The 288,358-nt window shown below is 43.4% G+C and overlaps 1 protein-coding gene and 1 long non-coding RNA gene across 3 annotated transcripts; one reads left to right on the top strand and one right to left on the bottom strand.

The window, feature by feature from the left end:
• Positions 1-104,781: 104,781 nt before the first annotated feature.
• Positions 104,782-249,183, top strand: PODXL (podocalyxin like). 2 transcript variants are annotated; one of them, XR_012226712.1, is made up of 9 exons: positions 104,782-104,988; positions 202,857-203,297; positions 212,872-213,128; positions 219,285-219,350; positions 223,962-224,118; positions 226,461-226,510; positions 230,364-230,525; positions 243,366-246,716; positions 246,805-249,183. XR_012226712.1 is itself a non-coding variant. In XM_073559903.1 (8 exons), the coding sequence occupies exons 1-8, from the start codon at positions 104,946-104,948 to the stop codon at positions 243,555-243,557; spliced, it is 1,368 nt and encodes a 455-aa protein (XP_073416004.1). In that variant the 5' UTR covers positions 104,782-104,945; the 3' UTR covers positions 243,558-249,183. The 2 variants fall into 2 exon arrangements, 1 of the variants encoding a protein (XP_073416004.1); XM_073559903.1 differs by having other exon boundaries at positions 243,366-249,183.
• Positions 249,184-262,897: 13,714 nt separating this feature from the next.
• On the bottom strand, positions 262,898-287,112 carry LOC141072611 (uncharacterized). Its single transcript, XR_012226711.1, has 3 exons — positions 287,000-287,112; positions 272,720-272,774; positions 262,898-268,011 (listed from the first exon to the last, which is right to left on the bottom strand). It is a non-coding gene; the product is annotated as an uncharacterized lncRNA (long non-coding RNA).
• Between the last annotated feature and the right edge of the window lie 1,246 nt (positions 287,113-288,358).

Genomic DNA, 288,358 nt, shown 5'->3' with positions numbered 1-288,358 from the left:
AAACCAATCACAACAACCTGACAAAAGCCGGAATCAGGAAGATGGTAGACGAAGGCCAGGAGAGGTACGTAAGTGACTGGAAGAAAGACATCATCAGCTCACAGAAACTGACCATGTACCAGAGTCTACAGAGAGACTACAGACTGGCTCCATACCTGGAGAAACTCCAGGACCCCAAAGACCGCAAGATCCTGAGCCGGTATAGACTCAGTGCCCACAGTCTGGCCATCGAATCCGGCCGACACAGGCAGAGCTACAAGCCCAGGGAGGAAAGACTGTGCCAACACTGTGACCAGGAGGCCCTGGAGGATGAGACCCACTTCCTGCTACACTGCTCCAAGTACTCAGCAGTGAGGGACACTCACTTCAGGAGACTCTCACATCTCTTCCCGGATTTCACCACCATGAAGGAGGAAGAGAAAACATACATCCTGCTGGGGGAAGAAGAGAGAGCAGTGGAGATAGCAGCGCAATATGTGAGCGAATGCCATAGACTGCGAGAAAGAGAACTATGATATGCCATGGACTTCTATGGCCCCCACCCTGGATATGCCCCAATCCCCCATCCACCTTCCCTATGCCATGGACTTCTATAGCCTCATCCTGGATCTGCCCCCATGCCGCCATCCACCTTCCCTATGCCATGGACTTCTATAGCCCCAACCTGGATCTGCCCCATCCACCTTTCCTACAACCCCTTCACAACATCCCTACAGTCCCTATCCCTATTCCCTTCTGTACACTTGCTTTGGCAAAACTAATGTGTATTTAGTCCTGCCAATGAAGCTTCTTTGAATCTTTGAATCTTTGAATCTATATATGTGTATGTATATATATGTATGTGTATATATATGTATATATATATGTATGTGTATATATGTATGTATATATGTATGTGTATATATATGTATGTATATATGTATGTGTATATATATGTATATATATATACAGTCATGGCCAAAAGTATTGACACCCCTGCAATTCTGTCAGATAATATTCAGTTTCTTCCTGAAAATGATTGCAAACACAAATTCTTTGGTATTATTATCTTCATTTAATTTGTCTTAAATGAAAAAACACAAAAGAGAATGAAGCAAAAAGCAAAACATTGATCATTTCACACAAAACTCCAAAAATAGGCCGGACAAAAGTATTGGCACCCTCAGCCTAATACTTGGTTGCACAACCTTTAGCCAAAATAACTGCGACCAACTGCTTCCAGTAACCATCAATGAGTTTCTTACAATGCTCTGCTGGAATTTTAGACCATTCTTCTTTGGCAGACTACTCCAGGTCCCTGATATTTGAAGGGTGCCTTCTCCAAACTGCCATTTTTAGATCTCTCCACAGGTGTTCTATGGGATTCAGGTCTGGACTCATTGCTGGCCACCTTAGAAGTCTCCTGTGCTTTCTCTCAAACCATTTTCTAGTGCTTTTTGAAGTGTGTTTTGGGTTATTGTCCTGCTGGAAGACCCATGACCTCTGAGGTAGACCCAGCTTTCTCACACTGGGCCCTAAATTATGCTGCAAAATTTGTTGGTAGTCTTCTGACTTCATAATGCCATGCACACGGTCAAGCAGTCCAGTGCCAGAGGCAGCAAAGCAACCCCAAAACATCAGGGAACCTCCGCCATGTTTGACTGTAGGGACCGTGTACTTTTCTTTGAATGCCTCTTTTTTCTCCTGTAAACTCTATTGTTGATGCTTTTGCCCTAAAAGCTCTACTTTTGTCTCATCTGACCAGAGAACATTCTTCCAAAATGTTTTAGGCTTTTTCAGGTAAGTTTTGGCAAACTCCAGCCTGGCTTTTTTATGTCTCGGGGTAAGAAGTGGAGTCTTCCTGGGTCTCCTACCATACAGTCCCTTTTCATTCAGATGCCGACGGATAGTACGGGTTGACACCGTTGTACCCTCGGACTGCAGGGCAGCTTGAACTTGTTTGGATGTTAGTGGAGGTTCTTTATCCAACATCCGCACAATCTTGCATTGAAATCTCTTGTCAATTTTTTCTTTTCTGGCCACATCTAGAGAGGTTAGCCACAGTGCCATGGGCTTTAAACTTCTTGATGACACTGCGCACGGTAGACACAGGAACATTCAGGTCTTTGGAGATGGACTTGTAGCCTTGAGATTGCTCATGCTTCCTCACAATTTGGTTTCTCAAGTCCTCAGACAGTTCTTTGGTCTTCTTTCTTTTCTCCATGCTCAATGTGGTACACACAAGGACACAGGACAGAGGTTGAGTCAACTTTAATCCATGTCAACTGGCTGCAAGTGTGATTTAGTTATTGCCAACACCTGTTAGGTGCCACAGGTAAGTTATAGGTGCTGTTAATTACACAAATTAGAGAATTATCACATGATTTTTCGAACAGTGCCAATACTTTTGTCCACCCTCTTTGTTATGTTTGGTGTGGAATTATATCCAATTTGGCTTTAGGACAATTCTTTTTGTGTTTTTTCATTTAAGACAAATTAAATGAAGATAATAATACCAAAGAATTTGTGTTTGCAATCATTTTCAGGAAGAAACTGAGTATTATCTGACAGAATTGCAGGGGTGTCAATACTTTTGGCCATGACTGTATATATATGTATGTGTATATATGTATGTATATATATATGTGTATATATATATGTATATATGTATGTGTATATATATATGTGTATATATATGTATGTATATGTGTATATATATGTATATATATGTGTATGTATATATATATATATGTGTATATGTGTATATATATATGTGTATGTATATATATATACACGTGTATATGTATATATATATATATATATACGTATATATATATGTATATATATATATATGTGTGTATATGTAAATATATATATATATATGGGTGTATATATATATATATATATATAAATAAAAGAAAAAAAAGAAAAATCTGAAATATAGTATCCCTTTCAGAGTTGGATGGCTGACCATCCGGTATAAAGTAAAGAAAAACAAACCATAGTGTACGGCGCAGTGTGTGCAGGCGGCGAAAGACACAGTAAACCAAACATTATTTTGAAATAAAAATTTAACATTTATTTATTAGTTGGTGGAAACTGGGGGGTGTGGAGGGATGAGGAACGACTTTGGGTGGAGTAAGGGGTTCTAGGGGAAGGAGGAACCAAAGAAGTGGGGGAAGGTAGCCGAGGCAAGGAAATTTGTGAAGTGGGAGGTGAGGGAGGAGGGAGGGTCAGAGTCCTCCTCTTTGTTTTTTTATGACGGTGGCCCGTCGTCTTGCTGCTGTCCTGTCTAGAGCGGCTAGAGCCTGAGGACTGGCTAGACCCCGGGGACCGCCTTGAGCCTCTGGACCGCCTTGAGCCTCTGGACCGCCTGGAGGCTGTGGACCGGCTGGAGCTGGGGGACCGCCTGGCGCTTGTGGACCGCCTGCCAGGATCTTGTACCTGCTGTGGCATGCTGGTGGTGGTGGATGTCCTGGCAGGGGCCGTAAATATTGAATGCGGGTCCCCCAGCTGATGCTGCTCCGAGGTGGTGGTGCTGGTGGTGGTGGCGGTCCATGCAGGCGTGGTGGCTGTGGCGGTCCATACCGGGGTGGGGTGGTCCTCCCGCTGGTGGTGGTGGTGGCGGCGCTCCAGGCAGGGGTGGTGACGACGGGCCATCCGGTGGTGGTGGCGGCAGCAGTGGTGGGCCAGGCAGGAGCAGCGCTTGGCATGGTGTTGGTGGGTAAGTGTCCACTCGGACTTGGGGCGGTATATTGGTGTCCGGCGAGGCTTGGAAGTGTGGTGGCTGTGCAGTGATATGCAGCAGAAGTAGGTAATGCTGTAAAACGAGTCAGGGGTAGCACCGGTGGAAATGCCACCGCTGACTGCTGCATAATCCTACTCTGCTGCATAGCCTGCATAAAAGCATTGTTGCAGGCCTGCATGACAGTCAACTGGAGGTCAGGGGTAAGGTGTTCCGCCGTGTCCCGAGCTATTTGTGTATAAAAATGATGCGCTGGTCTGGCGAGGTCGACTTCCAGGCGCTCAAGGCGACCCTCGATAGACTTGTAGCGTTGGTCCAAAAGGAGGAAACCACTCTCAAGTCTATCGGAGAGTGCCTTGAGGCTACTCTGAAAGACCGAGCTCAATTCAACGAACTCGGGCATGAGAGGCCTGTCCGAGGTCCTCTGCCGCTGCTGGCGGGAAGTGCCCGCAAAACCAGTGGCAGAGACCTGGGACAGGGGAACACCTGAGCGACCAGCTTCCTGGTCTCCAGATGACTGTGATGCAGACCTGCAAGGTGCTTCCTCGCTGATGGATGGCTGGGAGGGGCAGCTTGATGAAGGACCGCTTCGGGCCCAGGTTGCAGGGTGCTGCTCCAGGTGCTGTGAAAAGAAAAGAAAGAAATTACTACCATAAATTAACAATCGCCAACTCCTGTGGAATAGAAAAGCACAGAATAAAACACAATACAACTAGAAAATACTTACGTTCGGGAGGCAAGGACCGGTCTTAAAAATGCCAAGGCACGATGGTATCTGTACTTCATGCCGGTCCTTGCCGCAGCACCACTGCGAACCTGCTTCTCCTGACGGATATCCCTATTGAAGCGGTCCTTCATCGAGCGCCAACGGGTTCTGACTTTGTTCACTGTGGGGAAAAAAAAAAAGAAAAAATGCACTGGAGGCTGTGATCATCCAACTGTGTGTGATGATAGAAACTCCATGGAGTTAGTAGCATCACACACAGTTGGGTGATCCCGGCCAAGATCACTGCTGCATCACACTGCATTTAAATACTTACGAAAATCCTTGCGGACCCGGGGAGAGGCGTTGTCCCAGCCATCCATCAGCGATTCGGCCACCTCGTTCCAGAGCTGCCGGATCACCACGTTGTCCGAGTGCAGTTGGTGACGGGTGTCCCACAACGGGACTCGCTCCTGGACTAGACGGATGAGCTCGTCGTTGTCCAGGGCGAGGTCCTCCTCCCGCTGTGGAGCCAAGAAAAGAAAGACAAACATTAATCTTTGAAAGATTTTAAAATGAAAAATCTAGAAAACTAGCTGAAGAGCCCGGCGCTGCCCGGGCATAGTAGAACTGTGGTTAGTTATAGAAAATTATAATTATCCTCCATCCCATAGTCCCGTGCCCATATACCATCATACATATCCTCCATCCCATAGTCCCGTGCCCATATACCCATCATACATATCCTCCATCCCATAGTCCCGTGCCCATATACCATCATACATATCCTCCATCCCATAGTCCTGAGCCCATATACTCATCACACATCCTCCAATCCATAGTCCCGTGCCCATATACCATCATACATATCCTCCATCCCATAGTCCCATGCCCATATACCATCATACATATCCGCCATCCCATAGTCCCGTGCCCATATACCCAAACATACAAACAAACAACACACACACACACATACATACACACATACACACTTTGAGCTTTAGATATTGATACACAAGCCATGAAAATTTTTTTTGTTTTAAATGAAAATAAATGCAAAAAAGGAAAAAACACCGAAAAAAACAACCATGAAAATTAAAAAAAATTACTTTAAAAAATGATTACCAAAAAAAAAAAGAAAATAAACCAGCCTAGAAATTAAGTTTAAAAAAAATCTGTAACCAAAAAAGCAGCAAAAAAAAAACAAGGAAAATTACCAAAAAATACTAATAAAAATTTACCAAAAACATAAAAAAAATAAACACCTGAAAGAATTTTCAATACAGTTCCAAAAAAAAAGAAAATAAACCAGCATAGAAATTAAGTAAAAAAAAAAACAGTCCGTCTGTACTTACATCACGTCTTCCCGCCCGCACTTGGCCTTGCTGCTCCTGCCGTTCCTCCGGTGGTGGTGGTGTGGTGGAGGATGAGGTCTGAAAATTAAACAAAAAAAATTAACCACATGTGTATATTTTTACCAATCCATACGGAAGCATGGTACTCACTTCTTCTGCCTCTTGCCCTGTCCCGGGGACATATTCGTCACCAGATGAAGACATGCTGCAATAAAAAAAAAAGAGACATAAGTACATAGAAATGTATTGAAATTTCAGCCAGACATTAGGTTTTTCATACTTACATTGGTGCAGCTTGTGCTTGCTGTGTGTCCACTCGTTGAGCAATCTGTTAAGTATTGTGGAATCCCAGTGCCCACACCATTTTATCACCTTGTTTAATTTTTTTTTTTTTACTGTCTAGACCACATACCAGACGTGTTTATCTTAGAAACGCATGCGCATAAAAACGCAAGCGTGCGCAAGACCATGCGCACACATGCGTTCCCATAGGCTCCAATGTGGTGTTTTTGCGCATTCCATGCGCAAGCGTGCGCATGCGTTTTTTTGACGAGACAGGGCGGAACCAAAAATGCAACATGTTGCGTCTGACGCGCCTGGCACGAAAGACAAAAAAACGCAAGTATGCGCACGACCATGCGCACGTCATGTTAAATATAGGTGCGCAGTGCGCATGCGCACTGGTGCGCACGATGCGCTGCGCACAAAAGCGCAAATGTGAAACCAGCCTAAGGAACTTATCTAGATGTGTGGTGAGCACTTTGAACCCCCAAGGGCTTCACAGAAGTTTATAACGCCCGGGCATGAAAATAAAAAAATCGTATTTTTTCCACAAACATGATCAATTAGTCCCCAATTTTTTCATTTTCCCAAGGGTAACAGGAGAAATTGGACCCCAAAAGTTGTTGTCCAATTTGTCATGAGTACGCTGACACCCCATATGTGGGAGAAAACTACTGTATGGACACACGTCGGGGCTCGGAAGGGAAGCAGTGACGTTTTGGAATGCAGACTCTGATGGAATGGTCTGCGGGTGTCATGTGCGTTTGGAGAGCCCCTGATGTACCTAAACTATTGAAACTCCCCACAAGTGACCCCATTTTGGAAACTAGACCCCCTAAGGAACTTATTTAGATGTGTGGTGAGCACTTTGAACCCCCAAGTGCTTCACAGAAGTTTATAACGCTCGGACGTGAAAATAAAAAAATCATTTTTTTCCACAAAAATGATATTTTTGCCCCCAATTTTTTATTTTCCTAAGGGTAACAGGAGAAATTGGACCCCAAAAATTGTTTTCAATTTGTCCTGAGTAGGCTGATACCCTACATGTGGGGGTAAAACACTGTTTGGGTGCATGGCAGAGCTTGGAAGGGAAGGAGCACAATTTGACTTTTTCAACTCAGAATTGGCTGGAATTGAGATCAGACGCAATGTTGCATTTGGAGAGCCCCTAATGTGCCCAAACAGTGGAAACCCCCAATTCTAACTCCAACCCGAACCCCAACACACCCCTAACCCTAATCTCAGCCCTAACCCTAACCCTAGCCCTAACCCTAACCCTACCCCTAACCCTAGCCCTAACCCTAGCCCTAATGGAAAAATGGAAATAAATACATTTTTTTTACTTTATTATTTTTCCCTAACTAAGGGGGTGATAACGGGGGGTTTGATTTAATATTTATGGCGGTTTTTATGTTTGGCAGCTGTCGCACGCTAAAAGACGCTTTTTATTGTAAAAATAGTTTTTGCATCACCACATATTGAGAGCTATAATTTTTCCGTATTTTGACCCACCGAGTCATATGAGGTCTTATTTTTTGCGGGACGAGTTGATGTTTTTATTGGTACCATTTTCGGGCATGTGACATTTTTTGATCACTTTTTTTTTCGATTTTGGGACGCAGAATGAACAAAAACCAGCGTTTCATGAATTTCTTTTGGGGGAGTGCGTTTACACCGTTCCGCTTGCGGTAAAATTGATAAAGCGGTTTTATTCTTCGGGTCAGTACGGTTACAGTGATACCTCATTTAGGTCATTTTTTTATGTTTTGGTTTTATGCAATGAAAACTATTTTATATAAAAAATAATTATTTTTGCATCGCTTTATTCTGCGAGCTGTAACTTTTTTATTTTTTCACTGATGATGCTGTGTGGCAGCTTGTTTTTTGCGGAACAAGATGACGTTTTCAGCGGTACCATGGATATTTATATGCATCTTTTTGATCGCGCGTTATTACACTTTTTGTTTGGCGGTATGATAATAAATCATTATTTTTTGCTTCGTTTTTTATTTTTATTTTTTAAGGGGTTCGCTAAAGTGGTTAACTAATGGGACAGTTTTATAGGGCGGGTCGTTACGGACGCAGCGATACCTAATATGTGTACTTTTATTTTTTATTTTTTTTTATTTCCAAAAAATGGATTTATTTGGGGGAATATTTTTTTTTTTTTCTAATTTATTTGGCGATTTTTTTTTAATTATTTTAACACTTTTTTTAATTTTTTTTTTAACTTTATTAAATAGTCCCAGGTGGGACATCACTGTCATGTGACAGATCGCTGATCTGTCACATCACAGATCACTGTGACAGATCAGCAATCTGTCACAGGCATTGAAGAAGACTTCCTCTTGACTTCCTCCGCTTTGCAGGCACTGAGGAAGCCAGCTTCCTGCAGGCCCCCGAAGGCCCCCATCGCCATCTTGGATTCGGGGGCCTGCAGGAAAGGAGCCCCCCGCAGCAGCGCTGCACATTGCGTTGCCGTGGGGGGCTCAGGGAAGCACGGAGGGAGCCCCCTCCCTGCCGATGCTTCCCTTTAACCCCCGGTACACTGTGATAATCAGCTGACACGCGGCCGCGATCAGCGGCGCTCACCACGTGGGCGCCGCTGATCGCGGTAGACGTACTATCCCGTCCATGGGCATAGGGGCCCGGGTCCCATGGACGGGATAGTACGTCTGATGTCAGAAAGGGGTTAAGGAACAGGGACAAGTAAAGCCGACAATACAATATAACTTATCACTCAGGCACCAGTCACAGTTGAACTTCTGTCTGTGACTGGTGCTGCCTAGATTGCATCGCAGTGGGAGTCTGTCACAATTATGAGGTAAATGATGTAGTATCTTTTGACGTTGATGGTGTCCTCCCATGGTCCTGATGATGGCGGCAAATCCTTGGGATCCTGATGCGGGTCTTGGGTCCAGCAGATGAGGTGATGAAGGATACGTCCTTATCCTCAGCGGTGAGTGTCCCAACACTACGGAGATTTGCAGCACTGCCCAAACACAGTTTACAATGGGCAGCCCGGTTCGATGTGCCGAATCGACACACGCCTAAGTCCCGTTCACAGACCTTGTCTCTCACGGTCAGTACTGTCAGCGGGATCTGCTGTGGCAGTGTTGTCGACTGTGTCAGCGGTCTCAGCGAGGGCAGTGATGTCGGCTAGGACAGCGGTGTCTGAGCAGTACTCATTCAACGGTCTCCTGTCAAAGTGCTCTGCTGTCCCAGGCTCTGCTCTGTCCGGACGCCTGTCAGCTGATTTTGCCTCACAGGTGTCCCACGCACCTGAAGTTCCCGCCCAAACTGGTCACTCGCACGCTGCAGCTCTGTCCACTTAGCCACGCCCTCTTTTCTCAAACACAGAGTACAGTCTGGAGTCTCAAGCGTTCTACTCCGCAATATAGGTCACAGACCCGACGGTTCAGGACCCTTCACGGAGGAGACATGCCATTAGTTCCTTCCCCTTACATTCTCCCTCTCTTTGTGCTCGCCATTCCATGGGCGAGAGTTCTTGAAGTATGTATTGACATTCTTTTATGTTTCAAACAACTTGTTGCCAAACAAAACTATCCTGATCGAATCGATGAGAGGGTTTTCCTGCTGTCGAACATTCAGAATGTCATAAACTGGGAATATCAGTTGGTTCTATTTGATTAATAGAATCAGGCTGAATGGACAAAGGTGGGGGTATGCTCAACCCTGCAGAAACAGCCCTTGTAGGAATTTTAGGAGTATTGGGGTCTCAGGTTTCTGTTCTTCTTCTGGTTCTGCCCATGGTGGTTCAGGGCATTCGTCATCTTCATCTTTACTAGTGAATGATGGCAGATTCTCAGGAGCATCGCGGTCTTCTTTCTCAATTCACGTAGGGTCTCTAGACATGCAGGGGCGTAACTTGTTTTGGTGCACAATACGAGTTGGAGCATGATCGGCCCCCTCGGGATGAATTTTATAAATAGGCCCTTCAGAACTGAACTGACTCGCCGCTGTACGCGATACAATGTATTCTCCCATCGATGATCTAACTTGTCTTGAGGATGTATTGACTAGTACCCGGTCTCCGGCCTGTAGAGCTGTTCCCCATATAGGAGCTGTCTCTGGATGTTCCAGCTCTCGAAACTGGGTCTGCACCAGACAAAGTAGAGTCTGCAATCGATGATGGTGTTCTTGGACCCAGGTGGACACCCCGTCTGTGGGTAGTCCTCCTCCGGGTCCAGCTCCAGTTCAGTGATCTCTTTCCTGGCCTACCAAAAAGTAGAGTATAGGGCGTGTATCCTGGGGTGTGATGTACCCGATTGTTGTACACCCACACTAGTTCTGCTACAAATGCCGGCCAATGAGCCTTTCAAACTTCTTCTAAGGTCCTCAACATTTGAGTAAGGGTTTGATTGAACCATTCACATACTCCATTGCCCTGAGGGTTGTAAGGTGTCACACGAGATTTCTCTATTCCATACAAATGGTGTAGCTCCTCCATGACTCACCCTAAGAAGCAGGCACCTTGGTCTGCGTGAATTCTTTTTGGGCAGCCATATACTTGAATGAAATTTTTACAGATAGCGTAAGCTGTGGATTCGGGAGTTAGGAACAGTGGAACGCACTAAATAAAAAAAATAATAAAGTGCGTTCGCCGCTCGGGGTCCACTGTGCAGTAGGTGTGAACACTGCTGCAAAGTAGTGACAGACAAGCAATATGGCGGAAATGCGCACGCGGGTTAAATGTCACCCAGGTGCGCAAAGCAATCACTGTTTACTCAAAGAGATGCCAGCAGAGGTCAACACAAAAGGCTGAGCCTGTTAGCATCACAGGTCTCAGGTAAATGCACACACGGTATGTGGTCACAGGTGCAGGACCCAAGGCAGAGGAACTGCGTCCGTCTAGACCTACCGTGCGTGCGGCGTCACCACTGCAGATGCCAAAGAGAGCTGCAAGAGCAGCGTGGCGTAAGACACTGCCGCTAGATGATAGTGCCGTGAGGCGTAGCACAATTGGACGCTAGTGTAGAGGTGCGGTGTGCACAGTGGCCTAAGGCTTGCCACTGACTGGCGCTGACTGCTACTCTAATTCCCTATCCACATGGGTAATATCAGAGGGAGGGGAATCTTAATGAGTCAGTCACCAGAATCATACATCCGTCACCATTCACACATGTAGCAAGCAAAGTCTATACTAGCGCATGGCCGAACGGCCATGCGGGCCTTTTATAGCTGTGCGCTGCCGGGACCTTCCAGATCTCTGAGATGGACCAATCAGATCTGGAGAAGGACCTGAGCACGTGGCTCCCGACCTCCAATGGGAGATCGTCTCATGAGCATGCTCAGTGGAGTGGCAGAGGAACTTAGCCTCAGGAATGGCTTGCTTCAGAGCAGCATGTGAGGCTCTGGATTCCTGTTGTGTAGCTGCAGGAATCCGATGCCTAACAGATAGTCTATCATCAACAATTCTAATGGGGCGGAGGTTACGATAGTTTGTGTGGAGCTCTCTATTCCAGAGGTTTGGAGAGTTCACAGTTCCTACAGCGTCTACATACTTCTTCCACCTTTATTTTAAGCAGTTTATGGTACACCAGTCTCTGCAACCACTGAAAGGTTTTTTCCTGACCAAAGAGAGTCTCTTTTTCATGTGCCTCTGTGGCAACTTGATGTAACAGCTTCTCAGGAATCACTACTTGCCAAGTGACAGTCAGGTCCCGCTGTAGCTGGACTTTTCTATACAGCAATCCTTCTCTCAGGTGGAGCCTCTCCCATTGCCATAGAATTTGTTTCATACCAGGAGACAGGTTTTTTCTCTCCTCCCAGCTAGGCAGTTGTTTGAGGGCCACGCACTGCCGAAGTCGGGCGAGCTCTCCATCCTCCTGCTGAATTCGCACCCACTCATCACGAGGCAGTCCCAGCACACCTTTCTGAGATTCTGCCCGATTTTGTTCCCCCATACCTGCCAACATCCTGGCAGATGCTCGGAACTCCGGCACTTCATCGGCCTCCAGCTCTTCATCTCGGTAAGGGACAGGCTGCTTATATGGAACCGTGGATAACGCATCTGCATGAATGTTTTCAGCCCCCCGTTTGTAGACTATATTGTACTGGTATTTGCCCATTCTAACGACCCAGTGTTGCTCCAGAGCCCCTAGCTTTGCATTCTCCAAGTGGGCCAGTGGGTTGTTGTCTGTGCACACCAGTACCTCAGACCCAGATAGGTATTCTGCAAACTTTTCTGTCATGGCCCATACCAGTGCCAACAACTTGAGTTTGAACGAGCCATAATTGTTTGGATTCCGTTCAGAGTCATGGAGGGAATGACTCATATAGGCAATCACCCTCTCTTTTCCACCTTGGATCTGCGACAGTACGGCTCTGAGCCCATGTAAGCTCCCATCTGTATGGAGAATAAAGGGTTGAGAAAAATCAGCATAGGCCAGGACCGAGGCTTCTGTCAGAGCCATTTTCAAGGCTTGGAATTCTTTCTCATGGCACTCCCCCCACTGAATCTTACAATTTTTTGCTCCTGTAAGTACTCCTTTCAACAGTTCTAATAACGGATTCACAATGTGGGTGAAGTCTTTCACGAACTGTCGATAATACCCTGTCAGCCCTAAGAAGGCTCGAACATCCTTTACGTTTCTCGGGGTAGGCCAGTCTTGCACTGCCACAATCTTCTCACGGGACGGACTTATGCCTTCTGCGGAGACCACATGCCCCAGGTACTCAATCTGGGTGCGGAACAGGTGACAGTTAGATGATTTCACTTGCAGCCCATGTTTCTGGAGTCGGCTGAGTACTTGCTCAAGGCGCTGTAAGTGCTCTTCGAACATGGAGGGCGAACACAATTATATCATCCAGGTAGATGAGAGTGGCCTCAAAGTTTAGATCTCCCAAACATCGTTCCATAAGTCGCTGAAAAATGCCGAGAGCATTAGACAATCCGAACGGCATTCTGTTGAACTCGTACAGACCCATAGGTAGTATAAAGGTCATCTTCGCTCAGTCGTGTTCGGACATCGGCACATGCCAGTACCTGCTAGCCAGGTCTAGAGTGGAGAAGTATCTTGCGTTCCCCAGAGCGGACAAGTATTCTTCAATACAGGGTAGAGGATATGAATCTCGCACCGTGCAGCATTTAATTTGCGATAGTCCACACAGAATCGCAGAGTGCCATCTTTTTTTCGCACTAGGACAATGGGTGCAGCCCATGGGCTTTGGCTCTATCGGATGACACAGTTCTGTAGCATTTTTGTGGGCATTACTTTTACCTCATGGTACATTTGCGGAGGAATCTGTCGATAACACTCTCTCACAGTCGCAGCATTACCTGTTGGAATCTCATGTGTGATAGCAGTCGTACAGCCGAAATCATCCTCATGTCGAGCGAACACATCCTGGTAACGTCCTAGTAAGGCTCCCACCTGCTCCACCTGCTGCGGTGTAAACTCTGTCAACTCATCCCGGGCTTGTTCTAAGGCTAGTTTCACGCTAGCGTTAATTCCACGCAGCGCACGGCGCCGCTAAGCCCCGCCCCCTGCCAGCTCCCTGTCCGCCCCATCCGGTCATCCCCGCCTACTATCGCACATGGACGCATGCGATCTGCGCACCCTATCTTTAGCATAGGGTGCGCTGATCGTGCGCTTGCCATGCTCTAGTAGGATTTTGGCGTGCGCTGCACACTTTTGAAGGTACGCCCGTGTGCGCCAAACACAGCATGTTGCATTTCGGCGTGCTCGGCGCACCTTCAAAAGTGCGCAGCGCACGCTAAAATCCTACTAGCGCACGGCCAGCGCACCCTATGCTAAAGATAGGGTGCGCAGATCGCATGCATCCATGTGCGATAGTAGGTGGCGATGACCGGATGGGGCGGGCAGGGAGCCGGCAGGGGGCGGGGCTTAGCGCCGCCGTGCGCTGCGTGGAATAAATGATAGTGTGAAACTAGCCTAAGATGTGACACCCCTTTCTCTGTGATTGGGGTTCGAACACAGAGGCTCTATCCACAGCTGCCATCCATGGATCTTTCCTTTTTACCTTTAATTGGATGGCCTGTGAGGGTATCAACTCCTCTGGCATGCCTACAATTTGCCGGATTTCGCTTCCAGGGGTAAGCGTCTTCCCTTAAGTTCACACATCGCACAGGTATCTTTCCATCATGCACGGTAACTAACGTCCTGGCTACTATGAGCCCTGACGGTAGATTTTCCACAGTAGCTGGTTCTAGTTGTACTTTGACCCCCTCCAGCGGGATGCAAGCACAGACAGGTAATGACAGCACACTTTGACCCGTAGGTAAGCCTAGTATCACTTTTCCCAATACCTTTCCTTCACAGGATACCTCTTGTGCCTGGGCCATCCAGATCAATTGCTGAAACACTCTCCTTTGTGGTGTATGTGGGCTCCATTGTTTCAGGAACGCATTCGGAGACTCGTTAATAAGAAGACTTCCAAACTATTTAAGTACATTCGTTCTTAGTGTGACAGTATGTCCTTGCACTGGGACGCTGGCAGTTAACACTACTCCCTTGCGGCCCAGGTCTTTACCGCAGACCTTAATCTGCATCCATGCCACCCCTGAGACCGGAATAGGCAGTTGATTGGTGGCCGTCAACTTAATCACTAGCCCCTACTCAGGCCTTATGGCTTCTGGGAAGTGTCTTTTAAAGTATGTTTCAGGCATCGTGGTTACTTGGGAGCCCGTGTGCTTACGGCCCATCCATCGATTTCAGCCCATACTAATGGACTCACTGACACTAAATTGGTGGGACTATTGGTGCTCCTTTTGGGCTGTTTTGGCTCCAGGCGGCGTCCCCCAGCATCGGAGCCCCTTAGTTTAACGGGCGACGCTGTAGTGGCTGCCCACATTGAGGGCAGGCCCTGACCATATGTCCTAATTCTCTACAGAGGTAACACGTTGGGGGCTCTTCCCAACGAGATCATCTTCCACCCCACCATGGTTCTGAGAGGGTTTTGCTTCCAGGGTCCATAAAGAGGTCATCTTCCTTTTAGTTTCGGTCAGATCCTCCCTCATGGATTGGATCTCTTTCCGTAAATCTTCCACCCATCCTGTTTCAGCAGCTGCATTCACGGCCGCCTCCCTGCTTCCGGACCTTCGCCGCTGGGACTGTCACCTCCTGCTCCTGTTCACGCCCACGTGCTTCGCTACCCACCTCTGCAAAGGTCATATGTGGGTTCACGCGCAAATGTTCTCGCAGAGCCTGCTTAAGCAATGCATTTCTCATTCTGGTTACTAATTGGTCTCGTAACACCACATCAGTCGTCCCTACTCGCAAGCCGTCTTTTCTGACTATGGTAGTGTGAATTTCTTGCAGCACGTTCATATACTGGGTCACAGTCTCCCCCTCTCTTTGAATACGCCTGAACAGACGCATACATAATTCTCCTATGTCTGTATGGTCCCCGTGAGTCTCCTCCAGTATTTGTAATACTTTGTCAAGGGTATAACTATAGTTGTCTTCATTGATCAGGTCTTTAGCTTAGTATCAATGCACTTGCACTTTGCATCGAGCTATGGGGAATTCTGTATTTGCGTTAACGAGTCTGGATAATACAGCCTTAATTCAAACACTACTGGAGCTTCTTTGGTCACTGAATATTTAATACTCAACATTCTTTTGCCTTTAATGTTGACATCTTTTACAACATTGATTTATTGGATTATTTACGTCAGCGCACTTTTCAGATAACATTGTTCTATCTGCTTGAATATTTAACTCTAATTTATATATATAATTCATTAAAAATGTAATTTTTAAAGATATTTTTTGCAATGGTTCCTCCTTTTTCCTCAATATTTATGTATTTGGGGGGTGTCTATATATATATATATATATATATATGATGTGGCATTAGTAAGGAAAGACTGCCATCTGCTGGCTGGTCAAGACCATGCGGAACCAACTGGCACCAGAATAGTTGCAGGGGGAACAAGTTCATGTGTGGGACCCGGTCAGCTGCCCTGCATTATGGATTTCCAGGATATATAAATGTCCTGTTCACCAAACTGCAGAGGGAGTTGCTACGATGAACAGCAGGGGTTGACAAGCGATAGTCAGCCAATCCAGTGGGGTCCAATGCAAGAGGAAGCTATTCAGGCAATGAAGATGGTGCTGACAGATGCTCCTATCTTGGCTTTTGCTGATTTCTTTCAGCTTTTCATGCTGTACACTGATGAAAGTCTTTACAGGCTAGGAGCGATACTGGCCCAGGTGCAAAAAGGAAGAGAAAGGGTGATAGCTTACGCCAGATGTTTGCTGAGAGAGACTGAAATAATCCAGACAACTATAGTTCATTTAATCTGGATTTGCTGGTGCGGGCCACGACCGAAAAATTCACAGAATATTTATAAGAGTCAGAAATGCACGTGCTGATGGAAAACAATCCCCTGGCTCACCTGGGTGCACTGGAATAGGTGGCTTGCAAGAATATCCAAATATCAGTACAAGATCTCCTACCTGTAAAAATCTCAAAACCCAGATGTGGATGCTCTGTTCAGAGTTACTCAAGCAGGTCCAAAGAGAGATGTGGATGAAGAGCTCGAATTTAACGAGATCCTGGACTTCAGACAGTTTGCCATGGTCTAGAGAAGAGTCCAGACCCGCCAAAATTCTGGGTCAGTCTAGAGATAAGTGGGTACACCTGCAGCAGTCCGATCCCAAGCTGGCGAAGCTGAGGTAGTGGGACACTGTAGGACAAAGGCCCGACCAGGAGGACTACTTTATCTGTGAGCACTATGCAGATTTTAGGCCAGTGGGAAATACTCTTTATGAAGAATGGCTTGCTTTGTCAAAGAATCCATCTTCCCTTGGAGTTTGATGTCAGCTGGCAAGTGGTGGCTCCAGAGGCATTGGTTTTGTAGTTAGCTAAAGAAGCTCACAAGAGACGCACTCAGTTTGGTGTGTAGAAGACCTTTCGGTGGTTAAAATGGTTGGTGTGTTGGCCTCAACTGCGACAGGTAGTCGAAGAGGCCTGTCGAAGATGTCGCTGGTGTGAGCTGAACAAACCCCCTATTCAAGCCAACCAAACCTCCACGCCCTTGGAAGTGTTGCTGATCGACTACATGATGATTGGGACATTTCACAACGGCTATGAATACTGCTTGTTGATGACCGACTACTGTACCAAATACGCGGTGGTGTCCCCAACTTGGGATCAGACAGCCAAAGCTGCAGCCAGGGCCATCTGTTGGGACTTCATTCACATGCCCGAAGAGGACTCATTCCGATCAAAAGGCCTGCTTACATGGATTAAAGGAATGGATGAGCTGCATCATCTCTATGGGATCAATAAGTCTAGAACTACACCACACACCACACCACAAGGGAACGGGGCCTGTGTGACAGGCCTCAGTGGAGAGTGTGAGCCAGCAGGGTGCTGGCCACCGTTAAATAAGGCCCGGACAACACTCAGTGAATTCCAAAGACTCGACCATGCCGGTCAAAACCCAAAGACCCAGAGCCCAGACTGCACCGGTCAAGGTCAGGAACCTTCCCAAACATTGTTGAAGATTCAGAGCGCAGATGATGCTGGGACCCAGCCCTCTCTTCTCCAGGCCTAGGAGACACCAGCCATTGGTCAATCACCAAAGATTTGCAAGCAGATGTCGGCCAGAGGAGGACGCCTGCAGTTACAGTAGGACGACACGAGTGAACCAACAGTTGGGGTGGGGGCTGGTTGGTACACAGAAAGCTCAATGTTCCTTTATAGACTTTGTCAGAACAATTTACGGCCCAGTGGGAAAACCCAGTGGCCCTCACTAGGGCTATTGTTGCAGGAAGTGCTAACATAGCAGCTCCCAGGAAGGGGTGTGCCACTCTTGTAGGAACGAAACAAACATAATTCTTGAGAGACATTTCCGTTATTCTAGTTGTATTCTTAAATTTATTCTATGTTTATTGTTGAATGGTTTACTGCTGTTTACACTGTTTTATATTAACTGTTTCCTAACCACTGTGGATTCCTGCTTATATCAGATAGAAATAAATTGTTCCTTGATTATTTCCACCTCGTGCATCCTGAGCGATGCGTTCGATCTCCTGCTTTACATTTGGCTTTGGATCTATAGTACCCTGCATATCCACAGTATGATGACCCCATGGTGGCCACAGCAAATTAAGAAGCCCCCACAATGCACATAACACAGTACGATATTGCCACAATGTCCCCATAAGAGTATAATGTCACTGCAGTACCACCACACAGTATGTTGTCTCCACACTTCCAACACACACAACATGAGGTACCCACCATGACCCTTATACCACAATAATATGCACTACAGTTCCCACACATATATTTTTAGGTCTTCAGTGACCGTGAACATATTTTGATGTCATCATTGCTCCCCATAAAGTGTGATGCCCCAGCAGCCCCAGCAAAGTATGATGCCCCTGTAATCCCCCACACAACATAATACTCCCTCCACAGTATTATAACTGTATTGCCCTTACATAGTATGATGACTTCCACATCCTCCCACATACAATATTATCTGCCCACACAGTATGATTGTCCCACAGACCCCAACTCCCCTCACACAGTATGATGGCCCCCATAGCTCCCTACTAAGGATGATGCCCCAAAGCTCTCACAATGTATGATGGTCCCAACAGTCATCCATATACTCTGATGCCCCCAAAGTGCTCCAAACACAGTATGATATCCCCACAAGCCTCCACAGTATGATGCCCCTACAGGGACCCCTCTACAGTGTGATGTCTCACAATATGATAGCTTCCACAGCCTCCCACACACAGTATGAACCCCCAACACAGTATGATGGCCCCCATGGACCCAAAACACAGTATAATGGTTCCCAAAATTCCTTCTCCGACAGTATGATGCCACCACAAAGTATGATGGCCCCACACTCACAAGCACACAGTATGATGTGGTCACAGCTTCCTACACAGTATGATGCCCCCACAGTTTCCTCCAAATAGTGAAAAATTAAATATAGTAGACAAAAAAAGCAACTATTCACCTAGCCCTGTTGCCCTGATGCGTTGTTCGGTGGGTAGCAGGTATGATCTAGTGGTGTCATCGCAACGGTTGTGCTAAGACTCAGATTCACGGAATGGATGGTGGCACATGGATTCAATGGCTTCCTGTTCCACCATTGTATTAAACACCATCTGCATCCTATGGTGCAGTTTACATTGAAATTGAAATGTCGGGTGGAAGAGGGATGTGGTACCAAATGGCACCAGGCTACCCCAACTCATGTGCCCCATAGCAGCAACATAGCATGCCAATACAACCATTACACTACTGCTTTAGAGAAGGTTATTATTAAATTATTACAATTTATTTTTATTTAAACAAATAAGTATAAGAATATGATAAGATGGAAATAATTATTTTTCCAATATCAACATCATAAAGCCATAATAATGCAGTAAACAAAAAACCTTATATCTATGTGGGGAGGTTGACCTGGCGGATGGGTCTGCCTGTGGTGAGGGGCAGAGGGATAGCTCAGTGTAGGAATGGAAGCACTGAGATGAAGAGAAAATGGGTGCCGTGCTGTAGAGTGACAATTAGAGGGCAGCGGGAAGCGAAGAAGAAAGTGGTTATGTAACTGCCAGGGGTCAAGGTCACTGTCACTGGTCAGAGGTCTCTGTCAGGTGATAGTGGGCGAAGCTACCAGTGCAGGTAGTATAAAGGCTGAGGGAAAGTTCCAGAAGTTTCAGTCAGCCAGGGGAGCTCACTAGATAGGAGGGCCTGCTGTGAGGTGAAAGGCAGTTGAGAGCCCCCAGAGAGGAACTGACAGGAGAGATGGTCACGGTGGTGGCCCAAAAGACAGCAGCGACAGACAGGGATGGTCTGTGAGTGATCAGTAACGGTGTACTCTGAACGGTGAAGCACTGTGGTGGAAGTGCCTAGGGCAGCTACAGTGAGGAGAGCCACAGAGGACGCCACGACAGTGAAACAGAGGAAGTGAAGGTACCCCAGGTCTGTGTAATAAGGAACTGTGCAAAATCCAGTAGCAAAGTGCTAGAAGTCGTCAAGGAACAGCGAATAAACACAGGCCTGTTGAACTCAACTTCTGTCTCAAGTCTTCAGTTTGTCGGCGTCAAGTAGTGGGTCACCCCCGCAGTTCTGTGGGATCAGCACTCCTTCTCCGCCTATCAGCAGCACCACCACATTATCGCCTCTCCCTCAGCCCGACCCTACATGTAGTTTCAGATTAATGTTTGTAAACTATATACTAGAATGGAAATGTTCTTCCTTCTTTACAAATTTGAGAGGCTTTACTTGAGCCTTGAGACATGAAATCTACAATTAGGAATATCACTATTGGTAGCATGAGCTGCTTTATCTACTTAGCAAGGAAACACATTGAACTGAGCTCATGTAATTTGGCTGAAAACCCAGAGTCTTAGATTTTGTGTGATATTCTCAGTGTATGTCTAACCGATTGGGAATATGAACAACAGCAGTTATGGGAAAGCTTTCTTGAAATGCTTACAATGTATAAATACTGGTGTGTAAAACTCAGTTGTTACAGGATGCTTTATACATATTTACACTAAACTGTTTTCTCTCCTTAGAGATCCCCTTTAAGTAATTTGTATATAAATATAAACTCCAGAAACCATTTAGCAACTACACTTAAAGCACCACTCCAGAGTTTTGTTTTTTTTATTTCAGCGCAGAGGTAATGGTGGCACTAGTGTAAGTTTTCTGCCCCTAGTATTATACTTAAAAGCTGCTGCCTTCAGCTGTTCCTGGCGCCTCTCCGGTCCCAATCTGCCATCTTGTGACCGCAACTTCTGACTGGAAGTCAGAGGTAATGGTCACAAACTCTCAATGTAAGTCTATGAAGGCCTCATTCTGATCTTGCCCTGTCCTCATAGAATTATGTTGAGTTGTGACTTCCGGACGCTCAGCAAACACTGGAGTGATTCGCCAGGTCACACCCCGCAGAAGACCAACCGGAGCAGCGCCAAGAGCAGTTGAAGATAGTTAGGTATAGTATTAGCGGTGGGGAACTTATTATTCACACCGCTCCATCACTGAAATGAAAACAAAAACGCTGGAATGGTGCTTTAAACATATCTAACAGGCATATTTACAGGAGCAGTGACCTCCATTTCAGTAAAACTAATATAGAAAGAAAAAAAGAGTTTAGATTGCCAGCTCCAAGGATGCATGTGGCCTGTCATGTAAGAGTTGTCAAGTAAGCAGAGAAGTGCGTTCACTTTGTGAACTATTTCAAGCATAAAAGAAACAGGTTGTTTCAACTCTGACATAAAAGAGAGAGGTGATGTGGAGAAAGAAGGTGCAAACAGAATAAATTTATGTACAGTATACTACTGTGCCGAGGAAGCAAAATCCGCTCACTCTTCTCACTCGCCAGCAATCACAGTTTACACAGGAGACGGGCACTTGGGAAAGTCAATCCCACATGGAAGGTTCCAAGGTAGTAGGGAATTTTGCAAATGCGAATAAATAAAATCCTTCTTGATTCCAAATTGCTAAAAACATTTTTATCAGTGTATATATTCCATGAACAATTAAGCAAAAGGTTTTATAGACATTGGAGTTATTTCTCTTTTTGAACCTTTAAACTCGATGGATCATAATCATCCTGTGCACGGGATCTCCTAGCAAGAGCAGAGAGAAATACTACATTAAAAATGTCCATACACATAAAATAGGAGTCTAACCTAGTCATCAGAAGTGATGAGCAAGCACTAAAATGCTCAGGTACTCATTCCTCTAGATGAGCAAATTGTAATGCTCGGGTGCTAGACCCGTGTAACAAATATAATGGAAGGCAATGGGAAACTCGAGCATTTTTTCAGTGCCCCCCTCCCCTCCTTCCCTCGGAGGTCTGGAGGGGGTCTAAAAATTGATGAAAACGATGCAAACAGAGCTGAAATAGCATGGGAACAACATAAGGAAGACCCCTGGAAGCATCTTTGAATCCCAGGTAGCTGCTGGGAACAATGTTATCAGAGTATCGCCCCTTTTACGGACTGACAATAAAATATACAAAACTGAAGAAAAATGGATTTGAATGGAAAAAATGTTAAGAAACATTCTTTCCAGGATAATGACTGATATACAGTGACACGCAAAAGGGTAACAATGTTTTGAACTTTTGACTTTCAGGCTCCATATCTCAATATCCACTACTTCTTCGAACATGAGACTACCATCATTTTACAGACTTGGCTATATCATACATAAATTTGACTTGCAAATATTTAGCATATGATTAGTTATGCAGATTCTTGTCATGTCAATGCATTGTTTCTGTTTTCCTCCTGGTGGAGGAAAAAATATTTTTGTTCCTATATACTGCAAAATACAACCTGTTCTCACATTCCCTAATAGCTCATTGTGTTATTAGGTTGATTGCCAAGTGAAAGGACACTGGTTAGAATAGAGGAGCAGCCATGAAAAAGATTTCTCAAGAAAACAGAAACAGCATTATCCATCTCATGGATAGCGGTCTCTCCTTTAAGGAAATTGCCAAGCTGCATCACGTGAGAACCATGACAGTTGGAAGCATACGAGATCAAGTCCATCCAGCCATTTAAAAGCCAAGACGTGGACGTCCAGGAAAAATATCAGAGTCAAGAAGTTGGCTCCTCACAAAGTCTATCAGTTCTGGAGCGACAGACACAGCAGTGGAGTGGATTGTGTGCTTCGCAATAGTGAGATCACAGAGGTACATGCAAGTACTGTGCGATGCATGTCACACAAGTCTGGAATGGTGGCTGGAAAAAAAGTGAAGAAGCCTCACCTTCAATATCATCATGAAAAGTGTTGTCTCAAGATTGCAAAAAAGTACGAAAAGTAGACATTAGAAGAGTGGAATCAGGAGATTTGGAGCAAAGAGATGAAACTCAATAGACTAGGCTCTGATGGGTGCAAATGGGTTTGGAAGAAACAAGGGAAAAGGGGCTAACAGATCAAAACATTAAAGCATCTATCAAATTCAGTGGAGGAAGACTGATGATATGGGGATGTTTCACAGCCAAAGGCATTGAATACTTGACCAGGATTGTTGTTGGTCCCAAGGCTGAGCTATATGTGAGTATCCTACAAGATGAGTTACTTCATACAATCGAGTACTATGGATATGAAAAGGACGAAATAGTGTTCCAGCAGGACAACGACCCGAAGAATACATTGAGATTGGTGAAGAAATGGTTCAATGACAATGAAGTAGACGTGCTGGATTGGCCCTCACAGTCCACAGACCTCAATCCAATTAAACACTTGTGGGTAGTGTAGAAGAAAAAGCTGTATAGACACCCAAGTGAGATGACCAGTATGCAACAACCTTGGGAACGTGTAGAATAGACCTGGGATCAGATTTCAGTTCAGACATGCTTGAATTTGATAGATAGCATGCCTAAAAGGATTCAGGCAGTGTTGAAAGGTGGATTTAGAAAATACTAACAAAATTAAAGAAATTAAAGAAATTAAAATTTAGATGTTTAGGAGCAAAACAGCAACAATGCAGTGACATTACAAGAATCTGCATAAATAATCATTGACTAAATAATTGCAAATCAAATTTATGTATGAGATAGCCAAGATGATTGTCTATAAAATGATAGTAGTCTCACATTCGAAGTAGCAGTGGATGGTTAGATATGGAGCTGAAAGTTCAAAACATTGTTATCCTTTTGCTTGTAAGTGTACAAGGCAAAATAAATTAAAAAAAAAATGCTTCTCCACAACTTGGGCTATGTTCACACGTAGCGTTTTTGCTACGTTTTTGCACGTTTGCATTGCTTTCAATGGTGCAAAAAATATTCTACAGGAAATGTAATTCTAACATTTTAATACCTTATCTGTCCATGAGGTGTGTGAAATATAATCAGATACATCCTGTTCAATTTATGAAGGAGGGACTCTGAAAGTCACAATTTTTTTTTAGGGCCATTGTCAGCCATCCTATTTGTAGAGGGCCATCTGGCAGCCCTTACTATTTTTTGACGACTAGCAGCCAGCATTTTTGGAGGACCAGCATAACCATATATTGTTATAGCAATGTAATTTATCCCTCTCAGGTAGGCAAATTTTCTTTTTCATATTAATACTATAAAGATTGAAACTTGGAGGGCCAGCAGGCGACCCTCACAATTTATAGAGGGACAGCAGACGTCCACCACTATGTTTTGATGGTCAACAGGCGTCTTGTGGACAGATGAGACCAAAATAGAGTTTATTGGTAAGACACATCATTCTACTGTTTACTGTAAATGTAATGAGGGCTTAAAATAAAGTAGTTACAGTCAAATATGGTGGGGGTCAAAGAAATGTAGATGTTATATTGCTGCCTCTGGCCCTGGATGGCTTGACTGCTTGCAAGGCATCATGAAATGTGAAGATTCCAAATGGATTTTGGGTTGCAATTTAGTGCCCTGGATCTGAAAGCTAGGTTTGCATCCTAGGTCAGCAGGACAATGACCCCAAGCATACTTTAAGAAGCACCCAGAAATTGAAGGAAACAAAGCACTTGAGAGTTCAGAAGTGGTAATTCCTGCTCCAGGAGCATAAAGAGTCCCACCACTACCTCTTACATACAGATGCTAGAGAGAAACTGTGAAAGAACACAGTAAATCAGTTAATTTTGCCTGCTTTGATGAATTTATGAGTACAGAACACCGCAAAAAAACATGAATCAGTAAATGAGTTCACGGAAAAAAGCAGCAGCAAGAAGGCTTAGAATTTATAAGGCAATAATCCCTTACTAGATGCCTGTCATACGCTATATCTACTGACACACCTCACCCTACACAAATTGAAGATAAGAGAAGTATTATTGTAGAGTATAGAAAGGATTTGAAATGGCCCTGAAAATATTTTTTCTTGTACATGGCGGCAACAAACTGTGGAGGAACGCAGGTAACAATGCCAACTTTGATGAATTTCTGAGTACAGATCACCATAAAATTAGTTCATGGAAAAATGCAACAGCAATGCTTAGAATTTAAAAGGCAATAATCCCTGACTATATGCCTGTCATACACTATCTCTACTGCCACACCTCATAGTAGACAAAGTACATATAAGAGCGGTATTATAACTTAATAGAATCTGTTTGATTTAGCCCTGAAAAAAATGATTAGTTTAATGTAGCAGAATTAAGAACTGTTATTTCATTAACCCTGCTGGGGAATGTAGTGGAGCTTTTCGCATCTGCTCAGCCTGATATGGAAGATACCAAGATACTAGGATCTTCTGTACTTACTATACAAACTCTCATGTCCCAGCTGTGAAATCCTGCATGCAGTGTGAGAACTCCCTATGTGATGACCTGACAGTCCACAGCAAGGCACTGAATCATATACTAATAGAGCTGATCCGCTCTTTTGGTTTAAATTTTTTTTCCCTCAACTAGAAGGTGGATCCTCACTCAGACAAGCATTTTTTCCCATTACTAAGGAGGGGGTTTCCTACACTGGAAAACCATATGAACTACGTGCAAGGGATTCAAAAAATTAGAAGGAAGCACTCCAATACCCCTTTGAAGAGATGTAGTGGAGGGCTTCATAAAACATTTTTCCCATTATTAAGAAGTGGCTATCCTACACTTGTAATGCCCATGTACTAAGTGCATGGGTTGAAAAACATTTACCCCTTGGGGTTATACATATATATCAAAGAATGTTCAAGGTAGACCTCTAAAAATTGTCAATGCAGGTATCATAAACAAATTGATAGTGAGGGTACCATGATCACCCTGTTGATATGGTGGTAAGGGAGGACGACACAAAAAAGACAAAATCTTGAAGTGAATACCCATGTTTGAGTGGGAAAGAGTGGATTGGAATACACGAGAAAAAAACAAAAAACACTGCATTTGAGCTTATGTTCTGCTGCTGTCATCCAGTGGTGTACAGAATTCTGGCCCAATCCAGACTTTGTTCATTTTCATAAGAGTCAGCCTGTCAGAATTTCCGTTGACAGGTGCCTATTTGGTTATAATACCCCCGGCGGAACTAAAAACCTGCTTTGATAAAATGCTAGCAGCAGGGCAGGCCAGGACCTCCAAGGCGTAGAGAGACAGTTCATGCCACATGTCTAGCTTGGATACCCAATAGTTGCAAGACATAGAGAAATCACGGAGGATGCTGGTACAGTTGGCAAAGTACTCCTTCAATATCTTCCAAAACTTTTCCCTCCTTGTCAGGGTACCCATCAGCACAAATCAGGGTCTGGCCAATGAGAGGGTCTGAGAAAGAGGTCCCAGACCTTTGAGAGCATTTCCCTGCCTCTGCTGCATCTGTTGTGTGACTCCCTAGTCTCCACTCCTTGGTTGTCTAAGGAACTGTAACCTCTGCCGCCAGCATTGTCAGATGTGAATTTGTTTAATAATTCTTCAACTAGGACCTTCTGGTACTGCAAAATTTTACTAGACCTTCCGCCATGAGAAAGAGAGATGTAAAGTTCTCCTTGTAGCATTGGTCTAGAAGGGTGACCAAACAGTAATAAGTGTTGGCCAAAATGCGTACAATGCGAAGATCATGGGAAAGACAGCAGAACATAAACTCAGCCATGAGTGCCATACTGCCGACAGCCAAGATTTCCCTGTTCCCCACAAGAGTACGACTGTCCATGTTGTCCTTCTCCTCATCCTCCTCATCTTCAGGCCATCCACTATGAACAGACAGGATGAAGGTGGTGTGGGTACTGCTGCCTGTAGTGCAAGCAACCAGCTCCTGTTCCTCCTCCTTCTCATTATCATCCAATAAGCGCTGAGAAGATGAGATGAGGCAGGGCTATGTAGCATCACCCAGTACAGTTTCTTGCTCCATCTCAACTTGCTTCGCCTGTGAAGCCTCCTCTTTATTTTTTGTGAGCAGTGAGTGTTTCAGTAGACAGAAAAGCAACATGGTAACACTGATTATGATGTCATCACCGCTCATTATCTTAGTTCAGTCCTTATAGTTTTGGAAAACCGCACAGATGTCAGACATCTATGCCCACTCTTCAGCATTTACGGGCGGAGGCTGATGGGAATATCAACGTGCATGGTGTAGCTGGTATTCAACCACTGCCCTCTGCTGCTCACAAAGCCTTGCCAACATATGTAACGTTGAGTTCCAATGCGTGGTGACATCATACACCAGTCAATGAGCTGGAAGTTGCAAACACTGCTGCAGCACTGCCAGGGCAGCGCAAGCTGTAGCCTTGTGGAAATGGGCTCACATATGGCGTACTTTTACAAGTAGCTCAGGCAGATCTGTGTAGGTTTTGAGAAATTGCTGAGCCACTACGCTGAGCATGTGGACCAGGCATGATACGTGCTCAAGGTTGCCAAGCTTCACCCAGGTTATGGCCATTGTCACACATGACTATGCCTGGTTTTAGATTCAGGAGAGTGAGCCACAGATCAGTCTGGTCTGTTAGATCTTTCAACAACTCTGCGCCGGTGTGCGGTTTGTCACCTAAGCAGATTAGCTTCAGCAGAGCATGTTGCCGCTTGGCCGAGGCAGCGTTGACTGGTGTTGACATTTCTGAGATGGAGGGTGAGGAGGAGGTGCAGGAACTGCTGTGGAAGCTTGGGGCAACCCTGATTGAACCAGGGCCCGCAGTCCTCAGTGTTGTCAGCACATGTTCCATCCCAGGGTCAGACTGGGTACCAGCTTCCACAATATTCACACAGTGTGCAATCAGGGAAATGTAGAGTCACTGGCCACAAGCACTTGTCCAGGTGTCCATGGCTAAGTGAACCTTCCAAGTCACAGCATTGGTCAGGGCACGGCTGATGTTATGGGACAGTATTTATGTAAGGTGGGGATGGCACAAATAGTGGTGACTGAGGACCGAGTAGTTAACATACCAGAGATGAGAAGGTCATAAGCGCATGTGGCTGCATTGTAAACTCAACTGCTATAGACTGCAATTTAGAGCCACTAACATTGATCGCTGTAGCCTCCTGTAACTTATATACACTTTTCTAGAAGGTCAAACATGGGGTCAACAGAAACTATTCTCCTAATATTTTTGGGACTCACAGAGATTGCTATATACTATGCCTTTTTACCAGATATGCCAATGGCAGGAAAATGTGCCCACTTCAGATGGACGTATAAGACTATAGTATAAATATAACAATGCCATTTGTAACCAAACAATTTTTTTTGCATTTTGAAGCCCAACTGAAGCACGATAAATGCCATATACAATTTTACTACTCATAAAAATTGCAGTGTTACAATGCCAGCAAAATTTAAAATTTGCCCACTTCAGATGAACGTATAAGACTGCAGTATCAATATAGTAATGCTATTGAGATCCAACCAAGTCTGGTTGCATGATTTTGAAGCACAAATATGGTGTATAATATTTCCTTGATCAGAACAATTTGCAGGATTAAGAGCAAAAAGAATATTATTAGCCCGGAAAAGTGGGTTTTGGTATGAGTTGCAATTCACCCTATCCTGTCCTACATGCTCACTTCAGCACAATCTCTCTGCAAGTGCTGCTAACAGCAGTATTAATATTGAAAATAATTAACCCTAAGAAGGGCTGTTGTTGTAGTTGAAAGAAATATAAATGTGGTTGAATCCCTGCCTAATAAGCAGCTGTAATTCTGTCCCTCTCTCACCAGCACATCTCCGTATTCTGCCTATTTCCGGGTAACAGTGTGACGAACAGAGCATCACGGGTCTTATATAGACCTGATAGCACTATACGGCCAGCCAATCCAAGTAATGACACAACCAAGAAGGCTACGGCATTACAGTGACTGGTAGGCAATCCCTACATGTTCATTGGCTGACTTGATTTCCTTATAGTGGGGATTCACAACCTTTTCTGGTCCAAGGGTCATGTAGTCATACTGAATTAATGCCAAGGACCAGAATAAACTTTAATGGGATTTTACTCTCTTAAACATTTTGTCCATAGCAAAAGTAGATGCCATAGATGACAAATAGACAGGAGTCCAGAAAGTGGAATCTGCGGTTACGGGAAGAATTGGGGTTCTCTTTTCACCTAGTTAACATACTAGAGAGGTGAAGGCCATAAGCGCATGTGGCTGCATTGTAAACTTAACTGCCATAAACTGCAATTTAAAGCCACTAACATTGATAGCTATAGCCACCTGAAACTCATATATACTTTTCTAGAAGGTCAAACAGGGGGTCAACAGAAACCATTCTCCTAATATTTCTGGAACTCACAGAGATCGCTATATACTATGCCTTTTTATCAGACATGGACACTACATTTAAAGAAGTACTCTCATTAAGTTTTTTTTTTTACATTAAATGTGTATACAGTGGGTACTCATACTACATTAAATACACATATACAGTGGGTACGGAAAGTGTTCAGACCCCTTTAAAGTTTTCACTCTGTTTCATTGCAGCCATTTGGTAAATTCAAAAAAAGTTCATTTTTTTCTCATTAATGTACACTCTTCACCCCAGAGAAAAGTAGAAATTTTGACGTAATTGAGAACAGGAGAACGGTGCTGGATATCGGAGAGAGCAGAGGTAGGTGAGTATATTATTACGCGCGCACTACACACCATACACATATACTCACACACAAGCAGTCACACACAGGCAAGCATGTATGTGACCAGATGGTTGGGGGTCCAACACAGAGTGGATTTGTGGGCCAGATACCCCTGGGATGCAGGTTGTGCTCTCTTCCTCATAGCCGTACCCTTTTGTTCAGGCAACACCTCTCTATACCTCTCTGTGTAGATTAGTGAATGAGTGTGTTTGTAGGTGTAGGGGGTGTGCTGGGGGCTAATTTGTGCCCTGCATGCCTGTGCGTACCTCCTTAAGAAAATCGGGTATGGTTGGCATATAAAGTGTCATGTAATGTGATATTGTTTTACCGTGTATTGATGTGTCAAGAAGTGTACTTATATGTTCATGTGTTGTGTAAGTAGCATGTGAAGATTGCTGTGTGGTGTCTGTGATTAAACTGGACGAGCTAAGTAAAGTTGTTACGTTAAAAATGAACTTGGACTCCGATGGTCATTGTGTGTCAGTGAAGAAGACCCGAATGCTGCCACCTGAGGAGGACCCTAATTCACAAATGAATGAAACGCACTGCACACACAGCACACACCAGACTGGACATTGTGTTTATGTTGTGGGATGCCAGGGCGTGCTAGAACAACAGCGCCTCGCCATGACTATTACCTTGGCCCCCGTTACGTAGGCTGTGCCCCTGATCTAAAGGCAGGGCAGGGCTGGCCATCTGGCAATTCTGGCAATTACCAGATGGGTTGTTAACTACACTGGGCTGCTCTGTCACTTGGTTTTCATTACCCACAGCCAGGCAGCCTTGCAGGAGCAGGCTGAGGTATGAGACAGACTTTTTCCCAGTGTGCTGGAGGATGTATTAGGTGAAACGCTTGTCTTTTGTCTGTACATAAGCTCCTGTCTCTGATCTGCTGCTCCCATTTTGCTACACATAATCGGTTTGCGAGCCATGGTTCATGATGTCACTGCTATGTTCCCTAAGTCAGGGGCTCACCGATGTCAGCTTCCAGCTTCTGATTAGCCGGCGGTGTATATAGCAGCGTACGGACCTTTCAGGTTCCCTGTGTCACAATACATTTCAGCTGGATGTTCACCCCTGCCATTACTGATCCCTGTGGCACCCCACTGTTAACTTTCTGTTTCCTATCACAGAGTCAGTTGTTAACCAGTTACACATACTGTACTTTCCCCTGGTCCCATTGCTCTCAATTTATGTACCAATCTTTTGTGTGGCACTGTATCAAATGCCTTTGAAAAGTCTAGATGGACAACATCCACTGTGTTTCCCTGGTCCAACCTAGAACTTACCTCCTCATAGAATCTTATCAGTTTAGGTTGCAGGATAGAACTCTTGTGAACATATGTTGATATTGGGAAATTAGGTTATTCTAACTAAAATACTCCAGGATAACATCTCTTTGAAAACCCTCAAACATGTTGCCTACAGTACAGGTTAGCCTTACCAGCCTATAAATTCCAGGCTCAGATGTTGTCCTCTTCTTGAGTATTGATACCACATTTGCTTGCGGCTGTAATGCTGGTGGCTGAATATAATGCTAGTGGATGTGGACCCACTGTGCCACCGGCTGGACTTACCCTGGATGGGCGTGACTAGGTGTCTAATGAGTCTTCACTAAAGCCTCTTGTGGTGAAGATAGGCTGGGCTGCCAGTAGACACCAAGTACCATTCCAGGGAAGTCCACGGGACTGCAGCAGCAGACAAGAGGGTCAGAGATGCTGGTACCAGGTACAGGAGGGAGAAAACAAGGATCGTGTCAGTTGGTCTGAGGTCGGGGCAGGCAGCACAGTTCTAGGACATGTAGCAAAGGTCAAGAGCGGAGAGGTTATACAGGGCGGGGATATGAGCTGAGTCACAATTGGAGAAAGAAAACACATGAACTAACAGGACACTAACAGAACACAGCAAGTGGTGGATACCGCGCTGATGAGCCTGACACTCCTCCCACTGAATCACCACTGGGCTGATGCCAGCATTCTGCTGGGACTTTAGTGAGACTACACATGAGAAAAATCCACACCCTGTTTTAGGGATTCAAAATATATCCTACTACCCTATTAGAGGACGTTCTCCTCTTAATATATTGGACACCCTTCAGTGCCTTATAAAAAATATTCTTATCTATTTAAGTGGATGTTCATTATACCTAACTAACACTAAGCAGTATTCTGGGTCAGTTTACTTATCTAGCATCCTACTGTACGTCTAGTAGATGCACCATAGTCTACACGGTTCTTCTCAAATATCAGTATTTTGGAATTTGTTAACACTGAGCAGTCGGCACTTGATGAAGGTCCATTTTGCGACCGAAACATTGTTGATTTTGGATTGCATTAAAAATTTCACAAGGATCAAGAGTTGAGTGCCAAGTTTTTCTTATTATTGCTAACAGAACAAACTGACTAGGAACCAACATTTGGCCTAGAGTGATGAGAGGAGTTGCCATATATAAAGCCTTCTTTCACGGGACAGGTCAAAGAACCCAATCTCTACGGGACACAGCATGGTTAAATTCCTGCATAGAGCAGTCACACCCTCATAAGCCAAATGGAAACAAACTCATATCCAGCAGTGTTGCAAGAGCTAAAACCCAGCGAGCCGACCACCATGACAGTGGCACTCCTGCGATTCAGACCCCATTATAATAGAATCCTTGAATATTAGAAATAGTGGTCTGTCTATCATGTGTGAGGTGCCAAGGGGAGAGGTACTAGAAAACAGGTATATTTCTCCCCGTTTCATTTCATATGTCTCCCTGTACTGATGGTGAAGCCAGTTTATTTCACTGTAATCCAGTCCTGGTTTCCTTAGTGATCAGCATGGAAAGGACTGGTAGTTCCCCCTCCACTAATTCAATCCAGGTTTTGGCTTCCTGACTGGTCCAGCAGATATAATCAGGAGGAGCTGGGATCTGAGAGTCTATCTCGTCTGCTAAGCTGGGAGCTGACACAGTAAGATTATATGGACTTGTTTGCTGTTATATAGGTTTATTTTGTAGTTAGCCTGCTATTGTTAGTTAGTGGCCAGATGGCCTTAGATGTTTTATTTCATGTTTGGCATTTGTAACATTGAGTAACAAGTGTGCACAATAAATATGCCGTGTCCATATTCATGTGGAAATTGCTAGTCTGCTGAAGTGACTTCATAGCCACACGCTTGTGCCAAAGCAAAGATCCCAGCTGAGCTGTCTATTCCCCACAAATGGTGTTTCGAATGCGGGCACTTGTGGCTGCTGGACTGTGACTGCAGAGAAAACGCTGTGTATGTCCTGGCTGAAAGCTTCTGCGCTTTTGAAGAGCCAAGAGTCCAGTAATATGGAGGAACTAGTGAAGCAGTTATTGCAAGCAAATGTGCAGCAACAGCAGACTAATACTTGCTTCCAGAAGGCTCTGGAGCAGCAACACCAGATGCAGCAAGAGCAGTTGGAGGCAATAACAAAAGGCCTTGGTTCGGCAACCCCGAGATGAGGGAGACCGTGCACAAAGCGCTGCTAGTGTGCAAAAAGCCGTACAGAGGACTTTGCTTAAAATGACCGCAGATGATGATGTGGAAGCATACCTCACTGTGTTTGAACGTATTGCAGAACGTGAGCACTTACCGCTGGACAGATGGGCTGAGGTAGTTGCTCCATTTCTGAGCGGAGATCCACAAAAGGCCTATTACGATCTGAGTGGAGCGGATGCTATGGACTATATCAAACTCAAAGGCGAAATCCTGGCAAGGCTGGGAGTAAACACGTATGTACGCGCACAGAGGGTGCATTTATGGAATTTTGTGGAGCATCAGCCAGCCCGCTCACAAATGCATGATCTCATCCATCTAGTAAAAAAATGGCTGCAACCAGAGGCTTTGACGTCCACACAGATGGTGGAGCGTGTTGTTCTAGACAAGTACCTGCGGTCCTTACCCGCTAAGATCCAGAGGTGGGTTGGACAGGGTGACCCAACTACCGCTGACCAGTTGGTGAATATGGTCGAACGCTACAATGCTTCTGAAAGCCTACTCCAAGGGACGTTAGCACCCCACTGGCTCCCCAAGAAATCTCTGGAGAGTCCTGCGAAACCTACTTCATCTTCCAGAGAAGAGAACGTCACAAGGAAGGGTAGCAGACCCACAAAGGACTATGGAGGTGGTACGGGCTCACATCAAGCCAGCAGACCTCGTCTGGGATCTCCATCGAGGAGACAAGGGCCTATACAATGTTGGCGATGTTGCGGACTTGGCCATGTAGCAGCTAACTGCCCAATGACTACAGAGCCAATGGACTGTAACGATATGAGGCGTCTTTCGTTATATGTGCAGTCAGTCTGTGTGGCGGAGACCCTCACGGGAAATGAACAACACGTGTGCCACGTCGAGGTTGACGGTTATAGTGTGAATGCCGTCTTGGATTTCGGCAGTCAAGTAACTTTGGTACATGCCAGTTTGGTGGACTCTAGCGCCCTAACGAACTTAACTGTGGGCATTAGTTGCATCCATGGGGATACTAAGAACTACCCCACTGCCTGGGTTACTCTTGCCACGCCAGTAGGGACCAAAAGACATCAGGCAGCAGTCATAAAGTCTATGGGACACAGTGTAATCCTGGGGAGAGCCTTTCCCTTATTTTGGGACTTGTGGAACTTCAAAAGTGGCATGAACCTCTAGTTGAAGACGGTGCTCCGGAGCTAGCCCCTGAACCATTGCAGCAAGACGACGGAGAACTCATCTCAGAGGAAGTACTAGAATCTGTGGACTCTCCTCTGGCTGTGTATGCAGGCGAGGCAGACCAGCTAGAGGATGTTTTAGAAATGCCTGATCTTGAGGTGGCCCGTGGTAAGTTCGGGACCGCTCAGCACCAGGATCCTACTCTAGCAAGGGCGTGGGAAAACATAAAGGTCTCCGAGGGAAGACCATTGTACCCAGGGGCTCAAAATGAGTTCCCACACGTGGCGGTGCAGCAGGATATGTTGTATCACATAGACAAGGTGCGAGGGGTGGTGGTAGAACAACTAGTGGTACCGAAGTCCTTTCGCCAGGTAGTTTTGGAGTTGGCACATAAACATCCCTTGGGAGGACACCTGGCGGTAGAAAAGACAAAACACCGTATTCTGCAACGTTTCTTTTGGCCGGGTCTAGTGGGAGACGTGACCCAGTACTGTCGGTCATGTCCTACGTGTCAGTTGACCGCACCTATGTCACATTTTAGAAGCCCCTTAGTGCCCTTACCAATAATAGAGGTTCCCTTCGAGAGGATAGCAATGGATATAGTCGGTCCATTAGTAAAATCTGCCAGGGGTCATCAGTACATTTTGGTAGTATTGGATTACGCCACGCGTTATCCCGAAGCAGTGCCCTTGCGGAATGCCAATGCGAAATCAATTTCAAAGGAGCTGGATAATATGTTTTCCCGCACCGGCATTCCGAAAGAGATACTTACGGATCAAGGGACCCCCTTTATGTCCCGTATACTTAAGGATTTATGTAAACTACTAAAAATCTCCCATTTGCGTACCTCAGTATATCACCCTCAGACTGATGGTTTGGTGGAGCGCTTTAACAAAACCCTAAAGGGAATGTTGAAAAGGGTGGTGGATAAGGACGGGAGAGATTGGGATGCCCTACTACCATACCTCCTGTTCGCTATACGTGAGGTACCCCAATCCTCCACAGGCTTTTCACCTTTTGAGTTGGTTTATGGGCGGTGTCCTAGAGGCCTGTTAGATATTGCCAAGGAGACTTGGGAACAAGAGGTGACTCCTTATCGCAGTGTAATTGAACACATAACACTTATGCAGGACCGAATTGCAGCAGTTATGCCAATAGTTAAAGAGTGTTTAGAGCGCGCACAACATGCCCAAAGCACGGTATACAACCGAGCGGCAAAAACACGAGTCTTTCAACCCGGAGACAGGGTGTTGGTATTGGTGCCTACCGTAGAGAATAAATTTCTTGCGAAATGGCAGGGACCATACGAAGTGCTGGAACGAATAGGTGAAGTAAATTATAAGATACACCAACCAGACAAGAGAAAGCCCGAACAAATATACCACATAAACTTGCTTAAGGCCTGGCGGGACAGGGAGAGTCTGGTGGCAGGAGCTGCCCTTGAGGATGGGCCTCGAGGGGCACCACCTTCTAAGGTAAAGGACCCCCAGGTAGCTCCGCCAGAAGTGGGTATTGCAGACACGCTATCCGAAAGCCAAAAACGAGAGACCAGGGAGTTCATACAGAGGAATGCAGATATTTTCTCGGAACTTCCTGGCCGGACTCACCTAATTAAACATGACATTATTACTGATCCACAGGCGCGGGTACGGCTAAAACCATATCGAATTCCGGAGGCTTGGAGACAAGCCATTGCCCAGGAAGTGAAGATGTTAGAGCTCGGGGTCATTGAGGAGTCCCGGAGTGATTGGGCTAGCCCTATCGTACTGGTGCCCAAACCCGATGGGACTATCCGATTTTGTAACGATTTTCGGAAAGTAAACGAAGTATCGAAATTCGATGCCTACCCGATGCCAAGAGTCGATGAACTGATAGAGAGACTGGGTTCGGCCAGGTACATATCCACTATTGACTTAACAAAAGGTTATTGGCAGATTCCCCTCACGGAATCAGCCAAAGAGAAAACTGCCTTTGTTACACCCCAGGGATTATTCCAGTACCGAGATATGCCATTTGGGTTGCATGGTGCCGCAGCCACCTTCCAACGTCTAATGGATATTGTCCTAAAACCCCATGGCCAGTATGCATCCACGTACTTGGACGACATCATTATCTTTAGCGATGACTGGGACACGCATTTGTCAAAAGTACAAGCCGTCTTAGACTCCCTAAAAACAGCTGGGTTGACTGCCAATCCCAAGAAATGTACGTTGGGATTGGAAGAGGCTCGCTATCTGGGATATAGCATAGGGAGAGGCGTCGTGAAGCCTCAAGCCAATAAAGTCGAGACGCTATTCAAAATTGGCCACGACCGGTAACCAAAAAACAGGTTGGAGCTTTTTTAGGGATCATTGGTTATTATAGGCGGTTCATCAAACATTTTGCGACCATCACAGCTCCTCTCACAGATCTTACTAAGGGGTCAAAATCTGTCACAATAAAGTGGAACGCAGAAGCAGAGGAGGCTTTTCAGTGATTGAAAACAGTCCTCTGTGACCAACCAGTGTTGGTTGCACCAGACTTTAAACGGGAGTTTATCCCTGGCTGTGAAATGGGCCCTGTGCACCTTGCGCTATTATTTACTAGGTCGCCAGTTTAGACTAGTGACGGACCATTCGTCCCTAACGTGGATGTCCCGGGCAAAAGAAGGCAATGCGCGGGTGACACGCTGGTTCTTAGCATTACAAGGGTTTAAATTTTCCGTTGAGCACAGGGCGGGCACAGCGCACAGAAATGCAGATGCGTTGTCTAGAACGCACTGCTTGGTGACTCTTCGTGTCCGACCCCACAGGCTCGAACAGAGGAGGGGGGTGTGTGAGGTGCCAAGGGGAGAGGTACTAGAAAACAGGTATATTTCTCCCCGTTTCATTTCATATGTCTCCCTGTGCTGATGATGAAGCCAGTTTATTTCACTGTAATCCAGTCCTGGTTTCCTTAGTGATCAGCATGGAAAGGACTGGTAGTCAGGCCCGGATTGGTAATATACCGAACCGGGCAGATTCCCGGTGGGCCGGTGGCTCTGAACTAGGAAATGGGCCGCCGGCCCTTTAAAACCTTTGACTAGGCTCTGTGCGCGCTCCCTCTCATCGCATGCGCTGACAAGGGCCGCATCTGCCGGCGTCAGTGCGTGAGCGTGCCCCACGTCCGTGACTGTGCGCCGCTGCTGCCCTCCTCAGTGCAGGCAAGCGGGAGAGCTCGCGCCGCACACTGGACCTTGTCAGAAGTTTGAAAAGGCCGCCGCAGCAGCACGCACAGGACTCCTGCCTCTCTGTCTGATGCTGGAAAGTACCAGCATCAGAGAACAGTGGAGAGAGCCAGCAGCACGCAGGATTAAAGGTAGTACCTGCCTGTGAGTGCTGTGCTTCCAGGGAGAGCTAGGGAAGCAGCTCAAGCCAGCACGGTGACATCGTCTTCTGCTCTGATCTGCATCGGGGGAGGTGAGGGGACAGAGCTGCTGTGAGCACTAGAACCTGAGGAGCTGCATATGGACATCAGCCTCCTCTGCACCACAGAAGAGAGAGTGTGTGTGTGTAAGTAATACTTGTGTGCGGTATCTGTAGTATGTAAGTGTGTAATGCTTGTCTGTGCGATATCTGTAATGTGTGTGCGGTATCTGTAGTATGTAAGTGTGTAATGCTTGTCTGTGAGGTATCTGTAGTGTGTGTGTGTGTGCGGTATCTGTAGTGTGTGTGTGTGTGTGCGGTATCTGTAGTGTGTGTGTGTGCGGTATCTGTAGTGTGTGTGTGTGTGTGTGCGGTATCTGTAGTGTGTGCGGTATCTGTAGTGTGTGCGGTATCTGTAGTGTGTGCGGTATCTGTAGTGTGTGTGTGTGTGTGCGGTATCTGTAGTGTGTGTGCGGTATCTGTAGTGTGTGTGCGGTATCTGTAGTGTGTGTGCGGTATCTGTAGTGTGTGTGCGGTATCTGTAGTGTGTGTGCGGTATCTGTAGTGTGTGTGCGGTATCTGTAGTGTGTGTGCGGTATCTGTAGTGTGTGTGTGTGCGGTAGCTGTAGTGTGTGTGTGCTGTAGCGGTAGCTGTAGTGTGCGTGTGCGGTAGCTGTAGTGTGCGTGTGCGGTAGCTGTAGTGTGCGTGTGCGGTAGCTGTAGTGTGCGTGTGCGGTAGCTGTAGTGTGCGTGCGCGGTAGCTGTAGTGTGTGTGTGTGCGCGCGGTAGCTGTAGAGTGTGTGTGTGTAATGTGTGTGCAGTGAGGACATTCATTGTATGTGGGCTGGTGAATTTTTTCGTGCCAGGGCTGCTTTTCGGTCCCAGTCCGGCCCTGCTGGTAGTTCCCCCTCCACTAATTCAATCCAGGTTTTGGCTTCCTGACTGGTCCAGCTGATATAATCAGGAGGAGCTGGGATCTGAGAGTCTATCTCGTCTGCTGAGCTGGGAGCTGACACAGTAAGATTACATGGACTTGTTTGCTGTTATATAGGTTTATTTTGTAGTTAGCCTGCTATTGTTAGTTAGTGGCCAGACGGCCTTGATGTTTTATTTCATGTTTGGCATTTGTAACATTGAGTAACAAGTGTGCACAATAAATATGCCGTGTCCATATTCATGTGGAAATTGCTAGTCTGCTGAAGTGACTTCATAGCCACACGTTTGTGCCAAAGCAAAGATCCCAGCTGAGCTGTCTATTCCCCACACATGGTACTTAAACTAAATACCCTGTATTTGTTATTACCTTTTAACAGCACTTGCTGACTACTGTCATATGTCTTACTGCAAGGTATTTTTGCACATTTGTCATTCTGTGCTCTTTGTTTGTGTTTCAGTCAGGGTGGTGTGAACATTGTGAACATCCTATCAATTACAGTAAATGACTGCCCAGTCTCCCCAGTCCCACAAGCTCGCTGCCTCGGAGTAATCCTTGACGCTGATCTCTCCTTCAAACCACATATCCAAGCCCTTTCCACTTCCTGCCGACTTCAACTCAAAAATATTTCACGAATCCGTTCATTCCTCACCCAAGAATCTGCAAAAACCCTAGTCCATGCCCTCATCATCTCTCGCCTTGACTACTGCAACCTCATGCTCTGTGGCCTCCCCTCAAACACTCTCGCACGCCTCCAATCTATTCTAAACTCTGCTGCCCGACTAATACACCTGTCCCCCCGCTATTCCCCAGCTTCTCCCCTCTGTCAATCCCTTCACTGGCTCCCAATTGCACAGAGACTCCATTAAAAAACCCTAACCATGACATACAAAGCCATCCACAACCTGTCTCCTCCATACATCTGTGACCTTGTCTCCCGGTACTTTCCCGCACGCAACCTCCGATCCTCACAAGATCTCCTTCTCTACTCCCCTCTTATCTCCTCTTCCCACAATCGCATACAAGATTTCTCTCGCGCATCACCCCTACTCTGGAACTCTCTACCACAACATATCAGACTCTCACCTACCATCGAAACCTTCAAAAAGAGCCTGAAGACCCACCTCTTCAGACAAGCCTACAACCTGCAGTAACCACCGATCGACCAAACCGCTGCACGACCAGCTCTACCCTCGCCTACTGTATTATCACCCATCCCTTGAAGATTGTGAGCCCTCGCGGGCAGGGTCCTCTCTCCTCCTGTACCAGTTATGACTTGTATTGTTTAAGATTATTGTACTTGTTTTTATGTATACTCCTCCTTACATGTAAAGCGCCATGGAATAAATGGCGCTATAACAATAATAAATAATAATAATAATAACATTGTCCAACAGACTAGTTCACATTTGTGCATGTCACATGTGTGTTTTTAGCGGCTAAAAACGCAGCATGCTCATTAATTTCCGCATAGCTGAGCGTTTTTAGCCTTCCCCAATGTTCCCAGAAAACGCGCAGCTATTTTGCCAAAAACACGCAAGAATTGCGCGGAAAAAAGACGCGCGTTTTATGGGAAGGGGATCCTTTTCCTGAGCGTTTAACCCCTTCCCGACCTGTGACAGCGTATGCGTCATGAAAGTCGGTGCCAATCCGACCAATGATGCATACCCTGTGTCATGAATTCAAAGCCCCCCTGCGGGTCGGGTGACCGGGGTCAATGAAAGGTCACCTGACCCGCAGATACAGGGGGCTTTGTAATTCACCACAGGGGGCGTGGCTTCACCCCCACGTGGCTACGATCGCTCTGATTGGCTGTTAAAGTGAAAGCCAATCAGAGCGATAGTAATATTTCATCAATGAAAATTGATGAAATATTACAATCCAGCCATGGCCGATGCTGCAGTAGCATCGGACATGGCTGGAGACACAGATTTGACCCCCCCACCGGCGATCGCCCCCCCTGCCACTGAATGACAGCGGCGATCTGCCGCCGCTGTCATCATCTGCCCCCCTCCCATTCCCTTCGCTCCCCGCCAGCTTCCGATCCCCCCTCACCCACTCTCACCGCCCCCGACACCTTCTAAGTCCCCCCGTCGCTCCCGGTGTCCAGCGGGTCCGGTTCATGGGCGCCGCCATCTTGGAAAATGGCGGGCGCATGCGCAGTGCGCCCGCCCGAATCTGCCGGCTGCAGATTCCATTATTTCATTTTGATCACTCTCACAGTGATCAAAATGAAATAAAAAGTAAATGAACCCCCCGATTATCACCCCCATTGGTAGGCAGTACTAATAAAATAAAGAAAATATTTTTATTTTTATTTTTCCATCAGGGTTAGGGTTAGGGTTGGAAAGAGGGTTAGGGTTGGAAAGAGGGTTAGGGTTAGGGTTGGAAAGAGGGTTAGGGTTGGAATTAGGGTTAGGGTTGGAATTAGGGTTAGGGTTGGAAAGAGGGTTAGGGTTGAAAAGAGGGTTAGGGTTGGAGTTAGGGTTAGAATTAGGGTTAGGCTTGTGGTTAGTGTTATGGTTAGTGTTGGGGTTAGGGGTGTGTTGGGGTTAGGTTTATGGTTAGGGTTGGGATTAGGGCTGTGGTTAGGGGTGTGTTGGGGTTAGGGTTGGAGTTAGAATTGAGGGGTTTCCACTGTTTAGGCACATCAGGGGGTCTCCAAACGTGACATGGTGCAACCTTTGATTCCAGCCAATTTTGCGTTCAAAAAGTCAAACGGTGCTCACTCCCTTCCAAGCCCCGACGTGTGCCCAAACAGTGGTTTACCCCCACATATGGGGTATCAGCGTACTCAGGAAAAATTGCACAACAACTTTTGGGGTCTAATTTCTCCTGTTACCTTTGGGAAAATAAAATGGGGGCTAAAAAATTATTTTTGTGGAAAAAAAATGTTTTTTTCATTTTCATTTCTCTGCATTATAAACTTCTGTGAAGCACTTGGGGGTTGAAAGTGCTCACCATACACTTACATAAGTTCCTTGGAAGGTCTAGTTTCCAAAATGGGGTAACTTGTGGGGGGTTTCCACTGTTTAGGCACATCAGGGGCTCTGCAAACGTAATGACGACTGCAGACTATTCCATCAAAGTCTGCACTTCAAAACGTCACTACTTCCATTCCGAGCCCTGACGTGTGCCCAAACAATGGTTCCACCACACATATGGGGTATCAGCGTACTCAGGACAAACTGGACAACAACTTTTGGGGTCCAATTTATCCTGTTACCCTTGTGAAAAAAAAAAATGCGGGCTAAAAATCATTTTTTTGAGGGAAAAAAATGATTTTTTATTTTCACGGCTCTGTGTTATAAACTTCTGTGAAGCACCTGGGGGTTCAAGGTGCTCACCACACATCTAGATAAGTTCCCTGGGGGGTCTAGTTTCCAAAATGGGGTCATTTGTGGGGGGTTTCTACTGTTTAGGCACACAGGGGCTCAGCAAATGTAACCTGACGCCCGCAGACCATTCCATCAAAGTCAGCATTTAAAAATGTCACTACTTCCCTGCTGAGGCCCAACGTGTGCCCAAACAGTGGTTTCCCCCCACATATGGGGTACCAGCGTACTCAGGACAAACTGGAAAACAACTTTTGGGGTCCAATTTCTCCTGTTACCCTTGTGAAAATAAAAAATTGCGAGCTAAAAATTCATTTTTTGAGGAAAAAAAAGATTTTTTATTTTCATGGCTCTGCGTTACAATCTTCTGTGAAGCACTTCGGGGTTCAAGGTGCTCACCACACATCTAGGCAAGTTCCTTATGGGGTTTAGTTTCCAAAATGGGGTCACTTGTGGGGGGTTCCACAGTTTAGGAACATCAAGGGCTCTGCAAATGTAACATGATGCCCGCAGACCATTCCATCAAAGTCAGCATACCAAAACGTCACTACTTCCCTTCCGAGCCCTGACGTGCACCCAAACAGTGCCCCCCCCTCACATATGGGGTACCAGCGTATTCAGGACAATCTGGACAACAACTTTTGTGGTCCAATTTCTCCTGTTACCCTTGTGAAAATAAAAAATAGCGTGCTAAAAAATCATTTTTGAGGAAAAAAAATGATTTTTTATTTTCACTGCTCTATGTTATAAACTTTTGTGAGGCACTTGTGGGTTCAAAGTGCTCACTACACATCTAGATAAGTTCCTTAAGGGGTCTAGTTTCCAAAATGGTGTCACTTGTGGGGGAGCTCCAATGTTTAGGCACACAGGGGCTCTCCAAACGCGACATGGTGTCCGATAACGATTGGAGCTAATTTTCCATTCAAAAAGTCAAATGGTGCTCCTTGCCTTCCGGGCCCTGGCGTGCGCCCAAACAGTGGTTTATGACCACATATGAGGTATTGGTGTGCTCAGGAGAAATTGCCCAACAAATTTTAGGATCCATTTTATCCTGTTGCCCACGAGAAAATGAAAAACTGAGGCTAAAAGATAATTTTTGTGAAAAAAAAGTACTTTTTTTTTTTTTACAGATCAATTTGAGAAGCACCTGGGGGTTCAAAGTGATCACTATGCATCTAGATAAGTTCCTTGGGGGGTCTAGTTTCCAAAATGGGGTCACTTGTGGGGGAGCTCCAGTGTTTAGGCACACAGCGACTCTCCAAACGCGACATGGCAAGCACTAAATATTCCAGCATATTTTCCATTCAAAAAGTCAAATGGCGCTCCTTCCCTTCTGAGCCCTGCCGTACGCCCAAACAGTGGTTTATGACGACATATAAGGTATCGGTGTACTCAGGGGAAATTGCCCAACAAATTTTAGTATCCATTTTATCCTGTTGCCCATGTGAAAATGAAAAAATTGATGCTGAAAGGAAATTTGTGTTGGAAAAATTAAAATGTCCATTTTTTCCTTCCACATTGCCTTAGCTGCTGTGAAACACCTGAAGGGTTAATAATCTTCTTGAATGTGGTTTTGAGTAGCTTGAGGGGTGCAGTTTTTAGAATGGTGTCACTTTTGGGTATTTTCTGCCATATAGAAGTGACTTCAAATGTGAGGTGGTCCCTAAAAAAAAATGGTTTTGTAAATTTTGTTGTAAAAATGAGAAATCACTGGTCAACTTTTAACCCTTATAACTTCCTAACAAAAAATATTTTGCTTCCAAAATTGTGCTGATGTAAAGTAGACATGTGGGAAATGTTATTTAGTAACTATTTTGTGTCACATAACTCTCTAGTTTAACAGAATAAAAATTCAAAATTTGAAAATTGCGAAATTTTCAAAATTTTCACCAAATTTCTGATTTTTTCACAAATAAACGCAAAAATTATTGACCTAAATTTACCACTAACATGAAGCCCAATATGTCACGAAAAAACAATCTCAGAATCGCTAGGATGCGTTGAAGCGTTCCAGAGTTATTACCTCATAAAGGGACACTGGTCAGAATTGCAAAAAATGGCCAGGTCATTAAGGTCAAGATAGGCTGGGTCATGAAGGGGTTAAAAACGCTAGCGTGGGCACATAGCCTAAAGGTTTATTTAGACATGCTGAAATAAATTGCTGTTGTTTTTGCTATATTGTGTTTTTTTAAGGCGAAAAGGTAATACAAACTACAAACCTTTTTTTTTTTTAAAACCTATGAAAATATGTTTGGGGGTAATTTTTTGACAAAACACACACCTTCCTTTGAACATATTGTACTGTATATAAAGTCATTAGTGCTAAATCTTAAAAGAGAGACATCCTGTGCTAGGCTTCAAGAATGCTAAGAATGACTCCCACGATCCTCACCAGTAGCTGGGAGTATGGAGACAATCCCACAAGCAGGCATCCGGTGATTGCTAAGTTGGGAGAAAAAATAAAAAACATCAAGTTCAGTTATGTTAAGATTACCAGAATACAATGGAAAATAACCAGCGTTTTACTGCAGATGTTAACTTGATACAAACCTACATTGAAATGGGCTGACATACCGCATATGCAGCCGATGCGGCTGCATTGGGGCCCGCAGGTGGAAGGGTCCCCAGCAGGGAGGCTAACAATGAGGGCAATCTGGCCTGTTTATCCTGCTCCAGGGGTCCTCTGACCAAATTGCTCTTATGTACGACAGGCAAGGAGTGATCCCTGCAGGGATCCGTCCTGCTTCCTGGCCGCGAGTCCTGTCTGACATAGCAGCGCGGCTGGATGATGTCAGCATTCAGCGGGCAGCTGTGCCAAAGAGGAAGCTGCCGGCGATGAAAATGCTACGGCTGCGGGGAGCGTGTGGAGAGGTGAGTGGTGCTGTGTGTGTGTGTGTGTGTGTGTGTGTGTGTGAGTATGCACGCAGCTGCCAGGAACGTGCGGTGAGGTGAGTGGTGCTATGTGTGTATGTGTATGCCCAGCTGCGGGGAGCGTGCGGTGAGGTGAGTGTTGCTGTGTGTGTGTGTCTCTGTGTCTGTGTGTGTGGCTGCAGAGGAATGTGCAGATAGGTAGGTGTGTGTGTAGGTGGTGAAGATGGCAATTGTGTGGGTGATGGTGGATGATGAAGAGGGCAGTGATGGGTGTGGTGGGGAGAAAGCAATGATGGAGGTGGTGGAAAGGGCAATGATGGGGGTGGTGAGAAGACAATGATGGAGGTGGTGATGAGGACAATGATGGGGTAGAGGGGGAGAACAATGATTGAGGTGGTGGAGAGGGCAATGATTGGGTGATGGAGAGGGCAATAAATGGGGTGGTGGAGAGGGCAATGATGGAGGTGGTGGAGAGTGCAATGATGGGGGTGTTGGAGAAGGCAATGATGGAGAGGGCAATGATGGAGGTGGGGAGAGGACAATGATGTGATGTTGTGGGGGAGGACAATGAAGGATGTGGGATTGGAATGGGAGGAAGGAGGACTTATAATGTACATACGACCAGGGGGAGGTGGAAGAAGACATTAGATATGGATGTTAAATTAATTGGTTGGCGGAGGAGGGTGCTAAGCCACTGTAAGATAGTGCTTACTGTTAGTGTTGGGGGACACTCACTTGGCTGCGATATTGAGGCACACAGGAACACTTTTGCTTAAAATAACAGTCTATGTGGTTTATTTCATAAACCAATGTCACAGGAAAACAAGGCAAACAGTCTTACATCAGACAGATTAATTCTTAATTTCTATATTAGAGCTTCGCTCTCTCAGGCCTGCGGACACACATGCTATGCCATGTCCAGCACGCCGGCTCCATAGTCTGAACCCAGTCTCTTTCTGACCATGGTCAGCATTACTCACGATTATCAGGGAAGCTGCCGAACTGGGATCACCACCAGGTCCCAAGCCTACCATGTGCTCTTCAGGAAGCTAGCACACCTTCCAACACATAGGCATTTCAGGACCTTCCCCAAGAACCAATCAGGTCCATACACTCTGCCCATGTGACCAGACCTCAGGCACATTATAAGATATATAACCACACCCACAGGTGAGGTATAGATCACATGGTCATGACCTCACAACAGGTCCTTTTACACACAGCCACACACATACAGGCTTTACCTTGTGTTCAGACACATGCCCTTGGGTGGGTTTGTAGGTGACTGGACCCACCCATCTCTCCAAGTCACCTGGAAGCCCTCCCAATGTAAAAAACAAAACCATCAGCAGAAGATCTACTGATCACAGCACTTTCAGGTTTCCATCACAGGGCACCCACCCCTGTGATACCTATCGGCCATTTACAACCCTGCCACTCACCATTTCCCCATCATAGTAATGGAAACGCCTGCATGCATGTCCTGGGCAGCCCATACAGTGCCCCCTAGCTGTCTCACGGGTCACTGCTTCACATACCCCCCCCCCTGTTCAAACTTTTGGGGTTGAAAACTTGTCACAAACCAGGGGCCTTGAGACCGGGCATCCATGTCACCTTGCCTTACAAGTTGAGAGGGCCCTTTCAGTCGTCTTTGAGCGTCAGTTCCCGAGACGTAGTCCATCACTGTCACTGTATCCCTCTCTGTCACCAACAGATTATTGGACTTTGTCCTTTACCGTTTCAGAGTCAATCTGGTAGGCCTCCCCCGCCCCCAGCAGTCCTTATGTAGGCCTCGAGCTTTGGCCCTTAAGTCACAGTCCAACTATGTCACCAGACCCTTTTTAGTCTCCAAATTTCTGCAGTATGCCCCGTCACCCAACCTTTCTCTCGCTGGCCGGCTCTCCTGGTTGGTACAGTCAGAAGTCCCACTTACAGTCGAGTCAACTGTCTGATCTGAGTCTGACCCATTTAGTACCTCACATGAGCTAAGGTCTCTCAGTTTCGTACTGACAGTAGAACTGCCACTTGCAGATTATCGACGTTCTTGTCTTGCTGACAGTCTTCGTCTACCTGCCATTTCATTATTTGGAGGATCCCTTTGGGTCCTTATACCTTGGGCTGGAGGCGACCCCCACCTGATGTTCTGCATTTGTTTATTAATCTGCAGTCGATCCAGTCTTATCTGCACTATCTCCGATATTCCAGTAGCATTCGGATATTCCTAAGGCTTTCCACGGTGCCAACAACAATGACTGGAACCATTGACATCATCAACAGCTACTTGGATTTCACCAGCAGGAGGGATCCTCACTCTCTTCACACCAGATCTATTCACCATCTCCTGCATCACCTTTGCAAGTCTTCCAATGACGAGCTCCCAGAATCGACCAGTCTGCACATTTCCTTCTCGTTCATCTGCAGGGCACACCCACGTAGCCTCTTGCCGGGAGGGTAGTTTATAGAGCAGACTGGACACACATAGTACCCTTGCCACCCCTGTGATACCTATCGGCCAGTTACAACCCTGCCACTCACCATTTCCCCATCACAATAAAGGAAAAGCCTGCATGCATGTCCTGGGCAGCCCATACAGCACCCCCTAGCTGTCATGGGGGTCACTGTTTCACACCACTAATAGCATCCTTCTCCATTTCACAATTCATTGTGATGCTATTGGGGACTTAATTTTTATTGGGGAGTGGGAGAGGAGGCAAAAAGGTGCATAGGACACTTTATAATGAACTGAAATGTGGGAGAAGATGCTGTCTTGGACTTATTATGAATTAGGAGGTGTGTGCGGATGCTCAGTATCTAATGGCGTTTTCTCCCACCCCCAAATTCATTTTGATGCTATCAAGTACTAATAATCTTAATAATCTTTATTTTTATATAGCGCTAACATATTCCGCAGCGCTTTACAGTTTGCACACATTATCATCACTGTCCCTGATGGGGCTCACAGTCTAAATTCCCTATCAGTATGTTTTTTGGAGTGTGGGAGGAAACCGGAGTGCCCGGAGAAAACCCACGCAAACACGGGGAGAACATACAAACTCCTTGCAGATGTTGTCCTTGGTGGGATTCGAACCACTAACCACTGAGCCACCGTGCTGCCCTACATTGAGACCTCTTCCAAATGTTCAGTTTGCCTTATTTTTATAATTATATTTTTGAGTAAAATGTAAAAATTGCTCTTTTAGTCTACAAACTTCTGACATGTCTCTGAATTTCCAAGCAAGAAATTTTGTTTATCTTTTTTTCTGAAAAGGAGAAGTACTTATAGTAAATGATGGGGAAACAGGACAGGGACTAAGGCTATGTGCACACATTCAGGATTTGCATGAGAAAATCCTACTGATTCTGCTGCATGTATGCATATATGTGTTGGCTGGAAGAAACTTGACTAAAATACATTTTTTTTTTTTCACATTTTTCCCCATTAGTATGGTTGAAATACATTACAAGAATGGACATTATGCAGATTTTAATCTGCTGTAAATCTGCAAGGAAAAAAATAAGCAGCGTGTGTATGACACTTCAGAGATCTCATTCACTTTTCCTGTACTGTAAAACCTTGCATATTTTCCGTGTGAAAGCGCAAATAGGGTCTTATCCAACGCAAATGAGTTAATTAGTGTTGAGTGATACCATCCGATATCGTGAAATATCGGATCGGATTGGATCGGCGATACCCAAAAAGTATCAGGTATCGCCGATTCCGATACCGGAAACCCATGCAAGTCTATGGAGCACAAATATCGGAATGAAAATAAACCCTTTCTTTCCTTGCACATCCAGTTTGGGAGGGGGGAAGAGTGTGGGCGGTGCGTGGGCGGACACTGTGCGTGTCTGTGTGTGCGGGCTGGGTCTGTACGGGCCTCTCGGGGGTATGTGCGGGCCTGCCGGGGGTCTGTTCGGGCCTGCCAGGGGTCTGTGTGGGCCTGCCAGGGGTCTGTACGGGCTGCCGGGGCTCTGTGCAGGCCTGCCGGGGGTCTGTGTGGGCCTGCCAGGGGTCTGTACGGGCCTGCCGGGGGTCTGTACGGGCCTGCCGGTGGGTCTGTGCGGGCTGCCGGGGGTCTGTGCGGGCCTGCCAGGGGTCTGTGCGAGCTGCCGGGGGTCTGTACGGGCCTGCCAGGGGGTCTGTGCGGGCCTGCCAGGGGTCTGTGCGAGCTGCCGGGGGTCTGTGCGGGCCTGCCGGGGGTCTGTGCCGGCTGCCGGGGGTCTGTGCGGACCTGCCAGGGGTTGTGTGTGTGTGCAGGCATCGTCCGATGGGACTACAAGTCCCATCGGGCTATGCCTGCTACAATGACAGTGATTGACACATTAGCCAATGATGGGACAGTAGTAGTCCCATCATCCGGCTAATGTGTTGAATGTAAAAAAAAAACAAAAAACATACATACTACATATATACAACATTCATGCAACATACATACATAATACATACATACTTCATATATACAACATTCATACAACATTCATACAACATTCATACAACATACATACATACTACATTCATACAACATACATACTACATAATACATACTACATATATACTACATTCATACAACATACATACATACTACATATATACTGCATTCATACAACATACATACTACATAATATATGCATACTACATATATACTACATTCATACAACATTCATACATACTACATACATACTACATATATACTACATTTATACAACATACATACTATATACTTCATATATACAGCATTCATACAACATGCATACAACTACATACATACTTCATATACAGTGGGGAAAAAAAGTATTTAGTCAGTCAGCAATAGTGCAAGTTCCACCACTTAAAAAGATGAGAGGTGTCTGTAATTTACATCATAGGTAGACCTCAACTATGGGGGACAAACTGAGAAAAAAAAATCCAGAAAATCACATTGTCTGGTTTTTTTTCATTTTATTTGCATATTATGGTGGAAAATAAGTATTTGGTCAGAAACAAGCAATCAAGATTTCTGGCTCTCACAGACCTGTAACTTCTTCTTTAAGAGTCTCCTCTTTCCTCCACTCATTACCTGTAGTAATGGCACCTGTTTAAACTTGTTATCAGTATAAAAAGACACCTGTGCACACCCTCAAACAGTCTGACTCCAAACTCCACTATGGTGAAGACCAAAGAGCTGTCAAAGGACACCAGAAACAAAATTGTAGCCCTGCACCAGGCTGGGAAGACTGAATCTGCAATAGCCAACCAGCTTGGAGTGAAGAAATCAACTGTGGGAGCAATAATTAGAAAATGGAAGACATACAAGACCACTGATAATCTCCCTCGATCTGGTGCTCCACGCAAAATCCCACCCCGTGGGGTCAGAATGATCACAAGAACGGTGAGCAAAAATCCCAGAACCACACGGGGGGACCTAGTGAATGAACTGCAGAGAGCTGGGACCAATGTAACAAGGCCTACCATAAGTAACACACTACGCCACCATGGACTCAGATCCTGCAGTGCCAGACGTGTCCCACTGCTTAAGCCTGTACATGTCCGGGCCCGTCTGAAGTTTGCTAGAGAGCATTTGGATGATCCAGAGGAGTTTTGGGAGAATGTCCTATGGTCTGATGAAACCAAACTGGAACTGTTTGGTAGAAACACAACTTGTCGTGTTTGGAGGAAAAAGAATACTGAGTTGCATCCATCAAACACCATACCTACTGTAAAGCATGGTGGTGGAAACATCATGCTTTGGGGCTGTTTCTCTGCAAAGGGGCCAGGACGACTGATCCGGGTACATGAAAGAATGAATGGGGCCATGTATCGTGAGATTTTGAGTGCAAACCTCCTTCCATCAGCAAGGGCATTGAAGATGAAACGTGGCTGGGTCTTTCAACATGACAATGATCCAAAGCACACCGCCAGGGCAACGAAGGAGTGGCTTCGTAAGAAGCATTTCAAGGTCCTGGAGTGGCCTAGCCAGTCTCCAGATCTCAACCCTATAGAAAACCTTTGGAGGGAGTTGAAAGTCCGTGTTGCCAAGCGAAAAGCCAAAAACATCACTGCTCTAGAGGAGATCTGCATGGAGGAATGGGCCAACATACCAACAACAGTGTGTGGCAACCTTGTGAAGACTTACAGAAAATGTTTGACCTCTGTCATTGCCAACAAAGGATATATCACAAAGTATTGAGATGAAATTTTGTTTCTGACCAAATACTTATTTTCCACCATAATATGCAAATAAAATGAAAAAAAAAACAGAAAATGTGATTTTCTGGATTTTTTTTTCTCAGTTTGTCTCCCATAGTTGAGGTCTACCTATGATGTAAATTACAGACGCCTCTCATCTTTTTAAGTGGTGGAACTTGCACTATTGCTGACTGACTAAATACTTTTTTTCCCCACTGTATATAACATTCATACAACATACATACTACATACATACTTCATATATACTACATTCATACAACATACATACATATATACTACATTCATACTACATTCATACAACATACATACTACATACATACTACATACATACTACATTCATACAGCATACATACATAGTACATACTACATACATACAACATACATAAAACATGCTACAGACATACAACATACATACTATATATATACTACATACATGCAACATACATAAAACATGCTACAGACATACAACATACATACTACATACCTACTACATACAATACATACATATAGACATACAGTACATATAACATAGAGTACATACTCACCATCACTTGTCACTTTGATCCCCAAAGCCAGTGTCATCTGTAAAAAATATTAAAATAACAAACAACTGATATACTCCCTGATCCGCAGAAATCCACGAGTGTCCCACGACGATCTCCCGTGGAGAACAGCAGCATCAGCTGATGCAACCGCTCTCTAGGGGCCCCAGGAATACAATGACGGGAGGTAGGTATCCTTCCGCACTGTATTCCTCCGCCACTGTAAAAAAATAGTCCCTAGTCTCACTTTCGGCATTGCTGTGTGAGAAAGTTCCCACGCAGCTTTTGCCATAAAGTGAGACCAGTGAACTATAGTAACATCTCAGTGATGCACTGCAGGAAATCGTCGTGAGACACTCGTGGATTTCTGCGGATCAGGGAGTATATCGGTTGTTTGTTATTTTAATATTTTTTACAGTGAGATGACACTGGCTTCGGGGATCAAAGTGACAAGTGATGGTGAGTATGTACTCTATGTTATATGTACTGTATTTCTATATGTATGTATTGTATGAATGTATGAATGTATTGTATGTATGTAGTATGTATGTATGTTGTATGAATGTAGTATATATGTAGTATGTATGTTGTATGAATGTAGTATGTATGTATTATGTAGTATGTATGTTGTATGAATGTAGTATATATGTAGTATGTATGTAGTATGTATGTATGCTGTGTGAATGTAGTATATATGTAGTATGTATGTAGTATGTATGTATGTTGTATGAATGTAGTATATATGAAGTATGTATGTAGTATGTATGTATGTTGTATGAATGTTGTATATATGTAGTATGTATGTATTATGTAGTATGCATGTATGCTGTATGAATGTAGTATATATGTATGTTGCATGAATGTAGTAAATATGAAGTATGTATGTAGTATGTATGTATGTTGTATATATGTAGTATGTATTTAGTATGTTTTTTTTTTTACATTCAACACATTAGCCAGATGATGGGACTACTACTGTCCCATCATTGGCTAATGTGTCAATCACTGTCATTGTAGCAGGCATAGCCTGATGGGACTTGTAGTCCCATCGGACGATGCCTGCACACACACACAACCCCCGGCAGGCCCTCACAGTCCCCCGGCAGCCCGTACAGACCCCCGTCAGTCGCACAGACCACCGGCAGGCCTGTACAGACCCCCGGCAGGCCCCCACAGACCCCCGGCAGGCCCGCACAGACCCCCAGCAGCCCGTACAGACCCCTGTCAGCCCGCACAGACCACCGGCAGGCCCGTACAGACCCCCGGCAGACCCCCACAGACCCCCGGCAGGCCCGCACAGACCGCGCATCATGATGACATCATTTCAGCAGCCAATCACAGCCATGCCATTAGTTAACATGGCTAACACAACTGGCTCATGGCATTATGGGAACTTCCGATTCCTTTATTCGATTTTGTAAAAATATCGGTACTCGGTATCGGAATTCCGATGCAGCGAATATCGGCAGATACCCGATATTTGCAGTATCGGAATGCTCAACACTAGAATTAATATGATCAAATTCTACTCACGAGATGGAGCTATTATTAAGTATGTAAGGTTATCGGCTGCAGCAGATCCACGGGTCAGCAAGTGACCATGCTGTAGAGGAATGAAGGGGTTAATGTGGATATGATCTGCGCTGCTGAATAATTGTGGGTCCAGACATATATCACATAAAGAATGGTGGCTTATTCAACGCGTTTAAGTCTAAGTGACTTCTTCATCAGGAAATACCACACTAATACAGGATCAGAACAAAGTTACTGTTTTAAATAGACAAAAATTTCAAATAACGGCGCCAATAGGATCATCTGACAAACTGACGATCTCAGAGTTGATAGATACAACACCTGACATGTTCATGAACTGATGCATAATTCAGTAAAATATTTATACATTGACTTTTCATGATGTCGTTTGGTGAAATGTTTTAATCATTTTTGTAGTTAATTAAGGTTTGTTAAAATTAATTTGAGTCTGGGTTTTTTGTCGATTGTTCGTAATCACGAAGTGGTTGTGTTCTTGTTCTTTTTTTTCGCACATCGGGTGCTGTGGCTCGTGTGCAGGTCCATGTGAAGGGTCGTTGCTTGATTGTGTCCTATTTTGATGCGAGTTCATATTCCTTTTTTCCTTCTGGGATTCTTTTGTTCTCATGGAATTATTTTTTTTTTTCATCTTTGCACTATGGAATAGAAAACTCTGTTAATATCATGAAATATCAATGTATAAATATTTTATTTTACTGAATTATGCATCACTTCATGAACATGTCATGTGTTGTATCTATGAACTCTGACATCATCACTTTGTCAGGTGATCCTATGGACACCGTTATTAGAAATTTTTGTCTATTTAAAACAGTAACTTTGATCAAATTCCGTATTAGTGTGGTATTTCCTGATGAAGAAGTCACTTAGACTTTAAAACGCGTTGAATAAACCACCATTCTTTGTATGATATAGGTCTAGACTTACAATTATTCAGCAGCGCAGATTTTATTCACATTAACCCATTCATTCATATTTTCCGTGTGCACATAGCCAACTAGGTAATTGAGGAGAGTCACAGACTGAATAATTTATTTTATTGGAAGTCAGAGATTATAGTTATTAACGGACACATTGCTGCTTATCACTTTAGATTTTTAATGGTGCATGGATAGTAGTATATCAATGGTGGGGCAAAAATCAGTATTCAGGGGGGAGACACATGTATGTATACAATGTATGTGATATTGTTATTTTCAGGGCAGCGAAGATCATCGTTACAAGACGAGTCGTGACTGGAAGATGTCAACATGAAGGTCTGACCAGATGGAGAACAAACAGGAGAAAGTGGCTCTAAGCAGACGAGACGCTAGTGGTAAGTGCCTGGATGTAGATATTATTTTGTATCTGCACTGTGTGATGTGGATTGATAATGTTTATTTGTAAAATCCCTTAGTCTACATTCTCACATTTGCGTAAAATGTCTGTGTGCTTTCAAGTTTTTTTATCGGATGGCACACAGACTCAGAGTTTTATAGGTCCATTCACACATACATGAAAATCACGGATATGAGAATGAGATCTGTGAGGGTCAGAGAATGTTCTGTTCTGATCCGATTTTGAGGATGTGTCCATAAAGGCGGGCAGCACACCCACATTGCACACAGATAAAGGGCTTTATTATGTATAGCACAGTCCCTTAGTATATAGTGTACTCACTTATTATGCATAGCGCCGTCCCTTAGTATATAGTGTACTCATTTATTATGTATAACACCGTCCTTAGTTACATAGTTTCCTCTTTTACTATGTATAACACCATCCCTTATCGCTTACCATCCTCTCTATTAATATATAATGCTGTCCCTTATTCTTTAGCTTCCTTTGGTGTTATGTACAGTGCTGTATCTTACAGTGTGTATTCTTGTTATTCACAGTGCTCTCTTGTTAGATATAAAATGACTGCTGATGGACTCAACCAGTCCATTAGCTCCTCCATTAGAAAATAAGCTTTCCCATGCTCCATCAGTTGTCCTGTCATCTAACAAGACAGGATGGTACGTAATAAAGACAGGGCTCTATGTAATCCAATATGTAAGGGATGGTGCTGTTCATAACAAGAGAGGGCACTTTGTAATAAGGGATAATAATATACATAATAAAGGAGACTATGTAATATATACATGTATGTGTGTGTGTGGCTGTATATACAGTATATATATCTTTGTTGCCATAAAAGGAGGGGGGCCCAGACACATTTCTTGCACAGGGGCCCCAAGCTGTCAGTGTCCACCCCTGCAATACAGGGTGAGTTAGTTTCTGCTAGCTTACTTTGAAACGAGATGGCTGCCTCTGCCGGGTGAAAAACAAATAGCTTCTACAAAGTACAAAAACAATCGGAAGCTTTTTTCTTTTGATTAAATAGTAGCAGCAAAGATATACATTGTTAGGGCTGGCGGAACGCACCAAATTATAAATAAAAGTAGGTGCGTTCGCAGCCCGGGGTCCACCGTGCAGAGGTAGTACACTGCTGCTAGGTAATGGCGGAAGAATAGAGCGGCGTGAAAACAGTCACACGTGGGTTACGTCACCCAGTGTGAACAGGAGCGAACTCTGTTGACTCACAGAGCCGCACAACCGCTGAACGCAAATACCGGAGCCTGTTTAGCTCACAAAGCAAGGCCAAAAAGCGCACAGAAAGTGGCCACAGAACTCTACCCCAGGACACGGGGTTAGAGTTCCTCTAGGCCCTCTGAGCGCACGGCGTCGCTGCCGCGAACGCCGCTATAGACGCTGGCTACGGAGTGTGGAGCACGTGCACTGTGGCGTGACGAGTCACTGATGGGGACTAATGCCTGACTCCCACTCTGCTCTACCTATACCTAAGCCTGGGCGCTAGCAGGCTAGGCTGCACAACAAATGCGTACCAAGGGTAGGGGTTTCATAATGAGTCAGTCACCAGAGACATTCATACGTTCATACATCACTCACTCCTCATGGTCTGAAAATACAGAGTATCCTAGCACATGGCCGATCGGCCATGCGAACCTTTTATAGCCACGAGCGTCCGGGACCTTCCTTGCTTCTCAGATGGGCCAATCCAAACAGGAGCAGGACCTGAGCACGTGACCTTCGATCTCCAATGGGAGATCACTACACGGGCATGCTCAGTGGCCCGACATGAGGACTTAGTCCCTGAAGAATCTCGCTGCTGAGCAGCCTGCATTGCCATAGCTGTGCCAGAGGTGGCAGCAGAAGGGCAAACCCACGGAGGTGGTCTGGGCAGAGTGCCAGGACTGACGAGTTTGCTGAGCAATCTCCTCTGCAGTTGGGGAGGAATGGGAGACTGCCGGGAGCAGGGCTCGGGTTTCCCGCTGTGCAGCAACAGGAACCCGATGCCTAACATACATAAGCTAAGCTATATATAGTTGATTTTTAAGCTTGTTTATTTTTCTTACTGTTAACATATAAAAATACTATCTTTAAAATACTGCATTTGTCAAAAAATGTTAGTGCAATATGATGTGTATATCCTGATACAGGGGTGACATGTCATTGGTGCAACCTGTGAAGCCACACAGGGGCCCAAGAGGTTAGATGGCTCATTCTGACCTGCAAAGCAAATGGAATTGTGCATTATGATGTGCTATTAGACTGCAAAGTGCCCTTATGCTGTTCTTGCACAGGGGCCCTTTTCTGTGTGTGTCCACCAATGTCCTGATAGTTCTAAACAATCACCTGAACTGGTTGTGTTTTTACTAGGTTGGAAACAATAGATGAATTGACTATTACTTTATAGTGATTGGTTAGTAACAGACTTAACCACTTAACAACCGCCGAGACACCTTTTAATGGCAGCAGTTAAGGGTACCTATTCCTCAATGCCGCTTTTTAATGGCGCTAAGGCTAGTTTCACACTAGCGTACCTACACACAGCGCATGGCGCCGCTAAGCCCCGCCCCCTCCGGTCATCTCCTCCCTACTATTGCACACAGCTGCATGCGATCTGCGCACCCTATCATTAGCATAGGGTGTGCAGACTGTGCACTGGCCGTGCGCTAGTAGGATTTTGCGCGTGCTGCGCCCTTTTGACGGTGCGCCGAGTGCACCAAAATGCAACATGGTGCGTTCGGCGCACACCGGCGCAACATCAAAAGGGCACAGCGCACACAAAATCCTACTAGCACACGGCCAGCGCACGGTCTGCGCACCCTATGCTAAAGATATGGTGCACAGATCGCATGCAGCACTGTGCGATAGTAGGGAGGAGATGACCGGAGGCGGCAGGCAGGGGGTGGGTCTTAGCGGCGCCATGCGCTGCGTGTAGATATGCTAGTGTGAAACTAGCCTAAGAAATAAGTGTATAGCACCCCCCAGCGTTGGAATTTCTCCGGGGTCTCAGCTACAGGGGGTAGCTGAGAACCCGGAGAACATGATTCTGGTCGGTTTTTACAGTGTTGCCATCACCGTTATTCATGGAATATCGGCAACGGCAAAAAAAAGTAGATTTTTTTTATTTCTCTCTCCTCTGATGTGATCTAGCACTAGAGAGGTGAGAGAAATAGAGTCCCCCGAGCCCCCCACTACCTCCTGTATCCCGCAGTGATGTCCCCCAACCCTTGGTGTCTACTTCCGGGAAAAAAATGGCAGGCGCATGCGCAGTGCGCCCGCCTAGATCTGCCAGCCGGCACCCGGCAACAATAGGAGATTTCTCCTATTGGTTAATTTTATCACCCATTAATTAGATAAAAATAATAAATTAAAAATTGTATTTATTTCCATTTTTCCATTAGGGATAGGGTTAGGGTTATGGTTGGGCTTATAGCTGGGGTTATAGCTAAAGTTTTTATCAAAAAGAAGAAAAAGCCTGGCCTAAATAAGGGAAGGCACTTCCTGTTAATCCAACAAATCCCATACACCATGGAAGTCAACGCCCATGTTATTTATAAAAATAATCCATCTTTATTCAAACAAGTTTGTTAAAAATATAAAACAAGTAGACAATGGAAATACATATGCAAAATAATACTGCTAACACAGATAATAAAGATACTGCTTTTCTCTACTTTTAGTATTTGTGAAATCTTTTTAGGGAAAGAAGTACAATCTAATGTGGAACACAAAAATCCTCATTCCTACTAAAAATATATGGAATAATCCCTATTAAGTACAAATACATAGGTGTCCACTGAGTAAATATGTCTCTAATAATACAGCAGTTATTGAAATATTGCACATTCCTCAAATAGGCATTTTGAGTAGTAAAGAATTATCTGCCAACACTGCCACAAACAAACCCACTAAGAGTACATTCATCAAGGAAAATTTCCTATTGCAATAGTTTTTAAAGGATTGTGCACCGCTAAATATATAGGGATAAATTAGACTAATCATTAATGTGCAAATAGCAGTTTATATGTGCAAAAATGCAGAGATAATACTCAACTACTATAAGGAGTAATGGAGATCCTGATATTTTGAACAAATGATTAAGGTGCGAGTAACCATTTATAAGTGCAATATGTAAGGATAACATTCAGCAGCTCCAGGGGATAATATTAATCCTACCACTTAAATGAATCTCAGTGGAAAAAATAACACCAAGAGAGCTGTACCTGACCTGCGAGCTGTCTTGACGCCCCGACGCGCGTTTCGCATATAGCTTCTTCCTTATTCCATTCATTTAAGTGGTAGGATTAATATTATCCCCTAGAGCTGCTGAATGTTATCCTTACATATTACACTTATAAATGGTTACTCGCACCTTAATCATTTGTTCAAAATATCAGGATCTCCATTACTCCTTATAGTAGTTGAGTATTATCTCTGCATTTTTGCACATATAAACTGCTATTTGCACATTAATGATTAGTCTAATTTATCCCTACAGTCATATGTTAAAGTTTGGGCACCCCTATTAATGTTAACCTTATTTCTTTATAACAATTTTGGTTTTGGCAACAACTATTTCAGTTTCATATATCTAATAACTGATGGACTCAGTTATATTTCTGGATTCAAATGAGGTTTATTGTGCTAACAGAAAATATGCAATCTGCATTTAAACAAAATTTGACCGGTGCAAAAGTATGGGCACCCTTATCATTTTCTTGATTTGAACACTCCTAACTACTTTTTACTGACTTCCTGAAGCACTAAATTGGTTTTGTATAACCTCATGAGCTTTGAACTTCATAGCCAGGTGTGTCAAATCATGAGAAAAGGTATTTAAGGTGGCCACTTGCAAGTAGTTCTCCTATTTGAATCTCCTATGAAGAGTGACATCATGGGCTCCTCAAAACAACACTCAAATGATCTGAAAACAAAGATTATTCAACATAGCTTTTCAGGGGAAGGATACAAAAAGTTGTCTCAGAGATTTAACCTGTCAGTTTCCACTGTGAGGAACATAGTAAGGAAATGGAAGAACACAGGTACAGTTCTTGTTAAGCCCAGAAGTGGCAGGCCAAGAAAAATATCAGAAAGGCAGAGAAGAAGAATGGTGAGAACAGTCAAGGACAATCCACAGACCACCTCCAAAGACCTGCAGCATCATCTTGCTGCAGATGGTGTCACTGTGCATCGGTCAACAATACAGCGCACTTTGCACAAGGAGAAGCTGTATGGGAGAGTGATGCGAAAGAAGCCATTTCTGCAAGCACGCCACAAACAGAGTCGCCTGAGGTATGCAAAAGCACATTTGGACAAGCCAGTTACATTTTGGAAGAAGGTCCTGTGGACTGATGAAACAAAGATTGAGTTGTTTGGTCATACAAAAAGGCGTTATGCATGGAGGCTAAAAAACACAGCATTCCAAGAAAAATACTTGCTACCCACAGTAAAATTTGGTGGAGGTTCCATCATGCTTTGGGGCTGTGTGGCCAATGCCGGCACCGGGAATCTTGTTAAAGTTGAGGGTCGCATGGATTCAACTCAGTATGAGCAGATTCTTGACAATAATGTGCAAGAATCAGTGACGAAGTTGAAGTTACGCAGGGGATGGATACTTCAGCAAGACAATGATCCAAAACACCGCTCCAAATCTACTCAGGCATTCATGCAGAGGAACAATTACAATGTTCTGGAATGGCCATCCCAGTCCCCAGACCCGAATATCATTGAACATCTGTGGGATGATTTGAAGCGGGCTGTCCATGCTCGGCGACCATCAAACTTAACTGAACTGGAATTGTTTTGTAAACAGGAATGGTCACAAATACCTTCATCCAGGATCCAGGAACTCATTAATAGCTACAGGAAGCGACTAGAGGCTATTATTTTTGCAAAAGGAGGATCTGCGAAATATTAATGTCACTTTTATGTTGAGGTGCCCATACTTTTGCACCGGTCAAATTTTGTTAAAATGCAGATTGCACATATTCTGTTAGTACAAAAAACCTCATTTGAATCCAGAAATATAACTGAGTCCATCATTTATTAGATATATGAAACTGAAATAGCTGTTGCAAAAACCAAAATTGTTATAAAGAAAAAAGGTTAACATTAATAGGGGTGCCCAAACTTTAACATATGACTGTATATATTTAGCGCTGCACAATCCTTTAAAAATTATTGCAATAGGAAATTTTCCTTGATGAATGTACTCTTAGTGGGTTTGTTTGTGGCAGTGTTGGCAGATAATTCTTTACTACTCATTAAAATGCCTATTTGAGGAATGTGCAATATTTCAATAACTGCTGTATTATTAGAGACATATTTGGTCAGTGGACACCTATGTATTTGTACTTAATAGGGATTATTCCATATATTTTTAGTAGGAATGAGGATTTTTGTGTTCCACATTAGATTGTTCTTCTTTTCCCTAAAAAGATTTCACAAATACTAAAAGTAGAGAAAAGCAGTATCTTTATTATCTGTGTTAGCAGCATTATTTTGCATATGTATTTCCATTGTCTACTTGTTTTATATTTTGAACAAACTTGTTTGAATAAAGATGGATTATTTTTATACATAACATGGGCGTTGACTTCCATGGTGTATGGGATTTGTGGGGTTATAGCTAAGGCTAGGGTTGGGGCTAGGGTTAGGGTTATGGTTGGGGTTATTGCTAGGGTTAGGATTGTGTTGGGGTTAGGGTTGTGGTGTTGGGGTTAGGGTTGTGATTAGGGTTATGGTTGGGTTTAGAGTTAGGAGTGTGTTGGGGTTAGGGCTTTGTTAGGGTTGGAGTTAGAATAAGGGGGTTTCCACTGCTTATGTACATCAGGGGGTCTCCAAACGCGACATGGTGCCTGCCATTGATTCCAGATAATTTTGCATTCAAAAAGTCAAATGGTGCTCCATCCCTTAGGAGCCCTGCTATGTGCCCAAACAGTGGCTTTCTCCCACATACAGGTTATCGGCGTACTCAGGAGAAACTGCACAACAAATTTTGTGGTCCATTTTCTCCTGATACCCTTGTGAAAATATAAAAGTTTGGTTCCAAGGTAAATTTTTTGTGAAAAAAGTTAAATGTTCATTTTTTCCTTCCACATTGCTTTAGTTCTCGTGAAGCACCTGAAGGGTTAATAATATACATCTTGAATGTGGTTTTGTGCACTTTGAGGGGTGCAGTTTTTAGAATGGTGTCACTTTTGGGTATTTTCTGTCATATTGACCACCAAATAACCTCAATTGTAAGGTGGTCTCTGAAAAAAATGGTTTTGTAAATTTTGTTGGAAAAATTAGAAGTTTTCAAAATTTTTGCCAAATTTCTGTTTTTTTAATAAATAAATGCAAGTCATATCAAAGAAATTTTACCACTATCATGAAGTACACAAACAATCAATCCTACTGATCCAAGAGTGTTGGGAAGAATCCAGAACCTTTTGTTATCCTGGAGTACATAACTAAGAATAAAAATTCTAAAGTACCCCCATACACTTTAGATAGCTGTATGCAGAATGATGGTTCAGTTATTTCACCTTACTTTTCCATATACAGGAGTTCTAGCTCTGGCAAGCTCTTCAGTGTTCTCTATGTGAGAGTCACTGCCGAAATGCATTGTTTTCCATTCCATTCTCTTTTTGTAAAATGAAACATTTTCTAGCAAAATCTTCACTTCAAATTGGATAATATTTAGAATCAATATTTATTTAGGAATCAAAGTCTTTAATACCAAAAGAAGCAAATATCTTTTTTTAGCTTGTAGTCATACAGTAGATCTCAGTTTATGTGAGAAGAGTGCAAGGATAACTTTTCTGATCTCCCACTAATCTTGATCAAATTACCAACTCTATCTGCTGACATACAGCCCTAAATTTGCAAGGCCCCTCGCCCTCATTCTTCACAGAAAAGTACTGCAGTGCGCAGGTGCCGGACCTCTCTGACCTTTCCCGCCGCCTGCGCACTGCAGTACTTTACTCTTCCCTCAACAGGGCAGATAAAGTACACCTGCGCAGGAGCCGTGGCAGAAGTAAGAAGGAGGAAGTCATCGCATAAAGATGGGAGGCGCCAGACCGGACCGCGACATCCACCACACCGGATCACCCCCCCCGGTGAGTATAATCTAACTTGTTTTTCTTATCTTTCAGGTTACATCGGGGGCTTATCTACAGCATTACAGAATGCTGTAGATAAGCCCCTGATGGCGGTGCCGGCAGCTGATAGGGCTAAAAATAGGTGTCAGATTCCCTTTAATACTGAGAAATACAGGCAGATACTTTTCCTTCATATATTATCAACAGGGAGGTGTCTGATGTGCTCCAGATTTATTCTGCAGCAGGAGAACAACCCCAAACATACAACCAATGTCATTAAGGATGATCTTCAGCGTAAGGCCATGTTTACACGGTCAGTATTTTGGTCAGTATTTTACATCAGTATTTGTAAGACAAAATCAGGAGAGGAACAATCAGAGGAAATGTATAATAGAAACGCGTCACTACAAATACTGATGTTTGTCTGAGATGTAAGAAACAGAATGATTTGCACAAGCCTACATCCACAGATCTGTGGTTACTTCTCCAAGATGTTTGGAACAATTTCCTTGGTTTCATTAAAAAACTGTATGCAAGTGTACCTAGAATTCATGCTTTGATACTATTTTGAAGTCAAACGATGGTCACACCAAATATTGATGTGATTTAGATTTTATTTTTGTTCATTCTATTCTGCATCCAAGGCTAAACTGCAAGTGTTGGGCGCTTAGACTGCCTTTCTATGCCATCTGTTACCATTACTCAGATTCAGTGATGTCCGCAGATAACTCGACTGGAAAGGAGCACGTTTGAAGAGTCCAGTAGAAGGTTTATTCTCAGCTGAATTCTTGTATGATGCACATTTACAGTAGGTAAAAAAAGACTTTCCTTGTACAGAGCTGTATGAAACATGGTCTCGAAGATGGTGATAGACTCAAACATGGGGAAGAAAGGAGGGGTTACAGAAATCAGAGTCACATGCAGGGGGAGGAGACAACCTCTAAAAGGGACAGATCTACACACAGAAATGACAGCAACAATAATAGATTTGTCACTATGGAACCCTGCTGTCTTACCTCTATTGACCACTAGCTGTCATATTGTATAATAGATCCATCAATATGGAGCATGAGTACCGCAACATTATGATTATTAACAACATGGCATCTTATTGTGAGGTTTTTTGGCACATGATTTTTTTTTAAGACCAAAACCAGAAAAACATCCAAGGATACCCATGGAATCCTTACCATTTAATTGTATTGGGGCCCGTACATCTCTGATGTCAGCTTTGTAGGTAAAACGTGAGAAGAGTAGATATATGAATTACGAAAAGAAATATAATAGTAAGACCTGAGAACCTTGTGGAAGCATTTTCACATTTGTCTTTACTTCATTAACAGCAGGGCAATGTCGGCAGCCTGGAATTAGGACAAAGTGATTTCCATATTAGTATTCCTGGCCACAGAACATGATGCAATGGGAGAAACACTTTAAGAATTCCACAAATTTCTGTGCTTAAAGAGGCATCAACATAATTTCTGTTAACACCTGTCTTGCCAATGAATGTAGCTGTTATCCGTTTGTGTTCATTTTAGAATTATTATCAATCAGTTTCAACTACAGCATTTTCATTACAGAAAATTATAAATGTATGCTTAAGGACTCATTCAGAAGTCATTTTTCTCATATGTTAAACTATGAAATGTTGGTCATCGGTGTTTTGTATCCGAGTGTCATCAGTGTTTGGTCAGAGTCAGTTTTTACCATCAGTGTTTTATCTGTTGGAGGACATGTGCATTGCCCTATAGACTAACATTGGTTGAGGTGTGAAATGATATTTTGTTGGACGTCATGCGGCAAATATGCATGAGCCCTAAGGATATGTAATAAAAATCCCTGTCCTGGACAGCCTCCTTATAACCTTTTCCTGCTTTATGTCTGTCTAATCATCTTTATAATGTAAAAGTGGCACCAATACTTTTACTCATTTTGTTTGTTCGTGAGAGCCTGTAGTCGTTATTTGATTATAAAATGCTTTAAACGCTATAAAAGGGAAAAGAAGCATATACAATACAGTTGTTAAGTCAAATAATCCTACGTTTCATAGAGAGTTAAGACTCTCACATTAAGTAGTGTGCTCCACTTATTGAATTTGGTTCATCTTATTCCTGCATGGCCCTCATTAAGACTGGAGTATGAAACGCCAGTCTTAATGAATGGGTGCCATAGTCTTGCCTGTCTTTATCCCAGAAGCTTGTATATTACATACAGTGGGAAAAAAAGTATTTAGCCAGTCACCAATTGTGCAAGTTCTCCCACTTAAAAAGATGAGTGAGGCCTGTAATTGGCTTCATAGGTAGACCAAAACTATGAGAGTCAAAATGAGAAAACAAATCCAGAAAATCACCTTGTCCTATTTTGGCAAGATTTATTTTTCAAATTATGGTCACCTAAAAACATGCAAGATTTCTGGCTCTCACAGACCTGTAACTTCTTCTTTAAGAGGCTCCTCTATCCTCCACTCATTACCTGTAGTAATGGCAACTGATTGAACTTATCAGTATAAAAGACACCTGTCCACAACCTCAAACAGTCACACTCCAAACTACACTATGGTGAAGACCAAAGAGCTGTCGAAGGACACCAGAAACAAAATTGTAACCCTGCACCAGGCTGGGAAGACTGAATCTTCAATAGGCAAGTAGCTTGGTGTGATTAAATCAACGGTGGGACCAATAATAAAAAAATGAAAGCCATACAAGACCTCTGATAATCTCTCTTGATCTGGGGATCCTTGCAAGATCTCACTCTGTGGAGTCAAAATGATTACAAGAACGATGAGCAAAAATCCCAGAACCACACGGGGGGACCTAGTGAATGACCTGCATAGAGCTGGGACCACCGTAACAATGGCTACCATCAGTAACACACTATGCCGCCAGGGACTCAGATCCTGCACTGCCAGACGTTTCCCCTTGCTTAAGCCAGTACATGTCTGGGCCCATCTGAAGTTTGCAAGAGAGCATTTGGATTATCCAGAAGAGTATAGGAAAAATGTCATATAGTCTGATGAAACCAATGTAGAACTGTTTGGTAAAAACAAAACTCGTCGTGTTTGGAGGAGACAGAATGCTGAGTTGCTTCCAAAGAACACCATACCTACTGTAAAGCATGGGAGTGGCAACATCATGGTTTGGGGCTGTTTCTCTGCAAAGGAACCAGGACAACTGAACCATATACATGAAAGAATGAGGGGCCATGTATCATGAGATTTTGAATGCAAAGCTCCTTCCATCAGCAAGGGCATTGAAGATGAAACATGAATGGGTTTTTCAGCATGATAATAATTCCAACCACACTGCCAGGGCAATGAAGGAGTGGCTTCGAAGGAGCATATGAAGGTACTGGAGAAGCCTAGCCAGTCTCCAGATCTCAACCCCATTGGAGGGATTTGAAAATCCATGTTCCCCCTCGACAGGCCCAAAACATCACTGCTCTAGAGGAGATCTACATGGAGGAATGGGCCATCATACCACCAACAGTGTGTGCCAACCTTGTGAAGACTTATAGAAAACGTTTGGCCTCTGTCATTGCCAACAAAGGATATATAACAAAATATTAAGATGAACCAAATACTTATTTTTCACCATAATTTGCTAGATAAATCTTGCCGCCAAATCAGACATGGTGATTTTCTGGATTTTTGTGGTCTACCTATGATGTCAATTACAGGCATCTCATCTTTTTAAGTGGGAGAAGTTGCACAATTGGTGGCTGACTAAATACTTTTCCCCCCACTGTATGTTTCATATGCCAGTCTCAATGAATTGGGGTCTTAGTCTTTAATGCATTATGGGTCCATAAAAAATCTTTAAAAAAAAAAAGTGGACATACATTTTACAGTGTGATTCAGGGATCTAGACTTTAAAACTTTGCTTGAAAAATGGTCTAGCAATATAGCAATACATTTTAGGAGATAAAATAGATTTTGCTTGTGCCTAGAAAAAGTATTCATAACCAATGAACATTTCCACATTACACCCACAAATTTAAACCTATTTAATTGGGATTTTATGTGATATACCAACACTAAGTAATACGTTTTGTGAAATGTAAAGGAAATTATACTTGGTTTTCTAAATATTTTAAAAATATAAATCTGAAAATTGTCATGTGTATTTGTGTCAATACTTTTTAGGATCACCTTTCACTGCAATTACTGCTGCAAGTCTTTTGGGGTATGTTTCTATAAACCTTGCACACCCAGAGGCTAAATTTTTAACCCATTCTTCTTTTAAAAATAGCTCTAGCTCAGTGAGATTGGATGGAGAGCATCTGTGAACAGAAATTTTCAAGAAAAATTAACACTGCACATCACTCTGAAAACACCATCCCCTCCATCAAACATGGCCGGGAGAGCATCATGCTTTGGAGATGCTTTTCTTCAGGAGGAACAGGGAAGCTGATCAGAGTTGATTGGGAGATGGATTGGAGCTAAGTGTAGGATAATCGTGGAGGAAAACCTGTTAGAGGCTCCAAAGACTTGAGACTAGAGCATAGGTTTACTTTCCAGCAGGACAATGACCCCAAAGATACAGTCAGAGCTACAATAGAATGATTTAGAGCATTTCATGAGTTTTAATAGCCAAGTCCAGACTTAAATCCCATTGAGTATCAGACTCCGCCAGAGCCCCTCAGTGCAGAGAGGAACATAACTGGGACAGGCGCAGACCATAATGCATGGTTGGTTTTAAGTTTCATAGCTGTGTAGTTTTTTAGCTTAAGGGGATCCTGCATTGTAGGGCAGAGCACAGGATATGCACTTGTTGCATTTTTGGAAGAGGGGAGTTTATCAATAGGTGGAATTCTTTTTCCTATCTCTTTGTCCCTTCTTTCATAGTAGATCAGGAAGTATTTTCCCTCTTGCCCACGCTGTTGGAATCATTTCTACAGTTGATTACTTCAGCGTTACTTGCATTGTGATGCATGTATTATTGTATTTGTCATATTAATGGTTATATATCTTGTTTCATGTCTGATTATAGTATGTATATAAACAGCTACATTTTCTAAATTCTCCTAAGACCAAGGAAAGAGCAATCCTTCAGCCATGGTTCCCTAGAGGTTTCCTCCACAAGGGGGGTTCCTCTCCTGAGCACTGTAGGATGACTCTTTGTGAGAGGGAGGTTAGCGGTGTGTAATGCCCTTGCTATAACGTATGCAGGGGCTTTAGTTTACATTGAATTAAAAAAAAGGAAAAAAGGGTCTTATATGGCTTTAAATGTATCTTTTAAGTGAATTGTCACAGCCGCAATTTAGGAGTCAGGTGGAAGTTACGGTGGACTAATCTGATCTAATAAAGGATGTAAAATATCATGGCGGTGAACAGGCTCGGCTATGGGGAGCCAGCCTGAAGGATGTGGCATGGTAACGCTTTCGGCTATCTGGCCTGGTAAATTAGGCCAGACAGCTGGGATATACCAGTATATGGGAATCCCTGTGACCAACTACTCCACCTGACTCCAACTATGGTTGTATAATTTTGTGATTTAAATAAAGCTCTAGCCATTTTGACATCCAAACTCTTGTATTTTGTACTCAGAGGTTTTATGGGGAAGTGAGGATCCATCCCATCCCATATCCATCAGTCATGTGCGTAGAAAATTTCTGTTCACAGACCCTCACCATCCAATCTCACTAAGCTAGAGCTAGTTTGCAAAGAAGAATGGGCAAAAATTTCAGCCTCTAGATGCGCAAAACATATAGAGACATAAACCAATAGATTTACAGCAGTAACTGCAGTGAGAGGGGGTCCTACAAAGAATCAGACTACGGGGGACAGAATACAAATGTTACCATTTTCAGATTTATGGTTTTAAAATACAGTGCTGTGCAAATTAATTGGGACAAAACATTTTTTTTTAAGTAAAATCATAAGTTGGTTACCAGTCAGTGATTCAAACCAGTTTTAACTGCTTTGAACAGGCGCTCACACCTATTCAAAGCAGTTAAAACTAGTTTGAATCACTGACTGGTAACCAACTTATTATTTTACTTAAAAAAATGCTTTGTCCCAATTAATTTGCACAGCACTGTAATTAGAAAACTATGTATCATTTAATTTACACTTCACAAATACTTGCTACATTGTGTTGACATTTCAGATACCATCTCTCAAAAAATAAATTTAAGTTTCTGGGTGTAACGTAAAAAAAATGTGGAAAATTTTAGGAGGTATGAATACTTTTTTCAAATCACTGTATGCACACCTTTTATTTTCTTCTTGTGCAAATCATCCTTAATGTATTTTCTTATCAAAGTCATTCCTAAAAATATCAAGAAAATGCATAACAGACAGTATGCTGTGCTCTGCCAACGGTGCAATGCACCAGGAATGAGGGATAAAAAAGAAAGAAAAAAGCTAAAAAGAATATGCCTTGTCATTTCAGACCAATGGAATAGAGACTGATAGACTGTCTCTGTTCAATTTTACCCCAAAGTTATTTTAAGTGTCTGATAGTAAAAGAAAACAGATGCTCGAGTGTCTAAGAATCAATCGTTTGTATAAACTGTGCATTTTCTAGAAAATTACAGCAGTGCTTCTCTTTCACTCACAAAATAAGGCTGATATACTGCGAATGGTATCTAAAGAACATTCTCCTTGGCTAAGTTCCCACAATGAGCATTTAGTGAGTTTTTTATGTCGCAGTTTTTTGCAGCATTTTTGAGCCTATCAAGTACATTAGGTTACTTGTGCTTTTTTACAATCGTTTTTATCGCATTTTTGGGGCTGCAGTTCTTGTCTCTTTTTGGCATGTCATTCTTTAAATTAAGCTACTTTTAACACTTACTGGTATTTTGCTTTGACAAAACTTTATTGATACAGTCGTTTGTAGATTACAAGCATTTTCAGTCCGTTTACCTGCAGATTTTCCTCATCTAATGCAATTCTATGGGGAGTATCTGCACATGAAACTCAGTGTACTGGCAAGACAGATTGACATGTTGTGGATTTGAAACGCACACCGCAGGTCAATTTAGGCTGCATAGGAAAAACAGAGGGCATGAGATTTCTATAAATTCCACCCATTTTTTGGGGGACTGTAAGACACTGCATTTTTAATGTAGCCAAAATATGCAGCATTACAAACTCACCAAAAACTCATCATAGAAACACAGCCTTACAGTCTAATATTTTTTTTTTTTTTAGATCAGGGGTCCATACAAAAGCTATGATACCTGGTTTGGTCTGATGGCCAAGGGTGCATGTACACTTTATGTGGCTGTATTACACCAGTGTCTTTATGATTTTTACAGATTAAGCCCCTAACAACTGCCAATATGCCTTTTAATGGGGGGGTCATTAAGGGGCCTTATTCCTCATCACCGCTTCTTAACGGCACTTGGGAATAAGTGAATAGTGCCGCCCAACTGGCACAATTCCCGTGGGTGGCAGCTGTATTTGATAGTTGACACCCTGCAGTATCAGCCCCAGACAGATTGGTTACGGATCGGGCCAATACCGCTGTCACTCCCAACAGCAGGATCTAATTGGTTAAAAGGGGTTAAAAGACCCTCTTTCACAGGATAGACCCCCGTGATCATAATCTAGGGTGCTGATCACTGCCATGGTACCCTGAGGTCATCTGATGACTTCAGGGTACTGTGTCCTTTTACGGACTACTATAAACCGTGTCTAACAGGCTGAATCAGTGAAGCACTGACAGGTTTCAGGCACTGTAGCACACAAGTACTGCAGTGTATGAGACTAGCAATCAAAGTACAAAATATAAATGTCCCACAGTTAAGCCCCCGTCTCACGTAGCAAGATCGCTGAAGCGTCACCGATTTTGTGACGCAACAGCGATGTCGCCAGCGATCTCGCTACATGTGACACGCAGCGGCGACCGGCCCCCCGCTGGATAGCGCTGATCATGCTCGAATGTCCTGGGCCATTTTTTCATCGTCGGTGTCCCGCTGGCCAGCGCGCATCACTGTGCTTGACCCGACGAGCGACCTCATTGGCGACGCAAAACTCAGGGTCGCAGGCTGGAATCGTTCAGAAAAGCGGCTGTGTGACAAGGTACCAACGACCGCCGAGGATCGCTGGATGGTTGCTTCGTTGCTGAAGAGATCTGCCTGTTTGGCAGCTTACTAGCGACGCACCAGCGTTCCTTACCAGGTTGTATTGTTGTCGGGATCGCTGGTGCGTCGCTAAGTGAAACGGGACCCTTAGCAGAGGAAGAGGAGCAGACTAGATCTTATGTATAGCTAAAGGCCCCGTCACACACACAGTGATCTCGCCAGCGAGATCGCTGATTTTGTGACGCCACAGCGATCTCGCCAGCAAGATTGCTGTGTGTCACATGGCTCAGCGACCGGCCCCCCTGCCAGTATCGCTGATCGCGCTCCATCGTCCTGGGCCGTTTTTTGATCACTGGTCTCCCGCTGGCCAGCACACATCGCTGAGTGTGGCAGCGAGAGACCAGCGATCAGCGACGCTGGATGCTGGTTTCCAAGGTAAACAGCGGGTATCCAAGAGCCGCGTGGCTCTTGGATACCCGCTGTTTACATTGGAAACCAGCTTGCTCGCTGGTCCTGATTGCTGGAGGGGCTGTCTATGTGACAGCTCACCAGCGATCAGCCTAACGATGTCCCAGCGATCCCATCCATGTCGGATCGTTGGTGGGATCGCTGGGACATCGTTATGTGTAACAGGGCCGTAAGGCCAGACAGTAGATTGCCAAGGGTAAATGTAAAGCAATCATCCTATCAATCCATTGTTCTACTCACCCTGGGCACATTGTTTGGACTGAGAAAGTAGACAAAGGGGGGCCATCATCACGGAGGGGGGTCTCACATCAGCCTCAGGTGATGGAATATGCTTTGTTCTGTGAACTGAAGAAAATGTTTCAGGGGGAGGGAGAAAAAAGGCATATGGGTTGAACCAGGCAGTTGCTGGAATGACTTCGATGTGAGAAGATCTGAGCTTGGATGGATGTATGGACTATGGAGTATTGGAGATTGATTGTTGGTTGGAGGGGTATTTAAGAGCTACAGTCATGATATCCATCGTCTGAAGGAGCATAGGCTGTGACTGTACACTATACCGTCTGGAGATACCAAAAGCTGTGAGCCAATGAAAAGTTGGAATACAGTGGGTATCGTGTGGTATGGAGCCAGTGGAACTACTGATCTCAGATTGGGAACTTGTGTACTGTGGACATTGCATGTTGGCCATCTACCTGGATTTTTTGTACAACCATGGATGTAAGGAATAAAAAATAATAATTTTTATAACCCACAACCTCACATTATTATTATTATTATTATTATTATTATTATTTGTTGTTATAGCGCAATTTATTCCATGGTGCTTTACATGTAAGGAGGGGTATACATAAAAACAATTACAATAATGTTAAACAATACAAGTCATAACTGGTACAGGAGGAGAGAGGACCCTGCCCTCGAAGGCTCACAATCTACAAGGGATGGGTGAAAATACAGTAGGCGAGGGTAGAGCTGGTCATGCAGCGGTTTGGTCGATCGGTGGTTACTGCAAGTTATAGGCTTGTCAGAAGAGGTGGGTCTTCAGGCTCTTTTTGAAGGTTTCGATGGTAGGTGAGAGTCTGATATGTTGTGGTAGAGAGTTCCAGAGTAGGGGTGATGCGCGAGAGAAATCTTGTATGCGATTGTGGGAAGAGAAGATAAGAGGGGAGTAGAGGAGATCTTGTGAGGATTGGAGGTTGCGTGCCGGAAAGTACTGGGAGACGAGGTCACAGATGTATGGAGGAGACAGGTTGTGGATGGCTTTGTATGTCATGGTTAGGGTTTTGTACTGGAGTCTCTGGGCAATGGGGAGCCAGTGAAGGGATTGACAGAGGGGAGAAGCTGGGGAATAGCGGGGGGACAGGTGGATTAGTCAGGCAGCAGAGTTTAGAATAGATTGGTGGGGTGCGAGAGTGTTCGAGGGGAGGCCACAGAGCAGGAGGTTGCAGTAGTCAAGGCGAGAGATTATGAGGGCATGGACTAGGGTTTTTGCAGATTTTTGGTTGAGGAATGAACGGATTCGTGAAATATTTTTGAGTTGAAGTCGGCAGGAAGTGGAAAGGGCTTGGATATGTGGTTTGAAGGAGAGATCAGCGTCAAGGATTACCCCGAGGCAGCGAGCTTGTGGGACTGGGGAGAGTGGGCAGCCATTTACTGTAATGGATAGGCTTGTTGGGGGGGTCACGTGAGATGGGGGAAAGATGATGAATTCTGTTTTGTCCATGTTAAGTTTCAGAAATCTAGCAGAGAAGAAGGATGAAATAGTGGACAGACATTGAGGGATTCTGGTTAGTAGGGAGGTGATATCTGGTCCAGAGATGTAGATCTGTGTGTCATCAGCATAGAGATGATACTGAAATCCATGAGATTCTATGAGCTGTCCCAGGCCAAAGGTGTAAATGGAGAAGAGCAGGGGTCCTAGGACTGAACCTTGTGGGACTCCGACAGATAGGGGGCGAGGTGAGGAGGTGGTGTGTGAGTGGGAGACGCTGAATGTCCGGTCTGTTAGGTATGATGAGATCCAGGATAGGGCCAAGTCTGTGATGCCAAGGGATGAGAGGGTCTGTAATAATAGGGAATGGTCCACTGTGTCAAAGGCAGCCGACAGGTCCAGGAGGAGAAGGACAGAGTAGTGTTGCTTGCTCTTGGCGGTTAAGAGGTCATTGGTGACCTTAGTAAGGGTAGTTTCAGTGGAGTGGTGTGACCGGAAGCCAGATTGTAAGCGGTCGAAGAGGGAGCAAGAAGAGAGATGGGAGGACAGTTCAAGGTAGACGTGTGGTTCCAGTAGCTTGGAGGCATAGGGGAGAAGTGATATAGGGCGATAGCTAGATACAGAGGATGGGTCAAGAGAGGGCTTTTTGAGGATAGGTGTGATGGAGGCATGTTTAAAGCTTGAGGGGAAAACACCAGTTGTTAGTAGGTTGAAGAGATGGGTTAGGGTTGGGATGAAGACTGTGGTGAGGTTTGGGATGAAGTGGGAAGGGATCGGGTCAAGTGCACAAGTGGTGAGATGTGATCTTGAGAGTAGAGTGGAGAGTCAATCTTCTGTAATGGTGGAGAAGTTGGTTTTGGAGGTGGAGGGCTGGGAAGTCGGGAGGAGGGGCTCTGGGGGTTGTTGACCAAAACTGTCTCTGATGTTATCAATCTTCTGCTTGAAAAATGAGGCAAAGTCTTCAACTGAGATTAGTGGGGAGGGAGGAGGTGCTGGGGGACGGAGGAGAGAATTGAAGGTGTTGAATAACTGTTTAGGGTTGTGAGACAGGGAGGATATGAGAGATGAGAAGTAGGTTTGTTTAGCTGCGGCGAGTGTGGTCTTGAAAGTAGTGAGGGACTGTTTGAATGCGATGAAGTGCTCGTTGGAGTGGGATCTTTTCCATCTGCGCTCAGCAGCCCTGGAAGCTCGCCTCAGTTCTTTGGTCAGGCTGGTGTGCCAGGGCTGTCTGTTGATTTTGCGAGCTTTGGTATGTGTAAGTGGGGCAGCAGATTCCAAAGCTACAGCTATTGTGGTGTTATATAGAGCAGCAGCGTCATCCGCATTGTGTAAGGAACTTATATCTGTGAGAGGGAGGAGGGATTCAGAGAATGAGTGTAGGTCAAGGTGTTTAAGATTTCTGCGAGGGTGTGAAAGTTTGTGGGGTGGGGATTGTAGACATGGAGTGGAGAGGGAAGAGAATGTGGGAAGGTTGTGGTCAGAGAGAGGAAGAGGTGAGTTAGAGAGGTTAGATAGGGGGCAGAGGCGGGTGAAGATGACGTCCAGTGTGTGGCCATCTTTGTGGGTGGCTGTAGAAGACCATTGAGTGAGGCCGAAGGAGGAAGTGAGAGATAGAAGTTTAGTGGAAGCTGAGAGGGAAGTGTCAATGGGGATGTTGAAGTCGCCCATGATGATAGTAGGGATGTCCGCGGAAAGGAAATGAAGTAGCCAGGTGGTGACGTGGTCAAAGAAGGTGGTGGCTGGCCCTGGGGGGCGGTAGATGACAGCCAGTTGGAGGTTGGAGGGGGAGTAGATGCGCAGAGTGCACCTCAAAGGAAGGGAGGGTAACAGAGGGTGGCAGTGGGATTGGGGTGAAGGAGCAGGTATCTGACAAGAGAAAACCAACTCCTCCGCCATGTTTGCTGCTGGGGTGGGGGGTGTGAGAAAGGTGGAAGCCACCATATGAAAGTGCAGCAGGAGAGGCTGTGTCAGGAGGGGTGAGCCAGGTTTCGGTGATGGCGAGGAAGGAAAGTTTGGTCGTAACAAAAAGATCATGGATATAGGAAAGCTTGTTGCAGACAGAGCGAGCGTTCCACAGATCTCCTGTTAGTGGGACTGGGGAAGCGGGGGGCTGGGTGAATGGGTATAAGGTTGGAGTGGTTACGGAAGGTTGTGATAGAGCGTGGATGGGAGGTAGAAATGACTGTGGGAATGTGGTGAGGAGGACCAGGATTTGGAGAGATATCACCAGCCGTGAGAAGGAGCAGAGAAAGTGTTAGCAGGTGGGAGCAGGAGAGGGCATGAGGGGGCTGTCTGTGTTTGGAGACAGAGGATTGTATGTTAAGGAACAGTTTTGAGGAGGACGTGAGGTGGATGGGAAGGATTGAAGAAGAGATGAACAGTTCCTTATTAGGAGTAGGGATTAGGGGAATTAGCAGAAAGTGAAGGATTATTGGGGTGAAAGTGCAAACAAATAGAAACATTGTTTACAGTGACTGTGTACAGTTACCTTCAGTTCCAATTCTGGTTTTAATTCTAAAATTTATCTTCACACTTCTAGAACACACTTATAGGAATCACACTGCAGACTGAAGTCTATGCAGACTTGAGCTATGCAATATATGTACAACTAAGTGCAGTCAGGTGTGAAGCAGAGAGGAGTGATCTCTGCTCATCTTGGTCACACAATTAAGAGTGGACCAGATGCATATGATCAAGCCAGAGTAAACAAGGTCATAAATAACTCTGGGGTTAGCTGAAAGGCATATCATGTGAATGCTAGGTGCAGAGGCAAGTCTATGTGCAAAGCTGGGTGATGGACTATGTGCACTTCATAGACAGACAGCAGGAGAGCTGGGTGGATGAACATACCATGTGAATGCTAGGTGCAGAGGCAAGTCTATGTGCAAAGCTGGGTGATGGACTATGTGCACTTCATAGACAGACAGCAGGAGAGCTGGGTGGATGAACATTCACATTTATTCAGTAAGGTAAACTCCGTAAAAAAAAAAAAAAAAACACTCCAAAAATGTTGCTATTCATCAAACTGACACACAAAAAAATTGAATAAAAAGTGATCAATAATTCATATGTAGAAAAAAATGGTATAAATGAAAACGCCAAACCATCCTGCAAAAAACAAGCCCTAGTAAGGCTCATTCAGCAAAAAAAAGTTAAAGCTCTCAGAAAATGGTGATTCAAAAACAAATTCATTTTTGTAAAATATTATTTTTAGTCTGTAAGGCTATGTACCCACGTATGCAGAAAATACCTGACTAAAAACCAGACTCCTTCCCAGGAAACGCGCCTTTTTTTACGTGCGTTTTTTGTGCAATTTTTGCATGTTTTTTTCCGGAGTATCCCCAGACTCATAGAAAATAGTTAGAAATGCGGATTTTTCTGCAAAATTAATGAGCATGCTGCGTTTCTTACTGCGATGCATTTTTTTCGTGGAAAAAACACATCAAAATGCACAAAAAATGCAGAATTCATTCAAATGAATGGGATGCTTCTTGTAAGCGTTTTTGCCAGTAAAAACGCTTAAAAAACGTGAAAAAAATGCTTACGTGTGCACACACCCCAAAAGTAGCAAAGCATAAAAAATTATATAAATCTAGCAACCGCACAATGAACTGTGCAAAAAATAAAACAGTAACTGAATTGCTGTTTTTTGTTCATTTTGTGTCTGAAAAATCTGATTAAAAAGCGATCAAATTCAAAGCGATCAACGTTATGTGCCCCAATATGTTACCAAAAAATCTCCAACTTGTCACACAAAAAATAAGCCCTCATGCAGCTCTGTTTAACATATAATAAAATCTTACAACTCTCAGAATATGGTGATGACAAAAATGATTTTTTTAATTGAAAAAGCATTTTTACTGTGTGATAGCAGTAAAACATTAAAAAACCTGATATAAGTCTGGTATCAATGTAATCACACCAACCCGAATAATAAAGTCTTCTTATCACTAATTCTACATGGTGAACCATTGGAAAATAGCAATAAAAGCTATTCTTGCACTGATGTCTATTTGTTCATTCTGCCTCCAGAAAATTGGAATAGGGCTTGGTTCACATTTATCCTGTGCTCTCCGCTGAGCGCTTACATCAGGGTTTCCATGTAAATCTCCAAAAATGCGATTCATACGAAACCCCAGATGAAACCACTCACTTATTAGGCACATAAGGTATCTTTGGACTCTGTCTGGCCTCTGTTCTGGCGGTGTCTCATCATTTCAGGCATCTTTTTAGCGCACAAGTGTGGTTAACCACAGTTCTATGAATGTCTAAAAATAATGTGATTCCAGCCCTGAAAGTTATCAAAAAATGTTATATACCCCAGAATGTTACCAATAAAATTCTTAACTTATCCCGTACAAAACCAGGTCCCACTCAGTTCTGTCATCTGTCACTGGAAATATATAGGGGGTACCCTCGTTACTAGTTTAACAAAGACTCTGGAAAAGCGGAGGCTCCACCCCCTAAAATAAGATCCAGTAAAATCTGTGCTCTTAAATCCAATGCCACTTCCTTCTGAGCACCACTTTGCCTAAACCGCAGTAAGTGGCCACACGTTTGGTATTGTTGTATTGCGGAGAGCGCACTTAATTTATGAGGTGTGTGTCTTTAGAGGCACAAGCAGGAAGCAATGGATGGGGTGCTACAATATATGGGGCACCACACTGTATGAGTGCACAATGTATGGGCACTAAACTGGAATATTTGCAATTCTGCAGAATAAAACCTGGTGTGGAAGTTACAAAACAGGACTTGCAGCCATAGAAGAATTAATTGAGAGGTACAATTTCTACAATGGGGTCACTTTTGCAGTTTGTCTGCTGTTCTGGCATGTTAAAGGCTACACAAATGTCGACCTCAAACTATTCTAGTCAAATCTGTGCCATTAGTGCTCCTGACTTCTCAGCCCTGACTTGTGGCCTAGCATTAGCTTTTGGCCACCTATGGGACAGCTCCACATTTGGGAGAAATTGCGCAGTAAATTGTGGGATCCAGTTCCATCTATTAACCCTTGGGTGTCTGACAAATTTGCAGCAAATAAAAAAATTACATTTTTATGATTATAATTTTATATTTCACATTCCAATGTTACAAAACTCAGTGAGGCACCTGTGGGTTCAAAATACTCACTACACCCCTAAAGGTGCTGTCAAACTAAGCGATCACACCAGCAATCACGACAACGACACGACCTGGCAGAGATCGTTAGTACATCGCTATATGGTCGCTAGTTAGCTTCCAAACCGGAAGATCTCATAAACGACACATCGGCGATCTGTATAATGACCTCGGCGGTCGTTAGGACCTGTCACACAGCTTGTATTGTAAAAGACCCCGACCTCGATAGGCGTAATTGAGCGCAACCTTTTCCACACCACTCAGCACAGATTGGTGGTCACTGTATGTCATGACTGTCTATGTCACAGCTCTCGCTTTGTGATTGGACAACCGCGTAATTAAAAGATGACGTATTTGCGCTCCTTTCCATTGTTCTCGAGTGCAGTGGTTCAAACGAATTTGCTGCAGCCTTCCATTTTGCGTCCTTCCAGCCTTCAGCTTTGCTGCACCAGCGATCCATTCTGTGTCGCTACTGCGACTGGCCCAGATTTATTTATTACTTCAGGATCTCTATAGTGTCTTGTAAGGTAGGCACTTTTTTTTTCTATTTTATAATTTTTTGTCATTTAATTTTTTTGAACTTTATTCAATATTTATATCTGTTTTTATATACAGCAGCCATGGTAGTTTTCCTGCCACTGCCCTCCGCCATCACATCTTGCCGACTTTTTTTTCCTGCCGCGCCCACCACCGCCATTTTTTCCAGCTGTGTTAACGGTTGTCGGCCTTCTCTGAATATTTTTGGGGCAGCCATTTTTGTTTCTGCCGTGCCCACCATCGCCATTTTTTCCAGCTGTGTTAACAGTTGTCTGCCATCTCTGCATTTTTTGGGGCAGCCATTTTTGTTTCTGCTGCGCCCACCCCCGCCATTTTATCCAGCTGTGTCAACAGTTGTCTGCCGTCTCTGAATTTTTGGGGGGCAGCCATTTTTGTTTCTGCCTCGCCCACCACCGCCATTTTTTACAGCTGTGTTAACGGTTGTCGGCCTTCTCTGAATATTTTTGGGGCAGCCATTTTTGTTTCTGCCGTGCCCACCATCGCCATTTTATCCAGCTGTGTTAACAGTTGTCGGCCTTCTCAGAATATTTTTGGGGCAGCCTCGCCCACCACCGCCAATTAATGATCATAGCTGTGTTTTAAGTTGTAGGCTATATACGCATTTTATTTTATCATACCTTTAAATAAAACAAATGTTACTTGTATTGGGCTGTCCTCACATAATCCTTTTTTTTTTTTCAGATGGCCGATAAGCAAGATTTCCTGCGGGACTTCATTGAGATGTACCGCTCGATGCCTTGCTTATGGAAAATAAAATCGGCGGATTATAGCAACAGGATTAAAAAGAAGGAGGCTTACCAAAAACTGGTGGAGCTTACCAAAAACCATTACCCCAATGAGCCAGTGGATGAGTCATCGGTCAAGAAAAGAATTCAGGCCCTCCGCACTGTATACCATAAAGAACTAAACAAAGTGGAGAATTCAAGCAAGTCAGGAGCCGGGTCAGAAGATGTATACGTCCCCAAACTTTGGTACTTTGATCTGCTTGCTTTCACAAGGGACCAAGTAGTACCGAGACAAATGGCATCTATATTGGCACCAGACCCTGTGATCCAGCAGGACTCCCCTGTCGGAGATGTAAGTACTTATCTTGTAGTACACATAGGAATGTACATGCCATTTTGGAATAGAATTATAAAAATGAATTAGCAAAAATCTACACACTAGCAAATAGTTATCCCATAACGTACTGATAATTAATCACTTTGAAAATTAGAGGCCTATGTATTTAACATACCGTTGAAGGACTGTTAATAACCATTGATACTAGTCCCGTTATCACATTTTTGCTGTATGTTGGTGTTATAGTGTGAAGATAAATTTCTTTTGCTTAGTGATGTAACATGTTTTTTCTGTACACGCAGGACACAGAAGAGGCTGTCATCACACCTCCGCTATTCACGCCTGTACAAGACAGTATGGCAACGGTGCAAGAGGAGGAAACAATTGAGCCACCATCCCCATCTGTGCCGAGGCGACTCACATTTTCTGGTCGAAAAAGGAAGGCCCCCACCTCAGCTACTCCAGAATTTATTCAACTTGCCAAAAAAGTACTAACTACACCCCAGAACCTTACCGGCTTTGCGTACTATGCTAATGAGAAGCTGCCAACACTCGATCCAATACAGCATGTTCATGCTGAAAGGCTTATGCTCGAGATGTTGAGTCAAGCAGCAACCGGGAAACTCACTGACACGTCTGCTGTCACGGACAGAAATCACTACCCGCAATACTCTTGGCCGCACAATCCTGAGCGTCTTGAACCTACAATGAGGAGGGGGATAGACCATCAACACAACCCAAGCCTTATTCCCCCACTTTTTTTTATACTCCGCCAAGGCAACATCGTAATGAAAACGATACATATTACCAACAGTTGTAGTTCTGCAAATAATTTTTAACTTTTTTTTCTGTATATATTTTTTTTTAAATTGTTTAATTATTTTTAATAAAAACGTTATTTTTCAACGAATAGAGGTATCTTTTTCTTGTTTTTGTTTGTTATTTGAACATTATTGTAAACTACAATAAAAAGATGGCCGTACACATTAAAATCTTTAACAATAAATACGACCCAGCCGCTTATATAAACTGAAAGTATATAAATATATATATTTGTGACATATTTATATTACATATGTGAATTTTCTTTAACCAAAAAAAACATTAATAAAGCAAAAAAAAGAAAAAATTACTGGGTACTGCCAGCCTCTTGTAGGCCCGCCCAGTACCTCTCCAGCATCACTCCGTGCACGTCCATGGCTGCCAGAGTGACAGCCATAGCTGCTCTCATCCGCCGGTGAGATGCCAGCAGGGCCTGTGCAGTGGGGATTTCTGTTGATGAAATGAGAAACGTAAACCTGTCAATTATTGACACACTACAAACAAAAGGTAAATGGTTGTTGTTTTTATACTTACGGCATTGTGGCGGCTCTGTTGCCTCAGGTGAGGGGCTAATAGCCCACCCCGAACCACTGGCACTAACGGCTATGGGACCAAAAGGAAAATATTTATCGACAACCCTCCATGCTTTCCAAAGTGAATCGTTCAAGTACCCCTTTTTTGCTTTTTTATTTTTTTAATAAATAATTGCTTTAATTACCGGATGGAGACCCGGCAGCGATATCATAGAGTGATGCTGGAGATGGGCTGACAGCGGGCGAAGGGGTAGGCGGTGCTCCGTGATGATCCCCTGGAGATGCTGGGGCTGTTGGTGTTGCTGCCCGCGATGGCGGGCTTGATGGTGATGGTGGTCCTACAAATAGGGAATACAAACCATTGATATCTGAATGTAAAATGCTGTCTTTCATAGTTTAAAAAAAAATCTGTGCCAAATATAGTTAAGCGAGTTATAAAATCGTCACCGGTATTAGAATAACAACTATTGAATAATAACAAGTATTCTAGTTCTTCTCAATTTTTAATGTTCTGTGGTACTCTTTTTGAGTTCCGCTTTTAACCCACAGCAATAAACCTTTTTTATTTTTTATTTTACTACTTTACTAACATTTTAAATTTTATGTTACTTTTAATTTAAAAAAGTTTATCTTTAAATAAAGTAAAAATCTTTTAAAAATCTTTAGATGTGCATCTTTATTTACAAGTTACACCAAAAAAAATAAAAACTAAATAATATTCACACTTCTTTTTATTTTCACTTTCATTATACCACATTGCAAAGGCCCAGCATAACAGCTAATGCCATCATGCTGAATGTTTACAATTTGATCCTTGACAAAAGCAGAACGTGCCCCGTCAGATATCAAGCGGTTAAGTACACGTCCATAGACAACATGCCACTAAAAAAAAAAAAAAAATTGCAGATCCTGTCAAAAACACTCACCCTCTCTCCTTTGGTTTTCTGACCGATTGGTGGCTATGCGCTGGCTTGAGCGGTAACGCAGATCCACCAATATTTTTCTGATCTGCGTCGTGGTCCACTGTATGCCGAAGTTGCACATTAGGCCTCTTTTAATTTTTTTTAACACGCGCTTCTTGTGAAGCATGTTGCGCATTCATAGTCCCACTCATCTACCTGCTGTATTAGATAACGTACCTCGGGCTCCCCCCACGGTACAGAATGCCTGGAAGCCATGTTGTTCACAAATTTGTTCTCCAGGCCGCATTAATGTCACCCACCTGAGCGTCATGACGTCACGGCGCACGGGAACGCTGATGCGTCATAGTTATCCCGCGGCCTCTTTGGGGACGCAACAAGCTTGCATATGTGTAGGCATAACATCATTTTTCCTTCGCCCCATTACTCCCACCTCTCCAATCACACCCCTCATCTTTCTTTCTCCCCATTACTCCCCCCTCCCCATCTCACCCCTCTTTTTGTGTTATCCCCATTACTCCCCCCTCCCCATCACACCAATCACTTAGACTTCTCCCCATTACTCCCCCTCCTCATCACACCCCTCTTTTTTGCCTTCTCCCCATTACTCCCCCCTCCCCATCTCACCCCTCTTTTTGCCTTCTCCACATTATTCCCCCCTCCCCATCACACCAATCACTTAGCCTTCTCCCCATTACTCCCCCCACCCCATCACACCCCTCTTTTTAGCCTTCTCCCCATTACTCCCCTCTCCCCATCTCACCCCTCTTTTTGCCTTCTCCACATTATTCCACCCTCCCCATCATACCAATCACTTAGCCTTATCCCCATTTCTTCCCCCTCCCCATCACACCCCTATATTACTCACCATAACTTTTCCTTCCCCCATCACACCCTTTTTGCCCTTCTCCCATATTGCACAATTTATAAAAATAACACGAAAGCAATTTTGAATGTTAAATATTTTTATTAACAGAAAGTTTAACAAAAGGATAAACAAAAAATTTTTAGCATGCAAACTATATCTGATGCTGCCAAGTCACTGCACCAGGCCCGTTAAAGTATTGGCAGTACTTGTCTCGGCAGGCCTTTGCATCGTCCTTGCTCCTGCCTTGATTAACAGGTTGAAGTCCTGCTATTGCGGGATCATTCTCACGCCATTCTCCGAGCACCACGTCACCATTGCTGTCCGAGTCCATGAAGCCTGGCTGACTGTAAGCTACAGCATCGCGTTGCCGAAGAAAATTGTGCAGCACACAACAGGCCAACACCACGGAGTCTACCTGTCTCCCCCATATGTCTCTGAACTAATCTCCCGCTACCTTCCCTCACGTAATCTCCGGTCCTCCCAAGACCGCCTTCTCTCCTCCACACTTATTCGCTCCTCACCCAACCGCCTCCAAGACTTCTCCCGAATAGCCTCTATTCTCTGGAATTATTTGCCCCAACAAGTCCGACTATCAACCACATTTGGATCCTTCAGACGGAACCTGAAAACCCACCTCTTCAAGAAAGCCTACAGCCTGCAATGACCCCGCTACCTCCTTCTCTCTCACCACTACCGGTGATCTCACCTCAACCAACACCGAAACTGCTGCAACCCACCAACCTACTGTCTCCTTCCCCACCATCCTGTAGCATGTAAGCCCGAAAGGGCAGGGTCCTCTCTCTCTCCCCTCTGTATCAGTCTGTCATTGTTAGTTTGTTTACTGTAAGTGATATCTGTAATTTGCATGTAACCCCTTCTCATGTACAGCACCATGGAATCAATGGTGCTATATAAATAAATAATAATAATATAGAATCCAACTTCATGTTGATTGGTGTGTGGAAAACCCTGAAGCGGTTGGCCATTATGCCGAACGCATTCTCAACAACGCGGCGTGCCCTTGACAGTCTGTAATTAAAAATACGCCTTTCCTCTGTCAAAGTCTTTTGTGGGTACGGCTTCACAAGATGCGCATGAAGGGGGAAGGCTTCATCGCCCACAAAAGCAAAGTTAAGATTGGCGGTGGTGTCCATGTTGGTTGGCAAGTGCAGTTGTGAGTTAATCAAGCGTTCCCCAAAAATAGTGTGCTCCAAAACGCCTCCGTCCGAAACCCTTCTGTTCATGCCAACATCTACGTTTATAAATTCATAATAGGCATTAGCAAGGGCCATGAGGATCACGCTGAAGTAGCCCTTGTAGTTATAGAAATAACTTCCGCCGTTGGCTGGTTGTGTAATCCGCACATGTTTGCCATCCAAGGTACCACCACAGTTTGGGAACTGCCAAATACGTTCAAAATCCATTGCAATTTTTTGCCATTCCGCCATGGATTTTGGAAAAGGCATGCAGCTTCGTAGACTGCGGACGATGGCGTTGCATGTCTCTGGAATTAACACGCTGAGGAGTTATCGATAAACAGCAGCTGAAAATTGCAAGTCTTTCATTGAACGTCCAGTTGCCAGGAATCGCAGCGTGACTGCCAAACGTTCCTCTGCCGAAACAGCTGCACGCATCTTGGTATCCTGCCATTCAATGAGTGTCCTCACACATTCCAGTATCAGCTTGAATGAATCCTCCGACATGCGTAGATAATTTCTGAAATCCTGCAGATTCTTCACCTGCAACTCCCTCACTAGATGCATGTGGGTGAATTTGGACCTCTGCTCCAGCCATTCTCTGGTCCAACTGCGACGCTTTTGTTTGGAACGCCTCTCTTCCATCCGCGCCTCTTATTGCCGATCTCCCTCCATCAGTAATGCAGCTGCCACAATCACACGCTCCGCGGTGATCATGTTCATAATGAGCAACCTGCCCGGTAAAGAACAGAAAAGTTATTTAATTAAGTTTAAAAAAAAAAGTTAAGAGTAATTTCAGAGTGTTAACATTGCATTTGTTAACACTGGAAAAACAAGCGAGCTTACAAAAGCCAAAAATGGCGGGGGTGGGCGCGGCTGTCAAAAGATTGCTAGGTTATCAAAAGTTATAGAGGATCAAATATTACAAATAGATTACCTCACAAAGCAACAAAGACCCAAAAATTGCAGGGGTGGGCGCGGCAAGAAAAAAAAAAAATTCCCAGCAACACGTCTGTATATATAAGAAAAGGTGTGTTAAGATTCCAAAAAAAAAAAAAACATCACAAAACATCACAAACAATATGTACCTTGCAAGGGAAAACCAAAAATCAAGAAGGTATAAATTCCAAAGATGAAGCGCAGCAGCGACTCAGACTGGATCACAAAAAACCCACCACACACGATAGTATCCTCGCAACAACGCACAAAGGACTAGCACCAGAACGTTGGAGTAATCCACAAAGTGCGCTGGAACATTGGATGGGGGCGCAGTTTGACGTTTTCATTTATTGCTGAGGTGATGTTGTGGCCACCAATCAGAGCTGAGGGGAGTTACAAAAGAAAACCTAGTCCCGCCTGCGCCGCTGACATATATGAGTCGCCAACGAGGTCGTTCGTCGTTCATAAATGGTGTCAAACTCAGAGATTAAGGCTCACCAGCGGGACGCCAACGATCAAAATACAGTCCAGAACGTTTGTGCACGATCAGCGACATCGCAGCGGGGGCCACGTCACCGCTACATGTCACACTCAGCGACATCGTCAGCAATGTCGATGCTGCGTCATAAAATCGGTGTCGCTTAAGCGATATCGCTAGCGATCTCGCTTAGTGTGACATGGCCTTAAATTAATTCCTTAAGCAACAAAGCTTTCAATATGCGGTCACTTGTGGTGGATTCTGCTGATCTGACACCTCAGGAGCTCTGCTGATATCAACCAAAATCTATTCCCATGGAATCTACGTTCTAAAAGCCAAGTAGTGCTCCTTTCTATCCGATCCCTGCTGTGAGCTCAAATAGTAGACTACTACCACATATAGGGTACTGTCACAGTTAGTAGAAATTGCATAGCAAATTATGGTGTCCATTTTCTCCTATTATCCCTCGTGATAATTATAAATTTAGTGCTAAAACAGTATTTAAGTGGAAAAAATTAAATTTTTTGATTTTACATCTAAATGTTAAAAAGTTTTATAAACCACCTGTAGGTTAAAAATGCTCAGTACATCCCTAGATGAATTCCTTGAGTGGTCTATTTTCCAAAATAGGATCACTTGTGGTGGGTTTCTGCTGTTTTGACACCTCAGGGGCTTGACCAATAGAGCCTACAATCTATTCAAGCAGAATCCGAGTTCTAAAAGCCATCCAATCCCTGCCGTGTGCTCAAACAATAGACTACAACCACATATGGGGTATTACCATGTTAGGTAAAAATTGCATATCAAATTATGGGGTATACTTTTTCTAATTACCCCTAATGTAAATTATAAATTTAGTGCTAAAAGAGTATTTTAGAGGAAAAAATGTAACTTCTTGTTTTCACAGCTATAAAGTTTTGTGAATCACCTGTAGGTTAAAAATGCCCAGTTCACCATTAGATTAATTCCTTGAGGAGTCTAGTTTCCAAAATTGGGTCACTTGTGAGCTTGTTTCTGCTGTTTGGGCATGTCTGGAGCTCTGCAAATGAGACATGGCATTCACAATCCATTCCAGACAAATTTACGCTCTAAAAATCAAATAGCACGCTTTCCTTCCTGAGCCCTGCTGTGTGCCCAAACAGCAGTTCTTGACCATATATAGGATATCATCGCTTTCCAGTAAAATTGCGTAACAAATTATGGTGTCAATTTTCTTTTATTATCCATATATTTTTTAGCGTAAAAAGCATAATTTTTGTTTTCACATACACATTTTAAAAAGTTCTATGAAGCACCTACCGGTTCAACAAGCTAAACACACCCCTAGATGAATTCCTTTATAGGTCTAGTTTCCAAAATGGGGTCATTTGTTGGGGTTTCTGCTATTTTCTTACACCAGGGGCTCTGCAAATGAAACATGTTGACTGCAATCTATTCCAGCCAAATTTACATTCCAAATCTGGATAATAAATATCAGGTGCCTTAACAGTACTTTTTGACTACATGTTAGGTATTACTGTGCTCTGAAGAAAGTAGGTAATAAACTGTTGGTCCACTTTTTCATGCTGTCTCTTGCAAAAGTGACAAATTTGGAATGTGACATTGCCAACAGATCACTTCCTTAACAGCAGCCTTTTGGGGAACCTTCAGCGGAATTTGGACACCCCCAATTTGTGGCTCTAGACCCCTTCTGTGGTGAGCCTGCTCCCTTTCCAGTACGGGGAAGTGATGATGTTCTGTTTCCCTAGGGATTTCTCGACAACCTGGTACCTCTTCACCAGGCCAACCAGGTCGTCCGTGTTCCGAGGTTCGGCCTGGGCAACCCAGGCCTGTACTGGCCTGGGAAGGGAGTGGATGTGTCACGCGGGGCTTAGGTCAACTAAGGCAGAAATACCCGGGGCCCCTGTGGTGTCCCTTTCACTAGGGGAAACCCTGTCTGACCCTCAACTCAGGGTTTTTGCTGATGGTGCAAATGCCTGAGCCTCCACCCTATCCTTATCTCCTGCTCAGCCCTAAGCTTAACCCTCCACCCTCCACCCAATGAGGAGACAAACCACCAAAGCCCCAAAAAATAAAGACAGACAGGGAGAAATTAAACTGCACCGCGCCGCATACACACAGGACTATACAGTAATGTGAACAGGGCACAACAAAACACAAATATGGGAAGGCGAGAAGGTAACAATGGATCATACGACACCAGATATGAATCTCTCTCCCTCTCCAACACCTCCACTCCAGACCGGAACCACTTGGTATGACACACAAGCTATAATCGGCGACGCCCATAGGCCAGCACGACTATTTAAAGACCGTGGGCGTGACCAACCATCCAACCTGATCTCCAGCTAGATTAACCCCCGATAGCCTGAGAAATTCAAGCCGGCGCCACTGAGGCTATAGTGGACGGAGGTGGAACTACCTCTGCCTGCCGGACGCTGTGGTGTGAATAGCGTCCGACATGACAGTACCCCGTCTTCTACGAGGGACCCCAGGGCCCTCAAGACTCATAGGACCCGGCTTGTCCGGATGACGACGGTGAAAAGAACTGACCAGCCGATCTGCATGTATGTCCGAGGCTGGTACCCAAGACCTCTCCTCCGGACCATACCCCCGCCAGTGTACCAAATACTGAAGAGTACGGCGCACTACTCGAGAGTCCACTACCTTGGAGACCTCAAACTCTAAATCGCCATCCACCATGACCGGAGGTGGCATCGGCGTCGTGTCCACAGAGCCTACCACCTTTTTCAATAAAGCCCTGTGAAACACGTTGTGTATCTTGTATACTGCAGGAAGTTCCAACCGATAAGCAACTGGGTTAATGATGGCAGCAATCTTAAAAGGCCCAATAAACCTTGGACCCAATTTTAAAGATGGAATTTTGAGTTTTATATTTTTAGTCGCTAACCACACCCATTCACCCACACACAGGTCCGGACCTGGCACGCGTCTACTGTCAGCCACCCGTTTGTACCTCACACTCATGCTCAACAATCACTGTTTCACGCTCCTCCAGACCGATGATAATTGAGCTCCTAGCTGGTCCTCCTCCGGGACGCCCCCCGAGTCACCCTGACGTAAGGTACAAAATTGAGGATGTTGACCGTAAACACAAAAGAACAGAGACTCTCCCAATGACTCTTGACGGTGATTATTTAACGCGAACTCGGCCAGAGGAAGGAAAGTAGACCACTCCTCTTGGTTGTCGGACACAAAGCATCGTAAATACTGCTCCAGATTTTGGTTCATGCGCTCAGTTTGACCATTTGACTGTGGATGAAACGCTGATGAATGTGACAACTTGATCCCCAAACGTGAGCAAAAAGCTTTCCAAAACCTCGCAACAAATTGAGTTCCCCTATCAGATACTATGTCCGACGGAACTCCGTGGAGTCTGACCACCTCCTGCACAAACACCTGAGCCAACGTCTTCGCATTGGGCAAGGAAGGCAATGAGACAAAATGCGCCATCTTTGAAAATCGGTCAACCACCACCAGGATGACCGTGTTCCCCGCCGAGACTGGCAAGTCAGTGATAAAATCCATGGAGATCTCTGTCCATGGCCTATTAGGTACCCCCAGAGGCTGTAGCGTGCCAGCAGGACGGGCTCGGGGCGACTTGGCCCTGGCGCACGTGATGCAAGCTGCCACGTACGAGACCACGTCCTGCAGGATTTTGGGCCACCAGAAACGACGCGATACCAGCTCCAAGGTGCCCTTAACCCCTGGATGACCAGCCAGTACTGAGTCGTGATGTTCTCTCAACACCTTAAGACGAAGTTGAAGGGGTACAAATGATTTGTTGGCGGGAAGTCCTGGCGGTACCTCCTCTTGGGCCTCGGCAATCTCCGCCTCTACCTCAGTCGTGAGAGCCGAAACCACTACACCTTCCTGGAGGATGGGTACCGGCTCTTCCCGAGGTTCTCCCCCCAGAAAACACCTGGACAAGGCATCCGCCTTGGTGTTTTTAGCCCCGGGACGGTAAGTCACCAGAAAATTGAAACGTGTAAAAAACAATGCCCAGCGAGCCTGCCTAGGAGACAGACGCTTGGTCGACTCCAGATAGAGCAGGTTCTTATGGTCGGTGATGACTGTGACCTGGTGAGCCGCCCCCTCCAAGAAGTGTCGCCATTCCTCAAAAGCCAATTTGATGGCCAACAACTCCCTGTTGCCGATATCATAATTCCGTTCGGCCGGCGACAGCTTCTTGGAGAAGTAGGCGCATGGATGCATATCGCTCAAAGATGAGCCCTGTGACAGTACTGCCCCCACTCCCACCTCAGACGCATCAACCTCCACCACAAAAGGTTTAGACACGTCTGGTTGCACCAGAATGGGGGCTGAAGCAAAACTGTTCTTCAGACGCTCAAATGCACGTATCGCCACCTTAGACCAGCTAGTCAGATCGGTACCTTTTTTTGTCATGTCCGTGAGCGGTTTGGCTATAGTAGAAAAGTGTTTTATAAATTTCCTATAATAATTAGCAAACCCAAGGAACCGCTGGAGCGCTTTCAGATTATCAGGCCTTTCCCATTGTAGCACCGCTTGCACCTTAGCGGTGTCCATTTTAAACCCTGCGGCGGACACAATATATCCCAAAAAAGGCAACTCCTGAACAAAAAATAAGCATTTTTCCAGCTTAGCATAGAGCTTATTCTCACGGAGCAACTGTAACACCTGCCTGCCATGCTCTAAATGAATGTCCCGGTCGCTCGAATAAATGAGGATATCATCCAGGTATACAATCACAAATTTCCCCAGGACATGAGCAAATACGTCATTAATAAAATGTTGGAAAACAGCAGGCACGTTTGTCAACCCAAATGGCATAACCAGGCTCTCAAAATGACCCTCAGGAGTGTTAAAGGCCGTCTTCCACTCATCCCCCTGACGGACCCTTATGAGGTTATACGCACCCCTGAGGTCAAGCTTGGAAAACCACTTTGCCCCCGCCACCTGGTTGAACAAATCAGGGATCAAAGGCATCGGGTATGGATCACGGATCGTAATCTGGTTTAACTCCCGGAAATCCAGACACGGCCGTAAACCCCCATCTTTCTTCTTAATGAAGAAAAACCCCGCTGCTACAGGCGAGGACGAAGGCCGGATGTGTCCTTTGTTCAGACTCTCCGCGATGTAGTCTTTCAGAGATTGTCTCTCTGGACCAGAAATATTAAACATCCTGGCCTTAGGTAATTTGGCCCTGGGTTTTAACCTAATCGCACAGTCATAGGCTCTATGTGGAGGCAGTTCTGAGCAACCCTTCTCAGAGAAAACATCCGTGAAATCCTGCAAAGCCTCCGGAATGCTGGGCGTCACGGCGGACACACATGTGGCCAAGCAATTGTCCTGGCAAAAACCACTCCATTGGACTATGTCTTGAGTTTTCCAATCAATCACCGGGTTATGCCTGGACAACCATGGAAAACCCAGGACCATTTGTGCTGGGAGATTACGGAGGACCCTACATGTAACCCACTCAGAATGTAGGACCCCAATGTGGAGTTTCACCTCAGCCACAAACTCCGTAATCTCCCCCTGAGGGAGGGGAGCGGCATTAATGGTAACCACCTGAATAGGATGAGGGAGTTTTTCGATCTTAAACCGGGCAGTGCGTGCAAACTCCTCATCTATGAGATTGGTGGCGGAACCGCTATCCACAAACACTGATATTGGTAGCTCTCTGCCCGCGATAATAACCTTGGCAGGGAGCATACATTGAGATACCATCATGGAGGATATGCATACGCTCAGTTGGGTCTCCTCCATACCCACTGAGCTTAGCAGTTTTCCGCCTGTGTGACCTTCTTCGGTAGCACAGGACAAGCGTTAACATAATGATTCCTTTTACCACAGTAAAAACATGCTCCGGGCTTCCTGAACCCAGGAATGCGACGCTTAACCTGTGACACCCCCGCAATTTGCATAGGTTCAGTGGGCTCACCTGCAGCAACCACACTTGCACCCCTGCTTTCCCCCAGGGGTAGCGTCTCCTGTGCCCCCTGACGCAAACGGCGATCAATACGTATAACCAAACCTATGGCAGACTCCAACGATGCAGGAGTCTCATACATCAGGAGGGCCTGTTTAACTCTTCCTGAAACCCCATGAATAAACTGACTCCGCAGCGCTGGGTCGTTCCACTGTGTGTCTACTGCCCAACGGCGAAATTCTGAGCAATAGTCTTCCGCCATACGTTCCCCCTGACGGAGGGCGCGGATTTTAGATTCTGCTAGAGCTAATCTGTCGGGATCATCATAAATGAGCCCGAGTGCAGAAAAAACATTATCGACAGAATGAAATGTAGCAGAGTCAGCTGGTAAGGAAAATGCCCATGCTTGGGGGTCCCCACTCAGTAATGATAACACCAGGCCCACCCGCTGAGCCTCATTACCTGAGGAGACAGGGCGCATGCGCAAGTATAACTTGCAGGCCTCCCGAAATATGACAAATTTGCTGCGTTCCCCTGAGAATCGTTCTGGCAGCGGGATCTTCGGCTCTGCACCGACACCTGCAGATGCCGTTTGCACCTTCGCTACTACCAGGCCCTGCTGCTGAACTGCCCCTTTTAATTCGGAGACCTGTAAGGACAGCGCCGCCAACTGGCGGGTTATGGGATCCATGGACTCCTGAAAAAAGTGGGCCGATTATAATGTCACGCGGGGCTTAGGTCAACTAAGGCAGAAATACCCGGGGCCCCTGTGGTGTCCCTTTACTAGGGGAAACCCTGTCTGACCCTCAACTCAGGGTTTTTGCTGATGGTGCAAATGCCTGAGCCTCCACCCTATCCTTATCTCCTGCTCAGCCCTAAGCTTAACCCTCCACCCTCCACCCAGTGAGGAGACAAACCACCAAAGCCCCAAAAAATAAAGACAGACAGGGAGAATTTAAACTGCACCGCGCCGCATACACACAGGACTATACAGTAATGTGAACAGGGCACAACAAAACACAAATATGGGAAGGCGAGAAGGTAACAATGGATCATACGACACCAGATATGAATCTCTCTCTCTCTCCAACACCTCCACTCCAGACCGGAACCACTTGGTATGACACACAAGCTATAATCGGCGACGCCCATAGGCCAGCACGACTATTTAAAGACCGTGGGCGTGACCAACCATCCAACCTGATCTCCAGCTAGATTAACCCCCGATAGCCTGAGAAACTCAAGCCGGCGCCACTGAGGCTATAGTGGACGGAGGTGGAACTACCTCTGCCTGCCGGACGCTGTGGTGTGAATAGCGTCCGACATGACAGGATGAACCTGTCCATCACCACCCACTTGACCATCTAGGTAGTAGTGGAAGACTCTGGCTGAAACCACTCCTGGATTAGGTGTAGCAAGTCAAACATCTGCGAGCGAGGGAATTTGTCACCAGCATATGCTCAGTGGTGAACTTGTTGTGCTCTAACCGACATAGTTACTCCCAGGCATGCCAAGACTTTGGTTTTTAACTTGGGGTATTCCTCGGCATCCTAAGTTATGATATGCCTTTTGGAGTTCACCTGTCAAATATGGCATCAGCACCTCCGCCCACTGCTCTGGCAGAAGTCTCTCCCGATCAGCCAACCTCTCGAAAACCATGAGAAAAGCTTCCGCATCATCTCTCGGGGTCATCTTCTGCATGGCCCGCCTCATTGTCTTGTGGACGAGTGATTCATCACCTGGGTTTGGGGAAGGGGTGGTTTCTCTGCTGCGGACATGCCCTGGCCTGCCATTACTGCTGTTGGATCTGCTGCATCAGGAGTTTATTTGTCTCCTGCTGTGCTTGGTGCTGCTGGTAGAGTTGCTGCTGGCTTATGATCAGGTGCTTGATCAACTCCTCCATTCTGTCTCTGCATGGTCAGACACAGTCATTACAGAGTACATAGCAGGGGCTCATTTATAAGATTATCTCAGCACAGGAAAAACATCTTTAAACACATCTATTGATTAAAATTAACCTTGTTCATGAGACAACCCGTTTAAGATTAAAATTGTCTCCATCACTAAGGGGTTAAACATAACATAACAAGCCAGTCATGACAAGAAGGCGGTCTAAGCATTCAACTTTTGCATACAAAGAGTATTGCCTTTTGCACAATGATCATTCTTGGGTGGCGAGTAACATTGAGTTAATAAATTCGAGTGGAAATGTCGGCCGTTTTTCTGAACTGTAAAAGGCCATCAGTTTTTAACAAATGCTTATTATAACCTTAACATTCACCTCTTCAGCCCCTCCACATCACCTATCCATTCCTCACCGCATCTTCAGATCGCCACCACTTGCACTGAAATCCTACACAAAAGTTCTGTGCAAGCACATGAAAGGTCACGGTGTTATAGCATCACAGCATGCATCATGACATTGCAGTTGAATGTGCAAAACCCTCCCTGGCCTCATGGCCCAGGATGGGAGACCCTGTGGCTTCAGCATGATAATTGGCGATCCGAAGAAGCAAAATCAGATGAGTGATGGTGAGGACTGTATGGGCCAAAGATGTGAGGTGAGTATAGTTTGTTTGTTTTTTTTTCATTTTTGACATCTTATGTTTATTATGCTCTGGGGTTTGTATAGACCCCAGAGCATAATAAGTGATATTAGTTTTGGTAGAATGAACATTCTGTTTAAAATGGGAAAGGAGGCAATGTATTATGAGTAATCATGAGTAGTGTTGAGCGATACCATCCGATATTGAGAAATATCGGATCGGATTGGATCGGCCGATACCCAAAAAGTATCGGGTATCGCCGATTCCGATACCGGAAGTCCCATTCAAGTCAATGGGATAGAAATATCGGAATAAAAAAAACCCCTTTCTGTACTTGCACATCCTGTACGGGAGGGGGGAAGAGTGTGGACGGTGCGTGGGTGGACATTGTGCATGTCTGTGTGCGGGCGGGGTCTGTGCGGGCCTGCCGGGGGTCTGTACGGGCCGGGGGTCTGTGCGGGCCTGCCGGGGGTCTGTACGGGCCTGCCGGGGATCTGTGCCGGCTGCCGGGGTCTCTGCGGACTGCCGCGGGTCTTGTGTGTGTACAGGCATCGTCCGATGGGACTACAAGTCCCATTGGGCGATGCCTGCTACAATGACAGTGATTGACACATTAGCCAATGATGGGACAGTAGTAGTCCCATCATCCGGCTAATGTGTTGAATGTAAAAAAAAAAATACTACATATATACTACATATATACATACTACATACATACTACATATATACAACATTCATACATACTACATACATACTTAATATATACTACATTCATACAACATACATACTACATTCATACAGCATACATACTACATAAATACTTCATATATACTACATTCATACAACATACATACATACTACATTCATACAGCATACATACATACTACATTCATACAGCATACATACATACTACATACATACAACATTCATACAACATACGTACATACATACTACATACATACTTCACATATACTACATTCATACAACATACATACATACTACATACATACTACATATATACTACATTCATACAGCATACATACATACAACATTCATACAACATACATACATACTACATATATACTACATTCATACAACATACATACATGCATACTACATACATGCTACATTCATACAACATACATACATACTACATATATACTACATTCATACAACATGCATACTACATACATACTACATATATACTACATTCATACAACATACATACATACTACATGCATACTACATATATACTAAATTCATGCAACATACATGCATACTACATACTGTACATACTACATTCATACAACATACATACATGCATACTACATACATACTACATATATACTACCTTCATAAAACATACATACATACTACATACTACATATATACTACATTCATACAACATACATAAAACATGCTACAGACATACAATATACATACAACATACATGCTACATACAATACATTCATACAATACATACATATAGACATACAGTACATACAACATAGAGTACATACTCACCATCACTTGTCACTTTGTTCCCAGAAGCCAGTGTCATCTGTGAGAAAAATTAGAAAATAACAAACAAGCGATATACTTCCTGATCCGCAGAAATCCACGAGTGTCCCACGACGATCTCCCATGGAGAACAGCAGCATCAGCTGATGCAACCGCTCTCTAGGGGCCCCAGGAATATAATGACGGGAAGTAGGTATCATTCCGCACTGTATTCCTCCGCCACTGTAAAAAAATAGTCCCTAGTCTCACTTTTGGCATTGCTGTGTGAGAAAGTTCCCACGCAGCTTTTGCCATAAAGTGAGACCAGTGAACGATAGTAACCTCTCAGTGGTGCAGTGGTGCAGTGCAGCAGATCGTCGTGGGACACTCGTGGATTTCTGCGGATAAGGGAGTATATCGCTTGTTTGTTATTTTCTAATTTTTCTCACAGATGACACTGGCTTCGGGGATCAAAGTGACAAGTGATGGTGAGTATGTACTCTATGTTATATATACTGTATGTCTATATGTATGTATTGTATGAATGTATTGTATGTAGTATGTATTTTGTATGTCTGTAGCATGTTGAATGTATGTTGTATGTATGTAGTATGCATGTATGTATGTTGTATGAATGTAGTATATACTGTATGTAGTATGTATGTAGTATGTAGTATGCATGTATGTATGTTGTATGAATGTAGTATGTATGTAGTATGTATGTATGTTGTATGAATGTAGTATATATGTAGTATGTATGTAGTATGTATGTATGTATGTTGCATGATTGTAGTATATATGAAGTATGTATGTAGTATGTTTGTTTGTTGTATGAATGTAGTATATATGTAGTATGTACTATGTATGTATGTATGTATGTATGTTGTATGAATGTAGTATATATGTAGTATGTATGTATGTTGTATGAATGTTGTATATATGTAGTATGTATGCTGTATGAATGTAGTATGTATATAGTATGTATGTATGCTGTATATATGTAGTATGTATGTTGTATGAATGTAGTATATATGTAGTATGTATGTATGCTGTATGAATGTAGTATATATGTAGTATGTATGTTGTATATATGTAGTATGTATGTTGTATGAATGTAGTATATACTGTATGTAGTATGTATGCAGTATGTATGTATGTTGTATGAATGTAGTATATATGTAGTATGTATGTAGTATGTATGTTGTATGAATGTAGTATATATGAAGTATGTATGTAGTATGTATGTATGTTGTATGAATGTTGTATATATGTAGTATGTATGTATATATATATATTTTTTTTTTTACATTCAACACATTAGCCGGATGATGGGACTACTACTGTCCCATCATTGGCTAATGTGTCAATCACTGTCATTGTAGCAGGCATAGCCCGATGGGACTTGTAGTCCCATCGGACGATGCCTGCACACAGACACAAAGACCCCCGGCAGCCCGCACAGACCCCCTGCAGGCCCGCACAGACCCCCGGCAGCCGGCACAGACCCCCGGCAGGCCCGCACAGACCCCCGGCAGGCCCGCACAGACCCCCGGCAGGCCCGCACAAACCCCCGGCAGCCAGCACAGACCCCCGGCAGGCCCATACAGACCCCCTGCAGTCCGCACAGACCCCCAGCAGCCGGCACAGACCCCCGGCAGGCCCGTACAGACCCTCGGCAGGCCCGCACAGACCACGCATCATGATGCGCACAGACCGCGCATCATGATGACATCAATTCAGCAGCCAATCACAGCCACAACAGTGGCTCATTGCATTATGGGAACTTCCAATTCCAGTATCCGATATTGTAAAAATATCGGTACTCGGTATCGGAATTCCGATACAGCGAATATCAGCCGATACCCGATATTTGCAGTATCGGAATGCTCAACACTAATCATGAGCGAATGTGCTCATTATGCAGCCACAGGGACTCAAACATAATATACGAGCACTCCCAGATGCTCGGATAAGATGTTATCCGAGCATGTTCGTGGAGTGCCCGCCGCCAGGGTACCCAGTACCGGGCCGGTTCTTAAGGGGATGTGTCACGGCAGCAGTGACCTGGTCTGTGGCCCTGGGTGTCCAATGAAAATGATGATAAATTGGGAATAAAGTTTATAACATCCTGTTCGTGACACCAAAATGGAGCGCCCACCAGAGCTTTAGGGATACGCGGTATCGGGCCGGTTCTTAAGGGGATGCGTCACGGCAGCAGTGACCCGGTCCGTGGCCCTGGGCGTCCAATGAAAAATGATAAGGGGATGATAAAGTTTATAAGAGATTCGTGACGCCACCTGTTGTACTCGGTGTTAGCAGACACTGCAGATTCAGTCCACTGGGGCAGTTGTTGATGAGTCCTTAGTTTCTCCACTAGTTTTGGGGCCGGTCCCTTAACTGTGATCTGGTCCCTCCACCTGACAGCGGTCAGCATGATACGGGCCCCATGGATGGATTTCTCACTACCTGTGCCCCTAGGACCCCTTCTTCCTTCCTCTGAAGCTTATCTTTCTGTCTTTTCTTCTCTCTTGCTACTGTCGTCTGCAGCTGGGACGAGCTCCGCATGGCTCCAGTCCCCAACCTAGACTGACTGTCCTTCTCTCCACTGTCACTGCTCTCTCACTACAAGCTCCTCCCTACTCCTCTTTCTCCACCCACACCCTCTATCCAGCTCTCACCTGGCCATGAGAGGACTGGTGTTGAGTGCAAGTGTCAGAATCCTGGGTAATGACCCCTCCTTACCTGAGAGTGGGGTACCGCACCTCTGGATAAGGTGCAATACCTTTGTGGCAACTGAACCGTAGGGGCACCACATTCCCGCATCACTAATTGTGATGGCTTATGCTTTTTACTATCCTGTGCCACAATGTGCATTCCATGGAGCCATATATTTATTTATTTTACTTGCTTATATACCGCCATTCATTCCATAGCACTTTACAGACATTATCATCACTGTCTCTATTGGGATTCATAATTTAAATTCCCTATCAGGATATCTTTAGATTTAGGCCGGGGTCACACTTGCAAGTGCAATGAGAGTAACTCGAGCCTCAATACCCGGCACTGCCGCCGGCGGTTCGGACCGGAGCGTTCAGCTGCATAGAAAGACATGCAGCTGCACACTCCGTTCCCGAGTGCCGGCGGCAGTGCCAGGTATTGGGGTGCGAGTTTATCGCATTAAACTCGCAAGTGTGGCCCCATCCTAACTCTAAAGATATCCTGATAGGAAACTGGAGAACACCGATGTAAACATAGGGAGAACATACAAACTCCTTTCAGTTGTTGATCTTCATATGGGTGGAACTCAGGACCCCAGCGCTGCAGTACTTACCGCTGTAAGAGATTTTAAAGTCAGAATCCATAGAAATCAGTGTGTTTTGTTCAATTAAATACTATATTATAGACTTGCTCGAAAGAAGCATTTATTTTAGAGAAAAGTAACTCAATGGATCAACTTTTGGGTCACATGAAATGCCACTTTAGAGACTGCCTTGACCTGACCTTTGATGCATGACCTATGCAACCCTTCCACTAGCGCCTAGCTCTACATAAAATCTAAAAATGTTACAGACAATTTGGTACAGATTCTATACATATAAATTATAATGAAATTATAAAGGCAGATTATAAATAGGAGTACAGTCCCCAAATTCTCGAATTTCTATCATCATTGGGGAGAGAATTCGAACACAGAATCTGTGACCTCGGCATTGGGGATGATGGCTGCAATAAAACAGTCATACAATGTATACTTTCTTACTATTAAAGGGCACAGCAGAGCATTGCATTCTGTGATGGAGCGGCAAGGCGGTTAATAGAGAGTGAAATTGGAGAAGAATGTGTGGACGCTTACGGCTTTTATCCTAAAAACAAATAGAGAATTCTTCAGGACTGCTGCAGGAATTAAACAATTAAACAATGATCCACTTGGGGAGGATTTAAACTGTTGCCATGGGAGTGGGAAAGCTTTTCTAGACAAGTTCTGGATGGGCTGGAGGTTGGATTTGAGAGGGCAAGTGTCCATTGTCTTCGATCATTTGCATTTGGTGGGATTAGTTCCAATCGAGCTCTTAGTATACAAACAAGATGGCAAAATATACCCTGGAAAATATTACCGAGGGCATCCAAGAGGCAAAAGAGCGGAGACAATAGGTCGATCTTAGGTGACACGCAGTCAGATATATGACATAAAATGTTTATTATAGTCCATCATTCTGCTAATAAGTTTAAGAAATTTGCTTTATTTTCACATATTGGCACCAAGCCAAGGCTTTTGTAGGTCAGGCTGCATTTTTAAGCTACAGTTTGCCCTTCCTCCATTTTTTTTTTTGTGGCTATAAAAAGCAGCTAAAATGTAAATTACATGTCCATGTTATTTTATTTGATCGTTGACTGTTATTTCTCAGTAAAGCATCTTTTAGAACTGTTACTCTAAAGAATTATGAAAGAAAACACAAAAAAAAACTCCTAATAACTACGTCTTGCTATTCTTCTAACTGTACGAGACTTTTATCAATAAGTGGCGTTTCAATGGCTGGGAAAGGGCTGCAGTGAGAACATAGGTTTAAAAATGAGAGGAAAACAAGCACTTACGTGTGACCTATTTTTGATTTTAATCCATTAGAAGTAAACAATAGAGGTTCCTTTTGAATGACGGCAAGCAGAGGTCTTGAGAAACAAAGGCGATTGATACAAAAAGCATCTTAGACAAAGACTAGCATTTATTGACTAAAACCTGCACACGCCTTCATGTGCTGATTACAAAGAGTGTAATAGCTGGAGGAAGCATAGAATCCTACCAGTCTTTCTGCTTCAGTGTTAGGCCGGTTTCACATTTGCGCTTCAGGGCGCAGCGATGGCCTGCGCACGGCCGCCGCTAAGCCCCGCCCCCTGCCGCTCCTCCGCCGGTAACTTTATCACTGAGGACGCAGGCTGTGCGGAGTATGCGTTTGGCGGCGCGCCGACCAGCGCCAAACGCAACCTGTTGCAATTTGGTTGCGCTCGGCGCACCGTCAAAACGACGCAGGCGCCGCCAAATGCATACTGCGCACGGCCTGCGTCCTCAGTGATAAAAATAGGGGACGCATGACGCATGCAGCGTCATGTGCCCGGAGGCGGAGCTGTGCCCTGAAGCGCAAATGTGAAACTGGCCTTACTATGTTTCATCACTGGTTCATTCTTCAATAAATAATCCGTTGCTAAGGCTAGTTTCACACTTGCTTTTTTTTGCAGCGCGTTTTTCCCGCAAAAAAACGCATTGAAAAAACGCATACATAAGCATACAACTGCTGCGTTTTTTTCAAGCATTTTTATGAGCATGCATGAAAAAAACGCAGCGTTTTTATGCGTTTGTATGCGTTTTTAGCGCGTTTTTACCGCGTTTGTGTTTTTTTCCAACATTTTTAGGTGGCCCCTCACACTACCAAAACCATGACTTTACTAACCCTAACCCTGACCCTAACCCTAACCCTGACCCTAACCCTAACCCTGACCCTAACCCTTAACCAAATCATACTTAACCCTAACCCAAACCCTAAACCCTAACTAACCCTAACCCTAACCCTGACCCTAACCCTAACCCTGACCCTAACCCTAACCCTGACCCTAACCCTGACCCTAACCCTTAACAAAACCATACTTAACCCTAATCCTGACCCTAACCCTGACCCTAATCCTTAACAAAACCATACTTAACCCTAATCCTGACCCTAACCCTGACCCTAACCCTAACCCTGACCCTAACCCTAACCCTGACCCTAACCCTTAACAAAACCATACTTAACCCTAATCCTGACCCTAACCATGACCCTAATCCTTAACAAAACCATACTTAACCCTAACCCTGACCCTAACCCTAACCCTGACCCTGACCATAACCCTAACCCTAACCCCCCTTAACTAACCCTAACTCTAACCCAAACCCCTAAATTCCATGATTTAAAAAAAAAAACGCATATGCAAAAAAACGCATACATGAGCATGCCAGTGCGCACATATGTGCATCCATAGGCTATAATGGCCATTTTTAGCGCAAAACGTGCGCATATGTGCGCATGCGCTTTTTTGCAGGGCCAAAAAATGCAACATGCTGCGTCTGGAAAATCCCAACGCACACCCCAAAAAAACGCAGCGCATGAAAATCGCATACATGCGCTGACCAGTGCGCAGGTATGCGCACCCATGTTAAATATAGGGGAAAAAACGCATGCGCAGGTGTGCGTTTTTTTCCAGCGCTAAAAAACGCAAATGTGAAACCAGCCTAAAACGTGTTTATTAACTTAATTTAACATTTATCAACATTTTTATTAATTTGACTACCAGCAGATCCTAGAAATATTCTGACAAACACCTATATTGATCAGAACTGGTACAATGAACATAGCAACGATCAGCAGTTATATTGGTGCTTATAGGCTGTGTTCACATGGTGCATTTTTTGCTGCTTTTTTTATATAAATTTTAAGCTGCGTTTTATAACACTAACAAAAGCTATGAGATTTCAGAACTCTCATGGATACACTTTTGCTTTTTTTTTCCTGACTGTTTTGGAAACTGCAGCAGGTCACTTGTTTCAGCGCTTTTTTCAGCGTTTTTTCACCCATAGGAACCAATGAGTAAGCGCAAAAACGCAGGTATCAGGTTTTGCTGCATTTTTGGTGCAGAAACCTAAGGACGTTGCATCACTTTTTATTTTTTTTTGGAGGGGGCACTAAACTTTATCTGCAGGCACAAGAGACAACAAAAAGGCAGCAAATACGCAGCGAAAAAAAAAAATCAGCAAAACAGGCTTTTTGTAAGCAGCTTCTTTACTGCCAAGAGAGCAGATTTTGCCTGCAGAGAAAAAACGCAACTTGTGAACACAGCCTTAATGCTTCTTTCACACTTTCACATTTTGTATCTTCTTTTTGATTTATATGAGGTTTTCTGTTTCGCATTCTTTTTTTAGTGCTTTTTTCAGACACATTTGGATTTTCATTCACACAATATGCCTAGAACATGCTGCAAAAAAAAAAAGCCAAAGACTCAAGCAAGCACAAAGGCTGTGTGCCCACATTGCGTTTTTTTAAGCGTTTCCGCCACGTTTTTACCGCGGTGCAAACGCTTAAAAACGCTAACAAAACGCACCCCCATGCAATCCTATGGGATTCTACAGTTGCTGTGCCCAAGCTACAGATTTTACCGCTGCGGAATCGCATAGCGGAAAAATCTGCAGCACGTCCATTAATTCTGCGTAATCGCAGCGATTCCGCCGCCATAGGATTGCATTGAAATGCTCACTTTACGCATATGGCTATGTTCACCATGCGTAAAGTGAGCGCTTCATGTGCGGATGGTACCCAGAGTCTGGAGGAGAGGAGACCCTGGGTACCATATTCCTGTAAAAAATAGAATTAAAATAAAAAATAGGGATATACTTGCCTTCTGTTGGCCCCCGGAGGCCTCTAGACCCTCAGCGGCGCTGCCAGCAACTTTCGTTCCCAGGGATGTCTTGTGTGAATGACCTCTGATGACGTAGCGGTCTCTATTTTTTATTTTTTTTTATTATTTTTAACATTCTATCTTTTACTTTTGATGCTGCATAGGCAGCATGAATAGTAAAAAGTTGGTCACACTTGTCAAGCACTATGCTTGACAAGTGTGACCAATCTGTCATACTTTTCCAAGTGATGCTTCAAATTGCTTAGAAAAGTGATTGAATTTCGCAAGCTAAAAACGCTCGCAAAACGCTTGTGTTTTCATGAAAACTAATGCGAATTCCGCATGCGTTTTACCCGCAGTGGGGAGTTGTGGAAATACTGCGGACATCTCCGCAGCACTTCTGAAACGTGGGCACATAGCCAAATACGTATGGCATGTTTATATTTCCCTATTTACTTACAGCAAACAGTTGATGACAATGTTTTTTTAATACGAAAAGGTATCAAAAACACCAGGAAAAAAACATCCAAAAAAGCACATGAAACCACGCTTTATAGGTGAAAGAAAATTACGCATGTGACTGGATCAAATGAGAATTCTAGCTTAAGGCAAATAAAGCTTATTTGCTGTGTAATGAATTGATTAGCAGCAACTTTATATGAGAACTTGGACTAAATATATACGTTGTGTATGAATTTTATTTTTAAATGTATCAGGTGTCAGATTCCATTTGTCACATTTCATGTTGGAGACACAGCAGGTTGCACTATTTTTGGAGGCTTTTTTGGACTCACAGGTCCCATTCAGATGGATACAGAGCCTTGTTTTCTGCAATGTATCTATCTGGAGTACAGGCTTTCTAGATACAGGTCTGTAGCACCTGGCCGCGGTATGACCAGAGCCTAGCAGATCACACTGTATGATGGACTTTTTGTACAGTTTATAATATAGTCACAAAATAGAAACCAGACAAACCCCACTGTAGTTAATAGGGGCCTCCTGCCTCAGTTTGCATCCGTTATGTTGAGGATCCTTTCACATGGATTCTGTTCTCTTCCTAAAATGGAGCCATAAACTCTAAATGCAGGTGTGAACAGGGTATTAGATTATTTAGAACAGATACAGGTGTGCTCACTTCTGACCGGACATCATAATTGACTTTGTACTGTTATTTTCAGGCAATGAATGTTATAAGGGTTTTTCCTTCTGATATGGCCGGGTTCACATGAGCATATGCAAGATCATCCATTTTACGTACAGAAAAAAAAGACAATTTTTCATCCATATTGTCATCCGTATGCCATCAGTGTGTCTATTTTTTGTTAAATCCGTACGTCCATTTTGTTCATCAGTACGGCATCCGTTTTTTTACATGAACAATTTCAGAAATCATAAAAGACAAGTCCACATTTATATCTCAATACTTATAATGCATCCATGAAGAACGCCTGACTCACGGATGGTAAGTGATCTATTTTCCACTCACGAATTGACTTATAATGGGCAAGTCTGATCCAGAATATAGGCCAAAGTAGCGCATGCTGCGACTTTTTTTATACGCGGACCATTGAACTGGAATTCTGCACATGCTGGACCCCACCAAACACAAAGTACTAACGCAGCATAGCGGTATTTCATCACTTCACCAGAGGGATGAACGTTAACAATAATGTTCCCATACACTGACAGCAAGCAGTAATCTTGAACATGATTAGAAACGGAAACAAAAGTATTACAAGCGGTCTAAGATTCCAGCCACACAGCTGTGTTTGTATCGGGCCATGGTGGATGAGCACATCTACAGAAAACACAAGATGGCCAGTCCCTAACGTGTCCTGTGAGGTCAGTTGTTGCTGCACTTGAGGTATTAGTAGACAAATGGGCTGCAGCTAATCCCTGTCCCCAGAACTAGGAGGATCCAGCTGTCTGGTGCAGATTATGAAGGGCAGCCATCCCTCCTAGACGCCATGGTAACAGGGGCTCCTTATTGTTCCCCACCCTGCACTCTTCACAGGCAGCGGAGTATAATGATTGTTTTAGCACAGGACTTCCTCAGCCATTCCTTTCATAGAGTCATTTCCATTGAGCTGGCATCCTGCACATATCTTGGTGAGCTTTGCTGAAGGAGGAGTTTCCTATGTTATTGTTTTTGGGGCAGGTCCACCCAAGTTTTCTATTGGAGAGAGCAGAGTGGATTTGTACTTGTCAGATCCCCCCTGATACCTCCCCAGGCAGTCAGTGGGGGGGTTAGAGCAGGAGCAGCAAGTGCCAAAGCATCACTGGACATAGAGGGAATCCCACCCTAGCAAGTCCACAGGCTGCAGCTACCACTGGGGGAGAAGAGCAAGAGGGGCTGCTCCAGAGTCTGCACAGTGTCAGTGTGCTGTGAGATAAGAACACCTCAGGACAGCAGACATGACCAGGCTGGGCTATCTGCTGCCATTGCTCTGTGCTCTGGGTAAGTGCCCTCATGTCCCTTGAATTCATTAAAACTTCCCGCTTGGTTGGAGCCATCTCCTCCCCTCATCTCAGCAGATCAGTCACACAGCCCTGGGAGACACTGGCTGACAATAGGCACTGGGGGTGTGGGAAAGGAGCACTCCTAAAGTAAGTGTGTGCATATATGTATATATATATATATACATACACACACACACACACACACACACACACGTATATAATGGGTTTGTGTCAAGCAATGTCAGGCTTTTTCTTAAGGTTCCAACTTCACATCTGCACTTTTGTCACTTGTGAGTAACTGCGAGCATTTGGAGTGAGTCTCATTGACAGCGATTTACTATTGTAGCGCTGATCAAATTTTGGCCCAAATACCTAGAAGAAACCCTCTTTTTGGTAACATAACAATACCTAGGACTTGGCTGTTTAGTTATTATTACTAGACCATTTTATTGTATTGTTCTCCGTTCTCCTATTAGGAGTTACTGTGAGATTTAGCCGACATATCACACTTGTCTTTATAAATCTTTCCTTTCACGTGGACATAAAAGATTTTGTGATATTTTCAAGAACAGCGGTGTCTGAAATGTACAGTGAATTGGTGATTCAGGTGACTTACCTTATAATTGTTGTTTTTTATATGCATGTATATTTTAAAAATATCCGAGTACATAGTATAAATGTTAGTTATATTTCTATAAATATTATTAATAATTTCTAACAGCAAATATAGCAGGAGTGAATGCATTAAGACACTGCATCCTTCCATTTATTCATTCATTCACTTAATGTTTTCATATACTTCCGTCCACATAAAGCCCTGTTCACATGAACGGTATTAACTGTGTGACACATGTGCCAATAAAAGCTCTCGATGTACATTAGTTAAATGAAGGTGATCATAGGTGTCTAGAAGTGGCATCTTGTACCAATAGGCTGCAATGTGGTCCACTTCATGAACTTTTCTATAGGGTTTCATGATGCATCTGAAATTTGGATACCATTGGCATCATCCATAGGCTATAATGGCATTCTTTTTAAGAGATATGTCATGAAATCCTTATAAATGACACTTGTAATAGATGCCATAAAGTGGTATTTGTCTCCCATAGTCATCAATGTTTAAATAAACGTATACATTTAATGTTTCCTTTTTACTGCACCTTTGGAAAAACTGTTACATACCAGCCAGATGGAGGCCAATAGGACACTCTTTTGACCTCCGTTTGACAATAAAGCCATATGGACACGTGTACGTGTCAGGAGCTTTCCATGGGAACATGATGTGAACAAGATGAATTGTCATGTGCTGTCCATATGTACACTGTGGAGTGAGGATCTCCAATGCAATATAATAAAGGCCAGTGGACCACAGCTGTTAGGTACAAATTCGTAATATTAGAACTTCCATACGGGTTTTCATGGGTACAGTAGTTTGCGGCTCAGTAACGTACAAATAGCGCACCATGCATGTGGAGGCTTTTTTTTCCATTGAAGAAATTGCTCTGTGTGGCCACCCTAACTGCCTCTGTGCCGGGAAAATGAGCACTGCCGAACTAAACCGGCAGCGTGACCCCTTCATTCTCAATGAGAGAAGGTCCTAAACTTCCAACTGTTCAAATTGGTCAGCCCCTTTAGATTTCACTGGTAAATGTGATGCACATTTTAAGTTTTATATTTTTCCAAATTTGTTTTTTTTTCTACTAACATTGATAGACAAGATAGAATATTGTTATACTATGAAAAAAAACATAACAGACAATAATATATATTGCCATGGATGACATTTATGTAGCTGAACAAATACAGCTCTGTCAATATAGGAAATCTGTAGTACTACCATGTTAAATGCAGAGCTATATTTATTCAGTGACCCTTTCCAATAGGGCTCCATTCACACCATGGAGGCAAAAAATGTATTTTTGGCCTCTGTTGGCATGGTATGTGTTGATATATATTTTTTCAATTGTACTATTATTTTTAGGCCTGGGTCACACTAACCGACGCAAAATACGGTCAGTATTTTACATGCGTAATACGGATGAATGGCCCCTAAACAGTGCTCCGTATGTCATCCGTAATCAAGGTGTGGTCGCGTATTTTGCGCATGTAAGCATCCGTATGTAATCCGTATGGCGAGATTTTCTCGCAGGCTTGCAAAATGGACATATAATGGAGCCCTATGGCAGGGTTTCTAAACAGAAACCAAAGAATAGATATAGACACATAGAATATATATCTATATATATATACACTCACTGGCCACTTTATTAGGTACACCTGTCCAACTGTGTGTTAAGACTTAATTTCTAATCAGCCAATCACATGGCGGCAACTCAGTGCATTTAGGCATGTAGACATGGTCAAGACAATCTCCTGCAGTTCAAACCGAGCATCAGTATGGGGAAGAAAGGTGATTTGAGTGCCTTTGAACGTGGCATGATTGTTGGTGCCAGAAGGGCTGGTCTGAGAATTTCAGAAACTGCTGATCTACTGGGATTTTCACGCACAACCATCTCTAGGGTTTACAGAGAATGGTCCGAAAAAGAAAAAAAATCCAGTGAGCGGCAGTTCTGTGGCCGGAAATGCCATGTTGATGCCAGAGGTCAGAGGAGAATGGGCAGACTGGTTCGAGCTGATAGAAAGGCAACAGTGACTCAAATTGCCACCCGTTACAACCAAGGTAGGCAGAAGAGCATCTCTGAACGCACAGTGCGTCGAACTTTGAGGCAGATGGGCTACAGCAGCAGAAGACCACACTGGGTACCACTCCTCTCAGCTAAGAACAGGAAACTGAGGCTACAATTTGCACAAGCTCATCGAAATTGGACAGTAGAAGATTGGAAAAACGTTGCCTGGTCTGATGAGTCTCGATTTCTGCTGCGACATTCGGATGGTAGGGTCAGAATTTGGCGTAAACAACATGAAAGCATGGATCCATCCTGCCTTGTATCAACGGTTCAGGCTGGTGGTGGTGGTGTCATGGTGTGGGGAATTTTTTCTGGGCACTCTTTGGGCCCCTTGGTACCAATTGAGCATCGTTGCAACGCCACAGCCTACCTGAGTATTGTTGCTGACCATGTCCATCCCTTTATGACCACAATGTACCCAACATCTGATGGCTACTTTCAGCAGGATAATGCGCCATGTCATAAAGCTCGAATCATCTCAGATTGGTTTCTTGAACATGACAATGAGTTTACTGTACTCAAATGGCCTCCTCAGTCACCAGATCTCAATCCAATAGAGCATCTTTGGGATGTGGTGGAACGGGAGATTCGCATCAGGGATGTGCAGCCGACAAATCTGCGCCAACTGTGTGATGCCATCATGTCAATATGGTCCAAAATCTCTGAGGAATGCTTCCAGCACCTTGTTGAATCTCTGCCACGAAGAATTGAGGCAGTTCTGAAGGCAAAAGGGGGTCCAACCCCTTACTAGCATGGTGTACCTAATAAAGTGGCCAGTGAGTGTATATATATGCATTCTATGTGTCTATATCTATTCTTTCGTTTCTTTATTAAACCTGTCAGTGTGAGTTTACTGTATAGTGCACTGAATTGCCGGCTTTGCTAAAAGACACCGGGTGCGTATTTCTCGCAAGTCACATGTGTGGTCCGTGTGTAATCCGCATTTTTTGCGCACCCATAGACTTGCATTGGCGTATTACGGCCGTAGTACGCTGACAATCGCAGCATGCTGCGATTGGCACGGACCGTAGAATACGGATGAGAAATATACGGCTGGTGCGAGGGACCCCATAGAGAATAATTTGTCCGTGTGTAATGCGTGCTTTTAGCGCCTCTCACTCGGCCGTATTCCTCGCCAGTGTGACCCCGGCCTTACTCTAAAATACTGGAAGTATGCTGCCATAAGACAATGTTTACGATATTCCAGTATGGTTTATTTTTCAATTGTAGTTAGTAGAAGATGTGTATATATATGCAGTATGTGCAAAAGTTTTAGGCAAGATTGGAAAAATGGTGCAAAGTTAAAATGCTTTCAAAAATAGAGCTGTTAATAGTTTGTTTTTTCTCAGTTAACACATTGCTAAGTGAATGAATAAAGGAGAAATCTGAACTACGTCAATGTTTGGTGTGACTGCCCTTTGCCTTAAAGGGAATCTGTCACCCCATTTTCGGCCTATGAGCTGCAGCCACCGCTATCAGGGGCTTATCTACAGCATTCTGTAATGCTTTAGATAAGCCCCAGATGTAACCTGAAAGATAAGAAAAACTAGTCAGATTATACTCACCGGGGGGCGCGGTCCAGTGCGGTGAGTGTCGCGTTCCGGTCTGGCGTCTCCCTTCTTCTAGCGATGACGTTCTCCTTCTTACTTCTGCCGCGGCTCCTTTATCTGCCATGTTGAGAGCAGAGCAGAGTACTGCAGTGCGCAGGTGCCGAACCTCTCTGACTTTTCCCGGCGCCTGTGCACTGCATTACTTTACTCTGCCCTCAACAGAGCAGATAAAGTATGCCTGCGCAGGAGCCGCAGCACAAGTAAGAAGGAGGACGTCATTGCTAGAAGATGGGAGGCGCCAGACCAGATCGCGACACCCATCAGACCGGACCGGACCCCCGGGTGAGTATAATCTAACTCGTTTTTCTTATCTTTCAGGTTACATCCGGGGCTTATCTAAAGCATTACAGAATGCTGTAGATAAGTTCCTGATGGCGGTGGCCACATGTCATAGGCCAAAAATGAGGTGACAGATTCCCTTTAAAAGCAGCATCAAAGTATCACTTCTTGTAGTTACACTTATATGTAGTTTTTGAAGCCACAAAACAGGGAGGTTGTTCCAAACATCTTGGAGAACTTACCACAGATCCTCTGTAAATAAAAGCTTGTGAAAATCCTTTCATCTCTTCATGTAATCCCAGCCATACTTGATAATATTGAGATCAGGGCCCTTTGGGGGACATAATAGTAATTCCAGGACTACTACTACTTCTTTACCCTGAAGATAGTTCTTAATTGCATTGTCTGTATGCTTGTGGTCATTGCTCGGCTGCAAAATAAATATGGAACTTTTAGCATCGAGGACACAATCTTGACCAAATTTGATTGTAGTTGGGTCCACTGATTGCTACCAGATCTGAGTTGATGTCACTGCTGGACATCTTCTGTTTTTAAAGGGAAATAAATAAAATAAATACCATATTAAAGTGTGTTTATGGTCCTCAACAATGCCCATTTCTTGGTGTCCTCAATGCTGAGAAATACAGACAGATACTCATCCATAATGCAATACTTTCAGGAAGGCATCTGATTGGCTCCAATTTTTTTCTGCAGCAGAACAATCACCACAATCATATAACCAATGTCATTAGAAATTCTCTTCATCATAAAGACGTTCATGTACTGCTTAAAATAATGATGTGGCCCTGACAGAGCCCTTAGAATAGATCAACATTATTTAGTTTGTGTGGGATGAAATGAAATTACAGTTTTGCCACAAGAATACAATTAACAGAATCTCTGTGGTCAGTTCTCCTAGATATGTAGAACAACCTCCCTGCAGAGTGTCTTCAAAAACTGTGTAAGTGTACCTAGGAGCAGGGCTGTGGAGTCTGTAACCCAAACCTCCAACTCAGACTCCTCAATTTCCTTGACACCATCTCCACGACTCTGACTCCACAGCACTGGAGGAGAAACTTCACTACTAAGCATATACCGTATATACTCGAATATAAGTCGAGATTTTCAGCCCAAAAAATTGGTCTGAAAGTCCCCCTCTCGTCTTATATTCGAGTCATATACAAAGGGGGTCGGAGGGGGAGGGGGGGCGGGGGTGTCAGGTCATACTTACCCGTCCTGACGCTGTGTCTTGAGCCCCCAGCTTCTCCCCGTGCTCTCTCTTCCTGCCTTCAGCGGTCACGAGGTGCCGCTCATTAAAACTCATGAATATGCGCATATTCATGAGTTTTAATGAGCGGTACCACGTGACCGCTGAAGTCAGGAAGAGAGAGCGTGGAGAAGCTGGGGGCTCAAGACACAGCGTCAGGACGGGTAAGTATAGCGATACTCACCTGTCCTGCGTCCATGGCTGCTTGCTGCTGTCTGTCATCGGTCAGTGACTTCAGACAGCAGAGGGCGCGGTGACATGGTTAGTGCGCGCCGCGCCCCCTGCAGTCGAACGTCACTGACTGATGACGTGGCAGATAGCGGTGAGCAGCCTTGGACGCAGGACAGGTGAGAATCTGACACCCAGCGACGGAGAGGTGAGTATGTCATTTTTTTATTTTTACATGCAGCAGCAGCGGCAGTACATGGGGGAATAATCTTAAGGAGCTTCTAATGGGGGCAGTATATGGGGGAATAATCTATGGTGCTTCTAATGGGGGCAGTATATGGGGGAACAATCTATGGAGCTTCTTATGGGGGCAGTATATGGGGGAATAATCTATGGAGCTTCTAATGGGGGCAGTATATGGGGGAACAATCTATGGAGCTTCTTATGGGGGCAGTATATGGGGGAATAATCTATGGAGCTGCTTATGGGGGAACAATATGGAGCTTCTAATGGGGGCAGCATATGGGGGAATAATCTATGGAGCTTCTTCTGGGGACACCATAGGGGGGAATAATTTATGGAGCATTTCCCACCCTAGACTTATACTCGAGTCAATAAGTTCTCCCAGTTTTTTGTGGCAAAATTAGGGGGGGTCGACTTATACTCGGATCGACTTATACTCAAGTATATACGGTACGTAAAGTGCAGCACTTTTTCATCTCAACCAAAAGCCCAGATCCTTAGATCAGGAACAGAATAGATATTTATAGGACATTTCATAACGTTCCCAAATTCTTATTAAAAAATATTCTGCACAAACTGCATTGTACTACTGTACCCAATTTATTAGATATTTTAAGAGTCAGCGTCGGTCCACTTTATTCCGACTGACTTCTACTCCAATTCCACCAAAATGGACACGGACTCTAACTCCACTGCACTGCCTAGGAGATTTGACAATTTGATGCTGTTTTGAATGGAAAGGGCGGTCACACCAATTTGATTTATATTTCAGTTTTGTTCATTCACTTTACATTTTCTTTTTGAATACAAAAATAAATTAAAAACACTTCTATTTTTGAAAGCAGTCATACTTTGCAAGATTTTTCATACCTACCTAAAACTTTTGCATAGTTCTGTACATTGGAACCTTTCATTGCAGGTGTAAGGAGGAATGATGCAGTATTCTTTAGCTTGTTCCATTATAACCAGTCATCTCTGTAACATATCATTACAAATACATGTAGGTTGGGAGAACTTGAGATGAAAACCACAGCTTGAAAATTATGCGAAAGCTGTAATTATTAGCCCCTGTGTACATCAGTATTATTTAATTCTGCTGTTCTGCTCATCATAGGAGAAGAATAACTAAATTATCGTAATAGCAACTTGACCACTTAACAACATTATCACCTGACAAATCACATGTGATGGTTACGTGTGACTGGACACACCGCCTCCAGCAGGGCGAATTTCTCTGACACACGTGACCCTGGATACACTGCCTCCAGTAGGGCGAATTTAAATAATATAACGTGCAGCCGGATACACCGCCTCCAGCAGGCGAATTTCAGAATTACATGTGTATCTGGATACACTGCCTCCAGCAGGGCGAATTTAATTAATAAAGGGAAACACCAGGGAAACTGGTACAATGGAGGGCCTTGCGATAGGGAACGGGGACGTGGAGACCTCCTGCACTCCCCTGAGTCTGTGTCTCTACACTCCTGACAGTCCCTATGCAGGTTCCGCACCTGGCGCCGAGCAGGATACCTAAAAACCCTAGCTCGCCCTGCACCTAGCCCTTTCTAGTGAAATGGACAGTGCAGAAACTAATCCCACCACTGCACTGAAACACACAAAAGGAAAGGTACAAACAGGGATAAGACCACTTAGCTTTGCTCTGTTGCTATTGCTCCAAGCAACAGAGTACGACACCAAAGTTGAGCTTCTCCCCTGAAGCTCGACACCTGAATTCAGCTTCCACCTGAAGCTATAACACCAGAACTCCCCTGAGCTGCCAGGAACTCCTCTCTGTAGTTCCTTCCTTCACCAGACTTGGTTGGAAATGAGCAATATCACCAACAGTGATTGCAACACCTGACACGCTTTTATAGGTCAGAGCCAGAGCAATCACACCTGCTTTATAATCACGTGCACTAAACTAAAGTAACCAGAGTGCAATGACCCTAACGGCCACCGGGGGCAAAACTAGAACTGAAACCACCACAGTGCAATGACCCTACTTGCTACCGGGGGCAAAACTAACTTTAAGCACACAGCTTAAGGAAAAAAAAAGGTTACTTGTGCATTTATCTGTCATAATCCAACCTGGATCATGACCCCACACTGACCAATGGTGTCTAGCATTTCATCAGACAAAATAGCGCAGGATGCTGCAAGATTTTAACTGGTATTTTCTTAGGAAACTTAGACAGGGGCTTTGAATAGATTGTCCAACAATCTAGTCTTAGGGTACCGTTACACTAAGCGACGCACCAGTGATCCCAACAACAATACGACCTGGTAAAGATCGCTGGTGTGTCGCTAAATGGTCGCTAGTAAGCTATCAAACAGCCAGATCTACTCAACGATGCAGCAACGATCCGGCGATCTGTATAACAACCTCGGCGGTTGTTGGGACCTTGTCACACGGCAGCTATTCTGACGACTCACGCCTGCGTCCCTGAGTTCTGCGTCGCCAATGAGGTCGCTCGTTGGCGTCAAACACAGCGATGCATGCTGGCCAGCGGGACGCCAACGATCAGAAAATGGCCTGGGACATTCGAGCACGATCAGCGATATCCAGCGAGGGGGTCGGTCGCCGCTTTGTGTCACACATAGCGAGATCGCTGTTGCATCACAAAATCGGTGACGCAATAGCGATCTCGCTAGCGATCTCGTTATGTGAGACGGGGCCTTAACTCTTAACTTTAATAGCAAAGGCAGCTTATATCTAGTTTCTAGATGGTTCAAGCAAAAAACACAGCATATGGTATATTACAGTCCTTACAGGTGATGTGAGAGATAAGATTCAAGCAGCTTGAATTTAAATGTCTGATCCTTTTGTTTTCATGGCGGATTGGCCACTGCCAGAGGTGTCTACCAGTGGATTACTCTGCTCACCCCATAGAAACACATGGAAGTTCGGTCCGGTGTTCAGGTCTATGAGAAAATAGGGAAAGCTAGCTGTCGGTTGAACAAATGTTGGGCCAACTCTTTTCTAAGGTGTGGACAGCTTTACTTCCTGCACTATGGTGATAGCTTTAGGTTTCAGTTATCCTTTGACCTGATGAACACCCTAGTTTGAGGTAGAGTCACAATGTACTATTGCATCAATTACGGGATTATACTCATCAGAACTTCATTAGAGGTTTGTTTTTCATTATAGCCCTGGTGGCACTGTAAGTAAAATATGGTCACTTTTATCTTGGGTCAATTGTTGTTTGAGTTCATCTAAGAAAATAGTGTACGGTGTTGTTACTGTTAAGTCCCGACATGAAGTCATAAGTTATGAGCCTGAAAATTTAACTGTGTGAACCGTGTGTAAAAAAGAGCTTTTCAGTTGCCCACACTTAAGGAAGAAGTCGCTCTATCTTACAACTTACAGACATTACATCTGATCTATTTAATGCTTTTTACCAAAAATAATAGAGAATAACTCTGTGTACCATCATAAGAGGAAGAATAAAGTCTGTGATGTTAACCAAGTCCAACTATTGAAAAGTTATAAGCACTTGCTGTATCAAACTACATCAAAGAACTTGTAAGCCCAGTGCTAAATGGTTTCCTTTGTGTGGCGCCTGATGTAGGAAGCATTTTCCTGATAAAAGTGTTCATTATATTATGTCTGTATTTGTATCCTCACTATTGTTAGATTAGTAATAAAAATCAGCCCACCATACGCAGATTTATAAATGCAAAGACAATATGTATTTCTAATTCCATGAAAGCTATTTTAACGATCTGCAACCAGTCTAAATCATTGGTAGTGAGAACCTTTCACTGTATAGTACATTTAATAGCAAATGTAACATTCATCTATATGACTAAGTCAGAAAGTAATGTTTGCTAAATGTCAGCAAATGTGCTGTATGTGCCAACTTACGTATTCTTCACCTGCTATGTCTACGTGTCCTTATTTCCCATGTGTGTTGTGAAAAATGGAGGGCAGGGATTTCCTTCCCCATTGTCTTGTGCTATGTTTATCGTAGTGACCTTGCCACAATGCTTTTCGGTATATAATAGTCATTCTATTACACCATAATTGTCCAGCTGCAAACATTTCTTCAGCAGATATTCTATTAAACATTAGAATTGTTTCTAGAAGAGGATATGGAAATATTTAATAGAAGGAAGAAATACAGTAATTTCACTAGAGGAAACAACAGGTACATAAAAGGGTTGTCTCACAATGACTTCCTCTGTTCATTTACCCTCTTAGGGCCTATAGGTAGGGATGGGGGATCAGTCTAAGTATGATTTAGTCAGGTTTGACCAAAACTTTAGTGCAAAGTCAAGTTTGGCTATTTGAACTGTACCCAAATTTGAACCCTGTAGAAAGAAGTGGGAACCCGAACTTTGGCACTGGAAAGCTCCCTCTCTCTCTCTCTCTCTCTCTCTCCTTCTCGTACTCCTGAACTCTAAGCGGACTTACAGGAGAAGTCCGTGTTCGGAGTTCAGCCTCTTACTCTAGGTGTCCGATACAAATCCTGAACTTTACAGTGGGGGTTCACTCATCTCTACCTAGGATTAAAGAAGGTATTGGTAGAGCCTATGTTCACACCATGATTCGTAGAATGGTACACAGTTACAAATGCTCTTTTTACAATAGGACAATATGAGTAATGTGTCCACAGTAAGCCTGTACAATGGAATATGTTGCAGCTTTCTGTAAGAGGTATACACCCGGAGCTTTTTCTAATTTTTACATGAATCAGAAGTTAATACCATGATGTGAGCAGGGCCTAAGAGCAACTTCTATTTTGACTGTCCCATCTGTTCATTAATCTGTTGGTCATTCCTTTGCAGCCATTGCGTTTATTTTTGAGAGTATTTTGATACTTTTCTGGGACTTATAAAAAAATATCTTTTGTTAGGCTCATGAAGTAAACAATCTGATTTCAGGCTATTAATGAGCACCTATTTATTATATACAGGTCAAAAGAAGGTCATATAATGGCCCACTAACACCACAATGTCCAAGGGAAACATTAATATTATCATTATGTCCACATTCAGCATGCATATTTTAAGCAACACATCCTCTCTTTAAATGGCGCAAAGTGCTACTAAAAATGATGATCAACTTGGCTGATCACGACATGTCTACATGGGCCAATGGAAGAGAAGAAGCTTTCTTATGACCGCTCACTTGACGATTATTGGCCTTAGTAAATGCCAGAAGACTGGAGAAGAGCAAATGTTGTTCCTATCTTCAAAAAGAGGAAGAAGGTGGACCCAGGCAACTATAGGCCAGTGAGTCTGACTTCTATACCAGGAAAGATCTTTGAACAAATTATTAAACAACATGTATGTCAGTACCTGGATAAGAATGAAGTGATTAAACAGTCAGCATGGGTTTGTAACTAATAAGTCATGTTAGAGACAAACTTAATTTCCTTCTGTGACGGAATCACTGATTGGGTAGATCAAGGAATTGCTGTAGATATAGTATATCTTGACTTCAGCAAAGCATTTGACAAAGTATCTCATACAATCCTTATTGAAAAAATGACTAAGTATGGAATGGACAAGGCAACTGTTAGGTGGATTCATAACTGGCTTAGTGATCGGACCCAAAGAGTGGTCGTAAATGGCTTCACATCCAGTTGGAAGAATGTCTCAAGTGGGGTACCACAGGGCTCTGTCCTGGGCCCTGTATTGTTCAACATCTTTATCAACGATTTAGATGAAGGAATTGAGGGTAAACTGATTAAATTTGCTGATGACACAAAGCTAGGAGGGATAGCTAATACTAGAGAAGAGAGAGAGAGGATTCAAAAAGATATAAATAAACTGGAGAAGTGGGCAGCAACTAACAGAATGGTTTTTAACAGGGAAAAATGCAAAGTACTACATCTGGGCAATAAAAATGAAAAAAGCATATACAGAATGGGAGGAATAGGCCTAAGCAACAGCACATGTGAAAAAGACTTGGGTATACTAATAGATCACAGACCGAATATGAGTCAACAGTGTGATGCAGCAGCAAAAAAGGCAAATGCAATTCTAGGATGTATTAACAGAAGCATACAGTCTAGATCACGTGAAGTCATTATTTCCCTCTACTCCTCTTTGGTCAGACCTCATCTGGAATATTGTGTCCAGTTTTGGGCGCCACATTTTAAAAAAGACATCAACAAACTGGAGCAAGTTCAGAAAAGAGCAACCAGAATGGTGACCGGTCTGCAAACCCTGTCTTATGAGGAAAGGTTGCAGGATTTGGGATTGCTTAGTTTGCAAAAGAGAAGACTGAGAGGAGACTTAATAGCTGTCTACAAATATCTAAAGGGCTGTCACATTGTAGAAGGATCAACTTTATTCTCATTTGCACAAGGAAAGACTAGAAGCAATGGGATGAAACTGAAAGGGAGGAGACACAGATTAGATATTAGAAAAAACTTTTTGACAGTTAGAGTGACCAATGAGTGGAACAAGCTGCCACGAGAAGTGGTGAGTTCTCCTTCAATGGAAGTCTTCAAACAGAGGCTGGACAGACATCTGACTGGGATGATTTAGCGAATCCTGCTTTGAGCAGGGGGTTAGACCAGATGGCCCAGGAGGTCCCTTCCAACTCTACGATTCTATGATTCTTTATTAGAAGAGAAAAAAGAGAAACACATAGAGTTATACGGTATACGGCAGAGGAACTTACGGTGGGGGTGGTCTTGGCAAGAGGCGTGCTCACCTAACCAGGTTGTGAATATCACAACCCCATTGTATGCCCATGGAGTATACCTATAGCTGCTGCAGTCACACCCACGAATGGAAGGAAATCTTCATCTGCAAATATATTGAGGAATAAAAGGAGATGGATATTTCTGGTTGACTGCGCTGCTGCTGAAACAGTAGTCATTCCACGCTGTAGTAGTATTTAAGAGTAGCTTTACTTTGCATTTCAGAACTTGAAGTTCATATTAGGGATGAGCGAGTATACTCGTTAGTAGAGTTGAGTGACTTTTGCATTTTTAGGGTCGAGTTTCGTTTCATGAAACCCGACTTTTAAACCCGACTTTTCCAAAAGTCGGGTCGAGCAAAATCGGCCGACTATAGGGAAAAGTCGGTGTCCGACCGAAACACGAAACCCAATGCAAGTCAATGAGGAATTAAAGTCAGCAGTGAGAGGAGGACAGGAAACACACCTACAGTGCCCATTTGAATGCCAAAAGCATCAATTCTTATTACTTAAGCTTGTCAACCTTAATTAACTTCATAATACAAGTTACGCACTGAAAAATGGGGGTTATTTGGCTAAAGTTGTGGGGGGGGTAGGGCTGGCTCCAGGTTTTCAAGTGCCCTGGGCGAAAGAGCGCCCCTTTAACACATACCACAACTCATCATGCTCCGATACGGCAGAGAAATAGCGGTATAGTACAATGAAAAATACTTCACTTTTTACATCTCATGACGAGGCCCATCTATTTCTCCATACAGAATCATTGGTCCCATATAATGTTTGAAACAGTATATGATGAGCTCCACATAATGCTACAGTATATGTTGGTCCCCATGGATGAAGCTCCACTGTTTTATGGGCCCAAATAATGCTCCATATATAATGGGCCCCATTTTTAATGCTCTAGTGTATAATGGGCCCTGTAAATGCTGCTCCAGTGTCTGATGTCCACCTTTGGAATGTTCCAGTGTATGGTGGGCCCCATCTATCATTCTCCAGAGTATAGTGCTCCCCAAAAATTGCTGTCCCAACATTGAAAACAATCAAATAAGTCTCCTCGCTAGGGAATCCCTGTACTAGTGTGGACTCCTCGTCGTCCCCATCTTCCATCTCACTGCACAGTATTTCAACCTTGCAAGTGCTGTGATCCTGAGCAAGCAGGGGGGGCCCACTCGTTGGCGACGGCACTGGCACAGGGCCCCTGATAGTACGGTGGTGTGTCTGACGGCGGGTGGGCCGAACCTGCACTTTCATCTGCAGCTTCCTCTTTGTCACCGTGTAAGATGGAACTGTATATGGGAAGGGTAACCTGAGTTTCATCAGGGTCAGATTCAGGCCGTGTAGCGTGCGAGGGGAATGTAGTGGTCTGGGTCAATGTACCAGCAGATTCATCGAGCAGTGGCTGGGCATCAGTGCACTTGTGTTGCCCCCAGGAGTACGGTCGCCACAGTGGCATTACCTTCCTCCTAGGGAGTGTGATGTCATGCTTGGGAGCAAAGAAGGATCTCTCTAGCAGGTTAACTGATTGGGCGGCGTTATTCCCACGAGTCACGACCCTCCAAACAGCGTTCATGAAGGCAAAGTGTTTGTTTTACGTGGGCAGTATGGTTGCAAAGCTGAACCTTAAAGGAATGTCCAGAAGGGCACCACCAGGAGTGGAGCCTACGGCGTAATTTGACTCAACACGGGCGACCTCAACCATCAAGCAACAAAAAAGATGCACACATTGCAAGCTTAATTCCGTTAACGAACGAGACTCCGTCATGCCCCGCGGTCCGAGTCCGGCTTACTAGAGGGACACGCGAGGCTCTGGCACGTGAGATTGGCCAATAACTGGTGTGTCATGCCCTTACATGTCCGTGGCTGCATGTGCGCTACACTGAAAAGGCCAGCGTTTGTCACTTACAGGTGCAGATAACCCGCTGAACAACGTTAGTGATGGGGATCTGTGATTACAATTATTACCCGCGAACGATGATTTCCCAGTAAGTGCAGGTCAACCTCAGTTCCGGAATTAGGCCTAACCGTCATTCCTGAAAAAATTAAAAACTTACGTGTGCAAACCACAGGTGCTGTAGCTTGCTTAACAGCTCGCCAGCCGTTCTCAGGCCCAGTATGGATTACACGTGATTGCACAAAGGTGAGAAAGGGTACCGTATCCCCGGATAACATGTATGGATAGCATAGTGTACACATTCAAAATATATGTCTATAGATCAGGAGGCAGGCTCAGACGGTGTCAGGCCCAGTATGGATTACACGTGATTGCATAAAGGTGAGAAAGGGTACCGTATCACCGGATAATATGTATGGATAGCATAGTGTACACATTCAAAATATATGTCTATAGATCAGGAGGCAGGCTCAAGCGGTGTCAGACACAGTATGGATTTGACGGCCCAGACTACACAGCGGAGGAGCAGGGAGAGGTAAAGATTGCAAATGCTGGGGCCCTGCCCAAGCAAGGGGGGCCCACTCGTGGGTGTCGGTACTGGCACTGGGCCCCTCATAGTACGGCGGTGTGTCTGACGGCGGGTGTGCACCACCACCGTCAGAGACACTTGATTGCACTATGAGGGACCCTGTGCCAGTGCCTGCGCCCAAGAGTCGGCCTACCCACCTGTCCAGGGCAACGGCACTCGCACGGTTTCGTGCGCTAGGTGGTGACCCCGGCCATGGGGGGGCGGAGGCAGCACAGTTAGAGAGTTTTAGAAAGTGGCATATGTTGATGTTGGACATTCAGCTGATGCAAAAGGCGAAATTGTTCAAGTCCCAGGAAGAGGAGGACCAAAGCAAGCCATTTTTCTGTCACCCTATGTGTCATCAGGGGAAGGTGGGACAAAATCCTTGGAAACCCATGCATGGTTCATTTTAATGAAGGTTAGATCATCCACATTTTGGGTTGACAGACGGGTCCTTTTTTCTGTCAGGATTGATCCAGCTGCACTGAAGACTCTTTCCGATAGCACACTTGCAGCTGGGCAAGCGAGCTCCTGTAAGGCATATTGTGCCAATTCAGGTCAGGTGTCCAGTTTAGCGGCACAATAGTCAAAGGGGAATGACCTGTGCGGGAGAACATCGATATGGGAGGAAAAGTAGTTTGTAACCATAGTTGACAACTGCTGTCTCCTGTCACTTTCCATCGATGCAGTATTACCAGTTGTGTGAGCGGTACTTGAAAAATCAGTCCACAACATTGTCATGAAACCCCTGTCTCCAATGCCACTTCTGCTGTGTGCACCACGAACACCTCTGCCAAGCTGCCCCCAGCCCGTACAGCTCGTGTGAGAACCATCACCGCTGCTGTGTGCTGGGAATGCCTCAACCAACCGGTTTACCAAAGTAGCTTGTTTATTAGCCAATATTAGGTCAAGGTTCTCGTGTGGCATGATGTTTTGTAATTTGCCTTTATAGCGTGGATCCAGGATGCTGGCCAACCAGTAGTCGTCATCGTTCATCATTTTGGCAATGCAGGGGTCCCTTTTTAGGATCTACAAGGCATAATCTGACACGTGGGCCAATGTTCCCGGTGTCAATGATGCACTGCGAGTGCTGGTTGGAGGAGCACTTTCTGGCAAATCCACATCCCTCCAGTCACGCACAAACCCTGTACCAGACCTTGCCACGCCAACATTTTCACTTGCCCCACGAGATACATCCTCCTCCCCTAAGTAATCATCCCCATCATCCTCCTCCTCCTCCTCTTCTTCCTCCACCTCGTCCAGGATAGGTCCCTGAGCAGACAATGGCTGAATGTCATCAAGGATTCCTTCCTCCTCTTCCTCCTCGTCAACATTGGCTGCAGACGCCTGCTCCTTAAGGTGCGTCAAAGTTTGCATGAGCAGACGCATAAGTGGGATGCTCATGCTTAGGATGGCGTCATCTGCGCTTACCAGCCGTGTGCATTCCTCAAAACACTGAAGGACTTTACAGAGGTCTTTCAGCTTCGACCACTGCACACCTGTCAACTCCATGTCTGCTCTCAAAGTGCCTGGCCGTGTATCCTTCCACAAATGCATTATGGCCTGCCTCTGTTCGCACAGCCGCTCAACCATGTGCAGGGTGGAGTTCCACCTTGCTGCAATGTCAATAATGAGGCTGGTTGGGAAGGTGGAGCAATCGCAGCTTCTGCATACGAATGGAGTGTACAGGCGACCGGCGGATGTGCGTGCACAGTCTTCGCACCTTCTGGAGCAGGGCTGTTAACTCCGGATAATTGTTGAGGAAGCACTGCACCACCAGGTTCAAGGTGTGAGCCAAGCAAGGTATGTGGCTGAGTTTTGAAAGGGCTATGGCTGCCACAAAATTACGGCCGTTATCACTAACAACCTTGCCTGCCTCAAGATGTATACTGCCCAGCCATGACTCAGTTTGTCGCTGAAAGTACTCGGCCAGCACCTCCACGGTGTGTCTGTCGCCCAAACACATCATCTGCAACACAGCCTGCTGACGCTTTCCACTAGCTGCTCGATAGGGGGACACCTCGTGTGCAACAGTGGCAGCTGCAGATGGAGTGCTCGTACGACTGCGCTCTGTGGACGAGCTTTCGCTTCTGGAGGAGGAGGAGGGTCGAACGCCAACAGCCAACTGTTTCCTATACCGTGGGCTAGGCAGCACTGTCCCACCACCGCCTGTCCCCTGTGGACCCTGCATCCACCACATTAACCCAGTGCGCAGTGATGGACACGTAACGGCCCTGGCCATGCCGACTGGACCATCATCTGTTGTGAGGTGCACCTTTCCACTCACTGACTGCTTGAGTGCATGGACAATGCAGTCTTTCACATGATGGTGGAGGGCTGAGATGGCTTTGCGAGAGAAGTGGCGACTGGGTAGGTCATAGCGTGGTACTGCATAGCCAATGAGTTCGCGGAAAGCTGCGCTTTCCACCAACCGATAGGGCATCATCTCTAACGAGATTAGTTTGGCAATGTGGGCGTTCAAACCCAGTGTACGCGGATGAGAGACTGAGTACTTTCTTGACCTACTCAGTCTCTGGGAGGGTGAGCTGGACTTGAGAGCTGCATATGGTGGAACTAGCGGTGGACAGGGCGGACTGAGAGAGGGTTGATGATGGTGATGGAGTTGGTGTTCTTTATGATGGCCTAGATTCAGTCTTTCGATGATGTAACAGTGGGATTCCCTGACTGCTTTGGCCTTGCAACGACACCTCAACATTTGCTGCTGTGCTAACCGCTGGGCTTACAGTGGGGGAAACAATGTAGCGTTGCTGACTACCTTCTTTGTGATCAGTTGCACATGTGATACTTGAGGTTTGGTGTTGTGTCCACGGTTGCAAGTGCATGCTGGTTAAATGTCTAAGCATGCAACTGGTATTAAAATTTTTCAGATTTTTCCCTCGGCTAAAGGTCTTTGCGCACTTCTTACAGATAACCTTGGCCTGATCATGAGGATTTTGTTCAAAAAAGTGCCACACTGCACTCTTCCTACTTTGGAAGACATTTTGCGGCCTAGCACGCTGTGCTATTTTGACCGTCTGGACAAGCTGTCCAGCAACTCTTTTGATTTTTGGAACCTGTCTTTGGAGTGCTCCGGGCCTGCCAGATAACAGCTGTTGCGATGTCGATGTCTGCTGTGGATGCTCCTCCTCCTCATCTGAGCTATTGGAAGCAGCACCCTCTTCCCCCAATGGATGCCAATCTGGGTCAACAACTGGGTCATACATCACCTCCGCTTCAGTGTCATGTACACTTTCCTCTGTGTCACCGTGTATGGTGGTATAGTATGTGGGAAGGGACATCTGAGTCTCATCAGTGTCAGAATCTGGCTCATTACATTGCGAGGACAATGTAGTGCTCTGACTGAATGTACCAGCAGAATCATCTATCAGTGGCTGTGCATCAGTGCACTCCATGTCAGATTCATCTTGGCCTGGGTAATTCACCATTTCACTTGATAACCCAGGCATGGTATGTGAAAACAGCTCCATGGAGTACTCAGTTGTATGGCCTGCGTCATCCTTCAATCTTGGTTGGGGTGAAGGACACAAGGAAAGGTGTGGTTCATGAACATCACCCTCCAATGACGACTCAGTGCTTTTATTTTTTACAACTTCAGAAGAGGAGGCGATAGAGCTGGAGGCTGAGTCAGCAATGCAAGCCAAAACTTTTTCCTGATGCTCTGGCTTTAAAAGCAGTTTGCCAACTCCTAGAAAACTGAGCCTTTGAGGCCTTGTGGAGCCAGACGATGACGCAGGCTCAACACCTCCTGCATTCGGTCCTATTTTGCTTTTGCCACTACCGTCAGATCCACCACCAACACCATCATTACCAGCTGGTAACCCCCGCCCAATTCCACAGCCTCTTCCACCAGCCTTCCTCATTTTTGATAAAAATGTACACAAAATCCCACAAACTATATAGTATTTTAAAACAAGGTACAAGGTGTATATAGGACAGGGGAGATGTAGAATTTCTGAACACACTTGTGGACACTGTTGTGTGAGGCCCAGTTAATATCACACCGCTATGTCACAGGCTCAATGTCGCAGGTGTGAAAAATGTCACTATAGGACAGGGGAGATGTAGAATTTCTGAACACACTTGTGGACACTGTTGGATTGTGTGAGGCCCAGTTAATATCTCACCGCTATGTCACAGGCTCAATGTCGCAGGTGTGAAAAATGTCACTATAGGACAGGGGAGATTTAGAATTTCTGAACACACTTGTGGACACTGTTGTGTGAGGCCCAGTTAATATCACACCGCTATGTCACAGGCTCAATGTCGCAGGTGTGAAAAATGTCACAATAGGACAGGGGAGATGTAGAATTTCTGAACACACTTGTGGACACTGTTGTGTGAGGCCCAGTTAATATCACACCGCTATGTCACAGGCTCAATGTCGCAGGTGTGAAAAATGTCACTATAGGACAGGAGAGATGTAGAATTTCTGAACACACTTGTGGACACTGTTGGATTGTGTGAGGCCCAGTGAATATCACACCGCTATGTCACAGGCAGAAATTGGCTAGTGTATGACAAACTACAAGGTGTATATAGAATTGGGCAGAATAGGAATCTCCCTAGAGTGTAGGTCTGTAAGAACGGAACATGTCCTCGACTTATCCTTACAGAGTGACACACATATAGCTTCACTGTGGCAGTGATAACAGCCGTTACACGGTACTGAGAGAGGAGCGTGCACGTACACCGCTGTCCGGTGTCCGTAAAATTGTCAAGCTCCGTGTTTTTTAAGTATACGGACTGACACACGCTGTCTCTCTATAGTTTTGAATGTGATCAAACAGCAAATATACTTAACTGTTTGAAAAGCAGACAAAACTAGAAGGTGTAGGTCTGTAAGAATGGAACTGTCACGGGGGCTTAGTTCAACTAAGGCTGAAATACCCGGGGCCCCTGTGGTGTCCCTTTTACTAGGGGAAACCCTGTCTGACCCTCAACCCAGGGTTTTTGCTGAAGGTGCAAATGCCTGAGCCTCCGACCTTTCCTTATCTCCTGCTCAGCCCTGCACTTAACCCTCCACCCTCCACCCAGTGAGGAGTCACACCACCAAAGCTCCCACACAAATAATGACAGACAGGGAGAACTTAAACTGCACTGCGCCGCACACACACAGGAATAAACAGTAATGTGAACAGGGCACAACTAAACACAAATATGGGAAGGAGAAAGGATAACGACGGATCATACGACACCAGATATGAATCTCTCTCTCTTGAACACCTCCACTCCAGACCGGAACCACTTGGTATGAAACACAAGCTATAATCGGCGACGCCCATATGCCAGTATGACTATTTAAAGACCGTGGGCGTGACTAACCTTCCAACCTGGTCTCCAGCAGGATTAACCCCCGAGAGCCTGAAGATCAAACCGGCGCCACTGAGGCTATAGTGGCTGGAGGTGGAACTACCTCTGCCTGCCGGATGCTGTGGTGTGAACAGCGTCCGACATGACAGTACCCCGTCTTCTACGAGGGACCCCAGGGCCCTCAAGACTCATAGGACCCGGCTTGTCCGGATGACGACGGTGAAAAGAACTGACCAGCCGATCCGCATGTATGTCTGAGGCTGGAACCCAAGACCTCTCCTCTGGACCATACCCCCGCCAGTGCACCAAATACTGAAGAGTACGGCGTACTACTCGAGAGTCCACCACCTTGGCGACCTCGAACTCTAACTCGCCATCCACCATGACTGGAGGTGGCATCGGCGTCGTGTCCACCAAGCCTACCACCTTTTTCAATAAAGCCCTGTGAAAAACGTTATGTATTCTGTACACCGCAGGAAGTTCCAACCGATAAGCCACTGGGTTAATGATGGCAGAAATCCTAAAAGGCCCAATAAACCTTGGACCCAGTTTTAAAGATGGGATTTTGAGTTTTATGTTCTTCGTAGCTAACCACACCCATTCACCCACACACAGGTCCGGACCTGGCACGCGTCTACTGTCAGCCACCCGTTTGTACCTGGCACTCATGCTCAACAAACGCTGTTTCACCCGCCTCCAGACTGATGACAATTGGGCTCCTAGCTGATCCTCCTCCGGGACACCCCCGGAGTCACCCTGACGTAAGGTACAAAACTGAGGATGTTGACCGTACACACAAAAGAATGGAGACTCTCCTGATGACTCTTGGCGGTGATTATTTAATGCGAATTCGGCCAGAGGAAGGAAAGTAGACCACTCCTCCTGGTTGTCGGACACAAAGCATCGTAAATACTGTTCTAGATTTTGGTTCATGCGCTCAGTTTGTCCATTAGACTGTGGATGAAACGCCGATGAATGTGACAACTTGATCCCCAACCTAGAGCAAAAAGCTTTCCAAAACCTCGCCACAAATTGCGTACCCCTATCAGATACTATGTCAGACGGTACTCCGTGGAGTCTGACCACCTCCTTCACAAATACCTGAGCCAACGTCTTAGCATTGGGCAAAGAGGACAACGCCACAAAATGCGCCATCTTTGAAAAACGGTCAACCACCACCAGGATGACCGTGTTCCCTGCCGAGGCTGGCAAGTCAGTGATAAAATCCATGGAGATTTCTGTCCATGGCCTATTGGGTACCCCCAGAGGCTGTAGCGTGCCAGCAGGACGGGTTCGGGGTGACTTAGCCCTAGCGCACGTGATGCAAGCTGCCACGTACGAGACCACGTCCTGCCGGATTTTGGGCCACCAGAAACGACGCGATACCAGCTCTAAGGTGCCCTTCACCCCTGGGTGACCAGCCAGTACCGAATCGTGGTGTTCCTTCAACACCTTAGGCCGAAGATGCAGGGGTACAAATGATTTGTTGGCGGGAAGTCCTGGTGGTACCTCCTCTTGGGCCTCGGCAATCTCCGCCTCTACCTCAGTCGTGAGAGCCGAGACCACTACCCCTTTCTGGAGGATGGGTACCGGCTCTTCCCGAGGTTCTCCCCCCAGAAAACACCTAGACAAAGCATCTGCCTTGGTGTTTTTAGCCCCGGGACGGTACGTCACAAGAAAATTGAAACGAGTAAAAAACAATGCCCAGCGAGCCTGCCTAGGAGACAGACGCTTGGCCGACTCCAGGTAGAGCAGATTCTTATGGTCGGTGATAACTGTGACCTGGTGAGCCGCCCCCTCCAAGAAGTGTCGCCATTCCTCAAAAGCCAGTTTGATGGCCAACAACTCCCTGTTGCCGATATCATAATTCCGTTCGGCCGGCGACAGCTTCTTGGAGAAGTAGGCGCATGGATGCATCTCGCTCAAGGACGAGCCTTGAGACAGTACTGCCCCCACTCCCACCTCCGACGCATCAACCTCTACCACAAAAGGTTTAGACACGTCTGGTTGCACCAGAATGGGGGCTGAAGCAAAACTATTCTTCAGACGCTCAAATGCACGTATAGCCACCTCAGGCCAGTTCGCCAGATCGGCACCCTTCTTTGTGATGTCCGTGAGCGGTTTGGCGACAGTCGAAAAGTGTTTTATAAATTTCCTATAATAATTCGCAAACCCAAGGAACCGCTGGAGTGCTTTCAGACTCTCCGGCCTCTCCCATTGCAACACCGCTTGCACCTTAGCGGTGTCCATTTTAAAACCGGCTGCGGACACAATATATCCCAAAAAGGGCAACTCCTGGACAAAAAATAAACATTTTTCCAGCTTAGCATAGAGCTGGTTCTCCCGGAGCAACTGTAACACCTGCCTAACATGCTCCAAATGAGTGTCCCGATTGCTAGAATAAATGAGGATATCATCCAGGTATACAATCACAAATCTCCCCAGGACATGAGCAAATACATCATTAATAAAATGTTGGAAAACGGCAGGCGCGGTGGTCAACCCAAACGGCATAACCAGACTCTCAAAATGACCCTCAGGAGTGTTAAACGCCGTCTTCCACTCATCCCCCTGACGTACCCTTATGAGGTTATACGCCCCCCTGAGGTCCAGCTTGGAAAACCATTTCGCCCCCGCTACCTGGTTGAACAAATCCGGGATCAACGGCATTGGGTAGGGATCACGGATAGTAATCTGGTTTAACTCTCGGAAATCCAGACACGGGCGTAACCCCCCATCTTTCTTCTTAATGAAGAAAAACCCCGCGGCTACAGGCGAGGACGAAGGCCGGATGTGACCTTTGCTCAGACTCTCCGCGATGTAGTCTTTCAGAGCTTGTCTCTCAGGACCAGAAATATTAAACATCCTGGCCTTAGGTAATTTGGCCCCGGGTTTTAACCTAATAGCACAGTCATAGGCTCTATGTGGAGGCAGTTCTGAGCAACCCTTCTCAGAGAAAACATCCGCGAAATCCTGCAAAGCCTCCGGCAGGCTGGGCGTCACGGCGGACACACATGTGGCCAAGCAATTGTCTTGGCAGAAACCACTCCATTGTACTATGTCCTGAGTTTTCCAATCAATTACCGGGTTGTGCCTGGACAGCCATGGAAAACCCAGGACCATTTGAGCTGGGAGATTACGGAGGACCCTACATGTAACCGACTCAGAATGTAGGACCCCAATGTGGAGTTTCACCTCTGCCACAAACTCAGTAATCTCCCCTTGAGGGAGGGGAACAGCATTAATGGTCACCACCTGTATGGGGTGAGGAAGTTTTTCGATCTTAAACCCGGCGGTGTGTGCAAACTCCTCATCTATGAGATTGGTGGCGGAACCGCTATCCACAAACACTGATATAGGTAGCTCTCTGCCGGCGATAATAACCTTGGCAGGGAGCATACATTGAGATACCATCATGGAGGATATGCATACGCTCAGTTGGGTCTCCTCCATACCCTCTGAGCTTAACAGTTTTCCGCCGGTGTGACCCTCTTAGGTAGTACCGGGCAAACGTTAACATAATGACCTCCTTTACCACAGTAGAAACATGCTCCGGGCTTCCGGAATCCCGGAGCGCGAGGCTGAACCTGTGCCACGCCAGCAATCTGCATAGGTTCAGGGGACTCATCTACTTCAACCACACCTGCACCTCTGTTTTCCCCCAGAGGTAGCGTCTCCTGTGCCCCCTGACGAAAACGGCGATCAATACGTATCACCAAACTCATGGCAGACTCCAATGATGCCGGAGTCTCATACATCAGGAGGGCTTGTTTCACCCTCCCTGATACCCCATGAATAAACTGGCTCCGCAGTGCTGGGTCATTCCACTGTGTGTCTACAGCCCAGCGGCGAAATTCCGAACAATAGTCTTCTGCCAAGCGCTCCCCCTGGCGGAGGGCGCGGATTTTAGATTCCGCTAGAGCCAGTCGGTCAGGGTCATCGTAAATGAGCCCGAGGGCAGAAAAAACATTATCGACCGAATGAAATGTAGCAGAGTCAGCTGGTAAGGAAAATGCCCATGCTTGGGGGTCACCACTCAGTAATGACAACACCAGCCCTACTCGCTGGGCCTCATTACCTGAGGATATTGGCCGCATGCGGAAGTATAATTTGCAGGCCTCCCGAAATACGACAAATTTGCTGCGATCGTCTGAAAATCGTTCTGGCAGCGGAAACTTCGGCTCTGCACCGATACCTGCAGATGCCGTTTGCACCTTTGCTACTACCAGGCCCTGCTGCTGAACTGCCCCTTTCAACTCGGAGACCTGTATGGACAGCGCCGCCAACTGGCGGGTTATGGAATCTAATGGATCCATGGACTCCTGAAAAAATGTGGGCCGATTATAATGTCACGGGGGCTTAGTTCAACTAAGGCTGAAATACCCGGGGCCCCTGTGGTGTCCTTTTTACTAGGGGAAACCCTGTCTGACCCTCAACCCAGGGTTTTTGCTGAAGGTGCAAATGCCTGAGCCTCCGACCTTTCCTTATCTCCTGCTCAGCCCTGCACTTAACCCTCCACCCTCCACCCAGTGAGGAGTCACACCACCAAAGCTCCCACACAAATAATGACAGACAGGGAGAACTTAAACTGCACTGCGCCGCACACACACAGGAATAAACAGTAATGTGAACAGGGCACAACTAAACACAAATATGGGAAGGAGAAAGGATAATGACGGATCATACGACACCAGATATGAATCTCTCTCTCTTGAACACCTCCACTCCAGACCGGAACCACTTGGTATGAAACACAAGCTATAATCGGCGACGCCCATATGCCAGTATGACTATTTAAAGACCGTGGGCGTGACTAACCTTCCAACCTGGTCTCCAGCAGGATTAACCCCCGAGAGCCTGAAGATCAAACCGGCGCCACTGAGGCTATAGTGGCTGGAGGTGGAACTACCTCTGCCTGCCGGATGCTGTGGTGTGAACAGCGTCCGACATGACAGGAACATGTCCTCGACTTATTCTTACAGAGTGACACACAGATAGCTTCGCTGTGGCCGTGATAACAGCCGCTACACGGTACTGAGAGAGGAGCGTGCACGTACACCGCTGTCCGGTGTCCGTAAAATTGCCAAGCTCCGTGTTTTTTAAGTATACGGACTGACACACGCTGTCTCTCTATAGTTTTGAATGTGATCAAACAGCAAATATACTTAACTGTTTGAAAAGCAGACAAAACTAGAAGGTGTAGGTCTGTAAGAACGGAACATGTCCTCGACTTATTCTTGCAGAGTGACACACAGATAGCGTCGCTGTGGCCGTGATAACAGCCGTTACACGGTACTGAGAGAGGAGCGTGCACCGCTGTATGGTGTGAAAAAATGCACTCTCAGTACCTCACCAGGAAAAAAAAAATTTGGATTGCTTTTAAAAAAGCAGTTTGCAGAGCAGTGGGAAAACAGCAATGCAGCTATCAGGAAGCCTTATAAGGCAGCCTAACAACCAACACAGCTGATCCAGCAAAATATAGCCTCCACTTGCACTGCACACACAGTGACTGGTGTGTTGTACAGGCAAAATCGCTAGCAGCAGAAGCAGTTTTTGGTGTCTTCTTCCCTGCCTAATGCTCTCCCTACAGAATCAGCAGCAGCTCTCCCTATTCTGAGATCAGCATGAGTAACATGGCGGTCGGCGTGCACGCCCTTTTATACCCCCTGTGACGCCCCCCAAAGCAAGCCAATCACTTGCATGCCCTTCTCAAAGATGGTGGTGACCCCTGCCTATGTCATCACGTTGCCCACAGTGTCCGTGGATCCTGATTGGCTGAAAAAGGGCGGAAAACAAACTTTTGAAATGCGACTTTGGCGCTAAATTCGCCAAGCTCACGCTAGGGTCGGGTTTCGTTTCATGAAACCCGACTTTACCAAAAGTCGGCAACTTTTGAAATTTTTCGACCCGTTTCGCTCAACTCTACTCGTTAGGATTCGGTACTCGGCTCATAATGCGGTACTCGCGGTGCTCGAATCCTAGCGAGTATTTCACTACTCGCCTCGCAATATTCGCCACAGCCCAGCACAGTCCCCCGCACAGCCCAGCACAGTCCCTCTCTGGCCAGCACAGTCCCATACAGCCCGGCATAGTCCCCGCACAGTACCTGCAAAGCCCAGCACAGTCCCACACAGTACCTGCACAGTCCTGCACTGGCCAGCACAGTCCCACACAGCCTGGCATAGTCCCTGCACAATACCTGCAAAGCCCAGCACAGTCCCGCACAGGCCGGCACAGTCTTCGCACAGGCCAGCACAGTCCCACACAGCCCGGCACAGTCTTCGCACAGGCCAGCACAGCCCGGCACAGTTTTCGCACAGCCCGGCACAGTCTTCACACAGGCCAGCATAGTCTTCACACAGTCCGGCACAGTCTTCACACAGTCCGGCACAGTCTTCGCACAGGCCAGCACAGTCCCGCACAGCCCAGCACAGTCTTCACACAGGCCAGAACAGTCCCGCACAGCCCGGCACAGTCTTCGCACAGTCCCTGCCCAGCCCAGCACACACACACAGCCCCTTAATCGCATTTCCCATAGACTTACATTGGACTCGCTACTTGTTACGAGTACTCGAGTATTAGGAGGTACTCGTAACGAGTACAGCGAGTCCGAATACTTCACTACTCGCTCATCCCTAGTTCATACCGAACTCATTTTAAATAAATTGCAATCTATTTTTAAAAAAAAGAGTTTGATATAAACTTGAAATGCGTTATAAAGCTTTTATTAAATAATACCTCAGCGTGGAATGACTACTCTTCCAGCAGCAGCAACGCAGAATTGTTCATTTCTTTTTACTCCTCAATATAAATGAGCTTTTAGGCTTGAAGGTGGGAGAGTTGTTTCACAAATACGGTATCTTTTTATAAAGCTTCCCATACACATTAGAAAGCTGTCTGCCAAACGATGACTCATTGGGCTGGCAGTCATCTCACTCGACTCTCCCATAATCTTTTATGTTTTTAAAGGCTATGGCCACCTTTTTGTTCTTACAGTTTCAATATATCTAAAAGAACTATGTATCTTTATGATTGAAGTTCGATCCCTTTTGGCCCCTACTTCTTGCTAATTTAACAAATGGATCATTGAAACATGAATGCCAGAGTATGCCCATAAATATGTTATGGTGTTCCATCTGTGTCAGACGCAATGCTTAAAGCACCACGCCACCATTTTTTTTTCGAGTGTTATCACTAGTAAGTTCTTTTCCCCCAGTAACATACTTACCAGCCGCTATCATCTTCTGTTCTCAGCGATGTTTCGGTCGTCTTCTGCAGTTTGTGACCTTCCGCATTGCTCAAGTGATTGATGGGTGAGCCATAAGTCACTTCTCAATGTAAGTCTATGAGAGCCAGAATGAGCCTCTCATAGATTTACACTGGGAGCTTGTGACGGTTACCTCTGCCTTCCGGTCAGTCAGAAGCATGACCTCAGTGTCCCTCGGAACAACTGAAGACAGCAGTTGGTAAGAATAAAAAAGGTGCAAGAAACATGGATTAGGATTCATGGATTAATGATACCACTCCAGCGGTGAAAATAAAAACCGCTGAAGTGGCACCACTTTGTCCTTTTTTTTTTAATTTCACCCTCAGAGTGGTGGCACCAATGTATGTTCCCTGTCTGTAGTAGAATACTTACCAGCCGCTGCCTTCTGCTGTTCTCGCTGACGCAACGGTCATCTTGTGCAGTTTGTGACTTGCTTGATCACTCCAGTGTTTGCTGTGTGGACCAGAAGTCACTTCTTAAAGTAAGTCTATGAGAACGAAGCTCTCATAGACTCTTACAGACTTACTGTACAGTGAATGCTTGTGATCGTTACCTATGACTTCTGGTCAGTCAGAAGTTGCTGTCAAAGTTGGCGGGGCGGGACCGTAGCAGCGCCATTAAGAGCAGAAGATGAAAGCTGGTAAATATCTTACTTGGGGCAGGGAACAGACATTAGTGACACTGGCAGTGAAAAAACAATGGGATAGTGCTTTAAATTAATATAAACTACAGAGGCTCCGTGCTTTCATGTTGCTCTCAGGCCTCAACATTCAGCTCATAAAAAGAGAACAATACTACTGCTGATCGGGAGGATGTAGGAGGATTGTCATGTTCTTTTTGGGTAGCGAAGGCAGTTGCATCCTATGTGGCTGTCTATTTTGCCTCCCCTTTAGGCCTCTTTCACACATCAGTTTTTTGCCATCAGTCACAATCCGTCGTTTTTAGAAAAAAAGGCATCCTGCGTTTTATGCCGCTGGATCCTTTTTTTTTCTCATTGACTGGTATTAGCGATGGATGGATGCACGTATCATCCGTCTTTCGACAGAGCCGTCGGAAAATCTGTGTCCGTCGGCCGGAGACAACGGACATAGGAACGTTTTTGGTGTTCGTTGAAAAATCAGACTGCGACGGATCCAGCGCCGTCCATCGTTTGCTAGAATGGAAGCCTATGGGCGCAGGATCCATAGCTGTCTGGCAAATTACAGAATCCTGCGACGGATTCCGTTTTTGTTCTTTTTGGTCTGTGCACACGTTGCGGATTCTGGTCTCTCTCCTCTAAAACTGAGTATGCCCGGAATAGTTTCTATTTCCTACAGCTGCTGCAAAGGATCCGTCAGAAAAACGGATCCGTCGCATCAGTTTTTCACAATCTACACAGGATCCGTTTTTTCCACACTGACGGATTGTGACTGATTCTAAAAAAATTATATGTGAAAGAGGCCTTACATGGAGACATCCAGCAAAAAAAACATTCAATAAATAGTATTGATGGAAGAGTGAGAGTGAGACCTTAAAAAGGTAAGAGAAGTGGCAAAGTTTCATTATCTGTATTAAAAAAAAAAAAAAAAGATTCTAATAAATAAAAAATAATATCTAACCTGCTCTGAGCCATATGTATACACTATTTTCACTAGAATTTAGTGTCTTGCCCTGACTAGTTTGCAAAACTGGATTAAAAAATTTGGAGACACAACTATTAGATACAAATGGAAAAAAAAAAGTCAGATGATTTTTTTTCAATCTCACTCCTGTAGGTGGGTAAATTAAACATTAAAAGAATATTTTTACATGATGCAGTCAAGGGTGTGAGAAATTAACTGGTATTTTGATAAAGTTGTCACAAATAACAGTAAGTTGCCTCAAGCCTAACTGAATTCAAAAATATTTTGCATGATGAATTCCCTTGAAGTGTAAGGGTGTGTGCACACGCTGCGGATTCTGCTGCGGATTTTTCCTCGTGGATTTTGCAAAATTCGCAGGTAAATCTGCGGATTAGCCTGCGTTTTTGCCCTGCGGTTTGACACCTCTGCAATGAACAAGGTGTAACACCACTGCAAATTCCGCACAAAGAAGTGACATGCTGCGGTTTTGAAACCGCAGCAAATCCGAGCGGAAAAATCCGCAACGTGTGCACTGCGGTTTTTGTTTTCCATTGAAAATAATGGTACTGTAAACCGCAGCAAAAATGGCTGCAGATCCGCAGGGCCAAAACCGCTGTGGATCCGCAGCGTGTACACACACCCTGATGCTTTGCTGGCTTCTTATATTTTTTTTACTAGATTTCACACTATATGCATTGTCATGTGATGGTTTTGCCCCATCTCTCACTCCTTAGCTCCCACCTAAAATTGGTATTTAGATTCCAGGTCTGGTCCTAGAACTCCTACTTTTCTGGGGTGTGTCATTCTGCTCTTACTGACACTCTTATTCATATTAATGGAAAGCAACTTTCCTTGCACATCTTGCTCTCCAGCCAGGAGGAAGAACTAGCACATTCTGGAGATCAAGGGGAGGTCAGATCCCCACCAGGCACCATTTCATAAAATCTCCTGCTGCCAATGTCATGAAACCTATTTATGCAGTCTTCCTCCGCATGCAAAAAAGTTTTTAATGATTAATAAGAATAAAGAATAAATCTTACTATCTTAATACTGAAAAAATAAAAAGAACAAGCAAAATATATTGTCCAAAACTGTCTAATGATAATCCTATGTTTAAGGTGCAGTCTGCAATGGAGCTGTTCTAAGATCAAATGGAAACCCCATCCTGTCTTGACGGGAAGCCTGTACTCAGCAATACAGATATCACCTCGTAGCATTGTCACACAACTTGGATCAAAAGGATATGGACAAAGCGCTAAATATAGAAAGGCTAGTTATGGCTACAACTCTTATCAACAAGTATGAGATGCTGGTTTTAATCAAAGTGATCACATTTTTAAATGTCATGATTCTGCATCGTATGGTTGGTTTAGGCCATGTACAATCTAACGACTTTATGATTTGAGGCAAGTCCTGTGTTCTGTACATTTTAGGCAGAATTACAGAATCCGGTTGACAACCTGACACCAAATATAGGTTTTGCAGCTACAAACCCATATTCCTTGTATCTAAAGAGAAACTATATTCAGTAGGGATAAAATCCACTAAGTATAGAAAGTTGTTTGGCTACAAAAAGTCCATGTACTTCAGTGTGACCCATATTGCATTGTAATGCACAGACGTTCTTCAGAGCAAATGACTATTCATCATGGCTTACAAATGGGGTCGTGAATGAAGGACCACTTCTAAGACAAAATGTCTTAACACAGTAAATGAAAATGTTTTTTTTGAAAACCCATTTTAAAGGGAATCTGTTACCAAGTTTTCCTATCCCATCCCATGATGTAGGAACAAAAACCCTGATTTCAGTGATTTATCACTTACTAGGCTGCTCACTATCATTCTCATAAAATCACATTTTTATCTGTTGCATATTTAACAGTTCTCTAAATGCTGAGCTTTGTATAACCCCGCCCACACCACTGATTGGCAGCTTTCTGTGTACACTTTGCATAAGCAGAAAGCTGCCAATCAGTGGTGGAGACGGGGTTGAAATACATTGCAGCAGGATTTCCACTCCCCTAGTGATAATCTTCTGCTGATAAACAACTTATTTTACAATTACAACACTAAGCAGCCCAGAAAGTGATACATCACTGCTTTCAGGGTCTCTATCTTTTGCTCTCAGATTATGTAGCAAAAACTTGATAACAGGTTCCCTGTAAGGGGATGTATCACCTACTGTATGTTTGTTGTTAATAACTAAAGCCAGATGCTATACATTTTAATAGCTTTTACTTTCTGACTGTACATTTATTATTTCAATATCTGTACATGATTACGAGTGAAGGCATCTTGCTACAACTCTCCTCTGTTAACAGCATTCAGAAATATAATTTACAGCAGCCATTTATACTCTGGCTGCCTGTAGTTATCTTTACAGACTGGAAATGTTCATTTATATCTATGGGAAAGCCTTCTAGGCATGTTCTGTAATCTGTGCATAGGTCATTGTGCAGGGAAGGGGAGGAGGTGAGCTGTGACCATCACCTATTGTGAATGATATATCCTGTGTTATATATAAAGGTGTTACTTTTCATTGTAATCCTGTCTGTGGTAATAATGAGAAGACTAATGAAAGGTTATCTTTACAGAACAGAGAGCTTCAGTGTATTATGAGGCTCAAGTGGTCATAGTTCAATATTTTTTTTAGTATTGACAGGCATGGAAAAGTAGAAAAAAAAAAATCAAAACTTAATTTAAACTGATTTTTCATGACATAATCCCTTTATATTTTTTTCATGTGGAGGTAACTAAAAGGGTAAGTGATACAGCAGCTGCTATGAGAACTGCATTTAAGAGTACCCACTTTCTTGCACATTGTGGTGTTTGTTAAATTAAAGCACCACTTCAGCGTTTTTTTTTATTGTTTCTCTGAAGTGTTGCATTTAGTGTTATACGTACATACAAGCCACCTTCTTCATCTTTTACCCGCACCGCTTCGGTAGGTGTTCAACAGTTTGTGACCTGGCGATTTTGTCCATTGTTTGCTGTAGCAAGCCGGAGATCACGTTTCATTGTCAGTCTATGAGCATGTGACTGTAAAGGCCCCGTCTCACTAAGCAATCTCGGTAGCGAGATCGCTGCTGAGTCACAACTTTTGTGACGTAACAGCGATCTCACCAGTGAGATTGCTGTGTGTGACAGCGATCAGCGAGCGGCCCCCCTGCTGGTATCACTGATCGCTGGAAGAAACCTCTGGACATTTCTTTGGTCGCTGGTCTCCCGCTGGCCAGCACGCATCGCTGTGTGTGACAGGCGGGAGACCAGCGATCAGGTGTAAAAAAATAATAAAAAAAATAAATATAGTTATTCTCACCTTCCGACGTCGCGTTCAGCCATCCTGCCTCTCTCCACGCTCCGGTCCCAGTGATCCTTTGCACGAATGACCGCGAGACTTTGTTATCCCGCGAGACCGTGACATCTCGCGGTCATTCGTGCAAAGGATCACTGGGACCGGAGCATGGAGAGAGGCAGGATGGCTGAACGCGACGTCGGAAGGTGAGAATAACTATATTTTTTATTTTGATTCTATTTTTTACAGGATGGCAAGCGATGCCGGGCGCTCAGCATCGCTGTGCTGATCGCTGGTGAAGCTGTCTGTGTGACAGCTCACCAGCGATCACATAGCGACTTACTAGCGATCCTGACACCTTGATATCGGTGTCGGGATCGCTGGTATGTCGCTTAGTGAGACGGGGCCTTTACTTCCAAGATCCGGACAATCAGAAGTTGCAGTCATAAGGTGGCGGCACGGACTGAGCGGCTCCGGGAAGAGCTGAAGACGGCTGATGTTACATATAATACTAGGTGCAGGGACCTTACGTTAGTAGCACCATTCGTTTGGTCAAATAAAAAAGGCCTGAATAATGCTTTAAAGAAGGAAGAAAAACAAAACACAAGCAGAACTGGATATGTCATATGTGAAACACGGGCAGAATAGGTTGGTGAACTGCTAGCTTAAATGTATCTACTAGCAATATAAATTATATTATAATTTATATAAGGAGACTGAGCTGAAACAATTCATTGCACACAAGTAATGGCGGATTGTTGATGAGATATAAGGGGGTGATCAATGACATGCAAGGGGCCTATATGGTGTTTATGTATGGAGACCCTGTGCTGTTTGTGTCCACCACTGCACTAGGTGGTCTTACTTTCTGCCAAAAGTGGGCATTGTGGAGTGGCGCTGCTTGCTGTGATGCTCACCATGTGCCTGTTATAATCCAGTTTGTGGCCTATGTAAGATAGAGAGCTATATAATACACGCTGCACATTTCTTGGTTCTGATATAAAAGAGTATTAGAGCTTGGATCCACGGCATCTCCATTAATATCTGACAACTGTTGATTTCACCAGGCAAGTCCCAATGCATTTTACACCCAAGTGTATGTCCAAGAGGTTAGACCCTAATCTAACAGAGGTTGGTAGTCATGGCGAGGTACTGTTGTGTCCCCACTCCCTGGTACCCCGCAAAGAAAATGTAATGATCCATTTGTTGCATAATGTGTATGCAATGCCACTCACTTTTGAGATAGAGTCCTAATCAGGTTGTAGCGTCCCGGTCTCCTTCAGCATCATGCAATGATTCTCAGAGTCAAAGGTCATTTTCAACAAACAACTTTACTCAACTCGTCCAGTTCAGTCACAGGCATCGCACAGTAATCCTCATCGAGTATATACATTCCTTTCTCTGTGCTGTCCCTTGTTCTTCCTTACATCTTTCATTCTCGTACCGTATCTTCCAGTACTACAGCTTCCCAACTAGCAGAACTAGCTTGTGCCTGGAGTTCCCCGTCCATTTTCCCCTCCATGGGCGAAACTAAACTAAGCGTTTTCAATCCTTCTCAGACCGTAGGTCTTGGACATTCTGGGGTTACCCGTTAAGCCTAACCGCTGCCACTCTCATGCTGTTCTGGTCCTCTTGTGCCTGTGTAACTGTCAGAGCGCTGGACTGCTGGGATCCTCTTCTTAACCCCTTAACGACTGCCGATACGCCTTTTCTCAGCGGCAGTTAAGGGTACTTAAACTACAGCGCCATTAATTAATGGCGCTGTGGAAAAGATGTATTCCCCCCCTCCCCAGAGTTGGATTCTCTCTGGGGTCTCAGCTGCCGGGGGTAGCCGAGACCACAGAGAACATGATTCGGGTTGGTTTTTACGGACCCCCATTTGCGATCGCTGTTATTAACCATATAACGGCGACCGCAAAAAAAAAGTCAGATGTGCCATTTAATTTCTCCTCTGATGATCGCACATCAGAGGAGAGAGAAATAGGGTCCCTGATCCCCCTGGTACCTTCCGGTGCTCCTCGGCCCTCCTGCTTCCCCCGATGGGCGACGCCATCTTCTTTCGGGCCGGTCGGCACTCGGCAACAGTAGGAAGATTTTTCCTACTAGTTCACTTGTGGGGGACTCCACTGTTTAGGCACATCAGGGGCTCTCCAAACACGACATGGCTTCCTATCTCAATTCCAGCCAGTTCTGCATTGAAAAAGTCAAACAGCGCTCCTTCCCTTCCAAGCCCTGCCGTGCACCCAAACAGTGGTTTATCCCCACATATGGGGAATCGGCGTATTCAGGAAAAATTGCACAACAAATTTTGTAGTTCATTTTCTCTTTTTATGCATAAAATAAAAAAAAATTGGTTTTGAAGTAAAATGTTTGGAAATAAAGTTAAATGTTAATTTTTTTTCCTTCCACATTGCTTAAGTTCCGGTGAATCACGTAAAGGGTTAATAAACTTCTTGAATGTGGTTTTGAGCCCCTTGAGGGGTACAGTTTTTAGAATGGTGTCACTTTTGGGTATTTTCTGCCATATAGACCTCTCAAAGTGACTTCAATGTGATGTGGTCCCTAAAAAATGGTTTTGTAAATTTTGTGGGAAATGTTACTTATTAAGTATTTTGTGTGACATATCTCTGTGATTTAAGGGTATAAAAATAAAAAGTTTGAAAATTGCAAAATTTTAAAAATTTTCATCATTTCTTTTTTTTTCATAAATAAATGCAAGTCATATCGAAGAAATTTTACCACTAACATGAAGTACAATATGTCAAACAATCTCAGAATCAGCGGGATCCATTAAAGCGTTCCAGAGTTATAACCTCATAAAGTGACAGTGGTCAGAATTGTAAAAATTGGCCCGGTCATTAAGCTGCAAATTGCCTCCGTCACTAAGGGGTTAAACTGTTTTCTACAATGACCTTACTGTTCCACCTTCTCCTCTCTAACTCCCTCCCCTCTGGAAGTCCCTCTGCTAAAATCACACTGGTCCCTCCCACTCAGCAAGATTCTCTGACATGTGGACCTAACTTAACCCATTAATTCCCCCACTAAACTTTACCCAATCCTATCTTTCATATCTCTCCCTGATCTTGTCATAGTGTCAAAACATACAAAGTAGATATAAAACTCGTACACATTATAATAGCCACATCAATAGGAATACGATACTTGTAAACATTATTTACATGACCGCACATTAACGGTTCACACATGGACATTAGGGGGAGATGTGTATGATAGCTCCTGTCACACTCTTACAAACTGGCAACTCTCTCCTAAGTGCACCGCAAATATGCACGCTCAGCCTACAAATATATAAGCGGAATATTTCTACTTACACTCCTTAATAGTCATCATTACTTGAGATCTGAGACCTCACGAAAACTTGTTAAAATTTTACCTGAAATCCTAATGCATTATAAAGTAACCGTAAGTAATCCCTCTGCTTATTCAAAAATACATTAATTATATATATAATTAATGTATTTCAGACTGTTTTGTAAAAATTCACTATTTGATGCTTCAGGCAGCTATGCATATTTTCTCATCATAAGGACAGACTATCAATGTTTTATTGGTTGGGCTCTAACCTCATGAACCAGATGGAAGTTGCCACAGCATTTTGTGTGAGTGAGAGTACTGACTTACAGTAACAGGCACAGCCACCAGTACGGAGGTTAACAGTGAAGTGACTACCATCATGTGGGACGGATAGCAGCCCATTAGATCATCAGTATTTGACTCCAGATAAATGGCTTGAGTATATAGCTTGTACAGGAGTGTGAAAGTGTTTACCCCATTCCTGATTTCCAATTCGTTTGCATGTTTGTCACACTTGCATGTTTTAGATCACCAAACAAATTTAAATGTTAGACAAAGATAGCACAAGTAAACACAAAATGCAGTTATTAAATGAAGATCTTTATTATTAAGGGAAAATGAAATCCAGACCTACGGAGCCCTGGGTGAAAAAGTGATTGCCCCCTAAACCTAATAACTGGTTGAGCCACCCTTAGCAGCAACCACTGCAATCAAGCGTTTGCTCGCAATAACTTGCAATGAATCTTTTACAGCACTCTGGAGGAATTTTGGCCCACTCATTTTTGCAGAATTGATGTAATTCAGACACATTGGAGGGTTTCTGAGCATCACCCACTTTTTAAGGTCATGCCATAGCATCTCAGTAGGATTAAGGTCAGGATTTTGACTAGGCCACTCCAAAGTCTTAATTTTGCTTTTCTTAAGCCATTCAGAGCTGGACTTACTGGTGTTTTTTGGATCATTGTCCTGCTGCATAACCCAAGTGCGCTTCAGCTTGAGGTCACAAACAGATGACCAGATATTCTCCTTCAGGATTTTTGATAGCAGAATTCATTGTTCTGGTTACCAAAGCAAGTCTTCCAGGTCCTGAATCAGCAAAACAGCCACAGACCAAAACACTATCACCACAGTATTTTACTGTTGGTATGATGTTCCTTGGCTGAAATGTGTTAGTTCTACACCAGATGCAATTGGTGAGGCATACACCTTCCAAATGTTCAACTTTTGTCTGTCACATCAGTCCACACAGTATCCTCCCAAAAGTCTTGGGGATCATCAAGATGCTTTCTGACAAAACTGATATGAGCTTTTATGTTCTTATTGCTCAGCAGTGGTTTTCGTCTTAGAACTTTGCCATAATTTGGATGTTGTGTCTTTTGTGACCTTGGATGAGTCGTCCCTGAGCTCTTGGGGTAATATTGGTTGACTGGCCACTCCTGGGAAAGTTCACTACTGTTCCATGTTTTCGCCATTTGTGGATAATGGCTCTGACTGTGGTTCACTGGACTCCCAAAGATTTAGAAATGGCTTTATAACTTTTTCCAGTCTGATAGAGCTCAATTACTTTGTCCCTCATTTGTTCCAAAATTTATTTGGATTGTGACATAACATCAAACTTTTAAGCATCTTTTGGTCTACTTCACTTTGTCAGGCAGGTCCTATTTAAGTAATTTATTGATTGAGAACAGGTGTGGCAGTAACCTGGCCTTGGTGTGGCTAGGGAAATTGAACTCAACTTCCCAAAGATGGGAAAACCACACTTAATTTATGTTTTAAGGAGAAGGCAATCACTTTTTCACACAGGGCTCTGTAGGTTTGGATTTCTTTTTCCCTTAACTATAAAGACCTTCATTTAGAAACTGCATTTTGTGTTCACTTGTGTTATCTTTCTCTAATATTTACATTTGTTTGGTGATCTTAAACATTTAAGTGTGATGAACATGCAAAAGAATAGGAAATCAGGAAAGGGGCAAAAACTTTTTCACACCACTGCATTGCACAATTATAAAAATATAAAAATAAAAAAGTTGTAGGCAGAAGATGTATTAAATGTGTTTAGAATTTCTTTAAAAAAGTAATTGCAATCAGGGCACCATATTTATGGCCTAGTTAGGCCTCTTTCACACTTCAGTTTTTTACAATCAGTCACAATCCGCCAGGTTTTGAAAAAAACGGATCCTCAATTTTTTTTTGAGGATCCGTTTTTTTTCCCCATTGACTTGCATTAATGGCGGATTGTGACGGATTGCTGTCCGTTGCATCCGTTTTTTTTGAGGATCCGCCAAAAGTTGCTGTCCGTCACCATCCTCAAAGATTTCAAAACGGAGCTTGTAACGTTTTTTTCTCTGGCGGATCCTCCAGACACTCATTTAACCCGAAATTCTTTCTGGGTGCCGGACAAAAAAATCTCTCTCTCTCTTTCTCTCTCTCTCTCTCTCCTCCCCGGCCAGCGGTTCCTTTAAATTTCCTCATTTTCAGGATCCGTCTGAAAACGGATCCTGTGCCATCCGTTCACATCAGTTGACAACGGATCCGCTTGTCTGACTTTTTGGCGGATTTGAACTGATGCAAAAAAACTGAAGTGTGAAAGAGGCCTTAAAGGGAATCTGACAGCTGATACATACTGCACGTTCCATGGGCAGCATATATCAGACGTTGTCTGTATGATTTAAGGCACATATGTTTAAGTCTGAAACAACTATGGTTTTTCAGAGAAAAACATAAAGTAGTTTAATAGCCAATGGGGAACAAGCCTCTCAAGAGACTAGTCAGAGAGGTGGGTCCTCGGTGATTTCTCCCCACCCGCTCACCTGTCACTTAAAGGCAGCAGGCTAGGATAAGCTGCCGGGGCACCGCCTGTCTGACAATTATTCCGTGCAGCTCAGTCTCCATTGTCTATTAAACTGTTTTTCTCTGAAATGCCATAGTGTTTCAGAGTTAAACGCAAATGGCTGAAATCATACAACCAGTGTCTGATACATTCTAATCTGCTCATGGATTGAGCAACATCTGCTTCTGGGTTCCATTTAAATGTGCCTACGTACTACATTTGAAAAGCAAGCAATGTGTTACTTGCAAAATGAGGGTAATAATTTCATTTGATCAATGAGAAAAGTTGCATGGAAATAATTTTCTACTTGGAAAAGTGAAATCGCAATAATACCAATGCTCAGCGCAGCAAAGAACGGGTCAATATGTAAACAAATGAGACACTCACTAAGCATTCTGCTCTGGATAATCCCCATAGCCTTTTGAACTACAGCACTTTGGAAATAGCGACTGGAAAATGTAGCTCATTATCTATGAATAATGGTGGGAATAATAATAAAAAAACATGCCTGTGCTATCGCAGATGCGTCTGGTGCACTGTCAGGCACAGATATGTCCAGTTTGACAAATGAAATGTTTCTGAAAAGAAAAAAAACTCTGAAACTGAATTTTATGAGATAATATGCAGGTTATTATGAGCATGAAGTCAGTGTTCTCGAGTAATATATGGCCATGTCTTTCCTGGTACAGCCTGACACCAGTTAAATATTTTGGCTCAGATTTCAGGGTAGAATGTGCGCTAGTGAGGAATGTTGGATGCGTTGTCTAGGAGTGTACAAAAAGCAAACAAGGACATGACCACACATCTTTATCTGCAGTGGTCTGGTTGATCCCAAACATGGTCTCTTACACATTTTAAAAGGACACAGACATCCTAAACTCCTGAACAAGAACCGAATATGGAACCCTTATTTCCTTGCTCCCCAACATTTATGTATCTCTAACAGTTCCCTAGAAATTGTGAGCCATTCAAATCATTAGCTCAGTCTTTTACATGCAGTCCAATAGACAGTCGGAAGTTTGTTGAAGGTGGCCGGAGGCCCCAAAGCTGCTGACCCCCTGTGCGGTTACACAGTCTTCACATGTAGTATAACTCCCCCCCCCCCCCCCATGATTAACACCTGATTAATTGAGATTTAAGTCTGAGGTTATTAGCTTGTAATTGATAAAATAAATGAAACTTTAAGAATTTCCACTTTTCTGTCAACCACAATTTTACAGTCTACACAGTGATATAAGCTTCTCCAAAACACTACCGTAACAAGACAATTTCCCACCCAGAGAGGATTGCCATATTTTTCTATCTTTAATGTTGCCCATAATCTATTAAATTCAATTGAAAAATAAAACAATTACTGGCCTAGATGCAGTTATTTTTAGATTTGCATCCCCCATGATTTTTATAAACTTTTTGTGTTATATGTTAAATATTGTAATTTTTTTTCATATACTTGGCAGTGGCTTCCTTGTGCTTCTAGGATTATATGAAAAATAAATAGGTTTTTGTTCTGGTGGAAAAAGGAAAATAGTAAATTAAAATAATTTGGTTTGATAAATATTAACATCCAAAGACCAGAGGAGTGTAAGTTCTCTCATGAGAGACAATAGGTTCGATTATGTTGATGACACTCGGCTCAAACTCTAATCCGAGTGTCATATGAGTGTAATCTGATTCTCTCTCATGCAAGAATTGGAGCACAGGTGTGGAGAAGATGGAGAAGTTAATTTCTCCATTTTCTCCATTGTCTGAGTCTGCCGATGTTGGACAGCATTCCCGCTCACATCCGCTTGCAGTCCAATGTTTTATACACACCCATAAACTTGAATGATGCAAGTGATCCGAATTGCAGAGGCACTCACAGCATGCTCCAATTTTTTCTCATGTTGAATTGGCATGAGAAAAAAATGCAGATCTGCACTGCCCAATTAAATAACATTGGTCCGAGTGCTATCTGATAAAACATGAGATAGCGCTCATCGAATGTATACGCTTGTGTGGGCGAGCCCTTAAACTAATACTATATTGAAGTAGGCGTTGAATTTATGACAGCATTCAGTCTTTTTGGGTAGGGCATATCAGCATGGCACTCTTTGCCTACTCTGACTTACTGCGGTGCTCCAGATTTGTCAGATTGCAAGAGCATCTCCTGTGTACAGCATCCTCTTCAGGTCAACTCACAGATTTTCAATTGGATTCATGTGTGGGCTCTGGCTGGGCCATTCCAAAATTTTGATCATCTTCTGGCAAAACCATGCTTTTATATTTATTTAGAGGTTTGTTTAGTGTTGTTGTGCTGAAAGGTGCAATTCATCTTCACTTTAGTTTTTTTAGCAGAGACCTGAAGGTTTTGATGTAAAATTGACTGATATTTGGAATCGTTAATAATTCCTTCAACGTTGACTAAATCCACAGTACTAGCTGGCAAAAAAATAGCCTCAAACCATAATTTAGTATCCACCATGCTTCACTTTAGGTATGGCTTTCTTTTTGTGATGTGTAGTCTTGACTTTGCGACAAACATACCTTTTGGAATTATAGCCAAAAAGTTCAGGCAACACCTCTTCCCATAGGGTTTTGGCAGACCTGATGTAGGTTTTTGAAAAACATAGCTGTACTTGAATATTTTTCTTTATGAGAAAAGGCTTTCATCATGCCACTCTACCCCACAGGCCAGACCTGTAAAAGGAGTACACAAACAGTACGTGCCAGAAATTCCTGCCACTCCTTTATGTTGCTGTAGACCTCTTGGCAGCCTACTGGACCAATTTGTTACTTGTCTTTTTGCATATTTTTAAGGTAAATTCAGTTCTAAATAATGTCAGTGTTGTACCAAATTTAAGCCACTTCTTGAAGACGGTCAGAATCACTTTAAATTATGGCAGCTGTGTACTGACTACTATAGTGTGTCCGTAAAGTCATGGTGCATTTTTGACCAGTCACTGGAAAGCAACAAAATACGATAGAAATGTGAAAACTGCTCTAAATAAAATAAAAACTCTCCCAGTTTCATACCTATTCAGTGCAGTTTGATGTGGGCTCCATTTGTTGCCCTACACACATCCAAATTATAGTGAAGTTCTTGCCACACACGGGAGGATGTCTGGTGTAACAGAGTGAATAACGTCTGTGATTTTCTGTTTACATCATCAGCTGCGCATGTGCACATGCTGTCACATCATCCTACAGAAACTGGGAGGGTTTTCCTTTTATTTGGTGCAGATTTTACATTTCTATCGTATTTTGTTGCTTTCCTGTGACTGGTCAAAAGTGCACCATGACTTTACAGACACACTGTATTTATCATGAGTTTAAATGTGATTGCCTTATTCTGAATACAAGCATATCCCCAATTAGAAGAGGGTGTTCACACTTCACACTTATGCATGTGTGAGCATGTTGCGGGATGCAGTGACGGACAGGAGGCAGAGCAAGGGTTAACAAGTTTAATAACGGGAATACTCCACGCAGCGAGGTAATGGGTTAAACGGGGAAAAAACCAGTATTATTGCAAAAGGATATGAAATGTTCAAACATAAAGGATCAGGTTACGGCGGTTCTGATGTGAGTCAGTGGTTCCTAAGTCCATGAAATATATAGCGCCGACAACGGCTGGCACGGTGTTTTCTCCAAAGGGGTCCTGTGAGCGTCAATGCCCCATCTTCTGGAGGTAGCGGTCGGTCTCTGGTACATCTGCTGAGCCCTGGTCCATATACTGATGTGGCCGGAGGAGTGTGGGCCACTGCACTGTCTGAGCCCTACGTGGCCCCTACACAACTCTCCTCACAGTCTCTGTCAGCGATGGTGGTGGCGGTCCTAGGACCCGTAGAAGCGCGGCAGCACCAAATGGTTTCATCGGTTCTTAGTTCACATCGCTCCCCTGCTGAAGACTTTCATGTCGCAATAAAGTTTGGATTTTAAAGAGGATGAGTGCCATTCCCTTTCTCTGCAGTTGGACATTGTATGCTTTTTTCTGGACTGAGCACCCGTTCCTTTTGGGGCGATAAAGCACTTAATTTGTGTGTGTGAGATTCATTGGTCTGAACAGGTACCTGGAGGGTGCAGTGGTGCAGATTTACTTTGTTTCTTTATTTTGTCTTCGCTGTACGGATGCTCTGGGAACGGAGCACTCACTGGTCCCTGCTGCAGTGTCTGGCAGTGGGGCCTGTTGCAGTCTGGAAGGACAGGGCGCAGTGCTCCTCTCACTGCGCGCTGCCCCAGGTTCGCGTCAAAAGCCCCTGCTGCGCACGCTCTCCTCCTTTTATCTCCCTGCCCCCCTCTGTCAGGAGGAAGGTCCGGCCCACTCATGCTTCCCCTTCGCAAAAGGGGAAGGTCCGCCTTAGTAAAGCTTCCCCCCGGGAAGAGGGGATGCAGCCTTTCTTGTTATGGACCTGGCACGCAGGTGCCTGCGGTCTCATAATCTCCCTTACACTTGCACGTTATTTATTTTAGTTTTGTTATTTTCATTTTCCCCCTCAAAATGATTTCACCTTGTTTCACAATGGATTTGAACAGATTATGGGTAACTTTAAAAGTGGAAAAAGTTCTGAAATGATTTGCATGTTTTTTTACATAACAAAACCTTGCATTTTGAAAGATGCCTTTAGACTTTTTATAGCAACTGTATATATATTGGCTATTGTCTCTTGAGATCACCATGTTTCTGTGCAATTGTTGGTGTGTTGTCTAAAAGATGATTCACTGCACTTTAAAAGAAGCACATTTATATGGCGTTATGGCTTGATTTTTTTGTCCAGAGCTGCATTTAGAAAACCTTTCTGATACTCTAGCAGCTTAGGTGGGCTCCAATATATTGTGAAAAAGGAAAGTTATTTTTTTACTGCTTCATATTATTGTATAGTGATTGAACCAGAAAGGGAGGAATGCAGGGAGGTTTTAGCACTGAAGTCTGCAGAATTTTGACTGCTCTGTAATAAAGGCTGTATTACAGGATCGTTACAAGTAAAACAATGTGTTTGATAAAGAACTTAAAGAGAACCTGTCACCAGGTCAAAAGTGACCAGTTTTACATTTTATTTTATTACCACTGCTCCCATTTCATTATCTGTGCTTTTTTTAATTATTGAGCCTAATATGCACATTTTTATGGTCTTTACAAAAGGGGCAATGCTCTCTGGGGGGGTGTAACGATAGGTTGCTCTGCATTATTACCTTGTAACACCCTAGTGATAAAAAATATAAGAGTACCATATCAGGAGCATTAAATTAAAAGCTCCATATCTCTGACACCGTATGGTGGATGCTATCATCAGAAAATTACCTATTATTTATATCACATTTTGGTGTTACATGTATTTTATTTAAATATTTGGTAATGTTTTTTTTTTTATCCTCGCACCCAAGAGCAGCCAGGTGCAATAAGCTTCCAGACAGCCGGTTAGGGGTTGAGTGTCGCCTTTGGGGGCGGGGTCAGTGTAGGGCAGCTCCTTGCCTGTATGCTCCATTCCAGGGGACCTGCCTCAGGGCGTGCTGTGGTTGGGAAGCGGGACAGCGTCGCTCCCAGCGCTGACGCTATTAAGGAATCACGGGAATCTGGGTTCTCCACCATTATCTGCTGCCAGCAGACATGGGATGAGATGTCTCCTGGATTCAGATATGTGGTGGGAGGTTCCTTTTTCTCCACACTCCTCACCCCTTCCTCTGGATATTTATACCCCCCTTATCCTCTTGCTCACCGTTGATTATTCAGTTGCACTTCAGTTGTAGGTTATTAGCTCTTTGGTGAATGTTTCTTTGGTTTGTCTCTGGCTCTAGTGCATTCTGCCTTCTGGTTCCTACATCAGTGTTTATGCTTTCTGACCTTCCACGTTTGGTTTGCTAGGTTCGACTCTGCCTTTCTGGTATCGTTTATTGTTGTGTTTGACCCAAATGTGGCCAGTGTGCACAGCCACCAGCTACCCCACTACATGGACCTGGGAAAGGCTCTGCAAAAGACCCCCTCCCTTTAGTGAGAGCAGGTGGAGAGTATCCTCGGCCCTCAAAGGTGTGCATAAGCATTGCAGCTTGTGCTTAGTGTATCTAGCATATTGCTATTGCTGCCCTTCAGTCCGTTCACCTCACCACTACTTGAGTGTTAGAAGTCTGTAGATATTTATTGACTTCTCTAGGACAGTTGTTTGGACATTGTCTCTGAGCCATGCAGAGGTTATAGTGCAAAGGAGGTGAGCTGTGACCATTATCTAATGTGAATAGTGTTATTCTGTTTTAACAATATATAGAAGTTACATTTCATTGTATTTCTGCCTGTGATGATAATGAGATGGCTACTGAAAAGTGATCTCAACAGAACAGAAAGAGTCAGTCTATTATGAGGTTTGGTGGCCAGAGTAAAAATAAAAAAGATTTCTGAATTTTTTTAATATAGTAACAAGGAAATTTAAAAAAAAAATCACCAAACTTTCTTAAAAAAATGTTTACATTAAAACTTCATTTAAACAATAGGTCATTTTCTTATGACATAAACAGGAAATGTACAGGTGTGATAAGGTAAGGCTAAAATCTTATCAAGTGATTCATATCTGATTAATATGATTGTGGTGCCTATGATGATGTCTTGTACATTGTACCCCAATAGTGAATGTCTATATTTTCCTCATTGTTGTCTCACTACCCATCCACACCCATCCTGGCTCCTTCCTGACTTATGCCTCCTCTAGCGTCTGTCTGCACACTAGACCACTGTGTAGGTAGTTTACAGAATTGAAAGCCATTGTATTGTAGAGCATCTGCTCTCTTCTCTAACGTTCTAATGACTATCTTTTGTGTTTCTACATTCCAGTTATAATGGATCTATGGAGTAAGTTGTGCTCCGTATTTGGTCTTTCACTAGTTACTTCTTTCTTTGGTAAAGACTAGATTGTCCCTGGAGATCGGTGGACTCTAGCGAATTCCACTGTACATTCCAGTTACTCCTGTGCCTTTATTCACCTTTTGCCCCTTCCCTTTTTAAAAGATTATTTTTACAACACATTCAGGAAATGAATACTATTCGTTACCTCCCTTTGGCAGACTTTCTTCAATTGTACAAAGAGTCAGCCATGGACAAAATAAGACTGAGGACCTTCCCACCATCAACAAACAAGTCCCTCTATCCTGGACTGCACCTTTTAACCTCATTAGTCTCCAGCAAACTAAAGGGAAATTTCAACAATACCTAGAATTAATAAATAATAAATGCAACTCGACTATAGTGAAATGTAAAACAGCACATGTAAGGCATTTTGGGGGCTTCTTTTTGTCATTTTTTTGTTTGTTTTTTTAAACCACAGGCCTCTGTATGACTTGAAAATTGCCAGAAAAGGAACATTTACAGTGTTAGGGTATGTGTCCACGTTCAGGAATTGCTGCGCCCAAAGCGCCTCCCCCTGTTGTACGTGCGTTGATACCGCATGTGTTCATTGAACACATGCGGAATCACCGCATCCTATACATAGACTGTGCTATTTATATTGCGGAGACTCAGCGTCTCCGCAATATAAATAGACATGCTGCCGTCTATAAAGACGTGCCACATGTGCATATACGCAGGCCTGCCACCTCCGTATTTGCATACATAGTGGAGATGGGATTTCATAAAATCCCCTCCACTAGGCTGTAACATCTGGATTCTGCAGATTGGACGCTGAGGCTGTAAGCAGCGTCCAATCCGCAGTGTTTCCTGACCGTGGAAACATACCCTAAAAAGAGCAATCAAATATTCTTGAAAGTATTGCAGTAAAACTCTAAAACTATATATTTTTAGAATAAAAAAATTTACAAAAAAACTCTGTTTGAGGAAAGCCTTAGTCACCATTACTTCTCAATTGGTGATATATCTTGGCACTTAAAGGAGCTTGAATGCAGGTAGTTGAGGCTAAAAATCATTTTTGCTATTGGGTTTCATTAAAAAAATTGCACAATTTAGCTTTTTACAGGCTCTTTGTTTCCCTACACATTTGATGTAGTCTGTGATCATAAATTAGCTGAGAGGAGGTCGGAAAAAGACAGATAAAAGAATTCTAAACTCCCTATCAGGCTGTCATAGCAGGCTTACGGATGGATTCACAGTTGACTTATTATGCAGTGCAACACAGAGGCTACAGGAGGTTAAACGTGAAAATTTTTAATGAAATCCAATTGCAAAAATGATTTTTAGTCCTGATTAGATGCACTTAAAGGGAACCTGTCATGTTGACAATGGTATCTGATCTGTAGGCAGGATGTTATAGAGCCGGATGAGCTGATCAGATTCATATACATTTTTTGGGAAAAGTTTCATTAAAACTTGCATTTTTTTTCATTGAAATCCCTGCTATTTGTATACTCATGACTCCAGTGGGTGGTCCTATTCAGTGATGGATTATCTTCCCTGTATGACTGTGCATACAGTGATAGCTGCCACTGAGTAGGTCTGACCACTGGACTCCTATACATTCAAACATCAGTTAATTCAGTAAATAAAATGCAAGTTATATTGACTCTTTTACAGCAAACCTTTTCCAGTAGTATATCATTATGCTCAGCATCACATTCTCTGTACTGTATGATTGGACTGCATGTACAAGAAGATGAGTTCCCTTTAAGTAATAAAAAAAAATCCCCATGGGTAGACAACTCAAATAATCGCTTTTTCTAGAGACGTTTTGATATACTACAATATCAGTATTATTATTTTTAAGTATTTTTATTATCATTGGTACAATTCCTTCCAAAGTTACTCATCATTTAATTGAGTTTCTACATTACTCAACCTAGATAGACAACCTGTTCATCTCAGAATACCATGACTAAAGCTGGCCATAATTTTGAAAATTTGGTTAAAATGCAAAGAGCATTTAGTCTTTTACTAAAATTGGAACTGTCAACCTAAGGCCACGTTCACGCATTCAGTATTTGATCAGTATTTTACATCAGTATTTGTAAGCCAAAACCAGGTGAGGAACAATCAGAGGAAAAGTATAATAGAAACACGTCACAACTTCTGTAGTTATCACCACTCCTGGTTTTGCCTTACTAAAACTGATGTAAAATACTGACCAAATACTGAACGTATGAAGGGGATGCACCCAAACAGAAACATAATGCATAGAATTAACTTGTGTTATGTTATATTTATGCAACAATTGCAGAGCATACTGCTAATGAAGAAAATAGAAATTCAACCTGAAACCATGAATGGAACACATTTCCATCACTTTGTTCTTGAGATAAGCAAATCAATTTGATGCAAATCAAATTTGTGTTGAATTTTAGGAAATTTGGTAGACCGGGTAAATTCGAATCAAAATGCCCTCCGCTATTTTACACAATGCAGAAGATTGCATTAATCACAGAAAGCTGATATAACATCAGGCACGACTGGGCGGCCTTCTCAATAATGCCTTGCAGCTATCACATCACGTAGCATAGCACAGCTTATCATAGCCTCTTGAGACATGGAATGTAGCACAGCAACCATTTTTGGGTAAATCTGTTTAGTCAAAGATATCACAGCTTAGCAATAAAAATAGGAAAAAAACACCCCAAACTCTGACTATACTGCACAGATAGTGTGCGTGACAAAACAGCAGTGAATAATTACCATCTGTTTATCTACAGCCATATATGTGGCAGCAGTCACTTCGACATTAATAAGGCTTGAAATGGGTTTAATGCAGTCCTTGGAGACCTCAGAGTATTGACCATGTCCTTTTAGGGCAAACGGTTTACCTGTAATTCACAATAAATGTATTAACTTCGAATCAAATTTTGGGGGAAATTTTGCTGAGCAGACAAATTTGAATTTCAAAAGATTCGATCATCTCTACTCTGGACCAATTATTTTAAAGGGTTTGTACAAGTTCCGTAAGAAAGAAGATAACTTACTGGTCTCTTGGGGTCAGGCTGCTGGAATCACCACCGATTCTGAAAATGGGCCTCTCGAGAGCACTGTCTGAATGGAGCAGTGACCTAGCGCCTCTGCTCTACTTGTTCTTTATGGAAATATCGTTGATATCCAAGCATTGTCCTAGACTATTTCCGGCAGTCCTTTAGAGTGCGTGCTCAACATCAACTCCATTTACTCGGTCATCAGATGGCTGAGGTGGAATCAAATTCAATAAATTTAGTTTCTGTAATTGAGTTTGGCATTGCTATTCATCTGTATATGAGGACCATAAAAAAGTTACTTTTGATCTCTATATCGCAACATAAATATATAGAATTGTAATCTAGGATTAATAGAATATAATACCTCAAGAGCACTTGGTCTCTTCAAGGGGTTGCCTTGTCAGCACAACTCTCTTCTATAAGTCCTATTCCTTATGCATATAGACAAAAGTAATGCATGAAGGAATTGTCCACTGCTGGGTGCCCCATGTAAAATAAAAAAAGTATACTCACCTCCCGGACCAGCACCAAGCTTGACGCTGAGTTTACCGTTGCTCATGTGACATTCTTATGTCATGTGAGTGCTGAAGCCTATCAGCAGCCACTGATGGGCTGCAAAGTTCTGTTAGATGGTCCTCGGCTGATGATCCTTCTGTTCTCGGTCAGATAAACTGCCGCTAGAGGAGTTTGGCATTAGCTTTCAAACAAAGGACAAAAGAGCACTAAGCAGAGTGAAGGTTGCTGTGTATGATGGAGTTGGGAGATACAGCTACCAGCCAAATGATAGCTATTTGGCTTGTTGTTAAAATAAATAAAACGTAGAAATAAGAAAATAGAACACATTCAGTAAAAATCAGGTTTTTACTATACTGGTGGCTTTAGTATTTATGTAATTTAGTATTTTCTAATTGGAAAGAATGACTTATATAGTATTCATTCATTTCAAGATATTGCAGAATTTAGCATGAACCATTTGTACAATACCCTATATTTCCTTTTTACTAATGGGCTGAATTGTGCTGCAGGGACTGGTCATTTATATTTTTTTTTGCTCTGTTGTGTTTAAATACATACGCTCCTCAAAATTGAAATTGTAACAACAAGAAGGAGAAGACATGGGATTATGAAAATCACAGAATTGATAGACATGTTAATGATAATAATATGCAAATGAGGGGAAAAGTCTTGGCATAAAACACTGAAAAAAAAAAATTTACAAGTTGAAATTGCACAAAAATGTTGCAAATTTTGCCGTTTTCATGCCAATCCTGGACGACTTTTCTTTTTGTGGATACACATTGTTAAAATATTATTTTGACATTTACTTTAAGAGACTTTAAACTTCAGTTTATCAGCTATATCTTAAGAGTTCAATCGATAAGCGTAATCTATTTGTACTAGTGAAATAGCTTTTGTTCTGCTGAAGCCCAGTGGAATTCCCTTCCTCTCTGCTCTCTGAGCCAGGAAGCCGTTTGGTGACTCGGGGAGTTAATTTCTATGGGACATGTTACCTTTTTTAGCGAAACAATATCCGTTCAGATAACACACACCCAGCTTCCCATTAGTAGTAACTCATTTATAGATGTTTCTGTCCTGACATCACTGACCATCCAGCATGGAAGGGTAACCTTTCTGAAACAATGGGGCAGAGATAAAACACTGTATATATCTAGTTCAGTATATCCATACTGAGGGTTTTCACACATGACAAGGAGAGATGAGATTGTAGTACAGTAACTCTAATAATAAAAGCTCTATAGCCAAATTCAAACTTTATATTTAGTTGTATTTTGGAAAATTGCAGTATTCAGATATTATTAAACTGAATACCATTTGAAAACAATCTTGTCCACTATTTGCATTTGTATGGTACATTTTATTGGCTGGCTGTTGTTTTTCTGTCATTTCTATATGTTTATCAGTGGGTTCTTCGATTTACCGTTACAGTACTGTTAGCATAAGCTACAAAAGCCGTGTCAGAGCTTAATTGTGAGTCATAAGGGGAATAAAAGGATTTAGCAAATAGAACCATTTCTGGGTAAAGGGATTTCTCTTTTTGAGGATTTAGGAATCTCTTTATGTATGCTACGTAAAGGGGATGAGACTGAATCAACCCAAAGCTCATTAGACAGCGTAAAGAGTAAAGCTTTGCTTAGATTCATAGAATCATAGAATCGTAGAGTTGGAAGGGACCTCCTGGGCCATCTGGTCCAACCCCCTGCTCAAAGCAGGATTCGCTAAATCATCCCAGTCAGATGTCTGTCCAGCCTCTGTTTGAAGACTTCCATTGAAGGAGAACTCACAACTTCTCGTGGCAGCCTGTTCCACTCATTGATCACTCTAACTGTCAAAAAGTTTTTTCTAATATCTAATCTGTGTCTCCTCCCATTCAGTTTCATCCCATTGCTTCTAGTCTTTCCTTGTGCAAATGAGAATAAAGTTGATCCTTCTACAATGTGACAGCCCTTTAGATATTTGTAGACAGCTATTAAGTCTCCTCTCAGTCTTCTCTTTTGCAAACTAAACATTCCCAAATCCTGCAACCTTTCCTCATAAGACAGGGTTTGCAGACCGGTCACCATTCTGGTTGCTCTTTTCTGAACTTGCTCCAGTTTGTTGATGTCTTTTTTAAAATGTGGTGCCCAAAACTGGACACAATATTCCAGATGAGGTCTGACCAAAGAGGAGTAGAGGGAAATAATGACTTCACGTGATCTAGACTGTATGCTTCTGTTAATACATCCTAGAATTGCATTTGCCTTTTTTGCTGCTGCATCACACTGTTGACTCATATTCAGTCTGTGATCTATTAGTATACCCAAGTCTTTTTCACATGTGCTGTCACTTAGCCCTATTCCTCCCATTCTATATATGCTTTTTTCATTTTTATTGCCCAGATGTAGTAATTTGCATTTCTCCCTGTTAAAAACCATTCTGTTAGTTGCTGCCCACTTCTCCAGTTTATTTATATCTTTTTGAATCCTCTCTCTCTCTTCTCTAGTATTAGCTATCCCTCCTAGCTTTGTGTCATCAGCAAATTTAATCAGTTTACCCTCAATTCCTTCATCTAGATCGTTGATAAAGATGTTGAACAATACAGGGCCCAGGACAGAGCCCTGTGGTACCCCACTTGAGACATTCTTCCAACTGGATGTGCAGCCATTTACGACCACTCTTTGGGTCCGATCACTAAGCCAGTTATGAATCCACCTAACAGTTGCCTTGTCCATTCCATACTTAGTCATTTTTTCAATAAGGATTGTATGAGAGACTTTGTCAAATGCTTTGCTGAAATCAAGATATACTATATCTACAGCATTTCCTTGATCCACCCAATCAGTGATACCGTCATAGAAGGAAATTAAGTTAGTCTGACATGACTTATTAGTTACAAACCCATGCTGACTCTGTTTGATCACTTCATTCTTATCCAGGTATTGACATACATGTTGTTTAATAATTTGTTCAAAGATCTTTCCTGGTATAGAAGTCAGACTCACCGGCCTATAGTTGCCTGGGTCCACCTTCTTCCCCTTTTTGAAGATAGGAACAACATTTGCTCTTCTCCAGTCTTCTGGCACTTCTCCTGTTCTCCAAGAATTTTCAAAGATTATGGAGAGGGGTTCAAAAATTTCTTCTGCTATCTCCTTCAGTACTCTGGGGTGTAATTCATCTGGACCTGGAGACTTGAATTCATTTAAGTTAGCTAAGTGTTTCCTCACTATCTTTCTGTTTATAGATATCCTGGATTCTTCTATTCCCTTAATAGGACAGTGAATAACAGTTGGTGTTACATTTCCTTTCTGAGAGAAAACAGATGCAAAATAGGAATTTAAAAGTTCAGCCTTCTCAACATCCTGTCTTACCATTTCATCATTTTCATCCTGTAAAAATCCTATAGCATCTTTGACTTTTCTTTTACTTTTGACATATCCCCAAAATCCTTTATTATTGCTTTTGACATCTCTTGCAAGCCTCAATTCATTTTCAGCTTTAGTTAATCTGATTTGTGCCCTGCAGGTTCTGCAGACAGCATTATATTCTTTAGATATGCCTCCCTCTTTCCATTTTATAAACATTTTTTTCTTCCTTTTTAGCATGTGCTTAAGTTCTGTGTTCACCCATCCTGGTTTCCTTAAATGCTTCCTATTCTTCCCTCTTTTTGGAATTGTTAACAACTGTGCTTTGAGAATTTCATTTTTCAAGATTTCCCATCCTTCCTGGACATTTTTGTCTTTAAGGATATCCAGCCATTGGATCCCTCCAATTATCTTTCTGAATCCCTTAAAATCTGCCTTTCTGAAATCTAACCTTGACGTCTGAGTCTTCACAGGTCTTCCGCCTCTAGTTATCCAAAATTCTAAAATAGCATGGTCGCTACCTCCTAGGGTTCCAGCCACTTTTACCTCCTCAACCATTTCCTCCCTGTTTATAAGGATTAGATCCAAGGTAGCTGTTCCCCTTGTTTTCTCCCCTACCTTTTGGAAGATAAAGTTGTCAGCAAGAGAGGATAAGAATTTCCTTGACCTGTTAGTTTTGCCTGAGAGAGATTCCCAACAAATGTCTGGATAGTTGAAATCTCCCATGACAACTATGTCATATTTTTTGGAGAACTTGGCCATTTGATATAAAGAGTTCATCCATATCTTCAGCTTGCACAGGCGGCCTGTAGTAAACGCCTACAATGGTGTCCTTTTCATTGTTCTGTCCTTGTATTCTTACCCAAACAGTTTCCACAGAACTCCCAGTCTCTGAAGCTTCAATCTCTGTGCAGATATACGCGTTTCTAACATACAATGCAACACCCCCTGCTCGTTTATCAAGTCTGTTTCTTGCAAATAAGTTGTATCCTTCTAGTCTTGTATTCCAATCATGTGTATTGTCCCACCAAGTTTCAGTGATTCCAATGACATCATATTTCTTTTCCTGTGTTAGTAGTTCCAATTCTCCTTGTTTGTTGCCCATGCTTTGTGCATTAGTATAGAAACATTTTAGTTTGTGATTGGTTTCTCTTTCTCCAATATTTTTATTAATTAGATTCTTTCGTCTTTGTTCTTCCTTTTCACTTCTAATAGCAGAGTTCTCAATAGCATTTGTCAGGTGTATGGCTTTTTCTGGTCTTTTGCTTCACTCCCCATGTTGTTCTAGTTTAAAGCTCTCCTTACAAGTGTAGCAAGGCGACTTCCAAATACATGCTTTCCAGTCTTCGTAAGGTGCACCCCATCTCTAGCAAGTAGTCCATCGTATAAGTAGTTCACTCCGTGATCCAGAAATCCAAATCGTTGCTGATGGCACCATCGACGTAGCCAGTTGTTCACCTGCAGAATCTTATTCCACCTCCTTGTTCCATGGCCATCCACTGGGAGGATGGAAGAGAAGACCACCTGCGCTCCCAGTTCTTTCACTTTCTTGCCTAAGTCTTCAAAGTCTCTGCAGATGGTTTCCAGGTCGTTTCTTGCGGTGTCATATTGCTTATATTGCTATAGAAGAGCATCATCAACATGATAGCTAGAATATATGGACAAAAGTATTGACATACCTACATTTTACTCCTATGTTATGTTTTATGATGATATCCCATTCTAAATAAATCCATAAGAAATAGTATGGAGTTGTTTGACTCTTTCTAGTTATGTCATCTTCCTCTCTTCTGGGAAAGTTTTCTAAAAGATTTAGTGAAGTGTGTCTCTGAGAATTTTTAGACTTGGATGTAGTGTGTGTGTGGGATTTTTCCCCCAATTATTCAGAAAAAACATTTGTGATGTCAGATATTGAATGTTGGATGAGAGGGTTTAGTTCAGTCTTCCAGTATTCTATTTAGTTAATCCCAAAGGCAGCGTTGTATCTAGGTTTTCTGGCACCGGGGGAAAGAATTCAGCTTGGTGCCACCCTCTCATAATCCTGACCAATCCATTTGAGTAATTGTCATGTGACAACTTTTATGCCAATGAGCTGCTTTTCCTGATTTTCCCAATGTTCAGTGAAATACTACTGCCCCTGTTTCACTGAAAGGAGAATGAAGAGAAGCTAGTTGTAATTATGAAAATCACATATAAATGACCTTTTGATGACCTCTGGAACCAGGAAGCAAGGCTGAGTCCTGACAGTGAGTATATTACACGCTGTTAGGATTGGGCATGCTACAGTGCTTAATGATATATTTAAAAGGGTTGTCCAGGTTTGTGATGAAAGTCTGCCATCAAACTAGGTTTCTGAATTCCACCGCACACTGTCACAATCCTCTGATGCTAGCGGCAAGAGTGGATGGCCATGCAAGTGCAAAAATGCAATTTGCATACTTCCGGCCACAATTCAGCTAAACCTGTTCGGCCTCACTCTATTTACTTTTATTGGCACGTAACTACATGTATGCAAATCGTATTCTTGCAGTTGCATGACCTCTAGCTCTCATCGCCGGCACCAGAGGATCCTGACAGTGTGCAATGCATTTGCTTTAAGGATTCATAAGTCTGCAGTCATATAGAGTGACTGCTAACTTTCATCACAAACTTGGACAACTCCTTTAATACTCCTAACAAATAAAAATGTGGTAACCCTTAACTTGTCAAACAGCACAATACTTTATTCACCTAGCCATGTATCACGCAATCTTATAAGTTATGGATTGCTACATGTGTACAGGATCAGAACCAATAACAGCACAAGAATAAATGACCATAACCACCAGCAGTACAGAACTACATCATCAGAACCACCATCAGTGCATGACTAAATCAACGGAACTACCATCAGTACAGAAACACATCACCAGAACCGTCATGAGTACAGAATGTCACCCAAACCACCACCAGTAAAGAAATACATCACCAGAACCACAATCAGTACATGAATACATAAACAGAACCACCATCAGTACATGAATACATCACCAAGCTTAGTACAGCAGTCAACTGTAATGTCAGGTCAACCCCATATACAAATGTATCACGTGAACCTACTATTACCAGTATGTCTTTAAAAATGGTAAGGTGGTACAGGGATTTTTTGTTAACATCAGACTGCGGACCAAACAGAAACCACAGTACTGATGAGATGCAGGCAGTATTTCAGATATACAGTTACATTACATCCACAGAAACTTACAATGTTATCTCTGATTGGACTCGTTATCTTTCTTTTCTTCTTCATCTTGTCCAGATGCCATGATGACTCTTCACATCCACACCTCACCTCTGCAGATTTCCATTTTTACTAGTCTTCTGCAGCACATCCTGACCCAATGCCTTAAAAATAGCAGCGTGATTATAATGCTACTGAAGCAAAATATCTGCCCTATGCTGTGTACCTGAATAAATAATTGTCACTCACTGTGGTTCCCAGCACAAAATATGATGCCACATCGTCTCTTCTGGTTCATGTCCTCCGCATTGCTCTCTCTCCCTTCCATACTGACCCCCACTTTACACTGTCCTCTCACACTGTGTTCCCCCTTTAGAGCCCAGTCACTATACTGTGTCCCCTCATCAAACTTTCCATTCCTCGGCATACTGTCCCCCCGTTGTTGCCCCCCTCTCTATAGCAACCCAGTCTTTACTCTGTGCCCCTCACACTTTTCTCCTCCCATACTGTCCCCTCACACTATTCCCCTCAATACTCTTCACACATTTCCCCCTCCCTCTTCATCCTGCCTCCTCATTCACTTCCCCTTCTCTCTCCATCCTATCTATAATAATAAATGCCCTAAGCAACTTCCGGTTGTAACAACTTCCGTCCAGTTGTAACCGGTGACGTCACCGCACACCTCTTTCCATGCTAACCCTCAACACACACACTCTTCTCACCTTTCACCATCTCCACTCACTCTTTCACTCCACATACGACCCTTTCTCTCACTCCGTCTCTCATACTCATGCTGTCATCGCCGCTGATCCACGATCCCCGACCTCTTCTTCCGCCGGCGCCATCCTGGATCCAGACGTCCTCCACGCCGGCGACTTGTTCTTGCGGCGACGCTATTTTGGATCGGCGAAATCCCGCGATAGTCAAGATGGCCTCGCCGCAAGAACATGTCGCCGGCGTGGAGGACGTCGGGATCCAAAATGGCGTCGGCGAAATCTCGCGAGATTTCGCCGACGCCATTTTGGATCCCGACGGCATCCACGCCGGCGACATGTGCCTGCAGCGACGCTATTTTGGATCAGCGAAATCCCGCGATACTCAAGATGGCGTCGCCGCAAGAACATGTCGCCGGCGAGGACGACGTCGGGATCCAAAATGGCGTCGGTGAAAACTCGCGAGATTTCGTCGACGCCATTTTGGATCCCGACGTCGTCCACACCGGCGACATGTTCTTCCGGCGACGCCATCTTGACTATCGCGGGATTTCACGATACTCAAGATAGCGTCGCCGCAAGAACATGTCGCCGGCGTGGACAACGTCTGGATCCAGGATGGCGCCGGCGGAAGATGATGTCGGGGATCGTGGAGCAGCGGCGATGACTGCGTGAGTATGAGAGACGGAGTGAGAGAAGGGGTCGTATGTGGAGTGAAGGAGTGAGTGGAGATGGTGAAAGGTGAGAGGAGTGTGTGTTTTGAGGGTTAACATGGCAAGAGGTGTGATGCTGTCGCATCCTCCCGATGCGATAGCATCGGGCCATAATCTAGTCTCCTCATAAATTTCCTCTCTCACTCTCTATACTGTCTCCTCATATATCCCCACTCCCCATACTGTTTCAGCACCCTTTTTCCCCCACTCCTCATACTGTTTTGTCACATATTCCACACTTCCCATAAAGTATCCTCACAGATCCCCTTGTTTCCCATATTGCCATACTGTCTCCTCACAGCTGCCACTCGCTCCCTATACTGTCTCCTCACAGGTCCCCTCCCCCTCACTTCCCATACAGTGTCTGTCTGAAACTATGTGTTTGTTGGGACCTCGGATGGCAATAAATCATCTGAGAGCATTGATGAAACTGGCAGTGTCTAGGGACTAATTGACCTATATGTGGACAGCCTTGATAGACATGCAGGTGAATATGACTGCCGAACCTTTACTATTGGCTTGACTGCTTCTAGTATGTTGTGTAACAACTGACCAAGGTTCAAACACATCAAAATCAATGTTGGTAAAGGGAAGATCCATGCTGAGACTGTCCACTGGAGGGTCAGCTATCTTTTGAGTTTGAGTCAAACCATGGAGCTTGCGACAGGTAATACACATAAAGATGACACTGCTGATGAGATTCTTTCCGCCTAGAATCCATAGTCCAGCATTTCTTATGGCCCCTTCTGTAAATAGTCTTCCCTGGTATTCGACTAGATTGTGATAGTGCTGCACAATTAATTGAGCAACATTACTCTTTCCATAACCTATGAGAGGGGATTTCTTCATAAACTCCATTTTATTTTAACCTCCTATTCTCAGCAGGTCACTGTTGTCGGTAAATAAGTGTTCTCAAAACGATGTTTACTGGTATTGAGGTTTTACTCATAAAGCATTGTATTTCTCTGAATTAGGCATCTCTTTGAACAGTGAGGATAATGTGGTTTCTAGAAAAATCCAAGTGTGAGGAAGCATAGGTATTTATACAATGATGCTAGCCTTTACATCTTTTTATGTTGCAAGTTCTGGTGTCTCTAAACGAGCACGTTATGTGAGACAAGCACGTGATAGCTCAGACAAGTGACTTTCTACTTGAGAAATTGTCAAATCTGTGGGATCCCAGTTGGATATCAGAGGTGGTTGAATGAAGTGTAGACACCTGAGGGCGGATTTCAGCTCCCTTCTACTAGTTCAAAGGTTTCCGGGAATTGTTCTTCACTATATAACAGTTTTGGTCCTGAGAACCACGTTGTGCTTTCTAGCCAACTTGCATAAATTGCTCTAGTAGCGTGATCTGCTCTGTAGATATGTAAGGTCACTTCTTTGGATTGATGGCTCTTCTAATTTGTAGCACCCTAATGTTAACATAGCTATAGAAGCACCTAGTTTCTTGTGGATATAATCTAGGATCACTTTATTGTCTTTATAGAGATAATGTCTATTTCAAATGTAATGAATTCAGCTAGCTTGACAGCTAAAACTGCAGCACAAAGCTCTAAAATAGGTATAGTGTGCTCTGGGAGCAGTGCAAGTTTGGCTTTCCCCATGACGAATCCGATGTGACTCTGATGTTTAGAGTCAACAGTCTTAATGTAGGCAACAGCAGCAATTGCCTTGACAAAATCATGGATGTATTAACAGAAGCATACAGTCTAGATCATGTGAAGTCATTATTTCCCTCTACTCCTCTTTGGTCAGACCTCATCTGGAATATTGTGTCCAGTTTTGGGCGCCACATTTTAAAAAAGACATCAACAAACTGGAGCAAGTTCAGAAAAGAGCAACCAGAATGGTGACCGGTCTGCAAACCCTGTCTTATGAGGAAAGATTGCAGGATTTGGGATTGTTTAGTTTGCAAAAGAGAAGACTGAGAGGAGACTTAATAGCTGTCTACAAATATCTAAAGGGCTGTCACATTGTAGAAGGATCAACTTTACTCTCATTTGCACAAGGAAAGACTAGAAGCAATGGGATGAAACTGAATGGGAGGAGACACAGATTAGATATTAGAAAAAACTTTTTGACAGTTAGAGTGATCAATGAGTGGAACAAGCTGCCACGAGAAGTGGTGAGTTCTCCTTCAATGGAAGTCTTCAGAGGCTGGACAGACATCTGACTGGGATGATTTAGCGAATCCTGCTTTGAGCAGGGGGTTGGACCAGATGGCCCTGGAGGTCCCTTCCAACTCTACGATTCTATGATTCTATGAGTGAAGTCTATTAAAGGGTTGGGTAGCTGGATGCTGTGTGCCATTCCTTCACATGAAATTTGTTATTAGACGGTTGGAACAGAGATGAATTACCATTCTCCAGCTTATTTGTAAGCATACTTGTAATAGAGGAGAAAGTTTGCATACGTCCCAGATGTGTCTCCTATTATGACCCATTCTAGGTCTAGCCTTTGGGCATAGGGAACATTGTGAGGCCCATTGATGTGATGTCTCAATTTATGACCTTGCAGGATATGTCTTGCCAAGAGCAGGATTATATGGCCTGGTGGTCAAGCTCTGATAAAAGGTTTTAAGTAAATGTGGTGGGTTGCTACAGCTGGTGTGGGAATTTCAGATCTGTTATCAGGAATCTGGTTACATTCAATTATCGTAGGTAGTGGCAGACTGACCTGCCCATCTAAGGACTCAATTTTGTAATTAGTAGCCTTCCTACCCACTGTTGTCACAGTACCTGAACATGTTTTTAATGAGTAGGGAGTGCTTGGCACTTTTAATAATGAATAGGTTGAATAATGTTGATTTAGCTAAGGATCTGTTACTTTGATCATCCAAGATGGCATACAGTTTTACAGCTTTATCCCTTTGAATAAATTCTGTCAAGTCAGATTTCGGAACAGGACCTATTGTCTATTGTCCTGTTGCTGTACATTAAGAAATGATCTCTGGTGTAGAGTCAGCAGTATTCCCTTCCTCCTCACCATACTCATCCGTTGAAGTGTTTTGTGCACTCCATGGAGCTTGGACAGCATTTACCACTGTGTTGTCATCTTTGGTGCAGCATTCTGAGCATTTTACACTGAACTTGCAGTCCTTGGTACAATGAGTTGTAGGTGAGCAGAACTTGCAGCGGATGTCATTTTCTTTCAGGAAGCTCTCACTATATTGCATGGGTTTCCCTCTGAAGGCTCTGCATTTCAGAAAAGGACAAGACTTCTGATAGAGGGGCACTGCTTGCCGGGTTCCTGTGCCTTCGTCTCTACTTGAAAATAGCCAACAGACCTGTGAACAGAACCTGTAGAAGAAACATTAGTCTTGTCCACAGACATTTTGCATGGATTAGAAACTGTTGCCGGTGTACTATACCATAGTGTAAAGTCAAAGCAAGGGTTGTTCCTAACCTTTGCTTATTCGTGCACAAATTCTACGAAAAAAAGAGAAGGGACAAAAATGGACATTGTGTTTATATTTGTAAATGACACCATGTGTGAGCCACCTCTCCTGCAGATTGTTGGACAATTTTTAGATTATAGGGTTCACACCTCTAGCTGTGTGAAGGTGCGCGAAACCCTTCTGGTGGCCCTAGTTAGATATATTACGAAAATCATCAATTCTTTTGAATAAGGCTCTTTTCATTGCCTCTGCTGGGCTGTAACACTCATCCAGCCTATCCCAGATCATTTTGAGGCCAGTCTCAGTGCAGTTTATATTGATGTCTCTGATCCTTGCTGCATGTAAGCCTGACTCTTCTCCTACATATTTCACAAAGAGGTCTATTTCTTCTTTGCGTGACAACCCCAAATCTCTAGTAATATTTTGGAAAGAAGCTCTCCAGTCTCTGTAGCCTTCTGCATAGTAACATAGTAACATAGTTTTGAAGGCTGAAGGAAGACCTTATGTCCATCTAGTACAGCCTATTTTTAGTGCAGCTGTTCTGCATTGTTGATCCTGGGGAAGGCAAAAAACCCACAGAGTAGAAGCCAATTTTCTCCATAGGGAAAAAAATTTCTTCCCCTAAGCTGGGTCAACCATCTACCTATAATATTCTGTTATTCGTAACCTTCTATACTGTTACTCACAAGAAAAGCATCCATTCCTTTCTTAAATTCATTCAGTGAGTTGGCCATCACCACTTCCTCAGGAAGAGAATTCCAGAGCCTCACTGCTCTTACCATGAAGAACCCTCTTCTATGCTGGTGCAGAAATTGTCTTTCCTCCAAACGAAGAGAATGCCCCCTTGTTCTTGTCACAGTCCTTGGTACAAACAGTTCATTGGAGAGATCTCTGTATTGCCCTCTGATATACTTGTACATATATATTAAGTCTCCCATAAGTCTTCTCTTTTCTAGAGTAAATAGACCTAATTTTGATAACCTTTCTGGGTATTGTAGTGAACCAACTCCATTTATCATTTTAGTAGCCCGCCTTTGAACCCTTTCAAGTTCAGCAATGTCTTTCTTGAGCACCGGCGTCCAAAATTGCACACAATACGCCAAGTGTGGTCTGACGAGTGATTTGTACAGAGGGAGAATTATGTTTTCATCTCGTGTCCCCAGACCTCTTCTAATGCATCCCATGACCCTATTTGCTTTGGTGGCAGCTGCCTGACACTGGGCACTCCAATTTAGCTTCTTATTGACTAAGATGTCTAAGTCTTTTTCCTAAGTCTTTTTGCATGGTCATTGAATTTTAAGAGCCTTTTGACGACTAGTTCACGCTGTGTAAATAACTTAGGAAAGTCCATTGTGAGCTGTTATCAGCAGGATATATGGGTGGTGGGTCTCTCTGGTAATGATGTGAAGTGCGCTCATACCAGTTAGCATCCTCTGAGTGGCGCCAGCGGTTTCGTACTGCTTTGGCCTGGCGACAGATAATTCAGCTAGATGATCTGCTTCAGTTACCTGGTGAGGGGCAGGTTTGTCTTTTGTAGAATTGTCTTGTGTATTGATCTCACGATTATAGCTGACCTGAATACACACTCCATGTTGAGTTTTGTTTGACTCACTGAAGATATCGTGCTGTCATTTTCGTACTGGCTCAATGTTACAGTTAGAATCATGGAATCCATTACTATACTGTGATGTGCATTGGAATGAATTCTATGGTATAAGCGTTCCGCTCAGCATATTGCTTTGCCTTTGGAATTCAGAGTGTTGCATAGCTTCTAGGGATTCTGCTTCAGCTAGAGTGGCTACAGACTCCTTTTCTGCTGCTAGCCTTAGTATGGCGGCATCTAGGCATGCCTTCTCAATTCCTCGCTCTGCTACTGCTGCTTCCAAGTACACTTTATCTAACGTCAATTGCATTTTCTGGTTAGCAAAGGTTACTTGAGTTTTGGCAGCTTCAGATTTTGTGCAGGCAATAGCGACAGTTCTTCTAGACGAGGCCTTTGAAGAGACAGAAGCTACAGATCTTGTTCTGTATGAAGATTATTGGGACATGGTGCCTTTAAGTGACTGGTTGGCTGTGCAGAGATTGCTGTAGCTGTACTAAGTGTCTGTGTAGTAGGAGTCCTACACAATACTTTGAGGTGTGTGCGTAGTCTGACAACTAAACCGATCCACTGAAGTCCAATAAGACTGTATCTTGATGTCTGTGCAGTTTACTTAATGTTAGTAAATACATTTGGTGAAACTAGGAGCAATCAAATAGTGAAGAATCAGAATATGTATAAAGGCAACCCAGAAATACATGGGGCAAAATGAGTGAACAATGTATAAACAACATGCGTTGTTAAACTAGACTGCTATTCCAGTCTTATAAATGCAGCTGACTATGCAGGAGGGAGAGTTTATATTTGGTGTCTGCAAAGAGGTGCAACATAGACCTTCTTAACAGCGATGCTTTCACAAGAGGGATAAAAAGGTAGATGTCCTCCGTACTCCAGTCTGAGGAAATGAACTTCTTCTTGCACCATTATAGGTGGAGACGATGGTGGCAAGAGAGAGACATAAAACTGGTGCAGATTAGGCAAATTTTGCCACTAGATGGAGACTGTGTACTGCAAACCAAACTCAACAATGACGCAATGTGGAAGGCATGTTAAAATTAAACTAATAGAAAGACAGGTATTCATATGATAATACAGACATGGCTAAAAGTGTTGGCACTCTTGAATTGCGATTGCACATGTTTTGTTATAAACATGTTTATTTCCTTTGTGTGTACTGGAACAACACAAAGAATGAGAAAAAACAGGCAAGTTCACACAAAACCCCTAAAATGGGCAGAACAAAATTGTTGGCACCCTCAACTTAATATTTGGTTGCATACCCTTTGGAATAAATAGCTGCAATCAATCACTTCATATAACCATCAACAAGCTTCTTACACCTCTCAACTGTAATTCTGGACCACTCTTCTTTTGCAACTGTAATTCTGGACCACTCTTCTTTTGCAAACTCCTCCACGTCTCTCATATTTGAAGAGTGCCTGCTCCCAACAGCAATTTTAAGCTCTCTCCGCAGGTGTTCAATGGGATTTAGTTCCAGACTCATTGCTGGCCACTTTAGATCTCTCCAGGGCTTTGTTTCCATCCATTCCTGAAGTATTTTTGGGTTCATTGTCATTCTAGAAGACCCATGACCTAGGATGAAAACCCAGATTTCTGACACTCGGCACTACATTGTGACCCAAAATCCTTTGGTAATATTCAGATTTTGTGCCGGAGTCAGCTTCTGCTGAGTCGATTTCTAGATTGGACCCTCTGGGTCGTGGCACCCACCCACCTAGGGCGAGCTGACCTTGTGAGGAACCACCCCCTATACAGGGAGTGTCAGGGGCAAGACCAAGGGGGTGAGTCACCACGACTGCTGAAACCAGACGGCCGGCTCAAGGAAGAGACAAGTGTCGGTGTCTGGCAACAGGGAATGTGCAGGGTACAAGACAAGACAAAGCGTGGTCACAGGGTTTCTTCAATAAAGTGTGATCTCAGGGTTTAATCAGGTTCAAGATGTGACAACAAGGACAAAGTGATACATAGCAAGGCACATGCGAGGGCACGCCAAGGTTCAAGGGATGATACATGCTAGGTGGCACGCCAGGGTTCTGGCAAGGGCTAGATGGCATCGGACTCCGGACATCTGGCAACGATCGACAGGCTCCGGACATCAGGCTGCAGACATCAGCTCCGGACATCAGGCCGCAGTCATCAGGCTCCAGACCTCTGGCAGCGATCGGCAGGCTCCGGGCATCCGGCAGGCAAGCCAGGGTTCAGGCAAGAAGGCACGCCAGAGTTCAAGACATGGTGCGTGTTAGGAGACACGCCAAGGTCTAAGGCAGGGTTCAAGGCAGGATGCGTACTAGGAGACACACCAGGGTCCAAGGCAGGGTGCATGCTAGGAGACGCCAGGGTTCAAGGTTCAAAGCAGGGTGCATGCTAGAGGACACGCCAAGGTTCAGGCTAGGGTCTGTGCATGCTAAGAGACACGCCAGGGTTCATGGCAGGATCTGCGCGTACTTTAAAGAAGCACAGGGAGGCATGCCAAGGGGCAGACTATGGCCTGCATGTGCCAGGAGGCACGCTAGGGTTCAGGCTAGGGCCTGTGCATGCTTTAGAGAAGCACAGGGAGGTATGCCAAGGGGCAGGCTATGGCCTGCGCATGCCAAAAGGGCACGCAATGCACAGTGCAGGGACAGCTTGAGTGCAAGGAAGCACAGAGAGCACGGCTGGGGCACTAGCTAGCTGGTCGGGCTGAGGTACAGACAGGCGGGCACGACTGAGGCGAGCATGGCTGAGGCAAAACAGGCAGACACAGCCAAGTCACTGCCCTACAAGCATGGCTGAGGCACAAGCAGGCGGGCACAGCAGAGGCACAAACAGGCGAGTGAGGGAAGGCCAGGCGTGTGCAAAGGGCATGCGAAGAAACAAGGCAAGGCAAAGTACAGAACAAGGAGCAGAACATAGGTTGAAGCACAGAGCTGGGTACAAGAAAGAGAAGTGGAGCGTATGCTAGAGCCCAGAGCTGGGTCAGAGACATAGAGCAGAGTACAGACAGGTAGCGGGACTTATGCTGAGGCACAGAGCCGGGTACAAGGGAAAAGCGTAGTGTATGCCAGAGCACAGAGCCGGGTATATGGTAAAGCACAGAGTACAAGACAGGGCATGTGCTGAAGGAGCACGGGAAGGCAGAATACAAAGCTCAGGCTTAAAGCACAGTACGGAAACAGGCTTGTGCAAGAAAGCATGATAGGACAGAGTGAAGGAAAGAAGCAGAGCTTGTGCTAAAGGAGCAATAAGACAGAGTACGGGGATGCAGACAAGGCTAGATACAGGACCAGGTACAGGAAACCAGACGAAGTGCAGGACAAGGACAAACACAAGACACCAGACGAAGTACAAGCACAGAGCGTGTGCGAAGAAGCACAACAGGGCAGAGTGCAGGGGCACAGAATACAGGGAGCAACCAAGCAGACCAAACAGCCTAGCAGGGAAGCAACACGATACTCAGGCCCCGACCATAGGAAGGGGTGGTCTGATATAGGGCATTAGCACCTGGACTTCCAGGTCAGGGCCATGGGGGGAACTTCTGGGTCAGGTCCTCCAGAACCATAGAGCTGATCGCTGGGTCAGGTCCTCCTTGACCATAGGAGGATCACATGGTCGGGTCCTCCAGGACCATAGAGAGGATTGCTGGATCAGGTCCTCCTGGACCATAGAGAGGATCACATGGTCGGGGCCTCCAGGACCATAGATTGGATTGCTGGATCAGGTCCTCCTGGACCATAGAGATGACCACATGGGTCCTCCAGGACCGTAGAGAGGAACCGTTGCAGGCAGCATGGAGATGAGTGTGCACACACGCGCCGGGCACAGGTGTCAGCCGAAGATCCAGCATAGGAGACATGAGCTGTGTGTGCTCACTAGTAACGGCATACAGCCATAAGGTGAGGGGCGCGTGCACACCAGCAATGGTGAACAGCCGCAAAGTGAGATGCACGTGCACACACGAGAGGGACCCCTGGAGCGCCCGCAGGGTCCCGGCACTGGTGACAATGCGGCATGACAGGCATGACAGTGGGGATCATGCAGCGCAAGCAGCATGACAGGCATGACAGATTTCATGATGCCATGCATGTAGTCAAGGCACCCAGTGCCAGAAGCAGCAAAGCAACCCAAAAACATCTTTGAACCTCCACCATATTTGACTGTAGGTACTGTGTTTTTTTCTTTATATGCCCTCATTTCAATTTCAGCAAACAGTAGAATGATGTGTTTTACCACAAAGCTCTATCTTGGCCTCATCTGTCCACAAGACAGTTTCCCAGAATGATTTTGGCTTATTCATGTTCATTTTGGCAAACTACATTCTATTCTAGCTTTTTTTATATCTCTGTGTCAGCGGTGGGGTCCTCCCGGGGCTCATGCCATACCGTCTCATTTCATTCAAATGTGAAAGGATATTTTCTGCTGACATTGATGTACCCTGAGCTTGCAGGAAAGCTTGAATTTCTTTGAAACTTGATTGGGCCACTTATTCACCATCTGGGCTTATCCTGCATTGCAACCTTACATCAGTTTTTGTCTGCCATCCATGTCCAGGGAGATTAGCTAAAGTGTCATGGGTTGTAAACGTCGAGTTTAAACGATCACCAAATGCTTTAAACAAAGCTGTTTATCCACAATTTTGGAAAGGTGCCAACAATTTTGTCCTGTCCATTTTCGGGGTTTTGTGTGAAATTATGTGCATTTTTTATGTTGTTCCAGTGAAATTATGTCCAATTTTTTATGTTGGTCCAATACCCAAAAAAATAAACATGTGTACAACAAAACTTGTGTAATTGCAATAATTTTCTGGGAGAAATACTTCATTTTGTGGGACAATTTGAAGGGTGCCAACACTTTCAGCCATGACTGTATCTTCAGATTAAGCTGTTTCACCCAGTTGTTTTCTTTTCTCACTTTCTGTCAGATTTTCCAGTTTTACTTTGTACATCTCATGTTTGACTTGGGATGGTGCACACGCCCATAGATCCTCTCATTCGGGAGAATCGGGACGATTATGGAAATGACACTCTAATCAAAATCGGTTTAGAGTTTGCTTAGAGTGTCAGAATAGTGTGATCCAATTCTCTCATGAAGAGAAGGTGGAGAAAGCAAATTCTCTATCTGCACCATGTTTCCCACTCACTTTTACTTGCATGGCTGAGTGCGATCCAAATATCAGATCAAACTCGAGAATGCAATGATACTGTCCTAGGAAAAAGCTAGAAAAGTTCAAGGACGCATAGACTAACATTAATCCAAGTGCGATCCAATGTATTGTCTGATCACACTCGGAATGAAAATTTGGTGGTGTGCACGAGTCCTTAACAAAACTGTAGAAAATGAAAATTCAGCTTGTTAGTACACACTAGCCACTAGGGGCTTCAGAAATCGGATGTAAATTTATGAGTGCAATAATATCACAAAAAAGAGATAATTAAAATTTGATTATTTAATTACCATTTTTAAGTTCATTTAATGCCTGAATTGAATAATACAAGTTACGTCTCCGTACTAGGTAACATTCTGCTTCTTACATTGACATTAATGGTTATGTACTAGGTATATGTTTCATGACATAAAAGAGTGTTACCTATTTGTTCATATTTTCCTTACACAAATATTTCATATGGATAGGGAAAATAAAAATGTAACATTAATCATACTTTCCTATGTTTTTAGCACACAGTAGGAAATGATGTATTCTCATTCACAGGGATCTTTGTCTTTTTTGGCAGAAACAAAATTTATCAATCATTAGCTTAGTCAGTAGAAGTAACTGACGGTATCATAGTTACCTGTGATTCGGTGGAAAAAATCTTTATCTAGTATGTCAGAGTTAGATTTCGCATGATAAATCAGATTATTGTATGCTATTTATTCTGTAAGTTTGCAGTCAAATTACTCTTGTAAAGCTTGGCTTATTCTGTTTTTGATACATATATTTTATATAAAGTTAAATTGTAAAAGCTCAATTGATGTTCTCCAACCAAACATATGCCAAAAGAACGCTCTTTTGCCATTGATTCGTTCAGTGAAGTCTATCAGCAAATTAGGATATTTATGTGGAGTGTGTGCTCCTCAGTGTGTACACTGATAGAATCCTAGCTTATCCTGTACACTGATTTTAGTCATTTTTTTATATTGTACAATGAATTACGTAGTGTCTATTCTTTCCTTACTTGCTGCTTCTCCATTTTCCTGCTCCTTGCTCCTGCTCCTTCCTTCACACCCTCTGGTTTCTACATGGACTTGCATGCAATGTGGGTTAACTAAAAGGATGCACAACAATTAACTCAAGTGTGCATCTTCCCAAGTCAGTTTCAAGGATAATCTTTAGATGTCACCACCATCCCCCAAAATGACTGTATATAATCAACTTTTTGACCACAAATAGTCATTGAAACCTTGTGACTCAGTCTGGCACTATTCTAATTCATTTGGAAACAATAGGCGGTGTCTTCCTGTGTAGCAGCAATCTAATTTAGTTAGTAAAAAATAAATCAAATAAAAACTAGTATATAATAAATAGTATTGTATTAAATATATCAATCAATTTTGTTTAATTCCATATGACACACACTAACTGATTTTTTAGTTTTATAGTTATACCATTGTTTAAAGAAGACCTTTTTTAATGTTAAACTGGACACACGATGTAATAGCGTCTGCAGAATGGAATAAAACATTTTGGTTTTGTTTGTTTTTTATCTTTCTTTTGGCTCTGAATTGTGGAGATATTATAGCAATCAAAAGTATTTAGCACCTCATTAGTTAACTTTTGTTAAAGGGGTTATCTGGGGCTATCTAAGAGAGCTAATATTCACTTGGCAGAGTTTTTTTCTACCTCCTATAGGAGAAAACTTGAACACAATAGTGCAAAATAGGGTCTTAGGGTACCTTTACACATAGCGATGCACCAGCGATCCTGACATCGATATGGATCGCTGGTGCATCGCTAAGTGGTCGCTAGTGAGCTGCCACACAGGCAGATCTCACCAGCGACATAGCAGGGGTCGGGGGTCGCTACTTACCTGTCACACCAGGCGATCCTGCATCCTCCCGCCCGCGTCCACGCGTCGCTCGTCGTCACAGCAGGAAGCGCCGCAGGAAGCTGACGACAGAAATGATCCAGGACCTTCTCGCGCGACCAGCGATAACCAGCGGGGGAGCGGGTCGGAGGTAAGTATCACATGTAGCGATATCGCTAGCAATATCGCTGCTACGTCACAAAATCGGTGACTTTACAGCGATATTGCTAGCGATATCGCAGTGTGTAACGGGGGCTTTACCCGGATACAAGATATGAGAACGACAGGTGCAGGGATGTGCTCACCTGGCAAGGTTGTGTGCCACAATACCAAACCACATATGGTTTTGTTCTGATGAAAGTCTGTGAACTTTGAAATGCATTGGCTAATAAACTGTAATTTTCAATACATCGACTCCTGGATCTCCTTTTTCATCATATGGCGTCTTCAGCAGCTCATTTAAAGATCCATCCTCCATGCTTTTTCCTTTCATTACTTCTACTTCCTGTATGAGTTGCTGAATCATAAGCAGGCAGCAACAAAGCAGAAAAAAACACCTCCACACCATAGCTTGGGTTTCTCAGTTTGTGAGATGTACGGATACATCTCTGATCTCCTTGTCTAACCTTGTACATAATAAGAAAGTGCATGGAGATTAGAGCACAAATGATTCACACCTTTGGGGAAAGGAGCAGCACAACTGAGTTTAGCTGTTTCACGTTATGAATTCTTCTAACAGCTCTCTTACTCTGATAACACTATTAGCTCTGCTGTATTGCCTCTCCTCCACACCACCTGTCCAGAGTCACACATCTGTCTGTTGTGCTCAAATCAACTATATGTGGATAACAGTTTTAACAAAAGTTATCTTTGATTGCTAATATCTCTGCATCGGAATTACATCATAAAAAAAAATGTTTTATTTTGCTCTGCAGCCACTTTACATCATGTTTCCAGTTCAATATGAAGAATTTGAAAGGTCCTCTTTAAGCCATTATTATTATTATTATTAATAATAAACATGAATAAAGTCTTCGAAATTTTCATTTATTAACTTCCATATGAAATAGAAATACATGTCCATGGAAATATGGATATGAAAGAGACATTGGTAGAATATATCAGGCTAAGCAGACTGATCAATGGCATCAATAGCAAGTATTACTTTTATAACCTGGGACAACTTTTTTTAAAAAAACTAAACTTCGTAAGCATCGTGTTTACGTACAATGAGTAAATGTCATGTGGACCCGTCCTGTGTGACATGACCCGCAGGCCTGTAACTGTAAACAACAAGACAAGGGGAAGGGAAAACAGTTAAAACGGTGGGCCCTGCGATAGGCAAAGGGGACGTGGAGACCTCCTGCACTCCCCTGAGTCAGTGTCCCTAACTCTCCTAACATTGCCTATGCCGGTTCCGCACCGGGTGCCGCTCAGGATACCTGTCACCCTAGCACACCCTACACCTATCCCTTGCTAGGGAGCTTGGTGGCGCAGGCACTGGCCCCACCACTGTACACACGAAGGAAAACCACAAACAGGGAAACACCACTTAGCTTTACTCTGTTGCACTTGCTCCTGGCAACAGAGTCCACCACCAGAATGCAGCTCTCCCCCTGAATCGCTGCCACCAAGCTCTGTCAGCTACAAGGAAATCCCATATGGCTCCTTCCACACCAGGGCTAAGTCAGTGCTGCAAGGAACGTTCTCCAGCTCCTTCCTCCATCAAGGATGGTTGAAATGAACACTATCACCAACGCTGATTGCAACACCTGTGACTCTTTTATAGCCGAGCCAGCAATCACACCTGCATTAAAAACATGTGCACTTAACTAAAGAAACAGAGTGCAATGACGCTCACCACCGGGGGGGGGGCAAATTTAGAACAAAAGACACCACAGTGCAATAATCCTAATGGCCACCGGGGGCAAAAACCACACCTAAGCACAGAAAAAAAAAGGTTACCTGTGCTTCATATCAGTCCTGATCCAGCATGGATCATGACAGTACCCTCCCCTTAATGAGGGGACTCTGGACCCTCAAGACCACTCCTCATCAGGGAACCACCTACAGCGGGGACGCCCAGACCCAGAGTTCACCCCAGCAACTACCTGCATGTCAGGTTGATGACAAACGAGCCCGCTGGTATTGGCAATGTTTCTGGAGGCACCGCACATCTCTGGAGCGCTGAACTGGGGAACGAGTTGAGTAAGTATGTTTGGCATGAGCTGGTAACACTCCACAACACACTTCCACTGGATGTTTTTTGGTGGCCACCCATACACGCTCGTTCACACACAGTTCCGGACCTGAATGTTTATTGCCACTCGTTCATTTGTCACCATTTGGAGAACTCTTTCTGGGATTGACAACAGAGGCATCCCCCTGTGTCACCACACTCACACCCCCGCACTTCACCAAGGGGTACACCCCCCTCCAACCACTTCCACCACGAGGTCTGCGCCTCCCAGGGTTGGTCAATGGCGAGGGTTGAGACTTGCCCCTACTCTCCTGCAGCACATCTGCTCTCACCGGAGAGGAAAGGGTCCGTTGAAGAGAGACGGCAGAGACAGTAGTTCCTAGGCAGCAGCCCTCACACGTCTGCCCCCAGCTGACCACTTCCCTTGCCCACCAATCTATTACTGGGTTGTGTCTTTTCAGCCAAGGGAGGCCTAAAACAATAGGTACTGGCATTCCCTCCAAGACATAGCATGACAAGGACTCCTCATGATGTCCTATATGCAGATGGATACTCTCTATGACTTGGGTCAAGCTCCCCTGGCTTAGTGGAACAGAGTTTCTGGCCTGGACGCTTATAGGTTGGGTTAGCATCCTACACCTCAGACCATGAGTCTGGACAAACCGAGCATCCACCAGACTGACTCCTGCTCCACTGTCCACAAGCACCGGTATCACCTCCGGTACCCTGCCAGCCAAGACCTCTGCTGACATGGTACCTTGGGGGGGCAAAATAGAGGAAATGTATACTCCCTGGTCGCCTCCCTCCAAGCGACCAGGGGAATGCAGCTTCTCAGATGGCACAGATAATTGGGCGTGCAATGGGCAAGCCTTAAAGACATGACTAGTCTGCCCACAGTACAAACATGCCGACACCAATCCCCGAACCGTAGGCAGCTCTGAATACAACCTAGCTACTCCTACTTGCATAGGTTCGTCTGGAGACCTGGCATGAACTAGGCAGGCTCTTATAAAATGGCCAGGCTTCCCACAGGAAAAGCATACCCCCCCACAACAACGAGCCGCAGACACCCCCTTTTTTGTATCAACAACACCGGGCTGTCTGGGTTCCTCCGTCCGCACTGGTTCCTCCCTAGTGAGGACATCAGGGGGCACTTTTTGTATATGTCTTTCCCTAAAGCGTCTATCCACCCGGATGGCAAGGGACATGGTGGCCTCCAGCGACCTGGGGGCGGCGTACTGCTCCAGAGTATCCTGCAACTTTGGAGACAAACCCTGCTCAAATTGACTCCTAAGTGCAGGGTCATTCCACTGAGTATTAGTGGCCCACCTCCTAAACTCTGAGCAGTACTCCTCAGCAACCCGGGCTCCCTGTTTACACCTACGGAGTCGAGATTCCGCCAGGGCAAAGCCATCAGGATCCCCATACACAAGCGCCAAAGCCGCAAAAAACTCGTCCATGGACACCAATGATGGAGAATCGTCCAGTAGGGAGAAGACCCAGGATTGGGGATCCCCTTTAAGAAGGGACATAATGATTCCCACCCGTTGCTCTTCACTCCCTGATGAACGAGGGCGCAGCCTGAAATACAATTTACAGGCTTGCTGCAATACCAAGAATTGATCTCTCCCTCCAGAAAATCTGTCAGGGAGGGATATCTTAGGTTCTGGCTGAGCCTGTTCCTGAACCAAGCCCCCAGAGCCCACCAACAGCCGCAGCTGCCGCACCAACCCTCCGCGCAGCTCCCTAATCTCATTAGTAAGGGTCTGCAGCATTTGGGCAAAGGGCTGAACTGGGTCCATGGCTCAGCAGAAAAAAAAGTTGTCGGTTGGTGGTAATGTCACGTGGACCCGTCCTGTGTGACGCGACCCGCAGGCCGGTAACTGTAAACAAGAAGACGCGGCACGTGATACAGTCCTGTGTGACATGGCCCACAGGCCGGTGACTAAAACAACAAGACAAGGGGAAGGGAAAACAGTTACAGTGGTGGGCCCTGCGATAGGGAAAGGGGACGTGAAGACCTCCTGCACTCCCCTGAGTCAGTGCCCTAACTCTCCTAAAATTCCCTATGCCGGTTCCGCACCGGGTGCCGCTCAGGATACCTGTCACCCTAGCACACCCTACACCTATCCCTTGCTAGGGAGCTGGGTGGCGCAGGCACTGGCCCCACCACTGTACTAATACACACGAAGGAAAAACACAAACAGGGAAACACCATTAAGCTTTACTCTGTTGCACTTGCTCCTGGCAACAGAGTCCACCACCAGAATGCAGCTCTCCCCCTGAATCGCTGCCACTAAGCTCTGTCAAAGCTACAAGGAAATCCCCTATGACTCCTTCCACAGAAGGGCTAAGACAGTGCTGCAAGGAACGTTCTCCAGCTCCTTCCTCCACCAAGGATGGTTGAAATGAACACTATCACCAATGCTGATTGCAACACCTGTGACTCTTATAGCCGAGCCAGCAATCACACCTGCATTATAAACATATGTACTTAACTAAAGAAACAGAGTGCAATGACGCTCACCACCACCGAGGGCAAATTTAGAACAAAAGACACCACATTGCAATAATCCTAATGGCCACTTGGGGGCAAAAACCAAATCTAAGCACAGGAAAAAAAAGGTTACCTGTGCTTTATATCAGTCCTGATCCAGCATTGATCATGACAGTAAATGCTTATACAACTGAATTCCAAAAATATCTCCTTATGTTCTTTTTTTAGTTTTCTGTTCATAATTCTAGAGCAAAATTTTCCTATTACATTTAGATTAAACTTCTGCAGGAGCTAACAATGACCTATAAATTTTTTTTATTGCTGACCCCAGAGGAGTTGAAGGTAGCAAAATCATCAACATGGAACCCGAGAATGGCTTATATAAATATTTGGAGTCTCAGTCACAATACATTTTACTTGAGACCTGGACTTTTGCCAGTTTCTTTAGAGGGTTACGGATATCCTCACTTAAAGACACATCTGTGAGAGTCATGGAACTTTCTAAAATGAAAATTGTTTTTAAAGTGATCTGTACCAAACATTTTTGGACCTATATATCCATGGTCCAAGTATTTATTGTTTGACTCATTTTTCCAAAATATATGAGCTTTTAGTCGAATTATTACAGCATAATATGCCTGTGGATATCAGTGCTCAAAGAGCTGTTTCCATCTGAGACATTTATGGCACTGTGACAGTTGTATTATGCCACATGTCGGTCCATGTAAATTGATACTTATTTTCTTTGAAAACAAGGCAAGACTTCAAGTTGGAAGAAATAAAATGCTAAATAAGTAAATATCCTATTAGTTTGATCAATTTTACGACCAGCAGGAGACATCAGGATATAAACAGGCCTTCATAAAGGGCACGAAATGAATGATTATTTCCCTTATTTCTTAAGCATCATAGTAAGGATTATGTTGGGGATGTGATTTTTTGCCACTTAATAACTTGAAAGTATTACAAGTTCTGTTCCTGCACAAAATGTAATTGTTAGAGGAGAATGTGGCCATATACATACATTGGCCTCCACTAATTAAAAAGCTGGATGGCAAGCTCAAAATCCTATAGAATTGTATTTAACTGTTTTTATTGATTTTGGAGGTTTAATAAGGGGAGGAGTGAGGAGGGAAATGTAAGGTTTTAGGAAAAGGGGATGGGGTACAATTAGGAGAGGGGAAGGGAAGGGAAATGGGGCGACAATAAAAACTAGAAAACTCCAAATATACATTTCCATAGCTTTGCATATGAAATTAATGCAGATGTAAACTGTATAAACTGTATCTAACTTAAGTTTATATCATAAAGAAAAACTGTAGGCACTTAATGACCAGTATAGTGTAAAAAAAAAAAAAAAGGGTTGTGTGTTGACCAGATCTGTGGGAGTATTCCATCAGCCGTACCATAGCGCAGGTGTCGTTTATTATTTGAACAATAAAGTATATCTTTGGTCTAAGCTGTAACAGGATTGATTTCCATTTGTCCAATTTCTTTGCGTGTTTCTTAAAGTTATTATTAATAATAGCGAAGCATAGTTCCAAAGAGTAGTGCGAAGAGATTTTCTCCAAAATATCTGAAAACTTTGGCACATCCACTCTTTTCCAGTACAATGTCAAGGAATTCCTAACCACCAGGAAAATATGTATTATAACAAACCTTATTGAAGGGTCGAACTCTTCAAGGTCAATAGAGAGAAGAGCGGCCTATAGAATTGTAAATAAAATTGTTGTCTGCATTACTGTATGGCTGTAAGTAAGCTAACATTAATTGATTCAGAAACACACTCTATACATTGTTAGTGTGGTAAATGGCGATTCTAGCTGCAAATGTCTGGTTTGTAATTCAATATCTTCATACAGTGCCTACAAGTAGTATTCAACCCTCTGCAGATTTAGCAGGTTTACACATTCGGAATTAACTTGGCATTGTGACATTTGGACTGTAGATCAGCCTGGAAGTGTGAAATGCACTGCAGCAAAAAAGAATGTTATTTCTTTGTTTATTTTTTTTTTAAATTGTGAAAAGTTTATTCAGAGGGTCATTTATTATTCAACCCCTCAAACCACCAGAATTCTGTTTGGTTCCCCTAAAGTATTAAGAAGTATTTCAGGCACAAAGAACAATGAGCGTCACATGTTTGGATTAATTATCTCTTTTTCCAGCCTTTTCTGACTATTTAAGACCCTCCCCAAACTTGTGAACAGCACTCATACATGGTCAACATGGGAAAGACAAAGGAGCATTCCAAGGCCATCAGAGACAAGATCGTGGAGGGTCACAAGGCTGGCAAGGGGTACAAAACCCTTTCCAAGGAGTTGGGCCTACCTGTCTCCACTGTTGGGAGCATCATCCGGAAGTGGAAGGCTTATGGAACTACTGTTAGCCTTCCACGGCCTGGACAGCCTTTGAAAGTTTCCTCCCGTGCCGAGGCCAGGCTTGTCCGAAGAGTCAAGGCTAACCCAAGGACAACAAGGAAGGTGCTCCGGGAAGATCTCATGGCAGTGGGGACATTGGTTTCAGTCAATACCATAAGCAACGTACTCCACCGCAATGGTCTCCGTTCCAGACGAGCCCGTAAGGTACCTTTACTTTCAAAGCGTCATGTCAAGGCTCGTCTACAGTTTGCTCATGATCACTTGGAGGACTCTGAGACAGACTGGTTCAAGGTTCTCTGGTCTGATGAGACCAAGATCGAGATCTTTGGTGCCAACCACACATGTGACGTTTGGAGACTGGATGGCACTACATATGACCCCAAGAATACCATCCCTACAGTCAAGCATGGTGGTGGCAGCATCATGCTGTGGGGCTGTTTCTCAGCCAAGGGGCCTGGCCATCTGATCCGCATCCATGGGAAGATGGATAGCACGGCCTACCTGGAGATTTTGGCCAAGAACCTCCGCTCCTCCATCAAGGATCTTAAGATGGGTCGTCATTTCATCTTCCAACAAGACAACGACCCAAAGCACACAGCCAAGAAAACCAAGGCCTGGTTCAAGAGGCAAAAAATCAAGGTGTTGGAGTGGCCTAGTCAGTCTCCTGACCTTAACCCAATTGAAAACTTGTGGAAGGAGCTCAAGATTAAAGTCCACATGAGACACCCAAAGAACCTAGATAACTTGGAGAAGATCTGCATGGAGGAGTGGGCCAAGATAACTCCAGAGACCTGTGCCGGCCTGATCAGGTCTTATAAAAGACGATTATTAGCTGTAATTGCAAACAAGGGTTATTCCACAAAATATTAAACCTAGGGGTTGAATAATAATTGACCCACACTTGTATGTTTAAAATTTATTAAAATTTAACTGAGCAACATAACTTTTTGGTTTGTAAGATTTATGCATCTGTTAATAAATCCTGCTCTTGTGTGAAGTTTGAAGGCTCTAACTTATTTGCAATCTTATCAAACCTGCTAAATCTGCAGGGGGTTGAATACTACTTGTAGGCACTGTAGGTGTATAGAGACCCATTTCCAACAACCATCACTCCAGTGTTCATATGGTAATTTGTGTTTACTAACTGTGTAAGAAGGCTAATGGATGGTTAGAATACCCTTGAAAACCCTTGTGCAAGTATGCTAGCACAGCTGAAAACAGTTTGGCTGATTAGAGAAGCTATAAACCTGACCTTTCTTTGAGCTAGTTGAGAATCTGGAGCATTACATTTGTTGGTTCCATTAAACTCTCAAAATGGCAAGAAAAAAAAGAACTTTCATGTGAAACTCGACAGTCTATTCTTGTTCTTAGAAATGAAGGCTATTCCATGCGAGAAATTGCCAAGAAACTGAAGATTTCCTACAACGGTGTGTACTACTCCCTTCAGAAGAGAGCACATACAGGCTCTAACCAAAGTAGAAAGAGAAGTGGGAGGCCCCACTGCAAAACTGAGCAACAAGACAAGTACATTAGAGTCTGCAGTTTGAGAAATCGATGCCTCACATGTCCTCAACTGGCAGTTTCTTTAAATAGTACATGCAAAACGCCTGTGTCAACGTTGACAGTGAAGAGGCGATTCCGGGATCCTGGCCTTCAGGGCAGAATGGCAAAGAAAAAGCCATATCTGACACTGGCTAATAAAAGGAAAAGATTAATATGGGCAAAATAACACAGACATTGGACAGAGGAAGATTGGAAAAAAGTGTTATGGACAGACAAATCCAAGTTTGAGGTGTTTGGATCACACAGAAGAACATTTGTGAGATGCAGAACAACTGAAAAGATGCTGGAAGAGTGCCTGACGCCACCTGTCAAGCATGGTGGAGGTAATGTGATGGTCTGGGGTTGCTTTGGTGCTGGTAAAGTGGGAGATTTGTCCAAGGTAAAAGGGATTTTGAATAAGGAAGGCTATCACTCCATTTTGCAACGCCATGCCATACCCTGTGGAATTCGCTTTATTGTAGCCAATTTCATCCTACAACAGGACAATGACCCAAAGCACACCACCAATTATGCAAGAACTATTTAGGGAAGAAGCAGGCAGCTGGTATTCTATCTGTAATGGAGTGGCCAGCGCAGTCACCAGATCTCAACCCCATTGAGCTGTTGTGGGAGCAGCTTAACCGTATGGTACGCAAAAAGTGCCCATTAAGCCAAAACAACTTGTGGGAGGGGCTTCTGGAAGCATGGAGTGAAATTCCTCCAGATTACCTCAGCAAATTAACTGCTAGAATGCCAAAGGTCTGCAATGCAGTATCTCCCCACAATTGTTTTCAAAATATGCACATTTGCATTATATTGAGTGATATTAGGAATGTCACTCAAGATGTCAATTTTATCCTCCTTATTTTTACTACTTAGTCCCACGCTGAAAGCAGATGGATCTTTAATCTAGGCTCGCTGAAGCCGAAGGGACTGAACAACGAGGTTGCGTTATTTGCATTTGACTAAGTGCAGCAAAGGTATATATCATATATAAGCATCTCTTTCCTCAAGTGGACCATCCCTGACAAAGGAAACAGCGCTTTTCTGAAACGGGTAGGAACTGGTCCCTGTTGTGCATCATACCTTCTGCCGATCACGTGACTGCTAATATCACACAAGGTCCTGTTGGCTTTTTGCTACACAGAAGGTCCTGAGCGCGAGTTTATCCACGCTTGCGCACCACTGAAAAGGAGGCTGTAAGGAGCGTGTGTCTCTGGCTGGGACAGCGCCCCTGAAGACTTGTATTTCTGAGCTGATATAAGTGTTTCTACAAAGGAGGACATATCCTGTGGATCCTTCATGGCTTATGGTAACAGCGCTTTTTTCACCTAGTGGATGATAGGTAAATTACTTCACCATTGCGCATTACTTCTATGTACTTTTCAGCCAAGTATGTGACTTTGCCAAATCCAAGAATCTCTGTGCAGTTTATGCTCTAATTGGACTTTTTTGGACCCATCATCCTTTGGCTTGGACTATTTATACATTTTTAATAGACTTTGTGACTTTATATCTATAGTGAATTGTTGGCTTTAGATTTAGCTTTTGCATTCATTTGTGCATTTTAATTAAATTATATTCACATTTTTATTGAATTAGGTATTTTTAGCGCAAATATTTGGTGTGATCATTTCTAGTCTATGACAACATTGTGGTATTGTCCTATTTGCAGCTAATACCAATTTCCTTCCACGATTACACTTGCGCCCACCTATATTTATTGTCTATTTTATAACTTTAAAATGATGTATAACCACAAGGAAGAAGCAGCCATTTTGAGTTTTTCTACTTTTGTTTTTTTCCTCATCGTCTTCCAAAAGCCCAAACCTTTTAGTTTTCTGTCCACATAGCTCTATTAAGGCTTGTGTTTTTGTAAGACGATTTGTAGTTTACATTACCCCAATTCATTTTACCATAAAATGTACTCAAAAACGAGAACAACTGGCATGACAACACATCAGCACCCTACCATTGTTTCATGGAGGTGTCGATGAGCATCAGAAGTTGTTCCCCCATTCCTAAGCTTTTAAAAACTGCTATCATGATAGACAGCAGCATCTCAGAGACTAAAGAGGATCTGTCACTTGCTCAAAAAACTAAGTTAAATACCTTGTAATAATCCCTGAGCTCAACTGATTCTGCTGCTCGTTTCCGTTTTGCACTGTCACTCCATTTTTGATATATTCACATATGTTTCTTCTCTAGTGCAGTTTGTGTTATCTCTGCTTGTATTTCCACTGTTCATTTCTTCACAATCCCCTCCCTCCTAAGTGCTACCAATCAGAAATAGACAACAGATCTATCAGTCTCAGATACTACCCAACTGTGATTGGCAGTGTCTGGAAGAAGGCGCACACCCCCAGAGAAGGCTCTAAAGAAACGCCCAGTTAGACTGCAAAGCAGAGATTTCACATACTACTCTCCAAAAGCAACAAATGTGAATATCTCTGAAATGGAGTGAGGCAACAAAAAAGAGTATCAGAATCTTGGGATTATTGCACAATGTTAAACTCAATTTTTTTAAGCAAGTGACAGGTCCTCTTTAAACTGTTGCAATGTGGCTGGCTGGTCCCAAAAGTTACTTTTTGATGCAATGCACATAACACAGTCACATAACCCACACTATATGGAGCAGAATCAGCTCCTGATCCTACAGTATGTATACATATACGGATGTAAAAGCAGGCATATGCATTAAGGCTTGAAAATACTTCTTATAAAATGAGTTGCTATTATTATCCCTGATGCTTTTTACAGTGTTTAACAAAAGTAACCTTGAATTCCTCACTTACAATTGTTCTGTCAAGAGTTTACGATTCTACGAATTTTGAATTTCAGGAAAACATTCATCATATCTGATGGTCATCACGAGAGCCAAACATGCAAAAACATACTTAAAGACTATATACAGCTTCAGCTACTGCTATGAACATAGCTACCTGGATAAAGATAGAAACGAAGATCACAGGGGATGTGTTACAGATTAGGTCCTGTGTTCCTCTACCCCAATGCATATTGTATGCCACTTCTTCAGGGGACATCAAGACTATGTTAATAACACTAGCTGAAATCTTTGACTTTAGTGCATGTCTATGACAACCATCAAATTATCATCAGATATGAAACTATTTTCATTATGTTACCATGAATATACTTATGTTGGGTTATACAGTGGGTATGGAAAGTATTCATACCCTTTAAATTTTTCACTTTTTGCTTCATTGCAGCCATTTGGTCAATTCAAAAAAAGTTCATTTTTTGTTCTCATTAATATACACTCTGCACCCCATCTTGACTGAAAAAAACAGAAATGTAGAAATTTTTACTAATTTATTCAAAAAGAAAAACTGAAATATCACATGGTCATAAGTATTCAGACCCTTGGCTCAGTATTTAGTAGAAGCATGCTTTTGAACTAGTACAGCCATGAGTCTTCTTGGGAATGATGCAACAAGTTTTTCACACCTGGATTTGGGGTTCCTCTGCTATCCTTCCTTGCAAATCCTCTCCAGTTCTGTCAGGTTGGATGGTGAACATTGTTGGAAAGCTATTTTCAAATCTCTCCAGAGATAGTCAATTGGGTTTAGGTCAGGACTCTAGCTGGGCCAGTCAAGAATGGTCACAGAGTTGTTCTGAAGCCACTCCTTTGTTATTTTAGCTGTGTGCTTAGGGTCATTGTCTTGTTGGAAGGGGAACCTTCACCCAAGTCTAAGGTTCAGAGCACTCTGGAAGAGGTTTTTATCCAGGATATCTATGTACTTGGCCGCATTCATGTTTCCTTCAATTGCAACCAGTCGTCCTGTCCCTGCAGCTGAAAAACACACCCATAGCATGATGCTGCCACCAACATGTTTCACTGTTGTGTTTGTATTGGGCAGGTGATGAGCAGTGCCTGGTTTTCTCCACACATACCGCTTAGAATTATCACCAAAAAGATCTATCTTCGTCTCATCAGACCAGAGAATCTTATTTCTCATAGTCTGGGGGTCATTTATGTGTTTTTTATCAAACTCTATGCAGGCTTTCATATGTCTTGCACTGAGGAGAGGCTTCGCTCGGGCCACTCTGCCATAAAGGCCTGACTGGTGGAGGGCTGCAGTGATAGTTGACCTTGTGGAACTTTCTCCTATCTCCCTACTGCATCTGTGGAACTCAGCCACAGTGATCTTGGGGTTCTTTTTTACCTCTCTCACCAAGGCTCTTCTCCCATGATTGCTCAGTGTGGCTGGACAGCCAGGTCTAGGAAGACTTCTGGTGGTCCCAAACTTCTTCAATTTAAGGATTATGGACGTCTCTGTGCTCTTAGGAACCTTGAGTACTGCAGAAATTCTTTTGTAACCTTGGCCAGATCTGTGCCTTGCCACAATTCTGTCTCTGAGCTCCTTGGCCAGTTCCTTTGACCTCATGATTCTCATTTGGTCTGACATGCATTGTGAGCTGTGAGGTCTTATATAGACAGGTGTGTGCCTTTACAAATCAAATCCTATCAGTTTAATTCAACACAGCTGGACTTAAATGAAGGAGTAGAACCATCTCAAGGAGGATCACAAGGAAATAGCATGTGACTTAAATATGAGTGTCTGAGCAAAGGGTCTGAATACTTATGACCATGTGATACTTCAGTTTTTCTGTAATAAAATTTCTACATTTCTGTTTTTTTTTTTTCAGTCAAGCTGGGGTGCAGAGTGTACATTAATGAGAAAACAAATGAACTTTTTTGAATTTACCAAATGGCTGCAATGAAACAAAGAGTGAAAAATTTAAAGGGGTCTGAATATTTTCCGTATCCACTGTGTGTGAAGTTTGTTCTGTACCCCTTCATTGTGAGGTATCCGTTTTGGTTTTGTGTTTTTAGTTGTTTATTCAATAAAATATTATATTTTATCAAATATGGTGTGCACTTTATACATCCAGCTAGTTTACTCTTGGACTGTGATATTTATTCATACAAACTTTTTAAATAGTCTTTATTAGAGTAGATTCACACGACCATAGAAAAAAATCATTCATAGCTTCATCCAGAAAACTGACGATTTTTTTTCACTTGTTATCTGTATGCATTCTTTTTTTTTCAGCAGCCACTATTAATCATTTACAGGACCATTTACAGCTTTCTATGTTACAAAATTTCAATGTATCCTTTAAAAACAAAGCTATACCATGGCTCTGTATGGCATCTACATTTTTTTACACACCCATAGACTTAAATTGGTTACATCGCATCCGATATATGGACGAAACTAGTGCATACTGCAATTTTTTTTCATATGAAGATTTGGTCAGTGAAAAAAAAAATCACTTATCAGTACTTCCCCATTAAATAACATTGGTCTGAGCCTGTCCGTTTTTGTTATGGACAGTACTCATATAGCTGTGTGAACAAACTTTTAAAAAAGTTCTACCATTTTGCTGCAGAATGGTTGCAGGACCTTTATCTAGCCGAGTTATTTATTAAGTCCCATTTACAAAGGTCAATGTAAATATGATGGCAATTACCAAATTTTTTGGACTATAAGATGCAATGGACCATACAACGCACCCCAAAGGAAAATAAGAAAAAAAAAAGATTTTTTATAAGATCGGGGTCCATCTCATAATCCGACTTTAAGGTATCTTACCTGGGGGCGACGGCTGTGGAGCTGGGTCACAGGAAGCATGGCCCCTTCCTCAGGTAGCTGGCGGCGGCAGAAGTGGGGCAATGCTGTGGGCCCTGGGTGGGAGAAGTGGGTGCCCCAACGATGTGATGTTGCGAGCCTGGCGTCGACGGTGAAGCAGAGCGGATGCTGTGGGCCTAATGTTGGCAGTGAAGCAGAGCGGATGCTGCAGGCCTGGTATTGCTGGTGAGGCAGAGTGGATGCTGAGGACCCAGTGTCAGCGGTGAGGCAGAGCGAAGTGCATTGCTTTTCTGACACCCATTCTACCTAAGCCATGGGCTTTCGGAGGCAAGATCTGCGCAAACTGGGATTTAGGCCCGGCCAAGATCTCAATCTACGCAAGCACCGCTTACGGCAGCCATCTTCTTGATGCTATGGGCGTCTTATAGTCTGAAAAATACAGTACTTAATGAATGAACAAATCGCTAGTTCGTCAGGTGATTGGATCATACATCTCAGCATTAAAATCATCGCAGTACATTATTCTGTGTAAATATGAGAGTAGTGGCCAATAAGGAATACTCTATGGCACAGAACAATCGCATTCAATAGTCATTCTGTGCATGTAAAATTCTGGTTTAAAGTGACCAGTAAATTACTGCTGATCAGCTTGTATATAGCCAATCCATGGAGGTTTAAGGGGAGTAATCGGGCAGTTAAATGGGCCCTTACAAATGTTACTAATGCATGAAAACTGCTGGTCAATTCTGACAGATATTTCTGATTTTCCCCTTTTCTCTCAGTGTTAGAGATACCAGTGAGGAGGGGGGTCATACACAGATTTCCACAACGTTGGGAGGGAAGGAAATACCATCTCAGAGAGGAAAAAGAAAATATCCATAGAAAAAGAGGAAATTCCATGAAGTATTGGGGCCGTGTTGATATGAGGTGATTAAGACAGTAGCACCCTGGATACACACATATGTAACATCCTAACATGCAGACTTTATTTACTGGTAGGGACACTGCCAAAATAGAAAAATGTCAAGTTTGGATTAAGGCCTTTTTACATTTAGTGATGCACCAGCGATCCGACCAGCGATCCGACCCGGTCAGGATCGCTGGTGCATCGCTAAATGATCGCTAGTGAGCTTTCACACAGAAAGATCTCACAGGGATGCAGCAGCGACGCAGCGCACGATACTCACCTTTCACACACAGCGATGAAGACGTCCTCCCGCCCGCCCGCCTCCACGCGTCGCTCGTCATCACAGCAGGAAGCCCCAGCAGGAAGCTGACGACGAGAAATGGAGCCGGACATTCTCGCGCGATCAGCGATGGACAGCGGGGGAGCCGGTCGGAGGTAAGTATCACACATAGCGATATCGCTAGCAATATCGCTATGTGTAAAACCCCCTTAAGGCTGCAAACAGCTTATCAGGGCTCTAAAAAGAATGAAGAAATGAAGATTGCAGACTGAAGTTTAGTGCAGTTTTATTAATTAGGCTGGCATCACACTAGAGAGAAATACGGACGAGTGAGAGGCGTAAAAAACACACATTGCACACGGACCAATGATTCTCTATGGGGCAGCTCCCATCAGCCGTATATTTCTCGCGCATATTTTACGGTCTGTGCCAATCGCAGCATCCTGCGATTATCAGTGGACTCCGACCGAAATACGCCAATGCAAGTCTATGGGTGCACAAAAAAATGTGCATATATATATATATATATATATATATATATATATATATATATATATATATATATATATACACACACACACAGTATATTCTATGTGTATATATCTATTCTTTTGTATCTTTATTAAACCTGTCAGTGTGATTTTACTGTATCGCGCACTGAATTTCTGTCTTTTCTAAATGACACCGGGTGCGTATTTCTCGCAAGTCACACATCTGGTCCATGTGTAATGCATTTTTTTGTGCACCCATAGACATGCATTGGCGTGTTTTGGCCGGAGTACACTGACAATCGCAGCATGTCAACATATATATATATATACACACACACACGTCATTGAGACACACACACACACACATATATATATAGATATAGTATAAGTCAAGATATAGTATATCTTGACTTCAGCAAAGCATTTGACAAAGTCTCTCATACAATCCTTATTGAAAAAATGACTAAGTATGGAATGGACAAGGCAACTGTTAGGTGGATTCATAGCTGGCTTAGTGATCGGACCCAAAGAGTGGTCGTAAATGGCTGCACATCCAGTTGGAAGAATGTCTCAAGTGGGGTACCACAGGGCTCTGTCCTGGGCCCTGTATTGTTCAACATCTTTATCAACGATTTAGATGAAGGAATTGAGGGTAAACTGATTAAATTTGCTGATGACACAAAGCTAGGAGGGATAGCTAATACTAGAGAAGAGAGAGAGAGGATTCAAAAGATTCAAAAGATTCAAAGGATTCAAAAGATTCAAAAAGATTTAAATAAACTGGAGAAGTGGGCAGTAACTAGCAGAATGGTTTTTAACAGGGAGAAATGCAAAGTACTACATCTGGGCAATAAAAATGAAAAAAGCATATATAGAATGGGAGGAATAGGGCTAAGTGACAGCACATGTGAAAAAGACTTGGGTATACTAATAGATCACAGACTGAATATGAGTCAACAGTGTGATGCAGCAGCAAAAAAGGCAAATGCAGTTCTAGGATGTATTAACAGAAGCATACAGTCTAGATCACGTGAAGTCATTATTTCCCTCTACTCCTCTTTGGTCAGACCTCATCTGGAATATTGTGTCCAGTTTTGGGCACCACATTTTAAAAAAGACATCAACAAACTGGAGCAAGTTCAGAAAAGAGCGACCAGAAAGGTGACCGGTCTGCAAACCGTCTTATGAGGAAAGGTTGCAGGATTTGGGAATGTTTAGTTTGCAAAAGAGAAGACTGAGAGGAGACTTAATTGCTGTCTACAAATATCTAAAGGGCTGTCACATTGTAGAAGGATCAACTTTATTCTCATTTGCACAAGGAAAGACTAGAAGCAATGGGATGAAACTGAATGGGAGGAGACACAGATTAGATATTAGAAAAAACTTTTTGACAGTTAGAGTGATCAATGAGTGGAACAGGCTGCCACGAGAAGTGGTGAGTTCTCCTTCAATGGAAGTCTTCAAACAGAGGCTGGACAGACATCTGACTGGGATGATTTAGCGAATCCTGCTTTGAGCAGGGGGTTGGACCAGATGGCCCAGGAGGTCCCTTCCAACTCTACGATTCTATGATTCTATGATTCTATGATATATATTTCATAGAGTTCTGCATAGCATAATAGCCACAAAATCAATTGTCGGCTTCTGTAAAATCATTCCCAAACCCGACATGAAATGACACATGGTTTACACACAGTAAACCATTTCATTTCAGGTATTTTTGTATTTGTCCCTGACTAATAATTAAATTAGAGTTTGTGTGTAAAATTTGGGACGTCTAGTGTTAAATTAAGGGGTTAATTCGTTGGAAAAAAATGCATGGGCTCCCGCGGCAAAATCGCAACCAGAGAGGTAAAGCAGGTGAGTGAGGGCAGATTTTAATAGACTTGAGAGAGACCATTGTTTTTCCCCTCCCCCCGGCTACTAAAATCTGCCCCCAGACACCCCAGAAAAGGCGCATCTATAAGATGTGCCTTTTCTGGCACTTATCCTCTCTATTCCCATCGCCCTGTAGCAGTGGCTAATGGGGTTAACATTAATGGCTTAATGTCACCTTGCAATTGGAAGGTGACATTAAGCCGATTAATAATGGAGAGGTGTCAATTAGACATTTATCCATTATTAACCCTAGACTGTTAAACGGTTAAAAACCACACACAGACATTAATTAAAAATTATTTTAATGAAATAAAGATACCTAGTCTTTGACAAGATTTATTGCTCTGGTAATCCAAAAATAAACCATCGACCTGTATCAGAAATAAAAAAAAAACAACCATATCCTTACCTCTACGCTGCTCAGTCAGGTCCCCTGCTGCAATCCATCAGAAAGGGTTAAGTGGTTTACGCAGGGACCAGTGCTAATGCTAACAGCCCCATGTAAACCACTGCCAGAATGAATTATTTCATCTCTGTGCAGCCTCCCTGGCTGCCCGGAGATGAACTAATTAGCGGCGGAAAGTTTCTGCATTTATTCCCACGCTCATTAATTCACCTCAGGTCAACCAGGGGACTCCGCGCAGCCTCAGTGACGTCTGCGGGAGTCCCCGGCTGACCTGAGGTGAACTGATGAGCGTGGGAAAAAGTCAGAAACTTTCCCACGGTAATTAGTTCAGCTCCAGGCAGCCAGTGAGGCTGCGCAGAGCTGAACTAATTCATTTTGAAGTAGTTTACAGTGGGGCTGGTCGCATTAGCACCGGTCCTCATTGTAAACTATTTAACCCCTTGTTAAGGATTACAGCATGGGTCATGACTGAACGGCAGAGAGGTAAGGATATTGTTGATTTTTTATGGTTTTTTTTTGCAGATTATGGTTTTATTTTGGAATAGCATATTAACAAAAATTGGTCAAAAACTAGGTGTCTTTATTTCATTAAAAGACTTTTTAATTAATGTCTGTTTTTTTAACACTTTCATAGTCTAGGGTTAATAATGGATTGGTGTCTTATTAACACCTTTCCATTGTTAATCGGCTTAATGCCACCTTCCAATTGAATGGTGACATTAACCCTTTGTTATTAACTCATTCGCCACCACTAGAGGGCAATGGGAAAAGAGAGGATAAGTGCCAGGAAAGGCACATCTTATAGATGCGCCTTTTCTGGGGTGTCTGGGGGCAGATTTTTGTAGCCAGGGGGGCCAAAAACAATGGTCCCTCTCAAGGCTATAAAAATCTGCCCTCACTCACCTGCTTTACCTCTCTGGGTGACAAATTACCGCGGGAGCCCACGCAATTTTTTACAACGAATTAACATCTTAAATTAGCACCTACACCTCCCAAAATTTACATACAAACCCTCATCTAACTACTAGTGAAAGACATAAAAAAACATGAACTGAAATGGTTTACTGTATGTAAACCATGTGTCATTTCATGTCGGGTTTTGGAATGATTTTAATGAATCCGACAAATGTTTCAGCGGCCATTCAGCTATGTAGAACTATATGAAATATAAATATATATATATATATAATATATATGTATATGTGTGTGTCTATATAACCTGTGTTATACCAAAAGTATTGACACCCCTGCAATTTTGTCAGATAATACTCAGTTTCTTCCTGAAAATGATTGCAAACACAAATTCTTTGGTATTATTATCTTCATTTAATTTGTCTTAAATGAAAAAACACAAAAAGAATTGTCCTAAGGCCAAATTGGATATAATTCCACACCAAACATAAAAAAGAGGGTGGACAAAAGTATTGGCACTGTTCGAAAAATCATGTGATGCTTCTCTAATTTGTGTAATTAACAGCACCTGTAACTTACCTGTGGCATCTAACAGGTGTTGGCAATAATTAAATCACACTTGCAGCCAGTTGACATGGATTAAAGTTGACTCAACCTCTGTCATGTGTCCTTGTGTGTACCACATTGAGCATGGAGAAAAGAAAGAAGACCAAAGAACTGTCTGAGGACTTGAGAAACCAAATTGTGAGGAAGCATGAGCAATCTCAAGGCTACAAGTCCATCTCCAAAGACCTGAATGTTTCTGTGTCTACCATTCGCAGTGTCATCAAGAAGTTTAAAGCCCATAGCACTGTGGCTAACCTCCCTAGATGTGGATGGAAAAGAAAAATTGACAAGAGATTTCAACGCAAGATTGTGCGGATGTTGGATAAAGAACCTCGACTAACATCCAAACAAATTCAAGCTGCCCTGCAGTCCGAGGGTATAACAGTGTCAACCTGTACTATCCATCGGCGTCTGAATGAAAAGGGACTGTATGGTAGGAGACCCAGGAAGACCCCACTTCTTACCCTGAGACATAAAAAAGCCAGGCTGGAGTTTGCCAAAACTTATCTGAAAAAGCCTAAAACGTTTTGGAAGAATGTTCTCTTGTCAGATGAGACAAAAGTACAGCTTTTTGGGCAAAGGCATCAACATAGAGTTTACAGGAGAAAAAAAGAGGCATTCAAAGAAAAAAGCACGGTCCCTACAGTCAAACATGGCGGAGGTTCCCTGATGTTTTGGGGTTGCTTTGCTGCCTTTGGCACTGGACTGCTTGACCGTGTGCATGGCATTATGAAGTCTGAAGATTACCAACAAATTTTGCAGCATAATGTAGGGCCCAGTGTGAGAAAGCTGGGTCTCCCTTAGAGGTCATGGGTCTTCCAGCAGGACAATGACCCAAAACACACTTCAAAAAGCACTAGAAAATGGTTTGAGAGAAAGCACTGGAGACTTTGAAGGTGGCCAGCAATGAGTCCAGACCTGAATCCCATAGAACACCTGTGGAGAGATCTAAAAATAGCAGTTTGGAGAAGGCACCCTTCTAATATCAGGGACCTGGAGCAGTTTGCCAAAGAAGAATGGTCTAAAATTCCAGCAGAGCATTGTAAGAAACTCATTGATGGTTACCGGAAGCGGTTGGTCGCAGTTATTTTGGCTAAAGGTTGTGCAACCAAGTATTAGGCTGAGGGTGCGAATACTTTTGTCTGGCCCATTTTTGGAGTTTTGTGTGAAATGATCAATGTTTTGCTTTTTGCTACATTCTCTTTTGTGTTTTTTCATTTAAGACAAATTAAGTGAAGATAATAATACCAAAGAATTTGTGTTTGCAATAATTTTCAGGAAGAAACTCTGAGTATTATCTGACAAAATTGCAGGGGTGTCAATACTTTTGGCCACAACTATATATATATATATATATATATATATATATATATATATATATATATATATATAGTGTGTGTGTCTGTCTGTCTATCTATTCTTTCGTTTGTGCTTGAAAAGCTGTCATTGGGCTCCATTATATGTCCATTTTGCAAGCCGGTGGGAAATAATCGGCATACGGATGCCGTACGGATTACATACGGATGCTTACATTTGCAAAATACACGGCCACACCTTGAAAACGGACGATATATGGATCACTATTTAGGGATCATTCCTCCGTATTACGGCCGTAAAATACGGCCCGTATTTTTATACGTTAAGTGTGACTCCAGCCTTATAGGTAAAATCTTGGGTAAAATGTGCAATAATACTCAATGGGCCTGATTCATCATTTGTGATTTATTGAAGTCACTTTTCTTTTCTTGTCTTGTGGTATTATTAATTGATGTTTTTTAAACCAAAGTTTTTAAAAAAATTCCAGATTATAAACTATGTGATAAACCTTACTCCAGGAAGGTGCCTAAAAATGCAACATTTAGTAAAAAATATTTTTCAGGCATCTAAACGTAATGAGAGCAACAGCATCCAGGGTAGCCAAAGTATCTTCTTATTTATTAATATGTCATATAATACTGGAGGACCGCAACATTTCTTCCTTACAATATAAATAGGTCTTTATCAAGCCATTAATCGACCTTGGCTTGATAAAGATCTGTCATGTAAGATCGAAATGTTGCTGTAACCCGGTGTTATGTGATGCATCAATAAAGAAGATACTGTTTGCTACTTTGGATTCTGTTGTCACGTTCTTCAATTTTGGATCTTATGGAGAATTGGGATCATCCTCTTTTGGTTATACTTGGAAGCACTAGCTACATATCAACTTACTAGATGGAGGCCCGATGCTATCGCATTGGGAGGGCGGTAATGTCACGATAGGGGCAGGCTTTGCAGTGTTGAGAATCTCTCCCCCCATGTGTTCACCCACCTATCCACTCTCACCTCATGTGCTGACTTCTCCTGTCTGTGCTCTTTTCTTTGACCTGTCTACCCCATGTGCTATCCCCCTTGTCTGCTGTCTCTATCCTTCCTTTGCTGTGTTCTCCCTTTATGTGCTGTCCCGTTTGAGCTGTCTCCCCCCTGTGCTCTGTCTCCCCCATCTGCTGTCTTCTCCTCTCATGTCATCTCTTGCTTGACCTGTGTACCCCATCTCTAAACAGTCAGTGCACAGCATGTCAGAAGGAATTTTTATTTAAAGGGGTTTTCCCATGAACGAAAGTTCATTTTAAAAATTGTCTGTTTCTGACCGTGTACAGAACATACCACAGCTCCATGGCAGGGGAGGAAGCAAAAGACAATACTGACATTACAGCAGGAGATTGCAGAGGATACATTTTGTGAGGTAAAATATTATTTAAAAACAGTCAGTGAAATATTTTACCTCACAAAATGAATCCTCTGTGATCCCCTAATGTAATGTCAGTATTGTCTTTTTCTTCCTCCCCTGCCCAGGAGATGTGGTATGTTCCATACATGGTCAGACACAGACACAGTGCGACGGTGTTCCGCTGGTGGTACCGCGCAAGAGGCTGCGTGAGTGTAAGTGAGTGTGACTGTGAGTGTGACTGAGTGTGTGAATGTGAGTGTATGAGTATGAGTGTGACTGTGAGAGTGTATGAGTGAGTGTGTGTGTGTGGTGCATATGGCATATAGAGTGTGTGTGTCTGGTGCGACGGTGTTCCACTGGTGGTACCGCGCAATAGGTTGGTACCAGCAGCAGTTTCCATACTGAGACACCCATCACTTGGGTGTCCCAATATGGCAGTCAGTGAACTTCCTCCGCTTGGAATTCTGGGATACGGTGACATCTGGACAGAACAGGAAATGAAAACATTACAAGGCACTTATATAAATAGATTTGTGGTGAGGTGATGCCCTACACTTACTATTTTCTAGTTTTTCATGAATCTGCCTAAAACATCTGGATCAGCAAAGTTGTTGAATAAAAATAAAAAAAGAATTCAAGAAAGACAACTTTAAAAATGGCGCAAATCTTACAGAGAATAATACGCGTTTACTAAGGCCATCAACAAAGAGAGCAAATTCCTCCAGAAAACTGAAGAAGTTGTAATGATAAATTGGGGCCCAAGTCTCAAACCAAAACACCAATAAATATTATCTGTCTGTAAATTTGTTTTTTCACGGAAATAAGAGAACATTTACCGGTAGGTTGTACTTGGTATTTTTACTGAGTGATATACTGTTGTAAGTAGGATTTTTCAATATCCAGTTCACAGCCAAAGGAACAGAGATGTAGGTTTTTGAGAGTATGCTTGTCACAATCCATTTTTGGATTTGTGGCAGCTCTGGTTCCACTCAGTTTAAATGTAGCTTTTTTCCTTTCAGACCATCGGGGGTTAATGTTAGTTTTTCCCCGCTGACAATCTGGTGTAACTGCAGTGCTGCTGGGTCAGCTGATGTGGGTGGTGACCACTCCCACCATCCTTTAAAAGGTCACCTGATGCATCAGCTGACTGTTGGTGATAGAGTTTTCTCTGGAGACCAGCCATAGTCTGAGAAGCTCTCTGGTGCCAGCCTGTGTCAGCAGTGAGGTCCTGGTGTCGTATCCTGCACTGAGTGGAGTTTGGTGTCCGGCTTTGGTGTCATCTGCGGTGTGGAGCTTGGCAGCGGAGTCTGAAAGCTAAGTGTGGTGTTATTTCTTTTTCCCTTTTGTGTTTGTCACTGTTCCCTGTGTGTACTATCTGCAGTGGTGAGGCTAGCACCCCTTGCCGGCCAGTGCACTAGCCAGGGCAGTGTGAGGTGACAGCGAGGGAAGAGGCATCCTGATGGCAGTGGGGAGGAAGGACCCACTTAGGGCTTAGGGGAGTGCAAGGACAGGCTTAGGTGTGAGTTCAGGGGTGTCCCTTCCTTCATTTCCCTATCAGTAAGGCCTTCCTCTCCCCAATACCATCCCGTTGTATGTGTGTTGCACCGTCTGCTGACTGACCATCCATTGGGTCGGGTCACGCGTGACAATGATACAGCTAAATGTGAAAAAAGGCTTCATATTCAGAGGTAGAAAACAGATACTGAGATTATGTATCATTTTCCCTCTATGATGTGTTTTTTTTAGTTTGCTAAATTTAATGCATGGCTAGCATGTTCTGCATGAAGATATATAGATCTATTTTAATTCTCAGTAGTGGTCAACAACAGCAATGTGTGCTAGGATGATAAGGACAGATCCATTCAACAAGTGAGGAGTCAGTGTCGGTTATCTTTATAGGAGAACAAAGCTTGCCAACTATCTCCAGTCTGTTTGGTGTGAGGTAAAACTGTGATAACACTATGTCTTTGTTTTGCGTATTCCAACCTGAATGCAGAGAGTGAAGTTTGTAGAAAACAGAATTTATTTCTGTAATACTCATCTGTTTTTCTAGTGTCATATATTCTTTGTCTCAAACCCTGGTGCCTTCAATATGCATTTCTCATCTTAGATGAGGACATTGCCATAGTTCTCAAACATAACACTGACAACATTACCAAAATGTTAAACCTCCAGTTCCCTCAACCTTTCTACACAACTGCTCACTGCCCTTCTCAATATCTTAATTTTCCACCATTACTGATGAAAGGCTTTACTTTCCACCTCACCTGTGCACTTGAACAATCCCATCCCATCTTAACTACAACTTTACCCCCAAGTCCTAACCCATTTCTTCAACCTAACACCTGTCTCTTCAGAGGACAAAAGTGAAAAAGCCTCTGTCATGTGTATCTCATTGGAAAGAAAAAGGATTGGGCAGTTATATTCAACTACTTTATCCTTTTCTCCTTAAACATCATCGATCGGCAGTAAGTAGAGATGCCCCATACAAATTAAGTGGTTGGCCAGTCACTCTGAAATTGGTAAGTTTGGCATTTAGTGTCTCCCCTCTTTCATCTCGCACAACCCCATGCCAGATCTAACAATCACAGTTAATAGTGCCATTCTTTCCCCAATCTCAGAATTCTGCTTTCTTGGTATTCCGACCTGTCATTCTATCCCCTCATTCAAGCCATTTCCCCTTTTTGCCAACTCAACCTCAAAAACATTTTTTAAATTATTTTACTTCAATTCTAAGTTAAAAAATGCTTGTGCAAATCCTCATCATGCCTCACCTAGATTACTTTATTATCCTTCTCTGGTCTTCCATCTAAAACTCTTGTGCCAATGCAACCTCAATGCAATGCTGCCTACTTAAACTAACTCTCTTCTTATTCACTCTCTGCCTCTCCCCTCAGCCAAGCCATACTCTGCCTTAAATTGACAAGTCAATTGATTAACATGGCTTTAATCCTTTCGAGACCAAGCAATTTTCTAGCTCTGTGCTTTCCTCCCCTACTTTGACGCGCCATAACTTTTCTATTTTTTTGTGGGTTATTTGTAGTTTTAAATTACACCCTTCATTTTAATACATAATGCACTGAAAAATGGGATGAAATTCCAAGTTGGTTGAAGTGGTGAAAAACACAATTCTGCCTTTATTTTTTCAGTATTTGTGTTCATGCTATTCATAGTGCAGTAAAAATGACAATTCTGGTGATACAAAATGTGCGTGTGTGTGTGTGTGTGTGTGTGCAGAAATAGGTTATTTAATGTCAGGAACTACATTAATTGATAAGTATTAACCACTTTTCGCATTTGTGTGTAACTGTACTTCCTGTGCTGGGGTGCTGTGTGTAGAGCTTCTTCACACATGTCACAGCTATAGCTGGCATCTGTCTCCTGTGCTGAGTTCCAGCCATGGCTGTTACTCACTTAAATGCCGCTGTCAATCTCTGGCAGCAGCACTTCAATTACATCACCCCCTGACTTGATCGCGGGCTCTGATGGGTTGCTATGTTAGTCGAAAACCTGCTATATACTGAAATACAAAGGAGACATGATTTACACTATATACGACAACATTGTGGTATTACTGTATATAGTACAACAACCAATCAGATTATTGCATATTCTAGTCCTGCAGGGGGACTAATAAATAAAGTTAAAAAAAGTTTAAAAAAAAAAATAATAGAAAACTATAGAATTTTGAATCATATATATTTTTTAAGAATAAAGAAATTAAAAAAACAAACCTTTTTGGTATCTCATCCGGAAAAGTCCGATTAAAATATAAAGCTAAATATTAAGCTAAAACACCATTTTTCAGTCACGACACCTCTCTAAAAAAAGTACAGCTCCATTGATGCAAAAGTAAAAATCTTACAGGTCTCAGAAAATAGAGAGCCTCCCACCATTTTTTTTTTTTTTTATAAACTTTAGAATTTTTTTCACCATTTAAATAACTGAAAAAAAATATATGCGTACCTAGTATTTCTGTAGTCATGCTGACCTGGAGATTCATTCTACTGGGTCAATTTTACCATACAACGAACTCAGTCAAAACAAAACCCAAAAACTATGGCGGAATTGCATATTTTTCACCATTTCACCTCACTTGGATTTTTTTCTCTCTTTTATTTAATACATTGTGTGTTAAAAATAAAACATTCAAAACTACAATAAGTCTCACAAATAAAAAAATAAAAAAGCGCACACCTGTGTGGGTGTAAAACTAAAATAGCTATGGCTCTTGGAAGAGGTGAAGGAAAAAATGAAAGCGCAAAAATGAAAAATTGTTCAGACGATTATGACATATCCACAAAAAGTGGCAAAAATATCTGAAAAATGCAGGTCCTACCTGTCCTTACCTTTGTCTCTATCACTGCAGAGTCCAAGCGTCTATCCGAAATAAAAATACCATTTTAAAGCTTTCATGATGTCCATTGTTCCACACGTTTCAGTAACATCTTAACTTTAAAGGATATTGTCAGTACACAACATACTAATTTTGTTATGAAGCATAACCTGACCATTTGTGATTTTCCCATGTTTCAATCTCTAGAAGAAATTGAAATGTTTTCCAGCATTGTGCATAAAAATGTGTCTGCCTGCCTGTATGAATGGGGTGTGTTCATATAATTTCCGAGCAACTTATACTCATTTCCCCCTTCAACTATTTATAGACTTCACTTATATAAATTGCTCAAAATTGGCAATAAGAATTTTTGAGTAATGATAAAAGCTGTGGATTAATTTTATGTTGATCAATGTGGTTATTATATACGTAAATGACTTATCTTTTGGTAATGGGCTTCACTTTTTCATGGACAGCCCTGACCATTTATTCATGAAGCTAATTTTTTTTCACATATATTACTATAATCGGGATTACATAAAACAAACCGAGAAAAGGCCTATCATTCATTACTAAGGCTAGGTTTCCATTTATTCGTAGCTAAGTTTCCATTTTTCTATACCACAACTGACTAAAACTGATGTCATCAATTGTTAGCAAACTTTCGACAGCAAAACTGGTGGGTCCCGATTCAGGAAAGCTTTCACAGCACAAAATTGGTTTTAACATGTTTGAAAAGAAGCTTTTGAGCAACACTGGACAGGGGCAAACATGTTGTGACTTTTGGTGCTTTCATGCCATTTTCACCCAGCTCCAATGAAATTGGTGGAGCTGGGGCCGGATAGAGGCACGGGTACCGTGACTGGTAAAATTCATGATGAGCTGTGGTGTACCCCACGTCATAAATCTTATCATGTCCCTGATTGGAGTAAAATATGGTGAGACGCACATGTAAGCGCATGCCACTTTCTTCCTTCCCTGATTCATTAGGAGGCTTGTGCGTACAACACCACTCACCAAAAATGTCGGTCTTGATGAATCGGGGCCGCAGTGTTTTTTACTGCCCTGTAGTCCTCCATATTCATGAGCTCTATATAACCCTGCCTCATTAATGATTTCTGTATACCCTGTACATAGGCAGAAAGTTGCCAGTCAGTGCTGTTGGTAGGGTTATGCAGAGCTCAACATTCAGATAACTGCTAGATCTGAAGCTGATCAATTGGATTTTATCAAAATGACAGCATGCTACCCAGTAAGTGACAACACTGCAATCAGGGTCTCTGCTCCTACATCATGCAGGGTAGTAAAAACCTGGTGTCAGATTATTCCCTTTAAAAGTCCAGTAAATAACTGATGTTCCAGATGGATGGGAAAAATCCCATAGAAAACAAAGGGATCAGTTCCAACTTCAGTTTCCCTCTGACATTTCACTGCACCCTGAAAGGAAAAAAAAGCATGATGGCTAGGTAAATAGAAGCAAGGCCTTTGACCCTCAATCTTTCCTACCATTGTCACCATATTTGCACGTTGTTATGATAGCACTTGGAGGTGAGCAGAACTTTCCTGAAGGCATCTGAAAAGATTACCATATCTGCCTTCTATCTAGTTTCCAACAATTTTCTTTTCTTTAATTAATTTGAAAATATGTATTTAAGACATAAGAGACCGTGCACCTGAAAACTACATTTGATTTTCTTTTTCAGGAATCAGGGCAGATTCAACAATTAATCCAGCAACTACGCCCAAAGCAGTGGCTCCAACTTCATCTCCACTCACTTTAGCTACTCAAGTGACTCCAACAATGAGTGAGATGAGCACTATGACCCAACCCAAATCAGCAGTCTCCATTACGGCTGATGCTACTCCAGCACCAACAACCCCTACAACAACTGCATTACCCCAAATGTCTGTAGGAACTACTAAGCCAAGTACCACAGCAATAAGTGGTTCTCAAGGAGCCACACAACCAGAAACTGACAAGACGAAAAAAACAACAGTTGGGTCAACAAGTATTAGTACATCCACGCATGTCGGAACCACAAAGAATAGTTCGCCAACTGCAGCAAGTCCAAGTATCAACCCCACACAACCAACAAACTTGCCAAAAACATCTACACTTGTTTTAAAAAGCAGTACTGCAGAAGGTAAGCTATATTTTTAAGTTTAAATGTATTGCTGTTTTTCTTTCACCTATTTAAATGTGTACTAACAAATATCAAAGAACAGAATAATGAATTACAAAAAACAAGGTAACATTAAGCTCAAATAGTTTCATGTTCAAAGTGTGTGAAATGTGTTGTATTCATGTTTCATGAGACACTGATTTTATCAAAATTACAGCAAACAGCCCAGTACGTGACACATCGCTAGAATCAGGGTCTCTATCACTACATTCTCTTAGACTAGGTGGCGAAAACCTGGTGACAGATTCCCATTAAAGAAGCACTCCTTCCTTTAAAATTTTTTATCCTCCTAATTAATGATGAGCGAGTATACTCGTTACTTGGGTTTCTCCAAGCATACTTTGGTGACCTCCGAGTATTTGGGCGTGCTCAGAGATTTAGTTTGTGTCGCCGCAGCTGCATGATTTGCGGCTGCTAGACAGGCTGAATACATGTGGGGGTTGTCTGTTTGTTAGGGAATTCCCACGTGTGTTCAGGCTGTCTAGTAGCCACAAATCATGCAGATGAGGTGACAAAAACTAAATGTCAGAGCATGCCAAAATACTCGCAGAACACCTGAGCATGCTCGGAGAAACCCGAGTAGCGAATATACTCGCTAATCACTACTAATATATTGTAATCATATTATATAGCACTGTGTACTTGTAAGGGAATGGAAAATGTTATTGGTCTATCTTTTATATCTTTTATTTTTCTGGTACTGCTACACGTTCATGTGTATTACCATTATGTGTGTCACATAGATTCTGCTACACTATTCTGTGTATTACCTTAAGGGATACAAGTGTAATGTTTATTTATGTAAATGCTATGTATAATTACTGTTATAGTTGTAGGGAAAGAGTAGTACCCTAGATAGGCCACTAGATGAGGTGGAGCGCATACTCAGCCTGTAAATAGTTAAAGTAGGAGGAGCTAACCGCCGTTAAGCTGAGGAACACCTGAGATTTGAATCAGTTGGGCTGGAGCGCCCTGACAGGCCAGTCGGCTCTGTAACTTTAAGGACACGGGCCCAGCCGTTTAGGGCCCGAAGGACACAGATGACATCACTGCAGAACACAGCAGCGCAGATCACAGCCGCGCAGATGACTACACTACAGATGGTAGCGAGACAGTTGGCAGTGGTACAGCAGCACAGATCGCTCATTATGAGGCAGCTTGCTACGTGGGCAGATGCACTTTTGTCTCGGAGCAAAACAGAAAGGGGGACTCCCAAAAATAGTGAAGCTGGACAGAGCAGATGTTGTGATGCTGAATGGGACGGGACGTGCCGGAGATATGCTGAAGGAAGACAGTGAGAGCATAGGGAAAGTGACAGAATTGGGCACTATGGAATCTGAGGTAACCGCTGTAAAGAAAATGGATGTGCTGCGTACAAAAATGAGTAAAGCTGTTATTGTTAAAGTTGAACGGGACGGTGACTGTTCCACATCGTCTGAGGAGAATGTGCAGCGCATTACAGAAAGCCCTATGAAGAATGGAGCTGCAGGTATGCTGACAGAAAGCTGTTATGTCTATGAGAGGGGAGGCCAGGACACCATTGCCCCGGAGTCCTCGGCCACGACTACGGTCCTGGCCGACCCTTACATACTTACAATTGCTCATTTTACCCTTCTACCCAGCTAAATCTTCTCTTTTCCATTAGGTCTATGACATCACATAAAAACTAACTAGCTGATTCCTTCTAAGTAGAAACAGGAGGTCAAGTTTCCCTGTATGACTCAGCCACTACAAAAGTCCCTGACAGGGGGAGGAGGGACTGGCTGGGTCAGGAGATGAAGAGGGGAAGATTAATGCAGGGACAAGAGACTTCCTGTTTCTACATAGAGCAGAGAACAGAGAAGAATTATCTGGGTAGAAAGGCAGCATGATAAATTGTAAGTACACAGTGCTATATGAGGACTGCAATATATTAAGGGGTTAAAAACTTTGATGGGAGGAGTGCTTCTTTAAGCCACTTAACCTTTTTCACAATGAGAAAAATACATAAGTGAGACTAGTAAATAACTTTTACACGTAGCTATAAACTGCGGCCACTGCCTTTTGGGGCTTATCTACAGCATTCTGCCCTGTTGAGGGCAGAGCCAAGTACTGCAATGTGCAGGCGCTGGGCCTCTATGACTTTTCCCGGCGCCTGCACACTGAAGTACTTGGCTCTGCCCTCAACAGGGCAGATCAGTACGCCTGCGCAGGATCCACGACACAAAGCAAGGAAGATAATGACATCAAATGAAGATGGGAGGCGCCGGACCTGCAACACCCATCGGACCGGATCGCCCCCCAGGTGAGTATAATAAAACTTGTTTTTCTTATCTTTCAGGTTAGATCGGGGGCTTATCTACAGCATTCTAGAATGCTGTAGATAAGCCCCGAAACGCAGTGACCGCAGCTTATAGCTGAAAAACGAGGTGACAGATTCCTTTTAAAGTAAAAATGTTAGATTAGTGCACAATTCCATTAACTGTCAAACTGGTAATAATTCACTTGGTTATACAACTCATGACTATCCTATGGACAACGACCAGAGGTATTTTTGGTTTTGCATATTCATTTTTTGCTCCCCTTCTGTCACGGGGGCTTAGTTCAACTAAGGCTGAAATACCCGGGGCCCCTGTGGTGTCCCTTTTACTAGGGGAAACCCTGTCTGACCCTCAACCCAGGGTTTTTGCTGAAGGTGCAAATGCCTGAGCCTCCGACCTTTCCTTATCTCCTGCTCAGCCCTGCACTTAACCCTCCACCCTCCACCCAGTGAGGAGTCACACCACCAAAGCTCCCACACAAATAATGACAGACAGGGAGAACTTAAACTGCACTGCGCCGCACACACACAGGAATAAACAGTAATGTGAACAGGGAACAACTAAACACAAATATGGGAAGGAGAAAGGATAACGACGGATCATACGACACCAGATATGAATCTCTCTCTCTTGAACACCTCCACTCCAGACCGGAACCACTTGGTATGAAACACAAGCTATAATCGGCGACGCCCATATGCCAGTATGACTATTTAAAGACCGTGGGCGTGACTAACCTTCCAACCTGGTCTCCAGCAGGATTAACCCCCGAGAGCCTGAAGATTAAACCGGCGCCACTGAGGCTATAGTGGCTGGAGGTGGAACTACCTCTGCCTGCCGGATGCTGTGGTGTGAACAGCGTCCGACATGACAGTACCCCGTCTTCTACGAGGGACCCCAGGGCCCTCAAGACTCATAGGACCCGGCTTGTCCGGATGACGACGGTGAAAAGAACTGACCAGCCGATCCGCATGTATGTCTGAGGCTGGAACCCAAGACCTCTCCTCTGGACCATACCCCCGCCAGTGCACCAAATACTGAAGAGTACGGCGTACTACTCGAGAGTCCACCACCTTGGCGACCTCGAACTCTAACTCGCCATCCACCATGACTGGAGGTGGCATCGGCGTCGTGTCCACCAAGCCTACCACCTTTTTCAATAAAGCCCTGTGAAAAACGTTATGTATTCTGTACACCGCAGGAAGTTCCAACCGATAAGCCACTGGGTTAATGATGGCAGAAATCCTAAAAGGCCCAATAAACCTTGGACCCAGTTTTAAAGATGGGATTTTGAGTTTTATGTTCTTCGTAGCTAACCACACCCATTCACCCACACACAGGTCCGGACCTGGCACGCGTCTACTGTCAGCCACCCGTTTGTACCTGGCACTCATGCTCAACAAACGCTGTTTCACCCGCCTCCAGACTGATGACAATTGGGCTCCTAGCTGATCCTCCTCCGGGACACCCCCGGAGTCACCCTGACGTAAGGTACAAAACTGAGGATGTTGACCGTACACACAAAAGAATGGAGACTCTCCTGATGACTCTTGGCGGTGATTATTTAATGCGAATTCGGCCAGAGGAAGGAAAGTAGACCACTCCTCCTGGTTGTCGGACACAAAGCATCGTAAATACTGTTCTAGATTTTGGTTCATGCGCTCAGTTTGTCCATTAGACTGTGGATGAAACGCCGATGAATGTGACAACTTGATCCCCAACCTAGAGCAAAAAGCTTTCCAAAACCTCGCCACAAATTGCGTACCCCTATCAGATACTATGTCAGACGGTACTCCGTGGAGTCTGACCACCTCCTTCACAAATACCTGAGCCAACGTCTTAGCATTGGGCAAAGAGGACAATGCCACAAAATGCGCCATCTTTGAAAAACGGTCAACCACCACCAGGATGACCGTGTTCCCTGCCGAGGCTGGCCAGTCAGTGATAAAATCCATGGAGATTTCTGTCCATGGCCTATTGGGTACCCCCAGAGGCTGTAGCGTGCCAGCAGGACGGGTTCGGGGTGACTTAGCCCTAGCGCACGTGATGCAAGCTGCCACGTACGAGACCACGTCCTGCCGGATTTTGGGCCACCAGAAACGACACGATACCAGCTCTAAGGTGCCCTTCACCCCTGGGTGACCAGCCAGTACCGAATCGTGGTGTTCCTTCAACACCTTAGGCCGAAGATGCAGGGGTACAAATGATTTGTTGGCGGGAAGTCCTGGTGGTACCTCCTCTTGGGCCTCGGCAATCTCCGCCTCTACCTCAGTCGTGAGAGCCGAGACCACTACCCCTTTCTGGAGGATGGGTACCGGCTCTTCCCGAGGTTCTCCCCCCGGAAAACACCTAGACAAAGCATCCGCCTTGGTGTTTTTAGCCCCGGGACGGTACGTCACAAGAAAATTGAAACGAGTAAAAAACAATGCCCAGCGAGCCTGCCTAGGAGACAGACGCTTGGCCGACTCCAGGTAGAGCAGATTCTTATGGTCGGTGATAACTGTGACCTGGTGAGCCGCCCCCTCCAAGAAGTGTCGCCATTCCTCAAAAGCCAGTTTGATGGCCAACAACTCCCTGTTGCCGATATCATAATTCCGTTCGGCCGGCGACAGCTTCTTGGAGAAGTAGGCGCATGGATGCATCTCGCTCAAGGACGAGTCTTGAGACAGTACTGCCCCCACTCCCACCTCCGACGCATCAACCTCTACCACAAAAGGTTTAGACACGTCTGGTTGCACCAGAATGGGGGCTGAAGCAAAACTATTCTTCAGACGCTCAAATGCACGTATAGCCACCTCAGGCCAGTTCGCCAGATCGGCACCCTTCTTTGTCATGTCCGTGAGCGGTTTGGCGACAGTCGAAAAGTGTTTTATAAATTTCCTATAATAATTCGCAAACCCAAGGAACCGCTGGAGTGCTTTCAGACTCTCCGGCCTCTCCCATTGCAACACCGCTTGCACCTTAGCGGTGTCCATTTTAAAACCGGCTGCGGACACAATATATCCCAAAAAGGGCAACTCCTGGACAAAAAATAAACATTTTTCCAGCTTAGCATAGAGCTGGTTCTCCCGGAGCAACTGTAACACCTGCCTAACATGCTCCAAATGAGTGTCCCGATCGCTAGAATAAATGAGGATATCATCCAGGTATACAATCACAAATCTCCCCAGGACATGAGCAAATACATCATTAATAAAATGTTGGAAAACGGCAGGCGCGGTGGTCAACCCAAACGGCATAACCAGACTCTCAAAATGACCCTCAGGAGTGTTAAACGCCGTCTTCCACTCATCCCCCTGACGGACCCTTATGAGGTTATACGCCCCCCTGAGGTCCAGCTTGGAAAACCATTTCGCCCCCGCTACCTGGTTGAACAAATCCGGGATCAACGGCATTGGGTAGGGATCACGGATAGTAATCTGGTTTAACTCTCGGAAATCCAGACACGGGCGTAACCCCCCATCTTTCTTCTTAATGAAGAAAAACCCCGCGGCTACAGGCGAGGACGAAGGCCGGATGTGACCTTTGCTCAGACTCTCCGCGATGTAGTCTTTCAGAGCTTGTCTCTCAGGACCAGAAATATTAAACATCCTGGCCTTAGGTAATTTGGCCCCGAGTTTTAACCTAATAGCACAGTCATAGGCTCTATGTGGAGGCAGTTCTGAGCAACCCTTCTCAGAGAAAACATCCGCGAAATCCTGCAAAGCCTCCGGCAGGCTGGGCGTCACGGCGGACACACATGTGGCCAAGCAATTGTCTTGGCAGAAACCACTCCATTGTACTATGTCCTGAGTTTTCCAATCAATTACCGGGTTGTGCCTGGACAGCCATGGAAAACCCAGGACCATTTGAGCTGGGAGATTACGGAGGACCCTACATGTAACCGACTCAGAATGTAGGACCCCAATGTGGAGTTTCACCTCTGCCACAAACTCAGTAATCTCCCCTTGAGGGAGGGGAACAGCATTAATGGTCACCACCTGTATGGGGTGAGGAAGTTTTTCGATCTTAAACCCGGCGGTGTGTGCAAACTCCTCATCTATGAGATTGGTGGCGGAACCGCTATCCACAAACACTGATATAGGTAGCTCTCTGCCGGCGATAATAACCTTGGCAGGGAGCATACATTGAGATACCATCATGGAGGATATGCATACACTCAGTTGGGTCTCCTCCATACCCTCTGAGCTTAACAGTTTTCCGCCGGTGTGACCCTCTTAGGTAGTACCGGGCAAACGTTAACATAATGACCTCCTTTACCACAGTAGAAACATGCTCCGGGCTTCCGGAATCCCGGAGCGCGAGGCTGAACCTGTGCCACGCCAGCAATCTGCATAGGTTCAGGGGACTCATCTACTTCAACCACACCTGCACCTCTGTTTTCCCCCAGAGGTAGCGTCTCCTGTGCCCCCTGACGAAAACGGCGATCAATACGTATCACCAAACTCATGGCAGACTTCAATGATGCCGGAGTCTCATACATCAGGAGGGCTTGTTTCACCCTCCCTGATACCCCATGAATAAACTGGCTCCGCAGTGCTGGGTCATTCCACTGTGTGTCTACAGCCCAGCGGCGAAATTCCGAACAATAGTCTTCTGCCAAGCGCTCCCCCTGGCGGAGGGCGCGGATTTTAGATTCCGCTAGAGCCAGTCGGTCAGGGTCATCGTAAATGAGCCCGAGGGCAGAAAAAACATTATCGACCGAATGAAATGTAGCAGAGTCAGCTGGTAAGGAAAATGCCCATGCTTGGGGGTCACCACTCAGTAATGACAACACCAGCCCTACTCGCTGGGCCTCATTACCTGAGGATATTGGCCGCATGCGGAAGTATAATTTGCAGGCCTCCCGAAATACGACAAATTTGCTGCGATCGCCTGAAAATCGTTCTGGCAGCGGAAACTTCGGCTCTGCACAGATACCTGCAGATGCCGTTTGCACCTTTGCTACTACCAGGCCCTGCTGCTGAACTGCCCCTTTCAACTCGGAGACCTGTATGGACAGCGCTGCCAACTGGCGGGTTATGGAATCTAATGGATCCATGGACTCCTGAAAAAATGTGGGCCGATTATAATGTCACGGGGGCTTAGTTCAACTAAGGCTGAAATACCCGGGGCCCCTGTGGTGTCCCTTTTACTAGGGGAAACCCTGTCTGACCCTCAACCCAGGGTTTTTGCTGAAGGTGCAAATGCCTGAGCCTCCGACCTTTCCTTATCTCCTGCTCAGCCCTGCACTTAACCCTCCACCCTCCACCCAGTGAGGAGTCACACCACCAAAGCTCCCACACAAATAATGACAGACAGGGAGAACTTAAACTGCACTGCGCCGCACACACACAGGAATAAACAGTAATGTGAACAGGGAACAACTAAACACAAATATGGGAAGGAGAAAGGATAACGACGGATCATACGACACCAGATATGAATCTCTCTCTCTTGAACACCTCCACTCCAGACCGGAACCACTTGGTATGAAACACAAGCTATAATCGGCGACGCCCATATGCCAGTATGACTATTTAAAGACCGTGGGCGTGACTAACCTTCCAACCTGGTCTCCAGCAGGATTAACCCCCGAGAGCCTGAAGATTAAACCGGCGCCACTGAGGCTATAGTGGCTGGAGGTGGAACTACCTCTGCCTGCCGGATGCTGTGGTGTGAACAGCGTCCGACATGACACCTTCTTCTCAGATCCATAACTTTTATTTTTTTTGTCAAAATGGCCATGTGAGGGCTTGTTTTTTGCTGGATGAGTTGTACTTTTAAACGACACAATTGGTTTTAACATATCGTGTACTGGAAAGAAAATTGTAGGGCGGTGAAATTGCAAAAAAATTGCAATCCCACAGTCGGTTTTTGTTTTGCTTTTTTAATATGTTCACTAAATGCTAAAACTGACCTGCCATTATGATTCTCCAGGTCATTACAAGTTCATAGACACCAAACATATCTAGGTTCTTTTTTTATCTAAGTGGTGAAAAAAATTCCAAACTTTGATAAAAAAAAATAAATTTGTGCCATTTTCTGATACACGTAGCGTCTTCAATTTTCATGATCTTGGGTTGGGTTAGGGCTTATTTTTTGCGTGCCGATATGACATTTTTAATTATACCATTTATGATCTTTTGATCACCCGTTATTGCATTTTAATGCAATCTTGCGGCGGCCAAGAAAACCTACCATCGGCAGTGACAACCATAGAGGTCTGCAGGAGACCTTTGGTTGTCATGCCAACCCATCGGTGACCCGCAATCACGTGATGGACGGATTTCAGGTGCGATTGCCGGAAGTGCATGTTAAATGCCGCTGTCACAGTTTTACAGCGGCAATTAACGTGTTAATAGCCACGGGTGGATCGCGATTCCACCCGTGGCTGTTCCGGGCACATGTCAGCTGTTCAAAACACCTGACAAGTGTCAAGAAAGGTGTGGGCTCACTGCCAGAGCCCACATCAAAGGGAGGGAGTCTGACATCAGTGTACTATTACTCCCGATGTTGGAAGGGGGTTAATGCAAAGTGGCATGTTAAAATATTTCTATATAGCCAAAGCTATAATGTTTTTATTTTTCAGTTGATGGGGGTATTATGGTGGAGTTGTAATCACAAAAAAAGCGCAATTTTATATTTTTTTTTTCAGTTTCAGGTGTTTACCAATTGCATTAATGTTATATTTTGATGGATCAGACTTTACAAATGTATTTTGTTTAGATTTTAAATATATTTTTAATAGGGGGGACAAGTGGGGTGATTTACTTTTTTTTCAAATATTTAAAACTTTTTTTTTACTTTTTACTGTATTTATTAGTCCCTTTAGTGGACTTGAACCTGCGATCTTCAGATTGCTTGTACTACATACAGCAATGCAACGGTATTGCTGCATATAGTAAAAATCACACTCTCCTTTGAAGCCCAATCACAGGCAGGGTTTCAATGGAGCTTTGTGATAGCCGGCATGAAGGTCTTCAGCAGACCCCCAGATGTCATAGCAATACATCAGCATACTTCAATCACGGCATGGGGGCAATAATTGGTTCCTAAGAATGACGCTCTCCCATGGTGGTGAGTTCTTAATGCCACTGCTGTGACACATAGTCATTATCTACCAGGTATGGTGAGAGCTTAGACGCTCCCATCTTGTGCCATACATGTACGACGTATGTCTATTCATATGAAGTAGTGAGTGCTAATAAACTGCAGAGCTACATTACATGTTGTTTTTTTGGGGCTTTTCTCAGGTATATCAAAATTCAACGTTACGGAAAATGCAACGCAGCCAGTTATGACATCTCGTGCCTTCACATCAGAACACACCATTTATAAAAATGTCACAAACTACAGTAGCACGGTGGCATCGTCTTTTGGTGTGTCACCATCTCCAATGACATTGTCTAAGACTACAGCAGGCGCAATTTCAGATTCTACTACAGGTTCTACAAAAGAGGAAGCACCCAAGATGATACCAACTGTGAACTATACTCAGGAGAATATTGAGGTAAATACTGTTTTGGAGTTGTGTATTAGAAACATTCTTACATGTATATATACTGTATATGTGTATATATATATATATATATATACACATACACTACCTGAAGAGCCCAGCGTTGCCTGGGCATAGTAACCAACTGTGGTTAGTTATGACAAATTATAATGATTATATTGCACATAAAAACCATGCATCTAATCCTATCCTGTGTGATACTGACTGCTAAGCCGTGTATCTATTCCTATCCTGTGTGATACAGACTGCTGAGCTGTGTATCTAATCCTATCCTGTGTGATACTGGGCTCCCCCTGCAGTCTGTGTCAGAGGGTGGTCTGTGTTGGCACGGTAATAAATTGTGTTATTTCCAGCTTTACAGAAGGACGATAACACCATAGAAATGATAAGAGTAATAGGCCTCAATTACCACAACTGTCTACAAAGAAAACTGTTGCTGATAGCAACCAATCACAGCTCATTTTTCATCTTTTAAACAGTTCTGGGACAGCGTGGCGAGTTTTGAGTGGCCACTTTTGTGTTTTGACTTTTATGTGGCGAGGTTGGTGTATGTGTGGTGAAATGTGTGCTGAGGGTGGTATATGTGTTGAAGCACGTGGTAGTGTGTGGCGCATTTTGTGTGTGTGTTCATATCCCCGTGTGTGGTGAGTATCCCATGTCAGGGCCCCACCTTAGCAACTGTATGGTATATACAGTACTGTTTGGTGCCTTCACTCTCATTCTTTCTGTCCCCCTTGTTCACATCTGGCAGCTGTCAATTTGCCTCCAACACTTTTCTTTTCACTTTTTCCCCATTATGTAGATAGGGGCAAAATTGTTTGGTGAATTGGAACGCGCGGGATTAAAATTTTGCCTCACAACATAGCCTATGACGCTCTCAGGGTCCAGACGTGTGACTGTGCAAAATTTTGTGACTGTAGCTACGACGGTGCAGATGCCAATACATACATACACTTTTTCCCCATTATGTAGATAGGGGCAAAATTGTTTGGTGAATTGGAATGCGCAGGGTTAAAATTTCACCTCACAACATAGCCTATGACGCTCTTGGGGTCCAGATGTGTGACTGTGCCAAATTTTGTGGCTGTAGCTGCGACGGTGCGGATGCCAATCCCAGGCATACATACGGTCATACACACCCACATTGAGCTTTATGTAATATATATATATATATATATATATATATATATACACACACACAGTAAGATAGAGATATATATATATATATATATATATATATATATATATATATACACATGCACAGTACAGACCAAAAGTTTGAACACACCTTCTCATTCATGACTATGAAAATTGTAGATTCACTATGAAGGCATCAAAACTATGAATTTACACATGTGCAATTATATAATTAACAAAAAAGTGTGAAACAACTGAAGATATGTCTTATATTCTATGTTCTTCAAAGTAGCCACCCTTTTCTTTGATTACTGCTTTACACACTCTTGGCATTCTCTTGATGAGCTTCAAGAGGTAGTCACCGGAAATCAGTCAGGTTTAATAATTGGGATTTCTTGCCTTATAAATGGTGTTGGGACAATCAGTTGTGTTGTGTGGATACACAGCTGATAGTCCTACTGAATAGACTGTTAGAATTTGTATTATGGCAAGAAAAAAACAGCTAAGTAAAGAAAAATGAGTGACCATCATTACTTTAAGAAATGAAGGTCTGTCAGTCCGAAAAATTGGGAAAACTTTGAAAGTGTCCCCAAATGCAGTGGCAAAAACCATCAAGCGCTACTAAGAAACTGGCTTACATGAGGACCGCCCCAGAAAAGGAAGACCAAGAGTCACCTCTGCTGTGGAGGATAAGTTCATCCGAGTCACCAGCCTCAGAAATCGCATGTTAACAGCAGCTCAGATTAGAGACCAGGTCAATGCCACACAGAGTTCCAGCAGCAGACACATCTCTACAACAACTGTTAAGATGAGACTTTGTGCAGCAGACCTTCATGGTAAAATAGCTGCTAGGAAACCACTGCTAAGGACAGGCAACAAGCAGAACAGACTTGTTTGGGCTAAAGAACACAAGGAATGGACATTAGACCAGTGGAAATCTGTGCTTTGGTCTGATGAGTCCAAATTTGAGGTTCTTTGGTTCCAACCACTGTGTCTTTGTGCGATGCAGAAAAGATTAACGGATGGACTTTACATGCCTGGTTCCCACCGTGAAGCATGGAGGAGAAGGTGTGATGGTGCTTTGCTGGTGACACTGTTGGGGATTAATTCAAAATTGAAGGCATACTGAACCAGCATGGCTACCACAGCATCTTGCAGCGGCATGCTATTCCATCCGGTTTGCGTTTAGTTGGACCATCATTTGTTTTTCAACAGGACAATGACCCCAAACACACCTCCAGGGTGTGTAAGGGCTATTTGACCAAGAAGGAGAGTGATGGGGTGCTCGCCAGATGACCTGGCCTCCACAGTCACCAGACCAGAACCCAATCGAGATGGTTTGGAGTGAGCTGGACCGCAGAGTGAAGGCAAAAGGGCCAACAAGTGCTAAGCATCTCTGGGAACTCCTTGAAGACTGCTGGAAGACTATTTCCAGTGACTACCTTTTGAAGCTCATCAAGAGAATGCCAAGAGTGTGCAAAGCAGTAATCAAAGCAAAAGGAGGCTACTGTGAAGAACCTAGAATATAAGACATATTTTCAGTTGTTTCACACTTTTTTGTTAATTATATAATTCCACATGTGATAATTCATAGTTTTGATGCCTTCAGAGTGAATCTACAATTTTCATTGTCATGAAAATAAAGAAAACTCTTTGAATGAGAAGGTGTGTCCAAACTTCTGGTCTGTACTGTGTATAATCTACACACACACTCAATACGAAAATGGTAATCTAACTGCATCTGCATAGCAAAAGTATTCGGCAGATGAAATAAGACAGCTTTCAAAAAGCTTGAATCAATATATGAATGGATTATAAATATGTATACATATATATTACTGTATTACTATCTGAAGAGCCCGGCATTGTGACACATCTCTCTGATTTAAAGTGCACCTGTCACATGTTTTGACCGCTGTAAGATTTGGCCGCTGCCTTTCAGGGCTTATCTACAGCATTCTATAATGCTGTAGATAAGCCCCCCCGGTCCGATCTGAAAAATAAGTTTTATTATACTCACCTGGGGTGAGTGGTCCATTCTGATGGGTGTCGCAGGTCCGGGTTTGGCGCCTCCCATCTTCTTTCGATGCCGTCCTCCTGTTGCTTCATGGCTCCCTGGCATCGAGCTCCAGCGCAGGTGCACTTCTCTGCCCTGTTGAGGGCAGAGCAAAGTCCTGCAGTGCGCAGGCGCTGGGCTTTTCTGACCTTTCCTGGCGCCTGTGCACTGCAGTACTTTGCTCTGCCCTCAACAGGGCAGAGAAGTACGCCTGCGCAGGAGCGTGATGCCGGGAGCGATGAAGCAAGCAGGAGGATTGCGTCCCAAGAAGATAGGAATTGCCGGACCCGAACCTGCGACACCCATCGGACCGGACTGCCCCCCCGGGTGACTATAATAAAACTTATTTTTCTTATCTTGCAGGTCGAACCTGGGGGGCTTATCTACAGCATGATAGAATGCTGTAGATAAGCCCTGAAAGGCTGTAGCCGCATCTAATAGCGGCTAAAACAGCTGACAGGTTCCCTTTAATTCAGAGAGGTGTCACACACAAAATAGTTAATAAATAAAATTTCTCATATGTCTATTTTACATCAGCACAATTTTTGAAACTTTTTTTTTTAGGAAGTTCTATGGGTTAAAAGTTGACCAGCGATTTCTTCATTTTCCAACAAAATTTACAAAAACATTTTTTTAGGGACCACCTCAAATTTGAAGTGACTTTTAGGGGTCTATGTGAAAAAATACCCAAAAGTGACACCATTCTAAAAACTGCACCTCTCAAGGTGCTCAAAACCACATTCAAGAATTTTATTAACCCTTTAGGTGCTTCACAGGAATTTTTGGAATGTGGTAAAAAAAAAATTAACATTTAATTCTTTTTCACAAAAAATTTACTTTAGACCTAATTTTTTTTTTATTTTCACAAGGGTAATAGGAAAAAATGGACCCCAATATTTGTTGTGCAATTTTTGCTGAGCATGCCGATACCCCATATGTGGAGGAAAACCATTGTTTGGGCGCACGGCAGAGCTCATTGTGCGTGCTCACAGAGCAAGAAGAAATTAGTGGGCCGGTGCCCTTCAAATTACAGCTGTCGGCCCAAGCAATGCGGTTCCCGAGAATCTGAGTGGGGGGGATCCATTTTTGCATTTACAGTGGGGCAAAAAAGTATTTAGTCAGTCAGCAATAGTGCAAGTTCCACCACTTAAAAAGATGAGAGGCGTCTGTAATTTACATCATAGGTAGACCTCAACTATGGGAGACAAACTGAGAAAAAAAAATCCAGAAAATCACATTGTCTGGTTTTTTTTCATTTTATTTGCATATTATGGTGGAAAATAAGTATTTGGTCAGAAACAAAATTTCATCTCAATACTTTGTGATATATCCTTTGTTGGCAATGACAGAGGTCAAACGTTTTCTGTAAGTCTTCACAAGGTTGCCACACACTGTTGTTGGTATGTTGGCCCATTCCTCCATGCAGATCTCCTCTAGAGCAGTGATGTTTTTGGCTTTTCGCTTGGCAACACGGACTTTCAACTCCCTCCAAAGGTTTTCTATAGGGTTGAGATCTGGAGACTGGCTAGGCCACTCCAGGACCTTGAAATGCTTCTTACGAAGCCACTCCTTCGTTGCCCTGGCGGTGTGCTTTGGATCATTGTCATGTTGAAAGACCCAGCCACGTTTCATATTCAATGCCCTTGCTGATGGAAGGAGGTTTGCACTCAAAATCTCACGATACATGGCCCCATTCATTCTTTCATGTACCCGGATCAGTGGTCCTGGCCCCTTTGCAGAGAAACAGCCCCAAAGCATGATGTTTCCACCACCATGCTTTACAGTAGGTATGGTGTTTGATGGATGCAACTCAGTATTCTTTTTCCTCCAAACACGATAAGTTGTGTTTCTACCAAACCGTTCCAGTTTGGTTTCATCAGACCATAGGACATTCTCCCAAAACTCCTCTGGATCATCCAAATGCTCTCTAGCAAACTTCAGACGGGCCCGGACATGTACAGGCTTAAGCAGTGAGACACGTCTGGCACTGCAGGATCTGAGTCCATGGTGGCGTAGTGTGTTACTTATGGCAGGCCTTGTTACATTGGTCCCAGCTCTCTGCAGTTCATTCACTAGGTCCCCCCGCGTGGTTCTGGGATTTTTGCTCACCGTTCTTGTGATCATTCTGACCCCACGGGGTGGGATTTTGCGTGGAGCACCAGATCGAGGGAGATTATCAGTGGTCTTGTATGTCTTCCATTTTCTAATTATTGCTCCCACAGTTGATTTCTTCACTCCAAGCTGGTTGGCTATTGCAGATTCAGTCTTCCCAGCCTGGTGCAGGGCTACAATTTTGTTTCTGGTGTCCTTTGACAGCTCTTTGGTCTTCACCATAGTGGAGTTTGGAGTCAGACTGTTTGAGGGTGTGCACAGGTGTCTTTTTATACTGATAACAAGTTTAAACAGGTGCCATTACTACAGGTAATGAGTGGAGGAAAGAGGAGACTCTTAAAGAAGAAGTTACAGGTCTGTGAGAGCTAGAAATCTTGATTGCTTGTTTCTGACCAAATACTTATTTTCCACCATAATATGCAAATAAAATGAAAAAAAAACAGACAATGTGATTTTCTGGATTTTTTTTTCTCAGTTTGTCTCCCATAGTTGAGGTCTACCTATGATGTAAATTACAGACGCCTCTCATCTTTTTAAGTGGTGGAACTTGCACTATTGCTGACTGACTAAATACTTTTTTGCCCCACTGTACATAGATGCCTTACATAGTTGATTCCATGTTCACCACAATATCATTCTTATTACACCCTATAAAAGTCTATGCAGTATTTTTTTATTAAAGATGTTGACCACCTCCACCATTAAAAGCCATTTTTTAGAGTAAATTGAATGCATGGTTTATTTTATTATTAAAAGAATATGTTTCTGTATGGGTTCATTTTAGAAAACTATTTCTAGTTAAACATACAGCAGCATTTATGTTCTCTTTTTTTATTCTGTAGGTCAGTTGCAAAAAAGAACATAGAGGATCTTTGGTGAAGATTAATATAAAATCCTCAAGAATTTGTGTAAGTACAGCACTGAAACTGGAAGACATCACACAATTCTCCATAACATTTATCTTTTCCACTACATACATCACTGGGAAATAATTTTCTACTTATTAAATTATCACACTGATTGAGCTCTGTTTGCATTATATTGAGCCTCCTCCTGTTTGGGGCATGTTTGTCATTTTACAAGGATACAGACCATAGACTCCCACGAACAAAATCTATTTTTTATGGTCAACTTTTTTCCTAAGATGCCTCTGTATAGAATAGCTTAGAATAAGTAGAAAAATATACAAATATCTGGCATCTCTTGGCATCTGTCAGGTGACTAGAGCCCTGTGAATATGTCTGACGTATGAACTGATAGATTTCCCGGTATGTACTACTAACGTATGGCTCTGCAGTGACACGACCAGAGTGAGAAAAACGTCACCAGAAAATATGGGTAATATATGTGTGTGAAGCATGACATGAACTTTCTTAGGCCTCATTCACACATCAGTATTTTTGATCAGTTTTTCATCAGTATTCGTATACCAAAACCAGGAGTGTCTCCAAAACAGAGAAGAGGTGTCAATCTTTCAATCATAGTTTTTTTCTGTAAGGCCACGTGCACACGTTGAGTATCTGGTGAGGGTTTTTTTTACGTCAGTATTTGTAAGCCAAAACTAGGAGTGGGACAATCAGAGAAACACGTCATCACTTCTGTATTTATCACTCACTCCTGGATTTGGTTTACGAATACGGAGGTAAAAACTCACTAAATACTCAATGCGTTCACGTGGCCTTAGTTCCACGCCTGGCTGTGGTGTACATACACTGATGCAAAAATATTGATGTCTGAATGAGACTTTGGTTTACTTCATCATGGGTAATACACTATTTTATTTGCTCTCATCAATGGTTTAAGCTGCGCTGTTTGTCCATTTCATCTTCTTATAACTGAGCTATAGATGTATTTAATGTCACGTGTTTTACATTTTATTATTTGCTTCCTTAGTGAGAACTGTTTACTGCGTGCAGGAGCCCTTTATGAATTGCTAATAAAAGCCCCCAAAAAAGTTTTGTCATTGAGAATTCCAATACTGCCATCTGTAGATTCCTATTAAAAATGTAATGTCCTTGTGTTCCTTCGGTGTAGCATCTGATTGGGCTCAATTATTAATTTTGAGAGACAAAAGTTTTAAACAGTTACTAATTTTCCTTAGCGGATATAGATTTCATATTTGACATTCTGTTTCCTTCATTTTGATCTTCTATGTGACCTCTTTACATCTAGGTATGGTTATATTTTATATAAGATTCCAGGATAGAGTATGTGTATATGTAAAATGATTAAATAGGTTGTTCACTACTGTAGAATCCTTAAGATAGGTCATCAATGTCTGATTGGCAGGGGTCTGACACCCTGCAACCCCGCCAATCAGCTATCATCGATGGCAGCGGCCGTCAGCCGGAAGTACTCACTTGCAGAGCTGGCCATCTTGTGATAGTGGCTGAGACTGGTTATTATACATATGCCTCCTATTGATTTGAATAGGATGTGGATGTGCAGTACCCAACCTTGGTCGCTACCAGAAGACAGAGCAGCTCCGTAAGGATTTCCGGCCAATGGCGGCCACTGCTGACACCGATAATAGCTGATCGGCGGAAAGCCGGGTGTCAGACGCTAACCGATCAGACATTGATGACCTATCCTAAGGATAGGTCAAAAATGCTACAGTAGTGGACAACCTTAACGACCAGGGGTATCTTTGGTTTTGCATTTTCATTTTTCACTCCCCTTCTTCACAGAGCCATAACTTTTTATTTTTCAGTCCATATGGCCATGTGAGGGCTTGTTTTTTGTGGGATGAGTTGTACTTTTGAACGACACCATTGGTTTTACCATGTCATGTAACAAAAAATGGGAAAAAAATTCCAAGTGTGGTGAAATTGCAAAAAAAAAATGCAATCCCACTCTTGATTTTTATTTGGCTGTTTGGCTAGGTTCATTAAATGCTAAAACTGATCTGCCATTTTGACTCTCCAGGTCATTACAAGTTCATAGACACCAGACGTGTCTAGGTTCTTTATGTAAGTAGTGAAAAAAAATTCCAAATTTTGTTAAAAAAAAAAGTTGCCATTTTCTGAGACCTATACACCCCCTGTTGAGGAAGCCAGTACGGCAAAACGGCGCTCTCGGGGTAGCCGGGTACACGGGCCACTTAAGCTGCATCAATGTAAGTCACAACTATTTTGTTAGCACTTTATATTACCCAATTAAGGAATAGCATGTTTCTTTTGTTAGCCTCTATGGCATGTGGTTTGTGCACGGAGCAAACTGAATTTTGTTACTGAGGAGCTATTCTTTTTGAGGCATTGCGGCGCCTTTTTTTCATGATACTTGCAAAAAGATTTTGAGTGCGATCCTTTGATCATTTGGCATGTTATACATAATAATTTTTTCCTTGCCTTTAAACAAAATATAAATTGTGATCATTCCGCTATACATATAAAGTTGCAGTATCAATTTTTTGATGTGTAAAGTTTTTTTGTACGCATAAAAAAATTCTTTTGTACCTGGTATTTTTGGAGAAATTTCCTTGTTATATATTTTATGAATTTATGTGAATAAACGATTGGTCTTATTGATTTATTCAATTGCCTATGGCCTTTTTTCTGCACAAATTTGTGGCAGAAGTTGTTGTATAAAATTTTCTGAGAACTGTAGCGTCTCCATTTTTCGGGATCTGGGGCCGGGTGAGTGCTTATTTTGCATGCCAATCTGACATTTTTATTGATACCATTTTGGTGCAGAAACAATCTTTTGATCTCCCGTTATTGCATTTTATTGCAATGTTGCAGCAACCAAAAAACATAATTCTGGTGTTTCCATTTTTTTCTCTCTATGCCGTTTACCAATTCGATTATTTTTTTACATTGATAGATCGGACAATTATGAATGCGTCTTTACCAAGTATGTGTATATTTAATTTTTTTATTGTGTTATTTTTAATGGGGCGAAAGGGGGGTGATTTGAACTTTTATATTTTTTTAATATTTTTTAAAACTTTTTTTTTTACTTTTTACTTGCTTTAATAGCCTCCATGGGAGACTTGAAGCTGAACTGGTCTGATCGCCTCTGATACATAGAGCTGGGCTGCAGCCCTGCTCTATGTATCAGGAATGCTCACTTGCTATGAGCGCCGACCACAAGGTGGCGCTCATAACTATGCAGCAATGACAAACACAGGGGTCTTCTCCTGACCCCGTGTTGTCATGCCCTCCCGTCTGCGAACCGCAGTCATGTGACACGGGCATCGATGGGAGCAGGAAAGGAAGCGCTTCCTGCCCGTCCATGTTAAATGCCGCTGTTAGAGTTTGACAGTGGCATTTAACATGTTAACAGCCGCGAATGAATCGCGATTTCACCCGCAGCTGTTAGGGGAACATGGTCAGCTAATCAGATGAGCTGTCATGTCCCGGAAAAAGTGCGGGCTCAACGACAGAGCCCACACCAAAGGGGGGACGCGTTAAAATGACGAACTGTGTCCGTCATTGAACGTTAAGGGATTAATTATTTTTATATCATTTAGCAACCAGTGATTAAGAAATCTTATCAAATAAATTTAATCCCATTCTGGACTAGCAAATGTTTTCAGATAATCGGATACAGTAGTTGCAATTGCTCAAAATAATTGAGGAGACTTTTGGAGCTTGTCCGCTTGATGTGTAAATAAACTAAATTGTTATTATACAAATAGCACTGTATAAAAACACACAAACACCAGCAATGCCCTCTAGTGGCTGTTTAGCAGAAAAAGAAAATCACTAAACACTTTTATATCCCAATAAAATAATAATTGAAAAAAAAATTATTTTTCTTAATTTTAAACTAAACATAATTAAGGAAAATTACAATTTGGCATAATTTTGCAAAAACAGTATTTACACGATAGTTAATGTGTCTACAGTTTAAGCTGCGGTCAGACGGCGTATTTAAATTCATCTGACTTTTCTGGATGAAATTTTCTTTATCTATGTTATCATCCATGTTTCCATTTTTTTTTTTACCTCCATGTGACATCTGTCTGGCATTTCCTAGGTTAACAATAGTAATGTAGCTATAAAAAGCAAATGCTACATAGATGATCCATATGGAATCAGATTTTTGTGCACAAGTATAGGCTTGTGTAGGCGCTTCTCATCCAATACTCAGAAAAGAATAGTGCATTTTGCCACTTTTTACATGTGATATAACTTTCGACCAAAGAGAATCCTATTGAATTACATTGGTCAGCGTGCCGTCTAATCATAGAATGGTAGAGTTGGAAGGGACCTCCTGGGCCATCTGGTCCAACCCCCTGCTCAAAGCAGGATTCGCTAAATCATCCCAGTCAGATGTCTGTCCAGCCTCTGTTTGAAGACTTCCATTGAAGGAGAACTCACCACTAATGTTTACTGGGGCAGCACAAGTCTGTATGTTACACTCATATGAACGAGTCTAAGCCATACCAACTTTACAAATGAAAAAAAAAATATAGTGATGATCATGATGCACAGTTTTAAATAATACATCTGTCTAAAAAGCAAATAATTATGGAAAACGGCCACAGAACACTTAGTAAATCTGTTTTTTTTCAGGGGGAAAATGCCAATAAAGATCAAGAGGATGCAAAGGAAATACTGAAGCATATCTGCACAGCTTTAAAACCTGGATACCAGCCAAACAAGGATAAATGCCACATTGATCTGGGTGAAACTTCTGATAAACTGGTGATTGTCAACGCCTATGTGCAAAGTGAGTATGACAAATAGAATAAAGTTCTTTGCAGGCTATGTGTATAGTAATATTCCGATGAGTCGGGAGTTATTTGATTATAAAGTTATTTCTAGGATTATGAGAAGCATAAAAGAAAAACTAGATGAGATTAAAAATGTGAACGGTGTAGTCCTTTTTCCTGAAATACAAGCAGCCTCCAAAACTAAAATGGAACAAGTGACTAGAAATACAGTAGTCAGTGTACTTCTGTCTTTACTTGGAAAATACTCAGGTCAGAGCATCTTATCTAACTCAGCAATTAAAGGTGCTGTCCCGGACTATTTGATTTTTTTTTTTTTTTTTTACTATGGGCTCAAGAACTGACAGGCACCTGTCTGTTCTCTTGAAAGGAAAGAACCAGCTTGGAAGAATAAAATCCAAAAAAATCTTTATTGAATTCCATAAAACATGAACAGGCTGGTAACACACCCGACCGGTATGCCCGGAGGAAAGGTTGCTGATAGGAGACTGGACGCGTTTCGAACAGCTAGTGTTCTCTGGCTCAGAGTGGTCACTGTCTGCTCCTGCCAGCAATTCTGCTGCTTCCCTCTTACGAGCTGCTCTGTCAAGCATGCATGACTACCAACGTCATGCTGATCGACAGCTAGCTCCCCGTAGTTATGCAGAGTGGAGCCAGCTGCCAATCAGCATGACATCAGCAGTCACACCAAGTCAACAAAGAAGAGCGGAATAGAAAGTGCTGCACTCTCGACATGACATTAGCGGTAGCAGGGGAATCGCCGGCAGGAGTGGTCTTCGAGCATTAAGCCAGTTTTATTCCACTTTTACAAATTGACCAGTACTGGTGAAATTCCCTTAACCCCTTAATGACCAGGGGTATTTTTGGTTTTACATTTTCATTTTTCCCTCCCCTTCTTTCCAGAGCCATAACTTTTTTATTTTTCCGTTTATATGGCCATGTGAGGGCTTATTTTTTGCGGGACGAGTTGTACTTTTAAATGACATCATTGGTTTTACCATATCGTGTACTCGAAAACGGGAAAAAAATTCCAAGTGCGGTGAAACTGCAAAAAAAGTGCAATCCCACACTTGTTTTTTGCTTGGCTTTTTTGTTAGGTTCACTAGATGCTAAATATCACCTGCCATTATGATTCTCCAGGTCATTACGAGTTCATAGACACCAAACATGTCTATGTCCTCTTTTATCTAAGTGGTGAAAAAAAATTCTAAAGGTTGCTAAAAAAAAAAAAAAAAATTGCGCAATTTTCCGAGACCCGTAGCGTCTCCATTTTTCATGATCTGGGGTCGGGTGAGGGCTTATTTTTTCCGTGCCGGACTGACGTTTTTAATGATACCACTTTTGTGCAGATCTTTTGATCGCCCGTTATTGCATTTTAATGCAATGTCTTGGTGACCAAAAAAACGTAATTCTGGCGTTTTTAATTTTTTTCTCGCTACGCCGTTTAGCGATCGGGTTAATGCTTTTTTTTTATTGATAGATCGGGCAATTCTGAACGCGGCGATACCTAATATGTGTATGTGGGATTTTTTTTTTACGGTTTTATTTTGATTGGGGCGAAAGGGGGGTGATTTGAACTTTTAGGTTTTTTTAATTTTTTTTTATTTTTAAACATTTTTTTTTTTTACTTTTGGCATGCTTCAATAGCCTCCATAGGAGGCTAGAAGCTTGCGCAACCCGATCGGCTCTGCTACATATGGGCGATGAGCAGATCGCCCATATGTGGCAGATTTACTGCTGTGCTTTCAGCGCCGACCACCGGGTGGCGCTGAAAGCCATATGCCTGGAACAACCATAGAGGTCTCATAGAGACCTCTGGTTGTCCAGGCAACATGACGCCGACCCCCGATCACGTGACGGGGGTCGGCGGTGACGTCATTTCCGGCCCGGCGGCCGGAAATGCTATTTAAATGCACGCCGTCAGCTTTGACAGCGGCATTTAACTAGTTAATAGGCGCGGGCGGACGGCGATTCCGCTCGCGCCTATTGCGGGCACATGTCAGCTGTTCATAACAGCTGACATGTCCCGGCTTTGATGCGTGCTCAGCGCCGGAGCCCTCATCAAAGCAGGGGAAATGTCTGATGATGGACTGTGTCCGTCATTGGACATTAAGGGGTTAAGTAATGACACAAATTGTTCAGGAAATGTGTCACACAAGGGAGTAAAATGTTGCAAAAAAAGATGCCAGTATAGTAATAATTATGGGGCAATGTTTTTACATTTTTAATCTTCTTGTCACATTACTGGAAATATTGTGTCCGATAATTCTCTATAAATATTTGCTATGTGATGAACCCTGGCACATAAAGCAACTTATAACCAACCTTTGTTTTTTTTAAGGTTCCTTACAACCAGATGATTTATATGCCTCGTTAAAGCACATAAAAAAGGTAAACTTTCCCAGTTTAAATGTGAATGACAAGTTAGTGGGCGAGTTTCATCAGAACATATATCAATGGGAGGTTGCTGGAATCGGATTGGTTGCTTTGGATAATTCACCTTCTACTTGTTCCATGATGCTCATGCTTTAAGCCAGGGTCACACCGGCGTATATTCTCTCATGCAAGAGAATGTTGCAAATCAAAGTGTAATCTGATTTTCTCAGATGAGAGGATGGAAAAAAAAAAATTCTCCATTTTGCCAGTCTGTGAAAATCAAAACACATTCAGATGTCATCTGAGAGCAGCCAGTCTATGGACCCATTGACTTGCACGGTCAAGTGCGATTTGCTGATCGTATCCAATTCAGGCATGCTGTGATTTTTTTTCCCTAGGACCGGCTCGTTCTAAGGAAAATATTGGACATGTGCACGGCCCAATAGACTTACATTTGTCTGAGTTGGATCCGCTGTTTTGCGCTCAGACCGAAAATACTTTCATGTGAATGAGACCTTACTCAGATATAGCATCTACAATATATGCCGTTATTTGGGATTAGTATATGTTAATTCTTTGCAGACTTTGCCATTTTTAGCATTTTTTCCTCCCCGCCTTCCAAAAGCCATAATTTTTTTTTTATTTATCAATCAAAGTAAATGTAAGGGGTCTTTTTTTAGTACGCAGAGTTAGGGTACCGTTACACCTAGCGACTCACCAGCGATCCCGACCAGCGATATGATGCTGTCAGGATCGCTGGTGCATCGCTAGGTGGTCGCTAGTGAGCTGCCACACAGGCAGATCTCAAAAGCGACATCGCTGGGGACGAGGGTCGCTACTTACCTGCCAGACACGGCGATCCTGCGTCCTCCCGCCCGCCTCCACGCGTCGCTCATCGTCACAGCAGGAAGCGCCGCAGGAAGTGACCAACGAGGAATGATCCAGCAGCTTCTCGCGCGATCAGCGATAACCAGCGGGGGAGCGGGTCGGAGGTAAGTATCACATGCAGCGATATCGCTAGCAATATCGCTGCAACGTCACAAAATCGGTGATATTATAGCGATATTGCTAGCGATATCGCAGTGTGTAACAGGGGCTTTATAGTTTTGAATGGCAGCATTCATTTACCATATAATGTACTATAAAACAGGTAAAAAAATTTGAAGTAGGATGGAATTAGAGGAAAAAACAAATGTCGCAGTTGTTTTAGGAGGTTTGCTTTTACAACATTCACTTCGTGGCAAAAATGTCCTGCCTTTGTTCTATGGGTCAGAGTGGTTATGAACATACCAAATGTTTATAGGTTTTTTTTAGTACTTGCTTCAATCACCATATTCGGTTAGCCATAACAAATTTTTTTTAATTCTTAGATTTGACTATTTCCATGTTGGATAAAGGTGGATGATTTAACTGTTAAATTTTGGGGGAGTTTATATCTATAAAAAATATTTCATACATTTGTTTTATAGGTCTTGTTATGGGATTTATGGGACTTGAACCTGTGATCACTTGATCGCAGTTCAGTATTGCAGTATTATGGTTTATTGTATAATTACTGATCTCCTATGAAGCCCACCACAGGCTGGACTTTATAGGTATACAAACATGGCAAGCACAGGCACCTTCAGTAGGCACCCAGCTTGCCAAGGCATTTCAGCGGCACAACAATGGTAGGGGTGTTGGAAGCGAATCCACTCTTCCTTAGCTCCTTATCTTGCTTCAGTCAAAACATCTTCCTTTTGGATGTCAGCTATATAAAACAGCCAACACCTATGCTATATAGAGTGGTGTCAACTACTTACCCCTCTCCATACAGTAAGTGCCTACAGCCACTGTAGATGTATATCAGATGTCACCAAGAGGATAAAAAAGAAAGTGCTCTGTATTCCAATATTTAGCACTCTTACTTTTTGCATCTCAGGTCCTGGGTTTTTAATTTGACAAAAGACAATTTCATCATGGAGTATACAGTTTGTGTGCACCCAGCCTAAATGTGTGGATTTCCTCTAAATTCACTGTCAAGAACACACTGGGTAATTGGCTTCCCATTAATATTTGCCATTTGTGTGTTTGGATCTAAAGAACATGTGTGGCGACAGTCTCTGTAATTTACAACAGAATACAGTGGCTTGAATAAGTCTTCACCCCTCTTGGCTTTTTACCTATTTTGTTACATTACAACCTGTATTTAAATATTTTGGTAATCCGATTTGTGTGTGATGCATCAGCACTAAATAGTCTAAGTTTGTGAAGTGAAGTGAGAAAAATATAGGCAGAAATTAAATTCATGAGATCAAATCACTAAAAATTGGCATGTACATATGTATGCTCCCCTTTTGTTATGAAGCCCCTCACATTTTTTGATGCATGCAATTACCTTTATAAGTCACATGCTTAGTAAAAGGAAACCCACTTCTGTGCAATCCAAGTGTCACATGGTCTGTCAGTATATACACACCTTTTCTGAAAGGCCACGGAGGCTGCAACATCATCAATCAAAAGGCACCACTAACCAAGCACCATGAAGACCAAGGAGATCTCCAAACAAGCCAGGGACAAAGTTGTTGAAAAGTTCAACTCAGGGATGGGTTTTAAAAAAAAAAAAAAAAATCCAATCTCTGATGATCCCCTGGAGCTCCTTCAAATCCATTATCATCAAATGGAAAAAATATGGTACCAGAAAAAACCTTCACAGAGAGGGCTGCCCATCAAAACTCTCAGCCTGGGCAAGGAGGGCATTAATCAGAGAGGCAGCACAGAGACCAAAGGTAACCCTAAAGGAGCTTCAGAGTTCCTAAGCAAATACTGGAGTATCTGTCCACATGATCATGATCACAATAAGCCTTACACTCTATAGAGGTGGCCTTTATGGAAGTGTGGGCAGGAAAAAAAACCTTTACTTTCACACAAAAACTGTAAGGCTCATTTTGAGTTTGCCAAAAGACATGTGGGAGACTTCCTAAATGTATGGAGGAAGGTGCTGTGGTCAGATGAAACCAAAATGGAAATTTGTGGCCACCAAGGTAAACAGCTCATCAACTTAACACCATACCCACAGAGAAAATTGGTGGTGGCATCATGCTGTGGATATGCTTCTCAGTAGCATGGACAGGGAAAATGGTCCGAGTCGAGGGAAAGATGGATGGTGCGAAATACAGGGATATTATTGAGCAAAGCCTGTTTCAGTCTGTCACTGATATGAGCCTGGGATAGATTTGAGACAATAACCAAAAGTACACTGCTAAAGCAAACTCGAGTGGTTTAAGGGAAAACGTAAATGTTTTGGAGTAGCCTAGTCAAAGCCCAGACCTTAATCCAATAGAGAACTGTGTTCAAACTTGAAGATTGATGTTCACCAGAATAAACCATCTTAAGTTGCAAGAGCTGGAGGAGTTTTGCTTTGAGGAATAAGCAAAAATCCCAGTGGCAAGATGTGGAAAGCACAGAGATTTATCCCAAGGGACTTGCAACTATAACTGCCGCAAAAGGAGGCTCTAAAAAGCACTGACTTTAGGAGGATGATTAGTTATGCACACTGAAGTTTTCAGTTATTTTGTCCTATTTGTTGTTTGCTTCACAATAGAAAGAAAACCAAATGTTTGCAGTTGTAGGCATTTTATTTAGATGAACTGATGCAAACCCTCAAAAAAAAAAAGATACACTGAAATTCCAGGTTGTGAGGTAGAAAAACACAAAAATTGCTAAGGAGGGTGAATACTTTCACAAGGCACTATATGTTGGCACTAAACAATTGGAAATAAATGGCATCATATGAATTAGTAGATACTGCAATATCACTATGTAGTGTATACAGTACATATTTGTTGCTTTGTCATCTTTGGTAATTAATGTTTTTATGAATATTCAGGATAGTTTCAATTTGTTTCAATTTGATGAATCAAAATTTGAAGAAGAAGATGTCGTGAGCATTCCCCTGATCAGCGCAATAGTCTCCCTGGCAGTGGCTCTACTGATCATTGCAGCTATTTATGGATGTTGGCATCAAAGGCAAACCCGTAAGAGAGAGCAGGTAAGTCTGTCTGAATTACTAATTAAGATGTACCCATGAGGGGTAGTTTTCCTCTCCCAGAAGTTTTGGATGAAGATCCAGAAGTCGCTTCCGTTTAAAGGTTTAAATCCCAATTTGATTAGACGTCTATCAACCAAGAACTACTGATTTTCGGCAAATTATTCTAAAATATTTTTTTATTTTTTGCTGTGATAACAGTTCAGCATTTGGGGTGCAATTGTCAAGTTTCAAAAGTAAATGGATTTAAAAACAAAAAATATAATTAAAACCATTCTATACAAACCATCTCATCTATATAAGCATTTATCAGGTGTCTAATATAATATACCTCCTATGAACTATTTTATACCCCAATTCATTAATTAGGGGTGCGGTTTCCCAAACTGGGGATCAAATCAATATTACCCATTTCCTTTCGTGGGTCTCATGAAATGAATATTTAAATGTTTGTATCTAAGTGAAATCCAAACAACAGAATAAACTAAATAGGGACCAATGTTAGTAGAAAATTAATTCATGACACATGTGGAGATGTAAAAGAAACATTGAAATATACAGTACATAGTGAATATGAGCCCCTGATTTTTTTTTTTTAAAACAAAAACAGAACTCACTAGGAATGAGCAACATATTGCTTCTAAGACATGTTGGAAATAAAATGGTCTGCTAGCCTTCATTTGACATGATGAATATTCATTTAATCACAGAAGAGCTGATCCCACAGAGGCCGGATGTCACTAGGTGAGCTCAGGTAAGAGTCGCCCATCACAAGAAGCCTGCCACCCAAAGAATGCAAATTTCTCTGCTTAGACTCTCTCTCAGAGGGGGATGGTCACACACAGAGAATCCAGTTGTTACCCAACCTGACAGCCAGATGTCAGAAAGTATGATATTTGGTGTGATGTTTATACAAGTTCCTATGCCTCATTGCGTCCATCTGGATATAGACTACCTAGTCCTAGTTATTGCATTAAACAACTGATTTTCTATTTCTAGTACCGTATATTCTTGTGTATAAGCCAAGGCACCTAATTTTGCCACGAAAAACTGGGAAGTTATTGACCCGAGTATAAGTCGGGTATGCATTGTCCCCTTGTCCCTATTCTGGTATGCATGGTTCCTCATCCCCATCATTGTATGCATGGCTCCTTATCCCCATCCTTGTATGCATGGCTCCTTATCCCTATCCTTGTCTGTATGGCTCTTTATCCCCATCCTTGTATGCATGGCTCCTTATTCCCATCCTTGTCTGCATGGCTACCCATCCTTGTCTGCATGGCTCCTTATCCCCATCCTTGTCTGCATGGCTTCTTATCCCCATCCTTGTCTGCATGGCTCCTCATCCCCATCCTTGTCTGCATGGCCACCATGAGAAAAGCATAAAAAAAAACATTCTACTTACCTTCCCTGCACACCCTTGCTGTATCTTGTTCCAGTGCCAGCAGCTCCAGTTGCCGGGCGATCATGTGTCCCCGCTCTCCCTTCCACGCTGTCTTCTGGGACAATGACTCGAGTATAAGCTGAGGGGGGCGTTTTCAGAACAAAAAAAATGTGCTGAAAAAACTCGGCTTATACTCGAGTATATACAGTAAGTACAGGAATTATATTGGTATGACCCGTACGGAATCAAAATTTTTATTATGAATTAAGGTGATATGTTTGGACAGATTTTTTTTTTAGAAATCCTTTTTTGACAATGTCTGTGGCTATTCATGCGGTTCTGCAGTGGTTGTATAGTGCAACCAACATATTGGGAGACCGCAATCACATATCACCACATACATGACAAAATCTGAGCTACATGTCAGTTCTTGGGTGAAACTGCGAACATTATTGATGTTGACCTTCATATACTTTATCCCATGATCAATAATTTTACAACAGTCACAGCGTTTTTTCCCACATTTATAGATTCCAATTTTCTTGTTTTTGGATTGACATTGGTATTGTTAAAATGTTCTTTATTACGCAGAAGGCTGGGTGCTATGCAGTTATTTATTGTTTTTCCTCTTCTGAATAAGATGTTAGATATCTATGGTATCAGTTCCTTCAATATTGTGTCTGTTTTAAGTAGATACTAATATTTAAAATATTATGAATAGCTTGATTACCCAATTATATGTTGTGATGAAATTATACTTCCACATGGTTGTATGTATCCTCAACCTCGTTGGATTTTTTTGAGGTGTTTACTAAGGCAGTTGTTCAGAGAAAGAAGTAGATTACGTTGATATGCTGTCTAAACTAAAGGTCTAGGGCAGAGGTCTCAAACACGCGGCCCCTGAGGCAGTCATCTGCGGCCCACGGTGCACCACATGTCTCACCCCATGAGACAGGTAGAAGGGGGAAGGCATACAGCCATCCAGCCATCCAGGAGCGCGCGATGGCTGTGTGTTCTGTGTGCACACAGGACCTGTGATGAGGTCACAGGAGGGGGAGGAGTCAGGGGTCACATGATCAGGCCTCAGTATATGCAGAATGCTGCTGTCTTTGTGCTGGTTGTCATGGTGCTGGGTAAGTTTCTCTGTGGGGTCAGGAGGGGTTTACAGGGTGGATGTAGCGGAGCCGTGTGTGTGCGAGGTGTGCGGAGCGGAGCCGCGTGTGTGCGAGGTGTGCGGAGCGGAGCCGCGTGTGTGCGAGGAGCGGAGCCGCGTGTGTGCGAGGTGTGCGGAGCGGAGCCGCGTGTGTGCGAGGTGTGCGGAGCGGAGCCGCGTGTGTGCGAGGTGTGCGGAGCGGAGCCGCGTGTGTGCGAGGTGTGCGGAGCGGAGCCGCGTGTGCGAGGTGTGCGGAGCGGAGCCGTGTGTGTGCGAGGTGTGCGGAGCGGAGCCGCGTGTGTGCGAGGTGTGCAGAGCGGAGCCGCGTGTGTGCGAGGACTGAGGTGTAGGGAGCGGAGCCGCTTGTGTATGAGGTGTATGGAGCAGAGCCGCATGTGTATGAGGTGTATGGAGCAGAGCCGCATGTGTACAAGGTGTATGGAGCGGAGCAGTGTGTGTACAAGGACCGAGGTGTACAGAGCAGAGTCGTGTGTATATGAAGTGTACGAGGTGTGCAGAGCCACGTGTGTACGAGGTGTGCTGAGTGGAGATGTGCGTGTATTTTGGCATGGGGTGGGCCCCATTTGAAAGTTCCCACCAGGGCCCATAACCTTATAGTTACACCACTGCTCACGCTAGAAGATGGCACCGATCGCGGCCATTTAACCCCTTAGATACCGCTATCAATTGTGACTATTAAGTCTGAAAGGAATGCGGCCCGCCAGCTTAAATTTTTTTTATGTGCGGCCCATTTACTCTGCCGAGTTTGAGACCCCTGGTCTAGGGTATCTTTTCATTGTTCCTTGAAAGTAGACACGTGATTGTTGGACATTCTGTAGTGGAAGTACAATTATGTCTAATGCAATGGAATTGACTAGATGGTATGTTCTTTTTATATTTCGACTAGTGTGAACTAAAGTAATCTAAATAGCCATTTGTGTCATTTGGCTTGAAGTGAGTTCTCCTTTTGATAGACTGATCTTCATGATATAACTCTAAATCGAAAAACACAATTTTTGCTTTTGATATATTTGCAATGAATGAGAGTCCCCAACCATTATTGTTGAATTCCTCCACAAACAATAATGCCTCTTGTTCTGTGACCCCGCTGGATTAAGAGTGAGACATCCATATTTAATATCACCACTGTATTTATGAGACTTAATTGGTGACAGAGACTTGAACCTGCCCATGAACTTGGAGCGACCCGAGTCCACATTGCAGTCTCAAATGTCTGTAAGTAGAGAGATAGAAATCTATGGCCTCCAAACCCAAAGTGTGCTTGATATTGGATTAGGCTAGTTTCACACTTGCTTTTTTTTGCAGCGCGTTTTTCCCGCAAAAAAACGCATTAAAAAAACGCATACAAATGCATACAAACGCTGCGTTTTTTTCCAGCATTTTAATGCGCATGCAGGAAAAAAACGCAGCGTTTTTGCGCGTTTGTATGCGTTTTTTGTGCGTTTGCGTTTTTTTACAGATTTTGGAAAAACCCCACAAAAAAGAAAAAACAACCATTCAACAACACACAAGACCAATGGGACTTCATTGTGGGTGTGGTATGTTAATATATATACACCCTGTCTACAGTATTCTTCACATTTGCTTGATTCTTCTCGTGACCATGGATCTGCGCTGGAAGAGTTTTCACTTCAACTTGGATTTGGACATCGCGATGGCTCAGGCGTATGCAGTTGCTTGCCATGAACAAAGGAAGAGAGAGAGGCAGCGAAGACGGCGGCGTATGTGGATACATCCGATTGTTGAACTCCGGGAGAGCCGTGGGGCATACCATACCCTCTACAGCGAGCTCCAGTCAAACCCGGAGAAATTTACAGATTATATCCGGATGTCCCACGAAAGTTTCATGGATTTGCTTGCTCGTGTCCAACAATCCATCCGGAGACAGGACACACAGCTCCGTCGTGCGATTCCTCCTGAGGAACGGCTACTGGTGACATTACGGTATGTTTTAAAAACAAAGGGGTGTGGTCTGATGTTTTTTTTTGTAAATTTAGTATTCAAAACCTTGGGTAATTAGTTTTCGTGAATGTACTAATATTTTTTTTATAGTTTTTAAAAATAATATACATAAATATTAATTTTACTTCTTTGTCTGTTCACAGATTCCTGGCGACTGGAGAAACCCTATCCTCACTACACTTCCAGTACCGTATTGGAATCTCTACCTTGTCTGGAATTGTTGCTGACACCTGCCGGGCTCTCTGGAATGTTCTTTGCCCAGAATTTATGCCCCTGCCCACCGCTGAAAAGTGGATGGAAATTGCTGACAAATTCTGGACAGTATGCAATTTTCCCAACTGTTTGGGAGCTGTTGATGGGAAACACATACGGATCATCAAACCCCAAAGAACGGGATCTGAGTACTATAATTACAAAAAGTACTTTTCAATAGTACTCATTGCAATTGCGGATGCCGGATGTATGTTTGTAGCAGTGGACATTGGAGCATTTGGCCGTGGTAATGACTCGCAGGCTTTTAAAAACTCAGACATGGGCCGGAGGTTGTATGGCAACCAATTTAATTTCCCTATGCCACGGCCTCTTCCTCACACCGAAGCTCCGCCACTGCCCTTTGTAATGGTTGGCGATGAGGCTTTTCAAATGTGCGGAAACTTACTGAAACCCTACTCCAGCCGGGACTTGGACCACACCAAAAAAATTTTTAATTACAGGCTGACCAGGGCCAGAAGAACTGTCGAGTGTGCTTTTGGGATTCTTGTTTCCAGATGGCGAATTCTGGGCACGGCCATTAATCTTAAACTTGAAACAGTCGATGAGGTGGTGAAGGCCTGTGTGGTTCTACATAACTTTGTGATGGCTAAAGAGCACCCGACCTTTGAACTGGACGATGATGCTCCTAACCCATTGCCTGAATTCACTCAGCACACTCTCAGGTCATCCGTTGAAGTTGGCCAAATGAGGGACAAATTTGCGGCCTACTTTATTTCTGATGTAGGACGGGTGCACTGGCAAGATGAAATGGTGTAATGTTGTTGTTTATGGTAATAAAAATCCTTATTTGATACCATTACTGAGTGCACTATATTTTTTAAACTCCGATTAATTAAAAAACTTCCCATGTATAACTTAATTTTGTTATGTTCACACACCTGGGCAGGTAAATACACATACGAGTTAAAATGCAGCATTGCTAGTCTGCGTGAAATATATTGGAATGAGCAAAGCTGCAGGCCATGAATCAGGAAACCATTTTTTTTTCAAGATAAAATTGTGCAAATAGTTTAAAACAAAGTATGTGATTTTCTCAAAACACAACACTCAAAACCCAACCCCAATGAAAGTCCATGGGGAATACAAGTCAGCATTGAGTGGATGAATGTAATCTGCTCCATTAAAAGTTATTACACTAGGCCTTTGAATTGACTATACTAGGCCGTGGTATTTCAAATATGAGTATACTAGGCCTTGGGGCTAGTAGTATAGTAATATGTGAAATACCACGGCCTAGTATAGTCATACCAAGGCCTACTGTTATAACTCGATTTTTAACAACTAGCATCTTGTTTCAACAAAAACAAACTGGTGAAACTAGAAAGAAACTTATTTTTTAGACAAGTTTCAACAGTTTGTTTTTCATGAAACCAGATTCTATTTGGTAAAACTAGAGTTATTACACTAGGCCTTGGAATGACTATACTAGGCCGTGGTATTTCAAATATGAGTATACTAGGCCTTGGGGCTAGTAGTATATGTGAAATACCACGGCCTAGTATAGTCATACCAAGGCCTACTGTAATAACTCGATTTTTAACAACTAGCATCTTGTTTCACCAAAAACAAACTGGTGAAACTAGAAAGAAACTTATTTTTTAGACAAGTTTCAACAGTTTGTTTTTCATGAAACCAGATTCTATTTTGTAAAACTAGAGTTATTACACTAGGCCTTGGAATGACTATACTAGGCCGTGGTATTTCAAATATGAGTATACTAGGCCTTGGGGCTAGTAGTATATGTGAAATACCACGGCCTAGTATAGTCATACCAAGGCCTACTGTAATAACTCGATTTTTAACAACTAGCATCTTGTTTCACCAAAAACAAACTGGTGAAACTAGAAAGAAACTTATTTTTTAGACAAGTTTCAACAGTTTGTTTTTCATGAAACCAGATTCTATTTTGTAAAACTAGAGTTATTACACTAGGCCTTTGAATGACTATACTAGTCCATGTTATTTCACATATGACTATACTAGCCCTTGGGTTGGTTTTTAACATGTATTTACCCATCAGTGTGTGTGAGCGGCGCAAACAACATTAATGAAACTTATTAATGGTGAACCACAAATGTAAATTTATTTTTTATCACAAAAAAAAAATTTAAAAATTATTTTTTACGGCGTTTGGGGGCAGATGGTTTCAATTTGGGGGTGTGCAGGGAATATGCAACACTTGCAGTTGAAGACGGTGTTTGAGGGGAAGGGGCAACAAAACTTGTGGGGGAAGGTAGTCCAGTTAAGGGAATTAAACTTGGAACACTTGTAGGAGAGGAAATCTGTTCAGTTACATTAGTTGTAATGGCATGTCGCCGTAGGCTTGTGTGCCTGGACCGACTTTGGCCCAATGCCCGCCTTGATTGATTTCGCCTTGAAGTAGGGGCAAATATGGAATGTAGGTCCCCCGTCTGCTGGTATGGCTGCTGCTGCTGAGGTGGCGGCTGCTGCTGCAGAGGTTGCGGCTGCTGCTGAGGTGGCGGCTGCTGCTGAGGTGGCGGCTGCTGCTGAGGTGGCAGCTGCTGCTGAGGTGGTTGCTGCTGCTGAGGTGGTTGCTGCTGCTGCTGAGGTGGCGGCTGCTGCTGAGGTGGTTGCTGCTGCTGCTGAGGTGGCGGCTGCTGCTGAGGTGGCTGCTGCTGCTGAGGTGGCGTCTGCTGAGTTGGCTGCTGCTGCTGAGGTGGCTGATGCTGCTCTTCTTGTTCAGTGCTCGTCCTTGCAGGAGGACTGGTGGCGGCAGTGATGGCCCAGGTTTGCAGAGTGGTGGTGGCAGGGCTACTACATGTTGTTGTAGCGGCAGGGCTGTTCCATGTTTGCCTAGTGGTGGCTGAGCTCCACGCATGCATGGGATTGGCGGTGGTGCTCCAGACAGGAGCAGCGCTTGCCATGGTGGTGTCGGTGAAGTGACCAGCTGCACTCAGACTTGTGGTGGTGTAACGGTGGGTGTCCAGCCTTTGAAGAGAGGTGTCCGTGCAGTGGTATGCAGCACAAGTCGGTAGTGAGGTGAAGCGAGTCAATGGTGGCACAGGTGGAAAGGACACCACTGACTGCTGACCGTACCGATTATGCTGCATAGCCTGCAAGAAAGCATTGTTGCAGGCCTGCAGCACATTCAGCTGTTGATCAGGACTAAGGTGTTCCGCCATGCCCTTTTCAATCTTACTAAAAAAATGGTGTGCTGGTCTGTTGAGGTCGGCCTCCAGACGGTCAAGGCGCTGTTCTACAGAATTGAAGCGGTGTTCAAAGTGGTTAAAACCACGTTCCATCAGTGCAAAACCGCTTTCAACTCTGTCGGACAGTGACTTGAGGCTGGAATTAAATGTCTCGCTCAAATGCATAAACTCGGGCAAGACATTCCTGTCCAAGGCCCTCTGCCGCTGGCGGGTAGTGCCCTCATAACCAGTGGCAGAGACCTGGGACAGGGGAACACCTGATGGCCCAGCTTCCTGGTCACCAGCTGTGTGTGTGTGGGACCTGCAAGGTGCTTCCTGGCTGTCGGATGGCTGGGACGGGTCAGAGGACGTCCGACGAAGGACCGCTCCAGGGCCAGGTTGCAGGGTGCTGCTCCAGGTGCTGTGGAAGAAAGGAAAATCATTACTACCATGCCTTTACAAGAAGCATCAGCTGTGGATTAGAAAAACACAGATTAATAAAAATAAAAACCCAAAATGTATAATACTTACGATCTTGTGGCAAGGACCGGTCTTAGGAACTGCAACGCGTGATAGTGACGGTATCTAGTTCTGGTCCTTGACGCAGATCCACTGCGAACCTGGCCCTCAGCACGAACATCACTGTTGAAGCGGTCCTTGATCGAACGCCAACGTGTTCGGACTTTGTCCACTGTTGATAAAAAAAAACAGTGCCGTCAAGTACAACAGTCACTGCTTCACAATTTAGCAATACAATACTCAAAGCAGTCACTGTACACCCCGATGACACTGTTGGGTTTCCTGCTAGAATACACCTAGCACGAAACCCAACAGTGCCGTCAAGGACAACAGTCACTGCGGCACAATGTAGCAATACAATACTCAAAGCAGTCACTGTAGACCACGATGACACTGTTGGGTTTCCTGCTAGAATACGCCTAGCACGAAACCCAACAGTGCCGTCAAGGACAACAGTCACTGCGGCACAATGTAGCAATACAATACTCAAAGCAGTCACTGTAGACCACGATGACACTGTTGGGTTTCCTGCTAGAATACGCCTAGCACGAAACCCAACAGTGCCGTCAAGGACAACAGTCACTGCGGCACAATGTAGCAATACAATACTCAAAGCAGTCACTGTAGACCACGATGACACTGTTGGGTTTCCTGCTAGAATACGCCTAGCACGAAACCCAACAGTGCCGTCAAGGACAACAGTCACTGCGGCACAATGTAGCAATACAATACTCAAAGCAGTCACTGTAGACCACGATGACACTGTTGGGTTTCCTGCTAGAATACGCCTAGCACGAAACCCAACAGTGCCGTCAAGGACAACAGTCACTGCGGCACAATGTAGCAATACAATACTCAAAGCAGTCACTGTAGACCCCGATGACACTGTTGGGTTTCCTGCTAGAATACGCCTAGCACGAAACCCAACAGTGCCGTCAAGGACAACAGTCACTGCGGCACAATGTAGCAATACAATACTCAAAGCAGTCACTGTAGACCACGATGACACTGTTGGGTTTCCTGCTAGAATACGCCTAGCACGAAACCCAACAGTGCCGTCAAGGACAACAGTCACTGCGGCACAATGTAGCAATACAATACTCAAAGCAGTCACTGTAGACCACGATGACACTGTTGGGTTTCCTGCTAGAATACGCCTAGCACGAAACCCAACAGTGCCGTCAAGGACAACAGTCACTGCGGCACAATGTAGCAATACAATACTCAAAGCAGTCACTGTAGACCACGATGACACTGTTGGGTTTCCTGCTAGAATACGCCTAGCACGAAACCCAACAGTGCCGTCAAGGACAACAGTCACTGCGGCACAATACAGAGCAGGGAAATACTCACTAAACGCCTTTTTGGCGGATGCTGTGGCGCTGTCCCAGCCATCCATCAACGCTGCGGCCACCTCATTCCATAGCCGCCGTGTCACCACATTGTCCTTGTACAGCCGGTCACGGCTGTCCCACAACGGCGAACGCTCCTGGACCAGGCTGATGAGCTGCTCATTATCCAGGTAGACGTCTTCATCCCGTTGTGGAACCTAGACAAAACACATTCATTAGAATAATCAAATTTAAATTGACTAAAAAGTTACAAAAAAAGAAAAAAAAAAAAGAGTAAAAATAGAAGATAAAAAAAAAAAAAAAACATTACAAATCATTTGATACTTACATTACGTATCACCACCGGGACTTGGCTTCGCTGCTCCTGCTGTTCGCCCTCACTATTCCCGTCCGCAGATGATGATGACGATGTCTGAAAGTTGAAAAAAACGTAAGAGATTTGGAGAAGCAGCAGATATACTTACCAGATGCACGAAAATAATCACCTCACGGTCTGCTTGCGCCAATTCCTGCCGCGATGGGGAATACTCCGATTCTGAAGACATACTGCATGTAAAAATAATAAAAATCATTAGTACATACATAATTTAAAAGGACAGGCATATAATGTAATATACTCACATTCTTCGCTGATATAATGTGTTCTTGGTTGAATGTCTGCTCTTCAATCTGTCTAGTGTAGTAGTGGCAGAGTTTTGGCAGGCACCTCCTTTATATAGCCTTTTTTTTTTGGACTTTAGAAGATTCTAACTAGGATAAAAAGTGGACACCACCCAAAAAACGCTGCGCTAAAAAAGCGCATACCTGCGCATGCCAGTGCGCACGTATGCGCATCCATAGGCTATAATGGCCATTTTTAGCGCAAAACGTGCGCATACGTGCGCATGCGATTTTTTCAAGGGCCAAAAAATGCAACATGCAGCGTCTGGAAAATACCATCGCACACCCCAAAAAAACGCAGCGCATGAAAATCGCATACATGCGCTTACAAGTGCGCAGGTATGCGCACCCATGTTAAATATAGGGGAAAAATCGCATGCGCACGTATGCGTTTTTTTCCAGCGCTAAAAAACGCAAATGTGAAACCAGCCTTAGAGAGCAGAAATATCGAGAGTCAAAAATAGTTTTAATCCCAGGTAAATTTTCTGGTTTCTAAAATCAGCTGGGTAGAGTCTCTTAGGGCAATTCAATGACATAACCTTGTAGGTATAGATCTATATGGGATGGGGGTATTTAGATTTGTGTACATTTTTGGGAGGTGATAAAATATAGCCTGATTGGGAATGGTGTTAGTCGAAAAAAAAAAATTGTCTTAATTTTTGATTTATACACCTCATTTAGGAGTGAAAGATAATGATAATCCCTCTTGAACTGTTCTGAGGGATCAAACAAAATTATTATATAGTATTTTGTATCAGATAGTATATTTTTGCTTCCTGGACATAGTCCTCCTTATTTTGTATTATGGTATTACTAACCAACCCCCCCCCTTTGTCTGCTGACAATTTTGTCATTACCCTCTCATTTTTCTTTAAGTTATTAAAATTGAATTGGTTTCTGTTAATGTTTTCAAACTCTGCCATCACTAGAGACTAAAAGGTTCCAAGATGATGGCCTTTATGTTGTAAGAGACAAAAGTATGATTAGTTTTCCACTAACATTGGTCCTCATTTGGTTTATATTGTCATTTGGATTTCACAATACTTAGATACAAACATTAACATATTCTCTTCATGACACCCACAAAAGGAAAAGGCTAATATTGATTGGATCCACAGTTTCGGAAACCACATCCATAACTAATGGATTAGGGTATAAAATAGTTCATAGAAGGTATATTGTTAGACACCTGATGAAGGCTTATATAGCTGAAACATGTTGTGTACAATGCTTTTAATGTTTGTTTTTTTAAATCCATTTGCTTGTGAAAATTGACAATTGCAGCTTGAATGCTCAACTGTTATAACAGCAAAAAAAAAAAATTATAATAATTTGCCAAAAATCAACAGTTTTTGGCTGATAGAAACCTGACAATTGAATTGCAATTTAAACCTTCAAACGGAATCACCTTCTGGATCTTCATCCAAAACTACGCCCATTTGAAACATAGAATTTACCAAAAAAATTGCAAAATTTAGGTTAATGCACATAACGGCAGTAATAAATAAATAATCTTTATTTTTATATAGCGCTAACATATTCCGCAGCGCTTCACAGTTTGCACACATTATCATCACTGTCCCCGATGAGGCTCACAATCTAAATTCCCTATCAGTATGTCTTTAAAGTGTGGGAGGAAACCGGAGTACCCGGAGGAAACCCACGCAAACACGGGGAGAACATACAAACTCCTTGCAGATGTTGACCTTGGTGGGATTCGAACCCAGGACCCCAGCGCTGCAAGGCTGCAGCGCTAACCACTGAGCCACCGTGCTGCCCTATTTACTTTGAAACCATCCATTAAAGGAGTTTTCCACAGTATCTTTTTCTCAAATGTGCTAGAAATGTGATTTTGCACCAAAATACATAAGTATTACAGGTTCAAATTTATAATCTGGAACTAAATGGACATACTCAACCTCACTATGACAGGTTCAAAGCTGAAATATGGAAATAAAAGTACATACTTGACCTATGACTTTAAATGGGTTGTCCACTACTTTTTATTATTTTAAAACTAGGACAAAGTGGTCTAAAAGAAAACAAAACAGATTTGTCTAACAAATCCCCTCCTCCTCCCTTCCTCTTCTGATACGAACTGCAAGTGGCTGCAACACCCAATCAGTGACTACTGATTGGCTGCAGTGGTCAAATGATGTCACCCAATGGAATAGGAAGTGAGGAGGATGGGCAGCAGTTCCAAGGAACAGTGGGTTTTGGAAGGCGAGTATGCGGTTTGGTTTATTTTTAGGACCTCCTTTCTGTTAAAGGTGGTTTGTGCAAATGCTTGAAATAATAAAAACATTAAAGAGAAGTGTGAAAAATAGGATTTCATACATTGAATCTCATTGTGCTTTTTTTTCTTTATAGAGACTCACTGAAGAGCTGCAGACTATGGAAAATGGTTATCATGACAATCCAACCCTTGAAGTGATGGAGACCTCCCCTGAGATGCAAGAGAAAAAGGGTGGCCCTAATGGAGAGCTTGGAGATAGTTGGATTGTTCCACTTGACAACTTGACCAGGGAAGATTTAGATGAAGAGGAGGACACCCACTTATAAAGCAAGAGAAAGCCAATAAAACTAAAGAAAAATCAGCAATACAAAGTACATTAGTGAACAAAAGAAGCTATACTTTGAGCTATACACATTGAAGGTGCCCTGCAGAAAAGGCAATTCTTGCCTCCAGCTACGTCACATACACAACCAAAGGTTTGGTAAATGTCAAGCAATGAAATTTGATGCTGGACCTCCCACTACAGAAAAGAACAGAATTATTACTGACAGAACAACAAGAAAGCATTTGTCTCACGGTTTTGACCAGCGATAATTTGGGATTTAGCACAGTATAAGTCAGAACTTCTTAAACTTCTTCTAGGGACCAAGCCTAACAGACCAAGGTGATGCCTGGGCTTCACCTTCTTTTGAGGAAGTCTGGCCAAAATTAAGACTATTGCTCAGTTTTCTTTCAATTGTGACCTAAATTCTCTATAACATTGACATTTGCAGAAGATTAGGTAATTATGTTGGTAAATTGAGGATTGCTGTAGCTGTTGAAAAAACTGCAGCTTTTGCCACTTCTGTAAAAAAAACAAAACAACAAGCTTGAGATGCACTGCTTTAAGCAATAAGATGACATTTATTTGATGCATTTATTAACCGGGGTCAGTGTGTTACTGGGTTTATCTCTAAGAATTTCCTGATTTTTTTTCATTAGAGTATACTGTATTGTTACTTTTTAAGGGATAAACCAACAGAATGTGAATATGGGTGTACATATAATGTTATAAAACCATTTTCTTACTCTGTTTTCATGTCTATTATCCACGAGAACAGCAATAGAAAAAGTGTTAGCTAGAATGGTTCGGAACTCATAACGTGTCCCAAGTCAATCACCACATAATACATTACTAACTGCACATATTAGTAGGTAAGGCATTGACAAACTAGAAACTTCTCTCAATTGTCAAGTATTGTATTGCAAGAATTGAATTTATAGTTTTTATACAGCAAATTATTTCTTTCGTAATGAGTGAAGATTTGGTGGACGATCTGCCTTAAATGTGTAATCCAGAATGAGCTGCTTTCTTGCACAAATGTTATTACATCTGTCCACAGGTTCGGTGTGGTGTTGTATTTTAGCAGATTGACTTCAGTGGAGCCGTGTTGCGATACCACACAACCTGTGGGCATGAGCAGCATTGTTTTGGAAAGAAGCAGCCATGTTCTTCTAATCCTGGACAAGTTCTTTAAAAACTACTGTACATTTCACTAGAATCTCAAATACAACGCTGTGCCTCATAGCTTCTTGTTTCATGGACCAAATCTTGACCAAACTTGAAAAAAATTTTTTTTTTTTAAACTATGCCTTTAACTAGAGAATGTTAACTTTCAGATGGGTAGGAATGGAACAAACAGCCAAAAAAAGACCCAACCTGAATAAAATAGTGCTGCAATGTGGAGAAAAGAAGTATCGAAAACAAGGCTGTTTATTAGGGGCAGCATGATGATTGGCAGTGGAGCACAATCCATCAAGTGCAAACTTTGCCTCCTGTAGCTACAACCCATGTCTGCAGCGGGCAGCATTATGATATATATACCTCTGTAAACCATCCTGCCCAGTTCAGAGGGAGGGGGGAATGCAAGAAAAAGGGTAGCAGAGCCCCTGATATTTCATAAACAAGGTCATCCATCAAGGACACGGTTTATCAGACCAGAGTAGATTGAAGCCGTCCAGCCCAATAGGTTACAATACCTGTTTATTTGTTGTTCTTGTGAATTTTGATACATTATTTTATATCTATTTATTCTAAATCAAGCAGTGGATTATCTTTCCTGATTCTAGTCTAGATTATAGTCGCAGATATTCAGCCATTTCTATCATATAGAAACACTGCAGCATTTAATCAACTTTACGAACATCCAAAACAAAATGTGTCTCAAGGTCTATTGGCAGCACCACTAATGCAGGACGGTGATCATTCGCATTGGTTTTCTAGATTGCACTTCCATATTTCTTCATGCATCACTCTTCTATGAGCACTGGCACTGTTCTATTGAGCACAATGTACAACAGTGGAATTTCCCCAAAATCCTTATCCCCGGTCCCATCATCTCTTCACTAATAAAACACTATGTTTGTGACTGCATGCTTTTCCTAAGTAATCTTAGAACAGAACAGCATAATATAAGGTCAGAGACTCTTGATTCCAGCGATGTGCCACTTATTGGACTGCTTGTTGCAGTTTTAATTAAATCCAAAATTGTCCAATCATCATATGGCACTTCCAAACACATATATTTAACATAGCATGGCCACATATACCACAACTAGAAGAAGAGAACCATATATATAAAAAACTAATTTTATTAATTACTTTAAAAATTATCAGTAAAAAACCACATCAATATTGACACAACAATAGTACCCCAACATAGGACACGCACGCCACAAATAGATCAAAGGTTATTCATTTGTGAAAAACACACAAATAAATCCATGGGCTTATATAAGAAATATGTTTTTGCATCCTTTTAAAATACAGTTCCATGAGAAAGAAAAGGGGCTATGCGTGTTATAAACAGTGCCTAAAGCATCTCATAGAATAACATACATCCTTCCTGAATCACTTCCTGTATTGATTATTTCAAGTGCAACATAACTAATATATAGCCCAATTAGAAAGATAGTGCTTCACATAACATCATTCATAAAGTAACCCACATATTTCTCAAATATTATTACTTACAAATAAGTCTCTATCAGGGTGTAAATCGTGGCGGTGCTCCCCAGCGCCCCAAACAGCCAAACAGCCTGCCAAACAGGCAGCTTCACCAGCGATCAGCACCAGCGACACGTGGGTAACAAGCGACGCACGTTGCTTAGTTACCCACTGTGTACCTTAGTTACCAGCGCGCTGGTGCAGGGAGCTGGTAACCAAGGTACACATCGGGTTTCTAAGCGGCACGTGGCACTTAGAAACCCAATCTGTGCCTTGGTTACAAGCTCCCTGCACCAGCGCGCTGGTAACTAAGGTACACATCGGGTTTCTAAGCGCTGCACGCCGCTTAGAAACTCGATGTGTACCTTAGTTACCAGCGCCAGCTCGCTGGTCACCCGCCTGCCACATGCAGCGATGCGTGCTGGCCAGCGGGAGACCAGCGATCAAAAAAATGTCCTCGCCATTCCAGGACGATCAGAAATACTCGGCAGGGGGGCCGGTCGCTGGTAAGTGTCACACACAGCGATCTCGATGGTGAGATCATTGCATCACAAAACTTGTGACTCAGCAGCGATCTCGCTAGCGAGATCGCTGTGTGTGACGGGGGCTTAACCTTGCCCACTGATTGGCAACTTTCTGTAAACGTGCATAATTAGAAAGTTGCCAATCGGTGGTGTGGGCAGGGTTGTATACAGCTCCACATTTAGAGAACTGGTAGATCTGTAATTTTATCAAGACTGCACTATGCAGCGCAGTCACATCACTGGAACCAGGATTTCTGCCTCCACATTATTTTGCTGGCAGATTACATTTAAGTCTATGTTCACACGATGCATTTTTGCTGCATTTTTTAATGCGAGTTTTAAGATGCATTTTACAGTACCAGAAAAATCTGAGATTTCAGAAATCTCATGCACACACTTTTTTTTTTCCAGACTGATTTGGAAAACTGCTGCGTTTTTGCAAACTGCAGCATGTCACTTCTTTCAGTTTTCTTTCACCCATAGAAAGCAACAAGTAAGTGCAAAAACTCAGGAAAAATGCAGGTATAAGGTTTTGCTGCATTTTTAGTGCAAAAACCTTAAGGAAGTTGCATCATGATTTTTTTGTGGCACTAAACTTTATCAGCATGTACACCAGACAACAAAAACGCAGCAAATACCCAGCAAAATAACAAAACAAAGCAAAACTTGTGTTTTTTTTTTGCACCCGCGTTGAGCAATTTTTCCCTGCAGAAAAAAAAGCAGCAAAAATGCAATGTGAGAATATAGCCTAAGGGGACAATTCTGCCAAACAGTGGCTCGCACATTTTTGGTTGTACAGACCAAATCCCTTAGGCACTGACAGCATTAAAATAAGCTTTACAGTGAGATATTTATGTGAAATAGGAGATTTTGTATAGCATCAGCTGGAGCTGTGATCACTGCTGTATTCATTATATTTCTGACACTTGAAATGCTGACAATGATATATGCAGACTATATCAGCTAATGAAGGATACAACTCCGTACGGCCTCAAACAGCTCATTCATATACAATTACATACCATCATACTTCATTCCCCAGCAGTCATTTGGTGGTAACTCACACATTGTTCATGGTTAAAATGATGCAACTGGTTAAATCTGCACTGTAAATAATGACGTTATATTATAGGCTCATATTTTAAAATGTGAAACATTTATTGGCAGGAGAATGCAGAAGCAGTTATTTGCTATTTTGTATAAACTCTATACCGGTGTTTCGCCAACTCCAGTCCTCACGGCCTCCAACTCCAAGCAGATCAGATGTTCAGGATTTCCTTAGTATTGTGCAGGTGATCGTATCACAAGTAATTTTTGATGCCTTGATAGCTATTACATCACCTGTGCATTACTAAGGAAATCCTGAAGACATCATCTGTTGGTGGTCGTGAGGACTGGAGTTTGCGAAACTCTGCTCTATAGGCCGGGATCACACATGCGAGAAATACGGCCGAGTCTCGTATCTTAATACCCGGCACTACCGCCGGCATTCGGGAAGGGAGCGTGTGGCCACATAGCAATACATGGAGCCGCACACTCCGCTCCTGAGTGCCGGCGGCAGTGCCGGGTATTAACATGCGAGACTCGGCCATATTCCTCACATGTGTGAACCCGGCCATACTAACAGAATTGCGTCCTCTACATGTAGGAGTGTTGGGAGCTAGAAAAGTGAAGCCCCATGGGCAGTTTACAGTGCCAAGGGCAACCATTGAAAATGTGCTTACTTCATTCGAGTTCTATGGCTTCTCAGTAATGCTAGTTACTAACAGGGGCAATTCTGCTAGTGAAAATATATTCGCGATTCATTGCACTCTCTTTCACATCCCCAAAAGGTCATACAAGAACACATTTGTAGAAAAAAAAAAAAATAAAAGATAGTGGCATTTGGCTGAAACATGTTAAAAATGCACTGATTTTTTTTTTTTTTAATTCTTTTTCTCGGACAATAAAATTAAAAAAAAGGATGAAGGATATATTTGGATAATAGTCCATAGTACAGTGATAAGTATTTCTGTTAAGATTGCTCATCACTGTAGGCAAGACTTATCCGGGGAAGAATGTGTTTTATATGTAAATTAGAAATGACTGGATCTTCCTCACTGCACATTTATTTTTATGTATAAAACTGTTGGCAGGTATTTAAATGCTGAAAACCGTATCTATAGCAAAGGTTAGTAATATCTGTGTGAAAGAAATAAACTTTGCACTGTCAGTATTACCAGTAAAGTATTTGGTCAAAGGGAAGAATTGTTCCATGATTAAAATATTAATGACAATTTTGTCTTATGTATTTTTTTTTTATTTTTAGATAATGAATGTTTTATAATAGGAACAGGGGTCTGTTATACACTGGAAGTAACTGAACTGGAATGTTATACTAGTTTCCTCTAAATTTATATATTGAAAGTTATGAATATGTATAATAAAGTTTTGTTCCACAAAGTTGTGTTGTTGGGTTCTTTTTAACAAGAAGGAAAAAGTAACAAATGTAAAAACATATTACCATATGTACCGCCAAGTACACACTTAACTTGTAGCATGCACCACTTTAGGCAATCTGGCACCAGATTTTTGCTATGCAGTTTGAGAGCAGCATGGTGTAGGTGCCGAGACTCCGATTCCAGCGGTGTGTCATTGGTGGTCTGCATATACTCGTTTTGTTACAATTACTGTGTTCTCTGCTGCAAATATAGCAGTGCTCAGATGCCAAGCCCAGTATAACTTCGCACACAACTGATTGTCAATACACTGTGCACACAGAAAGCTGCTAGTTAGTGGTGTGAGCATAGTTACACGGATCATTTGACTAGGTGGTGCCAGGCACCAAGTGCTGTAGTGATAATCTGCTGCTGAAAAAACACTGATTTTACTGAAACAGAAACACAGCCTAGTAAGTGACATCTCACAGGGATCAGGCTCTCAGGAGTTGACCTCCACAAGATCTGGCAATAATACATGGCTAAGCTCCTGCTGCCTGCTGGGACAGGAGCTAGCTCCTAGCCTTCACCCTCAGAATAATGTTAATATTTCAATTATACTACACTGTAAACATTATAAAATAGAATTAAAAACAATTCTAGATTTAATGCTTTTTGTTCATACCTACTACCAAAAAAAGTATTAAAATTAAATCAAAAAGTTGCACCCAAACTAGTATCAGTAAAAAGTAGAGGCTGTCCCCCACTTAAGCACAGGCTCTCATACAGCTCCATCAACAGAAACATAAGAAAATTGTGTATCAAAATATGGTGACCAAAAACATTTTTAAAGTAATTCTCGTGCCAAAGTAGCGGAAACAAAAAACAAAACCATAACACACAATTGGCATTGCCATTATCATGCTGACCCGCACAGTGAATAGCATAACACTTAGGGTATGTGCATGTTGCAGATTTGCTTTTGTAAAAATTCTGCGCGGATTCTGCCTCTCATGGCAGAAAACGCAGTTGAAATTCCGCACGGTTTTTATGCATTTTTTATGCAGATTTGATTATTTTTATGTGTTTTTGTAAGCTAAATAAAGACATATTAACAAACAAAAAACAATTGTGATGTAATTTCCTTGTCTAACCTCTTCTTTTTCATTCGCCATTGGAGACCATAATATCATTACATACCATGTTCAAATATAATGTTTAACATAGTTAGCAAGGCCAAAAAAAGACATTTGTCCATCCAGTTCAGCGTATATTCCATCAGAATAAATCCCCAGATCTACATCCTTCTAAAGAACCTAATAATTTTAAGATACAATATTATTATTCTCAAGGAAGACATCCAGGCCTCTCTTGAACCCCACGACTGAGTTCTCCATCACCACCTTCTCAGGCAGGGAATTCCACATTGTCACTGCCCTAACAGTAAAGAATCCTCTTCTATGTTGGTGGAAAAACCTTCTTTCCTCCAGATGCAGAGAATGCCCCCTTGTGACCGTCACCTTCCTTGGTATAAACAGATCCTCGGAGAGATATTTGTATTGCCCCCTTGTAGACTTATACATGGTTATTAGATCGCCCCTCAGTCGTCTTTTTATTAGACTAAATAATCCTAATTTTGCTAATCTTTCTGGGTATTGTAGTTCTCCATCCCCTTTATTAACCCCTTAGTGATGGAGCCAATTTGCAGCTTAAGGAAAGACTAGAAGCAATGGGATGAAACTGAATGGGAGGAGACACAGATTAGATATTAGAAAAAACTTTTTGACAGTTAGAGTGATCAATGAGTGGAACAAGCTGCCACGAGAAGTGGTGAGTTCTCCTTCAATGGAAGTCTTCAAACAGAGGCTGGACAGATATCTGACTGGGATGATTTAGCGAATCCTGCTTTGAGCAGGGGGTTGGACCAGATGGCCCAGGAGGTCCCTTCCAACTCTACGATTCTATGATTCTAATGACCAGACCAATTTTTACAATTCTGACCACTGTCACTTTATGAGGTTACAACTCTGGACCACTTTAACGGATCCCGCTGATTCTGAGACTTTTTCTGTGACATATTTTACTTCATGTTAGTGGTAAAATTTCTTCGATATGACTTGTGTTTATGAAAAAAATGGTAATATGGCGGAAATTTTACATTTTTCAATTTTCAAACTTAATATTTATGCCCTTAAAAAGAGAGATGTCACAGAAAATACTTATTATGTAACATTTCCCACATGTCTACTTAACATCAGTACAATTTTGGAAAAAAATTTTTTGTTAGGAACTTATAAGGGTTAAAAGTTGACCAGCGATTTCTCATTTTTTAAACAAAATTTACAAAACCATTTTTTTAGGGACCACGTCACATTTGAAGTTGAAGTCACTTTGAGGGGTCTATATGACAGAAAATACCCAAAAGTGACACCATTCTAAAAACTGCACACCTCAAGGTGCTCAAAACCACATTCAAGAAGTTTATTAACCCTTTACATGCTTCACAGGAACTGAAGCAATGTGGAAGGAAAAAATTAACACAACTTTTTTTTTTTTTACAAACATTTCACATCAGAACCAATTTTTTTTTATTTTCACAAGTGTAACAAGAGAAAATGCAAAAAAAATGTGTTGTGCAATTTCTACTGAATACGCAGATACCCCATATGTGGGGGTAAACCACTGTTTTGGCGCACGGCAGGGCTTGGAATGGAAGGAGCGCTGTTTGACTTTTTCAATGCAGAATTGGCTGGAATTGAGATCGGACGCCATGTCGCGTTTGGAGAACCCCTGATGTGCCTAAACAGTGGAAAACCCCAAAAAGTGACATCATTTTGGAAACTAGACCCCTTAAGGAACTTATCTAGATGTGTGGTGAGCACTTTGAACCTCCAAGTGCTTCACAGAAGTTTATAACGTAGAGACATGAAAATATGAAATCGTATTTTTTCCACAAAAATGATATTTTCGCCCCCAAATTTTTATTTTCAAAAGGGTAACAAGAGAAATTAGACCCCTAAAGTTGTTGTGCAATTTGTCCTGAGTATGCCGATACCCCATATGTGGGGGTAAACCACTGTTTTGGCGCGCGGCAGGGCTTGAAATGGAAGGAGCGCTGTTTGACTTTTTCAATGCAGAATTGGCTGAAATTGAGATCGGACGCCATGTCGCGTTTGGAGAACCCCTGATGTGCCTAAACAGTGAAAACCCCCCTCAAGTGATACCATCTTGGAAACTAGACCCCTTAAGGAACTTAAGAACTTAAGAATTTTCTCACGCAGCGGTGCCGCAAGTGAGAGCACGAACTCGGGTGAACTCTCAGCGCGGCACAGTGATAGACTGCGGGAGGTTCCCATCCTGTCAGTGTATCACAGGAGGCTGGGTAGAGCAGTCACATTTCCTGATGTGACTGTTCTAAACGTGAGATCGTCGTGGGACACTCGGAAAGGTAAGTATATGTTGGCTTATTATTTTATTATTGTTGCAGGAGACGTGGGTGTCAAGGATTAAGTGTTTGGTATGATTTTTTTTTTGGTTTATAATTGAACACAGTCGCCGGATGATGGGACTACTATCCCATCATCGGTTCATGCTGTCACTGTTGTATGTGACAGCAGACATAGCCGGATCGGAGTATTAGTCTCCATCATATGTTGCCTGGCTACACAGACACGCACGCACATATTTTCTGCCCACACACTTCCTCCTTCCTTTCTGCAGCGTTTTTGGAACGCAACTCCTCGAAATCTGCAAACCTTTTTACACCTGCGGTTTTGCTGCAACTTTGACTGACTCAATGGAAGTCAATAGGTAAAGAAACACTGCAGTTTCCAAATAGAATAGACATGCTACGGAAAATAAAACGCTGCAAAATAGTGCGGAATTTTCTGCAGCCTGTGCACACCAATTCTGGATTCCCACTGATTAACATTGCTTGAGCAACCCTTTGCGGATTCGCAAAAAAATCTGCAACGTTTGCATATACCCTTTTAATGACCTACCATAAAAGAGAAAAAGCAGGACAAAGGTACAGCTGTATGACCTCGGGTTAATGAAGCTGCACACACATCAGGGAAAACGGGTGCCACTTCCAAGGAGTAAAGTCTGCATATCCATAGAGAAGAAAGAGGATAGGCACATACCGTCCCATGAAAAATAATCCTTTATTGTGGCATCAAGTTACCAACAGCAGGCAGCTAAAACCATGGAGCAAGTACAGATGACGATCGTTTCGCGCTTACATTGCGCTTCAACAGGTCATATGTAGGACAAAGCTCACAACATATTTAAAAGCAACCATTGCCCTTGTCCCACCCACCAAACATCAGGTGACAGCATCTCATTAATTATGAACAAGTGGAAAGCAAGAAAAAAAAAACCCACAAAAACACAGCCATGTTGATTTTATCATTGAAACCTGATGGACCTTGAGCACGAGTCCAAATAATCCATCTAGCCTCCTTTCTTAATTTATTTAGGTCCCCTCCTTGTGCAGGCATTTTAACGGTTTCAATCCCTGTGAACCGTAAAACTTCAGGATTACCTGCATGTTTTTTTCTTATATGTTCAATTAATCTCGGGACCCCATTACCTGAGGTGATGGAGTTAAAGTACTCACGGAAACGTACAAATAAGGGACGAATAGTCTTTCCAATATAGTGAAAACCGCATGGGCAAAAAACAACGTATACAACGTAATTTGTGCGGCATGTTATAAAATCTTGAACTTTATGTGAAATACCTCCCATCTGTAAATATTTAGTAGTAAGATGGAAGGAACAGAAAGAACAATTTCCGCATTTATGATTACCTACAGGCATATTTTTCTGCAACCAATCATTAGATTCAGTTTTTACACGATTGAAAACTAGAACATCTTTAATATTCTTAGTCCTCTTGTTGCCACAATAAAGGATTATTTTGCACGGGACGGTATGTGCCTATCCACTTTCTTCTCTATGGATATACCCTTATAATGCACTGATCATTGTAAATGAGCGTTCATAAACTTTGGCTTCACAATCCTCTTGCAGTGAAAACAGGCTGCAGTTCACAAGCAAAAACACTCTTTCATCAGGAAAATTATCATCGCAAAACTAGGACTCGGGCTGCCGAGAACTATGGCAGCCTATGCGTACTGAGCGATTGTTTACACAGACTAAAGTAAACTGACTATTAAAAGATTGCCAATCAGTAAAGGTTTACCCTCAGCGGTTAGTGTACCTGAAATGAAGACTAGAGGAGTCCAGCTATCATACATTATTCCACCCTATGGGTTAGTTTAGACTTGCAATGAAATCGGATGAGTGGAATCAGATTAAAAAAAAAAAAAAAAAAAAAAAAAAAAAAATCGGAATGCACTCCTGAGCCCAACGTTAGACTATGGGGCAGCACATATCTACAATTTTCTCATGCCATTCCAGCATGTGAAAACAATCAAAGCATGCTGCGATTGCATCCGAGTGCTGTGCAAGTCCTGCGGATGTCGGCAATGGAGAAATAAATTTTTCCATCTCCTCTGTACCTGTGATCCGATTCTCGCATGCAAGAGGATCAGAGCACAAATCACTGACACTCGTCTAAAGCTTGCAGCAGAGCTGGAGCAGAGTGTCATTATCACATCGCATCAGATTCTCTCACTTTGGTAGCCACATACGCTAGTGTGACTGTGGCCAAAATATAATCCCAGGAGTAGGAAGTGTGCCGTTCCCTCATGAAAGCTATTTCATGGTGTTGTCCACGTGGTCTCCTAACCAATCTCCGGCTTTCATTACTAGGGATGAGCGGACCCATGGAAATTCGGGTTCAGGTACCAAACACGAACTTTATTCCAAAGTTAAGTTCAAGTACCAGAACTGTACCTGAACGCTATTGAAAACAATTGGGACCTGAACTTTGGAGTTGGAAAATTCTCTCTCCTCCCGGACTTCTGGGAGCAGTGTTTGGAGTTTAGAACAGGACACTAAGCGTCCAATACAAACCTCAAACTTTTGGAGTTTCCTCATCCATATACATTACCTCCAAGACGGAAAGCAAATAGATGCTAAAGAGGATAGGCCTGCATTTATTGCTGTCCTGCTCTGCACCATGATAGCTTTTGAAAAAGGTGGTGTGGGGTAAATGGAACACCTGAAGCTGTGCACGTGGTTTGTATCCCAATGTCATTCAAAAGCTTTCTAATGGTTTGTTGTCACAAAAAGGGGTATGACCTTTGGCCAGCACATGGCTATCACATGTAGGGGGCTTAGCTTAGTTTTCCCACCGCTGACACAATGTGATAAAAACAGCAAGCTAGTCTTGACCTATCAATTTACTGCAGGGGGGCTTATTTTAGTTATCCCACCGCTGTCAACACTGTGTTACAAACTGCCAGGACTTATGTATATCCCACTTTCTAGTTCCGCTTTGGAACTTGCAGCTCTCCAGCGCCCCCCTCACCCTCAGGTCAGTCAGGGAACTGCAGCTAGGAGAATTAGTCGCCAGACAGGCCACTTGTTGTGCACTGGCTATTAGGCCCACTGCAGCGAGGGAATTATAAATGCTCTGGCCGCAGCGAATCAGCTTATAAAACCCGTTCCGTCACTGCCAGTGGTACCCAACTAGCCCAGAACACACTTCGCTGCCACCAGCTTCGATTTCTATATTAATATTTAAATTAATAAAGAGGGTCCGAAGCCAACACAAATTAGTAGCGTAATTAGCTTCAGGCACGTGGACATTCAGTATAGAACATGGAGACAAGCTAGTAATTTTATATTTTACTCCCAAAAAGGTAGGCAGCGTTTACAGAAGGTATAAAAAGATTTTACAATATGAGACAATTAAAATATGCACACATAAAAACAGGATTAAGACAGAAACACTCACATGGTACTTAGATCATTCCAGGATAACCAGGCTGGGGGGAGGGGTGAACATCAAAATGCATCAGAGGGTCTTGATGCAACAGCGTCCATGCAGCAACTGACTGGGTTGGGCTGGGGGAAAGTAGCTTATACTTCTGGGTCATGACACCACTAAAGTGGGTTGAGTCAACACCGCCCTCCCCTTTTGCCAGGGTGCACATTTTGGTCAGAAAACTCATAATAATCATAACTTGACTTGAGAACCTAGCAGAATAACAGCAGACCCATCATTCATCTTATATTGAAATTAGCTTTCTAATGATTCCAAACTTGGACTAGCTTATTCCACTCTGTTCAGGAGAACTCCATTTCTCGGGTTCTTCTGGTGCTAGAATTTAGCAAGAGGCACTGAAGCGAAGCTCTATTGAAGCACGTTTCAAATATGTATGTCATTTTTCTATCATAAACTGGCCTCGCATTATGTCCAAATGACTAGATTCTAATTATAGGCTATGGCAGAGCCAGCACATTTTTGAAAAGACAAAGGCATTCCTTTGGGAGGGGGACAAGGAAGAAGTGAGTGAGCCGGAGGGTCATGTTACAGAGCTAAGAAGAACACAAAGATGCAGTTGCTGGCAGGCTGAAAGGGGGGGAAAGGAGGGGGGGGGGTCGCTTGTCTCTGTGCAGCAGAAAGTTCTTGAAAAAGTGTAGAGAATGGAAGATTCCAGAAGGTGTGCTAATAAGGGAAATCATAGATCATTTCATACAGTATCGTGACATTTGTGTAGACCGTTTCACGCCTTACATAAGCCTAACGTCCAATTTCACTTACAGTACATAATGGCTCAGTACGCACCATTCTTCTAATCTGATTCAATCATGAAGAGGTTAGCCTTTGAGCATCTCTTGCTGTCATTTCAGTTTGTCATTGTTCGCCTAACCACTGGGACACGCAATGTTGACATCTTGGCCTACGCACATAGCAATCTGCCAGAGTGATTAAGGAAGATTTCTCAATTCAAAGATTCTGTCCCTCAGTTTGCAACAAGTTGTGATTACTGTTATGTTGAACTCAAGACAATCAGATTTTTTCAGGTGTAATGTAGCTGTCAGCGATGGAAAGATCTAGTGATGTCCCATCACTTACTATTGTAGGAAATACTTTTCATTTAGGCACCATTCACACGTCCGTGATTATCAATTAGTAAACGGATACAAAACGAATAGCACCTGTTGTATTTTGTGTTCCATCAGGAACTCATTAATAGACATGAGGTTGGACCAAACTCTAGACAAGAAAAAAAAAAAAAAAAAAACAACTCCAGCGTGTATACTGAGAAAAGTTAAAATTCCAGTTTAATTCAAAACATCACTAAAAAATATGTAACTCCATTACTGAGTAGTACACGATGGATGGAATACCCGGTATAACCAACGCGTTTCAAATAATAAAGGTCTTAGTCATGGTATGTACTTCGATACCAGTCATGGAATCTAAGTACATACCATGACCAAGACCTTTATTGGTTGAAACGCGATGGTTATACCGGGGATTCCATCCATCATTTGTACTACTCAGTAATGAGTTACATATTTTTTAATGATACTTTGAATTAAACTGGAATTTTAACTTCTCAGTATACACTGTGATAAAACACTCTCACATATCCCCCCCCTCTGCTCAGACCACTCCGGTCGAGCAATGACACCCGCCAAACAGTGCACTCGGGACAGGGCATCTGCATTCCCCATCTGTACCCCTGGGCGGTGCTCCACCGTAAAAGTGTAGGCCTGCAGGGCAAGGAACCACCGGGTCACCCGGCTATTCCGTTCCTTGTTCAAGTGCATCCACTTGAGAGGGGCATGGTCAGTGATCAGCCTGAACTTTCGGCCCACCAGGTAATATTTGAGCGCCTCTAGAGCCCACTTAATGGCTAGGCACTCTTTCTACGACTGCATACTTTTGCTTATGTTTGTTCAGCTTCCTGCTGAGATAGAGGACTGGGTGTTCCACTCCGTCCTTCACTTGTGACAGTACGGCCCCGAAATCGGTATCAGAGGCATCCGTTTGTACCACAAACTCGCTGCAGAAGTCCGGAGTCACCAATACTGGTTGAGAGCAAAGTGCCCGTTTTAGGCTATGGAAGGCTTCTTCAGCCGCTAAACTCCATTTAATCATGACGGAGTCTTTCCCTCTTGTAAGATCCGTCAGGGGGGTAGCGATGGCTGCAAAATTGGGTATGAACCGGCGATAATAGCCGGCGATCCCCAGAAAGGCTTGCACCTGCTTCTTGTTGACAGGTTGTGGCCAGTCCTGAACCGCCTGAATCTTATCGAGCTGGGGTTTAACAATACCCCTCCCAATTACATACCCCAAATACCGGGCTTCTTAAAGCCCGATGTGACATTTCTTGGGGTTCGCGGTTAGACCTGCCTCCCACAGGTCGTCAATCACAGCTTGTACTTTCTGGAGATGAGTCTCCCAGTCCAAGCTGTAAATGACAATGTCCTCTAAATAGGCCGAAGCGTACCGCCTATGGGGCCTCAGGACTCGATCCATGAGTCACTGGAAGGTCGCCGGTGCCCCGTGCAGGCCAAACGGCATATACACATACTGAAATAAACCTTCCGGCGTAGCAAATGCCGTCTTTTCTCTGGCAGCCTCAGCCAGAGGGATCTGCCAATACCCCTTTGTTAGATCTAGGGTCGTAATATACCGGGCTTTTCCTAACCGATCTATTAGCTCGTCGACCCGGGGCATAGGGTAGGCATCAAAATTTGAGACCGCATTCAGTTTCCTGAAGTCATTGCAGAACCGGATGGTGCCGTCCAGTTTAGGAATTAGCACAATCGGGCTGGACCAAGCACTGTGCGATTCCTCAATGACTCCTAACTCTAACATTGCCTTCACTTCTCAGGAAACGGCTTCACAGCACGCTTCCGGGATTCGGTAGGGTTTTACGTGAACTGTGACACCAGGTTCCGTTACGATGTCATGTTTCATTAGCGTAGTCTGCCCGGGTTTTTCTGAGAAAAACTTTTGGTTTTGAAGTAGAAACTGCCTGACCTCAGTCTTTTGCTGCTCCGAGAGAGTCTCTGCAACCCGTACCTCCGGTACAGTATGCGAGCAGACGGGACGGGCAACCTCCGCTGACAAGGCAGACCGATCTTTCCAGGGTTTTATCAGATTTACATGATAAATCTGTTCAGGTTTCCATTTCCCTGCCTGGTATACTTTGTAGTTTACTTCACCAACTCTTTCCTTAATCTCAAAGGGGCCCTGCCACTTTGCCAGGAACTTTCTGTCCACCGAGTGGCATAATCCAAGATGACCAGGATATGTTGGTGTCCACGCGCAGACCGTGGAAGGGGCCCAACTAAATCCATCCCAATCCTCTCAAACGGGACCGCAATAATAGGTAGGGGTACCAAAGGGCTACAGAACCGGGGCTTAGGCGCAGAGACTTGGCAGTCAGGACAAGACTCACAATATACACGAATATCGTGATGCATGCCTGGCCAAACAAAACAGTGTAATATCCTTTCGGTGGTTTTCTGGACACCCAGGTGACCTCCCATCACATGTCCGTGGGCCAGGTCCAGCACCTGCCGCCGGTAGGGTTTTGGCACGACTAATAGTTGCACCGTGTCTTCCCCCTTTTTCTCTGATAGAGTAAATCATTCTCCAGAACCATGTAAGGATATGCCAGCCTAGAGCCAGGTTCTACGGGTACCCCATTTATCACTTTTACATTTGTCCTATCCTGAGAAAGGGTAGGATCCTTTATTTGCTCGCTTTGGAAGTCATCTTTCTGAACTTCCAAATCCGGCAAACGGGGAGGTGGACGGCTGTCGGCCTCCTCCTCTTCCCTGGTCTCCTCCGTATCACCCGCCATGACTGAAAACGGGAACTGCAGGTCATTTCCAGCAGACTCTTCCTCCGAGTCTTCCGGGGAGACCTCTTCCAGGGGTTCGGGACCCACACGCACCCTGGGAGAAGAATCATGTACACTATTACCCTGGGGTATCAACTGATTCTCCCACAATTGCCAGAAGTGGGGAAAATCCCGGCCCAGGATAACATCATGCAATAACGCCGGGACGAGTCCCACTTTATGTTGCACAGACCCATAGGAAGTAGTAATGCGTATGACCGAGGTGAGGTACGAACAGGTGTCTCCATGCACACACGTTACAGAAAATTTGTCTGATGGTCCAGTCGGGGCTGACACCAGACTGGCCTTCACCAGAGTCACCACACTTTCCGAGTCTAACAATGCCACCACATTTTTTCCCTCAACAGTTAAATCACACAAGTGTTTTTCCACCTCCTTTTGACCAGCATTCACACTCACTACCCGTGCAACCATAGACATGCGGTTTTTAGAGTCTGTGACGTCGCACTGCATGGGTTCAGTAGTGGACAGTTCGCAACAATGTGTCCCATCTCTTGGCAGCGGAAACACCTAACGGGCCCCTTGCTTAGACCATAGTTCGTTACTCTCGGCCTTGCAGTGCGGGCAGTCCCGTTTTCCTCCCCCACTGTCTTAGGGATTTTTCCATCTCCCCTACTCCCTGGAACAGTCTTACCAGTTCCACGTGGAGACGATGAAAAACGAGGTGGGGTAGCGTCGTCTCGGAGTACTTCCGCCACGGAGTAACGTTCTACCAGATCCACCAGATCTGCTGTCGTAGGATTTCCATGGCTTACCCACTTCCTCAGGGCTGGCGGTAGAGCTCTCAGGTACTTGTCCATGACGACTCTCTGGATTATCTCTGGCGCTGTAAACACCTCGGGTTGTAGCCACTTCTTCGTCACGTGGATCAGGTCGAACATCTGTGACCGCGGTGGTTTATCCGGCTGATAAGTCCATTGATGCACACTCTGTGCACGGAGCGGTCGTCACTCCCAGCCGGGCCAAGATCTCGGCTTTCAGTTTGTCAAAGTCCTGCACAGCTTCAGGCTCTAAGTCATAATAAGCCTTTTGGGCCTCACCGGAAAGAAAAGGGGCGATCAGGCCGGCCCATCGTGCCTTCGGCCATTTTTCTCGCACCGCAGTCCGTTCAAACGTGGTCAGGTATGCCTCGACGTCATCTTCGGTTGTCATCTTCTGCCAGTACCGACTCACGTGAATCACTCTCGACTCGGCTTCCAGGTTAACCTCATGTAGGCTTGCCAGGCGCTGCGCCACCTGCTGGAGAAGCGAACGATCGGTAGCTGTCATGTCCACCAACTCCTTCAGCTGGGCCATAATCACCCGATTAGCTTCTTGCTGGATGGCGGTGGACTGTACCAGCGCTTTCACCACGTCCTCCATGCTCAAGCTTGCAACGTGATGCCCGCGTTCTCCACCACAATGTGATAAAACACTCCGGGATCGCCTTTGCTGGGGTCAAAGGTCACGTGCGTTCAGCATGAAACTCAGGCGCAGAGCTGGGATTCGGGTATAACTGACACTGGGTCAGGTTTATTAACGGTGAAAGCAATGCATAAAGGAAATAAAACAAATCCTTGCCTGTCCGGCACTAACTAAACAAGGTACAACCTAACTACCAACTGGCGGGCTTCTCCCGTCCAGCCAAACCACAGTTGCAGTGGGCACTGCTTTCACTTACGTGTCTCTCACACAGACAGGCTCTCTGTGTTCCCAGGCTGAGACACACAACCACCTGGCATCCTTTTATATCCGCCTCCCATTATTCATTAGTAACCAGGTGCGATACTGACCAGACTAGGCCACATAGGAAAGGTATCTGGGCGAGATATACCTGCCCTCATCCACTATTCCCACATGATTCTCACAACACGCTGGAGTTTTTTTTTTTTTTTTCTTTCTTCACTTTGGACTGCGCCCATGATCAAGGTGCCTTTTATGATCATACTAACGACCAAAATTCAGAAGGGTGAATTTACATGCAGATTTGTTGTAGAAATTTCTGAGACTAAAAATCTGCTGCATATATGCAAATGTTTTTTTTTTGTTGAGGTTTTTGTATATGGGGAATTTTTACATTTTACATGGATGGTAAAAGCTGAAGCACTGATGAAAATCCAAAACACTGATGGAACTCAAAACATTTTTTTTGTACGTGAACAAACGTGGACATCTAAATGAGGCCTAAGCATACCGAGGGTGGATGCTGTAGAACAATCTGAAACAATCCCAATCAGATTAATCAAATGTTAATTTGCAAAGAACATAGATAGATTTAGAAGTGGCAGATTTTGTTTAAAAAATGTCTACTACCTTCCTATCATTTATGTTAGTTGAACTAGTAAAAAGGCAATTCACTGAGGTAGTGACGTTGGTAGATGGAACATGGAACAATGGGGTCTACTAGAGAAAGGGCCTTGGAATACAAGTTAACATTAACAGGATTAGATTTATTCATTTAATTAGAGTATTACCACCCTCCAAAGACGTTTTTCTAAGAAAACATCCTGAACACTGAATAAATTGCCGGAACAGATGAGGCCTATATACCTCAAGACCTAATAGATCACATGCTTTTACATTCTACACCATCCATGATCTCTGAATAGTATTTTCCATAATATAAAGAAATTTGGACAATCATGAACAATGCGGCTAAGTTCACATTAAAACTTGGCTGAGCTGCGGAGGGCTGCGTACTTCTTCCGCAACACGTTGCGTTTGTGCGTTTGGTGGGCACGTCAAAACGACGCATCTTCATACATCCACATGTCCTGCGTGCCCAATGTTTAAGATTGGTACGCAGGACGCATGCAGAAGTAGGCGGAGTTAAACGGAAGTGCGGAAGTAGGCGGAGCTTAAGGGAGGAAGTACGCAGCCCTCCGCAGCTCAGCCAAAGGCTAATGTGAAACCGGCCTAAGAACACCCATTTTTTATATTAACAAATGCACTCAAGAAATTCTGAAAATTATATACATTGTTTATTTTGCACACAGGTTTGGTACAAGCTGGAAGGAAATATGTTGATTTTATAAATTTATTCAGGGTACAATACTAAGCAGTTCAACAAAGTGGTGAAAAACACAAAATTCATATGCTGTAAATGTAAAATCATCAGAATTCATAGAAGATGAAAAAGCATGATTTACATAAATCACAACCAACACCAGTCCATCCTACAACTGGATCGGGGACAGCCTAGACTGGGGTTTAACTTCATACAGGTGGAGCAGCATTTAATAACGTCAAGTAATCTATCCTTCCATAAAGTGTCCTGTCCTCACAGCCAGTATTAGTAATAATGAACATTTCTATCACTTGTAGAAACCATCTTTATTAATTATTGGAAAATGTGGCACCAATTGAGGCTGAAGGCTTATAGTCAGAGTACAGGTTCATGAACAGGACCATGTCACAGGTCACGGTGTGTAATATGTGTAATAGGCTTATGCACTTCTACATACAATGGTTCCATACAGCACTTAAAGAGGACCTGTCAAGGTCAAATGTGGCCAGTTTTTGCTCTTATTTTATTCCTGCTCTGTCAAATTGGGCTTTGTTTTTTAAGTTCTGCAAAAACTGGCCTTATTTAACCTGGTGACAGGTCCTCTTTGAAAGGCTGTGCTCATTGTGACACAATTACAGCTTATAAATTACCTATATAAACATTATAATTATGGACCAGTGCAATATAGTCTTCTCCAGTATAGTATTCACATTTCTACTGGTAGTAATCCACAAATACTGGCCTGTTTACACACGTGCAGTACGCTCATACCCATCTGGGAGATCTCTTGTAGTATCACACACAGTGTGTGCGAGATTTGTTGGGGCCCGATTATTGCTCAACCAAGGCAGTGATTTGAGAGAAATGATAGATATTTGGAGAGAAGCACACTTCCATGATAGTTTATACAAGTATGCCAGTGCTGCATTATCCCCCCCATCCTGTGTGTTGGGATCCAATCCAGCCCAAAGCAGAAGAATACTACCAAAACAAAGTGGCAGATTACATCTTAATGTGCTATATATTAATGCAACGCTGGGCCTTTGTGTTTTACATTTTTATTTTTTTTAATTAAACAGTAATAAGACATTTTGGGCCATTAAAGTGGAGCAAACTCAGAAAGACTATAAAATATAAAACTCAAAGCATGGGATCCCCATCTATGTGTGTTTTTCTACATCTACATTCAAAAATGGTTAACCACAATTATTCTTTACAGCACTGCTATGACATATCTACTCTGTGCATTCAAGACGTCTGAATACTTTCCAGGGCTGTGGAGTCGGTAAGCCAAATCTCCGACGCCAACTCCTCAATTTCCATGTCACCGACTCATGCTTCACAGCCCCAATACTTTCTGTAACTTTTCATATGCAATCGTGCAGGCTTAGAATATGTTCCCATGAAAATTTTGGAGCAGAAACAAACTACTGCTTCAAAAAACACCCAAAATACTTGGAATAGGCTTTTTATTGATTTCAATGGGAAATCGACATTGCTGTTCATATAGTATCTTTGATGCAGATTCCTTTCAGAATCTGCACCAAGCTAGACACTGAAGTCAAAAACTGCAAAAAATAAAATATGGATTTTTGATGTGGATTTCACTTGAAAAACTAAATCAGATTTTTTCACTTCAAGATACTTCATGTGACTATAAACATGGAAAGTCAGAATAGAACACATTTCTGGTACATCTTTCCACATGCAAATGGCTCCATAATGTTTCTAATTGCCCAATCTGTGGGTCCTCTGTAGACAGGTTTAATATATAATCTTTTTAGATTTTTTATTTTTTATTCACCAATAGAAATTGTAAAAAATTCATCGTGTCCCAGAACACTATGGAGGTGGTGTCATATTTGCCAAGTTTTGTACCTTTACTGTGGATAAAAATCCTTCTATATCTATATTACACCACCAGCCTAATACGGTATAGTGAAACACAAAAAGGACAACGTGAACAGCAGCACCTCGGATTTATGCATTTACAATTTATCTAAAAACAAGCCTGCTTTATACATGTGTTATTTATTCCAAAAGTCATTCACATCAGTTTCTTAGAGCTAAATGGATTAGAAATATAGTGAATGTATGGAAATATTTACATTGTATTCCACCTGGACAATTACATTGGTGCTCATCACAATATACCAAGCTAAATCATGACCTGCTTACAAGGCGAAATTGAAAAATATAAAAAAAATGTCCCCGGTCCTATCTGATACAGCCCACTGCTGCTAAGAAGCAGAATTATTTTGGACATCTAAGGCCTTATTCATACGGATCATTTTGTCCATAAAGTAGGTCCACATTTATGTTCTGAGTCTTTAAGTTTAGCCATAGATAGAACTTTCCTCAAAGTATATTTATGTATGTACCCATTCTACACAAGGTAAGGCAGTTATTACACAGCCATTTAAAGCGCATAATACACTGCTATATCTCTGCCTCAAGAACAACGGCTGGAGTCAAACCACTGTAAAACAGATCTCAATATCAAAATGAAAAAATGACCCCTACAAAGTGGCCTTTGTATTATTAGGCTGCATTCACAAGTCTGTGTTGTGTCTTTCTCGGAACACATATATCAAAGCACATGGACCTATAATGTGTTTGATACACACACCCCTTAGTCTTATCCGAATTGCAGAAAAATGTAAGACATCTTTAATACTTTGGTTTCCCATCAGAGCTCCTTTTTTGACTTATTGCTTGTTGAGTCAATGGATAAAAAAAAGGCCAAAAAAAAAGTTCAATCTACCTGCTTCAGTTAAAAAAAAAAAAAAAACAAACAAAAAAAAAAAAAAAGCCCACCCGGTTGATATAAAAAAAAAGACAAAAAAAACAAAAAACACATCGAGACAGGGATGCAAATCAGAAAGAAAACTTAAAGCCTTCCAACCGGCATCTCACAGGTTTCCATAGACTATTAGTCTAGTCTGATTTGCAAAACAAGATCAGAGTACGTGCTGTTCCGAGTCTCACGGAGCCACAATATTAATGGATGTGTGAATCCATCCATTCTACTCTGAGTTTAAGTGCTGCCTGTTATTCTCAACCTTTCTTCAGGAGCAAATTAACTACCCGATTTGTATGGCATAAAACATTTCTTAACAAAACTTACGCTGCATTTACAAATCCATATTTGACGGATGAAGTAGCTGAAACCAACATTTTAACTCCTGTGTGTTCTGTTTAGCAGTTTTTTTTCCCCTCTATCATGTTTTTTCTAAACTGATATCGCAATGGACCAGTTAAAAATGGATGAAAAGTAGAGGTGGGAGAGGCGTGACATCAAGGCTTGTCTAATTCATTATGAGCTCTGGCATTCCTTAATCCAGAAAACCCACGACAATCAGGGTCTGGAGTAAGGCTTCTGAAGTTGCACATGGAAATGCACAGCACTTATCACCGCCCCCGATTCATTGAAAGGCGGGCACCTCTTGATGAGGGGGGCGTGTATGAGTCATGCTCCTGATTCATGAATGTCGTCGAGAAAATCACCGGTCTAGATGACTCAGCCACAGATCTTAAAAGAAAAGATCAAACACCGTGCCCCTGATTCATGAATACTTTTGTACACTAGTCTTAATGAAGGAAACGATGGAGTAAGATACACAAAATTTACTAAGAGGCATATGCCTCAATGATTTTGACCCATCTTTCTATGGATGCATACCACCGCCAGGAATGTGGCTTGCATACATTACCGTTGTTTGCCCCACTTGTGTGTAAATTATGATGAATTGGCTGGGTGTGCTTGGCCACACCCCATCCTAGCTCTACCCAATTTTCCAAAAGTCACCTATAATTGGTGTAAACAAAACAAAAACAAAAAAAAGACAGAAGTCGTGACACTTTGGCACAACTTTACACTAAAACTCTGGCAAAAACTGCTTGATGAATTAGGGTGTATGGGTCGGTGTGCTAGCAGATTTAAAAATGGACAGCAGGCCAAGTAATAAAGAAAATCAGCCAGTCACAGTGAAACAGCATCCTGAAGTTGTGCAAGGTTCTAGCATTTTCATTGGTGTACTCAAAAAAGCCTTTCTGAATCGTGACTTTCCCGTGCGATTATAGACACCCAACTCTAACCAGTTCAGTATTACACATCCATGGCCTTAAATCCGTAGCACATCACCTGTGTCGCTGCAGCATTCAGATTTAACACTTTTCATGCACTTAAAGAGTTTAGTGAATTCTGGGTAAATGGTGTGGACTACAAGCCATGGGGTACTGCCAATTGCAATAGCTTGCCCTTCCATTTTTTGCTCCAAGTCAAGTACCGGAAGGTTATGTGCTCACTATACATCGATTATGAATAAATAAGCACAAGGTTCTGCAACGCAAATTATACTACTCAATGACTATTGTTAAATTTGGCTTATAACGCAAGTCTCTTACAACCTACAATTTTATATTCAAAGTAAAGGCTGCAAAATCTTAAAAGAGAAGTGGTATATTTCTATTCACATTCTTTATACAGAAAATACAGTAGCTGTACAGGAGGTCGCCCTTCTTGTAATCCTCTTTTGCGCTTAAGCTCAATTTCCATATGTTACTGTAACATACACCAAAGCCCCCTTATTTACCTTAGTAAATGCAGGAAAAATTATAGCACAGGGGGCAATCCTCCTACTGTTAACAAAAACAAAGGCTAATATTTCACCCCTAAATAGAGGAAAACTTAGGGAGACAAAAACCTAGTAATTAAATAAGGGAAAAAATTAGAAGGCTACCTTATATTTAGGCATCTCAAAAACTGGGGAGAAATCAAATTAAAACTATTGCTGCAAATTAAACCTTAAGCAGCGACAAGACCCTAACCCTATAGAAACCAGCATTTTCTATTACATAATGTGCACATGTTGCTTTTCAACTTCAGTTCCAATTATACATATAACAATTAACAGTATTTGTCCATCTCCTTTTCACCATTCTTCACAGTGTAATCAGATCAACCAAATTGCCTTTAGGCGGCGTCATACTGTCCGGGAAGAAGTTGACAAGCGTATCAAAGAGTTGTGTCCTCTGAGCGTATGTGTGATCCACATCTGAGCACCCTGTGCATTAAAAAAAAGGCAAGTTTTCAGTATACTGTGAGAAAAAAAAGCCAGTAAGACAGCTACATAAGCGGTGGGGTTCATATCTGTCACTCCATTTTGCCTAATTACTACAATATAGTAGTAATACACTATATTAAAAAAAGGATCAATAATCAGAGGACTAAAAAAATAAAGTAAAAAAAAAGTGTACCGCCACATCCTTAAAAGTATGGGCTCTCAAAACATAAAACTAAATGACCTGCATAGTAAACACTGTAAAGAAAAAAAAAAAAATTGAAATATGTTACATTAACCAGTTGTCACACCTATCTTAAAATTCCAAAAAAAGCTGTCAAATTCTCTTGTATACCAAAATAGTTTTTGTACAAAATCAAACTGAGACGCTAAAACAAGTCCTTAAAGCAACAAAAATAAAAATAAATCTATGGGGTCTTGGAGAGCAGATAATATTTTTTCTTTGTCTTTCCATTAAATTTTTTTTAGGGAAAAAAAAAAAATAATCACACAAAGTTGTGGCCATAATTGTAGCAACTTGAAACTCATGTTCCCAAGTCATTATATGAACAAGGTGAAAAAATTCAAAAACAATTGGGCATTTTTTTTTTCCTTAACCATGTCTCCACACTTAGCATTTTTTTCCGTTCTCAGTATGGCTGTGTGCACACACAGCGTTTTTTTTAAGCGGATTTGCCAATATATCCGCTATAATAACGCTAAAAATAAGCTTCCCATTCATTTCTATGCATTTTGCACTTTTTGTGCATATTGATGCGTTTTTTTCCGCAAAAAAAAACGCTTTGCGGTAAAAAACGTAGCATGCACATTCATTTCGCGGATTTCTGGGAAGGGAGTTCGGTTTTTAAGCAGAAATTTTCTGCTACATGTGCACATAGCCTACAACGTATGGAAAAATGGTGTCACTCAAACCTACAACTTGACACCAAAAAATATGCACTTATATAGCTATAAATAAGTTATGAATATAGGAAGAAGGGGAGGAAAAAATATAAGTGCAAGCAATAAAATTGGTTGCAGAGGAAAGGTGTTTAAGGAAAGATCAGCTTTACACTTACTAGAGTAGAATGTTTTTAAAATCCCAACATTAATTGCTGAGAGAGATTATATATACAGTACATATATACAGTACATACACACACATACATACACAGTGCCTTGCGAAAATATTCAACCCCCTGGAACTTTTCAACATTTTCCCATATATCATGCTTCAAACAAAGATACTAAATCTAAATTTTTGGTGAAGAATCAACAACAAGTGGGACACAATTGTGAAGTTGAACGAAATTTATTGGTTATTTTAAATTTTTGTGGAAATTCAAAAACTGAAAAGTGGGGCGTGCAATATTATTCGGCCCATTTACTTTTAGTGCAGCAAACTCACTCCAGAAGTTCATTGTGGATCTCTGAATGATCCAACGTTGTCCTAAATGATTGATGATAAATATAATCCACCTGTGTGTAATCAAGTCTCCATATAAATGCACCTGCTCTGTGATAGTCTCAGGGTTCTGTTTGAAGCACAGAGAGCATCATGAAGACCAATGAACACAACAGGCAGGTCCGTGATACTGTTGTGGATAAGTTTAAAGCCAGATTTGGATACAAAATGATTTCCAAAACTTTAAACATCCCAAGGAGCACTGTGCAAGCGATCATATTGAAATGGAAGGCGTATCATACCACTGCAAATCTACCAAGACTCGGCCGTTCCTCTAAACTTCCATTTCAAATAAGGAGATGACAAATCCGAGATGCAGCTAAGAGGCCCATGATCACTCTGGATGAACTGCAGACATCTACAGCTCAGGTGGGACAGTCTGTCCATAGGACAACAATCAGTCGAACACTGCACAAATCTGGCCTTTATGGAAGAGTGGCAAGAAGAAAGCTATTTCTCAAAGATATCCATAAAAAGTGTAGTTTAAAGTTTGCAACAAGCCACATGGGAGACACACCAAACACGTGGAAGAAGGTGCTCTGGTCAGATGAACCCAAAATCGAAGGCTAAACGATTGGTTTGGCGTAAAGGCAACACAGCTCATCACCCTGACCACACCATCCCCACTGTCAAACATGGTGGTGGCAGCATCATGGTTTGGGTCTGCTCTTCTTCAGCAGGAACAGGGAAGATGGTTAAAATTTATGGGAAGATGGATGGAGCCAAATACAGGACCATTCTTGAAGAAAACCAGTTGGAGTCTGCAAAAGACCTGAGACTGTGATGGAGATTTGTCTTCCAACAAGACAATGATCCCAAACATAAAGCAAAACCTACAATGGTTCACAAGTAAACGTATCCAGGTGTTAGAATGGCCAAGTCAAACTCCAGACCTGAATTCAATCGAGAATCTGTGGAAAGAGCTGAAAACTGCTGTTGATAAATGATCTCTATCAAACCTCGCTGCGCTCAAGCTGTTTGCCAAGGAAGAATGGGCAAGAATTTCAGTCTCTCGATGTACAAAACCGATACATACCCCAAGCGACTTGCAGCTGTAATCGCAGGAAAAGGTGGGGCAACAAAGTGTTAAGTTAAAGAGGCTGAATAATATTGCACGCCCCACTTTTCAGTTTTTGAATTTCCACAAAAATTTTAAATAACCAATATATTTTTTTCCAACTTCTCAATTGTGTCCCACTTGTTGTTGATTCTTCACCAAAAATTTACATTTGGAATCTTTATGTTTGAAGCATGATAATTGGGAAAAGGTTGAAAAGTTCCAGGGTGCACAGAATACTTTTCGCAAGGCACTATATATATATATATATATATATATATATATATATATATATATATATATATATATATACACACATACATACACATAGAGAGAGAGAGAGAGAGAGATCTATATATACACACTATCGAGATCACATCTCACCACCTGCGCACTTGACTCGATCCCATCCCACTTCATCCCAAACCTCACCACAGTCTTCATCCCAACTGTAGCCCATCTCTTCAACAACTGGTGTTTTCCCCTCATGCTTCAAACATGCCTCAATCACATCCATCCTCTTTATCTAGCCATCGCCCCGTATCACTTCTCCCCTCTACCTCAAAACTACTGGAACAACATGTCCATTTCCAACTGTCCTCCCACCTCTCTTCTTGCTCCCGCTTCGACTTCTTACAATAGGGCTTCCAGCCGCACCACTCTACTGAAACTGCCCTAAGTAAAGTCACCAATGACCTGCTGACTGCCAAAGCCGTGGGACACCACTCTGTCCTCCTTCTCCTTGACCTGTTCTCAGCCTTTGACACAGTGGACTACTCCCCATTACTACAGACCCTCTCATCTCTTGGCATCACAGACATTGCACTATCTTGGATCGCATCATACTTAAAAGACCAGACATTCAGTGTTTCCCACTCACATACCACCTCCTCACCCTCGCCCCCTATCTGTCGGAGCCCCATAAGGTTCAGCCCTAGGGCTCCTGCTTTTCTCCATTTACACCTTCGGACTGGGACAGCTCAGAATCTCACGGCTTGGGGTATCAACTCTATGCTGATGACACACAGATCTACCTCTCTGGACCAAATATCACCTCCCTACTAACAAAAATCCCACAATGTCTGTCCTCTATTTCATCCTTCTCTGATAGATTACTAAAACTTAACATGGACAAAACAGAATTAATCATCTTTCCCCCATCTCTCGACTCTCTCAACAAACCTATCCATTAAAGAAAATGGCTGCTCACTCTACCCAGTTCCACAAGCTTGCTGCCTCGGTGTAATCCTTGACTCTGATCTCTCCTTCAAACCACATAACCAAGCCCTTTCCACCTTTTGTTGACTTCAACTCAAAAACATCTCCCTGATCCATACATTCCTCAACCTAGAAACTGCAAAAACTCTAGTGCATGCCCTTATCATCTCCAGTTTTGACTACTGCAAACTCCTGCTGTATGGCCTCCCCTCTAATCTATCTTAAACTCTGCTGCCTGACTAATCCACCTATCACCCCGCTATTCCCCGTCCTCTCCTCTCTGTCTGTCCCTTCACTGGCTCCCCATTACCCAGAGACTCCAGTTCAAAACCCTAACCATGGCATACAAACCCATCCACAACCTGTCTCCTCCATACATCTGTGACCTCGTTTCCAGGGACCTACCAGCATGCAACCTCCGATCCTCACAAGATCTCCTTCTCGACTCCCCTCTTATCTCTTCTTCCCAACTCCCCCCTCTTATCTCTTCTTCCCACAATCGCATACAAGATTTCTCAAGTACATCCCCCTCCTCTAGAACTCTCTACCCCAACACATCAGACTCTTGCCTACCATGGAAACCTTCAAAAGGAGGAACCTGAAGACCTACCTCGTCAGACAAGACTACAACCTGCAGTAACTACCGATCCAGATCTGCCCTCACCTATTGTATCCTTACCCATCCCTTGTAGGTTGTGAGCCCTCACGGACAGGGTCCTCTCTCCTCCTGTAACTGTCGTGACTTGTAATGATTAAGATTACTGTACTTGTTTTTTATTATGTATACCACTTCCTCACATGTAAAGCACCATGGAATAAATGGCGCTATAAAAATAAATATCTCAATCTCTCCCTCTCGATCTCTATTGCCATTGCTATTACTATATTGCCATAATACTGCATCATGGATAGTGGTTTATTACTATACAGCCATTGATGAATTAAAACATTTTTAAAATAATTTAACTTACCCAACGGTGTGAAATCTTTGTTAGATTTAAAAAGTGCAGAAGGAAGAAGCTGAAACTGTACAAAAAAAAAAAATATGTTATTCACAGTTAGTATGCAATCCAGGTCATAAACAAATTCACATAATTCCAGCTTCAAGGTGTATAAATCATTAAAAGTTCTTCCAAACAATTAAACATTATATAAGCATTCTGTTCTCTTTAGGATAGTAGGAGATGGAATATTGCACAAAGGTAAGCTCTAGGCAAATAAATATCTGAACACAGATTCCATGAAGGAAGCAGGTAAATCACACAAAGAACAATTTAAGTTGACTTTCAGCTTTTTATTTGAGAAAATGATTAGTGCGATGTGGGCAAAAAAAACGCTAAAAGAATGTTATTTGATACTAGCTGAAGACGCACAGTACAGACCAAGAGTTTGGACACACCTCATTCAAAGAGTTTTCTTTATTTTTATTTTCATGACTATGAAAATTGTAGATTCACTCTGAATGCATCAAAACTATGAATTAACACATGTGGAATTATATAATTAACCAAAAAGTGTGAAACAACTGAAAATATGTCTTATATTCTAGGTTCTTCAAAGTAGCCACCTTTTGCTTTGATTACTGCTTTGCACACTCTTGGCATTCTCTTGATGAGCTTCAAAAGGTAGTCACCGGAAATGGTTTTTACTTCACAGGTGTGCCCTGTCAGGTTTAATAAGTGGGATTTCTTGCCTTATAAATGGGGTTGGGACCATCAGTTGTGTTGTGCAGAAGTCTGGTGGATACACAGCTGATAGTCCTACTGAATAGACTGTTAGAATTTGTATTATGGCAAGAAAAAAGCAGCTAAGCAAAGAAAAACAAGTGGCCATCATTACTTTAAGAAATGAAGGTCAGTCAGTCCGAAAAATTGGGAAAACTTTGAAAGTGTCCCCAAGTGCAGTGGCAAAAACCATCAAGCGCTACAAAGAAATTGGCTCACATGAGGACTGACCCAGAAAAGGAAGACCAAGAGTCACCTCTGCTGTGGAGGATAAGTTCATCTGAATCACCAGCCTCAGAAATCACAGGTTAACAGCAGCTCAGATTAGAGACCAGGTCAATGCCTCACAGAGTTCTAGCAGCAGACACATCTCTACAACAACTGTTAAGAGTAGACTTTGTGCAGCAGGCCTTCATGGTAAAATAGCTGCTAGGAAACCACTGCTAAGGACAGGCAACAAGCCGAACAGACTTGTTTGGGCTAAAGAACACAAAGAATGGACATTAGACCAGTGGAAATCTGTGGTTTGGTCTGATGAGCCCAAATTTGAGGTCTTTGGATCCAACCACCGTGTCTTTGTGCGACGCAGAAAAGGTGAACAGATGGACTCTACATGCCTGGTTCCCACCGTGAAGCATGGAGGAGGTGGTGTGATGGTGTGGGGGTGCTTTGCTGGTGACACTCTTGCGGATTTATTCAAAACTGAAGACATACTGAACCAACATGGCTACCACAGCATCTTGCAGCGGCATGCTATTCCATGCGGTTTGCGTTTAGTTGGACCATCATTTATTTTTCAACAGGACAATGACCCCAAACACACCTCCAGGCTGTGTAAGGGCTATTTTACCGAGAACGAGTGTGATGGGGTGCTACGCCAGATGACCTAGTCTCCACAGTCACCAGACCTGAACCCAATCGAGATGGTTTGGGCTTGAGCTGGACCACAGAGTGAAGGCAAAAGGGCCAACAAGTGCTAAGCATCTCTGGGAACGCCTTCAAGACTGTTGGAAGACCATTTCCGGTGACTACCTCTTGAAGCTCATCAAGAGAATGCCAAGAGTGTGCAAAGCAGTTATCAAAGCAAAAGGTGGCTACTTTGAAGAACCTAGAATGAGACATTTTCAGTTGTTTCACACTTTTTTGTTAATTACATAATTCCACATGTGTTAATTCATAGTTTTGATGCCTTCAGAGTGAATCTACAATTTTCATAGTCATGAAAAAAAAAATAAAGAGAACTCTTTGAATGAGAAGGTGTGTCCAAACTTTTGGTCTGTACTGTATATATATATATATATATATATATATATATATATATATATATATATATATATATATATATATATAAAAAAAAATATATATCTCTAATCAATATATAACTAATCTATATATATCTATCTCTCTATCTAGCTGAGTGTATAGCCCCACCCACACTGCATAGCCCCATTAACTATAATATCCCACATAATCCCCTCAGCCAGAGTTACCGGACTACTACCCCTAATATCCCACATTGGCCCGACAGCCAGAGCCACCGGACTACTAATATCCCACATCATCCCGTCAGCCATAGCCACCTGACAACTACCCCTGATATCCCACATCATCCCATCACAGCCGCCGGACTACTGCCCCTAATATCCCACATCATCCCGTCAGCCAGAGCCACCGGACTACTAATATCCCACATCATCCCGTCAAAGCCACCGACTACTACCCCTAATATCCCACATCATCCCATCAGCCAGAGCCACTGGACAACTACCAATAATATCCCACATCATCCCGTCAAAGTCACCGGACTACTACCCCTAATATCCCACATCATCCCATCAGCCAGAGCCACTGGACAACTACCCCTAATATCCCACATTATCCTGTCAGCCAGAGCCACCAGACTACTTCCCCTAATATCCCACCAGCCTGGGGTCAGAACCAGAGCGCTGAGTGGAATAGCCCGACCAGGGATCCCTTTAACCCCTTCACGACCAATGACGCCACATGGGCGTCATGAAAACTGGCACCAATCTGACCAGTGACGCCTATGTGGCGTCATGACTTTAAAGCCCCCCTGCGGGTCGGGTGACCTAGGTCACTGAAAGGTCACCCGACCCGCAGATACAGGGGCTTTGTACTTCATGGGGGGGGCGTGACTTCGCCCCCACGTGGCTACGATCGCTCTGATTGGCTGTTAAAAGTGAAACAGTCAGTCAATCAGAGCGATAGTAATATTTCATCAATGAAAATTGACGAAATATTACAATCCAGCCATGTCCGACGCTGCTGTAGCATCGGACATGGCTGGTGACACCGATCCGACCCCCCACCCACCAGTTAACGGGGGCGATCTGCCCCCCGCCACTGAATGACAGCGGTGATGTGCCGCCGCTGTCATCATCTGCCCCCCCTCCGCTCCCCCCGCCTTTCGATCGCCCCCCCCCTGGTACTCACCGAGTGCCGCTATGGCTCCCGGTGTCCCGCGGTCCCGGACCATGGGCGCCGCCATATTGGAAAATGGCGGGCGCATGCGCAGTGCGCCCGCCGGCTACAATTTCCTTTCATTCATTTTGATCATTGTGATAAACTCTCACAGTGATCAAAATAGAATAGAAAGTAAATAAACCCCCGTTTATCACCCCCATAGGCAGGAACAACTAATAAAATAAAGAAATTATTTTTATTCTTCCATTAGGGTTAGGGCTTGAATTAGGGCTGGGATTAGGGTTAGGGGTGTGTTGGGGTTAGGGTTATGGTTAGGGTAGGGATGTGTTGGGGTTAGGGGTGTGTTGGGGCTAGAGTTGAAGGGGTTTCCACTGTTTAGGCACATCAGCGGGTCTCCAAACGCGACATGGTGCAATTATTGATTCCAGCCAATTTTACGTTCAAAAAGTCAAACGGTGCTCCCTCCCTTCCAAGCCCCGACGTGTGCCCAAACAGTGGTTTACCCCAACATATGGGGTATCAGCGTACTCAGGAAAAATTGCACAACAACTTTGGGTGTCTAATTTCTCCCGGTATCCTTGGGAAAATAAAAAGAAAAAAAAAAAAAATCGGCGGCTAAAAAATTATTTTTGTGGAAATTTTTTTTCCACGTCTCTGCGTTAGAAACTTCTGTGAAGCACTTGGGGGTTCAAAGTGCTCACCAGGCATCTAGATAAGTTCCTTGGGGGTCTAGTTTCCAAAATGGGGTCACTTGTGGGGGGGTTCCACAGTTTAGGTACATCTGGAGCTCTGCAAATGTAACATGACACCCGCAGACCATTCCATCAAAGTCAGCATTTCATAATGTCACTACTTCCCTTCCGAGCCCCGACGTGTGCCCAAACAGTGGTCCCCACCCACATATGGGGTACCAGCGTACTCAGGACAAACTGGACAACAACTCTTGGGGTCCAATTTATCCTGCTACCCTTGTGAAAAAAAATATTGCTGGCTAAAAATCATTTTTTTTTTTTTTTTTTTTAGGAAAAAAAAAATTATTTTTCATTTTCACAGCTCTGCGTTATAAACTTTTGTGAAGCACTTGGGGGTTCAAAGTGCTCACTATGCATCTAGATAAGTTCCTTAGGGGGTCTAGTTTCCAAAATGTGGTCATTTGTGGGGGAGCTCCAATGTTTAGGTACACAAGGGCTCTCCAAACACGACATGGTGTCCGCTAACGATTAGAAGTAATTTGCATTTCAAAAAGTCAAAGGGCGCTCCTTCCCTTCTGAGCCCTGCCGTGCGCACAAACAGTGATTCCCCCCCACATATGGGGTACCAGCATACTCAGGACTAACTGGACAACTTTTGCGGTCCAATTTCTCCTGTTAGCCTTGTGAAAATTAAAAATAGCGTGCTAAAAAATGATTTTTGAGGGAAAAAAAAATTATTTTATATTTTCACTGCTCTGTGTTATAAACTTTTGTTAAGCACTTGGGGGTCCAAAGTGCTAACCAGGCATCTAGATAAGTTCCTTGGGGGGGGGGGGGTCTAGTTTCCAAAATGGGGTCACTTGTGGGGGAGCTCCAATGTTTAGGTGCACAGGGGCTCTTCAAACGCGAAATGGTGTCCGATAACGATTGGAGCTAATTTTCCATTCAAAAAGTCAAATGGTGCTCCTTCCCTTCCGGACCCTGCCGTACGCCCAGTGGTTTATGACCACATATGAGGTATCGGTGTACTCAGGAGAAATTGCTCAACAAATTTTAGGCTCCATTTTATCCTGTTGCCCATGTGAAAATGAAAAAACTGAGGCTAAAAGAAAATTTTTGTGAAAAAAAAGTACTTTTTTTTTTACAGATCAATTTGTGAAGCACCTGGGGGTTCAAAGTGATCACTATGCATCTAGATAAGTTCCTTGGGGGGTCTAGTTTCTAAAATGGGGTCACTTGTGGGGGAATTCCAATGTTTAGGCACACAGGGGCTCTCCAAATGCGACATGGCAACCGCTAAATATTCCAGCATATTTTCCATTCAAAAAGTCAAATGGCGCTCCTTCCCTTCTGAGCCCTGCCGTGCGCCCAAACAGTGGTTTATGACCACATATGAGGTATATGTATACTCAGGAGAAATTGACCAACAAATTTTAGGATCCATTTTATCCTGTTGCCCATGTGAAAATGAAAAAATTGATGTTAAAAGAAAATTTTTGTTGGAAAAATTAAAATGTCCATTTTTTCTTTCCATGTTGGTTTAGTTCCTGTGAAACACCTAAAGGGTTAATAATCTTCTTGAATGTAGTTTTGAGTAGCTTGAGGGGTGCAGTTTTTAGAATGGTGTCACTTTTGGGTATTTTCTGCCATATAAACCCCTCAAAGTGACTTCAAATGTGAGGTGGTCCCTAAAAAATGGTTTTGTAAATTTTGTTGTAAAAATGAGAAATCGCTGGTCAACTTTTAACCGTTATAACTTCCTAACAAAAAAATATTTTGTTTCCAAAATTGTGCTGATGTAAAGTAGACATGTGGGAAATGTTATTTAGAAACTATTTTGTGTCACATAACTCTCTGGTTTAACAGAATAAAAATTCAAAATGTGAAAATTGCGAGCTTTTCCCCAAATTTCTGATTTTTTCACAAATGAACGCAAAAATTATCGACCTAAATTTACCACTAACGTGAAGCCCCATATGTCACGAAAAAACAATCTCAGAATCGCTAGGATCCGTTGAAGCATTCCTGAGTTATTACCTCATAAAGGGACACTGGTCAGAATTGCAAAAAATGGCCTGGTCATTAAGGTCAAAATAGGCTTGGTAATGAAGGGGTTAATAGAAGCCTGGGGTGAGAATAAGAGCGCTGAGGGATTTACCCTAACTTCCATACCGGAGATCCCTTTAAGAGAGGCCTGGGGTCAGATTCAGAGCGCTGAGCGATTTGCCGTAACTTCCATACAGGAGATCCCTTTAAGAGAGCCTGGGGTCAGTACCAGAGCATTTGAAGGCAATTGCCCTTTCCATACCGGGGATCCCTTTAAGAGAGCCTGGTGTCAGAACCAGAATGCTGAGTGGAACTGCCCTAACTTCCATACTGGGGATCCCTTTAAGAGAGGCCTGGTGTTAGAACCAAAGCGCTGGATGGATTTGCCCTAACTTCCATACCAATGATCCCTTTAAGAGGGAAGATGTGCCTATTGGATGGAGGATGTGTGATATGTATATGGGCACGGGAGGGGGGATTCATTTCTGTCATGCGCTCTGCTCCTTTATGGGGGGCAGACAATGGCTGGAAGCTTATGTTTCCAGGGATGCTAGATTTCTCTCACCATGACAGTGTCTGCTGAGGTGTTTTCTGTAGTGGGAAAACTGTTGCTCATAGCAACCAATCACAGCTCAGCATCTTTTTTAAACAGCTGTGGTGAAATGAAAGATGCTTAGTGATTGGTTGGTGCTATGTGGATTGAGCTTGGCTGACACACATGCTGTTGCTCATAGCAACCAATCACAGCTCAGCTTTTTTTTTTTTTTTTTTAACAGCTCTGGTGAAATGAAAGATGCTTCGTGATTGGTTGGTGATACACACAAACAGTTTTAAATATAGAGATGCATTCAAAAATAAGGACTAAACAGACATAGAAAATTAGCATGATAAATACAGTGCTGTGCAAATTAATTGAGACACAGCATTTTTTTTTTATTTTTTTATTTTTTTTTTTTTAAGTAAAATCGTAAGTTGGTTACCAGTCAGGGATTCAAACCAGTTTTAACTGCTTTGAACAGGCACTCACACCTGTTCAAAGCAGTTAAAACTGGTTTGAATCACTGACTGGTAACCAACTTACGGTTTTACTTAAAAAAATGCTTTGTCCCAATTAATTTGCACAGCACTGTACAAAATGATAAAATCTCTCAGAAGAGCCAGGCAAAAGGAAGGCACTAATTTATCCCAGACTCAACCCTAGCTGTATATAACTGCCTGTACGGAGGTTGGCAACCTACTTATGCTCGATAATGGCACCTCCGCATCTCTGCGGCTGTCCCAGGAAATGCCCTATGTGACCCTCACAACCAGGGATAATCATATAGAAAAGGGCACACCTATGTCATACATAATGGATGCTTGCCCAATTGATACATCTCCTTGCATATCACTCTGCAAGTCCTGGAAAATTGATAAATAATACTCAGCACGTTCTTGGAGATGGCCTCAAAAATAGCCTCGACACATTTCCCCAGCAGAAAGGAGATATCCGGTCATGACAACAGCATCTCATGGCTAGTAAAGTTTGCCTGGCTCTTCTGATATATTGTATCAATTTTGACTTTCCCAGCAGGGCATGAACAAGTACATGGTTATCAAGATGCTGGTGGACGCCCAGGTATCCACTCTTATGTGCCAGCGCCGAAGTGAACGGGTACAGGAGAATCTGTGACTAACGCTTGCTCGCACTGAGTACTTTCAAGCAACATTAGCAATTTAGTATAACAGCAGGTGGCTGGGGAAGAAGTCATCTAGGTCAGGGTTCCCCAACCGCCGGTCCGCGGCCCAGCACCGGGCCGCTGCAGTGCCCTTGCCGGTCCGCGGGGACAAGGGGAGCCAGGGGCGGTCAGTGGCGTAGCGGGGGCTGGGGCGGCGCGCAGCAGTTCTTAGCGGCAGCCAGGGAGCGATCCAAGCAGCTCCGCTGCCTGCAAGAGGGAATAGCAGGAGCGGAGCTGCAAGGACCCGTCCAGCTTCCTGCCCGCCGCCCGCGCTTCCTGTCTGACTGACACAGAGAGGAGCGCGCCGCTGCTGTGTCAGAGCGAGGAAGCGCGGGCGGCGGGCAGGTGAGAGGAGAGAGGTGGTGTGTGTGTATGTATAATGTGTGTATGTCTGTCTGTGTCTGTCTGTGTGTGTGTGTACGTGTGTGTACGTGTGTGTGTGTGTGTGTGTACGTGTGTGTGTACGTGTGTGTGTACGTGTGTGTGTACGTGTGTGTGTACGTGTGTGTGTACGTGTGTGTGTACGTGTGTGTGTTGGTCTGTGTTTGTGTAGCCTGACCCTGGAGGAGATGGGGACATGAGGAGAAGGCCATGAGGGGAGTGATGGAGAGACGGCAGTGATGGGGTGAAGGCAATGATGGGGAGAAGGGAGTGATGGGGTGAAGGCAATGATGGGGAGAGGGGAGTGATGGGGTGAAGGCAATGATGGGGAGAGGGGAGTGATGGGGTGAAGGCAATGATGGGGAGACAGCAGTGATGGGGTGAAGGCAATGATGGGGAGACAGCAGTGATGGGGTGAAGGCAATGATGGAGAGACGGCAGTGATGGGGTGAAGGCAATGATGGAGAGACGGCAGTGATGGGGTGAAGGCAATGATGGAGAGATGGCAGTGATGGGGTGAAGGCAATGATGGAGAGATGGCAGTGATGGGGTGAAGGCAATGATGGGGAGAAGGGAGTGATGGGGTGAAGGCAATGATGGGGAGAGGGGAGTGATGGGGTGAAGGCAATGATGGGGAGACAGCAGTGATGGGGTGAAGGCAATCATGGGGAGAAGGGAGTGATGGGGTGAAGGCAATGATGGGGAGACAGCAGTGATGGGGTGAAGGCAATGATGGGGTGAAGGCAATGATGGGGAGACGGCAGTGATGGGGTGAAGGCAATGATGGGGAGAAGGGAGTGATGGGGTGAAGGCAATGATGGAGAGATGGCAGTGATGGAGAGATGGCAGTGATGGAGAGATGGCAGTGATGGGGTGAAGGCAATGATGGGGAGAAGGGAGTGATGGGGTGAAGGCAATGGAGAGATGGCAGTGATGGGGTGAAGGCAATGATGGGGAGAAGGGAGTGATGGGGTGAAGGCAATGATGGGGAGAAGGGAGTGATGGGGTGAAGGCAATGATGGGGAGACAGCAGTGATGGGGTGAAGGCAATGATGGGGAGACAGCAGTGATGGGGTGAAGGCAATGATGGAGAGACGGCAGTGATGGGGTGAAGGCAATGATGGAGAGATGGCAGTGATGGGGTGAAGGCAATGATGGAGAGATGGCAGTGATGGGGTGAAGGCAATGTTGGGGAGAGGGGAGTGATGAGGTGAAGGCAATGATGGGGAGACAGCAGTGATGGGGTGAAGGCAATGATGGGGAGAAGGGAGTGATGGGGTGAAGGCAATGATGGGGAGACAGCAGTGATGGGGTGAAGGCAATGATGGGGAGACGGCAGTGATGGGGAGACGGCAGTGATGGGGAGACGGCAGTGATGGGGAGACGGCAGTGATGGGGAGACGGCAGTGATGGGGAGACGGCAGTGATGGGGAGACGGCAGTGATGGGGAGACGGCAGTGATGGGGAGACGGCAGTGATGGGGAGACGGCAGTGATGGGGAGAAGGGAGTGATGGGGAGAAGGGAGTGATGGGGAGAAGGCAATGATGGAGAGATGGCAGTGATGGGGTGAAGGCAATGATGGGGAGAAGGGAGTGATGGGGTGAAGGCAATGATGGAGAGATGGCAGTGATGGGGTGAAGGCAATGATGGGGAGAAGGGAGTGATGGGGTGAAGGCAATGATGGGGAGAAGGGGGTGATGGAGCACTTATTCAAAACCTATGATGAGTTGAGTCACATTATAAATGTTATTTAATTATAAGTATGCACTGCTACACTACAACAGTGTCCATAGCCCCGCCCCCTTATGACCAAAGCCCCGCCCCTGCCACACCTCCATCCCCACCCTGCCGGGCCATGGAAGAATGGTCTTGCTTGAAACCGGTCCCTGGTGCAAAAAAGGTTGGGGACCACTGATCTAGGTAAATCACCACTTACTCCCGAATAGGATCTCTCACGCTGTCCACTGTTTACAAAGCAAATCCAAATTTGACTGGAAACTAGTAATCGCCCTTAAACGGATCGTTTAATACCTTAACCCCTTTACCCCCAAGGGTGGTTTGCACGTTCATGACCAGGCCAATTTTTACAATTCTGACCACTGTTCCTTTAGGAGGTAATAACTCTGAAACGCTTCCATGGATCCCGGTGATTCTGACATTGTTTTCTCATTACATATTGTACTTCATGTTAGTGGTAAAATTTCATTCATACAAATTGCGCTTATTTGTGAAAAAAAAAAACGGAAATTTGGCGAAAATTTTCGCAATTTTCCAACTTTTTATGCCCTTAAATCACAGAGATATGGCACACAAAAAACATAAGTAACATTTCCCACACGATTACTTTACATCAGCACAATTCTGGAACCAAACTTTTTTTTTTTTTTTTTAGGAAGTTATAAGGGTTAAAAGTTGACCAGCGATTTTTTATTTTACCAAGGGTAACAGGAGAAATTGGACTGCAAAAGTTATTGTGCAATTTTTCCTGAGTATGCCAATACCTGATATGTGGGGGGAACCACTGTTTCGGCGCATGGCAGAGCTCAGAAGGGAAGAAGCGCCGTTGGACTTTTTCAATGCAAAATTGGCTGGAATTCAGATTGGACGCCATGTCACGTTTGGAGAGCTCCAGATGTGCCTAAACAGTGGAAACCCCCAAAAGTGACCCCATTTTGGAAACTAGGTCCCCCAAGGAACTTATCTAGACATGTGGTGAGAACGTTCAACCCCCAAGGGCTTCACAGAAGTTTATAACGTACAGCCGTACAATTAAAAAATCATATTTTTTTTTCCCACAAAAATTATCTTTTCACCCCCAATTTTTTTTCCCAAGGGTAACAGGACCCCAAAAGTTATTGTGCAATTTGTCCTGAGTATGCTAATACCACATATGTGGGAGTAAACGACTAATTGGGCGCATGGTAGAGCTCGGAAGGGAAGCAGCGCCATTTGACAGAATTGGCTAGAATTGAGATCAGACGCCATGTCGCGTTTGGAAAGCCCCTGATGTACCTAAACAGTGGAAACACCCCACAAATGACACCATTTTAGAAACTAGACCCCCCCAAGGAACTTATCTAGATGTGTGGTGAGCACTTTGAAACCCCAAGGGCTTCACAGAAGTTTATAACACCCGGGCGTGAAAATAATAAAAAATTAAAAAAAAAATAATAATTTTTTCCACAATTTTTCCATGATCTTTTTTTCCCCAATTTTTTTTTTATTTTCCCAAGGATAGCAGGAGAAATTAGACCCCAAAAGTTGTTGTCCAATTTGTCCTGAGTACGCTGATATCCCATATGTGGGAGAAAGCTACTGTATGTGCACACTTCGGGGCTCGGAAGGGAAGTAGTGACGTTTTGGAATGCAGACTTTGATGGAATGGTCTGCGGATGTCATGTTGCCTTTGCAGAGCCCCTGATGTACCTAAACTGTGGAAACTCCCCACAAGTGACCCCATTTTGGAAAATAGACACCCCCCCCCCCCCCAAGGAACTCCTCTAGATATGTGGTGAGCATTTTGAACCCCCAAGTGCTTCACAGAAGTTTATAACGTAAAGCTATAAAAATAAAAATTTTTTTATTTTTTTTCCACAAAAATGATATTTTTACCCCCAATTTTTTATTTTCTCAAGGGTAACAGGAGAAATTGGACCCCAAAAGTTGTTGTGCAATTTGTCCTGAGTAGGCCAATACCACATATATGGGGGTAAACCACTGTTTGGGCGCATGGCAGAGCTTGGAAAGGAAGGAGTACCATTTGACTTTCTCAACGCAGAATTGGCTGGAATTGAGATGAGATGCCATGTTGCGTTTGGAGAGCCCCTGATGTGCCTAAACAGTGGAAACACCCCAATTCTAACTCCAACCCTAACCACAACACACCCCTAACCCTAATCTCAGCCCTACTGGGAAAATGGAAATACACTTTTTTTAAATTTTATTATTTTTCCCCTAAGGGGGTGATAAAAGGGGGTTTGATTTACTATTTATGGCGGTTTTTATGTTTGGCAGCTGTCACACGCTAAAAGACGTTTTTTATTGTAAAAATAGTTTTTGCATCACCACATTTTGAGAGCTATAATTTTTCCATATTTTGACCCACCGAGTCTTGTGAGGTCGTATTTTTTACGGGCCGAGTTGACGTTTTTAAGGGTACCATTTTCGGGCACGTGACATTTTTCAATCGCTTTTCATTCCGATTTTTGGGACGCAGAATGAACAAAAACCAGCATTTCATTAATTTTTGTGGGGGGGGGGGGGCGTTTACACAGTTCCGCGTGTGGTAAAATTGATAAAGTTCTATTCTTCGGGTCAGTACGATTACAGCGATACCTCATTTATGTTTTGGAGCTTTTGTGCAATAAAAACAATTTTATATAAAAAAATTATTTTTGCATCGCTTTATCCCCTCCCTGCGCGATTCTTCCCTAATCCCCCGATACACTGTGATCATGTTTGATTGCAGTGTGCCAGGGGTTAATGTGTCGGGGCAGTCCGTGACCGCCCGACACAGTGCCCCCCCCCCGGGAGCGCTGCTGATCGCGCTGACGCACTACCCGTCCCCGGCCAGATGTCAGAAAGGGGTTAAACTGTATCTAACAGTCTTTGAAACCCAATCATTTTACGGATTCACCTGTATAAAATTCCTTACCGTTCCCATACTAGCTTCACTTCTGTTTTTTTCCCCCAAATTCTGATGACATTTCTACTTGAAAATCCCAGCAGGCAGAGGGGAGTCTCATACGTTAAGAAGTAGGGACAGCATAGTACAGGAAGAGTTTATTGCGCTGTCCCCCACACCTGTTTGTTTCACCGCCCCTTATTCCTTGAGACAATGTGATTGGTGACAAAGCTAGTCTGTTCTGCTCTACCCCAAACTGTTGTCCTCTCTTCTTGCCGGGTTTCTGTCAGAGCTCTCTGCTCCAAGGACTGCCTAAACACATTTATGGAGAAAGAACGCAGAGAAAAATCTAAATAGACCTCATCCGCTTTTCTTGCTGTGTCCATAGCCGCTTCAAAGTAGAGTGCACTAAGATACATTCACACACATTCTGGATCAGTCAAGAAAGCAGAACAGACCAGCACCACCGATAATCACATTCTGCTTCAATAAAGAAGGGGCGTAGAAACAAGCAGGAGGGAGTGCAGGAACAAACCCATTGAGCGGATGTCAGGGACGACCATTCCAGTTGAGATTCCTCTACGCATGATGAGAAGGTCAGAAGAATCGTCATCAGAAGTGGAAAAAAAAATCTAAATTGAGGCTAGCAAGGGAACTGTTGAGAATTTTATACTAATGTCAATTAGTTAAATGCTTAAAGTTTTTAAATATTGATTGAGAAACATAAGGTATTAGACAACCCTTTTAACATTAAAGACCTTATACAGAAGTGGATATTTTGCTTTCATTCTTTTATATGCTCTACTAGTGAGTATTGTTGTCTTAACCCCTTAACGACCACCGATACTCCTTTTAACACCAGCAGTTAGTACCCCCCAGAGTCGGAATTTCTCCAGAGTCTCAACTACCAGAGATAGCCGAGACCCCAGAGAAAACGATCTGCCGGCTGGCCCTTGACAACAATAGGAAATTATTCCTAATGGTTCATTTTGATCACTGTGATAGACCCTATCACACTGATCAAAATTAAAAAAGAAAATAGTGAATCAAACCCCGCAAGTGTTACCCCGGCGTTAAGAGGACAAAAATTAAAAGTTAGAAAGCTGCAACATTGTCAAGATTTTTGCCAAATTTCAGTTTTTCTCATAAACGCATTTTATATCGAATAAATTTTACAACTAATAAGGGGTACAATATGTCACGAAAAAAAATCTCAATCAGTGGGACCCGTTGAAGTGTTCCAGAGCTATAACCTCAAAGTGACAAAGGTCAGAATTATAAAAATTGGCTTGGTCATTAAGTACCAAATTGGCTGTCACTAAGGGGTTAAAGGGAGTTACCCAAATAAGTAGTTCAGGTGATACTGCAAACACAAATTTCATACTGCTTGCATTGTTTGCGTACACACTAACACTATGTGTGTGTATATGTACAGGTGTAAGGAAAAAGCATATGTTACACACATATACGCTGTGCATGTAATATACATAAGTACATTGATATCTAACAAATCCATATGGCACATATGAAAATACAGTGAGCACAGTAAGCCCGTGTAACACAGGAGACCCTGTTCACTCATTTGAAAGCATTATGAGTAGAAAACTACATTTTCCCCACCTCTTTTGTCTCTTCAGGGTCTGAATGATCCACAGTGACAAATTAAGTCATTCTGCAAGTATTTTAATGCACTAATTGGCTCTGTCTGGGCTCGTTCTTCAAACCTGAAGGAATTTAAAAGTTATTTCATTGAGAGATATACAACATCAATGAATGTTATTTTAACATTTGCTGAAGTATACAAAATGTTAAGAAAAAAAAAAACCTTAGGTTAGATTTAATTTTAGACAAACGTTACTATGAAGTTAACAGATTCATTATGCTCATGTTATTAGGCATAAAGGAATCTACAGTTAACCAAGTCCTGACCAAATACGCACAGCGAAAAATGTATACGGTGCAGAGAAAGGGTAGGTACCATATTCTCACTGCCCTAACAGAAAAGAATCCTCTTCTATGTTGGTGTGGAAAAACCTTTTCTCCTCCAGACGCAGAGAATGCCCCCTTGTGACAGTCACCTTCCTTGGTATAAACAGATCCTCGGAGAGATATTTGTATCGTCCCCTTATATACTTATACATGGTTATTAGATCGCCCCTCAGTCGTCTTTTTTCTAGACTAAATAATCGTAATTTTGCTAATCTCTCTGGGTATTGTAGTTCCCCCATCCCCTTTATTAATTTTGTTGCCCTTCTTTGTACCCGCTCTAGTTCCATTATATCCTTCTTGTGCACCGGTGCCCAAAACTGTACACAGTACTCCATGTGCGGTCTAACCAGAGATTTGTACAGTGGCAGTATAATGCTCTCATCATGTGTATCCAGACCTCTTTTAATGCACCCCATGATCCTGTTTGCCTTGGCAGCCGCTGCCTGGCACTGGCTGCTCCAGGTAAGTTTTTCATTAACTAGGATCCCCAAGTCCTTCTCCATGTCAGATTTACCCAGTGGTTTACCGTTCAGTGTGTAATGGTGATATTGATTCCTTTTTCCCATGTGTATAACCTTACATTTATCATTGTTAAACCTGCATCTGCCACCTTTCAGTCCAAGTGTCCAACTTATCCAGATCCATATGTAGCAGAATTCTATCTTCTCTTGTATTGACTGCTTTACATAGTTTTGTATCATCTGCAAATATTATTTTACTGTGCATTCCTTCTACCAGATCGTTAATAAATATGTTGAAGAGAATAGGTCCCCAACAACGAACCCTGCGGTACCCACTGGTCACAGCGACCCAGTTAGAGAATATACCATTTATAACCACCCTCTGCTTTCTAATCACTAGCCAGTTACTTACCCATTTACACACATTTCCCCCAGACCCAGCATTCTCAGTTTGTGTAACCAACCTCTTGTGTGGCACGGTATCACAACACTTTGGAAAAATCAAGATATACCACATCCAATAACTCAC

The sequence above is a fragment of the Dendrobates tinctorius genome, unplaced genomic scaffold (genome assembly GCF_039654945.1).
Source record: "Dendrobates tinctorius isolate UK_male_01 unplaced genomic scaffold, ASM3965494v1 ptg000281l, whole genome shotgun sequence".
In the NCBI taxonomy this organism is placed as follows: Eukaryota; Metazoa; Chordata; class Amphibia; order Anura; family Dendrobatidae; genus Dendrobates; species Dendrobates tinctorius.
This window is presented reverse-complemented; position numbering and strand designations above follow the sequence as displayed.

Bases quoted from the DNA above. Each gene is read 5' to 3' on its own strand.
- PODXL (XM_073559903.1), top strand. From the start codon at position 104,946: ATGACCAGGCTGGGCTATCTGCTGCCATTGCTCTGTGCTCTGG. The intron at 203,298-212,871 runs GTAAGCTATATT...GGCTTTTCTCAG, and splicing joins AAAAAGCAGTACTGCAGAAG to GTATATCAAAATTCAACGTT. The intron at 226,511-230,363 runs GTAAACTTTCCC...ATGAATATTCAG, and splicing joins CGTTAAAGCACATAAAAAAG to GATAGTTTCAATTTGTTTCA.